Source organism: Podarcis muralis, chromosome 1 (genome assembly GCF_964188315.1).
Source record: "Podarcis muralis chromosome 1, rPodMur119.hap1.1, whole genome shotgun sequence".
NCBI lineage: Eukaryota > Metazoa > Chordata > Lepidosauria > Squamata > Lacertidae > Podarcis > Podarcis muralis.
This window is the reverse complement of record NC_135655.1, coordinates 47,355,536-47,616,904: the sequence shown is the minus strand read 5'-3', so window position 1 is coordinate 47,616,904 and position 261,369 is coordinate 47,355,536. Positions and strand designations below refer to the sequence as shown.

The 261,369-nt window shown below is 43.9% G+C and overlaps 4 protein-coding genes and 1 pseudogene across 6 annotated transcripts; 3 read left to right on the top strand and 2 right to left on the bottom strand.

Moving 5' to 3' along the window:
- The first annotated feature begins 29,516 nt into the window (after positions 1-29,516).
- GALNT16 (polypeptide N-acetylgalactosaminyltransferase 16) lies at positions 29,517-170,630 on the top strand. Of its 2 annotated transcripts, none has more exons than XR_003706126.2 (15): positions 29,517-29,897; positions 105,153-105,328; positions 111,839-111,937; positions 130,024-130,091; positions 134,583-134,648; positions 137,714-137,835; positions 143,065-143,152; positions 145,870-145,954; positions 148,087-148,190; positions 151,456-151,582; positions 153,200-153,292; positions 154,882-154,965; positions 156,197-156,338; positions 157,354-157,456; positions 160,436-160,551. XR_003706126.2 is itself a non-coding variant. In XM_028725317.2 (15 exons), exons 1-15 carry the CDS (start codon positions 29,700-29,702, stop codon positions 169,953-169,955), a joined length of 1,707 nt encoding a protein of 568 aa, XP_028581150.1. In that variant the 5' UTR covers positions 29,524-29,699; the 3' UTR covers positions 169,956-170,630. The 2 variants fall into 2 exon arrangements, 1 of the variants encoding a protein (XP_028581150.1); XM_028725317.2 differs by lacking the exon at positions 157,354-157,456 and adding an exon at positions 169,818-170,630 and having other exon boundaries at positions 29,524-29,897; positions 160,436-160,552.
- LOC114585764 (U4 spliceosomal RNA) lies at positions 112,687-112,766 on the bottom strand (annotated as a pseudogene).
- A 20,218-nt stretch (positions 170,631-190,848) lies between the features above and the next one.
- ERH (ERH mRNA splicing and mitosis factor) lies at positions 190,849-197,289 on the bottom strand. The gene is made up of 4 exons (XM_028725290.2): positions 197,145-197,289; positions 195,718-195,805; positions 195,223-195,343; positions 190,849-191,313 (listed from the first exon to the last, which is right to left on the bottom strand). The coding sequence occupies exons 1-4, from the start codon at positions 197,145-197,147 to the stop codon at positions 191,211-191,213; spliced, it is 315 nt and encodes a 104-aa protein (XP_028581123.1). The 5' UTR covers positions 197,148-197,289; the 3' UTR covers positions 190,849-191,210.
- A 153-nt stretch (positions 197,290-197,442) lies between these two features.
- Positions 197,443-212,946, top strand: SLC39A9 (solute carrier family 39 member 9). The gene is made up of 7 exons (XM_028725278.2): positions 197,443-198,186; positions 200,046-200,154; positions 203,180-203,377; positions 204,413-204,481; positions 204,920-205,005; positions 206,356-206,490; positions 209,234-212,946. Exons 1-7 carry the CDS (start codon positions 198,091-198,093, stop codon positions 209,462-209,464), a joined length of 924 nt encoding a protein of 307 aa, XP_028581111.1. The 5' UTR covers positions 197,443-198,090; the 3' UTR covers positions 209,465-212,946.
- A 7,619-nt stretch (positions 212,947-220,565) lies between these two features.
- Positions 220,566-245,403, top strand: PLEKHD1 (pleckstrin homology and coiled-coil domain containing D1). 2 transcript variants are annotated; one of them, XM_028725263.2, is made up of 13 exons: positions 220,566-221,164; positions 229,207-229,300; positions 230,243-230,332; positions 232,119-232,195; positions 236,711-236,802; positions 238,580-238,632; positions 240,326-240,420; positions 240,998-241,091; positions 242,521-242,702; positions 243,049-243,181; positions 244,015-244,159; positions 244,375-244,524; positions 245,174-245,403. In XM_028725263.2, the coding sequence occupies exons 1-13, from the start codon at positions 221,016-221,018 to the stop codon at positions 245,326-245,328; spliced, it is 1,509 nt and encodes a 502-aa protein (XP_028581096.2). In that variant the 5' UTR covers positions 220,566-221,015; the 3' UTR covers positions 245,329-245,403. The 2 variants fall into 2 exon arrangements, with proteins under 2 accessions (XP_028581096.2, XP_028581106.2); XM_028725273.2 differs by lacking the exon at positions 230,243-230,332.
- Positions 245,404-261,369: the final 15,966 nt, after the last annotated feature.

Below are 261,369 nucleotides of genomic sequence, written 5' to 3'. Positions count from 1 at the left end.
TACAAGATAGGGTCTTTTCTGCTTGCCACAATTAGCTCCTTAGAGCTAGAGCTAAAAATAAGACTTTTCTTCAATTGCTTAGTCCAGCATCTGGACTGATAGTTCATTGACATGATTTTAAAACTCCTGATATTTGAGCTTTGCCAGGCTTGTACTGGCTCTCAGTCTGATCAGATCCTGTCACTTTTATACTCTCTTTGGTGCAGGAGGAAGGCCATTTTTATTTACCCAGGCTTTTTAAATCTTTGCCTCTTAATGCAATGAATTTCAGATCTGCAGTGTACTTTTAGTGATGCTGTGCATCTTGTACTGTTTTACTGGCTGCCGCTGACATTTTCATGCTGCTGTTTTATTGTTTCATTGATACTGTATTTTAGTGTTTTGTTGCTGCACGCTGCCCCCTGAACACTGATATTGGGCGGCATACAAATACTGTAAATAAATTGAAACAAGCTGCCTTGCAATGGAAAGGGGGGAATGGCTACATGAATCTTTACTTAATTAACCTCACAGGGTGCTGTGAGGTCTAACCATTATTTATACATTCTAGGGAATTTAATTGGGTTTTTTAAAAAGAAAAGAAAAGAAAGAAAAACTGCGCTACCGGCTATTTGTGTTCACCATTAATATTTGATAGGAGTGTCAACATTTTCGCACATTTTAACATTGTTGAATAAATCTTAGTTTTAAAGAAATGATACACCAGCTGCTTTGTTTTCTTCTCTTTGGGTTGGCGCCAAACTTCATTAATTTGAGTGGAAATTCTGTTAAGTGCTTGGTAAGGTCACCCATATTTCTGCAGCTCCCTGCCACACCAGATGCCCCTCCAATGAGTCCCTTGGGCGATTTAAGTGACTTTTGAGGGCCACAAAGAGGAATGGGCAAATCTGTCTCTTTAGGGCCTATGTCACTTTCCCATCTGTTCACTCATAAATACCTTTTGTCTTATTTTCACATATAATGTGATATTTTAAAAAGCCAACCTGCCTGAAAATCAGCACATTTAAACACACATTGTGAACATTTTCTTTAAGGATACAAAGCTCCTTTTCTCTCCAAGTACAGTATGTGCTTTAGACACGTTTTATACTTTTTTTATACGTTTTTGTAATTAGCTAAGAATTGTGTTGCAGCATTTGGAGACGAGCAGAACCAAATAGCTTTGTTCTAATCCACACATCAGTGTGGGAGGTGCGGATCAAATCAGTGCATATTAAATTTGCAAAACTTGAGTTTCTTTTGCAACCCTAGCTGAAACAAGGGAAGGAAATCAATAAATCATTGCTCACATGCATGGGCAGAAGTGCCTATGTTTTTTGCATTAACATGTTTGGATCCAGGCACATGAGTACTACCCATTTTTGACTGATCTGTTTTAGCTATTCCTGATGAAAACTCCGACTGTTTCCTTCAAAACTACTCTACCTCTTTTTCCTCTTTCCCACTGTTTAAATTCATTAGATGAATATTGTGTTTTGAGCAAAAGTGAATGTTCTCATTAAGATAATGAGAGAAACAGAATTTCTTTCATAGCCCCTAAGAGATGTCTAAGCAGGTATATTTTTTAATTCCCTTCTTACAGTGTTCCTCCTCCATCCCTCTCTATGTCTTCCCTTCCCTTCAGAGTACAAATTTCTACTTGATTCTGATGCTAAAAGCAACCTAATGTCAGTGAGTCACTAGATCAGTGTTTTTCATGTTTTTCAACCACTGTTCCGCGGCACACTAGTGTGCCGCGAGATGTTGCCTGGTGTGCCGTGGGAAAAATTGAAAAATTCGAAAGATTTAAAAATAAAGTATTTTATAATTTTTCATATTTCTGTTTACTTACTATTTCATAATAAAGTAATTATAAAATACTTTCTTTGTGTTTATTTGATTCCTATTCAAGAGAATTACTTTATATATAGTCAATATAGGCACAGAGTTAAATTTTTTAACATTTTCTAATGGTGGTGTGCCGCGTGATTTTTTTCATGAAACAAGTGTGCCTTTGCCCAAAAAAGGATGAAAAACACTGCACTAGATGACACCCAAGGAATCTTAATGTTGTAATTAATGTTTCAAAGACAGGAACAACTAGAAAAGGAAGGAATAGATGCAAGCTGCCTTGTAACCTACTATGGGTGCTGCTGTTTCTGCAAGGTTTGGAAAGGGTGTCTTTCTGCTTCCAGTGCAGTGTAACACCTCTGCCTGGATCCTAAAGAAGAACAGGGATAGGGAACCTTATTTTCACATATAATTTGATATTTTAAAAAGCCAACCTGCCTGAAAATCAGCAGGCATTGTTGGGCTCTTAACTCCCATCCACCCCTGTCAACATGGCCAATGGTCAGGTGCGATGGGAGTTGTGGTCCAACAGAATCTGGAGGACCACAGGTTCCACATTTCTAGTCTTAGAGATCATAGATAATAGAATTGTAGAGTTGGAAGGGACCCTGAGAATCGTCTTAGTCCACCCTCCTGCAATGCAGGAAGATGCATCTGTCCCATATGGGGATTGAACTTGCAACCTTGGCATCATCAGCACCATACTCTAACCAACTGAGCCATCTAGCCTTGAACCCTTTCAGTTTCTTTCCTTTGACTTTTAATAGACTACAGTGGAGGGTTGCTTGCCTCATTCTTCACGCCTTTTTGACCTAGAACCCCTAGACCCTTCTGCGCTCCTCCCACTTCTAAATCATTTTACCCCACCTTTCTGATGTCTACGCGTCACTCAGATCAGTTTACGACAATGAAAATTACAATCGCACAATAAAACTGAAGCACTGGCAAAATGCAATAGAGGCAGAAATGGTGGACAAAACAATTATCCGTATTTAAAGCCATTAATGACCAACAGAGTCTGGTCCTTTAGGGCAAATGGGAACGGTGCCCTGCTAATCTCAATCTGTTTTTCTTAGTTACAGCCAGGCCAGAGGGTGGCGCTGCCTGTTAGCTTTCTCCTCCCTCGTCTCACTGTTTCCTTAGTAGACTTCATCAGGGAAGAGATTGGGGACAAAACTAGAATTAGATCTGCCTTCACCTCCCCTGGGCCTTTCTGCGTTCTACTGTACCAGTCTCAACGGGACCCAGCCATCACTGTTAGTAACCTTGCAAGGCAAAAGCCTGCTGGAGTAGAAAGGTCTTCAAAAAAACTCTAAAAGATGCTGCCAGCCACATGTTAACAGGTAAGATGCTCCACGATTTCGGTGTTGCTCCTCTCTCTAGTCACTGCCAACCACACTTCCACCACATCCGGAAAGCAAAGAGGGACCACTCTGGCAGATCATAGGCAACAGGTAAACTAGAGCACGAGGAGGAAGTCCTGAAGGGTCCACAGTAATTTATGCCAGAAAATAAATTGTTAGTCTTTAAGGTGCTACAAGACTTCATTATTTTATGTGGAGATATATCACAATGCTGAATTAACCCCCAAAGATAACATCATATTGACTTTGCTTTTTAAAAGGGGGAGGGGTGAGGGATAGTTCCGCTTGCTCGTTGCATTAGCCTTCCTTCATAAACAGTTTACAGACAATATACAAGAGAATGAAAAACAGAATTTGTATGTAAAGACCTGCCTTAGTGCCAATTTGCTACCTGGGATTTATTGGCTAAGCAGACAGAAGGCAAAGTATTCTCCTTCAAAGCAGGTGGGATTTGAGGCCAGGACTTGGTGTGTTCCTAGAAACAATGAACTTGGGGTCCTTAATTGCTAGCAAATCAATGTTGTCAGTCATTTTATCTCTTGAAATACCCTCTGGCGATCAGGCCACTGGGCAGGGAGCAGTAACCTTGCGGAGAAGGAAGTTCAAGGCAGTAATGAACTAACCTCTTAAATTCTTAACACCAGGATGGCAAGTTTACAATACTAATTTTGCTCACAATGCTATAACTACAGTACATTCATACTTACTCAAGTGCAGAATCGGGGTGGGAGGAGCTCAATATATCTCTTTAGGTTTTGGTTGGGTGGAATTGAGTGGGAGTTGTTTGCAATTCAGCGCAGCCTTCTGTTCTGTCAGACCCAAACTTTATGGCAATTTTATACTGGGATTTTATGTGACTCTGGTGTCCAGGTTAGGAAGCACCCCTCTGGCCATTGTCACTTGCCATAGATTCCTTTTCTTTCCACATTCCGTTCCTCTGCAGTCAGAGTGTCCAGTATCTTTGTCTCACTCCAGCCGGTATTATTGGCATCCTGTTGTTTTGCTGGTAGCACTCTTAACCCTTTCTCTCTGCACCTTGCATGATTTCCATTTTTATGGCATAAACATTTTTTTTCATATGTAGCTGTTAAGGTGCTTTCTTATGATCTATGACGTCTCAGATGATATTGTCCTCCAGGCAGTTGCCAATTCAGATGCATTTGTTTGGAAAATGACCTCTTGGTAACCACGCAGCTGTCCATTTCCACTAGTCACGCAGATTGGCATATAAAATCCTTGACCACATTCAGCCTTCAGCTTCATTCCAAAAGCCTAAATGCTTCGCTAAGAACATATGGCTTGAGTTTAGCAAAGTAGGGGGGGCTTTGGAAAGTAATTTATTACTTTATATAGCCGCTTAGGAAGTTTCCAAAAAGCAATCCTTTGGAAAATAAAGCCAAAACATGAAGAAGTTCTCCACTGCCATACAAGGCTATGTTTTGAATGTTTTGGTATAGCACGTGGATTAAAAAGAACGAAGGCCTCTAAATTCAAGCTGGAATTGCTTTTTAGGTTGATTTTTTAAAAAGCCATTATAAGGATCGGAAGAAGAGAGGGGAAAAGAAAGATGAGAAGGTGAAAGAGAAGAGAACCGTGGAAATTAGGCACATTCATAATTTTTATTTCTGTCTTAAGCCACAAAATAATTGGGCCATCGATCCACAGAAGTCAGGAAGAGTCAACATATGTTTTGGACTACAACTCCCATCAGTGCTGGCCAGCAAGACCAATGCCACCCTGGGCTCCTTTGGGAGGAAAGGCAGGATACAAATGGAATAATTCAAAAGAAAAACAAAGGCTTTGTTTTCCAGCACCATAATATTTCACATTCATCTTTTTCCCACAATAGCACAGGGTGGATTAAATCATCATCATCATTCCTTTCTGCTTTGCCCCTGTGCCAAAAAGAAAGGTGTGACTGTATTAGAATTACCTCTCTATGCTGCGTAAAGGTAGAGGATTCTGCTCTTGAGAAGGGAACATTGTCCAGTTATGTTCATCTGGGACAGATGCAGATACTCTGAACCCCAGAAGCATCTTGGAAAATGCTATGCGGGAACCAAGACATAAACAATTTCCTGATCTCCAAAATAAGCCACAGATATGCAGGGCATAGCCTAAAATGCAGAGATATAGAATCAATCGATCAAATAAACATGAATATATATATATATAAATTGATTTCATGTTTTTAGATTATATATATATATATATATATATATATATATATATATAATCTAAAAACATGAAATCAATTTGAAATCAATCAAATATGTAGAGAGAGATATACAATCGATCAACATGAATTCAGTTCCAGAGGTCTAGGCAAGCAGAATTAACAACGATGCCAAGAAGAAAAGGTAATGGATTTGTTTCTTTTTATAAAGAGATGTAAAAATACCCACGCTTCTATTTTCTTCTTCTAATTTGCAAGCAGGCCTCAGAGGAGAGAAGAGGCAAAGATGCCTAAAACAAAAGCTTGTCAGCCAGCCAATGTTTTACTGATCTAGCCAGCAGAACTCCTTGGCTGCGTATACACTATGCATTTAAAACACATTTAAGCATTTCCCCCAATGAACCCTGGGAACTATAGTTTACCCCTTGCAGAGCTACGATCCCCAGCAGCCTTAACCAACTACGGTTCCCAGGGTTCTTTGTAGGAGGGGGGGGGGTCTTGTGCTTGAAATGTATGGTGTGTATGCAACCTTTGTGGGCCCATGGAGAAATAGTCCAGTGCCTCTGCACCCAAAGTATCAGGCTGAGCAGTTCCAACCAGCCTCTGTGTGCTAGCTGCAATACACACCATGTTCTCAGGTTCCTTGTAATGGAAGGGAGCTATTTCTCCCTTTCCTATGCCATACACTTGCAAGAAAGTACAAGAAGGGACCCTGCACCAGTGCATCAAAGCACAGTTTTCAGCCTGAGGCAACCGTGAGATACACAAAGCGAGAGTGGTGCCGATGAAGGGGGTTCGGGGGACTCTGAGAACAAACGTGCAGAGGAGCCCAGAGCAGCAGAAGTGATAAAAAGATTGGACAGATGGCCTCCTTCTCCACAGTGGATGCAAACAGCCTCTGCAACCTTCCATAGGGAGCAGGCTTCAGAGCTTGTTCAGCAGGAACATTTAATTACTGTGCAGGCGGAGGGACTGTGCAGAAGGAAGGATTTCATCTCCCCTTTCCCTCTTTGCTTAGGCTGCTGAGGCGCTATATTTTTCTCCTAAAAATTCTATGATTGACATTTAATAAGCTATTGTTATTAAGGAACCGTTTTTTAATTGTAGCAGCATAAGATCAGCCCAGTATACCTGAAGGAGCGTCTCCACCCCCATCATTCAGCCCAGACACTGAGGTCCAGCTCTGAGGGTCTTCTGGCAGTTCCCTCACTGTGAGAAGTGAGGTTACAGGCAACCAGGCATAGGGCCTTCTCAATAGTGGCACCTGCTCTGTGGAACACCCTCCCATCAGATGTCAAGCAAATAAACAACTATCTGGCTTTTAGAAGACATCTGAAGGCAGCTCTGTTTAGGGAAGTTTTTAATGTTTGATGTTTTGTTGCTTGATGATGATGACGGTGATGGGGGCTGCCCAGAGTGGCAGAGTGGGCGGGGTATAAATAATAAATTCTTCTTATTATTATTATACACCCCAAACTCTGTGATCTGGATCCTAAAACAAATCAATGAAGGTGGCATATGGAAAGTTTCCTCTCTCCTGCAGGGGGCTGTTTCGGAGGGGAAATTGCCCTCAGGGATTCCACACTCCCTCTGATGAGTCCCTTATTGTTTAGGAGCAGAAGATTTCTACATTGCAGGGGGTTGCCCTAGACGACCCCCGTGGTCCCTTCCAACTCTCCCATTCTAAGATTCTGTGATTCTAAAGAAGGACCCCCACAACCTGGAGAGGCTTATTAGGGGGTACAGGAGCCTGCAGGTGATGGAGAAGTTCTTTCTACAAAACTTCCTTAAGTTCTCTTACGATCAAGCCGGTGGCTTTTGGAAGTGCAAGGTGGGAGAGAGAATTAAAATGAAAGACTCATCGACGGTGTCTGGTAGCTCTACATCAGTGCTAAAGTAGTTTGGCTAAGCCTGCTTTGTTAATAAATGCACAGAAGTGAGCAGTCTCCACTAACCGGTAAATACCTGTGTAACTCCGTATGTGTGACCTGGCTAAAAGAAGCAGACATCCTGATTTTTTCCTTATACCTCCTTGCACAGGCACCTGGAAGCAATTCTTAGGCTGCATACACACAATACATGAAAAACACATTTAAAGCGCATTCTGCTGCCCACCCCCCAATCCTGGGATTTGTAGCTTTCTGAAGGGTAAACTACAGTTCCCATGATTCTTTTTGAATGTGTTTGATTTAAATGTGCTTTACATATATGATGTGTACTCAGCCATAGGTAAAAAAAAGGTTAAGGTAAAGGACCCCTGGATGGTTAAGCCCAGTCAAAGACAACTATGGGGTGCAGTGCTCATCTCACTTTCAGGCCAAGGGAGCCGGCGTTTGTCCACAGACAGCTTTCTGGGTCATGTGGCCAGCATGACTAAACCGCTTCTGGTGGAACAGGACATCGTGATGGAAGCCAGAGCGCACGAAAACGCCATTTACCTACCCACCACAGTGGTACCTATTTATCTACTTGCACTGGCGTGCTTTCGAACTGCTAGGTTGGCAGGAGCTGGGATAGAGCAACGGGAGCTCACCCCGTCGTGGGGATTCGAACCGCCGACCTTCTGATCAGAAAGTCCAAGAGGCTCAGTGCTTTAGACCACAGCACCACCTGCGTCCATAGTCACCACCTGCAAGGGCCACTTACTGCAAGCTGTAGGGGAGCTGCGGTTGTGGTCCATGCAGCCATGGCAGTTCAGGGCAATCTTCTAGCTTCAGCACTGCTGGGTGAGGACACCCCTTCCTCCTTCACCAGCCGCCCTGGCTACTGGGGTTCGCCTGTGGTTGCAGCCCAGCTATGGTGTGCAGTTTGGAGAGCAGACCACAGGGAAAACTTCATCCCTCTGGTCCGCTGTCTGACTATGAAAGCTAGCTACGCCCAGACGTCAGTCTCAGTGGACACTGGAGTCCCCAGACACCCTACTCTTTATGTTGTGTGACACTGCATATGAGGCCAGGGAAGAATTCGCCTTCAGAGAATTTGGGCTTGTCTGGATTTTTGCCTGCCTCATAGCCATTGTTACAATGTGACAGCGGATAAAGCATAGGGTTGGATCCTTAGTCTAGGTGGATATGGATGGGTTGGTAGCCACCCCCCCCCCCATCCTAGGGGTCAGGGCATCCCTTTAAATGGATCCAGGGGGATTAACCCTGCCAAATAATGAGGCAGTGCATGAGTTGGTTAATTCAGGATACACACCCAGTGCCTGTGCCAAAACCTGCTGCCATTTGTAATCCATAAAGTTGTGGCCTATTTAAATCCCAATTGGTTGTCTTGTGTTTATTGCACCGCACCATGTCTTGGCCCCGCGGCTTCCCTGCTCCTAGAGCTGCAGAGCGAATGCCTATTTCACAAGCTCTGCACTTTGCTGCGCCTGCTTCCTGCTCCCAGCACTGCAGAGGAGGGGGCTGGACTAAAGGCCGCATCCAGACCAGGGGGAGCACAGGTGATTGGAATACATTAGCTGCATGCATGTAAGCAATCTAATTTACATCTCATTTTAATGAGCCTAGCAGATGTCAGATTCGAGTTGGCACTTATTTGACAGTATTCTTGCCTTTAAAAATTGGTTCCTGTCAAACTGGCGGCAGGGGGGATGGTGGAAGCCAGGCCTTTAAAGGTCTTGACATGCGGACATAAGCTGAAAAGGCACAGCTTCTTTCCTAGGAATAGAATTTAAAAATGAACCTCCACTGTAGCAGCAATTTGTATGCCACAGCCAAGTACTGTAATGTAACCATAGGCGCCAACTTGAACAATATATTGGGGAGACCCTTTTCCCCTCTGTCCCCACCCTGCACATCTCCCCCCCCCCCCACTTCTGCAAAGCACACCTTGCTCTGCCACATGCAATTGAGCACAGGTCTCTCTTCCCCCACCTGCATACAAGAAGTTTCTGCCCACTAACCCCCCACCTGCCTACTTGCCTCTCCCCAGCTGCCTTGGCTCAGACATGCTCAGAAATGGCACCGAAACCTGGGAGGCAAGTTGGGAAAAGAAGGAGGCGCTGGGCTGAGGGGGAGGTGGCTGCCCAAGGGAGGGAGGCACCAGCGTGCAGAAAATATTGGGTGGTGTTCCCCCCTAAATATTTTATTGGGGAGCTGAAGGGGCGAGAGCCCCATAGAATTGGTGCCTATGAATGTGACTCTACTCTTTTGTGTGATGTGAAATCCTGTGGGGTTCGGTGCAGGGCTTTCTTAGCAGTGGCACCACAGCTCCATGCTCAGGAACCACGTGAAAGGTATCTTTACTCTCACTAGCACTGGCAGCTGAGAAATGTCCATTGCATTTTTATGCATCATTGCTTTCCTTTCTATTGACGCCATCATTTTTTTAATTAATTGTGCACAGCCTTGGGGCTCTGTTCAGACAGCAAGATGTTTTACACATACATAAATAAAAATAGTTGTGAAGGCAATCGAGGCTACAGCCCTATAAATGTTTACCTGGTATAAGCCCAATTAAACACAGTGTGACTTACATGCAAATCAACATGCAAAGGATTAGTTTCCCTGGCTACATCTTTACAGGGCTTGTTAACATATGTAAATAAAGCCCAGGTCTTTATTTCCTGCTTCCAAGGTCTGTTTCACAACTCAGTTAAATTACTTGAATTTAAGACTGTTTTGCCCCATAAACTGTTTAGATTTAACTGGATTGTGAATCAGGCTGCCTGCTCAGTGAAAAACAATGAACACAAAACCCAGGTTAGTGTGTGTGCAAGTGTGTTAGAATAGAAATCCACCTATCCAACACTTCCAGGATTGCCTGCTCTCTATTTAAAATAGCTAAGGGTACGGCTAGGGTGGCCATTTGTCATATGAGGGCAGTCCTCTATTTGAAGTGCCCAAGCTTGATCTAAAGGCAAGAAACCATCAAAAGGGAGAGTAGAAGCCTATCGAAAGACAGCAGCACCTGGTCAACAGACCGAGCAGGTACATCTGGTGTCTATGGTGAGATTATTTCTATTTAAATTATAGCAATGTTTTCTAAATTTGCATCTATACATATAACTTACCTTGTGCAATTTTAATGCAGATTGGCATTCTCTTTTTGGTGATGCAAATTCTCTTCTTTGGCAATGCATCATGAGCCACCCTATGTATGAAATGTGGCAGAGGAGCAATATTTTGCCCTGTACAGTGGTACCTCGGGTTAAGTACTTAATTCGTTCTGGAGGTCCATTCTTAACCTGAAACTGTTCTTAACCTGAAGCACCACTTTAGCTAATGGGGCCTCCTGCTGCTGCCGTGCTGCCGGAGCACGATTTCTGTTCTCATCCTGAAGCAAAGTTCATAACCCGAGGTACTATTTCTGGGTTCGCGGCATCTGTAACCTGAAGCGTCTGTAACCTTAAGCGCTGTAACCCGAGGTACCACTGTAGTCTGAGGGTAAGTGTTGGGGACAAGCTGGAAATCATGTCAGCCAACCAGGTTGACTTTGAGCTGAAACACATAGTCTGACGGAGCAAAGAATCCTTGAATTGTAGAGTTGGAAGGAACCACAAGGATCATTTAGTCCAACTACCTGCAACACAGAAATCTTTTTGCCCAACATGGGGCTCAAACCCACAACCCTGAGATTAAGATTCTCATGCTCTACAGAGAGTATTTTCTGAGATGTACCACTGAGGCTGGAAATGAGGGAACTGCATGCTTGAAGAATGCTCTTCCACATAAAAATATATATTGACTATATATAGAAAACCTCACGTCTTCCCCCAAATTAATATGCTAGTTTTGTAGTCTGGAATACAAACTAGATGGATTTTTTTTGCTCTGAAACTTCAGGCCATGCAAATTGTCTCCCTGAGATTTATTCATCAAAATGGATAAGGCAACGTTGATCCTTTGGTTAGTATTGCAGACTGTCTGCAGACTCTCCCGGGATGCCAATTCTGCATCACTCACATTTTTTGTTAAAAGAAAAAATGCAGGGTGTTTCTTTTTGGTTTTTTGCAATCAAAAGAGCTACCTAATATTAGAAAGTAAAACCGTCTCTGGGCGCAGAGACGCCAACAAATCCTGCAGACACAGAATCCTGTATAAATGTGACCCAGACCATAAAATGTCACTGTCAAGACCTGCAGCTTGTGCTCAATACACAACAACAGTTCAGAGAGCTGTCAGCCTTTGGGGGGGGGGGGGATGTGGAAGCAATGTCAACTAGCAAAAGGACGTTCCAGGCACTGCTGCCACATTCTGAAATATTGTAGAAACTGCAGGAGCCCAGTTCAGGAGTTCTGTATCTGCAGGTACTCCACCTCCTCATCTTTACAAGCTCCACCTCTGATCTGCAGACGTCTATCCATGGAATTGTTAGCCTTGCCTTTGCAGGGTTCTCAACTGTGCGGAGAGGGAGAGCCCTTCCTGCACACAGCTCTACTTGTTGAGGCATCCAAATGAAGGCAAATATCTTTATCAGGGTTGGAGTCTCCTGCAGGTTCAGTGTCTACAGATACGCAATGTCTGGCATGGGCACAATTTACTCTGCCTCAACAGGAGCAGCCGGGTGTTTTCCACTGCCTTGCCCCCTTCTTCCTGAAAGTCAATACTTTGGTGGCTTGATGCTGTTCCATGCATATTAACTGGATGCCAGGATTGAGCCCTGCTGCAGGACCCTGCTGTTATGTACTAAGCTTGGATCCTAGAAGGTAGGTAGGTTTGTAGAATGCAACAACTGATTGGCTTGCAGGAGAAAACCAATCAGACATATTTCACCTCCAGTAGGTCTCCTCCCTGCTAAGGACTCTGGAGGTCCCTGCCCCAGGACTGGAGATACATGCACCAACTGGATGAGTTCCTTTTTTCCCCCCTTCAATTTTTTTTATTGATTTTCCAAATTTTTTTAAACATACAAACAAACATAAATCTCAACCATATTTAAAGCAAACTTAGTAACATTGTTAAGTGACTTTCTCGTATCCCCCTGGTTGAATTTCAGTGTATATCATACCAACTGGATGAGTTCCTGACTGGTTCTTAGAGGCACACACCCAGTTTCCCCATGGGAACAGAGTAACTGGTGAGCCAGACAGAACTTCGGAGCTGCCAGCAAAATGCCCAATTAGCTGCACTGAGACACCTTCTCAGATTAGCGACTGAGAGCCAGGAATGGGTGGTGTCTTCGGTTCCTGTATAAGTTCTGAGTCTGAGCTAGATAATGAATTTTTTTACAGAACCAACATTTACTTGCAGGCAAGTTTTCACACTGTATCTTCAAGAAAATCAGTGGCTTCTTTTTTCTTTGGAAATACTGTATAATAATTTTTTAAAAATCTTCTGGCAGGAATCCTTTGGGCTAAATGACACAGCGTTCTTATTTCAAATAGATTTCCCATTCTGTGGTGACATTCCTCTAAGAAACAGCACCTGTTGGGCATGAAATTCTGTATAGGCTGTTTGCTGGGTGTTGTTTTAACCAACTGCGTATTTAGACAGTGATCGCTTTGAACTGGGGTGAAGAGAGAAAACAAGCCTTCCTTCTGGTTTGGGGAGTAAATTAACAGTTGGCAATATTGTGTCAAATGCAGCATAAAGATGTCCAGAGACTTCATCAATCCAGCGGTAGTAACTGCAGTGGTTGGCATCAACTGCAAGGCAACCAGCCTATAGCCTTTTGCAAGATAATGGGGACAAAGCCATAGAGTTTGAACGTACCTCAAAGGTCATATTGTCCAACCTGCTGCAAATGCCTATATGAAAGACTGTTGTGTCTCTCCGCTGCCCCGCCCCGGCCACCGCATTATGTAGATAGATGTGCTGCAAGCAGGACTTGTCACTAATTGACACAAACCCTGTATATGGAAAAAGACCCAGCTTCTAACTGACCAGCCACTCTGGCATATCAGCAGTATATGAATTAATTAATTAAACAATTAATTAAATAATGACGGCATCTGCAAGGCCGATGACTCTGATGCCACAATTATGGCTTATAAATGTCAGAAGCCTGAAATCCAAGATGGATGAATTAGAGTACCTAGAATATACAGAGACTTTAGATATATAGTGGGCACATCAGAAACTTAGTGGAACAGTGAAAATCAATGGGGTACTGTTATCCCTGGATATTCAATCTATAGAAAGGCCAGAGAAGGTCACCAGGATGGAGTTATTCTATAGGTTGAAGAAGGAATAGAGTCCAATAAATTAACCTTAAAATAAAGAGCTACTCCTTCTGAATTGCCAAGGGAAGAAATAGGGGAAGGGCTGTTTGTTCTGTGGCAGAGCAAATGCTTTGGGTGAAGATGTCTTAAAAGACAGGAGGGTTGGGAGAAGCCTCTCTCTGAGACCCTGGAGAGATGATGCCAGTAGATCCGGGTTCATTAGGAAAAAACAGCACCCTGTCCCAGCAACCTCAGCCTGCGTTCTGGCAGCCCCTCCCCCCCCCCCCCCCGCTTTCCTTCTTTCTCACAGCCAGCCTGTTCAGTTTTTGTTTTGCCATGGTAGGGTGGAGCAGGAGGAGGATGGGGTGGGAATAGAACACAGACTGGGAAAGACTCTGGAAAAGTGATTTCACAGCATGTTATTCTTGGAAGGAGAACTACTTGAAAATGATTTACAGGTGGTATTTAACTCCTGATAGGCTTGCTAAGATGTGTAAGACTGAATCAGACAAGTGCTGGAGATGCAAAGAGATTGAGGGGACATTCTTTCATATGTGGTGGACTTGTAAAAGGGTAAAAGAGTATTGGGAAATGATACATAATGAATTGAAAAAAATGTTCAAAAGTACTTTCCCCCCAAAACCAGAGTCCTTTCTGTTGGGGATAATTCCGACTGAAATTCCCAGGTGTCAAAAAAGGTTATTTATGTAGGCCACTACTGCGGCCCATATTTTGTTAGTCCCAAAATGGAAAATGAGCGAGATCCCAACCAAAGAAGAGTGGCAGCATAAATTGACAGAATATGCACAGCTTGTAGACTTAACATATAAAATAAGAGAACCAGAAGAACATATGTTTAGAGAAGATTGGAAAACATTTATTGAATATTTGGGAAATAACTGTGTACAGCTGAAAACGCTGCCAGCATTAAGATAGATGAACTGATGGTTTGACTAAGGTTGAGGCAGATTCACCCATGAAGAGGCAGGCATAAAAATATTAGTTGCATGGTATGCACAATGTCCCCCTCTTTTATTAGAAGACATCACTGATTGTGCACATGAGTTGTTCTTGTTGCATTCTATTCTATGTCGTTTAAAAATATGATAATCATGCAGCACAATCCGATGCATGTTTACTCAGAGGAAATTGGCACTGTGTTGAATAAGGCTGACTCCCAGGGAAGTGTGCATAGGATTGCAGCCTTAATTGAGAAAGTCTGTGTCATGGATGTGTGTTTGCGTAGGAAGGAAGTGCCCACAACCTGTCAAATTTCTGTGCAAAGCCAACATGTCGGCTCCATCCCTGGAGGCAACCATGGAAACATTACATTCCAGTGCCAAAACTTTTCCATTAGGCTGTGTTTAATCTAAGCTTGACACATCAGAGGCATTTGGGATGCCTCAAACAGAGAGTAGGAGTGGGATGGCTGGATCAAACTTTGTATTAGAGACACTATATAAAGTGTTGTGTACTATTGATGTTCTGAAATAGAGCACATGGATATTCCCAGTGGCCTGCTTTGATGAGAATGAGCTGAGTTGAGCCTTGGGACTGCACCATCATCATCATCTATTATTTATACCCCGCCCATCTGGCTTGGTTTCCCCAGCCACTCTGGGCGGCTTCCAACAAAATATTAAAATACAATAGTCCTTCAGATATTAAAAGTTTCCCTAAACAGGGCTGCCTTCAGATGTCTTCTAAACGTCAGGCAGTTGTTTATTTCCTTGCCATCTGGTGGGAGGGCATTCCACAGGGAGGGTGCCACTACCGAGAAGGCCCTCTGCCTGGTTCCCTGTAACTTCGCTTCTCGCAGTGAGGGAACTGCCAGAAGGCCCTCAGCACTGGACCTGGGCTGAACGATGGGGGTGGAGATGCTCCTTCAGGTATACTGCTCCCCTATCCTCCTCAGGTATCACTAGAAGGATTTCGGAAGATTTCAGAAGCTTTTTCATTAACCGCAGCTCACCATGTTATCAGAACTTGGCAAACTGTGGTTAATTTTAACTATCGTTTGTTTGAAACAAGCAAGTTTCAAACCATGGTTTACAGGATGGTCAGGTGACCTGCTTTGAGAGGACAGACCTGTATATAAGGGCTGTTAGAGGGCAGTCTTCTGTTTGAAGGAGTCCTCTCTTTGAAGGGCTGCCCTGAAGAAAGGAGGACCTTAAAGTTGCTCATCCAAACTGAGTAGGCACACAAGTCACCTGGTCACAATCTTCCCCCGTATGCTGTATTTCTGCTTAGATAATTGTAATTATTTCAAAATATTCATATACTTAGACATGTATCCAATGGAGCAGCTAACACATATTGGGGAGGTGGCACATTGAACAGTGGCATGCTTCCTATATATTTTTTGTCTTATTCCAAAATAATGATTATAATAAATGAAATTAAAATTATGATTGGCCAGTAACCCATTCACTATGGATATGTTAAAGATATACTACCAGTGGGCACAGACCTGATAACATACTTGTTAATGGATGCTTGCAAAGCAATATGTTTCACCTGGGAGAAACACATCTCTATGTTAGAAGACTGGATAGTAAAACTATGAGAACTGTCTCGTGGTAAAAGAGCGGGGGAAGACAAACAACTTGATAATGTGTTTCTTTAGAAGTGGAGCACTTTTGTCCCGTATTGGTATAACAAGACTGAGGGAATTGTTCAACTAGATATATTATTAGGAAGAATTTAAATAAAGAACAACAAATTAAAATTGCCTCTGGGACTTGGGATTCATGTCAGTTTCCTCTAGAGACACAGCATCATGTGTGAAGCTCACAGAAGTATTTATTTTACCCTAATTGCGTAGCAGGAATTCAGTGCATACAAAAATGCAAGTGAAGATTCTGGGCAGACACCCTGGGTCCCTGCACCCCAGTCCTTGTCCAATATTCTAACCATTACACCACACTTCCTCTCTACCGTTAAGAGCTGTAATCCTATGGCAATATACCATAGTTAAGAGAGGCACAGCTTCTGCACGACTTCTTGTCATTTGAATGGGGCTTGCCTGGGGTTCCCACACAGGCACCTCGAAATAGGCAGAGGTTGCACAACAGCAGGGCTTGATTAATTGTTTTTTGCTCTCAAGGCTGACCGTTCCCCTGCGTCCTATATTTGGCCTGCAGTCAGCACAAAGTTTCTCATGCTTTGTGCCAGTCCAAAGGAGAGATGTCTCCGAAATATTATATTTAACAGAAAACTATTTTTGAGTTGCTGTGACTTCTAGCAAAATTGTTCTCCCTCATCTTTTTAAAAATCCCTCATAATTGAAAGACCATTTGCTATACGGAGGTTAAGCCAGCCTCACGGCGAGTGATCAGGAATAGGATAAGATTTGTGTGTGAGTGAGCGTGTGTTCCGCTCTGCCAATGTGTGGACAATTTGTTTGAGTTATTCAGATATCAGATTGGCTTAGGGAATGTACATTCCAACCTTCATGTGGGTGACAGACCTCCTGCAAAGTGAATCCTGCAATTATTTACAGCTCCATGGGCTATGCCAGTAGTATTTTACTATATCTGAAGGACAAAATGTGGTTCTGCTGATAGCCTCAGCCACGCAGTGCTGTCGATTTAACAATTTGTTGCTAAACATTTATCTATTTCTTTTGCAGTGCGTAATGTATTTTAAATGTGTCACACCTTAAGAATGCTTACGGTCCACATAGGAACGGCTTCCACAGCGGAAGCTGTGCTGCCTATTTGACAGAGCCACACAGTGATGGCTAGGAGCAGATCCTTTTTGGCATTCGCCCCCAGACTGTGGAACAGCCCCCCAAACCATGTAAGCAAAGCTTATCTTCGCCTATCCTTTCACAAAGGTTGTAAACTTCTCAGTTTCCTGAAGGCTTTGAGTGATACTTTATTTTATTTGCTTCTGGTATGGCGGTGTAGTGGTTCTCAGTTGTGCTGGTCCCATGGGTTTCTGTGAGGCGTAGTCTGAGTCCAGTCCGAGGTCGAGGGTGCAATATTGAGGCTGTCCGTCAAAGCTGAAGCTGGGTCCAAGGCAGGGAGTCGGGCGAGGTCAGGAGATCCAGCAGGACAGGGTGCAGGCAGGAACTGGCTACCAACAACGTTGCTCCCACAACCTGGGACTGGGGCTGACTGGCTTTTATCTGCCCCGAGGCATAGGGCGGCCCAAGTCCACAGGTGACTCGCCTCTCCTGGCCTGGAGGCGACACTCCTCCTGTGGGAACTTAGTTCCCTCCACCTCTCTGCCCTGATCCTCTGCAGCTCAGGAGAAGCTGGAGGGTTACCAGACCCAGAGGCCACCTCAGCCTCCCCTGACGGGGCTGAGAGTGGAGCACCTGCAGGCAATGGGTCCTCCATCACCTCAGGAGCCAGAGCAGACTCAGCTGGTGCCTGCACCTGAGGATCCAGCACACGTGAGGACCCTTCAGGCTCAAGCCCCAGCCCCGACTCAGCTGGTTCTGGAGGTGGGGAATACTGTGCAGGCTGGGATTCCTCAAGTTCAGCCTCCGAGTCCGAATCCCAGGCCTTCACATCAGTCTTGTTTTGTTTTTGGCTGGTGTGCATTGGGAATGGGCTATACAATATTTTAATCCATAAAGAAAAATGCCACTGATGTTGCATTGAGCGTTCAAACAAGAATTTGTGGCATGATGCTTGGGGAATGTGCGAAAATTCCCTGACATATTTTTTTGCTGGTCTTAAAGAAACTCTTCGTCTCCTGTGACTAGAAGCTGGGATCCTACCTACCTGTGACTTGGCTCTATCTCAAAAGGGGCTTGCTTGGCACCACCCAGAGAGGGCTTCATCAGCAGGGGATACATTTAAAAAAGATAAAACCAATTACAAAGAACTTTCGGTACAGAAGACGTGATGGGATGCCACATGGTGGCAGCATCCTCAGTGGAAAGAAGCACACTTTCAATCTAGAGAGCGTGGATGTTCTTCTGAGAGGGTGTCTTAGCTGAGAAAGAGTGGTCAGGTTTAATAAATCAGAAGCTAACATAAATTCAATAGTACAAAGGCAGGGGTTCTCACTGATTTGTCTACTGAAACAAAAAAAAAAAAAAAAAGGAACATTTCAACACAAGCGTAGCTTATTCTATCTCAGCCTTCCTTAGCCTGGCACTCTCCAGATGTTTTAAACTATAACTCACTCTACAGGAGTGGTGCTTATTCTAGCCCAGCTGTTCCTAACCTTTTGCCTTTCAGATGTTTTGGACTACAACTCCCATCAGCTCCAACTGCTAGCTGGGAGCCATAATCCAAAATATCTGAAAGGTACCAGGCTGGAGGAAGGCTGACACAACCCCATGCATGGAGGCAGGTAGATTCAATAAACAGGTCAGACCCTCTACACTGTCCAGACATGAGAATACATGGAAGCCAGATGTGAGCTACTCTGACCTTCTCAGAGGAAGAGGGGCATACATGGGTAATAACGAAATAATTTGTGATCCTTTAGGAAGAGAGTTTGCAGCAACCAAAGAAACCTGTCCAAAATTGATGCTGGTTGTCAATCCCCACACTGGCACACCTAATGTCGCTCAGATGCAAAAATGCATTTTACTTTGCACTTCCCAGAATTGCAGAGTAAAAGAGAACATGAGGTATTATGGCTGGCAAGACTCACTGTGGAATAAGGAAAGCCTTTACTTCAAAATGGAGATGTCCTGTCTTCACAGAAAACAGCAGCATTTTGCATCTAGATATCATCGATATAAGAGAGTCAGCATATTCATATGTTAGCTGAAACATCAACCTGGCTGCCAGCTCTTTTTGAATGAATTTGTCCATAAATAGCCTGGGTCTTGCCGATCAGAGCAAATGACTCATTCCAAATGAGTTGCTGCTGGGGCACTTTAGATCTTTAAATGAGGCCCCACTTTGAAGTCCATCTCAGGTGGAGGACAGAGTCACCTCAAAGAATAGCAAAGGCTTTTCTATTCTGACCCCAAGACTTTGGAATGTCATCCTCCAAGGGGTCTGTCCCTTGATATTTTTTCAAAGGCAGGACAATATCTCTCTTACCTTACATGGTTGTGGTGGAGATTAATTTTTTTTTTGGAGATGGGGGAGAACCATGTATGTGCTAAAAATCTACTTTTTCTTTTTTTGACCACTTTAATCCACACCTGCTTGCATTTGCATCTGAAGACTAAATCCTCTGGTTCCCCTCCTTACCACTAGGCGTCACTCCCTTTTGTGCTTGTTCCTGCCGCCCAGTTTGGTGATTCTAACCAGTTCATTAAGCACGAAAGTGGCATGCAGGTAGATACTGGTAAACCAGGTAAACTGTGCACCTTTTAAATAATAATTCCAGTATGCGATTGCATTCCTCCCACAAAATAGTGACAGTCTAGAGGCAACCAGCGATGGCTCTGCTTGCTGACCCAGTTACTAGGATTGCCACCTTTGGTCGGGCAAGATAAAGGGTCGGGGTGGGGATTGTGGAGCACACACACTCTCATGACAGCAAATCCTCCTCCTTTTGAGGAGGGGTTTCCCCCCTGAATTTGGCCTCCTGTCTCCTCTCTTCCCTTTGACTCATGTTGATGGGCAGGGGCCAGGAGTAGACGGCCAGCTCCCATGGGCTGCAGCTCCAGCCTCTTGCCCATGCTGGCATCTGAAGAGACTCAAGGGAGGAGGCGAGGTCAGGTCAGGGTAGCAGGAGGAGCCAAGGGGCAGCAGACCCGTACCATGCTAGACCAGCGGGTGGTGGCTGAGGAGGAGCACCAGTGAGAGAGAAGGAAGGAGAGGGTGAGGGAAGGAGGCCACTCCTTCCCCTTTCTCTCTGTTGTTGTTCGTGCCAAGCCAGGGTCTTTGTCCGCTGTACCAACAACGACGCAACCACCATTTGGGGCTGGCCAAGCTCAAATACATCAAAAAAGGTGTCCTGTTTGAAGTCCAAATGGGACAGGGGACACTTTTGCTCAAAAACGGGGCGATCCCATTTTTCTAGGGATGGGTGGCAAATTTACCTGTTACTCACCTGTTACCCAACCAGGACCAGCCCCATCATGCAGCAGTTTAGAATGGCCTGCTTCAGGCAGTACGTTGCGGGGAATCTTGAAGCAGGAACTGGTGACTGCGTGATGCAGAAAGATTTTTGGAAGTGTGGCCCTAGGATTTAGGGTCTTGTTTAAGGCGGTAGCAGAGGGAGAATTCCATTAAGGCTTCTGTAAGTGTGAGGAAGGAGCATTCGAGCTGTGCTTCAGGCAGCAAAATGTTTGGGGCAACAGTCTCCAACTTGGGTGCACATGCCACAGAGGAGTGTGCTCTTCTTGTAGCAATTCTCCATGTCTCTTCATGGAAGCTTGCCAGATATTCTGACAATCCTGTTTCTAAAGCATACGATACTTAACACCCTTTGTATAATGTCAACAGCTAAAAAGTTGTTATTCCAATTAAAAATATTGATGTAATAACAAATAAAAAACACACACCATGTGGTTGTGGGGAAAGTAGGGGGGAAATAAAGACGGAATACTTCTGTCCTGGTTATGCATGTAAAAAATCTTTGTGAAAATGGAGAATGCAATGCAACTAAATAGGATTTAAAAACAAAATGGAGGGTTGCATAGGGTGTGTGTGTGTGTGTGTGTGTGTGTGTGTGTGTGTGAAATACCCAAGAAAATTCAACTTAACAAAGGTCCATGAAGTCGGTTAAAGCTATTACTGCTCCAGCCTCTTGACTTCAATTGAAGGATAATGTGGCATTAAATATTTTCAATTTAACTCTGCATGACTTAGTTTAAATTGTTTCCAGAGCTCTAGACAGATCTTCCTCCACTATTGTGAATGGCACGTCCTCCCCCACAGGCTGTGAATGCTGCCGACCCTGATTTTCTCAGATCAGAGGAGTGTTAAGGAAAAGCTCCTAGACAACTCCAGATGTTGCACTATCAGAGGTGTATCTATTTTATGTTAGGATACGTCAGAAGAACTTCATGACAGTCCATAGTTTAAAAAGTGAAGGAAAAAGTCTTTTATTGTGTGTTACTACAAACTGTCAATCTGTTCTCAGAGTGATTAAACACATGAGGTGGTTCTTCAGACCTTATTGAAGTGACCAATATTTTTGTCTGGTTTGCCTGAGGAATCTGGAAGATGTATCCGTGTACCCAATTTGCAAACAAGGATTTCTCTGCAGCCTTGGATTTTGAAGCATTCTACCTTGATAAAAATGTAAACTGGGCATATTCTGGAAAAGAGCTGTGCAGGAGGGGAATGATTTAATTTGATCAGCACTCTGGCTTCATATTCTGAGCATACATCAGACCTTGGATTTTAATGATTACTTTGGAAATCAGATAATGTTTTTGCTATTTTGCTCTGGAGAAAATATGCATCTAAGGATTAGCTGCTCTGAAGAAGATGGCAAAAGTCTGTTGCAGATTAGATACACCTGGAAATGCCCCATTGTAGATTAGGCATGCTATTTGGTATCCCCCATTGAAGATCTATCAGCCCAACCCTTTTGACAAGGGGATGTATTAATAATTATTGATTTGCAACTCTATGAAGTGGTGTGGTATTGCTTTAAATGTGTTGTGAAGATGGGACTTTTCTTGAATAATCTGCTCTCCTATACGCAATTCAGGTTCTCTGCCATGGATTCACCAATTGTCCTTGGGACTAGTCTCAGCGTTAAGGGTTTCCCATTTCAAAGCTGGGTAAATGTTTCCTACATATTGTGCTCCTTAGAGAGGCTGGCTTCCTGATTGCAACTAGAGAGTCTCCTCTTCAGCAGGGGGGAGGAAAAGCTCATTAGTAACTGATAGCATGTGCTGCTGACTATTTGTAGCAAGGCTTCTGGATCTTACAAAAGGTGCAGAAATGCTCACTGCCAAGGATAAATGCCATATGTTAAAGTCAGCTATTGCTTTTGCTGGACAGCTTCCAAATGCGTTTTAGGAAAAAAAGGCCCTTTGGTAAACCCTATTTTAAAAGCTATTAAGTAGCTGTTAATTTATCCATTCTCTTGTGCCTTTTGAGTAGGCATCCATGCTTTGTGCAAAACACCAGCATAAGGATTAGGACCTGAAATCATCATTAAATTATTAGATCATAATTAAATCATTCGCAGAGTTGGTACAGGAAGCATGCAAGACTAGCACTACATGCTCAGGAATCAAGCTCACTTGCATTTAACAAGGTACTCAGGCTTAAATGGAGCAAGGCTGAGCTAACAGAAGAGGGGTGTGTGTGTGTGTGTACGCACACACACCTTTGATTATACTAAGAATAGGTCCATAATGGGCTGATTTGGGACTTAGATTTGAGTACCAAATCTGCTTACTCCTCACATCCATACTGCCCTCTTACCTTTTCTGAGTGTTCCCAAGTTTTTATCACTTGCTGTTAGCCCTAACTGTGCCACTACCGCCTCCACCTCTGACTTTAGCTGTGTTTTGCTCCTTCAGAAGTTGCTTGTGTTCAGTCTAGTAAGCAATTCCAAAGGAACAGTGGAGAGCAGATGTTCATCTCAGTGGCCTTTCCAGAGGTGATGTGAAATTGAAGCCACCACCATCCCATTGAGTGTCTGTGCATTCAGTGCAATGTTACTGGCATGATAAAGACACCACCAGGAAGACGTCCCTTGAATTTCAGTTCTCCTCCTGCTTGTTGGAAGGCTAGTTTAAGTTGATTTCATTTCTGGCTGATCTAAATTAAGGACAGGTACAAGGATTTTATTGCTTTGCCGATGGAAACACTGGGGCGCTTTTACAAATATATTTAAGGGGCTGTAGAGTCTGAACGATTGCCATGAATCAGGGTGAGTTAATCCTCAAGATGTATGCTGTAAAGAAGGGGTTACGGTACTTCATGCACTGTGAAAACAGCACCTAAAATACTATCAAATTGATTATGGCATTAGCTTTCATGGGACAGAGTCTGCTTTATCAGATGCATGAAGTGTGCACTGGCAGAGGAAAGGGAGTGTGGAGGGAGTCAAAGGCCTGGAAACGATGCCTTATGAGGAACGGCTAAGGGAGCTGGGCATGTTTAGCCTGGAGAAGAGGAGGTTAAGGGGTGATATGATAGCCATGTTCAAATATATAAAAGGATGTCATATAGAGGAGGGAGAAAGGTTGTTTTCTGCTGCTCCAGAGAAGCGGACACGGAGCAATGGATCCAAACTACAAGAAAGAAGATTCCACCTAAACATTAGGAAGAACTTCCTGACAGTAAGAGCTGTTCGACAGTGGAATTTGCTGCCAAGGAGTGTGGTGGAGTCTCCTTCTTTGGAGGTCTTTAGACAGAGGCTTGACAACCATATGTCAGGAGTGCTCTGATGGTGTTTCCTGCTTGGCAGGGGGTTGGACTCGATGGCCCTTGTGGTCTATTCCAACTCTATGATTCTATGATCGCCCCCGGCACCACTATTCTGGTAGGGTGCCATCGCGGAGCCCCCCCTGGACATGCGCCACACCCCCACAGGGGGCGCGTCACGGCCCCAGAATGTGTGCCATGCCCCTGCGGGCACCGTATCACACCCCCAGGATGCACGCCATGCCCCCCCTGCTCTCCACCCCCGGTAGCAGAGCATGCAGCTTCGCCACTGGAAGTGTAATCCCAAATTGAGTGTCCTGCATTTAAATTAATCAGAAGGAAAAGCCTCACAAACATTTTGCTCTCTCTGTGTGTGTCATCAACAACATATTTGTATGCAGTTTCCTATACTTGAACTGCTTCTGGTGGGAAAATTCTGGAATATATGAAATGGCCTTTGGCCTGAAACTGAACTGCAGGCACAGTGTTATAGCACAATTAATAATCTGAAGCCAGCTCTCAGGGACAAGCAGGTCTGTTCCTTGTGCTGGGCTTCTTAAGAATCCCCCACATCTGTTCATGATCACATGAGCAATGGTTGTGGTCCCAGCTGTGGAGAAACTGAAAAACCTCTAGTCTGGATCCCAGCTGTGGAGAAACGTAAAACCCCACAGCCTGCAGGATGGTATGATAAACAGAATGACAATATTCTCTGAACTCTGGGTTACTGGAATCAGGCCCCATCTGTGCCAGACATTTAAAGCAGTATCATACCACTTTAAAAAGTCATGGCTTCCCTCCAACGAATCCTAAGATGTGTAATTTGTTAAGGGTGTTGAGAGTTGTTATGAAGCCCCTGGTCTCCTTACAGAGCTATAATTTGCAGAGTGGTTTAACCATCGATTCCTTTTCCTGGCAAACTCTGTAAATTGTAGCTCTGTGAGGGGAATATGGGCCTCCAAACATCTCTCAACACCATTAACAAACTACATTTCCCAGGATTCTTTAGGAGAACCCATGACTGTTTAAAGTGTTATGATGCTGCTTTAAATGTATAGTGTAGATGCATCTATGATGACTGGTATAATATCTTGTACATAGGAGCTGCTCATTGAGAATGTGGTTCTACATTACAAAGGTTGCAAGTCCAACAAATGGGTAACTGCATTATTTGGCTCCTATAGAGGGTCTAGAGTTTGGGTGGGGTGAGTGGGCAATGCCGCATTAAGTTCAAACCCTCCTGCCCATGAAGAGTTACTGGAATAACAAAACCTTTCCCCTTACAGTGGTACCTCAGGTTACATACGCTTCAGGTTACAGATGCTTCAGGTTACAGACTCCACTAACCCAGAAATAGTACCTCGGGTTAAGAACTTTGCTTCAGGATGAGAACAGAAATCGCGCAGCAGCGGTGCGGCAGCAGTGGAAGGCTCCATTAGCTAAAGTGTTGCTTCAGGTTAAGAACATTTTAAGATTAAGAACGGACCTCCAGAACGAATTAAGTTCTTATCCCAAGGTACCACTGTATAGTTAAGCTTGAAATAAAGTTTGGTACCAGAATTTACCTTTTTTTAAAAAAAAAACCCCACAACCAACCTGCAAGTGGTGATATGAGAGATTTTTACCAGTTGATACTGGTGGAAACAAACATTTGGAATAGATTACTGGTGAAGGTGACAGAAGAGTCTGAATGAATCCAAAAGATGGCTCTTCTCGCTACTCAGGAACAGATATATGCAGTGCTGGGGGGAAGTGGGGATGTTTGATAATAATACTGTAACCTAAAACTGGTCATATCTCTCATGTGATGCTGCCATACATACAGATTTTCCTGGACATTACTGGGATTTCAAAAGCAGAAGTGATGTCTGGGGGAATTTCTGGAAGGTGGAGGGTTGTCCTGGATCTTTGGCAAGTAAACCGAAAAAATCACAATTGTTGGTGTTTTCATTTTAAAAAAGCTCAACAATTTTGGGGTCTTCCTACTCATGTTACAAATCTTTCTGCCAGGTGGAATGAATCATTCTGAAATATCATACTGACCCATATTAAGTATGACCAAATGTTTAATGTTTCAGTGTTTTAATGATTTCACTGCCACTGTTTTCTAGTGTGGAGGAGGCAGCACCTCAAGAAGATAGCCTAGACAGACATTCATTTCATTTGCTTTGTGTATACCACTATAACCCCCTAATATTGTTAAGTTGGACAGTTGGAACTTTTCTGTCTGCCTTTTCCCTGGGCTTAATGGATAAGCAGATATGCTTGGTACTATACAGCTTAGGAGGGGACGCAGGTGGTGCTGTGGGTTAAACCACAGAGCCTAAGACTTGCTGATCAGAAGGTCGGCAGTTCGAATCCCTGCGACGGGGTGAGCTCCTGTTGCTCGGCCCCTGCTCCTGCCAACCTAGCGGTTCAAAAGCACGTCAAAGTGCAAGTAGATAAATAGGTACTGCTCCGGTGGGAAGGTAAACGGCATTTCCGTGCGCTGCTCTGGTTCGCCAGAAGCGGCTTAGTCATGCCGGCCACATGACCTGGAAGCTGTACGCCGGCTGTAAAGCGAGATGAGCGCCGCAACCCGAGTCGGCCACGACTGGACCTAATGGTCAGGGGTTCCTTTACCTTTACCTTTATACAGCTTAGGACAAACTTTCAAGCAGTGCATCCATTTTATTTTATTTGCATTTCCCTTATTTATATTTCAAAAGTAAACCTGCCTTTTCTGAAATGGGCACTTGATCTAAAATTGACCGTCTCCTGCCAGGACAGCAAAACAGTAACTGTAAAAGGCATTTCAGGCTAAAACATGGGGAGGGAACTGCAGGTCCAGAGCCCAGAGAAGCCCCCGACCCAGGCTTCCCTACCTGGCCCTCAGGACTCAATGGCCCTGCTCCATCCCTTTACAAGTGCTCTTCCCTGGCTGGAGTGTGTGCTGGAACTGTGATCATGCATCTTGCTTGCCTGGAGGGAGGATGGAGAGGTAAGAGTGTACAGGTGTACATACCCTAGATCAGGTGTAGTCATTCTTAGTGGCTTGGAGCTGCAGGGCCACAGAAGCTTCTCTGTTGCCACTTGCTGGAGTTCCCTCTTGCAATGCACCCCCGTTTCTACTACAAACGCTCTCCTGCCGCCTGCTGGTCGGAGTGCCTTACTGCGCTGTTCTCTAATTCTGCACCCCACCCATGGGCTGCATCTCCTAGCCTGACATAGGCCCCTAACTGCAGATTAAAAATCACATCAATAACACTCCTCCCTTCCAGTGTGCCTTTGGGATGAAGTTGTTGTTGTTTAGTCGTTTAGTCGTGTCCGACTCTTTGTGACCCCATGGACCAGAGCACACCAGGCACTCCTGTCTTCACAGTTACCATATTCCAAAGCTGTTGTCCACCATGAGAAACAGAAACTAACTCACCCCCTCACTGCCCTCATGCTGCTAGCACAGCAAGGCCTCAGGGAATATGGGACCATTACATTACACGCAGAATATCTGCATTCTTCAAGTTTTAGGGTTTAAAAATAAATATTCAACTGCAGCCATATGGCCTCCCTAGAAATAATAACTGTGAGCACAATTCCCTGGGAAAGTTTTCTGCATGAGTCCTGTTGAATTGAAACAGCCAGGCTCTTGTACTTCTCCCAATTGTTTTGATTATGCCGCGCTGAGGAGAAAGTTCTACTGCAGGGCTAAGGGAACTGCGACCCTCCAACTCCCTTCAGCCCCAATCAGTGCGGCCATAGGGCAGGGATGATGGGAGCTGGTCTCTAACAACAACTGGTGTTCCACCCCCCTGTTTTAGTGGATTCTGATACATATATTTAAAAAATATTCTACTTTGTAGCCTGAAGAAGCTATCAAAAGATTATCATAATAAAGACACACTCTCATCTAGTATAGGAGCAAAAAGTACAGAGTGTCCATATGGAACCAGGAATAACCAGGAAGCATTTCATTTCTCCATCCTTAGCTCCCTCCCTTTTGTTGTTGTTGTTGCTAGGAAGCAGCAGCTCCCACCAAAGTCTTTTGGGCAAAGGAGTTGGGCTGAGCATCTAGAACTTGCACAGCCCAACTCAATCACATTTGACTAGGATGTTCTGACTGACTCCGTGTTTCCTAGTAGGTGTAACAGAAGTTTTATGAATACAAGGATCCACCAGAACTCCTCTCTCCCTGCCACTCTGCATCTAATGTCATCCTCCTGGGGTGTTTGTTTGCGTAGTCAATTCTAGCTGAGACAGGAGTCTGAATCATTCCTACTGAATCATCAATACCACAATTGCTCACAAAAGTTAACAGGGGCCATTCTGTCTGCAACACGGTCATGTTCTGTTCCCTTTCAAAGGACATTTTTATACCTGTCTGCTGCTTTTTCATTCTAGCAGGATGGCTAGATTTTCCATGGTCATAACCTACATAATTTCAAGGGACATCAAGATTTCACTTTCATCCTCTTTGCAGAAATCCAGGGCTGGAATTCTAAATGCATTTATCAATGACAAACCATTAATTTAAAACCAGGCTGCAAGCGACCCCCCCCCCCAATAGTGTTGTTTTACCCGGATGCTCTTGTTACCTTGGTGAGAACAGCAGTTCTGGTATTTATTTATTTTATTTATTTAGATGTTGGGGTTGCAAGGGCACATCAAAAGTGTGACGGCAAGGCTTTCTGCATGATTCATCTTCCAAGAGGCAAAATCCCTCCCCACAATCTCTCATGTTTTCAAATCTCCTGTGGCCAGAGAAGAGAAGCTAGGATGATAAGGGGTCTGAGAACCAAGATTAAGGGGGCATGATGGCAGCCTTCCAATATCTGAAAGGACTGGCATGCAAGAAGATGGAATAGGCTTATCAGTGCTTTTTTTCTGGGGGTACGGTACACATACCCATAAACATTTTGTGACTCTAAGTTTGGCCTCATTGAGGGGCAGAATTTTTAAAGGAAAAAAGCACTGAGGCTTAATATCTGTTGTTCCAGGCATTGGGTGGATTGCAGGGAAGCAGATATCCAGATACCAGTGAAATGTTAGGAGGCACTTTATAAGTATTTGTTTTGCAATGGAAGTCTACCTTGGGAGGTGGTGGGCTGCCCTTCACTAGAGCTATTTAAGCACAGGGTGGTCAGACATCTGCCAGGGATGCTGGACTAAAATCCTGCATTGTAGAGGGTTGGACTGAATGACCCCCCAGGACCCTTCCAGCTCTATAGATTCTATGATTTTAAATATTTGGGTTTGCTGGGCAATATCTGTCTTGCAGTCCCTGGCATGCTGGGAAATGCAACATGTCCAGATTTAGAACTAACTGCATGCAAATTGTGTCAAATTTGTGTTCACAAACGAGGAGCAGCGCTACTCAGGCTTATAGTATGCTTTTTCCCTTTGGCGACCAACGAATGAACCGCTTCCTGCTGCTTTATGAGTACCGTAAGTAAAGCCCACTGCGCTCTTTGCACCCTCCTCTCCCCCCACGGGGCCTTGAAACTATCACAAAGCTCCCCAAAAATACAACGCACAAAGGAAAATATGCGCCCTTCTTTAAAATGCCAAAGGCAGGTGCTAAAAAAATAAATAAACGGGAGGACATAAATGCTGGGTCCTGTCCCTCTGAGCCAGTCGGAAATGCAAAGCTAGATTGTCCCCTGTAGGATGGGCTGTTAAGGGATGATAATATATATAAAAATGTAGCTGCTGCAAAGGGCATTAGGACCCTGAAGAGCTCTCGCTCGCTCCCTCGCTCTCTTCGCTCTGCAGGACTGAGCAGTGAGACAAGAGCTAAAACAAACAGCTGTGACTGTACGAGCCAGCCAAATAAGAGGGAAAGAGAGAGAGAGAGAGAGAGAATATCCTATCACCACTCCCCCCAGTCAGTCTCTTCTCCACCCCACCCCCCGCACCTCTCCTACATCTGATCCCCACCCCACCCCCAGATCCCTCTTCCTCAGTTTACTCCGGGGTCTCTCAGCATGAGGAGGATCCGGGCTAATGCCATCGCCATCCTGACCGTAGCCTGGATCCTGGGCACTTTCTATTACTTGTGGCAGGACAACAAGCCTCATTCAGCAGCATCCAGCCGATCGCCGAGCAGCGGCGGCGGCAGGAATGGGCAGAGATCCACGGGCAAAGTCGAGATCCACAAAGAAGAGAGGACTATCCCCCTCATCGTAAGTGTGTGTGTGGCACGGTGATCTTCCAGAGGGGGGGGGGTGACCTTTGGTTTCATCCTCATCCTCGCAGCAGCAGCGGCAGCAGCAAACCCTCCGCGCCGACGAGCGCGGCGCAATCGCGTTGGCGCAGCTCGCTTTCGGGTTGCTGCTCCGGCGGCTGCTGCTCGACTGCGCAGGGAGCGCGAGGGATGCTCGGCGCCGCCGGAGCATTAATCTCGCTTGCGGAGAGATTGGCAGCGGCTGCTTGAATGGATTGCGAGGGGGTTGGGAGATGGAGGAGCGGGAAACGAAAGCGGAGGAAGAGTTGCCTTTGCATGGCGGGCTTTTGTATTTATTCTCGCATTCTTGCTTGGGTAACCATGGCAGCATTTACAATCGGGGAAGAGCTACGGAGTGGCGCGAGGAGAGCAGAAAGCTCCCTCCGGAAAGTGCGGGGAGCCTTGGCCGCCGAGTTGCCCCCGGGGTCAGCTCCTCTGGCTAAGAACAACGGGATTTCTTTTCTGGCTAAGGAGCGGTGGGGGGGGGAGGGAGGGAGCGGGAGGGAGCAGCAAGCCCCGGGGAAGAGGTGGCTTTGCAATCCGGATCCGGCCATTGCGAAAGATGCACGTCTTTTGTGCGCCGCCTTTGAGGCGCCTCGCGGAAAGCGAGGGATAAATGCAATCATAAATATTGAGGAGGGCGCCTGTTGCAAATGGGGCTGGAGTAAGTGGCTCACAGAAAGAAGGCGCCTGTGCGGATTCTAGGGTCTTTGACCTGTTAAGGACTGGCGAGGAGGGATGGTGATGTTCTTGCGTTCGGTGTGAGCGGCTCGGAGGGGCTGATGGAAGTCTTGCTCCTGCTTCTCTGGCAGATGAAAGAGGCATCTGTGTGTCTGCAGGCAGGAGAGGCTGTCATGTCAAAATTGGCAATACTTCGATTTGGCTGGCTTCCCCAGCTGTGAAATGTTGGGTCCTTAAGGGCCAGTTGGGATGTTCCTTTGCAAGCTGCGATTCCAGATGTGGGAGTCGCCTGGGGCTCTGCATCGCTGCTAGCAATGTGGCAGCCAAAGGAGAGAGGGATCCTGTGCCCTGCTAGACCGGGGTGCATGAAAGTCCGCCTGATGCAAGGTGAGGTCCTCATGCTGGTGCTTTTGGCGTTGATAGTAGTGGGGAACCAGATGAACAAGGGTCTGACATCAGGCATATTCACTAGTAACATTCATGTCAAAAGTGGCCATCAAATGGGCTGGGTATTAGTTCATACCAAGAGGGAAAAAAGAGGGGCTATCCAGTTGATTTGGATTTCTTCTTTTCTCACTTCTACTGAGATGTGTGAGATGGGGCTTACAGTTTTCACCAGCCATGAGCTCCAGAGTGTCCCAAGATTTACAGATCTCATTGTGCGTGCGATGAATGAGTCACACAGCTCCTTTCCCCCCTCTGCTCCTCAGTAGCAGAGAGGACCCTGTAACTCAGCAGTGTGCTTTGCATGCAGACGGTTCCATGTTAAATTCTTAGCATCTCCACTTATAGTAAAAAAGAGGTGGCAGGGCTGGGAAAGTCACCTGCCTGGTGCTCTGGAGAGAGGCTGCCTTCCAGGACAGACAGCACAGGATATAAATGCAATCACGACATTTATATCTCTACTTCTCTTCGGAGCTCAAGGTAGCAGACATTGTTCCATCCCCTCTGCTTTTCCCTTGAGTCACAACAACCCTGTGAAGTTGAGGAGGCTGAGAGAGAGAGAGAGAGAGAGAGAGTAGGGGGGGGGACACACTGGTCAAGGTCATCTAGTGAGCTTCATGGCTAAGTCCAACACTCTAACCGCCACATCACAAATAGGAAACTGCTTCATTTGTAATGTGTGAAGATGCCCTCAGAGAAAACCCACTAACAGTTCCTACATGTTTAAGCTGAGCATACAGGACTAGCTGCCACAATGGCAAAAAGATATGAATGTGCAAACTAAGTCAAACCACAGCTTCACTTGTTCAGATCACAAGAATCCCTGCTTGCTCAATGGTCAAAACTATGATGAGGCATTCTTGGTTCCCACAGTAGGAGGCTTAAAGGACGGCAGCCTTTTGCATATTCTTTCTGTGCAAAATTCTATGCATACATTCAAACTAGCTGGCAGCCTCTGGATTCTGTCTGTTGTACAGGGTACTGTATCAACAGTCTCCTTTGCAAAGAGCTGCACTTTGTGCTTAGTGACCCTCCCATCACGCTCTTGCGATGAGAGGAGGCTCCTCTCCCTCGTGTGAAGGAAAATCATAGAAGCCTTTCATCTCTGCTAGATGAAGGCTTCCCTCTGCCAGAGAAACTGCCTCTTGTTCAGGCTGGAAGATATCCTAAGATAAAAGAAATACATTTTAATAAAACTAACAGAACATTTTTGGGATGACCTGGCTTAAAAGCACTTTAGAAATTGCAGTACGTCATTTAATCTGTGTATCAAATTATTTCCTGGATGAAGAGATGAATGTGAAATAAAAGAAATGAAAACACATTGTGGGCCTTAAAAGTGAAAGCCCTGGATGCTTAGGAGTCTTGGGTCTTAGTCTTGTCAGTGGCAAGGATGGGGCTGCCTTCCTTGCTGAGTCTCAGCTGTAGAATGGGTCTAATAAACTCTGGGGCATAGTTTTTAATGTTCCAAACACTTGGGTTCCATAGTACATTATATGCTATGATGATTTCCCTCTATTACTATCATCATATATCCAGGAACGTGGTACTATTGTGGTCTAAGGATTTAGCACATGCACTTCCATGGAACACAAATGTGGCATTTCTTAACCCTTTGGTATATTCTTGAGGAACACCCACCAACCTTGGGAAACAATTGCGCCTCCATTTATTTTTGTGTTCAGAACCAGGCAGCAAAGCAATATATACTGCATGACACAGGAATGGTTTATATTTCATGTGGATGGCTGTAATATTTCTCTGAAGATTTTGGATGGAAGGTGGTGCAAAGGGTTATGTTGTTATTCCTACATGGACTGCACAGAAGCATGCAAAAGGTTCAGTTGCAAGCGAGTGTTCTTTTAAGTTTATGCAAAATAGAATAGCGTTGGCAGAATAATATTGCAAATGTAGTAAGATGTAGTACTGTAGTAGGGTTATTATTATTGCTGGATGTAAGCAGGGTTTACTCTTCACACCTATTGAAACAGAGACATTTCTACCTTTTTCCTCACTCCCTTAAGTATCTGAGTTGATGGTATGCCTGCTCCTCATACTTGCTTTATTTGGGGGGTGGGGACAGAAATAGGGATGATTTTGAAGTATGTAGCAACATATTCTCTGCTATGCAATCTTGGTGATATATTCTTTCTGAACTTGACCAGCGATCACTTTATTTAATGAAGCAGGTTGGAGAGATACAGACTCTTTTTCAGACGGCTGTCACCCCCCCCCCCCCAGTGCATACATGGCATAGTTTCCACAACATTGTCTACTACCGCTATAAGCACCAAGCCAATAAAAAAGCCATATTCCTGCTGCCATGACCTCAAGCAGTTGTGCTTTTATTGATTTGGCAATGTAGTGAGTTGGTAATGGGACTGTACTGGGATGTAATGTGAATAACAAGCAGCTCCGTTGGTCACCAGATTGCTTGATGTGGAGGGGAAAGTGGATAGGCTGGAGAGCAAATCTCGAAGCAGGAAGGCAAGTGAGCAGAACAGAACAGATGGGGGAGGAATGGCACCTTTGTCTTCTGTTTTTCTGGAATGGGCAGTAGAGTTATCTTCATGTTTTGAGAACTCAACACATCAGGTACTTGTTCTGTTCACACTTCCGTATTGGTGTGAATCCCAGACTCTCTTATCCCAGTCTCAGGCCCCATCTGCACTATACATTTAAAGCAGTATCATTCCACTTAAAAGGCCACGTCTTGCTCCAAAGAATCCTGAAAACTGTAGTCTGTTAAGGGTTTTGTGAGTTGCCAGGAGCCCCCTGTTCCCTTTGCAGAGTTGCAGTTTCAGAGTGGTTTTGTTGGGGAAATGTTGACATTCAATACTGTACCTGGTACCCTGTGGGTTCAACCAGGACGGCCAATAAGATCCAGACTCCAATTGTCAGTCCACCCCTAATCTATTTGCTGGTTGAGGTTATGCCACGCTGGTCTTGCAATGCCTAAATAAATGCCTGACAGTTTGTGTCTGGATTCTCTTGGCCTTATAGGCTGAACCTGCAGGGTGTTGGGTGTTGAACCCCAATATCTCTCCAGACAGGTTAACAGTCAATCCCTCTACTTAGTGAACACCAGAAATTATAGCTCTGTGAGGGGAATAGGAGTCTTCTAACAACTTTCAGCACCCATAGCAAACTACAGTTCCCAATATTTTTGTGGGGGAGTCATTGCTATTCAGATTGGTGTTACAGTGCAGCTAGGCCTTTAGACGGGGTGGCTAATTTCTAATTCAAAAAGACTGACCCTCTGGAGGAGGCCAGAGGTCCGATCATGGACAAGCAGAGGCAAGGCAAAAACTGGCCGAACATATGTTCTGGTGGAACATAGGAAGCTGCCTTATAATGAATGGATGAGACCATTGGTCCATCAATTGTGAGCACTGAGGCCAGTGATTTTCCAGGATTTCAGGCAGGAACTTTTCCAAACCCTGTGTGGGATTGAATCTCGGACCTTCTGCCTAAGCTCTAACATGGAACTGTGATGGGTCAGGGAGCAGAGGCAGGATAGAGCCCACCCCTTCTAAGTGAACTCAAACCCACCACTGCCCTTTTCACACTGCCCCCTCCAGTGTTCAGAGCATTGCATAGAAAGGACCCCAGTAACAGACTGACTTTTTTTTCTAGCTCTGAGCAGGGTCCCTTTGCTCTTCTGCCCACTCTGATTCCTGAATGTTAAATGTGATGAAAGCTTTATGAGCTATTAACTGCCCGCTTGAGTACGGTACTTTCTCTCTTCGAACTGGAGGTGGATGGGAAAGAGTCTGGGGTCGCCTCCAGGCTGTCAGTGTTTTGCGCAAGAAATTAAATCAGTTGTATACTGGAAATATAGGTTTGTGCAATTAAAGCGGATTAAAGTGTTCTGTCACTCTGGTGCAACAAATCCACTTTTTTTTTAAAAAAACACACCACCTGAGGGTTTTGTGGCTAGGAAAGTGAAGGGGAAATGCAGTAAAAAAATGGTTAGATACGTGATTGATTGATTGATTGATTGATGGGAAGATATATGGTGTCTGTGCAATGGGATGCTTACTCATTGCCATATAACCTCCCCGTAAACAAATCAGAATGAATGCTCAATAAAGGATAGACATTGTATAACCTCCATGCAAGTTTTGTGCAAACAAATCCGGGTGAATGGTCAATAAGCCCCGGGGGGGGGGGGGGGAGGAAGCAGGGGAGGCAAAGACTACAAGGGCACTTCCAGACTGCCACTATTTTCTGGGTAGGATTTAAGTGAATTCTGGCAGATTCAGGTTGTTAAAATGGATTCGGCATTCTTGTACAACAAATCCTCTTCCCAGAAAAATAATCTGAATTTTTTTGCAGTAAGGAAAGCAATGGGAAAATGCACTGGAAAATGGGGGGTGACAATTGCTTCATACAATGTCATATAACTTCCCTACAAGGAAATTGGGATGGCTGCTCAATAAATAGCTGCCCTTGTATAACTTTCCCACAAACTTTGTGCGAACAAATCAGGATAAATGCTCAATAAATCGATTGTCTGGAAGTCATCTTTGTCTGCCTTGCTAAATACGTAGTAAATAAGAGAGTACCTTGGAGGTCAAGTGGGAGTGAAAGAAAGAGACTGCTTTCATCTGCTTTGTGGATTCTCATAGTGTATAGTGTATCCCCCTGCCCCATTTTTTCTCTAGTCTACAGATTAAGTGTGTATGTAACTTACCAATTCCTGCAAACTGGTCTTGCTCCAGCTCCCTTAATAAACTAGCAGCTCTACAGAACAATAAGAGAGGATTTACTAGAATGCAAGAGCCAATCACTGTTCAAGCAGCCAGTTCTATGCCCAATTTTCCTGTTTTTGATGGGTCATAAGGCCCAAGAACAGCTTTGAATTTGGAGTTGAGATCCTAACCCCTTGGTACCTGGGAGTAAGCCCCTTTGAATTCAATTGGACTTACTTCTCAGTAGACATAGTTAGGATTGCACTGTTAGTCTGGAGCCAGTGAGTTTTAGGAGTAGCGGTGCTGTTGTTGGCATCTGTCTTGTCTAAAGAGACATTAGAGTGTGCCTCTGGAGGTTATGTTAAACCGCTGTGTTAGCAGCACTGAAAGGACCTTCTTGGGGTGCAAGCTTGGGCAGTGTGTATGGAGGTCCTGGCCTGCCCAAACGACAAGACCCCTGTCTCGGCCTCGCTGCTGTGGTCCAAAGGAAAGCAGAGCAATACATTTGGCACCAGCTTAGTTGCAGACATTTCCGGAAGGAGGCATACAAGGCACCATCCAACTGTCTAAGGGACTCCACTCCGCATTTATGTAGGGTTTACTCTTAGCCTTTTATTCTCTTGAAGTCATCTTGCCAGCTAGTGGATACAGGTTGAAAGTGCTTCTTTGTCCTTTTGGGTTCATTCCCTACTCCAGTGAAAATTCCTATTGAAAAGAACACTGGCATGGCAGAACCAGGAATGTACTAGTTTTTCTGTGCCCAGTGCTGGTTACCTGGCCGGCAACCATTTTGGCTGCTTGGTAACCGTAGCCTCATAGTTTGTTCAAGTGATGCTTTCCTTGCTTTTGGCACTTCTCGCCTCCTTAGTTTGAACTGCACAGGCTTCTCAAGAGTCACCTGCCTGGTTACCTACGGTGAGTAAGAATCACATCCAGGCGACCAGAAGAATCACCTCCATCTGGCCTGGGGGGGGGGGCATCAATGTGCAAGAACCTGTGCAGGAAGCTGCCTTATACAAAGATAGATCATAGGCCCATCTACATAGCTCAGTCTTGTCTCTTCTGACTGGCGCTGTTTCTCCAGCACTTCAGTCAGGTGTGTTTCCAGCCCTACCTGGTAGTGCCCTGATTGAACCTGGATTCCTCCGTGTGCAGATCATATGCTCTGCTACTGAGCTAGGCCACACAGTGCGAGGGGGCTAAGTGCTGTTGCTTTTTTAATGAGCTGGGGGATAATAACCTGTGTGGACTTACTTGCAAAGTCGCATTGCAGCTAAAACGGATTCTACCGCTTTCTGTCTCTCATTACAAACATTCACATGAGACACATTCCAGTCTAAAAGGCACCCCCAGCATCAGTTGTGAAAACTCCCCTTCTAGCAAGAGGCATGAAAAGCAACAATGGAAGCCGGGAAACAATCTTATGGCATGCATGCATGAATTCCTTCCCTCTTAAAAATAAACACTCCACCGAGAGTCTTCTCAAGTTGGAAGTGGTGAGTCAGGCCCAGGAAGGTGGTCTGCCATAGCAATATGTGTGTATGTAGGAGCAGATGTATTTATCTATACTCACATGCAGATGAATTACACAGTTTCTAGGATGGTGCTATTCAGTATATAGGTTGAAGATTGTGAGTGTTACCCCGTCTAAAAGCTTCCTGCACACAGAGCACTTACAGACCAGAGGAAAGATAACAATAGACCCACCCTATATGGACTAGAATATTTATATACGTATATATTTAAAAGTAGCTGTAGGCTTTTTCAGCATCTTCAGCATGGTTCTGAGTATGTGTGGGAAACTCCACAATCATAGCAAAATAAGGTTAAAAAAAAAAGCTAGAGAAAGTATCAGCCAGTCAGAAAAGTCACTCCAGGGGAAAGCAGCAAAGGGCTGCTTGATGAAAAAGGGGAAATTTTGCAGCGGGTCTGGCTAACCTGAAGCTCTCCAGATTTGCCTTCTACCTCCCATCAGCTACAGCCAGCTTGGCCAGTGCTCAGGGATAATAGGAGTTGCAGTCCAGCAGGCCATCTGGAGGGCCAGTGGATGATGATGGTGATGATGGTTGAAATTTGTATAGCATCCTTCATCTGTAGATCTCCGGGTGGTGTGGACATCTCAAGCAGTGAAGCCACAGGCTTTCCCCCTGCTCAGTCCCCCATGTTCAATGCTTGCCTGGAAGTTGTGGGAGCGGGATAAGGCATGGTGGTGCATGGTGTCAGTGGAAGGTTCAGTCTTGCAGCTCTGCTTCCCATTAATTGTGTGGAGCGCCATCACACAAGTAATGTGTGGGTGGGACTCCTGAACCAGCTGGATCTAGTTTGGTGTATGTACTGATTCAGCAATATCAAGTGGATGAAAAGCTTTCTTTAAAAAAAAATCACCCCAGACTTAATATTTCTTTTAATTTTGTATTGGCCAAAACAGTAAAGCAGTTGTTGCACTATCAGATCTGGACTGCAGTTTTAAAAACTCAGCAAATCTCTTTCTCCAGATTCCACGAAAGTGTCTTGAAATACCGGTAATAGTTTATGAAAGAATAACTAGACTTCAGACCATTGAGATCTGCCTTCTTTTTTCCTTCGGGTCTTGAAATTGCTCTGTAGTCAAGCTTTCATGGTTTGTTTTTCCCCTGAGATGTTTTTCCGTTAAGATGCAACATTTGCTAGGGCTGCCATAGGCCCGGATTTTCCCAGACATTACTGGGATTTCAAAGGCGGAATTGGCATTCCGAAAGGTGGCACTTTGGGGTTTGTCGAGAAAAGCTCAACAATTTGCGGGTCTTCCTGGTTTCTGGTTTTTGAAAAAGGCCAACCCTACATTTGCACGCATTGAAAAAGTGGAAACTGGCAATAGAAATTGCTCAAGTGACTTTGTATAAGGAGGAGAGAGGGAGGCAAACCTGCAAGGCCTGTGAAAAAGTGCAGGGATGTTTAATCTGAAAAACAACAACTATAACAACAAAGCTGAACTGGGTCAGTTGTTCAGGTTTTCTTTCCTTTTCTCTGAAAAAAAAAGATAGGATGAGAACCAGATCTCAACAATGCCATTAACAATTTTGAAATACAGTACAGGGTGCAGATCTGATTTGCAAGCGAGTGTTGTGGTTAGAGCTGGGCTGTGAGCGTTGTGTGGAAGATGAGTTTCTTGGCTCCGTGGAAGGGCAGGATGCCATGGGATAAACAACTGAACAGCAAATAAATGTGAATTTTAAAGTCTGTATATGTGAAATTCAAGTAGAACACATATCTTGTCTGCTTCAAACCCCTTCAAAGCTACTGCGGCTTTGGTCATCCCCTTCTCCCCCCCCCCCTTCCTGGAAACTGGAGGATAAAATCAAATCAGCTGTGAGGTATTAATGCTGAGGAGCCAAGGCAAGGCAACCAATATGTTCTGCCCTATCTTTCCAGGAAAGTGGTACGACATGAGCTAAACTAACCCAAGCATTGGGGCGGCAGGAGCGATTTAGAAGTGAGATAAATCTGTGTGTTTCTCTTCAGGTATGACAGAAAAGAATATATGTATATTTCAGCTAAAAGTTGGTGAGAAATCAAGTTCTTGAAAGCCTTTGCACTGTAGGAAAAGAAGAAACAGTGCTTTATATCTAAGGATGCTTCCAGGCAGCTGTTTACTGTGTGGTGGGTGCTCTTCATCCAACAATTTTTATTTTTATTTTGCACCTTCCACACAACAACATCAAATTGCCAGTCTGCAGTTTCTCCCCATTTAATCTGGATTTACCCTTTCCAGGAAAAATTGAATAAGGTTTTATTTTTTTTGGGGGGGGGAGGGAACCCTGTTGCCAACAACTCATTTATGATACCTTAATGACTCATACAATATTAAGCCTCCTGTCTGGCAGTATTCTAAGATATGAAGAATTGGAGCTCAAGAGTGCCAGGAGGGTCCACACTCTGGTTTACTTTTGCAATCCCAGATGTGTGTGAGCTGACTGGGGTCCCCCAAAGACAAGAGCATCTTTTCCTGCATGTGCTTAACAGCTTTCTTCAGGCTGAGTCATAGAACTGGACATAGGTTTTGAGCCCTACCCTTGAAACCTCTGGTTTAAATTAAGCCCCAGAAGCCTTCATAAAGCAAGAGTTGACCCCCTTCCTCAATATTTTTTAATATTTTTATTATTGCTTTGGCACATCATTATTGTTTTTATTAGGCATGTAAGATGCCTTGGGTTTATGAGGAAAGTGTATTAAAATGCATATAAAATATGAGGTGAGATTCTGGACCTTTTCTAGAGTCTGGTAAGTGCTTCATAATCCATCCTTGGAACGTGGCCTGGTCAGTCATTTTGTTTTGTCCCCTTATTGATCTAGGGTGCTTGTATCCCACCTTCCAGCATCTCATTTCCAAGGCAGGTCACAGCAGATAACAACAATAAATGAAATCTATAAAAACACTGAAAACAATTAAAAATAATAGCTATAACATCAGACAGACAGCAGCACCAGAAGCTGCATTTATTTATTATATTTATTGCTTTCCCCTTAATGAAAGTTGTCTGGGAGGAGCACCATAAAATCACAAAACTCTAATAAAACGCCAAAGTAAATAACAGCACACTATAAAACAGACCAGCAGATAAGCCAACGGGGATTAAAACAGATTTAGTTGTAATCATAACAATCAAAATGAGGTGAGCAACAAAAGAGCCTCTTCACAAGGTTGAATCATATAGTGACACCATAATGAATGTTAAAATGTTCAACTTTAAGCCAATTTGCTAACGGGGTTCCTCCAGACATCCTTTTTATTTCATGTTCATAATAACTTGTGATTTGTTCTCTTGATGCGTTCAGGGAAGTCACACACATGATCCTACTTTAAATACTGTTTGCACCTGCAGAAGCTTTGGATGAGCCACACTGATTCATTTCCAACTAATGCATATCTTGTAAGTTCCTGCTAAAGTCCAGTTTTTTCTTGTCCCACTTTTGCTGTGCTATAGCCACTCTGGTCTGGACGGCAATAATGCAATAGCAACTGGGAAGCGGTCCACCACTAATGCACTATTATTGTGTTGAGAACATGCTGCAGAATACACCAGCAATGAAATGCTAATCTGGAGGGGCCTACAGATTTTTAAAGGCCAGAGAAAAGGCAATAACATATCAGCACCAGGTGAGTCTCTCTGGGGAGGACATTCTATAGCTAAGGACGGGAGGTGCTGTGGAAGAGGCCCTTTTCCTTGTGGTTGCCCTCCTTAACACAGATTGAAAGAACACTTTTAAGACAGAACCCTTAAAAAGATGGCCAGAGACTGATAGAATAATAAAAACAAAAATATACTTCATGTGCCTCATGATCTGAAACCTGAAAAGTAGCTATGATGACACCAGGCACATGTTTCTGAGGAAACTCTTTCTCCAGCTGCCATCTACCTAATCTTTGAAGAGGGAGGTCCTTGGGGAAGGGCCTCTGAGGAAGATCTTAAAATATGGGAAGGTTTTTGTGAGAGTCCTTGAAATACCCTGATGCCAGGCTATTTTAGGACTTCAGAGGTTTGCATCAGCATTTTGAGTTGTGCTTGGAAACATACTGGAAGCCCTTTTAAAGCCTCTGAGAGACCCTGAAGGCTGAATATCCATTTGAAGCCCCTCTTCTCAGGGCACCTTAAGTCAGTGCCATTTTTTTCATAGTTGGACTGTGTTGTCTGTCAGTATTGCTGAGGCAACTTCCAAGTGTATATGCCTACCGGCAAAAAATGGGGCTGGTGTTGGCATTATACACTCAGTCTCATAAGTCCTGGGCTACAAGGTTGTTAACATAGAACCATAAAATTGTAGAGTTGCAAGGGATCCTGAGAGTCACCTAGTCCAGTGTTCCCCAACCTTGGGCCTCCAGCTGTTTTTGGACTACAATTCCCATCATCCTTGACCACTGGTCTTGCTAGTGAGGTATGATGGGAGTTGTAGTCCAAAAACAGCTGGAGGCCCAAGGTTGGGGAACACTGACCTAGTCCACCCCCTTGCAATGCAGGAATCTCAACTAAATCATATATAACAGGTGGCCTTCCAACCTCTGCTTTAAAACCCCCAAGAAAGGAGAGTCCACCACCTTTTGTGGGAGTCTGTTCCCACTGTCCAACAGCTCTTACTGTCAGAAAGTTCTTCCTGATGTTTAGTCAAAAATCTACTTTTTTGTAACTTAGATCCATTGGTTCAAATCCCAGACTCTGGAGCAGGAGAAAACAAGTTTGTTCCATCCTCCATGTGACAGTCCTTTAGATATTTTAAGATGGGTATCATCTCCTCCTTTCCAGGCTGAACATATTTTGTGTTAACTGAAATTTCCAAACTGTCTTAAAAAGGCAGACTTATATTTAATGCATTGTAGTGACCCAGACCTTGGAGAGAGAGAGAGAGAGAGAGAGAGAGAGAGAGAGAGAGAGAGAGAGAGAGAGACTTGGGGCTTCAAACAACACCCAACTCCCACTGGTCCAAAGGCTGAGGAACCTCATTTTAGAGATGCCGCTCCTCCAGTGACCCCATCTTAAGCCTTGCTTTGATCCCTGATTCTCCCCCATGATGCCCAAGGCTCAGGAATCAAAGATGGTGGTGGACCAGACAGGAAGTCCAAAGTTGCAGGTGGAGCACTCTGTTGGCTGCTACACAGCACTATTGACAGGGGTCTTCTGAGGAGCAGGGGCCTCCTTGGGAGGAAGGATTGACTCCAGCAAGTGACTTAGAAGAGGACTAGGTAGAGGCACTGGTTTTCTCTTCTTCTATTTTCTATTTTATTGGTTATTTTGTCAATACTATTATATGCTAATAAATAGTAAGGTAAAGGTACCCCTGCCCGTACGGGCCAGTCTTGACAGACTCTAGGGTTGTGCGCCCATCTCACTCAAGAGGCCGAGGGCCAGCGCTGTCCGAAGACACTTCTGGGTCACGTGGCCAGCGTGACAAGCTGCATCTGGCGAGCCAGCGCAGCACACGGAACGCCGTTTACCTTCCCGCTGGTAAGCGGTCCCTATTTATCTACTTGCACCCGGGGGTGCTTTCGAACTGCTAGGTTGGCAGGCACTGGGACCGAGCAACGGGAGCGCACCCCGCCGCAGGGATTCGAACCGCCGACCTTTCGATCGGCAAGTCCTAGGTGCTGAGGCTTTAACCCACAGCGCCACCTGCGTCCCTGCTAATAAATAGTCCACATTATATTTACACATTTTCTGTTCATGTAATAAACATTGGAATAATGATTATGTTTCCATGTTCCTGATTTAATTGCTATTGTAATGTTACCACAATCGAAACAACCATTTAAATGATATAGACTTGTTGTTTATCATTTCATTACAGCTGTTGTTAATTTTTTACATTGGGTTGGCTTAGGGCCGCAATTCATGCTGTTTGCTCCAGGTGCCAAGAGACCTAGTTCTGGCCCTGACTGCTGTTCCTTGATCAGAAATGAAAAGGAGAAAGAGAGCGAGGGATCATGAGGAGCGATGGTGCCTCGCTCCAAATCTCCAGCATGGGGAAGTTAAACATCCTTTTGACTGCATCCCTGGTATAAGCTTGCTAGACTGCAATCTGGCCTGAACCTCTGAGCTTCTAATAGCTGTGTGACAATGAGGTATTTGGCAGCTGTACTTCCCTCCATCATTTTGTAATATTGAGATGGAAACAGCTGCATCGATGGGACTTTCCCCTGTCAGAAGTTCTAAAAGCAATCCAAGATGGAATCTGGCACCGATAAATGAAGGGATTTTGTTGCAGTTTGTCAGCTGGAGTAACATTCATGCTTGTAGCGCAGAGCATTTAGCGTAGCACAGATGTGTCATACCCTCCAGCTGCACCTTTGGAAAGGCATAATATTTGTGTCCTCACTATACGTGCCGATTTCTGGTGTGCATCATTGCATCCTTGCCAAGGTAGTGATTTGGCTTACTCTCTGGTTTTCTTGAAAGCCGAATGCTGCAGTGCTGTGAGCGTGAACTAAAATTTGGCATTTTAAAGCATTTTAATATAATGGGTGCGAAACGCGGTGTGTGATCTATCTATGTCCTCTAAATAAGAAAACGTGCTCCCTCGAGTTATGGGGAAATATTTTGAACTGTGCTTTAAAAATATCTTGGCAGGAGCTCATTAACAGATAACACGAAAATGTCTCATTTACCCTTTTATAACCTTTTATTTAATCTATGTAAACAGATACGCTTAGTTTCTTTTGGCAAAGGTTGGAAACTGTGCAGCATTCTGGTCTGCCTAAATGGGGGCTCACAGTGCCTTTTTTCTGGGGGGACACAGGGATGCATACCCTTAGGCATTTTGTGAATCTTGGTACTTTTGTCCATTTACTGTGTTTATTTTTCCCAATCTGAACTATAAAATGGTGACCTACTTGAGTTAAAACTTTTTTTTTTAAAGAAAAAAAGCACTGGGGGCTCAGAGCCTGCATCTCTGGATGCTGATAATGATATAGGCCTGCCATATGTCTGGGATTTCCCTGACATTACTGGTTAGGCAGAAGTGATGTCCTGGGGGAATTTCCGGAAGGCGGTGGTCTGTCCTGGATCTTTGGCAAGTAAACAACTGAGAAATAGTGTTTTCATTAAAAAAAACTAGACAATTTTGGGGTTTTACCTCAACAACTCAACAACTTTGGGGGTGTCTGGATTTTTACTTCTTGAAATATGGCAAGCCTATGGTGATAACCCTCCCTTCACTAGTAGGTTTCCAGGGCAGGTTACAACCATCTAAAACTTGCAGAAGTCCTTTAAAGCAGGAGTTGGTAGGTGGTAGGTCATGATCTTCTGGTAGATCTGTGGCTGAATTGCAATAGTTTGACAAGAGTTTCTAATGTTCATTGTGGAAAGATTCAGCAGTAATCAGCAACTCCTCCCCTTCCCCAAATTAGGCTGCTGCGTCAAAACTTAGGGGAGAAACTGTGTCTCTTCAGATGTTGTTGGATTCCCAACTCCCATCAGCCCCAGCCAGCAGAGCCAATGGTCAGGGATTCATAGAATCATAGAACTGTAGAGTTGGAAGGGACCCTGGAGGTCATTCAGTCCAACCCCCTGCAATGCAGCTAAAGCATCCATGACAGATGGCCATGCAACATCTAGTGCTCTAGTGCTCTCTCTCTCTCTCTCCCTCTCTCTCTCTCTCTCCCTCTCTCCAACCACTACCGAGAAGGCCTTCTGACTGGTTCCCTATAATTTTGCTTCTCACAATGAGGGAAGCACCAGAAGAGGACCTCAGGCTGAATGATGGGGGGTGGAGACGCTTCTTCAGGTATACCCAGCCGAGGTCATTTAGGGCTTTAAAGGTCAGCACCAACACTTTGAATTGTGCTCAGAAACGTACTGGGAGCCAATGGTAAGTCTTTCAGGACCGGTGCTATATGGTCTCGGCCACTCCCAGTCACCAGTCTAGCTGCCACATTCTGGATTAGTTGTAGTTTCTGGGTCACCTTCAAAAGTAGCTCCATGTAGAGAGCATTGCAGTAGTCCAAGTGGGAGATAACCAGAGCATGCACCACTCTGGGGAGACAGTCTGTGGGCAGGTAGGGTCTCAGCCTGTGTACCAGATGGAGCTGGTAAACAGCTGCCCTGGACACAGAATTGACCTGCACCTCTATGGACAGCTGTGAGTCCAAAATGGCTCCTAGGCGGCACACCTGGTCTTTCAGGGGCTCAGTTACCCCGTTCAGGACCAGAGCGTATAGTGGTTGCTCTTGCTTCCCAATAAGTGGTTGCTCTTGCTTCTGGAGGCACTGCAAGAGCTGCTTAGTCATAGGGCAGTGATTAAAGAAGCGAAAGGTAAACAAAACCAGTTAATAAATCTTCCTTGCCCCCTAGGAACAATCCATGATTGCTCCATATTGTTTTCTCTGCTGCTCTGTCTTGTTCAATTTCAAATATGTCAAACCATGTTGTGCCCCTCCTTTTCCCAGCCAGATAATTCAAAAGCTGATACATCTCCCTGCCTAATCACCACCATTACAGTTCCCTTGCCGAAATCCCATCACTGCTTGTATGTCTCCACTTAAATCACTCTGAACACCTTCTCCCTTCAACAATTGCTTTGCCTTCTATCAGAAAATTCAGAATGCTGTATAAACAATCTTCACTTCCCCCTGAAACAGGAGGTCTCCTTAAAGTTTACTGCAGCGCCAGAAGAGCCACTTTTTCCGGGATTAATCCCGTGGTGCTAAAGTAAGATTTCAAGGCTTGCATCCATGTGCACAAAGCCTTAAAGCAAAATTGTTGTTCCTGATTCCCATTGGGTAATCATCCTCTGTTAAGCGTAGTAGAAACAGTTAGCCTCCTGCCCGGGAACTGGATGACATCATCAGAATATGGTAGCCTCATTTGTGATTTAGTTGTAACAAAGCACTTGCAAAAGTCAGACCTGTCTCAGCTTTGTAAATATATTGATGCACACATTAAATACTCTATGCAACGGTCCCACTCACATGATTATTGACCTTTAGACATCACTGCGGCACTATCATACAAATGAACAGATGCAAAAACAGCTCCCACAGGCTGTGGTAGTGTTTAAAGGGGACCAGAGTGTGTTTGAGACTGTGTGCAATGCACACATATACTCTACACTGTAGTCTACAGGCATGAAATACAGTATTCGGCACAGAAGTTGGTTCCTATGAATCCCAGCTTTATTATTATTAATGTCAAATTGTCCTTGCAGAGACTTGGAAACATGAGGACGGTGGCCTAGTCTAGACAGTTATATATCTGCCCAATATGCCACGCTATGAATAAGCTCCTTGCCCACACAGCTCCTTGGTGGCATACTAGAATGCAGCGTGGAAATCCTTAATTAACCGTAGATCACTGCCTTGTCTGAACTAGGAAACCATGGTTACCAGTTTCAGAACAAACCAGGATCTTAAACCATGGTTTGAAGTTGGTTTAAGATCCTGACTAGTTCTGAAGCAGGTAACCATAGTTTCCTGGCTGGAATGAAATGGGAAACTATAGCTAATTAAAGCTTTCCACGTTGTATTCAGGTGCGCCCAGAAGGGAGGAGGGAAACAGCTGCCACATGTGGGCACAAAGCTCATTTATGTCTTGGCTCATTAAACCAATATATGAACAACAAAGATTTTGGACAAGAATAGAATACCTGCTATCATAGAATGTGCCAAACAGCCTTTCTTTTGGCAACCTGGAAAAACCTTGCTGGCAGATATGGGAAGCAGAACTGGGAACTAGATGGCTACAAGGCAGTGTTATAGACTGCCTTTAGACTAATGTGGGTTTCTCCAGGACTTCAGTTAAAGTCTCCATGGAACCCCAAGCCTCTTCTTCTGAAAAGTGTGTTCAGGATCTGGGTTGGACAAAATCCTGACACTCACTGGCAAGAGGGACACCTCCACCTAATCCCACTTCCTCTCTGGCAGTGCTGATCAGGGGATTAGGATTATGTTGTAAGAGTGTTATGGCACTCATTTCCGTTTTGTGGGCTTGCCACAGGCCACTGCAAGAATAGCGTGCCTTTGGCCTGATCCAGCAGGGCTTTTCTTATGTCCCAGTGTTTTTCCTGCCTTCTTTTTTAGCACAATCTGACATTTTTTTAAAAAAAAAGGATGGAAGAGTAGCACAATCTCCACAGGTGTAGGAGCTTTTAGTGCCACTCTTCCATCTGTTTAAAGAGGCATGGTTTTGAAGTGGGCGGTGATGTATTAGGCAGGTGAATTGAGATCACAGCTCAGCACATATTATTTGTACCGGGAACCATTTTATTGCCCTGTTTATATTAATGAAATACCACTTAAATGAAACAGGATTATAATGCTGTAATTTTGGTTCATTTTGAAACCCTTTCTGCTCACCACCTTTCTAGCTGTGTGGACTCCCCCCGCCCCTCCGCAATTGACACTTCCACTCTACAGTCCAAACCAAATGCTGAACGCAATGGGAAGGATTCAACGTCACACTCTTATGATCTTTCTGTGAGTGCAAGCATTTCTACTTGCCAGACAGAACGACCCCCCCCCCCCCGCATGCTGTTCTGGGGGTTCTCCCAACCTTGCATAGCAGATTTGGTGGAGCTGCAGCAGGGGAGGAAGGGGGAAGCCCCATTGCATTGGTGGGAACCCTTGTGCTGGCTTCCACTAGCACACTGGGTTGGTTGAATCTGGCCCTTGGGGTTCTCTTTTTGACATCTAATGGGTAGTAATGGACAGGCACACTCAAAGGCATAAGTCAGTCATGCTAAATAAACCCCCGTGTAAGGAAATTCCTCCCCACAAGGAGCTGTTTGAGTAAATTTAACTTTTCCCTTATCATCTCGCATCAGTTATGTCACACCCACATGAATGAAGGGAATACTGTGAGAATACAGCAAAGTATCCCTGATAATGCGCAAAGTCCGTTTCACTTGAACCTTACAGAGAAAGAACTATGAAGGCTTGTCCACACTTCCAGTTGTCCTGTGCCTAGAAAGAAGGGGTCCAAGAGGTTTTCCACTTGTCCCAGACTTTCTAAGCACAGGTCTGAGTGGTTTCCTGTTTGCCCCACTACTGGGAAAACCCACTTTTTAGCGCTGGATTGGAATGAACAGCAATCTGCTGAAAACCCAGTTACTGTTTGCTTCCTTTCAGTGGTAAAGAGCAGGTTTTCCCAGGGGAAAGCTGCGGGGCAAATGAAGTGTAGACAAGCCCTAGGAGCCTCCCAGTGGGAAGAAACCTTGCTGTCTTCATACCCTTGTACAGTGGTACCTCGGGTTAAGAACTTAATTTGTTCTGGAGGTCCGTTCTTAACCTGAGGTACCATTTTAGCTAATGGGGCCTCCCGCTGCCTCTGCGCCACCGCTGCACAATTTCTGTTCTCATCCTGAAGCAAAGTTCTTAACCCAAGGTAGTATTTCTGGGTTAGCGGAGTCTGTAACCTGAAGCGTCTGTAACCTGAAGCATCTGTAATCTGAAGCATTTGTAACCCAAGGTACCACTGTACTGCTGATCTTAAAGATTAACTCTTTGGGAGATCATATGCAAAAAAAACCCACACGCCTGTGATGTATTTGGAGATACACTACACAGCTCACCTTTAAACATTACATGTTTACTGTGGCATAAGAACAGGGGTAGGCAACCTAAGGCCCGGGGGCCGGATGCAGCCCAATCGCCTTCTCAATCTGGTCCATGGCCAGTGTGTTTTTACATGAGTGGAATGTGTCCTTTTATTTAAAATGCATCTCTGGGTTATTTGTGGGGCATAGGAATTTGTTCATTTCCCCTCCTCCAAAATATAGTCCGACCCCCCACAAGGTCTGAGGGACGGTGAACCGGCCAATGGCTGAAAAAGGTTGTTGACCCCAGTATAAGAGCAACAGAAGAGCCTGCTGGATCAGGCTAGTGGCCCATCTAGCCTAGCATCCTGTTCTCACAGTGGCCAGCCAGATGCCTGTGGGAAACCTGCAAGCAGGATTCGACCACAAAAACACTTTCTCTTCCTGTGGCTTCCAGCTACTGCTATTCAGAAGCGTGACTGCCTTCAACTGGTGGAACACCTGTACCCCTAGGACACGGTGTGAAGTGAGAATTTGTATCTTCTCCTGCCCTCTTGCTTCCATGGAACATGAGGCAGCCCGTGAAATAAGTTTCAAAATCCTGTTTTAAGAGGCTGCGGCAAGATGTCAGGTGGTCTTTCATCTCCCTGTCTTTCTTGATGATCCACTTGTTTTCTTTTGCTCTGATCATTTTGTCTTTAAGAGTGCTTTAAAAAGCTATTCATGTTGTGGGACCATCACACAGCGTAACAAAGATGCACTCCAGCAACGCTGCAAAAGGAAGATCCTGATGTGCAGTTATTGTGACCCACATGTGAATGGGGATTTATCTTGAGCCATCCTGACACCCCTGCTGCATAATTAACTGGAGCCTCCCCTAAATTATTTATCCCCTACTTCTCTTCAGTGGCTTGTAAATCTTCTTTAGTACTTTCTGATGAGCGTTTGGAAGTGCCCGTCTTTCGTTGAGAGATGGATTCACATCTGACAAGGTGCAAGATTGCAGTCAATGTCAATAACAGCAATGCACAGTGGTGATATTTTCCTGCTTGTTTGCTGCTGTAAACCAGAGGCGCTGTTTCGCTCACAACTGGGATAAACTGCATCATTCATGGATCAATAAGTGATCTCTTTTATTTAGCCGAAACTTCTGTTCTACCAGGCCTCACAGGCTCATAGGCTCTCCAGGCATTTCATGTTGGTTTCAATGCTGAAAAGGTAGGAATGGTACACACACAGTATTCCTCTTTGGGGTCATGCTAGGCTTATGAAATGTACTTTTTACTGAGCTGCTGGGGAGGCAGAGTCTACTTATGAAAGCTGCTTCATAGCTCAGATTAGGAGCTGAGTGAGTAGGATTGGGACAGAAGTACAGTGCTACCTCGGTTTAAGAACAGGCCTGTTTAAGAACAATTTAGTTTACAAACTCTGCAAAACTGGAAATAGTGTCCTGGTTTGAGAACTTTGCCTCGGTCTAAGAATGGAATCTGAACAGTAGAAGGGCACCGGCGGTGGGAAGCCTCATTAGAGAAAGCACGCCTCAGTTTAAGAATGGTTTCGGTTTAAGAACAGACTTCCGGAACAGATTAAGTTCATAAACTGAAGTACCACTGTATTTGATTCCTTTAGAATTTGCCTCTTCCCAACTAATGTGCTCATGACTCTCACATAGCAAATATAATTTACTCTGTCATTTTGATTTTATAAGTTAGCCAAGGTTTTCTTCTAGCTTTTTTTTTATTGATATAGCTTAATTCAATCAGTTTGTGGGCATAACATGACAGGTCTCCCCTTCTTGCAAACCAATTTCTTTGGTTTCTTAAAAAAACAAAAACTCTATACTGGCAGTGGGAGGGAGAATAATAAAATGTGACTACCTGCACCCCACCCCACCAAAACTGGCTGTGGGGAGGAAGCTGAGACTTATATACAAAGATGTAGACTTTCCCCACAATGTTTATTTATTGAAATGTCTAGTCTGCCCCATCTCATGAGCCCAGGATGGTAACAATATGATAAAAATTGTGTACCGTATAGATGTGTCATGTCTTTGAGGAAGGTTGTCTGTGCTGTAATTTGATGGCATATGGTCAAAGATTGTACCAAAGGCGATGCTTCCTGTATTCCTTAAAGTATATTGAAACAATTGCACCTACTTTCTGTCGTCCCTTTAAATTCAATCTGAGCTTTTCTTCTGGAAACATTTGAGTCAATAACCATGGTGACAGTCTAATTATGTTAACGTGATTGAAAGGCAATTTTGATTTCCTGGAACAGTATCAATGTTTAAGCTGAGAGGATTTCAAAAGAGTCTGGGGACTTTTGTCCCGTGATAGGATGTGATGTCATTCAACATTCGGAAGGATTCCCTCCCCCTTTATCAAGGTATATCTTGTTGATTGTTAGTCCCATACTCTGTATCTGGGCGGTGATCACACAACACAAAAGTGCTCACGAACATGGAGGAGAAAACCCACAGCAAACTTAACTTTTCAACAAATGGGCAAAAACTATTATTATAAGAATCAAGTAATAATCTAAAATAGCATGTACAACATGAACACATTTCTTTTTTTTTTTATAAATAATTTTTATTCAGTTTCCAATATACATTCCATCCATATAACATCTACTTCTAACATATACATCTTTAAGACTTCCCTCAGCCTATCTGACAATTTCCATATAATCACAATTACTCACATTTCTTAAATTTATATTGCGCTTTAACAATCTTAATCTTATCATCAGCATGAACACAATTCAATGGCATTGCCATATATAACAACACATGTTAACATCAAAATCCAGGTGTAGGTATGGAGAAAGATTTCTATATTTTTGCATTTTTCTTACATTTAGGTAATCTTCAGGATTGTCACTACAAGCAGCATCCCCCAACTCTGGACTGCTGCTACAAATCCGAATAATGAACCTTTTATAAGCCTCATATTTGCACACCTGGTTGGGAATTGTGTCTCACGCCCTTCCCAATGAACAAAATTAATAAAGTCGATCCTAACTGTTGAAAATGGATCTGTTGCTTTAGTGACTTGTGGTGGCATGTGAGTTTCTCCAAGTCCCAAAGTTTTGGTGGCTATTCAAGACCTGCAGCACCTTTCCAGTGCTTTGCAATACTCAAATCTGCTGCCACAAGCATCAACCTAACCCAATCCTTAGAAGGTGTTTCTGCATTATCGCCAAGAAACCAAGCCGGAGAGACACAGGAGTCGGACACAGCAGTTATACTTGGCAACGAGTGTTTCCCCCGCTCACTTACATGTGTGGGGCAGTCTGTCCTGGCACTCTCAGGTCTTAGATGGCACTGGCTGTTTGTGTAAGGAGCCAAAGGGAAGGTGCTTGTTCAAGTTTAAAGCAGAGAATTGTTTGCAAAGTGCTGAAGTTCCTATCTTTGTAGTAAGGTCAGGTTCTTTTGTGAACAGGGCTCCCTTTATTTGCAGAGTTCCCTTCCTCCCTAGTTCACTAGTGTTCCCCCTGATCACATCTTCAGTGTGCTTCACACAAAGCCAGAGATTTGCAGCTCAGCTCCACGCTGTGAACCCTATTATCCAAGTTGTGGTCTCCCTGTGACTGGCGGTGATCTCTTGTAATTTGGGTGCTCACTTACAACATATCCTACATTTGGACATGAGTGGAGCTACCATCTAAATGGACGTTGCTGTTTAAAAAGGGAATCCCTCTCAATGAAATCAATGGGATGTAAATTATTTGTTCCTGGTCTGGGGTAGGTGTGAACTTGTGCTGTCAACAGAGGCATGCCCATGTCCTGGAAGACTATAGGATAGACCTTCAGTGTGCTCCTCTCCTGTGGCACAATGTAGCTGTTCCACCAGCACATTGCTGCCATCAGAATGGCTCTGATGCTGCCAAGTGCCACACAGTTATCTGAGTTGTTCTGCTGGCATAGCCATGGTGATGGTGGCATAGCTTGCATTCTGCTGTCATACGGGGCTTTTCCACTGAACCCTTTACCTCCTTAACTGGCAAATCTTCAGTGTAGAATTGCACTCCCTGTACATCTACATATAAATGAAACAATAATTCTCAAGGAAGAAAGACTACTTTATGATACCCACAAGTGTGGGAGTAAACACTATCTTAAAGGTAAAGAGACCCCTGACCTTTAGGTCCAGTCGCGGACGACTCTGGGGTTGCAGCGCTCATCTCGTTTTTCTGGCCGAGGGAGTCGGCGTACAGCTTCCGGGTCATGTGGCCAGCATGACTAAGCCGCTTCTGACCATATATCTTGTGGGTGAGAGACAAGAGACTGCTACTTCTAAGATAGTGTCCTTCACACAGTGTTTATTTTATTAAATATCTACTAAAAACAACAACAACAAAAATATCTTCCGCTTGCTTAATTGAGGGCACTTTTATAGTGGACCTGAAGGTGTTTAATTGATTAATGTAATCAATTAATGGATTAAACGTTGCAACCCTATTAATTATATATATTATTACTACCATATCCATAGATTTCTTGAGGGATACAAAACAGGTAGAGAGAGGGGCTCCGTTTGACATTCTGAGAGGTTGGTTCTGGCGGGGAAAGAGTTTAGGGTGGAAGTCAGAACCTCAACCAGCAAAATGGGCGGGTGGGCATTCAAACACAGCAAGGATGGCTCAATACATCTTGAAATAGGTAATGCACATTGCCGTCTAAAGCATGGGCTCCCATAAGGCAGCATTAAGTCCAGAGTCTAAAATTGCCTATTTGCACCACGAGGCTCTGCGACAGAGTTGCATTTAACTTTTTCTTTCATTTGGGGCTACCCCTTTAGCTCATTGCATCTCAGAGTCAGGGTATGCTCACAAGAATGGCTTAAAACCCACTGAGCTCATTCCCCATTCCCCTGCGGTGTTTCAAGTTGCATTTGCACTTGCTGTATACACCCCAGAGAGGGGTAGATATGTCTTCACCCGATGCCTGTTGCCTGATTTGTTTCTGTGCACCTGCAGCCTCCCAGACATGTGCATCGCCGCCTCTCTGAACTGTGCACGCCTCAGCTTTGCTGCGGCTTGCATTTTCAAATTGGATAGAAGGTGGTTTGAGGGAAAATGCATCAAACAGGAGTATTTCTTGAGAAACAACAGGCTACAGATGGATTGTGGCTGGCGTCATGTGTGCTCGGCTTCAAACACCAGCAGTGGGAGAGTAGTGGAGCTGGAGTAAAGGGTAATGTGTGCATAGCCTTGGAGTCAATTTTTTTTGGCAGATCTAGCCATTAAAAATCTTAAGGCATTTCCCCTCTCCCTGCCCAAACAGCAAAGGTGGTTGGAATTTATCAAGAGCATTAAATCTGTCTGCATAATTGAATTTTAGCCTCCTTAAATTCTGCTTGCCATTTGAGCTGGAATAAATTATATGCGTACTTTCTTATCTGGAATTAGTTGTGTAATTTTAAATTGAAGCTCTGTTCAGTCCCTGGCCAGCTCCTGTCAGCCTTCCTTTCAAGGCACATCTGCTACGGGGGAAGCCCTTATGATTGTCTGTGGTCTGTTTCAGACAATTTAGGGAAGACAAGCCTCTGGCATTTGCGGCTTGTTGTGTCAGAGCCACTTCTGATTGGGCTTGACCTTTCCATGCTCACCCTGAATCTGGCTTTTGGCTGTTTCTCACAATCCAAAAAGATGAGAGGATTTTGCCGGCTCTACGGTACAGAGACAGCAGGTAGTTCTCTTCTTTTCTAGGAATGCGACCATAAGTCTGAGATTCAATGAGCATTTCAACCGTTTTATTTATTTATTGTGTTTACACTCTGGATCTAAGGGACCGCTATTTGCCTAAATGGCAGAAAATAATTTCATATTCAGTTTGTTCCTGCACTGCTCGTAGGGTTTTAAAAATGTAAAATAAACAAGAGCAAGAACAGCCATCACAGTAATTTAAAGCAATCCTTATCTAGTCCACTGGGTCTCAGTTGATCTCATGTTGTTGCCATTCTGGTGGATGAATGGTTCTAAGCACATTAGGTGAGTAAGGAGTCGGAAGGCGCTGGGCCGTGTGTTGACTCTGTAATATATAGGATGACATTTATAGTGAGCGGTTCCACAAATTATAGCTGTACATTTTATGATCTCCCCAACTCAAACATGGTTTTCACTGCTCTTCTTACACCATCCAATCCTTGATTTTTCTTATCCACACAGGAGATTCTGTATGGCCAGCTACTGTACAGGATAAAAATGGATTTTTGGAATGTGTTTCAGAGAATCGGGACATACCTTGTAAGCAAATTGATGGTTCCTTAGAGAGAAAAGACAAGCTCGACCAATGATAACCATTAGTAAACTCTGCATGTAATGTGTAGGTGATGCTCAGTCAATGTCCCAGTTTGCACTTGGCTTAGCATGAGCACTTGGCTACATCTCAAACCATGAGCCTGGGTTGAGACGACATGCTTAGCCAAACCACGGCTTTGCTGAAGATGGAATTAGTTCTTACGGTGGATCTGGAGCTTCCATTGAAAACAGTTGATACATTGCTCCTTTCTTCCTTGGAATATATAATACAGGGATGTTCAATGTGTGACATAGTATCAACATAGGTTGTTGGCATCCATCTGTCTCAAGAGGCAACGGAGTGTGCCTCTGGAGGTGAAGTCAAACCACTGTGTTAGCAGCACTGAAGCCTGGGTGCAAGCCTAGGGCTGCCGAGATGACAAGACCCTGCTGTTGGCCTTGCTGATATGGTCCAAAGGAAAGCAGAGGAATACGTTTGGCACCAGCTTGGCTGTAGGAGTTGCTGGAAACAGGCGTACAAGGCACCATCCAACCATCTTAGGGACTCCACTCCCAATTTGTGTCACTCCATTGTCTTTTCTTCTCCTGAATATATCACACAAGTCAGTGGAGGTTTAGGGGTTATAGTTTTCCTTCTCCTAGATGGGCTACCTTCTCAGGTTGATGAGCCCCATCTGCCCCTCGCTTCCCTCTACAGCATGTGCAGAAAACCACCTTCTTGACCTTTGGAGCCACTGTTGGTCTTGTCTGCTCAATCAGCCGGAGCCTGTCTTTGCACACAGGGGAAGTCCCCAACTCACTGAGAATGGGAATGGAATGAAATGGAAATACACCATAAAAATAAAATTATGGTGATGATGATGAGGTTAACATAAGAAGAGTCTGCTGGATCAGGCCAATGACTCGTCTAGTCCAGGATTCTGTTCTCACAGTGGCCAACCAGATGCCTGCGGGAAACCCTATTTGGACAAAATCAGAAATGGGAAACTGAAAAACACAAGGAAGGCATGGGATGACAGAGTTCAAAATTATGGCTTCTAAACCAGATATTGTAGATATAGGTTTGTAATAGCTGGATAAGTTTTCATGCTGTGATGAAAATCTGCCAAAGCACATTCAAGGGCTGCAGTTAAAAGATCGTGTTGATTTCCAGGCGGATCCAAGGCACACTTTCTCAGATGTAAGCCCCCATTCCGTTCAGAGGCTTTTGCTTCGCAGTAGGGATGTTAGCACATTTCTGCATTTGTGGGGCAGATGCTGCTCCTCAGTTACAGCCTATTCATGGGCCTCAGCTGGATTCAGCACAGCAAGACACACCCAAATAAGAAAGAAGATTAAAGTCGATGACCAGATTGTTTATCATCCTCATTGCATTTGCCTCTGTTTAGTTTGTCCGCTCCCCCACCCCCACCTCTCGCTCGCAGAGCTGTGTGTTTTTCTAACTCAAATAATGAAGTTATATTTCAGACCAGAAGGTTCCGCAATCACTGACAGGTGCAATATAGCTCAGTTAGAGCAGAAACAGCATATTTTGTTCTTGTCTTTTTAATTTCTCAGGTAGGCGGCAAAAAGAGGAGATAGGCTTTGCAGTGGAGTTCCTGTGAACTGTGCTCAGTGCTATTAATTATGTATAATCGCCCCAGTGTACAAAGTATCCCTTTTGAAAGAAACTCCTTGTTCTCCAGGCAAGAGAACAACTATAACCCTATAGTTTTCTGAGAAAGGCTTCGTCGTTTTCTGAGAAAGACTTTATTAGAGGGGTAGAGAAATGACTGCTGCCGCCAGGCTAACTTCTCTTGAGAGGATGTTCTTAATGCCACACTGCAATACATTTAAACACAACCCTCTTAAACAGTGTTTTTAACTGACAGTGTTCTCGACTGTGGCCTTCAGTGACCATTCAACAACTAATAAACTCTTTGAACTTGACAGGTGGCGACCATTTTTCGCAGGGTTTCAGTTCCTGACCCCCGCATGCGTTGGTGAAGCATGCACAAGCCCATCCCGTTTGGGGGGCACTTCTGGGTCAGCAACGACAAGCGCGTGTGTGGTTGCACATCAGTTGGTCACGCCTAAAATGGCTGCCACCTGCATGTATATCCTTTCTTCTGTCAGCGAAATCATGGCCAGCAGAACGACAGCCCAAACGGGACCACTGAGAATCTAGCGGGAAGTATCAGCATCTGCTGGGGAACCCCAAGGTTTGCAGAAGTAGAAAAAATAGGGGGGACTTAAGGGACAGCCCCTCTAAAATAGCTCACTGAGGACTGATTATTCTTACTACCCATAGAATGTTGACTCTCAATTGGAAAAGCAAAAATAGGAAAAGCAGGGAATTACGGTAGAATGCCCTGTTTCAGCTGTTTTTGAGGATTTGATATCCTTGAGTCGGTAGGCTGGCTGGCTGGCTGGCAGGAACCCAGCACTCGAGGATTCCTGCAAGATGCTGAGGTTACATTGCAACATTTTCTTGCAGGCCCCACTTGCAGTAAAGAAATAAAAGAGTTCCCCAAGGGTTACTTTTGGTGCGGATGCTGCATCACATCATTGGGTCCTGCAGAAACTCGATTCATGAACATACATTTGGGGTCTTGCTCAGGTGACTGCAGGGCAGGAAATCAGTCTCTCTTCTGACGCACTTCAAACATACCTCTAGATAATACATAGCCCTAGTCCAGTCCTATGTGGTATCTAGGGCCCCATCATTCTGAAATTTCACAGTTTCTAACCACTTTGCAGAGGATAAGTGCCAGGTCAGGATGCTGGGGAGAATTCACATTCAGACGTTCGATATAATGGAGAATTCAGTATAATTGGAGCTGAGTAGAGCTGCATATATGTTGGACTGCATCAGGGTACCAAAATGGTTCTTTGGAGATATGTGCATGTGAAAGCACAAGTTGGGTGAAGAGCAAAGTGAGAACGCTCATATTTGTCTGATGCCTCCAAGATGCTTAGCAATTAACAAGTATTTCAGGGACTGCATTCATATCTGACATAAATCTAGCATATAAGCCAAGAATATGCCCAGAATCTTGCAAAAAGTACATGATAAAAACAAGAACAAAAAGCAGAAACCAATAAACCTCCCTCCCCAAACACATTAGAAATGGTATTTTATTTATTTATTAAATTAAATCATTTATTAAATTTTATACTACTACTACGACTACTACTACTACTACTACTACTACAATCATGAGTATCTGCCCCTATCAGGATTCCTAGCTGTACATACATGTAAATTACATGTTAGTCATTTTGGTTTGGGGGGATTGACACCATTATTTGAGTGGCTTAACTACATATATCATGAATTATAGGCAGCAACTTCATTTGTTGCACATAAGGTATCAGAAAATGATCGACTTCTCTGGACAGCTTGAATCTAGGGGCTTGATAGGTAGCTGTTTGTCCCTGGGGACTGATCTTTTCTCTGCTACTTATAGACTCTGCTGCACTGACTTCAGTTGCTTTGTACTGTTCATTCAGGTGGTGCAAAAGAGCGGAATTGTATGTCAGCTCCTTGTAACTTGAAAAAGAAAGAAAAACGGGCTCTCAGTGCACTGCAGGATTTCTATAGTTGGAACTGCTGGGCTTTCACGGTGAACAGCGAGTAATTGTGTGATACACGAAGTACATTGGCCTTCCCAAAGGAAGTTTGATGGCCGGTGCTGATACTGTTTTCTACTCAACTAGATCAGGAAAGTGAAAACTAATAGTGTTTCCATGTTAACTGTTCTGCCATTAATGAAAAGAAGCTTGTACTTCAATGGTGTCAAAATTGCTTCTGTAGGAAAGGAGTGGCATGGGCTGCAGACATAAGGAGAGTTTCTAGAGGGAAATGCTTTTGAACAGAGCAGAGTAGTTCCACTGAGTTTCTTTGGAGGTCAGTGGTTTGAATCTGCCCCATGGGTGAGCTCTCGTTTCTCTGTCCCAGCTTCTGCCAACCTAGCAGTTCGAAAGCATGCCAGTGCAAGTAGATAAATAGGTACCGCTGCGACGGGAAGGTAAACGGAATTTCCGTGTGCTCTGGCACTCATCACAGTCCTCCATGCACCAGAAGCTGTTTAGTCATGCTGGACAAACACCGTCTCCCTCGGCCTGAAGCAAGATGACTGCTGTACCCCATAGTCATCTTTGACTGGACTTAACCGTCCAGGGGTCCTTTACCTTTTAGTGGTAAGTTGTATCTTCACCCTGTCATATCATTATAATTTCTGATGACGCTGAGCACTTTCTCTCAAACCAACTCATTGGTGTGAGACCTATTTGCTGGTGCATTATTCAGCGCTCCTTTTCTAATTTTTTTCAGCTGCTTTGGGGTTACAGTGTCCTAGTTAACAGGGATTTAGTTCTCACAATTCATCTCAAAGTGTCTCTCTCTCCCCCCCCCCCCCCCCCCGTTTTGATAATGGATTATAGCTGTTGCATTGAGCTTAAAGGAGATTGGATTGTTCTATATGCTTTTCTTCTTTTCTGAATGTGTCCTCAGAGACTCTGTGAAGAGGGGATAGGAATTGATAAATTAAGTATTACCACTTCCTACAAGCACTGAAGAAGGTACAAGAGATTTTGTCTTCTCTACAGTACGTATCCTTGTAACTGCTACACTGGATACTTTCCAAGCTGTTAACCTCTGGCAGTACCATATCAAATTCATTTCTAGTTATCAACCTCCAGTATTAGCTTTGACAAGGTGAAAAGAGTTTTCCTTTAGCAGACCAGGACGGATAAGCTTTCTTCTGGTGAAGGGTCTTATCCACAGTCAGCTCCAGGTTCTGAGGTGCCTTGAGCAAGATGCCATGGGGCATGTGTGTCCATAAGTAGACCCACTTCCTTCATTTTTCTGCCACCCATTTGCTTGCTCAAATCCTCTGGGCTTAACCCACCCCACCAAGGCAAGCAGAAACTCCTCCTCAGTTGCTTGAAGAGGGCAAGAGAGAAGATAGGGACAGCAAGAAGGAGTCACAGCAGGCTTTGTTGGCTCTGTGGCTTGGCAGTAGGCTTCCTCTTGAGTCATGGGGCTTGGCAGATGCCTACTGAGGCCAACTCTACCTAGGTTTACTTAATTGTCTATGTCCCTGTACATATTTCTCTCATATGTCCTCTGACTGTGGAGAGAAAGGTGAAGTAGTGATATGGAAGCTTTAGTCCTCAAGATGCTGTTGGACTCCAACTTCCATAATTCCTGACCATTGGCCAGGCTGGCTGGGACTGATACAAGCTGGAGTCCAACAGCATCTGCAGGGTCAGCTGTTCCCAGGGCCTTTTCATCTTAGAGCCCTGTCTCTTTGTACTGAGCCTACAGCTGCAAGAGTTGACACAATACCTGTACCTTTAAAAGTAGCTAAGAATTTCTGGGTAGCCTTTGGCAGGAGCAGCTGCTCTTCTCGCTGGGATGCTATGACAGTAGAAGCTGCACAGATTAATTTTTTTCCATTTGAAACAACTATTCAAAATGCTGCCATTGAATCTGGCAATCCTCACCATGCCTCCCATGAAGATGCCACACACCATTTAATGCCTGCGTGCCCCTTTCATGTTCATGCCCTATGTTTCAATACAACTTGGTATGCAATGCAAGATGTGGTTTCTAATTCACATGTTGCAGCACGTACTTTGTTTTTATTTTTGGTTGCATGATCATTGGAACAAGTGCAGCCATCAGCCAGAATTCAAGGTTGCGTAATGGGGCTCCCAGCCAATCTCCCATGTAGGCACTGCTGAGACCCAAACTTGCATAACTTCAGGAAGGTTTCTAAATCATGTGACTTCTGACCTGACCTGGGGTCTCACAGCGTTTTTAAATTCAGTTTCTTGATGAGCAGGACTGTTTGGGGAAATATAACTGGGAATCATGAGCTGAATCTCTTCGGTTACCTATTGTCTGGAGCCTCAGATTGATTACCTTACCTCAAAATAGATGGGCTCTGATTTAAATTGATATAAATCTAGTTGATGAATTTTCAAACGAAGTAGCACAATCACAGCATAATAGCCATTATGCCACTAAAGTTCTTGCCCTTATAACCACAACTTGTTTAACAGGAAGTTGAGCAATGAGGAAATGATACAGCTTCATTTATTAGGTGGAGATGAAGATCTTGCAATTGATCCTTGTGACAAATTAATTAAGTTTAATTAAGTTTTTGGAGCCCACATTACAGCATCAATTTTCTCCTTATCTTCCGTTTCCTAAAATCCTGGTAGTATGGAATACCACTAAAAGCCTGCCTTGCTGCCTCCGTTTAATGCTCCAGTGTAAGCTTTGTGTTTGCTGTTCCACATGATAAGCAAAGTGCCACAAATCATAGAAGAGGATGGTTGTTTTTTTAGTCCAAGGAGTAAAATATCCTATCTCTAAGAGCTGATTTAAGGGACAGTCAAGTCCCAGTGGGTGCGTGTGAGGAGAGAAGATTTATTATTTCACAGCCTGCTTTTCCAGTTTGGAATCTGAAAAGTGGATAAAATAGATTTTATGTATCTAGCTGAAACTGACATGATCTGAAAATAAATGACATGGCCATTTTAGGGTGAGCTCAGTCATAATCTTTAAAAAGAAAACACAGTAGCTTTGTCCTCGTGCCTCACAATTTGCACGGCAGATGAACATTTCATCATGTTTAATTCAGAGTCAGTCTTGTGCCCCCCCCCCCCATTACAACTGGAAGACTGCTCATCTTTTTTATATTTTTAAAGCGCCATTTATAAGTGAATTCCTTGCCCTTTTTTGTTTTGTTTTAGAAAGGTGTCCCCCCCCCCCCGCCCAATACAAAGTTGCTCTGAGGAGGGGATGTGCCTTGGTAACCTCTAGCTTTAACCTGGAAAGGAAAAACAGCATTATTGGACTGAACACAGGGAGGGCATTTCCAAACGAGTCCCACATTTCCCAGCCAATGTTGTATCAATCTGCATCCGAAGAAGAAATGTTCAAGCCGGACAAATATCCGGTTCATTTAGACAAGCACTATATGCAAAATCCATATTTCTTTTGTATTGGCATTTTGATATTGTGCTTTTAAAACAGAGCTTTAAATAAACAACACTATTATGGTTCACTTGAATTCTAACACTCATTATGAGAGAGGTGGTTTAATTTTATTTATTTATGTTACACTTATATCCTGCTTGTCTTCAATCATGGAGCCCAAAGTCGTGTACATGTGGTTTCTAGGTAGTTTACCTTTCCAGGCACTGACCAGACTTGGACCTGTTCAGCTTCAGCAAGGAAAAGGCCACATTCAGGGAATAGGAGCTTGTCCACATTTGAGCATTATTTAACTATTATACCACTCCCCCCAATTTGAATTTGACCAGAAGGGCCCACCCTCCTACCTACATGAATCTGCCCATGAGGAGCAACTTCAGTCTTTCCCATTCATTCCAGTAGACATTCCTTTTTGTGTCTGTCACTGCCTTCTAATTTTTGATCCTATTGTGCCCATTCAGGATCAACAGGGCATGTGTGCAGATAGCTGTGTGCATATCTTAAAAAATAAAATAAAACAAAACAATCCACTCCAGAAATGTGTAGTCAGGCAATTGCAAATTTGGTGGAGAAATCTGGTGAAATTGTCCACCCAATTTCTCTGTACACAGAGAGGGTGAGGGTTTCAAGAAGCCATTTGCGCACAACTCTAGTTTGTGGTTCATCTTTGATGTTCCATGAGAAGTTGGAGAGGCTGCACTGGTGTGGTTCGCCATGCTCTTTTGAAAGGAGGGAAGAAATGGCCAGTGAAGAGGTTCTCCTGGTTCCCCTTTGTTAAGGAAAAAGGCTCTAACACCTTCAAGCCTTTGTGGTGGGGTCAGGTGCACACAACCCCCTTCCCCCCAAACTGAAGCCCCTGGGGAGTTGCACACACACTCCCTGATACAAGTATTTAGGTATTGTAGAACCAAATACAGTGGTACCTCAGGTTAAGTACTTAATTCGTTCTGGAGGTCCGTACTTTACCTGAAACTGTTCTTAACCTGAAGCACCACTTTAGCTAATGGGGCCTCCTGCTGCCGCCGCACTGCCGGAGCACGATTTCTGTTCTCATCCTGAAGCAAAGTTCTTAACCCGAGGTACTATTTCTGGGTTAGCGGAGTCTGTAACCTGAAGCGTATGTAACCTGAAGCGTATGTAATCCGAGGTACCACTGTAGATTGGGAAATACCTGGAAATAGGAGGATAGAGTATGCATACCGCATATAAGCTGTTTCAAGCATGTATGAAAGAATCAAGTTAACCTTTTTTTCTAATTAGCATTCAGTTGGCAAGGGCCGATTGGAGGGCATACGGCAGATCCAGATAATTTCAGCCGAGCTGATGTCAGTACAGAACTTCAGTGCTGCAATTTGCAAAGTTTTGCCTGAGCTCCTGAAATCAATAGGGCTTGCAAGGCTTCACTGCACTGCCTAGCAGCCAAGTTTCATGTGCTGCAGGATGCTTCATATAATCAAATCATATACCACAGCAGTGCAGCTTGGAATCATAACTTTGAACAGATCAGCGCTCTCTGATTTCTCCTCCTTCATTTTGAACCCACTTACTCTTTTCAATGAAACTGGGGATTGATGAGTAAAAGTGGAGGAATAGTTGACAGTTGATGGGCTTTGATGATTTCCCACTAGTTCTGATATAAGGTAATCTCAGTGACTCAGAGATTACCTCCCGGTGTTGCTTCTTACCTTATGAGAATGGAAAAGCTGTTAAAGTCACATTTCAGCTGGGTAATTAAAGAGTCTTGAAAAGCACTCTTTCTTTTAAGATGTTATCAGTCCTGCAGTGATTGGAAACCGTTTCAGAAAGCTTAACATCCCCAGATGGGTTTTTCCTAGGGTTGAAATTGAGATTTGGGGTGAGAAGAGTTTGCCTTTTCCTCTGCAGTATTTCTGTTTCCTTGGTGCAATATTTAAAAGCATCCAGACATTTAGGATTGGCCGCACAAAACTGAGACTGTCCTTCTATACTGCTATCAGCCTTCAAAGCCAGAAGGAATGTGAATGGTTACCATATGTGGGCATTAGAAAGAAAGGATTTTCAGTGTATATTCTCCATGCATCATCTGCAACCATCTGTAGACATTGCTTCCCATTGCTACCTCTCACCAAATTTAAGTGCTCCAATAACATTACAATCAGGGCATTTCCACCTTGTGACTGATCATGCACTACTGCAGTGTGATGCTAATTTGGATGAAGCAAGGTTTTGCTCATGAAATCAGTCTGATTCAAACCTAAAAGCAAGGACTCAAAGCATCTTATTTTCTGAGGAATAATAAGTTAGGAGTTACAGGCACAAAAATGCAAAGAGCTGAAGCTGTGAGAGTTGGCATGCTCACCTGAAGATGAACGATAAAGCATAAAGGGCAATGGACTGGACTTTGTGGGATTGTCACACATAAAAGGCAGATCTTCTACTAGGCATACATTAAAAATGATCAGGGGGAAGAAAACCACTGACAGCGGTTATATATATTAAAGGGACACTTCTACAAAAACTCAGTGAAAGTATAACTAAGTATGATCAACAGCTTCAAAAGCAACCCTGAGAGGGAAACATCAAGGGTAAGTATAGAACAGAGGCGCCAAGATTTGGCCAGGCAGAGGTCATGAGGGACCCCAGCAGTCAACTTCAAGAATCCAGGACAGAATTGAAGACAAAACCGGTGCATTGATTTTAGACCATGTTGAGCAATTCTATAAAAAGAAGGGCAGAAGACTGTAGTTAGACATGAAGGTCAAAAGATCTTTTGCAAGGTTGCCTCTTTTTTCATACTAAAGCTCTCTTTTTTGAGTCTATTTTCCCCCACGTGAGAATGAACTGGCCAGATCCACTGAGCATTTCTCACTTACTTTGGATAATGATTCTATAGTCTACTCTAGGGGTTGCCAAACGTTTCTGGATCTGTGGGTACGTTCGCAAAACAAATAAACTGTTGTGGGCATCACATGCATACCACAGCCAAGCACACGCCACAACCTATTCTATTGGGTGAAACCGAATGCCTCTTTCATGCCTAAATGCACCCACAGGTGCCACGAAAGGCCTCTGCAGGCACATGTAGGTGCCATGTCAGCAACTCATTATCTATGCTACAAAATATCTTTAATTCCAGAGCAAAGTTTTCTACTTCACTCAGCTTGATCATTGTTGTGGAGAATATGAGAATTCAGACAGAAGAAACTACACAGGTATTTGTCAACAGTGAATAGTAATATTTAATGGTATCATGGATTGACAGAGGTGAAGTTAACCAAATTAAGGGCCATGGGGGTTGGTTATATTTAGCCTATTCAAGCATTCCTCATGGTCTAAGCTAAATAGGAGAAGCTCTTCGAATCTCTGCTGCATAAAACAAATTATTCTTGTTTGCATTTTTGTCGTTGTTCTTTGAATGTCTTTCCACTTGAATGCATTTTTCTTGAAAATTGGTGACCAAAACACTGCACTGTGTTACAGATGTGGCCTCATGAGGGTCTTGTACAAGGCAGCCAATGTTTTTTTATCCGTAGCAGAAATGCCTTGTCTAATGCTTCCAGGAATTAAATCTGCCATCTGTGTAATTTTGTCGGCCAATAGTCATCTTGTGATTAACCCGCTGTTTCCCATACTTCTGGTAACTGAGACATATTAGCTCTTGACTTAAAAACCACAGACATGCACTATTGTGTTGGGCAGGAAAAAATCGAGTGGGTTTTTCAGACAAAACCATCCTTTATTGCTCCACCTCTGAGCCACTGCAGCAAGAAAACTACATGAGCTCAAAACACTGACAGTGAAACCACAGCACCGCTGGTATGAAATGGTTTCATTTTTTTATATAGCAAGAAATTGGAAGAGCCACCCTCTGTGATTCTTCAAGAGTCTCTGATCTGAACCTGCATGTTAGTTGAAAGAGGCCTTGGAGAAATGCCTCATGGAAAGTTCAGGAGTGACTTGCCCGCTAGGGTGGAGCTGCAGCAATAGTCTCCTGGCAAGTTGCTGCCGCTTAGTGGGAGGGGAGAAGTGGGGCAGCTGTATAGGCACACGGGTAAGAATACTGGATTGGTTCCACTGGTGTGTCTGCACAGCTCCAACCCTGCTGCCAATACACCCTTTCAAACAAGCAGCAGTGGGGCCTCTGAGAGGAGGCTACTGCTGCGATTCCACAACACTGGGGAAGCTGATACTGGTTAAGGTAAAATAGTCAGCTTTCCATTGCATCCGAATGCCCCAATCACAGCAGTATCGGAATGACCCATCCCAAACCAGGGGCTGATTGAAAAGAGCAGGGCCAGAGGAGTGACTCACACAGAGACCCAGCAGGCAGCCTCTCCTGTGGTCGGCTCCTTTGGGTTCAGAGGCACTAGTGCAGCAAGGTAATTTTAGCCCCTGGACAATGGTTTTACAGTGGGGGCCCTTTAGGTAGTTTAGATGGTTGTGAACACACAATTAGCAATCTTCTTCATTCCCTCTCCCTCCCACCCCTCATTCCATGCTTTACAGCTGCGTCTACATTCCTCATGTGTTAGAGTGGGAAATAGTTTGCTGGAGCTGATAAAGAAATACTCTGCATATGCAGTTTCACATGTTAAATTCACTTAAAGCATGACTACTAGAACAAAATGGGGTTTGCTGCTGTCATGGTAAATACCTTTGCTTGGCAATAAACACGGTTTTATTGCAGGAAGAGATAATACAGTGGTACCTCTGGTTAGGTACCTAATTCGTTCCGGAGGTCTGTTCTTAACCTGAAACTGTTCTTAACCTGAAGCACCACTTTAGCTAATGGGGCCTCCTGCTGGACCGCACCGCCGGAGCAGGATTTCTGTTTTCATCCTGAAGCAAAGTTCTTAACCTGAAGCATTATTTCTGGGTTAGCAGAGTCTGTAACCTGAAGCATATGTAACCTGGAGCGTATGTAACCTGAGGTACCACTGTACATTTTAAAAATAAAAACAACATGAACATCTGTAACCAGGTACATGCCTGATTGAGAAGATAGTGTCAGTCCCAGTGAGCCCAGGCTGGATCAGGTTCTGGCATGAGAGTGTTTGCCCCTGCCCTTCTCTGGGAGTTCATTTGGGGGCCCCAGCACTTGGACCCTGAGGTCAGCCCCTAACTGCACCTGCACACTGCTCAGAGGTGGGCTTAAATGTTCAATTAATGTGTTTCTTGTGGGACGCCAGCAGGTGCCACACTAGAGCACCTGGCACAGTTTGAAGATTACTGGTTAGAATTATGTTCCCAGGCCTATTTTATCCTCTGTTGTGTCTAGTTGATGATCTTCCAGCCGATAACATATGCTATTTTTGTGGTGTTGTTCTCAAATGAAGGAAGACGGGTGGGACGTTGTCTTGGATTCGGAACCCTGTGGAACATTTGTTCAGACACAATAAAGGGAACTTGTGTGGAAATTAATACTCCTTTTCCTGAGGTATGAGCTGCCATGTGAAGAGTACTGATAAAGGACAATTGGGAGTGGTGAGGGATGAAGTGTAGACCTCAGAAACTCCTCTGGCTATTGAACGAAATGTGTGAGTTAAAGCAGATGGACCTTGGAATTGGATGGGGGTCAGAGATGCTAGCTAGGTCTGTTCTAAATTTACTTCCTGTTCTATATTTATGCATACATTGTTGATACTCCACTGTTTTACTTTGAAATGTTAATTTATTTTCTTGAATTTTATGGTTCTTTGTGGTGCACATTTATTGGTTTGTGTGTGTTCCTTTGCTTTGAAATTTTAATTTGTTTTCTTGAATGTTATGGGTCTTTCTTCTGTATGTTTATTAATTATTGTATGTTCCATCTGTGAACGGCTTAGAGATTGCTTATCTTAAGTGACATATAACCTACATATAAATAAAATTATATAAAATATAAATAAATAAACTGGAGTGAAATGTCCCCTGAGTTCAGACCTGGTTTGCCTTGCCATGTCAATAAGTCTCCAGTACTGCTGCTGTCACCCTATTCCTTTCTCGCGCAAACTTCCTTCACAGTGATGGCAGCAGAGATTGTGGGAACTGGTGAAGGGGCCTCCTCTAGGCCCTGAGACAGCAGCCTCCTGAGCACCGGGAACTATGGAGCATGCCCTCTCCATGGCTCCTAGTGCCAGGGACAACATTGCAGCAGTATGCTAGGACCCAATGGAGTTTCTGTCTCTCACAAAGCTTCCCTTCCTGATTTATTACCACCAAGTTTAGACAAAAGGGAAAGGATTACGGAAACATGGAGATGTTCAGACTGTTGTGCTTCTGTTGATGTAACAGGGGCAGTGCCAACTCTACGGTGTGTTTTTTTTTTGGTGAGGGTGCTCAGGCAAAATACCTTAAATGGGCTTTCCTTCCTTGGTGGAGACCACTGTATTTGTCCATCACCTGAGCTGAGCCACAGTGTTCCAGAGCTGGGCATTCAAAACAAAACCATTAACCCAGCAAAGTTCCAGAGTTATATACTTACCCCTGGCTCCTCTTCCAACAACTGGCAGCGAGACAAGCTGGACTTCCCAGCAGGTCCACTGCTGTTTTTGCTTTTGAGGTGTGCACATGAGAAAGGGGAGAATTGAGGATCAAGGCTGAGTTTGGGATGCAGCTGGTTATTGGGGGGACCAGGTGAAGCATCTCTTAGATGGGGCTCTTTGGACTGCTGTGAGTTGTAGTGGGGTTGTCTGGGGTCCTCTGTAGAGTCCCAGACCTCTTTCTTCAAAAACTCTGGGTCTGTTGAGAATCCTGATGACAATCACCCTCTTTCCACCAGCCCCAAGTCATTTATCATTTTTCTCTAGTATAAATCCTCTTCATCTCCAGGTATAGGCTAGGAGGGGGGCAGAATATTTTCACATAATTGTAATGATACTACTTTCTCCTAAGCTCAGTTTGAGCCAAGCTGAGGAAGTTCGCTCAATACCAACATCCCCCCCCCTCTGTTTTAATAGTCATTTATTTTTAACTTGCTTGATTTTTGTATGTTTGTTGTAATTGCACATTTATATCAGCAGAAAAAGGCTAATGGTCAAGCGTCTTAATAAGGAAATGCATTAATTATATATGAATTTCTTGACTTCAAATATCACTTTTGCTGTAATTGCCTCCTGAGAACTAATGGCACCAGTTCTTTTGTCTGCTGCTATGTATGTCGTGAAATACTAAATAAATCATCACATGCAAATATACACTTTTTAAACCTGCTGTTCTTTTCCTGGGCTTGAAATGTCCTGGGCAAAAATGAATTTCCACCGGTAATATCATCCAGTGATACACATAAAATAAATGGCAGGCAGTTTGACCTGTGGCGTGTTTTTATAATCAGCAGGTCAATGGGATGCTTCCTCTCTGAGAGAATAATTGTGACTGACGTATCTAATAAATGGTGAAATAGGATCTGCTAAGGTAGTATATTTAGTGCGAGGCAGCCTTTGGTTCTCTAAAAGCTTCTGTCATTCTCTTCTCCTTGTCTGTATGAAACAGATGTTTTGCCCATAATGTCCCTAAGGGGATCAGGGTGTACTGCTAGTTTTTGGTAAGGCTGATTAAAAAAAGGAGTATGTCAGTACATCTGAGACGGTTCATTTGAGGAGGGAACGCCTATGACAGGTCCGTCGCTAAGGTTCATATGCTCACCAAAAGCACCCATCCCTCTAGCAAAGGTGTGTGTGTGTGTGGAAAACAAACATTTGCATACTCCCACCATACCTACAGAATAATGTGGAATACAACTATATGTGGTCCCTCCTTGCAAAAAGAAAGAAAGTATTGCCTGAACTATCTGGGCATATAGCTGTTTCCCACAGTAAGTTGTAGGTTTGGTGGGACCACATGAGCATTCCTGTGTTTCCCTCCATGCTAAGGGCTCATCCAGACTTCTTTTTGTGGCATGCTTTCCAGACACAGGTCTGAGGTTTCCAGGTTCGTGTCTGGGCAGGTTATTTTTTTTTTATCCTGCTGCTTTCCCTGGGGGTAAAAATGCTGCTTACCGCTAAACAGAACAAATGTCAATCTGCGGAAAGTCCAATTGCCGTTTGCATACGCTTCAACATTTCTCTGATGAAAGTAGTGGTATCCTATTTAATTATTATTATTATTTTATTTTACTTATACCCTGCCCATATGATTGGTTTGCTCCAGCCACTCTGGGCAGCTTCCAACATAATAAAACATTAAACATTCAGAAACTTCCCTATACATGGCTGCCTTCAGATATCTTCTGAAGGTTGCATAGTTACTTATCTCCTTGGCTCAGCGGGTCACATAACTCCATACCCTCTCTGATGAAAATAGGGATGTCCTAAGGAATGTCTTAAGCGGGACATTCATGGATCAAATCAAAAACCCAGACAGCTTCTGTAAATCTGGGACTGTTCCTGGAAAATAGGGACACTTGGAGGGTCTGTTTTGTTCCGATGCAGCCGGTTTTCTCAGGAAAAGTGGTGGGACAAAAAAATCACCACTCAGACACAGAACTTGGAAAGTGAGGACTGGTGCCTGGAAAGCACAGTGCAAAAGGAAGTCTAGATGAGCCCCCAAAGAAAAGAGGCTTGAGGTGAGCATGTGTGCAAGACTTGGGTAATAAGGTTTCTGACAGCTGCCACTCACACAGCCTGAAATGCCTCAGGCTACAAGGTTGTCACAGCACACAGAACTGCTGCAAGAAATGTCTGGATAGACATCCCAAAAGCTTTGGCTGAACTGGTATTGATACTATTAGTCTCGATAGTGGTAGCTGAAGAATTGTTTGCAATAATCTCTGTGGGAAAGTGCCGTAGACTATTGACCCATTTGAACATGAATGGCAGTGACAGCAAATCAGGGTTATATTGACTGCTGTGCTGGGGCAGTTCTTCCAAAGATGAAGTCATACAGTCATTTCAGATGCATTATGAGAGTGCACTGGAGTGTTATATTATGACATGTGGGTGAGCTTCACAATAATAGAACTCTTTGGATTGCCTATGACCTTAGTCTTCTATTTCCAAATATACCTTGCCTTGTCCTCTTATTCTGCCTTTAGTGAAACTTCCTTTATGTTTCCATCTCTCTCGGAGAAATTTGGATCTATATACTGCCTGCCTGATGGCAGAAAATCACTGCTGTATCAATATTTTGCAGCTATTGTCTATTTATTTAACTCTTTTATTTAACAAAATGCACATGCTGCTTAATTGTAACCACTACTTGATATAGAACTGTGTTCCTGATTATAAAATGCTTTAGACTTTCCCAACATCTACCATGATTGCTACCCAAATATGCTTTGTACCTTTAAATAAGTGGTTGTGTTTCGATTGCCTCCAACTCCAAGGAACTATTTGCAAGAGGCTTTTGCTCCCCTCTTTGGTCTTTCTTGTCCCATTCTAATTGTTTGCTTCCATGGAAGCAGTGTCATAGCTGCCAACTTTTCCCTTTTCTTGTGAGGAATCCTATTCGGAATAAGTGAATTTCCCTTAAAAAAAGGGAAACGTTGACAGCTATGAGCAGTGTTAGAAACAGATATGAAAGCTAGGAGCTACATGGCACCTTATACTGTACCTAGGTTATGAGTGCAACAACGGAATGTCTAGGCACACTTTCTTATAACTAGAATACAAAGCTGAAAATGAATGAACTGCAGCTAAAATATTATGTTCATTTTTCACATGGTCTTCTAGTCCTTCCCTTGCCCACCCCCCTACTATTCTTAGGAGGGTCTCTTTTCCAGTCTTCAGGGAGTAGCTGGAAGTGGGGAGGCAGAAAAAGGTCCTTCTTTCCTTCCACTCTGCAGTTTTACTCAGAAATCTTAGGCGCAGTACTGCGCCCAGACCTCAGAAACTGCTCGCATTAATGAAATTCCTTGTTGTAAAATGTGCCTAGAACAATGGGTTCGAAAGCTGCCGGAAAGTACCTAAGGAATCTGATAAATTATATGGATATCACAATGGAAGTCAGATCTGGTATCTAGGGCTCCACCTTTCTTCCTGATTCCCATGCCCTTAAAATGTGTGTGACAGGTAGCCATTCAATAGCTCTAGATTTACACATCTTAAGCACTGGAAGAGTGCACCTGTTGGATGTTTGTTGGTCTTGCAGCTGTTTAGGCACAGAGCCTCCATCAGGGAGAAAATGTGGCAGTCTTAAATAGACTAGTGTCATTGGCTTGAGTTAAGCATTGAGCAAAATAGGTTTAATGCATTATTTGGTGGTTATACTAGGTTAGACTTCTGGCACAAACTGTAAAATTTGATTTGTAAATCTGAAAATGCCTCATTGTTTCAGCTGTGCTGGAATGGAACAACTTTGGCATACCCTTCAACATCTGTCAGAGGAAAATAGGTACACTTGTTTTACATTAAGTGAACAGACCATTCATAGCATGGTAGTGATCAAGCCAAGTGAGAGAACTTCCTCGATGGGGCCTGGCAGTAGGCCCCGTTAAATCATTTTTTGGCACATTAACTTAAAAATATGCATTCCCCTTCAAAATATGCACTACAACCCTAAAAAAAATTTCTTCGCATTTAGACGTCGTAAACGTTTGTACAGTGTTCCTGTAATATTAATATTTTAAAAACGTTAAAATCCAACACACTAGTGCTATTATCTATTACCTGGCAACAAGATAATATAGTTTTGTGCTAAGCTTAAGCTCCAGGTATTTGGTCCAAAATTTGGTTCACAAAAGCAAATTATCTGCACCAGCCCAATGCAGATGTAACACTAGCCCTATTCAGGCATTCAGGAAAAAAAATCGTGGGGTGGGTGATGGATGTGGGATATAGTGTAGTTGGGGCCTCAGCCTCAAACCAGTATCCCCATCATTCCTGGCTTCATGCTGCCCCACGTTGAGTGGGGAGGACTGAGGGAGGAGTCTTATTCAGCTGAATATGCTCATAATTCTCCCTGTGATGGAAAACCCCGTGGAATCAGAGCACTGAGAGCCAGTGTGGTGTGGTGGTTAAGAGCAGTAGTCTCATAATCTGGGGAACCGGGTTCGCGTCTCCGCTCCTCCACATGCAGCTGCTGGGTGACCTTGGGCCAGTCACACTTCTTTGAAGTCTCTCAGCCCCACTCACCTCACAGAGTGTTTGTTGTGGGGGAGGAAGGGAAAGGAGAATGTTAGCCGCTTTGAGATTCCTTAAAGGGAGTGAAAGGCGGGATATCAAATCCAAACTCCTCTTCTTCTCTTCTTCCTGGTAATGGGAAAGATTCTAAGCACATTTCCCCAAATGCTTAGGAAGTCTGGCTTCAGACCACCTGGTTCAATGCAGGGTTGGGCCAGTGGGGAAGGGGGCATGAGGGCATGTCTGCCCCACACAGGCCTGTGCCTCTTCCATACTCTATCCCCCCCCCCCACGCTTATAGAGATAACCTTGAGATTATCTCTAAAATAATGGCTACAAGTTTGGAGCAGGCTTGTAAACCCCTCTCCACACCTCTTTCTCCCACTGATGTTAAACATAGTCTGCCAACCAGCTTGAAACCCCAATTTTGAACTCCATTTATTAGCTAGCGTTAGTTAAGCCTTGTTATCATAGATTTTAACCAAGGTTAATGCCAAGAAGGGAAAGGAGAAAGAAATTTGGCCAGAGATGTAAAGAGGGGGGGGGGGGACACCATGCAAGCCCCACAATGCACTGCTGATCACTTAAGTCATACCTGAGAGGTTAGCCATTAGGTTTGCAACGGGCCATAGCGGGAATCAAAAAATACTCTTATTTTTTTTAAGAATAGGTAAAGTTGGGAGGGTATGCCATGTATGTCTTGCTACAAAACTAAGGCAATTAGTTGTTCCGTTTGTCCTTCTTGGAGCTATTCAGCATGTTCAGAAAAATCCTGTGATGCAGCTCTTTTTGAACTGTACTACTTCAGAATGCAAATGGGAGATTGTTTTTGAATGCCTGTAGGCACTGCCATTTCCTTTCTATCCATCACACAATTCCTAGCTTTTATTAGCAAAGGCCTGACTATTACACTGCCAGTCATGTGCTCCCGTCTGCTCTAGTCTGTGACTGCTACAAACCTCCGCTGACTGAGTGGCAATTTTGACACCCATGCTGCAGGCTGGCCACCCAAAGTATGCAATTTATTTATGTATTTATTTTATCTCTAGCGCATTTATATCCTGCCTTCCCTCTAAGGAAAGTGTGATGTGCATGATTCTCCCTCTCCTCATTTTATCCTCACAGCAACATTTTACCTGAGAGATGGGGACTGGCCCAAGGGACATGCAGTGAGCTTTATGGCCGAGCTGAACCCTGGTCTGCCAGGTCCAACACTCTTAGCCACTACAATATAGGGAATTTTGCAATAAAATGATCTTGTTTGTTAAAAAAAAATAGTAATAGGAGTGTAAAAGAAAGGATCTGTCTCTCTTTTCAATATTACAGTTCAGTTTAATAATTGCATCTTTAAAAATACTGGCTGGGTTTTCTCCTTTGAGAAATGCGTCATTCTTATTCCCCTTTTCAGTTCTAGGATAGATGTCCTTGACATGCTAATGATCCATACCTGCTTATTATTTAATATGAATTGCACCAATTTTGCCTGCCAAGGCATTGAAAGAACATTCAGATTTGCTAGTCTAGGCTGTGATGGATGCAGTTATGATTTCAGTCTTTTTTCACAGTCCATCAGCTGAACAATGCACTTTGGCAACAGTTATTTAAGCAGACCCCCCCCCCCCGTCACCTTACTCCACTTATGACCTGCGTGGCTGTTTTCAGAGAGAGAAAAGTAAACAACAACGGGTGTCAATTTAGAGAAATATATATTCTGCCTGCTGGTAAACTTCCCAAAGCGTTGTCCTTGTGTAAATAAACTACTTTGACCACAGGCACTGCCTTACTAACTTGAAAACAATGGTGTGGCGGTACACTGTGTATAATACAGCACAGTTACAATTATTACTTTAAAAATAATTACAATACCCTTCAGGCTCTTACGCCACTTGCAGCGCATGTATACGTACTTTTGCCAGCTCTCCTGCTCACACAGTACCCAGCAGGCACCACCAACACTGGGGGCCCAAAGACACCTTGGCCCCCTCAATCTTGAGGCAGACCTGCACACATCACATGTGTGTGGCATTGCCGATCCAGTGGGCAGCTCCTCCAGAGTGCTTGGCCTCCTCCGTTGTGCATGGCGCACAATCATATCACACACTTGCAATGGGCCCTCTCAATTTGGGGGCAACCTGGCGCCTCTGGTACCCGCGATGTTTGTCAGGGATCTCCTCGCAAATCTGTATTGGAATGGAAGTGAAGTGAAGAGCAGCCTCTCCCAACCTGCTGCCCTCTAGATATTTTAGACTGCAAGCCTCATCAGCCTCAGTCAGAAGGACATTTCCCTACTGGGCTCCTCAGACTTGGAGTTGGCCCGGATTGTATGTGAATGCATAATTGCAGCCTCCATTTTCAAATCTTTGCACAAAGTTCTGATGTTGAGAATATGACTGCAGCATCGGGGGCTGGACCTTTAGTGGGATACTGCCCCACTAATCTCCATCTGCCCTCAGCCACTCTCCATTTTCCCTTGACTTCTTACATACAACCAGTCCAGGGAGTGACGCTGCCTGTCAGGTTCCTGACCCTTAGCCTCAGGGCTCATCCACAGTAATGTCCCTCTGCACTTTCTAGGCACAGGTCCACACTTTTCCGGTCCATGTCTGAGCACTCCCCCCCCCCCCCCCCGTTCTTTAATGCTCTCAGGAATCCACAGAAAACCCATGTTGCTGTTTGTTCCAATTCAGCACTAAAGAATGGTTTTTCTTGGGGAAAGTGGTTGGAAACAGACAAGGAAAGTGCAGGCCTGTATCTAGAAAGTGCAAGGGGGCAAAGTGTGGATGAGCCCTCGGTGTGGTGACTGAGGAAGATGATAAGGGCAAAACTAGAACTTGTTAGCACCACTTGCAAGTAGCTCTGGCTTCACCTATGGTTGGCCTCTGAGCCTTCTGTCCTACCAGTCCAAGTGGAGGCAACTTCAGAAATCCACTTTCCTGTGGAAAGTCCAAATAATGACCTTAATGTTTCCCTTTCTCTTGTTATAAATTAGGTCAAAAATAAAACAAAAGCAAAGCCAAGTAATTTTGGTACATGAGGTGGGAAATCCAAATAGCCCTCCTCCTGATAAATAGCTGGTGATTTAACAGTCTTAATTGGCTGCCTGAGGTTGCCCCCTCAAGACTGTCTCAATCTGTGGCCAGAAATGAAAGGTGTTTTCCGTTGCACTCAATTTCGAATCATTTATTTTTATTTTTTGCAAAAAGCGGTGTGCTATTCTGTTCTTAAGACGTTAAATCGCTGCCTGGTCTGCCAGAGCTCCTAGCTGGTTGCTTATTTCCTTCAGTCCAAACAGAAAATAAGTATTAGGCCAGGCAACCAAAGTGGAAAAATTGTGGAGTGAATAAACAATTCCAAGACGTCGTGTTCCCTTCACAGAGTAATGCATGTTGGTCAATAGAAGGGGTTTTGTGTTCTGCTCAGCATCTTTCCAGATATTGAGTCCCCAAAGGATATTGGGATGATTTCTCCTACATCTATAATGAAATCACCTCAGAGATAGAATGTGGCAGTTCTTTAATATTGCAAAAGAATTTCTAAGCCCTCTCTGCACTCTGCATTATCCCCTGGGGCCTGCAAGTAGGCAGCCTTCATTGTTAGCTCCCACAATTCTTTGTGAATCTGCAAGAACAGAAAACGAATTATTAAGAGAAAATGTAGCAAAGTCTTCTTAGAACACTCTAGCTCTTGTAATGGTATGGGCATGAAAGGGTAAAATGGCTGAGATTTCCTGCAGCTGCTACTTCCATTCATCACCACCACTTGTTGCAGCCTTTGCTAACCTGGTGCCCTTCAGAAGTTTTGGAGTACAACTCGCATGGTTGAGAAGCATATGTCACATCTGTTGTTCATACGTTCAAAAGGGACATATGCTTAGATGCTTATTTATTTAACAAGATTTAAAATATTGCTTATATCAATAACATTTCTCTAAGTGATTTACATAAAATGTTATAAAATATTCAGTAAAATAGCAGTAAAAAGCACCTTTAAAACAGTAAACATGGAAGCCACCCAGAGTGGCTGGGGCAACCAGTCAGATGGGCAGCGTACAAATAAAACTTTTCCTTTCTCCTCCTGTGAAGAGGCTGCATCCTAATGTTTCAATGTTGTATTTTAATCTTTTTTAAATTGTATTTTAATCAACTTGTTTTTATTATTGGTTGTTAGCTGCCCTGAGCCCGGTCTTGGCTGGGGAGGGCGGGGTATAAATAATTTATTATTATTATTATTATTATTATTATTATTATTATTATTATTACAACAACAACAACAACAACAACAACACAGCCGTACCTTGGTTTTCGCACAGCTTAGTTCTCAAACATTTTGGCTCCTGAATGCTGCAAACCTTGAAGTGACTGTTCCAGTTTGCAAACTATTTTTGGAAGCCAAATGTCCAATGCAGCTTCTGATTGAGTGCAGGAAGCTCCTGTAGCCAATCAGAAGCCACGCCTTGGGTTTTGAATATTTTCGGAAGTTGAACGGATTCTGTTTGAGAACCAAGGTATGACTGTTATAATAATAATGTAGCAAAATAAACATCCAGGCTGAAAGGAAAAACTCCAGCAGCGTTGAGGAATAACAAAAGGGTGTTTATTGCTAGCAATAAAGGCTCAGCGGGATCACTCTCCGAAAGCTGAGCAAGCCCCAAAGGGTGGGGCCTGCTAATACAGTGGTGCCTCGCAAGACGAAATTAATTCGTTCCGCAAGTTTTGTCGTCTTGCAATTTTTCCGTCTTGCGAAGCACGGTTTCCCATAGGAATGCATTGAAAATCAATTAATGCGTTCCTATGGAAACCGACTTCAGACCAGGTCCGGGGACAGTCTGTCCCCCGACCTCTTCTGAAGGCTGGGGGGGGGGACCAAGGGCTTTTCTTCCCACCCCCAGCATTTTAAAAAACCCCGGGACAGCGGAGGACTTCTCCACTGTCCCGGGGCGATTTAAAAGCCCCCGGGAAGGCAGGCAGGGGGGAGCAAAGACTTTCGCCCCCCGCCGGCCTTCAGAAGAGGTCCAGGACCTCTTTTGAAGGCGGGCGGGGGGCGAAAGTCTATGCTCCCCCCCCCGCCTGCCTTCAAAAGCCGTCCGGGACAGCGGAGAAACGCGCTGCGTTTCTCCGCTCTCCCGGGAAGGCAGGCAGGGGGGAGCAAAGACTTTTGCCCCCCGCCGGCCTTCAGAAGAGGTCCTGGACCTCTTCTGAAGGCAGGCGGGGGGCGAAAGTCTATGCTCCCCCCGCCTGCCTTCAAAAGCCATCTGGGATAGCGGAGAAACGAAGGCTGGCGGCGGGAGGAGGTCTCTCCGCCTGCCGCCAGCCTTCGGAGGAGGTCCGAGGACAGTGGGGAAGACGCGCTGCGCTTCCCGCTGTCCCGGAGATTTCCCTATGGGCTTTCGTCTTGCAAAGGAAGCCCATAGGGAAATTCGTTTTGCGAAGCGCCTCCAAAACGGAAAACCCTTTCGTCTAGCGGGTTTTCCGTCTTGCGAGGCGTTCGTCTTGCGGGGCACCACTGTATACATAGCTGTTATCTGTTAAAGCAATACATATGCATAAACTTCCTCCAATCTAAAGTTACAACACAATACTAATTATACCATGTATGGTCTTTCTTTCATTAACTATTCACTGAGCAAGCGAACAAAGAACTCTCTAAGCAGTAGGCACATCTCCCTTCATATGTAGGGACTTGTGCTTCATATGTAGGGAATGTGCTTACAACCTTGGGAGAAAAGCTGCTCCTAGCAGAAGGCCTCTAGCCTGGCTAGTTAGCTGAGTTTATAGGTCTCTGTGTGCATCAATAATATTACTGCTACATTATCAAAATATAGATTTTAAACAAATATACACAATAAAATTACATATGTGGGTAGGCTTGCCTTTTTTTTTTTTAAGCAGGAGTCAGTAACCAAAGTTCCCTGGGTAGAGGATTTGACTGTTAAAACCATGGGTAGACAAACTAAGGCCCCGGGGGCCAGATCCAGCCCAATCGCCTTCTCAATCCGGCCCGCAGGCGGTCAGGGAATCGGCGTGTTTTTACATGAGTAGAATGTGTGCTTTTATTTAAAATGCATCTCTGGGTTATTTGTGGGGCATAGGAATTCGTTCATTTTCCCCCTTCCAAAATATAGTCCGGCCCCCCCACAAGGTCTGAGGGACAGTGAACCGGCCCCCTGCTGAAAAAGTTTGCTGATCCCTGGTTAAAGCACTCCACAAATTGTAGCGCTGTGAGAACAGGGGTCTCCTAACAACTCTAAGCACCCTTAATAAACTACAGTGCCCAGGATTATTGAGAGGAAACCATGACTGTTTAAAGTGGCATGATACTGCTTTAAATGCATAGTGCAAGTAGGGCCACACTGTGCAGTATTGGAACAAATTTACACCGCCAGGTAGAAATATATTTAATTCCCAACACATCACCATTTCTGATTGATTAGTACAAGAAACATTTCTTCCAGAACATTGTCAGAGGGAAAGATAATAATAGAATTTCACATAGTGTAATTGAAGACCACTTGCTTGCTTGTCAATTATTTTCTTTACACTGGCTTTCAATGTGTCTATTCCGCAATATTTGCTGTGCTTCCAGCTGTGTGAAAACAGTTTTTACATGTTCTGTTGAAAACAGTTTTTACACGTTCCACAGTTCATCCAGAAGGGGAATAGTACTTTGGTTAATACATTTACAGCCTGATTTTATGCATGCTTATTCTGAAGTAGGTGTATATAAGATTGTGGTTCCCCCCCCCCTTTTTTTTTTTTTTTGTCCACAGGATTGCAGATTTAATTGGGTGAAGGTTAAAAGTGCAGCTTGGAAGGGTGTCAGGCTGTAACTTGAGCTGGTGTCTGGGACACAGTTTTAATGAGGATGGCACTTTTGTGAGGTATATCTTTTGATCTGGGCAATATATTCGTTATTAATTTCAGACTGAAAACATTTCATGAAGACAACAAAGTATTATTGGCAAATCTGAGCTCCTGTAATATGTCTTTCCATTTAACCCACTGTAAACTGACTTCCAAAATCTCCCATTAAACCCAAGGACAGACATCCAAAACCCGTTTCTTGTTGAAATGCTTCCAAAATAACTCAGTTACATGACAGACTCCGTTTTTGCATTGTACCTGCTGAATGTGGCCCTTATTTGAGAGAGCAACGCCGCTTTCCAGAGACATTAATTTACCATGTGTGTGTGGCATACAAACTATTTTGATGATGAAAGGCCTTTGCGTAACTGCAGGGAGATCTAAAAGCTACTGTGTCTTTCTTTTTGGAAGGCAGGCTTTTGGATGTGGTGCCCCAGGCAACTAGATAAAACGTGTATCTTGAAATGGGTGGCATTGTTTGCTGCAGATGTTTTTGGTTATTTATTTGCTTTTTAGAATCTCACCTCAGTAAGAGTTGATGTGGGATTGGGTAGTTTCTATGGCTACCAAGAATACACAGTATTGCTAGAAAGATTTTTTTATTTATTTCTGCTGGAATAGGCACAGTTTAAGCTTGTTTCAAATCACAGGATATAGGACAAAAGCTTGGAAAATCAGGTTCCTCTTGCCCTGTCTTTTAAATAATTGGGTTGCAGTAAGAGCCCATGAGGAAGAAGCACATATAGCCTGCAAAAGTATAAAGATCAGCATGTGGACAGTTCACATATAATGCTAAACTATGGTTTAGTCAGTGGAGGATGTTCCTTTCGGGCAAATGAGGCCTGCATGCTGCTCTTCCTTGGGACATGCTAATCTTTTTATTCACATGCTAGGATGGGCCGGATTTGATGCCATTTGTGAAGCAAGTCCCAAGCAGCAGGCAGGCAAAGAACACACTGCTGAAGATCTTGTCAGTTCAAATTGATTTCAGAGCCCTGGAATTGAAGGAATGCGTTTAGTGCAAAAATTCAATCAGTCCAACTGAATTTTATTTGGCTCCTGAACAAAATGCCAACAGTCCTTTCGTCTGAAATCCACACTGGCAAATGGAGCACGAGGCCTTTCCGCCACTGGACGAGCAAGAGACGTGCTGTATACCTAAGTGCTTGTAAAGCTCTATAAACACAGTGCCAGCATAGAGGCAACTGCCTTTATCTCACAAATGTTGACATTAGCCATGTTTGCATGTAGTGCTAAGCCAAAAATATTGTCTGAGACACACAAGTGGTCTGCACCTGCAGGCAATCCCTTCACCCCTCCCTTTGTGTAAACAGCAAAACAAGCCCAAATAACCAGCCCTTAACTATAGCTTCCTGTTAGTATGCTTCAAAGCAAGCCAAGGACTCAGCTACATTAGTCAAAAAACAGTGTTCTGAATGTGTTATAAACATGCAACACCAAATGGCGTTGGAGAGCAAAGAAAATTCTAAGCAATTTTCCATAGTGTTTTTCTTTTGTTATAGCAATTTAATTTCTGACTTATTTATAGTGGTTTTTTCCCTGTGTGTAGATCCATCCCAAGACAAACAGTCCACTTTAAACCATGGCTTTACATCCTGAGTTGTTTTGAAACCACTGACTAGTTTCTGGGTTAGTGCATATTAGGAAGCTATGGTTGAGTACTCAACCCTGTGTACAGAGCACTTTATTCTGAGCTTTCTCAGACCAGTTTTGTGCCGACTTTGAGTTATTGCATTTTACTGCTACTGGTCGTGTCTTGTGAACCAACAGACAGTATTATTACTATTTTGGTGAAAGTGTCTCTAGTCCTGCAGAACCAGCAACCTAAAGGTCATATTAATGATAGTCTTTTTTGTTTTTAAGTGTTAATTCTTAGTGTGCACATGTGCTTCTGAGTAGCTCCATATACAACTTTTCAGTAAATACTACTATCTTCACTGCTACCTTGAATAGATTTTTTGCCTTCCTGGGGATAGCATGAGAATGTGGGGTGCAAACTAGGTATAAAAGTGTAGGGAGAGAAGCAGAAAGAGGGGACACCACCTGGCAATGAAACACAGTGAGAGGCAGAGCATCAGTGATGGCAGGGGATATGAAGAACAGCACTCGTGATGGAGGCACCAGAAGCCTCTCATACCTGGCTGCCTCTGCCTTTACCACTGTCACACTTACACAAACATACGTGCACTAGCCCCTCCCCCAACACTCTTGTGGCCATTTTGGTTCCACTATGCGAACTGCATTCAGTGAGGCGTTCATGTTATGCACCTTGGGGTGCCTATCAGGAACCATTGGGGCTGAAGCCAGATGTAGACAGGTGTATGCAGATTTTAGGGTTAGGAGGGTAAGGGGGACTAGAAAAGCAGACTAAATCAAAGAAGGAAGGGGGGGCCCAGACGTAGACAGGTGCAGCTTACTGACTAAGGACAAACAGTGACAATATTTTAAGGTAAAATCAACCCTGCTGGTCATTATTATAGAACTGCCATGTATGCCCGGCTCCAGCAGAAGGGACTGTGAATGTATTTTTGAAACTAAGAGGCCAGCAAATAAAGCTTGCGGGTGTGGAAGGAATCACCCACTGTCTGCTCATAGCTGTCAGTGCAAGGGTGTATGGATGGATCTGAGGTGGCGACTTTCAGATGTCACTTTTTATTGCATTAACAAGTGACATGTAGAATGAACTCGCATTATAAACAAGGAACTTACGGGGTGGCATTCAGTGCTGCACTATTAAGAATGTTCCATCTGCACAAGCATTTCAGAAATCCCCCTCTTCTCCCTCAGGCACTGTTCTGGGTGTTCTTCTGACTGCCCCCCAAGCCAAATTCAGGGGGTGCAGGGGCAGGGGGGAAAATACCCATTGTGCAATGGGAAGTCCTTGTGCAGAGCTTTGACTGACAGAGCTTCGCAGGTGAATACCCCCCCCCATAGTGTTGTATTTCACAGAGTGTGCTCCACAAGCAATAAGTGCATTTGTGAGTAGATCCAGCACAGTGTGGATCTGTCCCCATGGAAGCCATTTTGTGCTCTTCTACACTCCCACAGCAGCCATTTTGTGACTGGTGCCCACGGCACTCTCTCAAAATTTGCAATGTGCCCTCTGGCCCCAAGAAGTTCGGAAAACCCTCGGATCCCATATATGTTAAAATATAGCAGGGGCAAAAAATATCTAACTGAGAAACATTCTTTCCTTTTCCTCCCCACTCCCAGCCCCCACAAAAAACAAAACAAAACAAAACTCTCCTGGAGCTAGAACACAAAAGTAGCAGTGGGACGGGACCTTGCAGAATTACAGAAAACCTTTGGCAAGCTGGGGACAATCCATGGCTGTCCCTTGCCTACCGCTGAATGTAGTGGATAAAGTTGGAGCTTGAATCTTGTTAGAGACTTTTACTGTTTATACATTGTTTTGCAATTACTATTAATTTTGTTTCTTAAAATGTCAAACCTGCACCTGGGATAAGGCTGACAAAAAGACCCAGCCGAGAAAATGCCAGCAAGCATGTTCTGAATTCTAATTTCACTTAGTTCACGAGACTAGAGACACGGTTATGCTTCCTCTTTGCTTGGGACTTTAACATGCAAGTCATATCTGCCCTTTGAGTTATGAATTCCGATGTGTTTATTCCCTACTTGGGCACTCCCCCCCCCTTTCCTTTTTTGTCAGTCAGCCACACAGACTTTGCGGTGGGGGGACGGGGACCGACACCCATAATCACCCAAAGCTCAGCAGTGAATCTGAGCTATTGTCCTACCCCTTGCCAAGTCTGAAGTGCCTTTTGCCCTTCCTGGGGGAACTAATCACTCTGCACCCAGCTGTTGCTCGGAACAGACATGAATCACTGGGAGGAAGAGAGCTTTGAATGTAGGTCATCCGAGTTCAAAGGGAATAAATGAGCAAATGGAGATGAATTAATATGCCTGGTGTGCGTGTCTGCTGATAGCATGAGTGTAGGTACGATGAAAACACTTGCATATGTTAATAAGGTCCCAGCCCTTACACTAGGGCTCTGTTTGCCTTCAGATGTTGTGCACGCCAAAGCACAGACACAGACGTGTCATGGCAGGAGCTAATGCACAACAAGACTTGCGGGTCTGATAACCACAGAAGCTCCCCAATGTTTAATTGCAGATAACTCTAAAGGAGGAATTTGATCTCCCCAGTTTGTACAATTAATAAAGGACGAAGCTCAAATAAATTTCCTTTCAGGGCCTCACCTTTAAAAGATTCCACTCCTTGGTGTACTCAGTGCCTGCCAGATCAACTCTTCTCCTCTGAATCTTACAGGCAGCGGCTGTTTTAGGCGCATCCAAGAGTGTCACCCTATACCCGCTTGCCTGGGAGTAGGCCTGATTTGTGTCTCGGTAAGCAGGTGCAGGATTGCACCATTAAGGGATATGTATTTCTTAGTACAGTGGTACCTCAGGTTACAGACGCTTCAGGTTACAGACTCTGCTAACCCAGAAATATTACCTCGGGTTAAGAACTTTGCTTCAGGATGAGAACAGAAATCGTGCTTCAGTGGCACGGTGGCAGCAGCAGGAGGCCCCATTAGCTAAAGTGGTACCTCATGTTAAGAACAGTTTCAGGTTAAGAATGGACCTCCAGAACGAATTAAGTTCTTAACCTGAGGTACCACTGTAAGTTATTATGATGAACTTTTTTAAAAAAGTGTGCTGAAGTTGAGCCTTTTCCTTTTGAAGCAGGAGCAGCCATGTAAACCCAGATCCAGATTGTAGTTCTGATCTAGATTGTGGCCCTCCATAGGATACCCACCAGAAAACACCCTCCCTAGGCTGCTCCCCCCCCCCCTAAAGATGCTGTTTATAGCAAACAGGAGCTTTGGAGACAAATGGGACGGGAGTGGCATTTGGGGGTGGATAGCGCCCCTAATCCAGATAAGAAGCATAATCCGCATTATAATCCTTTGTGTGCTTTCCCTTCCATCCCTTCCCAAAGCATACCTTTTAAACATTATGCTGCTTTATGCAACATACTCTTGCCCCACATTTCTATTCACATTGAGACTAGGTTGTAGGTCTTCCTAGGCAATCTGTTGTTGCTATTTGCATTTATATCCCACTCTTTCTCCAAGGTCCTCCCCCTTCTCCATTTTACCCTCACAACAACCCTGTGAGGTAGGCTGGCTGTGGCTGGCCCCAGATCACCCAGCGAGCTTCATGCCTGAGTGGGGATTTGAATGCTGGTCGCCCAGGCCCTGTTCTAACACATACATACAGGCCAGTTGTTTTTCTTGTTTGAGGTTTTGCAGTCAGGTGCCACGGCTTTTCTAGTGAAACAGTAGCTGTGGCTTCCTTGCTGATTCTGCTAGCCTCTCTGGATTTACAATGATCAGAATAGGAAGCGAGCTCCCCAAATAAGTGCAGTATGGATGTGAACTACTCACCTGCTGAGCGCTGATCACTGCTTCCGCCTTCTGCAGTTCAGGTGGAGGGAAGCAGAAATGTGATTCTTAACACATGTTTGAGTTCAAACAGTCTGCTGTCCAAAATGTTACTTTTGGCTCTTTGGCTAACATTTTTATATCCTGCAGGAGTCTTGTGCTCAGCTGCTTCCTGCTGGGATTTCATTTTTGATGATGCTGTAATACTGGCAGGGGTCTGCTGCAGTTTTGTTCTGCATCCAGTATGCCCAGCCTAAGCTCTTAGTTATTCCATCCGTGTTCTTTTGCGTCTGTCTCATTTCTCTGTGGCCAGATGTCATCAAGGAAATGTACAAACTGTGAAACTCGTCAAGAAAAGGGAAAAAGTGTATCCTCCTCGATTAATCTATTTTTTCCTTTTCCTTTGCCCTTCATGCTACTGCTAATTTCTGAAGATGTGCTCTTAACTCTGTTCACCACCTTTCTTCAGTGTCGATTCATTTGTTGTTATTTTTTAGCAAATCAAGACTGCAAACCTGTGTGCACTTACTTGGGAGTAACCCCATTGACCTCAGTATGAATTCTGAGGATCAAGCTATATGTACGTAGGATCAAGCTATATGCACCCATTTAAAAACTTAACAGGAAAGTCAAAGTTTTTTATTTTGTTAAAAAAAGGATTAACAACACAGAAAAGCTGTAGAGGGATCAGAATCATGGAAATGCATACATACCAGGTTTCAGGGAGAGGCAAGGAGGATATAGCGGAAAGTATTTCATGCAGTTAGGATGACTGATCTTGTCATAATCCTTCACAATTGTGAGAGTCCTGAGTTACTACAGATTATCTCCAGTTTGGAAACAAATTTCACTCTACTGCATAATTTCCCATCTAAAAGACAAATGGAGCTCTTCTATCTTTTGAGATATATGATTATGCAGCCTAATGTGTTTTTATATACAATGTAATATACATCAATCTTCCTGTAGCTGTATAATGCATATATTATATACACAGAAAGTCTGTATAATGCTCAATATATTAAAAAAAAAGGAAATGCATTACGCTCTGTGACAAGTGTAGTAAATCACACTTGATTTGAATGTGGCCTTTTCAGACTTCCTTTGTATGCTATTCCTATAGCCCGATCCTATGACCTTTTTTTTCCTTGGGAGAAAGTCCCATTGAATAGTGTGTGTCCTATACAAACACAATAATAATAAGTTAAGGACTGGTTGCATCTGGGGAAAGCAGAACCTTTGTTGTATGTGATTTAAACATATGCCTTTGGGAACTGGCATTTTTGGGAGTAGAGTATTAGATTAAGTGCCTTGTGGCACCCCCATTTAAAATTTCCTTACCACTAATTATGAAATGATAATGCCTTAGCAGCATAAAAGGGCCCTAGTATTGAGAAGACCATCAAGTGCATACATAGGGGGTAAGTGCTTTTGAATGGCTCTATAGTCAATTTAGACTGATCAGCTGGCCAGCACTAGAAGTATCTAATGCAAGAGAGGCTTTTCTTTTCCTTATGCTCATGCATATAAACAAGCATTTGGCATTCTCTCTCAAGGAGATCTAGTAACAGATGTGCAGAAGAGGGGGTTTCAGCAGGTGTAGCTTGCCATGATCAAGGGAAGTAATAGTGCCACTGTATTCTGCTCTGGTCAGACCTCACCTGGAGTACTGTGTCCAGTTCTGGGCACCACAGTTCAAGAAGGACACTGACAAACTGGAACGTGTCCAGAGGAGGGCAACCAAAATGGTCAAAGGCCTGGAAACGATGCCTTATGAGGAACGGCTAAGGGAGCTGGGCATGTTTAGCCTGGAGAAGAGGAGGTTAAGGGGTGATATGATAGCCATGTTCAAATATATAAAAGGATGTCACATAGAGGAGGGAGAAAGGTTGTTTTCTGCTGCTCCAGAGAAGCGGACACGGAGCAATGGATCCAAACTACAGGAAAGAAGATTCCACCTAAACATTAGGAAGAACTTCCTGACAGTAAGAGCTGTTCGACAGTGGAATTTGCTGCCAAGGAGTGTGGTGGAGTCTCCGTCTTTGGAGGTCTTTAAGCAGAGGCTTGACAACCATATGTCAGGAGTGCTCTGATGGTGTTTCCTGCTTGGCAGGGGGTTGGACTCGATGGCCCTTGTGGTCTCTTCCAACTCTATGATTCTATGAAAGTTGCACCTGCTTATATTTCTTCTTCTGGACAACTATTAAAGAGGCAGCAGGTATGTCCTCTTTTGACCACGTTATTCCTAGCCCTGCTGTCAAAAGCCTGTTCCCTTGAAGTATGACTATGTATACAGGCACATCACTGATACTGATTTGGTTTAAAAAATAATAAGAGTTATCATTCGCTAGGGTTCACCTAACGGGCCCCAATGGCGGAAAGCCCTGTCCAAGGACTTCTGCTGGTGCAACAGAGCTCCCTGCTCTCTTCCATGTGCCCCAAAATTGGCTCTGGGAGGGCAGGAGAAACCACCCCTGAACACTGCTGAGGGGAGGGGGGTTGTTCCATCTGCACACTGCAATACATGGGGGGGGGGAGGAAGTTGCATGGGAGAAAAGGGGAAGAAAGTCCCATTGCACAAGCTGAAGTCCTTGTGCAGAGCTTCCACTGATGAGTCCCTCCCATAATCTCCCACCAGCCTACCCCCTATACAGTATATTGGTTTCCTCAGAAAATGTTCAGAAGAGAATGATGTTCCCTGGGAGAAGTCCTTTTACTTCCACACTCCAGTGCAAGGTTTTCCAACTTAGGTCACATTACCACAGCTTCCCTGCCCAGTAATGTTTTTCAAGGCTAAGACTCTTAAATCTATTGTCTAGTTGCAAATAAATGCAGAAATTTCTCAGCTGTATAATCTCTCACACCAAAATTTGTTTAAAATGTACACAGTCTTGTTTTCTCTCTTTATATTTTCATATTTCAGAAATACAAGTTCACATTTAAAGAGATTTAAAAGTCAGAAGCTAAGCTTCCCACTCTGTGCCTGGCCAAAGGTGCTTATGGTGGAAGGTGAGAGAGATCTGATGCTCTTTGCAGCAAGAATACATGTTGATTTGCAGACAGCCATCATTACATGCACCAGATGTCCTTAACATTTGTCTAAGAGTCTATGGTTAAAGCATACTTCATTTGTGTGGAAATGCATAATGGAGATTTTGCAGGTTTTCAGCAAGCAAGCAGCTGAAGTTTCTAATGGTGATTAATCCAGGCAGGTTAGCAGGGCAAGAAAAAACTCATCCGGTAGGTCCCTGTGACATAAAACCTGAGCAATGAAGATGAAGGGTTAATGAAAAATAAAGAACAGGACTACTAAAGTTAGTAAGCACATACGTAGAATGGAGCAGGGGGAAATAGTTTTTGAGATGATTAAAGTAAGAGCAAAATGCTCTATGAGTACATGCTGCTAGATGAGAATTTCATAATCAGAGACTCTGTTTGTTGGTGGTTGTAGGGCTACGTGGCTGGTTCTTTTGGATGTTCTGAAATGGGGTTTTGTCCAATGGTGATGTGATGTTCTGGGAAAAAGAACAAGTCTACAAATTATGAGATCATCATCTGTGTGTGAAAGTACAAACAGTCTACTGGAGAAAATGTGGACCTCTCCATGGCACTTAACCAGTAATACAAGTAATTTCCCAAGATTGAATGAAAGTGTATTTTGCTAATGTCCCCTGCCAGGCTTCTATGTTCCTTTTTCCGTGTTGTGCCATATACACAGTCACTCAAGAAACGGGTGGGGTGGAGGGGCAGCTGGGACAGCTACATTAGCTGAAACAGCTGGCTTGTCTTTTGGTCTCCATAGAAACACCTTTTATTTTCTGTTTTGGCAGGGATCATATTCTGAGGTAATTGAATTAATCAAATGCTATCTTTCTCGGAGCAAAGCAATTGTTTTGCAAAGCTAATATCTCTGTGTGCGTGCGTGCGCACACACCTGTTTGATAGAGAGGAATACTGCAGAAGTATAGACTGTGATTTCTTTGTTTCATGAAAAGGATGCTGACAGGGCACAGTGCCCATGTTTCATGTCCTCTATATCTGTCAAGAGATGTACAAAAATCATAGCTTTTTAAAGCCCTTGCAAAAGCTCTCCCCCCCCCCCCCATTTTTCAGCTTATATAAATGTCTAGATGGAAGCTGGTATCAGTATTCTGTAACATCTGTTCTACAATGGTCTTTTTTTGCACTAGAGGTCATTGGCAAGGAGCCTTCGAATGACACGCAAAATAATATTTTACAGTAACTTTAATTAAAGGATTTCAAAGGGCTTTTAAAATTCACACTAATTAGGCCTGACAAAGATTCCTAAAAAGCAGGTAATAACTGTTGTAATAACTTAAAAGTATGCAAGCATTGTTTCTAAGCTGTTCCTAGAAGCCTAGAGCTTTTACAAATGATAAAAGGAGGAGGAATGCATGTACTTTCCTCATGGTAGAAGAGAGGCTTAGAAGCCTTCTCCAAATGTTCATAAAAACAAAAATGTAAACATTTTCCTCTTAAGACTCCTAATCAATAAGCACTTCAAGCAGACCAGCCTGACCATGTTAACGATTGCCTTGGATCAATGGAAAATAGATATTTTCCAACAAAGATGGACATGCTCCCTGAAGCTTTTCCACTGCTTCCATGAACCCCCCATTGCAATTTCTGATTCTTCCCGGAGCTGCAAAGGGCAAAAATTATGTAGAATGTGAAACAAGGCCTGTGGGGAAAGTTATGCTGTGCAAAATGGGTTTTCATACCTGCTCTAATTGTCTTATAGCCATAAACATTTGCTGTGTGCTAGGCGTCACATAGTGTACTGTGAATTTTTTATACTGTTGGAAGAAACATGACTTTTCATAAGTAGAGTAGTCATGGTCACTAGCTGTAGCAAAAGAAAAGGGCAGTCACAGCATTGTTCTTGTACAAGGACTGAATTTAGATTCAGCTGAAGCATTGGTTCATGGAGAAAATGCTGAAGAAAATAGTATGTTTTGCCACTGCTACAGTCACAGAAACAACGCAGTAGAAAAATAGTCAAATGGCTGTGTGCCTTTGTTGTGCACTTTGTTGTACATTTTCTCATCATTTTGGCTGCAATCCTGACTCCACTTAACAGGGAGTAAGAGCCACTGAATTCAATGGGACTTCTGAGTATACATGGCTATGATGGCAACCTTTAAGCCATCCTACACATTATTGTTTACTCTGGCAATCTCACCACTGGTGTTTGTTTGTTTTTTTAAAAAAGATATTTATTGGGATTTTCACAAATTTTATAAAACATGAACATCACAAAAAACACAAAAAAACAAAAAACAAAAATACATACAAAAAAACAAAAAACCACATGTATAACTTCATTCCCTTATGCTCATGAAACTTACTTTCCCGACCTCCTCATACCTCTCCTTACTGTATTCCATTCTCTAATTAAGTCTTTTCAACAAATCCTTCCCTTAGTTTCTGTTAAATTTTTAAACTTACTTTTCATATCCACATAAAAATTACAGCTGGCAACCCCTTAATTTCAAAATCAACATCGTCTTAACATTCAGCAATTTTACAATATTTCTTAAGATAGTCTTTAAATTTCTTCCAATCTTCTTCCGCCGTCTCTTTTCCCTGGTCTCGGATTCTGCCGGTCATCTCAGCCAGTCCCATATAGTCTATAACTTTCATCTGCCATTCTTCCACGGTGGGTAGTTCTTCTGTCTTCCAATACTTTGCAATAAGTATTCTTGCTGCTGTTGTAGCATACATAAAAAAAGTTCTGTCCTTCTTTGACACCAATTGGCCGACCATACCCAGGAGAAAGGCCTCTGGTTTCTTCAGAAAGGTATATTTAAATACTCTGGTTTCTCTTCAGATCGTATAAATCTTTCGCCTTTCACCACCGGTGTTTGAAGCTGTATGCACGTGATATTAGTCACAACCCATATGAATCCTATAGTTTCTTGAGAAATTCTTTGTGTTATCCCTTAAACCAGCTTCCATCTGATTTGAAAATGTAAGCTAGGGTTAAGCTATGGTATGTACATTTGAGACAGCCACTGTACATGCACAGATGACAGTTTGTGCAAATCTGAGAGTTTCGATGAATATGAGTTTTTTTGGGGGGGCGGGTTGCAGGTGCATGGAAACGAATCTAGTAACATGCATCGAGTGAAGGCCTCTCCACTCCTCTGCTGTGCGCAGCACAACACAATAATGTAATTTGAAACATTGGGAAGGGAAATGTCCTCGCTGTGATTTCAGCTTCCATTGTGTACAATGTGTACTGAATGTTGATGTATGGCTCTCATTACAAGTTAATGAGGTACAAGTGGGCTCCTTTGGGAGGAAGAGCGGAATATAAATCTGATGAATGAAGGAACATTCGTCAACGTGGAAAAAATTGCCATCTTGTAGGATCTGTTCAGGAGTAGAATTTTTGGGTTTGCTTTAGCCACAGGTTGCATACATTTAAAGCACTATTATACAAGTTTAAGAGTTGTGGATGTGCTCTTAGAAGTTTTTTTTTTGGGGGGGGGGAGGTGATGGTGGTATATATGGTCAGCCTCTTAAACCAGCTCAGTTGGTTTACAGCACCGAAACACAGTTATTGTCAAGCAACAAATAAGACGGCGTGTAGTGTAGTTACACCAGCTCATTCCTAAATAATTAAAAGTTTTTGAGATTAGCAAAAGCTACCTCAGAGAGAGAGAGAGAGGGAGAGCAACTTCCCTATTTCCAATAATAGTTCTTCCCCTATGGGAAATCGTGTTACACTGTCAGTGTTACACATCTTTGTTAGTCATTGCACAATGCAGCTTCCAAACATGCCTAGTCCTGGCAAGATAGATACCAGTAGCTACACTTGACTGTGTACATCTTTTTCTACAACTCTGTTTAAAAAAATGTGCCTGAGTCTTCTGCACCATTTACATAATGCTTTAATATACTGCTGCACCTTGTCCTCAGAGTTAGCCCTTATAAATAAAAAATAATTCTCCTTGGCTCCCTTCTAATAGTCATTTTTCTCCCACAAGTTAGAAGCTGCTCAGTGTTAACCCAGAAGTAAGCTAATGCAGGGCAATCTGATCCCTGACACACTTTGTTTTACCTGTCCGATTTTGTTCTCAGATACCCAAGGACCTCAAATTCTTCGTTCCTTCCTGTTAAACAGATCATTAGACCGGCTTGTGTAACTAACATCTAGAAAGGATTATATTCCTCCTATCCTCACACACCCAGCTTTGTCCAAGCAACTACAGTGGTACCTCGGGTTAAGTACTTAATTCGTTCCGGAGGTCCGTACTTAACCTGAAACTGTTCTTAACCTGAAGCACCACTTTAACTTAAGGAGGCTCCCGCTGCTGCTGCGCCGTTGGAGCACAATTTCTGTTCTCATCCTGAAGCAAAGTTCTTAACCTGAAGCACTATTTCTGGGTTAGCAAAGTCTGTAACCTGAAGCGTATGTAACCTGAAGCGTATGTAACCCAAGGTGCCACTGTATATCTATCTATCTATCTATCATCTATCTATCTATCTATCTATCTATCTATATCTATATCTATCTATCTAATCTATCTATCATCTATCTATCATCTATCTATCATCTATCTATCTATCTATCTATCTATCTATCTATCTATCTATCATCTATCTATCTATCTATCTATCTATCTATCTATCTATCTACAGTATCTATCTATCTATCATCTATCTATCTATCTATCTATCTATCTATCTATCTATATCTATCTATCTATCATCTATCTATCTATCATCTATCTATCTATCTATGATCTATCTATCTATCTATCTATCTATCTATCTATCATCTATCATCTATCATCTATCTCTATCTATCTATCTATCTATCTATCTATCTATCTATCATCTATCTATCTATATCTATCTATCATCTATCTATATCTATCTATCTATCTATCTATCAAGAGTGATATCATATCCTAACACTAAATTCCTATAGAGTTTTATATTTGCACTCATGCTTCCTTCCATCTTTTGAATAAGTGCTGCTGATTCTGAGTTAATACCAGTGGTGGAAGCTGGGAGCGATATAAGCTTCCTTGGAGTCCTCACCTTGGTTTTTAGAAAACCATTACAGACGGCTGTGCTTGGGAAGAATATGGGATGCTAGAAAAATGTATACACAAGTGTCTCCAAGGCAACCTTAGATCCATGGATGTGGAATACTAAACTACAAGAGTGTGTTGTGTTGTGGAGTTATTAATCTCCCACAACCCTTATCCTGAGTGGCTAAGAGAAAAGCCATTAAAAGGACATTCATAGGTCATACATTTGTGGATAGTAGTGAACTACCCAGCTAATTCCCAATAATTAAAGGCCAGATTTTGCTTCTGTCTAAAGCACTCCTAACTCTCCAGCACGTCTCCTCTTATCTTGATATTATTTATCTTGTGGAATTGCAGCCTCTCAGCTTGTACGTCTTTTGTTTTCAGAATTGTGGACTCTGCAAAATGTGTGAAATCTTCCTTAACAGATCAGGATAGTAGTCCTGGAAGGCAATATGATAAATATTGAGTTTTTTAGTTATAGCAGTGCTGTCAAGAGTTACATTTTAGATCATGCTTTATTCCCTTTGGAAAGCCTTTTGTTATGAAGATGCTGCTGTCTCTGAGAATCCCATCAATCACAGAGTAACCCAGTGTCCTGCATGTATATTGATAGGGTTTGTTGTGAGGCAGGTTTACAATACATGCTGACGGTTCATAGGGTTTTATTTGCAGACAGGTTTCATTTTCAAAGACTGCCCTATAGAGAAAGCAGTCTGCTTCAATCCAAAGCAACAGCTACACAGGCATTCTCTAGGGTGATCAAATCTGAAAGGGGGTCGAGGAAAGTACAGTAGAGGAAATCTTAGCAGCCTGGTTTGCACATCACACTAAACCATGGCTCAGCATTATGTGTAAGCCATGTTTTGCACTCTGTCAACCCTGAGTTTTGAGAAGTTTGTTCTTAGCAGTACAGTAGCTGAAGGAGGAAGTGGAAGGAGAGAGAGGGAAGAGGGCTAAGAAGGTGGGTGGAGGTTATCCACAAAACACTGTTTGAGAATTATTAGAATCACTATTTCTTACAGATCAGGGTGGGGAACCTGTTTGACTCGCAGGCTATATTTGACAGGAGTCTCCAAGTCAGACCTTAAAAGCACCTTCCGTGGTACTGCTCAAATGAATTACCTCCCTTCATTTTCAGAGGGGATTCTGATGTAAACCCCTTCCTGAGTCTGAATCACTTTAACTGTTGTATCACTGTAAAGCTACCCAAATAAAGTGTGAAGCACCTTTGTACTCAAATACCTATTTCACTAGACTTTCAAAAGAAAATGATTGCTTGCAAGAGTGCAATGTTGCTGTTGCAGAATTATTATTATTATTAATATGATTATACATTGCACAGCTCTGATGCAGATTACTGTGGCCAAAGTGGGAGAAAGATGAGTGCTGCTCCAGGCCCGGCTTTACCATTAGCAGAGTGAGGCAGCCACCTTGGGCAGCTCATTTTATGTGTCATTAAAGGGCTGCAAATGGTTGCTGTGTTGCATTGCTGCTGCCAGGGAGGAGAGATGCCCCAGTGGGATTTTCTGACTAGCCTTGAGTGCTATGCATCTATATGCACTGTGGAGGGTACCATTTGCTGCTCTCCCTTGGGCAGCAAAATGTCTTGAGCCAGCTATGTGGACCCTCATCTGACACAAAGAGAGAAGAAGATTTAGAAACTGGAGCCACTCCAGGCTCTAACCTGGACCCTGGGCTGTTCAAAGCATATTTGATGTAGACCATTGAGCAGAACATTAATTGACAAGTTTCAGGTTTCTTGTGTTGATATAACAACTTGGGCACAGGATACCTTAAGGATTCCTAGAGCCCTTATGTGCCAGCTCCATCACTTAGATCATCCAGGGCTTTTTTCTAGTGGTACTCAATGGCACACAGTACTGGCATATCCCTCCTTCAATCTTGCGATGATCTCCGTGTTCCCTTCCAACTCTACGATTCTACCCTTCCCACCCTCATCCCCCATGCCCAGATCCTAAGAAAAGGCTGTTTAGGTGGAAAAGCAAGCATCAATGCTTTTATCCCCTTGCCCTTCCCAGCCTTGCAATAGGGCAAGGCTTCAGAGGTGCCCATGGCAGAGGAGCCTGGCTGTCACATACCGTATTTTTCGCTCTATAACACGCACCTGACCATAACACGCACATCGTTTTTAGAGGAGGAAAACAAGGGAAAAAACATTCTGAATGAAACAGTGGATGTATCATTTTTGTGCTTCATGCTGTGGCCACAGACATGTGATCTGATGGTGAATTTGGGGTGACCCAATGCAAAGATCCTGAGAATCCCTGTGGATCCATGCTTTGTAATCACATTTTTGCACCATTGCAGCCCCAGGCAACAGTGGGTGCGTGCTTTTTTTGGTGCAGGCTGTAGCCATGGACATGCTATGTGATCTGATGGTGAATTTGGGGTGACCCAATGCAAAGATCCTGAGGATCCATGTGGATCCATGCTTTTTAACCATGTTTTTGCACCATTGCAGCCCCAGGCAACAGTGGGTGCGTGATTTTTTTGGTGCAGGCTGTAGCCATGGACATGCTATGTGATCTGATGGTGAATTTGGGGTGACCCAATGCAAAGATCCTGAGAATCCCTGTGGATCCATGCTTTGTAACCACATTTTTGCACCATTGCAGCCCCAGGCAACAGTGGGTGCGTGCTTTTTTTGGTGCAGGCTGTAGCCATGGACATGCTATGTGATCTGATGGTGAATTTGGGGTGACCCAATGCAAAGATCCTGAGGATCCATGTGGATCCATGCTTTTTAACCACGTTTTTGCACCATTGCAGCCCCAGGCAACAGTGGGTGCGTGATTTTTTTGGTGCAGGCTGTAGCCATGGACATGCTATGTGATCTGATGGTGAATTTGGGGTGACCCAATGCAAAGATCCTGAGGATCCATGTGGATCCATGCTTTTTAACCATGTTTTTGCACCATTGCAGCCCCAGGCAACAGTGGGTGCGTGATTTTTTTGGTGCAGGCTGTAGCCATGGACATGCTATGTGATCTGATGGTGAATTTGGGGTGACCCAATGCAAAGATCCTGAGAATCCCTGTGGATCCATGCTTTGTAACCACATTTTTGCACCATTGCAGCCCCAGGCAACAGTGGGTGCGTGCTTTTTTTGGTGCAGGCTGTAGCCATGGACATGCTATGTGATCTGATGGTGAATTTGGGGTGACCCAATGCAAAGATCCTGAGGATCCATGTGGATCCATGCTTTTTAACCACGTTTTTGCACCATTGCAGCCCCAGGCAACAGTGGGTGCGTGATTTTTTTGGTGCAGGCTGTAGCCATGGACATGCTATGTGATCTGATGGTGAATTTGGGGTGACCCAATGCAAAGATCCTGAGGATCCATGTTGATCTATGCTTTGTAACCACATTTTAAGTGGGGAGCGAAGGAAAAACAAAGAAGGGACATGAGAGGGCAGAGAAGCAGCTGGCTAAGAATGCTGGAGAGGGATTTAACCAGTGGGAGGAAAGAAAGGCAAAAGTTCCCCCCCAAGCCAGCCATCTCTCTCTCTCTCTCTCTCTCTCTCTCTCTCTCTCTCTCTCTCTCTCTCTCTCTCCTCCCCCCTCTTTCTCCCTCTCCCTCCCCCACTCTCCCTCTCCCTCCCCCACTCTCTCTCCCTCTCCCCCAGCAGCACCAGAGCACAGAGAGGAATTAGAAAGAGCGACACTCTGCTTGCCTGGAGGGGAGGGGCTTTCCCTGCTCTTTGTTCCGTTTCAGCAATCACAGCAACGAAACAGAGGAGGGTGGGCAGTAAGACCCTGAGGCAGAATGCAGGAAAGCTGCCACTTCCTCTTTTCAGGTTTCCCTTCTCCATGACTCGCGGTTTGACTTTTGCTTGATTTTTTGGCTCCAGGGACCACACATTCGCTCTATAACACGCACAGATATTTCCCCTTCCTTTTTAGGAGAAAAAATCTGCGTGTTATAGAGCGAAAAATACGGTATGTACACTGCCTTTCCACCCTTTAGTTGGCAGTGGGTGGGGCCTGGAGCTTTTGTTGGGCATGGAAGGAGGGCAAAAAAAGAAGCCTGGGGCATAGGGGTGTGGATGCAGTCTCTGCCAGCCCATGAGTGCACAGCTAGTTGGCGGTGCAGGCACAGTGAGGCCTAGCCACTGTGAGGAGATGGGGCAGGGCAGGCGACTGCTTGTCTGGCTTATTGAGTGGCAAACATTTTGAGGGGTCTCATGATTTGCCCCCTGTGAAAAGGGCAGTAGTGGAAGGTGGATCGCTACCGTGAGTGCTGATACCGTTTTTCCTCGAAAAAAAGGTACTGTACTGTGAAGCACCGTTACTGTACTGTGAAGCACCTGATGGCCTCTACCAGAGGTTGGATGTTTACCATTGCCAGTAACAGTCAACAAGCATGCTCAGTTTTTACTTTCAGGCACCTCTTGAAAACATGGTTGTGCCGGCAGGCCTTTGCAGCTGTTTAATTTTTTATTTGTTATATTTTATTACTATTTGTGTGTGTGTGTGTTTAAAGAATCAGATGATGTTCTATGTTTTTAGTGTATATCGCCTTGATATTGATGCACTTTTATAAATAAATAAATAAATCTTTGCTGTGGGCAACACTGTCTTTCAGACTGAACCAAAACAGTTTTTTGATTCCTAAAACTCTGGCTACAGTAGGATCTGATGATAACCCATTTCAGGCAGAAGAGAATTCAGCCTTTTCATCCTAGGAAGGATTTGGCTATGCTTGCTTGTGTCTTATACCTTTCCTATTGACAGCCTTGCTTCCTTGGGGTGCAAATTTAGTATGGCCATGGACATTGCTTATATCACATTTTATTTTGACTCTTATCGGCTCAGGATATGCAAAGTCCTGATTATTCCGTAATTCCATTGCCTGATTGTTCTGATTTGACAATTCTTCTTCAGTCTTTCCTTTATCATTCAGCTGCATTTCTTGTCCTAATAGCCACAGAAAACACCAGTTCTTATCATCCCAGCATATAGCCGCTTTTTGCATATTTGAAAGCTTTTATCCACCCCAACAGTACTTTTCTTTTCACACAACTAATAAGATTGAGTACTCCATTTGAGAAAGTGGCAAGTTCATTCAAACATCATAAAAATTAGACATTTACGGCTTCAGACTTACACATAGCACAGTTCTTGGGATGCTGGTAATTGAAAATAATCTCTGCTCTGTATAACAGTGAGAAGATAATGGCCCCTGATGCTATCAACCCAAGCAGGAATAAGGAAGCACAAGTATGCAGGATGAACAGATAATGGGAATGCTGTGCTGAATCCTAATAAACTGAATAAACTCTAGCAGTTGAGGCAAATAAAAGGCCTGGTCAGAGGGAAAGTCTTTTTCCTTCCTAAAGTAGGAAGTGTAAGTCAGATCTCATAGTGGTACAAAATTGTATGATAATACCAATGTAAGATGTGAAAAGGCTTGAACATTTGTACGTTGTTCAGTCTTCTGACATTTACTTTGTCTTTCTAGAGCAGTCACCTTTGATTTGATTCCAACAGTAATTTTTTCTTTGTTTCAGTTTTGTCCATATGCTATAATGATTCCTGATGCACTCCCTCCCTGTATGCATTGGTTCTCTCTCCTCGCAACAGGATTGCACCATCCTCTGCGGCTCAGACTTGGAAGGCCCATAGAGGCCTCTCTGCTCTCTTTCTCTCTCTGTCCCATCTCTTGTACAGTTGCTCTTATATGGCACATACGGGAGCTTGATCATTCATTCATTAAATTTCTTACCTGCCTTTCAGCATGAAGTTCCAAGGTGAGCTGCAACCATTTAAAAGCACAATATTAAAATCAGTTACGACAAATAATGGTCAAGAAAATAGAGTGGGTCCAGCAGAACAAGCCTTGCAGAAGCAGAAGCAGCATGGCTTCTGAAGGAGTAAGCCATGCTTACCAACATATTAGAGTTCTTTGAGAGTGTCAGCAAGCATATAGATTGTTAAGTTGTGGGTGAACATATCAGACGACACAGTGATTCTTCAAACAGCTCTTGTTTATTCACAGGCCAGAACTGAACTGAACTGAAGGGTTCAGCCAGCCTGCTTATATAGAGCCCCACTAGAACGCAACAGTAACCATTTTCTGTAACTATCCAGTCACTGAGTGTCACTTTTGATCCCTTATTTGCATATGTGGACCTGAACTATCTACAGTATCCCCCTGCTAGCCCAGGGTGAGAACTTCAGTACATAACATAGATAGAGGTGATTGACATTGTGTACTTGCTTGGACCTTCAAAAAGCTGTTGACAAAGTCCCTCACCAAAGACTCCTGAGTAAGGTAAGCAGTTATAGAATAAGAGAAGAGATGGATTTTGTGCATCAGGAACTGGTTATGTAACATGAAGTAGAGAGTAGGACAGTAAGACTAAAAAAAATATTATTATTATATTTACTTATAGCTCAGCTTTTCCCCAGACTGGGACTCTATGAGATTTATAGATTAAAAAAACCACACAGAGATAAAATCGAAAAAGTTTAAAACATAGAAAAGATAATTATTAAAAAGTAAACACAGTAATGGAATTAAAACAATATAAAAATATCCATTAAAAAAGGATCTCTCCAAGCTAAGTGAATAGACAATAATATGGCAAATGTGATTCAATCTAAACAACTGTAAAGTGATGCATGTTGGAGCAAAAAAAATCTTAATTTCACATATCTAATTATTTGGCGATCACTTGTAGCCAAGTAAGACACTCATGGTGTCTGGACTGAACCGGGACTTTGGGGTTGTAGTGGATAGTTTGATGAAGAGGTTGACTCATTGTGTGGCATCTTTGAAAAAGGTATGTTTCATGCTAGTGATCATTAGGAAAGAAGCATTCACCTTTAGCATGTGCCTTGAGGGTTGGGGGTGAGCTTCTCACCAAAACTTTTAATCAGGAAGTTCTAGAAGGTTCTGAACTTTGCTTTCCACAGATATAGGCAACATTTGTGGAACTGCACAGATGACTACTCAAAAAACCAATTACACTACCTGTTTTTCTGCTGGGACGTGACCTTTCGGTTTAGTCGATTAAAAAAGCTCTAGGACAGAGGCGTAAAGGTGTACACCTTTTAATTTTAGAAAATCTCACTATAGTTGATATACATTCTCACTGACATGCCTGTTGCATTTAATCAGGAGATAAAGGATTCCAACCACAGAGTATTTGGCTTAGTCATGGATAGAGAAGAAGCTGGTTCACTCTCATTTTTCATGGCAATTGGTTTTCCCAGTACTACCAACTTGAATCCAGCCGGTTACCTCTCACTGCTCTTATTTCTCCCTGAGTATTTGAATTTCCATTGGTTTCATTAGAAGTTTTAGGTTTGGAAAGAATGTCAAGGGAGGCTCATAATGGTGCTTAGAATATGAAAAGCCGAGCAATTAGCTGAGCACGTGATGCCAGAAAACAGTTTTGGCTGAAAGCCACTCCAAATGTTATTTTCTTTAAATGTCAGTAGTAATGCAAGAGCCACAGTTTCTAGCTGAATTAGATGAAACCATTTGTCTATAATGGCTCCAGGAGACTTGCTACAGCACTGCCACTGCCACAGAAAATGTTCATGCATCTCCCTTCTTAGAGAATGAAAGACATGGTTTCTCTCCTAATCTTTGGGTAGAAAAATCTGGCTGTGTGGGGGTAGCAGAAATCTTTTGCTAATAAATTAAATGAATGCAGGCCTATAATGTAATTAGTTTCATTTGTTTGCTTGTTCATTTTGAAATTTCTAAACCTAATGTTGATAGAAATTTGTTTGTTTTGTTTTTAGATGGGAAGGGTGAGAATTAGCCCCATGCAGATTTTATGCAAATTTGGTGCCCACCCTTTTTTAGTGATGCAAATCCTTTCTTGGTAAGGCATAATTGGCCACCCTAAAGTTCAACAGCCGTCACTTGTTGACTGACATACACTTGACACATGTCTGTGGTCAGATCTCTTGACAACCTTCTTTTAAAGCTTGAAACCAGCCTCGTGTGGGGAGTGGAAAAAATTATTCAAGGTCACACATACTCCCAGGCTGCTATTTGCCTTTTCTGGGGGTGGGGCAGGAAGATGGGCACCCAGATTTTGCCTCTGAGGCTATTACAGGTTTCTGAGGCAAGGGATTTCAATTAGGAAGAGTGTGAGAGAAAGAGTCCATCCCCTAGTGCTGCTGCTCCATCAATTGCCCCCCCCTATTCCGCTGTTACACAAATCTACAAGTGTACACTCTTTCATACAATCACTTGTACACATAGAATCATAGAATCATAGAGTTGGAATAGACCACAAGGGCCATCGAGTCCAACCCCCTGCCAAGCAGGAAACACCATCAGAGCACTCCTGACATATGGTTGTCAAGCCTCTGCTTAAAGACCTCCAAAGAAGGAGACTCCACCACACTCCTTGGCAGCAAATTCCACTGTCGAACAGCTCTTACTGTCAGGAAGTTCTTCCTAATGTTTAGGAAGAGAGAGACATGTAGAGAGAGAGACAGTTTGGATCTGAGTTCAGCAGAACATGTGAATTCATTGGGAAATGGCTGAGGCAACATCTTCCCCCAGCCATTCTGCCATTGAAACTTGCACTCTGCTCCAGCTATTTGTCATTAAAAACACACTTGAGGGAGACTGTTGCATGTGGCAGCCGGATAACATCTAGCCTGGACCTGAAGTGTCTGGGTGACAGTTATCATCAAATTGCCAGTGTTTTTTAGGGCAGGCTTTAAAAAATCTAGTGTCACAGTGGAGGTCACTCGTGTTGAATTCTATGGTACAAAAGAAAACTGTATTCAGAGATAGAGAACATTGTAGGTTTTTATTATTATTAAAAAAATAACCCACCCACCCACAAACACAAAGCAATATTTGCACAATTCATATCTCTCATGGAAAAGAGCACAACAATAATAGATGAATATGAAGCACAGGAAGTATAGAACCTACACAGCCCAATTTAGTCTGGGGGGGGGGGTCATGACTAATTCGAAATCCATGTTTGTGAATGATCTGTTCACAATTTGTTTCTTCCAAAGTTCATTTCCCCCTCATCATGTTCTCCAATTATTTGTTTCACTGTTCTGGATGTTCTTTGATGCTTTGTCTCTCCATGTGAGAGGCAGATAATTTGACCACCCGTGATGTTTACATTTCTTCAGAAGCCAATGGCTCTAACAATGGCTGTGCACAGTAAGTGGTATTTGTGTTCGGTTTTATAATATTTGAATTTTAGACTTTACAAAACCCTGAAACATTATGAAGCGTTGATGAGCCCTCAGGTAGGACTTCACTATTACAGTCTAGCCAGTCTGGTAGTGAGTACCAAATACAGGGGCTTAATACTACAAAATAGGTTATGTAGGTATCACAAACAGATAATTGGCAACAGGGATTTTTTTAATTTATTGGGTTTTCTGAATAAAATTGGGGGCAGGGGGAGAGGGAATAGGGGCTGGCATTTTGATGCCAACCACAATGCAGCAAAAACTAAACTAAACTGACATGCATGAGGAGTACCATACCGTTATGAACACCTGCCTGGAATCACCCACTGTAGTTAAGAAGATAAAATTAGATGACCTTATATATACTGTTTGGAGGGAAAATAGGACATAAATGTGAAAAATTAAGAAGTGAAGGAGTTATGACCCCCCATGAGCAATATGTGTAAAAACTGGAGGTGAATATATGGGTGGCACACTCATGGTGATATCACAGCTAGGGCTCTGTTGAGCCCACAACCATCTGCCCTCAAGCCTGAGAGGACCCTACACAAAAAAGCACTATCGCCTATTGGTTAAGGAATCGTATTAGCTTATGCTATTTTCCCCTTCAAAATTCCAGTCCCCTTCAGTACATTAGAGGGGGTAAAAGCTGTATGCTGCTCACGTCTTATTGTCCTCCCACGTTCCCATGGATAGTTTTTAAATGTTGGCATTATCCTCTGCTGAACAGTCAATTGTACAACAGCCATATTGAAAATAAGCTATTTTAAATGTGCTAAAGCTAAAAAACCCAACAACGCTGGGATCGTTAGAGCTGGAAGAAAAGATGTGTATTCTGTGTTCTGTGAATCAAAATAGGATGCATTTTCCAAGGCTGTTCATTTTATTACACTGCCTTTCTTCTCTGTGGGTGTGTGAGCAGTTACTGACAACAGGCTCAAAAATGGCTTTCTTCTGCCATTTTAACAAATATTTTTCTTCATTTGTGCACTCTGCTTTCTCTCAGTGAAGCTGTACTTCCGAGAAAAGCTTTCAGGACTGTGGAATCAATCACCCTTTCTATGCAGCGCAGAACAATTTTAGGTCTCCTTTATTGTAGCAACCACACTCATTTCAGCCTGGGGTGAGGAGAAAGTGTCTATTGTACCAACAGAGGGGGGGCATTGTTCAAACAAGGCAAGTGGCGGGGTACTTACCACATCATGTTTGTATGGGACTGTAAATTGTGTACTTCCTATTACAGATTCTTTGAGTATCTTAGTGGACTCTTTGACGGTGTCCAGCCAGGTCTCCATGCCAGATAGTGTAGCCTTTGCCAACTTGGTACCCTCCAGATGTTTTGGATTAAAGCTCTCATCAGCCTCAGCCACCATGCTATAATCCAAAACATCTGGAGGGCACCAGGTTGGGAAAGGCTGAGATAGTGCCCAGCGTTGCAGTCAGACTCCTGGCCTTTCGTTTTTTTTGGAAAATCCAATCAGAGGGGAGGCAACTGTTCGGGGGGGGGGGGAAGCATGACTGATTTCTTTCCCAGACCAAAACCAGCACTCAACTGCAGGTAGAAACTGTGTTCTACCAAGTCACGTGCAGATGTGTTGCATTTTAACATTTTAAAAAGTACAGTTCCCCCCCCCCCACAAAATTAAGCATAGCATGCTGATTTGAGGAGCTATGAAAACCAAATTGAGAATTTGCTCCTATCTCAGTAGAAGAATGGCAGATGAAGATGTTGGACTTTTTGGAGCTGGCCGACCTGTCTGGAAGAATCTGCGACCAGAAGGAAGAGGAGCATCAAAAAGATTGGAAGAAATTTAAAGAATATTTAGCCAAATATTGTAATATAAGATGTTAGAAGTTACCTGAAAGTGCCAAACAGGCCTAGGATTAGACTAAGAATGAATTGTAAAAGATTATGGACTAGATTATTAAGAAAAGAGACGAGGATAGAAAATCGAAGGAGTTAATTTTATGAGAAATATGATTTTGGAAAATTGTTACAAAGTGATTCAGTGGAATTCAGTTAGAGGGGATTCAAGGAAGTCAGTTGACAATGAAAGTTAAATTGAGTTTTAGAAGTAATAAGTCTTTTATTTTTGTTTTATTTCTCTTTAGTACTGTAATGTATTTTCTTTTGTGTGTTTTATATGTTATGTTTGTGATAAATGTGGAAAATTAATTTGAAAATTTGAAAAAAGAGAGAAATTGCTCCTATATAAGGGTAGAGGGGTGGGGGTTATATGGATTTGTTTTGTGCAATTTTAGTCCACTTTAATTGGGCAAGCCTACGTTTCCAGTATACACTTGAATCCTACCCGCAAAATAGTGAATGTGGAGACACCCTCGGTCAATGGAGTAGAAGGAGAAAAATAGTCCTTTCTCCTGTCATGAGCATAAGAAATTACATGGTCATTGTGTAGCAGGATAATCACCTAGAGTTTGTCCTTGAGGTCATTGCCATGCAATGTGGCCTTTGTATAGAAAGGTCTATATTATGTGAAATAGGTCCTAAAAAGCTCTGATTTCATACACAGAACTAAATCTTGGTCTTGCCTCCCTCTAGGCATCCAGGCCACCACAAGCAGAGAAAAGTGGCTTACGGGGTTTTGATGAAAAGGCATATGTCTCCTCAAAGCTGCTAAAGGCTGGAGAAGATCCTTACCGGCAACATGCCTTCAATCAGTTAGAGAGTGACAAGCTCAGCAGCGACCGGCCCATTCGAGACACGAGGCATTACAGGTACTGTATCAGACTGCTGCTGTTTACAAACCATCACCTTGTGCTAGACTATCTTTGCCAATCCTTGAGTCATCTTTCCTGTGAGGAAGAAAAAAGTAGTGTCCACAGGTAAAGCTAAGAAGGTCCATTTCCCCCTAGCACAAGCTTTCCTTTTCTGTTTTGAACATGCAAAGATTATTAAGACCGCATGCAACGCAAAGAACAGGCATTTTAAACATGTAAGCTGGCCATAGTTCCAGCCATGTCTGCAGAACCTAACTGGAAACAAATTGTCTATAGTTTTGTAGAAGTAGGACTTGTTGGCATGGTGCCATGGAGCTGTTCCTGCAACAGCAGGGTCTCTCCTGCCTACCTGGACGGTTGGTGCGTGGGGCAGGCTGGCAGTGAGGTTGGGGTTGAGAATTTAAGTGTTTCAGCCTCTATGTGGAGGGTGCAAAACAAACTGCTTGGGATACCCAGAAGATGACCTCCTTGCATTTGTAGCTGCCCCGACTGTAAGACCTTAACTGGAGATGCCTCTCTAGGTTCCTCCACCTCATGAAGTGAGGTAGGTGGTTTCAAAGGAACAGGAGGGTCTTATTGGGGGTGGTTCCTTGCTTATGGAATACTCTCCCCAGGGACTTGCCTCGCACCAGGTTTTTCTCCACCAGGTGAATACCTTTATCTTCTCCCAGATGGTTTACATTTCATGCTTTTAGCTCTAAGAACTATTTTGTCATCTCTTGTTGGTTTGAAGTGCTACTTACTGATTTCATGCTATTGTGTGGTTTTATGCTGATTTTGATTAACTTTGTGCCGCTGTTGCTTTTTCATATTGATTGTTTTTAGTACTGTTTTGCTTAGACCAGCACAGTGGATAAGTTGCTTTTAAATGTTAATTATTCTTCATGAAATGCTGCAGCAGGGTAATGCTTTTACATGTAATTGCCACTTTTGGAACAAGCCAGGACCCTAAACTAGGGTTTGGAACTGGGTTAGACTTTTGGCTGGTAACCCTTAGTTTCCTAGTTCAAACAAAAGTAGAAACTATGGCTTCTTGGTTTAATTGATCAGCCTGTGAAAAGAGGAGCGAAGGGGCTTTATGCACAGGCAACAAGCTCATTCATACCTCGGCTTATTAAACTGAGATATGAGTGCTATGTTTTCAATTCAGTTGCTGCATGAGGCATCTGGCTGGATACTGATATTGATTTTTAAAATATGGATTTTTGTTCATTCTTTCACAAATTTTGCTTTAGGACATTCATTATATGACCAGTTAGAAGAAAATCAGAAATACATGAAAAAATCTATGTACACTCACGTCCGCCCCACTTCAGCCAAAGAGAGCAATTTCTGAGAATGGAAACATGAGTACCAATATGAGTCTTCATTATTGCTGTTTTGAAGCTACTGCTCACAATCCTGTTTTAAACCTGTAGACACCAGATTATTGTCGATTTCCCCACCATGTTCTGTGTATACTCTTCCATTACTCCAGCATACCTCACTGCCGTTTCTCACATTTCTCCATGCATTATGCATTCACAAACAGAAACTAAGTACAAGCCTTGATTTCCATACCCTTTCTAAATACCTTGCAAGTCGTTGCAAAACTGGACTGTTGAAGATTGGACCGGCAGCTGTACAAAAGAGCTGAAGGACTGAATATTCCCCCATCCATCCGCAGATAATTCGAGGCATTGCTATCTCCGCTGAATTGTAAGCTAAAGAATGATGTTAGAGGAAAGCATCTCAGCATTTACCAGTTCACAGTTATTTAAGTGCATCAGGAGATAAGATTATTTGAAAGAGATGAGGTGGCAGATAAGACTCTGAGGCTTTGGACTGTAGATTACTTTTATTATCAGCAGGCTACTGTTCAAAGCAATTGAGTTGGCAGGTCTATCTAGCATAAAGCCAAGAGCAGGATATGAATACTTCAACAATTCAGGCCCCCATTTGCAACATACATTTACAGCACTATTATACCACAGTCATGGCTTCCCACACAGAAACCTTGGAACTGTGGTTTGTTAAGGGTGCCAAGAGTTATTAGGAGACCCCTATTTCCCTAACAGAACTATAAATACCAGAGTGGTCCTCTGAGTGGTCCTCAGGGAACTGAGAATTGTAGCTCTCTGGTAGGAATAGGGGTCTCCTAACAGCACCCTTCATGGACTAGTTCCCAGGATTCTTTGAGGGAAGCCATGACTGTTTAAAGTGGTATGATACTGTGTTAAATATACAATGCAGATGGGGTCTTGAGATTGCTGACAAATACCTGGAGACCATACATTTGAAATCTGAGTGTTTCGTTAGTGTCTTCACAAAATTATCGTTGCCCCCTCCCCCATGGAACACAAAATTCAAAGTTGCAAAGGTAAAAAGGAAAAAGAAAATAAAAAGTCAGCTGTTCCCTACAACTTGAGATCTTGGTTGTGAGTCCTGGAAGAATAGCTCCCTACCTTGCAGGCCTTTTTCTACCCGACCTGGGAGGGGAGGGCCCTGACTGGCTCCAGCTACAAAAGCTGAGGCTGCTGAACTGAATATTGGACTAGGGTATTGTTTAGCTGGGTTTGTTGGGGGGGGGGGCGGTAGTTGCTGTTGTTGATACAATTTTTTACCTTTCTTTTAGATCTTATAATTTAAGTGGAAATTGATTTCATTGTGCTTTTTTAATGTTTTGTATATGACTATTAAGTGTGGATGTGCTATGTAAATGCCATGTTTACCTGAAAATGCCTGGTTTACCTGGAACCAAGCTAGGTATATGCTGTATTGCCCAGGCCAAGCTGCTGGATTCAGGTCACTAGAGTGCTTTCACAGGCATGCGTGAAAACCCCCTTAACTGCTGATTATTATGACACCATTATTCTTTATCTTGCCCTTCCTCCACAAAGCTCAGTGTAATGCACATCGTTCTCCTTTTCAATGTATCCTCCTCACAACTCTGTGAGGTAGGCAAGGCCGAGAAATGGTAACTGGCTCATGGTCGCACAAGGAACGTCCTGACTGAACCCAATACCCTGAGTGCTAGAACAGCACTCAAACCACTAGATCACACCACTGGCTCTTAAGCGTTTAAGAGGCTTCATACTGTATAGCACTTTATAACATGTACAACACACTATCAAGAAGGTCAGTATTGCATCCGCCACACTGAGGATGAGGATGAACTGTAATATTTATTTGGATATTCAGATACAGTAGTACCTTGGTTTAGGAACAGTCCTGTTTACTAACTATTCTGTTTACGAGCACCACAAAACCGGAAGTAGTGTCCCGGTTTGCGAACTTTACCTCGGTCTAAGAACGGAAGCCGAATGGTGGAAGGGCACGGGCGGCAGGAGGCCTCATTAGGGAAAGCGTGCCTCAGTTTAAGAACGGTTGCGGTTTAAGAACGGACTTCCGGAACGGATTAAGTTTGTAAATCAAGGTACCACTGTACTGCTTTTTCATTTAAAAAAGCAAACCACAAAGCCATATACGGTACTATATCATGCACTAGCTTTGGATTGGAAATTCAAGCTCTACTATTTGCAGTACTTAAATTAGCAGACAATCAGATAAAACCCATTTTATAAGGAAATGTAACACTAAAAAGTAGTCATGAACAATCAGCACCAGGACAGAAGAGAAAACCAGAACATCAGCTGAAACTGCTCCAAGTATCTTCAGTGAGACTGCCCTCAGATAGACAGTTTTGCTGGTATGACTGTACTTGCTTACTGATAGCCCCCCAACAAAAAACACCCACACACTGGCAACAACAGGCTACCCACCCCTGCGGCAGACCCTGATGCCAACTTTGTCCACACGCAACACTATTACAGGACCTAATAATGCTATTCACAACAATAATAATAGAGGTTTAAGCATTCGCCTCCTCATCTTCCCATGTGAAACACACACACACACACACACACACACACACACACACACACACTCGTCTAAATTCTACATAGAACAAACAGACCAGTATTTATGCAAAATAATAAACAGATACAAATCTGACACCAGACATGGTAATATTCAAAAGCTAGTGGGGGCACTTTTCAGCCTCCAATGACACCCGCAATTTCCCTTAAAGTAGCAAAGGACCTTCAGGAGGGAGGCAGCAATGCAAAACTGCAGAATTAACAATGCATCAAGTGGTTCAATGCTATAACTTGTGGAGTGAACCAAGACAAATGATTTTTAGCACATTACATATGTTAATTGGCTTACCAATGCCAGGATATCTGTATTATTAGCAACTGTTATGCAAATTGCAACTGTTAATTATGTAATTATCACTGTCTGTCTGTACTCTCTCTGTTGTTTATGATCCGCAAACAGCCTCCACCCCACTGTGTGTGTGTGTGTGTGTGTGTGTGTGTGTGTGTGTGTGTAATATGCCTGTAACTCAGGATAACACTTCATGCCTATGCTGAAGTGGACTAAGTGGATTATAGTTCATGAATGCTTATACCATAATAAATTTGTCTTTAAGGCGCCACAAGACTTACTATGAGGGCTATCCCTCTGGAAAATAAAAATGCCTGTCATTTCTCTGCATCATGTGGCCTTAATAGCATTTTAAAAAAACAGCAGAAAAAGAAAATGTGAATTAGTGCAATGATATACATAATGTGTCTTGTGCCTGATTCTAGTTCTTCCACTTACCCTTCATCAGAGCGTCTTTTTATGCTTAGAAATTGCAGTAATAGGCCACTGTCATAGTAATAAAATGCTGCGTTAAAAAATAGTTGTCACTTAGAGCGGCCATAAAACAATAGCAATGAACATTGGGATAAAAAATAGTAGCAGTTTAGTGATAGCCATAAACCAATACTAATAAATGCTAGAGCAATATATAGTTCAAATAAGTCCTGGGCAGAACAGCTATCTTTCCCAGCTCCTGGGGAAACGGAACTGTAAAAGTAGCCCTGATTGGCCAAATATATACCTTTGTCACACCCCTATTCCTTTGCAATGCCCCCTCTATGTCTTCTCTTTTGCTGTACCATGCTCCAAAAATCCCCTATTCTGGAGTTTCCTAGCCTTTCATGTTTCAGCACTTTATCTTATTGAATCCGTCCTGCAAGCTGGGTCTGTTGACGCCCTTCGTCTTGCTCTGCCAATGCCCACTTCTCCCCTATGTCTTCACCTGTGTTTTAATAGAGTGTTTTCACAAACAATGCTAAAAGCAGCTGTTGGTCTCAACGTACATGTGTCACATTGAACCATAGCTTAAAACAAACTATAGTTTAATGAGAATGTGCAGTGGGCTGGTGCTGCCACACCACCCAGAATACAAGCCAGAGTCACTTTGTTGTGTCACCTGAACCTGGGCTTATGATTGCTCTCTCTCAAACAAACGAGTAATGGTAGCCACAGTTTGTTCTTGGTTGACTGCTTATGGGTTTGTTTGTTTTTGGAAGAAACAAACCATGAGTCAGGTTCAGACAATAGAAGCCAGACTCTGGTTTGTTTTGCCTGTGGTGCAGTAGCTGTACGGGAGGAATGCCGCATGAACTTTTTAACAGTGTGTACTAACGCACTGCTAATTTACGTTAAGTCATTTATATGCAAAATGGGCTTTTGTTAACATAAACCGCAAAGTGAAACAGACCCGCTTGTACATTAAATGTGCATTCTATAATGTAGCTTTTAAAATTGACGTATGAACTCCAATTTTGACTGGTTTGAGGATCATTTACGTATAAAAAATTGCCTTTTTGTTATTTTTTTGCTAAAAATAACAAGCCCCCCATTTTTTTTAGTAAAAAAACTTCAGGGGAAACTGCATTTTGAAACTGGTTTTGGAGCTATTTGCAGAGTAATAGCTGAAACGAATGGAAATGGGTTATTGTTTTTGGTTTGATTTTATATGTTGTGGTCTTGTTTGTGAACTGCCTTGAGACCTCTGGGTATAGGACGGTGTATAAATTGAACTAATAATAATAATGATGGTGATTATGATGATGTCAACAACCCATGTGGTGTGGGGCTGACTCTGTACTACTAGCACCACTATGTGACTCCCACCAATGAAAGCTTGGAACCTCCCCTTCTCCATAATTATGGCCGATTCATAGACATCCTGCCATGTCATCCTATCAGCTGCTGCTGGGCTTTGTATGAATCAACAGTGCAGCTGCTTCTATAGAGGCATAGATTGCCATAGATTTCCCTCTCCCAGCCCTTTGGAGAGAGCGTGAAGCAGATTCCAAAAGGATGGGTTGATACCAACTTTTTTTTGTTAGTGCTGTTTGAAACCAACATGCTTGTTAACTGGTGTTACTGGCAGTTATAATCGGATGGATACTAAGTACCGCTGTCAGCACTGCCAGCGTGTGATGAATTGCACTCCCGTAATAAAAGAAGCTATATGGGGAAAAGGTTGGCAGGGCACCAAAATTCCGTTATCGGCTGTTTGGTAAAGATGTGCATGAGATTTTGTGAGCTTGGCAGCAGTTTTGGGAGTTTTACTTTCCTAGCAAATCCCCCATTTCATCACATGCTGTTTCTCTCTGTTTGTTACAGGTGTGCCTCTGTGCACTACGGTGCCGACCTGCCAGCAACCAGCATCATTATCACTTTCCATAATGAGGCTCGTTCCACCTTGCTCCGCACAGTGAAAAGGTAAGGCATGCTTTTAGCTCCGACGGGACTTGAGGTTTCAGCCCTAAACAAACCTGCTTGGAAGTAAATCAGCGAGGCTTACTCCAGAGTAAGAAGAGTTAAATCTGTCCTGCAAAACTGCAATCCCAAGTGTATTTAGTGGGAAGAAAATCCCACTGGGCTCAGTGGGACTTATGCCCAAGTAACTTGGTTGCAATCTAGCTGTTTAGCTCATTTGATAGTCAAAAAAAGCACCTGAACCTCTGTTTGGATAAATCTGCAGACCATTTGCTCACTGGATGCTTGGTGATGGGAGTTAGCCCATATTGCCTGCTACATCCACAACCATCTTTTTCATAAACTGTGGTTCTGCTTGCATAATCACAGCATTGGTATCAATGTGTTAGAGACTCGGTGCCAAAAATTGGTTTTGTTTTTGTTTAAGCCAACTCCCAACAATATACCTGCATCCCATTCCCTTTTTAAACTCATTTAAAGTCCCCCAAACTGTAATCATCGGCTGTCACCACCATTCCAAATAGGCTGTTGTAAGAACTTCGGGTTATCCCAGTTTTTTTGTAGAGACCAGATTATATGTTCATCAGTCATGTATAGGACATATCTATGCAGGCTCACAGACTGAAATCCCCCAATGCAATAGATTAAAGTAGACAAGGGCTGAAAAGCTGAAGTCAGTGCAAAGAAGGAGCAAGTGAGGAACCTGCAGCCTTAACTCCTTTTCCTGCTTTTTTATAGACTACCATTTATTAAGCCAGGAGAAGTTTTCAATTAGCAATAATTGAACCTCGGATTAACCTCATTGGCTACGATAGTGCCTGAGCCAATATCTTATATGACTGCAATATACAAGTTATAACTGGGCAAAGCATGAATAATGACATGTACTTGAGCAGGGACACAATATACTTCTGCCCTGTAACAAAGTAATTTAACACTTCAACATACGGTATGAAATTCCAGAATAAATAGCATTTCTACTCGACAACTCTTTAGATATTTGAGAAATTCCCCAGAGTAATTCAGGACAAGTGCCCTGAATTGGGCATCAAGCAGCAGATGGAGAGGTGGTAGTGATGGAGAGAGGTATTTTGGTCTGAGAATTGAACTGGGAGCTTCTTCATGCAGTGCATATACTCTGGCACATAATAATAATAATAATAATAATAATAATAATAATAATAATAATAATAATAATAATAATTAATAATGCCACCCATCTGTCTCAAGAGACAATGGAGGAGTGTGCCTCTCGAGTGAAGCCAGACTGTTGGACAGTTACAGTGTCTGCTGTGGCTGTAGAGGCAGATATGGGAGAGACAAGTTTTGTTGCAGCCGGGGCAAATGAAGGTGTCTGGTTGTGCTGCTGCAGATGCACCATGGCGTTTCTTCTTTCTGCGCTCCTCCTGGTGGTCATTCCTCCTCTGGTCACTGTCTCCAGGCACTGCAGCCGTAATGATGATAATAGTAATGATAATATACAGCAAATGTCTTATAACTCAAAAGGCAGTGAGAATGGAAGGTTTTTATCTGGTGCTGAAAGATGGTTGGTGCTGGCCCCAGCTGAACCATAATGTGTGGGTATTGTACAGCCAGGGTGCCATTGCTGAGAAGGTGATCCTTACAAGCCACAGTCTTTATGCGTGCATGTACAAATTACAATTAAAAATAAGAGTCACACCCCAAAGTTCTGCTTTCTATTTTAACTCCCCCTTTCTAGTTTTTGTTTCAACGTTATTGCATTAGTATATTTTTTTAATGTAATAAAAAAAATTCAGCTAAACTTTTCTCAGGAGGAGGGATTTGTGACAAAGCAGCAGCCAATCAGGGCTGGGCACAGCCGGTTTCTGCTGCAAACTAGCAGACCTTGTGTCTGCCTGCCTAGTCTCCATCAGGTCACATAGCCCTGAATAGGGTTCAGGCATGTGTGACAAATCCAATTTTTAATATATATTCTTTTCATGCATCCTTGGCTTGGCTGCTTCTGGTTTTCTTTTTGTCGCAAATAAACATTTTCAATGACCATTTCCCCCACATCTTTCCAGGCTAAAGAATGCAGCAAGACTGTTTACTCTCGGGGGTGGTTGTTGTTTCCTGAGAAAATGTCCTCTGCTCCCTTTGAGATATTAAACTTTTGCTAAAAGTGTCCTTTAAGCAGTCTTCCAGGTCAGAGAAACGCTTTCTCTGTGGACACAGAGGTGGGGAAAGGGGGAGGGAGAGAGAAAGAAAGAAAGAAAGAAAGAAAGGGAGAGTGTATCTCAGCTGGAAGGCAGCTGAGAGCACCTCTGGCAGTGATGCATTATTCATCGGAACTATTTTCCCTCACTCCAGGTCTTAGGGTCTTGCAGAAAACTGCTTTGTGAATAAATAAGAGGTTCTTTCAAGTGCATCCTGGCTGGGCTTCATGAATGCAAGGATGCTTTTGCGCACTGGAGAAAACAGAACAAATCTTTTGCAAGGCAGTATTGGTCTTGGGGAGGCTGCCTCTGGGGAGCATAAAACTTTTGCTCCGAACAATAGGCAGTTAGGCCGGCAGGACAGACCCACAATCTTTATGTGCCCCCCTCAGCAGTAAGACAATCAAATTCAATAACTGGCCATTCAATAACCGCCTCAAAATAAAGCCAGCCTTCGAAGCAGGGGCGCCGACAGTGCACACCAGCTGAATAGCTGCTTAGCTCCCAGCAAAGATGGCTGAACTATTCTTGGGTTCAGCAGTGCAACGCAGGAGCTATACAACTTAGATGGGAATATATTGCCCATCTAAGTGCTTCCTTTCCAAAATGACAGCTGCCAGGTCTTAAGTATTCCTGGATGACTGTTGTTTCGGGGCCATTTCTGCAGGTCAGGAAGGCTGAAGCTTGGAGCGTTGATGAGAGCTGTTGCTTTATCAAGGGTAGGGCTGCCATATGTCCAGACATTACCTGGATTTCAAAGGCAGAATTGACGTCCGGGAGGGATTTCCGAAAGGCGGCACTTTGTCCTGGATCTTAGGCAAGTCAATTGAAAAATCGCTTTTGTGTGTGTGTGTGTTTTAAAAAGCTCCTGGTTTTTACTTTTTTGAAATATGGCAACCCTAATCAAGGGAGCAACTCAAATGGTAAGCCTATATAGGAGCTGCGGATTCCACCCTTTCTTGGGTCTCAATCACAGAGCAACGCCATGGGCTGGGAACTTCAAAACTCTGAAGTACCTGCATTTCTCACAATCTCTTCTGCCTCTCTAGCCCTTGAGGGAGATGAGGGGAGTTCTAAGAGCCAGCCAGAAGCTCAGGCAGTTCGTGTAGGAATCATCATGGCTGGGGCAGGAATATCAGGTTTGATGGCACTTCAGGATCACTGCAGGGTGGAGATCTGCTGGAGGGTCCAGCTCTCTTTGCTCTTCATCTGAGGAGACCTTAGGTTTGAGGCAAGGGCAGGGATAAATCCTGACCATTTTTTATTCTTTCATAGCACACCTAAACCTGACTGCAATTCCGACTAGAAATGGTTTCTTATCTCTAATTTCAACTAGGAATGGGCTAGAAATGAAGTGGGTCATAATTTCTTCCCATTCTGGAGATTCTTTCCCCTAATCCTGCCCCTGAATGAATGAGGGTTGATTGTTAGGAGTTTGGGGGGTGGGGGTGGGGAGGAGGGATTCTGCCAGTCACATCATTTTGAAACCTCTGGAACTAAACCACAGCATTAAAAACAGGTTCTAGGATTAAGACCTAGCAAATCTTGACTCCTATTAAATTCCCATTGTCTTCTACGGTTAAGAGAATACTTATAGCTCCAAGTCTTTGCTCATGGTGATAAAGTGTAAATCGTGGCTATGCTACACTCAAGGGTAAAGTATAAGGCTAGCAGGCAATCATCCATGAAGTCATATATCTCCCGGACTTTGCATTATCTGAATCAGAGGAATGGTTGGAGTTGACCTTCAGCAAAATGTTACGGTTAAGGTTATGACTGAAGCAGGGATGGTATGGGGTTGCAATGGCAACCAGAAGGCTGACAATCAGTGCTGGAAGGTAGTAAAAGCTTCCCTAGCACCTGGCCCATTTCCAGGCCCAAGTCTACCATTAAAGCCCTTCATAGCTTGATTCCTCAGTAGCTGAAAGTTACTCTCTTCAAAGACCCCAAGATCTTCAAACGAGGCCTGTCTTTTAAGTGGTCCCCCATGGTGACATTTAGTGAGCAGTGAACTGTAGAGTGCCCCATCAGAGACCCACCTCAGAATCTTTTTGATACCAGACGAATAGGCATTTTTGTTTTCCCTCAGTGATTTCATTAACAAAGAAATAGTGGCCTAGTCTTTCCACATATTGCTGCCATTCTTCTGTTTCTGGATTGAATCCCTTAATTCTCCCATAGGATATCTGATTTTTCTCCCCCCCTTGTTGCTATGGTTCTAATTTGATATATAAGACCAGGTTACTAAATTTTAAGACCCAGAAAAAGAGGCAACAGCCTCTTGATGAACAGTTTAGCACACAACTGGATAGGAAAATGAAAGTAACCACAAGAACAAGCTAAATTGTAGAGTCTTGAGATAATGCTTAGCTCTATCATTACTCATTACTACACCCAGGCTTTTAAAGATCATTTAAAAAAAAAATCTGTATAATGTTATGGTTTGAGCATGGTTGCTTTTGTTCTGTGGAACTTATCTCTTGGCTTTCTGTATTAGCTGGTTGTTGCTATGATGTTTTAATCTCTAGACCCTCTTCCTTGGAATGGTTATTTTTTTATAGTTGCTTTATTTCCTGCTTTATTGAGTCTTGATTTATTGAAACTGTGATTTTTAATGCTTTATTTTGTACGTCACCCAGAAAACTATTGTTGGGCACTTGATGAATGGAGTAAATAAATCAATAGATTGTGGTGTGTCTGTGGTGCAGCTAGGGCCGAAAGCAAAGGCGTGAATTGGCCAATGAGGAAGTCAGCTCTGAGAACGGTCAGTCATCAAATCCTTATGAGAAGGTGCTGTAGGGACAAAAAAAGCCTGTGGCCTGTTTGATACATTTCCTGTGGAGTAGTTTAGTGTCCCATCATTCTCCTACAAAATGCATGCAGTGTTTTTAAGTTTCACCAGTCTGTTTAGGTCTGCCCTAATTATATAGGTAGAGCTTGTAGAAATATAATTATCAGGAGTGCTGTAAGAACAATCACAAGATAGCAGCTGCTGTGCTACACTGAGTAATGCATGAAACATGCCAGCTAATCTTGAGGATAGGTTCAAACATGCCAATTGAGATGATATAGAGCCCAACCTTCCCCATCATTGGGATGTTTTAGATTGCAACTCCCATCAGCCCCAGCCAGCACGGTCAGGTATGAAGGATGTCGCAAGCCAAGAACATCTGGAGAGAGCCCTCTGCAACATCCTGCCAGGGTTTGCCCCATTGCTGGGCTCATTGGGATGTCAGCGAGAGGCAGCACCTAGTAGTGAAGTCAGCAATGCCTGGCAGCCCAACATATGGAATGAGCCATGGATGCTGGCCAGAACTCTAATCCTTACACCCACAGCCTAATTCCTTCCTACTTTTTCTGAAGGTCTTTGGGCAACCATCACCACTCAAGTGGAAGTGGTGGTGCTCAGATATCAGACTCCAACCAGGAAAAAACTGAGTCTGGATCTCATCAGAAGGCCTTATATCCTGCATATACAGCACCGTCTCTTGAAGAGGATACATATCCCCAAGCCCAATGCCCTGAAGGGAGCACTGTTGTTGTTGTTGTTTTAGCCAGGGCTGTCTCTATCAAGGGGTGCTGGGCACCTGGCGCCAAATTCTGGGGGGCACCAGATGCCCGCTGCTGAAGCCACCTAAGCTCTTACCACCACCACCTCAGAGACTGAGCAACAGCCGCCATCGCCGCTCCCCACGGCAGGGCCCCTGACCTGGCTGCCATTGCCCAGAGCCCCGGCTGGGAGAGGAGGATGAGGAAGGAGTGTGGGAAAAAGCAGCGACAGTGCCAGTGGCAGCATCTGCAGCGGTGGGGAGGCGGTAGGCAGCGGCGGGAAGGTGCGTGTGGTGGAGCTGGACGGGCCACTGCTGCAGTGCTCCTGCAGAATGGAGCGGGCGACGGGGCAGGCCCCGCGGAGAAGGACAAGGCGACAGCAGGGACTGTCGCCACCCCTCACAGCTGCGGCGGCACCTCAGGCTGAATGGGCTCAGCGGTGAAGCTGGAGCAGCCGCTGGCGCTGCAGAGACCTTGGGAGAAGCTGTGACTGGAGGAGCGGGAGGAGGAGAAGGAGGCGAAGTGAGTGAGCAAGAGCATCGACCAGGCGCTCAAGGAACAGAAAAGGGAATACAAGCAGACACACTGCCGCGGTGGTGTGCGGGGCCGACCAGAGTCCCATCTCAGCCTCTCCCTTCCCTGCCCTGCAGAGCCTGCCTGCTGGGAAGTGGTGGCTCCTTCACCCACCCGTCCAACAGACGGACCCTTCAGGCCAGTGAAGGCGCTGTAACCCCTCCCCTGGCACCAGGGGGGTTAGCTCCGCCAGCTGTGTGTGTGCACTCCTTTCCCACCACGGTACAGGCTTCCCTCCCTCCTTCCAGTCTGCCCTAAATTTGGGGGCACTGGGCGAATGTTTGCACCCCGGCGTTGCATATGCTAAAGACGGCCCTGGTTTTAGCCACAGAGTCCTATTTACATTAGAGCTCCACCAGTGCGAAGTAACAAATGAGAACCAATAAGACCTTTTTGTTTGTTTGTTTCATCATAATTGTTTTTCTCTTTTTCATTTACACGGAAACTGTGGAACACAATTTGCTTCTGATGAGCCTCTCCCCATGGACCCTGAAACATCCTCTCATGGCAAAAGGGGCCGTACCACCTGACATTTCATGTGGGGAAATAGTTTCTGGCATGCTATTTTGTTGCTGTGGGGGCTAATTCCTTCATACCACTGCACTGTGCATATTTGAATGAAACCATGAGTCCATGCTGCTCATGTATACTTTAGCAGTTTGTGCCTTTTTCATGAGACCAGCAAGAAACAGAAAGTTGCCTTTAGCTCAGGTTCACTTGTTATTCTTGGTTTGCTGATAGAAATAGAAACAATAACAACTGTGGCTTAATTTTCAAGGTGCTTGAGGTAAGCCATGTATCTCAATAAAATGGATCTGAATGCACTAGGCTGGGCATGAATTATTACTGTGAGTATAATTGCTGCTGCCTTCGCCTACACAGCCGGAGTCCATACCACTAAGTAATTACTGTAAAGTGCTGTGGGGTACCTGAAGTATGAAAAGGGCTGCTCTGTTCCAACTATTGGTTTCTTGCAAGCCTGCCCAGGACCGCAGCAAAATCAGGAAAGAAGGAGGTGATGGTGTAAAAATTGTGCTGCCTGCTTATTTTGCAGTGGCCGGTCACCCTCTTCTCATGCCATTCTGCTTTCCTTCCAAAAGTGCAGCAGGTGGATTTGGCCTTCTGTGACAATTAGGGGCTGATTTGATTTTGATTAATCAGCCATTCGAGTAGCACCTGTTGAAAATTATATGTAATTAAATTGTTATAGATGATTACAGAGTTGTTTTCCAAAACAGAAGTTTAATTTCACTTTGGGGAATGGCAGCGATGAAGAAGTCCGATTGACGAGTTAACGTTAAGGCCAAAAATCTATAAAACCGGCTAATGAGTTTCTATGCCTGAGTTGTGGCTTGATGCCCCATGAGGCTCCTATTTCAAAGATGATGAGATCCCAACCAGTCTGTTTGAAATCTGGGGGCAATTGGGAAGTCTGAAAATAAACTTCCAGGCGGAGCTGGTGTAGCATTGCGGCTAAGACTCCAGAGGCCTTGTTTTGAATCTCACTTCTGCTGCAATGAATGGTCAAAGGAACAGAAAAGTTGTACTCGGCCTCACAATATGGGGATAATCATTATGACCTTTAAAAAAATGTCCTTGTAAGGGTTCGAGCTGTTTAAAGTGCTGTATAATTCAAATGCTAATTGTTGTTGTTTATTACTGCTGGAGTCTCTTCTAGCATCCTCTGGAAAATATTGACTCCCATCCTTTAGTTCTTGCCTTTAAGTAGATCTTAAAAATCATCCTAGGTTTTCATTTTGATCTGAGTGCTGTGACTTATGGAGCCAACACGCAGTGTTTCTCAACCTTGGGTCCCCAGATGTTGTTGGACTACAACTCCCATCATCCCTGAGCTCTGGCCTTGCTAGCTAGGAATGATGGGAGTTGTAGCTCAACAACATCTGGGGACCCGAGGTTGAGAAAGGCTGCGAGGAAGGGATCAGCAGATTCAGAGCAATCCCAAAACTTAAAGAAGGGGGGGGGATTCAAAGTGGGGGTCCCTCAAACCAGACACTGAGCGTGCTCAGTGCTGGCAGAATGTTAACTGCTGAGAAGCGGAAAGTGTATGTATACACACACACATGTATAAAATATAGCCAACCCCCTCAGCCAAATGCACAGTTAACATGTTCACACCAGGGTTACACTGCAACATTTTCTTACAGCGCTTCCCTGGTCATGGTTTAATTGTTCTTTGACTTTAATGGCCCTCCTCATTTCCTCATGGGTGGCAGAGTCATTGACATTTCCTTTGTAGTTATCTTGTACATCTGAAGCATTCCAGGCAGGGATGATGAAGAAGAGAAGAGTTTGGATTTGATATCCCGCTTTATCACTACCCTAAGGAGTCTTAAAGCGGCTAACATCCTCCTTTCCCTTCCTCCCCCACAACAAAGACTCTGTGAGGTGAGTGGGGCTGAGAGACTTCATTTTTTTAAAAAAAAAATTTTTTATTGAGTTTCTTTTCTTACATTCAGAAGTATACAGAAAGAAAAAAGAAAAAAAAGAAAAAGAATAAAAAGAAGAAGAAATATATAAAAATCCAACTTTCCATAGTATTTTCAAAAATCCAACTGGACTTCCCCACATCCTCCAGACCCTGCGTTCTTTGTAATAAAAGCGTCAGCAGTTTGTTACCTTGTTTCATAACTTACTGTATCTTTCAGTTATCATGTTTCTAAATTTACAGTGTTGTATCCCAATTCTTGTACATTTAAAATAAACATAATAAAGTTATTTCATGTTTTCACCTCTTCTTTCTTATAACTTAATTTTCAATTCACCTAATCGAGTTGCAGAAGCAAAAGTTTCCTAATCGTGCACATTCTTAGGTTTCATACAACTTATAATGTTTTTGCAAATAGTCCTTAAATTTTTTCCAGTCCTCTTCCGTTGTTTCCTCTCCCAGATCTCGGATTCTGCCAGTCATTTCAGCCAGTTCCATGTAGTCCATCAACTGCGTCTGCCATTCCTCCAGCGTGGGTAAATCTTGTGTCTTCCAATACTTTGCGATGAGAATTCTTGCTGCTGTAGTAGCGTACATAAACAAAGTTCTATCCTTCTTTAACACTTTCTGGTCCACCATGCCCAGGAGGAAGGCCTCTGGTTTCTTGGGAAAGGTATACCTAAATACCTTTTTTAACTCATTGTAAATCACTTCCCAGAAGGCCTTCACTTTTGGGCAGGTCCACCAGAGGTGAAAGAATGTCCCTTCGGCCTCCTTACATTTCCAACATTTGTTGTCAGACAGGTGATATATCTTAGCAAGCTTGACTGGGGTCATGTACCACCGGTATATCATTTTCATAATGTTTTCCTTCAAGGCATTACATGCCGTAAACTTCATTCCGGTGTTCCATAACCTTTCCCAGTCCTCAAACATGATGTTATGCCCAATATCCTGTGCCCATTTTATCATAGCAGATTTAACTGTCTCATCCTGTGTTTTCCATTTAAGCAGCAAGTTGTACATTCTCGAAAGTGTCTTAGTTTTTGGTTCTAACAATTCCGTTTCTAGTTTCGATTTTTCCACCTGGAAACCAACTTTTTTATCTATTTTAAAAACCTCTTGAATTTGAGCATAATGTAGCCAATCTCGCACTTTATTTTTTAATTTCTCCAAGCTCTGCAACCTCCAATTGTCTCCAATTTTTTCAATTATTTCCCAATATTTCGGCCAGTAGGCCTCCATGTTGGGTCTTTTTCGAGCCTTGGCCTCCACCGGTGATAGCCACCTCGGGGTCTTACTCTCTAGTAAGTCTTTGTATTTCGTCCAGACCATAAATATTGCTCTTCTGACAATATGGTTTTTAAACAATTTATGAACTTTGACCTTGTCGTACCACAAATATGCATGCCAACCAAAAGCATTGTCAAACCCTTCCAGATCTAGGACATCAGTGTTCTCCAACAGAAACCAATCCTTCAACCAGCAGAAGGCTGCAGATTCATAATACAACCTCAAGTCCGGCAGGGCAAACCCCCCTCTTTCTTTCGAATCAGTTAATATTTTAAACTTTATTCGGGGCTTTTTGCCCTGCCAAACAAACTTGGAAATATCCTTCTGCCACTTTCCAAAACATTCCACTCTGTCCACAATCCTTCTGCCACTTTCCAAAACATTCCACTCTGTCCACAATCTGTAGGGCTTGGAACAAAAATAACATTTTCGGCAATACATTCATTTTTATAGCTGCAATTCGACCCAACAAGGAAAGTTTCAATCTTGACCAAATTTCCAAATCTTTTTTAATTTCCGCCCAACATTTTTCGTAATTGTCTTTAAATAAATTCAAGTTTTTGGCGGACAAGTGAACCCCTAGGTATTTCACTTTTTTAACAACACTTAATTCTGTTTCTTTCTGGAACCCATCTGTTTCTGTAAGTGTCACGTTTTTAGCCAAGACCTTGGTTTTTTGCTTATTCAACTTAAATCCCGCCACCCGACCAAATTCATGAATCAATTCTAAAACTCTTTTTGTACTAGATTCTGGCTCCTGTAATGTTAAAACCAAGTCATCTGCAAAAGCTTTCAGTTTATATTGTTTCACTCCGACCTGTATTCCTTGTACCAACCGGTCCTCCCTGATCATATTCAAAAGCACCTCCAGGACTGAAATAAATAAGAGAGGGGATAGGGGGCACCCCTGTCGTGTCCCTTTTTCAATTTTAAGTTCTGAGAGACTGGGGCTGAGAGACTTCAGAGAAGTGTGACTAGCCCAAGGTCACCCAGCAGCTGCATGTGGAGGAGCGGAGACGCAAACCTGGTTCACCAGATTACAAGACTACCGCTCTTAACCACTACACCACACTGGCTCACACATACATCTACATTTTCTTCTAATAGCCCTTGGCACACCAGCTACAGGCCTCTTAAGGAGCCGTCGTAGTGAGGGCTTTGATTAGTGCCAGCCACTGGGCGTTAGAACTTGCAAAGTGGAGTTAAAGGAGGCTTCTAGATGAATAGCTGGAGTTAATAATAAACCTTTATTGTCACTACACCACTTGTGTGCAGTGAAATTAAACTAGCCCCCCCCCCACACATACACTCAGTCTTGTTTGCGCTCTGTGTGCTTGTCAGAAGTCAATTGCACCACTATTTTTTCCCATTCAGCAGCCCAACAGCCCACAGATAAAAAATGTTCTTTAACCTGTTGGTGCGGCTGACTATACTTCTGTATCTCCTGCCCGAAGGTAGGAGATTAAAGAGGTGCTGGCCAGGGTGTGAATCGTCCCTAAGAATTTTCCTCGCTCTCCTGAGGCAGCGGTTTCCCGCAATGTCATCTAGCGAACACCGAGGACTGCCCATGATGTCATGTGCTGTATTCACCACCCTCTGTAGGGACTTCCTGTCCATGGCTATCAAACCAGTGTACCAGTGTTATACATTATGAAAGGACACTTTCTGTTGTGGACCAGTAGAAGGAGATCATCAATTTTTGTTTGACATTGTTCTTTTGCAAGACCCTGAGAAAATGGAGTCTCTGTTGGGCCTTCCTAACCACCTGGGTTGTATTGATTTTCTAAGCGAGCTCTTCACTAAGGTAAACTCCCAGGAATTTAAAGGAAGAGACTCTCTCCACACAGCCCCCCCCCCCCCCAATATACAACGGGGCTAGTTCCCCTCTCTTCCTCTGAAAGTCCAACACCATCTCCTTTGTCTTACTGACATTTAGGTGCAAGTTGTTCTCTAGGCACCATGTAGAGACTTTTTGAACCTCCTCCCTATACGCTGATTCATCTCCAACTGTAATTAGACCCATTATGGTGGTATCATCTGCAAACTTAATAATTGCAGTGAATGAATCAGATGAAATACAGTCATATGTATACAACGAGTACAGGTAGGGACTCAGCACGCATCCCTGTGGGGTGCCAGTGCTGAGCTTCAGAGAGGTAGATGTAACAGGCCCAATCCTCATTATTTGTGTGCGATCCCTCAGCAAGTCTTTAATCCAATCACAGATGGTAGAGGAAAGGTCCAGGTCCATCAGTTGCCTCAGGCCTTGCCTAAGCTAGGATAAAGGATGCAGGGAGAGGAGCACCAGGTAGGTCTGACTGAGCATGGAGCCTAAAGAGAGAGAAACTAGCACTGGGATGGAGTGGGACTGGCTGGGGATGAAGCCTTATTGCTGATGAGTGGCCAGTATGTGGAGCAATTAGTTTGAAGCAGTGCAAGCACCAAAGAACTGGAGGTTGTGTGAAAGCAATGTACTACAGACACGATGGGAGACACCAGGGAAGGCAGGCCACCTATGACTGCAATACAGGAGATCCAGCAGTGACCAAGGACCTGTCTTCTTGGATTGGACAAGTGAATGGGAATGGTGATCATTCTCACAATACTGGCATGTAGTATAGACCAGGGCTTCCCAATTCATGGTCCACGGATCACAAACCTCGTTGAAGGGGCCCCTGGCATGTTTGTGAAGAACACTTACAATTTGAATTTTCATGGGATTCTACGGAACTCAAATGTAATACAATAAAATACAGTATAAGAAATAAAAGAAATAATGAAGTGCAATTAAAAATCAAAGCATCTAGCACAAGGCATGGCAGTAGCTACAATAGGCAGAAAAATCATGCAGAGGTTTGCCAAAGCCTTGGGAATCTTCAAGTGGCCCATGGCGGGGGTGGGGTGAGGGGAAGCTATTACTATTGGGGAATGTTGTTGTTTTGAATTGTTTTTAATATTGTTTGTAATGTCGTAACCCACTCTGGGACCTTGTATAAATTAACAACAACACTCATGGTTGATGTTACAACATTAACATCATTAGACATTTAAAAAATCCCCACTGCTTTGAGAACACAAATTGAGGTTTTTAGGCTTATCATAAACTGGTCCAAAAAACAACACACCCAAAAGAAGATCCAATAGTGTATTAGCATTTTGTCACTCACTTTCATACCAACAGTGCAAATACAATTTGGTCTAAATGTACAGATTGACAAGCAACAAACTTGTGAATTGAGATTGGTAAAAACAGGGAGGCCAACAGTAGCCAGAGCCCATGACAGACAGAAGCAATTTTAGGTTTGTCCCCATGCTGATCCTCATTTAGGTCTGCAAAGGCAGTGCTGAGACCCAGGAGGAGGTGGCTGACAGCCAGTGGCACCCCTGGGCAGATTGCAGGTAAGAAGACAGACATGTGGGCATTCACTGAGGGCAGACTGAGGTTGGTGGGGCAGCGCCCCATTCGCCCAAATAGGCCAGCTTCCATTACCATAGAAACAACAGGCCGCCTTATCCTGATAAGCTGGTGGGGAGGAAAAAATACAATTCAGAACCTTGAGTGGAAAATGTGGTTTGAAAGTCTGGCTATTAATTGCCTTTTATCTCTAGGTGCATATAAACAACACAGTCATTGATTTGTGCAATCGTTGGCACACATCATGCAGGAAGCAAGTACCAAGGGCTGTCAACCATTGAATATCTATTATGATCCAAGTTTAATGAGTTGCATAGTGAACATAATCCACAGTTCAGACAAAAGAGGTTGCAATTTAAATAGCTATGTTGATATGTGACTAAATGTAGAACTTGGGGGAACTATGGAAGTTGGAATCTAAAGTTACGAAAAGCAGGAATAATACGTTTCACTAATCTTGACATCGGAAGCCTTTCCCCTTTTCTAGTGTGACAGCAAGCTGGACTAGATATGGAGGAACTGCCAGGAGAAATAATGTATATACTGACAACCCCTTTTGAAATTACAGATTTGTGTTTGAGGGGGGCACAAAGATGGTAAGAGAGACCTGAAGCTTGGAGTCAGGGGGCTCCTTATTTTTTGCAGAAGTGAAAAAAACAGAGAATAAAAGTCATTCAGAATTACATACCTGATTTTGTGCTGAGGAAATATTAACTTGGCAAGGATTTTGTCTTAAGCCATTCACTCTCTGAGGACTTATCCTTGTTTCTCAATGGGTGTTGCTATTAATGCACACATTTGCATCTGCTATTGGTGTTGGGTGCAAAGGGATGAGTGTGCTTAACTTCTTGAGGATGGAGCATGTTTCAGATCTCCAACTAACTGATCCAGGCAAAATTTGTGTGAAATTTTGCTGTTGCTGAACATTAAGGTATTTGTGCCTTTGGGAGCCCTAGTACTGGCAAGGCAGGGATCCTGAAGTGTGACGTGCAGGAGCAGCCTGTCTTCCAGAAACATTTAAATGGCCTCTTGAACAGCTTTCCCATTGGCGTCTCATGTCCTCTGCAGGGGGATGGTTGTCGGTCTGTTTGCTTGACATCTTTTGCATCGCAAGAAGCAGCTGTCTCTCATGAACGGCTTGCTCGTTTGGCATCCCCCGCCCCCTCGCTTGCTCTGCAGAAGATCTCTGTCAGTGAAAGTGTGTCTGCACCAGCTACTTGCTCCAAGATATATCCTGGAACTTCATCCTGCATAGTGTCTCAGGGAATCGGTCCCTCATAATAATATTGTGGTTATTTAACATTTTAAGAGTATTCAAAGCACTATCCTTACATTATTTCAGCTTTTCTTACAACACCCCTGTGAAGTAGGCAGTGATGACGGGGGGGGGGTGTGTGTTTCCTAGTGCTTAATTCTTTCATGGAGAATTGTCCGTTTCACGAGTTCATTAGTAACAAAGAATGGATGCAAACTGCAAATTACAGTAGGCAAGCATGGCTGTTCCCGAGTTTTTAGCTTTGTTTAAGGTATTTTATTTTACTTCTTTATTTTTGTACCTCTTTTGTACTTACTCTTTTCTAGAACAAGGTTGGGGAACCTCTGGTCCATGGGCTGCATGGGGCCCTCCAGGCCTCTGTGTCTGGCCCTCAGGAATCTCCCTAGTCCAGGCCACCTTCCATCTCTCATCACCCCACTCTGTGCCCTCCTCAAATACTTTTGTCTGGCTGCAACGTAACCTTGAACATTGATAATGCCCATTGCTTGCCTCAGTGGAGGATGGGGACAGGCATGTTTGTGTGTAAACTTCTGCCTTTTGCAAGGCTAGACGTTATCCTTCTATACAAAGGTAAGAGTCACCTCATTTGCTTGGCCTATCCTTGCTTTGGCCTTGCTCACACCTGGGATGCAGCCCCTGGAAGTTTGGCCACAAAGGAATGTGGGCTTTAGGTGGCAAAATGGCTCCTCTGCTCTGCTCTAGAGTGCTATATTTTTTCTGATTGCCTTATGCAAATTTCCCTATTCTGCAATAATTTTTTTCTGGAAACCCCACAAAAGGTGGTTCAGTATCGTTTATCTCCACCTTGTGGTGTGGTGTGGGGGGAGCAGAAGCCAAAAGAATAAAGACTTGTCTGAGTAATTCCTCTGGCGGTCTTTTCATGTGGAACTATGTGCACACAGATTGTGCCAGGAATGACTTACCCCAGAAAGTGGAGACATCTGTGATAAGAAATAGACACTAGGCTTGTGGACAAGTGAGAGAGAGAGAACTCTGTCTTTGGGATGTCGTAGAGGTCGATTATATTTCAGAAATCAAGAGCTGGTGATGCTAGAGGGAAGTGGGATTCTTCCTGTGAGAGAGGATCATTTCAAAGAACAAAATAAGAGAAAAGATTCCAACTGTGGGATGGGTTTTAATGGGTAAGAAAGGATATATTAATTGCAATTTATCCATCCAGCCGCCCACATATGTGGGTTGAGAACAGCTTTTCAAATCCCATCCTTGGCAGCAAAATTAAAAGCATAGGAATTATGTGGTAAAACCTTGTTTTGAGCAAGTCCAGCTATGAAAAGCTGGTTCCCCTTACCCAGCTTATAAAGATTCAGGAAACAACCTGGGAAGTAAATTTAAAAATAAAAATAAAATTTACTTTCTTTATTTTTTATGCATTGCATCACAGCAACGGTAGCAATAAAAAATTGTGCAAGCAAAATACTTGTACTTACTTCAGGCATGTGCCTAAGGCTGGAACAAGCAGAGGTATATCTGCATCCAATGCTTCAAAGGAAGAGGGAGGGGTGAGAGGAACAGGAAGTACTATATACTCCTTCCTCTCTATGTGAGAAAGGGTAATGACATCACACAGAGTCCTCTCTACTAATTGTGTTTCTATGGTCTTAGTATCTGCCTATCAGCAGTACGCCTTTGTGGACTTAGCCCTTTCTCATGCTAACTAGCAAGAATATTCATTTGTTAGGTTTGGCTGCTAATCGCCTACACTAACTGCCTTTGTTTTACTCCCATAGTTGCTAATGGGAATTCAGATCTATAGGGAATAATATTGATAGGAGACAGGTGATTGAAATGTGACTAAGGGCCCCTCCAGAATGATTGTTTTTCGTGTGTAGGTATATTCCGCAGCGTGTCATTCATGTAACAATAGTGCAAAAATGCTGGATTTATCCACACGTTATTCTGCTTTATTAGGTTTTCTGCCATGCTTCCCCGGTGTTATTGCTGCCTGGAGGGGCACTCTGGTGCTATAACACATCAAAAGTGGGGCAAGCAGCCAGACAACACTCAGAATGTGGAAGGAAAAATTGCAGGATTTTAGCAGGGAGCGATGGGACAGGCAGATACCGCAGAGGAAGCAGTGTGAGCAACCCAAAATGTTTGCAGACGCAAATGGTATTGAAAGTGCAATCACGTATAACCATCACAAATAGCCTGAGCACAAATCATGATGGATGCTCAGTAAAGAGGGCATGTGGAGGGGTCCATAACAAACAACCATTTGAATTAAGAAACAGAGTTCAGGGATTTGAAATATAGTTCAGCAATTGATATTTGTATCTGGTTGCAATGACTTCCGTTAGCAGAGAGGGCACACGCTCAACATAGATAACTACAGATAGGCATCCTTTTCCAGAGATCTGCAGAATGAGCAGTGCTCCTAAATCCCTCTTCCCTCCCCCACCACAACTTCCCCTTTCAAGCAAAAGATAAGAGGGGTAGGGATTTGCTGTCACAAGGCCAGATGTGCAGTCACAAATTTCTGGATTGGAAAAGCACTCAATCTGTTTCATATGGAAGATTTACAGGACCTTTTCAAAAATCAGGTTTTAAAGTATACATCTAAAATTATTTTGAATAGACACCCCAACAAACAGGTTTTTGAAAAAACACATTTGGTAAGAAAATGTGCTCATTCGAGTTAGGATTTAATTTGTGGGCTCAGCCGCAAGGTGCACGCAGCCAGCGAGGACCCAGGAAGGAATGGTGAATGAACACAGAACAAAGTATTGGGTTTGAATAGGCTACAACCTTATTGATTAGTAAGTAGGTTTTGACATAGGCATTGGCTATGTATCCTGAATCAGTCAGCCTGACTGCTGATTGTTTGGCTGGGTGGACCCTGGGTGGACCTCTGGTGATCCTGCCAGAGCCACCACTCAGGCGGGGTGCCAAGGCCCATCAGCCCCCATTTGGGCATCAGGATGAGCACCCCCTCCAGGACTCCTTTATCAGCTTTTATCGTGACTCTCTTTTGTTGACAATGTGATCATGCCCCATGGGCGGCCACAGTTGGCCCATTCAAACAGGCAGGCTCCTGCGAACCCATGGGGCCACAGGAGTGGGGGCCCTTGTTCCCCTTCAACGCCCACATAGGGTGGTGGGAAGATGGTGCCCGGCTCTGCCTTATTACACCAGGCCACAAACCACTGCTCCTGGGGGACTCACGGGAAGTGGCTATTGTTGCTGTCTAAGCTGCTGAAACAGCTCTCAGAAAAATGCATCCTTTTGCAGGTGAGAAAGGGATCATTGGCGGATCAGAACTATTAAAGAGGGCTTATTTTATTTAGAATATCAAAGGCAAACCCTTATATTTTTAATTGATGTTCTTGTTATTCATTTTAGTGTTCTGAACCGCACTCCTGTCAACCTAATTCAGGAAATAATTTTAGTGGATGACTTCAGCTCCGATCGTAAGTATTACTTTTCTTTGTTTCTCTAATTATCTTATTTCCTTTTTATTCATTTTCATGTGGCTGTATACATTTTTTCTGCTCCACTCAGGATACTTCCTCACTTTTTCATCTGAGGAAAAGAGCGAGAACAAAGGCAGGAGCAAAGCTTTGTTGCGCTTTGTTTTAATTTCCACCTGAGGAAAAGAAACTAGCCAATTTTTTCTTGTTATGGTGTCTTTCCGTCGATTCTCAGTGTGACAGTCCTGCCCAGGAAGCCAGAATGCTCAGTTTGGTTTCATTAACCACCATTTTGTGGGTCATTATAGTAAGTATAACAAGTGGTGTGCACAGCTAGGAGCCCCAATTATATAGGTTCAAAGGGGAGGAGGTAATGCATGCTGCACTGTGTTTTTGGCAGACTAAGACTGTTATCCACAAAATTCTTGCTGAGGTTTTCATACAGCAGAACTATCCCAGAACAATAAGTGCCTGGAATTCTGCTGCAAGAGGCACTATCCTTTCTTGAGAAAAATAGCACAAGAGAATAATGTTTGTTCCAGCTTTGAAGCTGGACTTTTAAGTGACTTTCTCCAGTAATAAAAACAAGTGGCTAGGAAATTTCAATTCTTCAATTTTTGTAAAACCAAAGTGAGGGCCAAATGTGTCATTAACAATCATGGCTTGTATCCAATGCAGCACTAAGTAACCATCCTGCTAATGCAACAATGTCCATGTGCACAATGGGACTTTCCTTCCCCTGTGCAGCCCCTAAGTCTGTTCTGAGGTTTTCTGTAACCCTCTGGAACAAATTTTGGGAGTGCATGGGGAAAGAGAGCAGGTCCTCTTGTGGAACAGCAAGTCCTGTTGTGGAAGCAGAAACCCTTGCGGTGACAGGATGCTTACTTAAAACTGCATTGGATACAAGCCCATGTCTGTATTTAAAAGAGAGAGAAAACAAATCATTAACAGCAGGAGGGGGGGGTTCATTGGGGCCATGGCACACAGGAAAGGGGGGTTTAATTCCACCCCCCCACCCCCCAATCATGATGAAAATCTTCCTCCCTCCCTCCTCAGTTGTTCTTAGCCCTGCAAGGAAAGCTCCTATTAGCACCAATGGAAGAATTCCTGCTTCTAATTTCAGCTGGAAGGATTTCCATTGGGAATGCAGCAGGCAAAGGGGAAGATGGGGCTCGTCAACCAGGGGAAGGTAGCCCATCTGGGAGAAGGAAAACTGATACTAAACCTCTGCTGCCTTGTGGCTATACTCATTTGTGAGAAAGACTTCAGGAGTAAACCCTGAGGAATAATCTGTACCTGCTGCCTTGTGGGAGAAGGAAAGGCTAAGGAGTACATCCTGCACAAATCCAGAGTGCAGTTCCTAAGATGGTTGGATGGCGCCTTGAATGCCTCCTTCTGGCGACTCCTGCAGCCAAGCTGGTGCCAAATGTATTGCTCTGCTTTCCTTTGGACCACATCAGCAAGGCTGAGAGTGGGGTCTTGTAGTCTGGCCAGCCCAGGACCTCCATACACACTGCCCAGGCTTACAAAACATACACTGCCCAGGCAGAGAAAACAACATGGGAAGCAGCAGTTAGAAGTTATGGTCTCTGCAGCCACAGCAGGCGTTGTGATTCTCCAGAGGTTTGACTTCGCAGGGAAGCCAAAGAGGTCATTTAACTTCCCTCGCTTTCCTCGATGTGTCAGAAGATGCCATGTTACACCATGTCAGATACCTTGACCCTGAAATTCACTTGTGCACGTGCTGCATTTTGATAGTCTTGGAATACATTTCATTGTTTTCATGTACAATACAATTATAAAGCACCGTACCCAAACAGATACAGAATTACTCTCCAAATCTCCACTTTCTCTAAGCATTATCTTTATTTACATTTCATGAGCAGTATTTCCAAACCACCTTTCAACATATGCTCTCTGGGGATTGCTATCAGACCTATGAAGGGAGCATCTCAAATGAAGCCCCTCAAATGGATGTTGCTAATATAACCGGAATGGGATTCTGCTGTGTTCTTGGAGTGTGAATTACCTAAAATGGATTCATGGGCTATTTTTGTACATGGATTTCCTTGCTGAGCACATGTCCAGCAATATCTCAGTATCCTTTAATCAAGTGTTCCTGTCACTGCATCTCAGCAATACAGCTCCTGACAAACTGCCCTCACCAGAGCAATATTTCAGGTGGCAAGAAACTATAGAAATGGAGAAGCTCCAGGATAGAAGTGCCAAGAAAAGTATTTTGGCTGGTAGCCTTTGTGTGTCTTGCCAGGATACTGAAGCTGTGGGAAGATGATAAGCGAGGGGCTTCTTAGAGCCTGGAGAATAGCACACAATAAAAACACTGCTGTTGCTGGATAGTAAGAGAGTATCAAAGTGGTGAACAGAGAGAGAAGTTTTGTCTCTGGGATGTGTTGCTCCAGAGACCTCTGAAATTATTTTTCAGTGGTCAGCCATTGAAATATATGTATCATCTCCAGAATGAGCTGAACCAATGGGAGAGAACTTAAGTACTCTGCTGAGTCAGACTAAAGGTCCATTTAGTCTAGCACCTTTTCTCAGATCAGTCAATAGGATCCCTATGGGAAGTCTAGAAGCAGGACCTGGGTGCAACAGCACTCTCCCCACTTGTGATTCCCAACAACTGGTTTACAGGCACATACTGCACCCAACGAGACACGGGTGGCACTGTGGTCTAAACCACTGAGCCTAGGACTTCCCAATCAGAAGGTCGGCGGTTCGAATCCCCGCAACAGGGTGAGCTCCCATTTGCCCGGTCCCAGCTCCTGCCAACTTAGCAGTTCGGAAGCACGTCAAAGTGCGAGTAGATAAATAGGTACCACTCCGGCTGGAAGATAAACGGCATTTCCATGCGCTGCTCTGGTTTCGCCAGAAGCGGCTTAGTCATGCTGGCCACATGACCCGGAAACGCTGGCTCCCTCAGCCTATAGAGCGAGATGAGCGCCGCAACCCCAGAGTCATCAGCGACTGAACCTAACGTCAGGGGTACCTGTACCTTTACCTTACTGCACCCAGCACTACACAGACATAGTGGCTAGTAGCCATTGGTAGCCTAATCCTCTTTGAATTTGTCTAATCCCATTACGGCCATCCAAGGATAGCTATCCTATCCAACAGTGTGCTTCATTTTATGTGGGATGTAGACTGGCAGCTCTGCATTAGAGCCATATGATATGTCCTGCTGTGTTTATCTTGACAGATAAAAGAGTTGAGTCTGAATGTCTTGCTCCTCTTTCAACTCTTTTCTCATTTCACTGCATTCACTCCCTTTCTTTTTCTTAGCATCCAGCCTGTGCCTCTGCCATAAATCTCTTTCATGTTTCTCCTAAAAGTCAACAGGCAGAGCTACATGCTACAGAGCAAACACAAGGACCCTGACTCTTTGTCTTGTAATGGTGATGCAGGGATCAGAGTGGCATTTGCCTGGGAAAGTCAGGGTGTGTATAGGGGAGCTGAACTTTTCCTCCACCTGCTGGTTTTGCGCACAACCTCCCCCTTCCCCCATTTTCTCCACAGCCAGGCATATTTCCAGCCCTGGAGTCGGCTGAGCTAAAAAGGAAGTGTGTGTTTGGAGTCTTGGGGATAAATCAGTCCACCATTTCTTCCATGCTGTTTCTCCTCCCTGCTTTACCATTAACCTCCAAATATGAGTTTGCAAAACACATGTTTTCTGATGTGCCATGTTGTTATATCCTGAGGCAGGTTCCCTCCTGCCTGCAGTTGGGTTTGAAAGCAGCTCTCTCTTGTAGCTAATAGAATAGGTTGCAGTCCATGCTTGGTTGTGGGGTGTGTGGGGTGCCCACAACAGTTTCTCCGATTTGCAAATGTTCCAGGGCCTCCAAAAAGCTGATAACCCCTGCCTTAAGGCATATGCTGTCTGTGGTACCAGCTGTTCACAAACTTCACAGCATAAAACCAGGTCTCCATAGTTCCTTCTTCCCTTGTAAAGTGCCCTCTGGAAAGGACGATTTGCTTCAGAGAAGACACAGTGGCAATGGAAGTGCTTAACTTTTCCTTTGCTAGTTGTTTTCCCTCTGACTATTCTCCTCTTCCCCTCGCTGGGAGGGAAATTTGAGTGGAAGTAGGCTGGCAGAGGAAAGGTTAAGCACTCCCTTCTCTCCTACTCTAAAGCTCTCCCTTTTCTGTAGGAGCTTGGAGAAGGAGAAGGATCTGCTGGGCTTTGCAGCCCATGGCTGCAGTGGAGTGTGTAGTGTGCCTCCACAGATCTTACAAATGCTGACTAAAACCTTTGAGGCAGAGGAGGAGGAGCTGAGTGGTAAGCAGACGTCTTTGGGCGATAACTTGAGGCGATGGGATTAAAGCCATTTATTTTGGGATCAACAAATTGATTAATATCGTAAATGAAAGCAAAGCTTTGCCCTCTGTTGGGACACATGGGGAGAGTTAATTGCAGCTTTATGTCGATGCCAAACAAACTAGACACTGGCGCCAACTGTTTTCTCTTCTCTTCAGCTGAGGATTGCCAGCTCCTTACCAAGATACCAAAGGTCAAGTGTCTTCGCAACAGTCGGCGAGAAGGTGAGTATGACAGATTTTGAAAGAATCGTTCACTTTTAGAAGGACCCAGTGGTAGCACAAATTAATACTTGTGGGTTTGGGGGACATACAGCGGCCTCCTCCTCTGAACCAACCAAGTCCCTTTCCTATGTCTAGTTTCATCACCATCTGATGAAGAGCCATCGCCAGCAAGAAGTTCTGTCTTGTCTGAGTTGAGTTTCAATATATTCACTCGCACTTCAGCCCATTACAAACCTCAGGCAGTGATTCAATTGCAAAAAAAGCACCACAATTTATTCAGGTGGAAAAGATAAATAGAGCTAGGCACCATCAGTTTACTGATAAAAATCCGCTCCAAAACTCAGCACGACTTCTCCCAGTGGTTGCACTGTGAAGAAGTATGATGGAAAGGATAGAAGTCTGTTGTATTCCACAGGGAAGCACATGGGGGAGGAACAGCAATCAGCTGGAATTTTCCAGCAATTAGGAGCAGAACTACTATAAAGCAGAGCTTCCTATTCCTATCCCATATTCTTGATCCAGAAAGATGCTGTGATATAAAAAAAGATACAGTAAGTTCAAAAGAATCAGCAGAGTTACACTCCCTGGTAATTTCCCTTGCACAGATAATAAACTAAGAGAGTCTCAGTCCTGAGTTCTAGTTAGGAATCAGGTGGAAATGGGTCTAGATATGGGAAGCACTACATGCAACTGTAGATTTGGCCACAATACAGTTCAGCTAACTTGGCTAGAAAATAAACTGGATATTGCTCCCCAATTCATCCAAGGAGGGCTTCTTTTAACAATGGTCTTGCTGCAGCAGGGATGGGGAACTGGTGGCCCTCCAGATGTTTTTGAACCACAGCACCCATCCTTCATGACCATTGGCTGGGGCTGATGGGACTTGTAGTCCAACAACATCTGGAGAGCTACAGGTTTACCACCACAGGGCTAGATGGTACAAAGACCCCCTTCGATTAAGGATAGATTTATCTTCCGCAAGATGGCCATCACTTTCTCCCAGCTTATTAATTCTAGGAATTAGGGACAGAGGTCAGACTGAGATAAAGTGGTATGTGCAGATCTACGTATTCTGTCTACATCTTTGGATTTTAAAAGCTGAAACTAATCCAATAAAACCTGACCAGAGGACGATGCATCTGCTATAGACTCTGTCTGCAGTGGAGTCAAGGTCAGAGCAGAGGGGAGCGATTGTGTCCACAAAGAACACTGCAGAAATGTTGCAGCAGGCCTGAGAATTTGTAACAATCCAAGGAAGGAGAGTTAGGTTTTTTATTGTATTTTTAATATTTTGTTGGAAGCCGCCCAGAGATGGGTGGGGTATTAATAATAATAATAATAATAATAATAATAATAATAATAATAATAATAATAATAATAATAGGTTATTAAAGCTCAGAAAAGCTCCACTGGATAAGGTTCCACAGACACAATGGTGGTCAAGAAGGAAAGAGCACCATGGAACAGGTCTTCAAGTGGCCTCTAAGCTGTGTTCAGATAGATTTGTTGCAGGCTTTCCTCTATTTGCACTCAAGCTGTTGTCCCTGTTGCCTCATTGTACAGAATACTCTACTGAGCCATGGTGAGGCCTGTGCCTTGGCAGGCAAGAAAAGCGTGCCTGAGAAATCTTGTGTCAGCCGCCTGTCAACTTCCTGTCCCAAGATTGCAGTAAAAGTAATTGGCCAAATCAGCTTTAAAAAAAATCTCCCAAGGTTATCTGGAGGCCATTTGAATCCATAAGGCCATCCTAATGGGTCCATTGCCCCAGATGCATTCACCCTAACAACGGAAAACAAAAATGCCATGCAAATTTGTGGTGAAACATCCGAAGAGGGTTTTTTTGAGGGAAGCTAAATGGGTTTTAACAAGACAGGTGAAATTTCTCAGGGGTGTTTTGCACATCTCTAAAAAGGAGTCACCACAGCTGCCCTTTCAAATTCAGCTCCGTGCTTCCCATGGTGAGAGGAAAACAGGGGGAAGCAGGAGGGGGAAGTGTGAGAATTATGGCACTCAAAGCATCCCTGTGCAGGGCCTGGTTGCCCCTGAATGAACCTAACTGTGAGCAAAGGGATAGGTGCACTGCATGGTAAAGTAAGCCAAGAGCAGAGCAAAAAGAACTGCAATGCAGACGCTTATAATTGCATGTCTCAGCCATGTCAGGACGATGATGCTTTAGGAAAACCAGACACCTGTAATTTCCCTCACCTGTCCTCAAGTCTTTGGATGCCATACCAAGCTTACTTTTTCTCCTAGATAAAGAGAATGTTCAAGGGGATCAAACTGCTAACTTGCAAGTCTACTTAAAATGCTGTGGTCGGGAGAGGTCCAAAAAAAGGCACCCAATGCACCATTTGGTCTGGTTTAGGGGGGCCAGTTCCAGCTTTTGCAGCTGATGATGTGGACAAAGTACTTGCAGCTATTTAGCCAACCTTTTGACCTTTACCCATTTTAGCTGATTCAAGCTAGCCAAGGGAGACTGGCCAGGTGGGTCCAGGGGGTGGTTGATGCTTTGTAGCATGAAGGAATGCTGCCTGCCACCCTTTAGGTGGGGTGTCCACTCCTTAAAAAAAAAGCCTGTCCTGGACCCAGAGGTCACTGACAACTACCACTCCAGTGTTAATACTCTCTTCTTGGGCAAGGTGCTCAGAAGGGAGGTGGCAATTCAGCTGCAGGCTCTGCTATATGATACTGATTACAATGGTACCTCGGGTTAAGTACTTAATTCGTTCCAGAGGTCCGTTCTTAACCTGAAACTGTTCTTAACCTGAAGCACCATTTTAGCTAATGGGGCCTCCCGCTGCCACCACACCACTGGAGCACGATTTCTGTTCTCATCCTAAAGCAAAGTTCTTAACCTGAGGTAATATTTCTGGGTTAGCGGAGTCTGTAACCTCAAGCATATGTAACCTGAAGCGTATGTAACCCGAGGTACCACTGTATATAGATGCTTACCAGTCTGGGTTCAGGCCCAGTGTTGGGGGCCGTATCGACTTAAATAGTTCCATCCTTTTTCTTTTCCACTGTCCCTTTTTATGCTACCAGCTCTCTTCTCTACACTTTTCCAGGATTGATCCGTTCTCGTGTGCGAGGTGCTGATACGGCGGCAGCCGAGATCCTTACTTTTCTGGACAGCCATTGTGAAGTCAACAGCGAATGGCTGCAGCCGATGCTTCAGAGAGTGAAAGAGGTAAGTGTGGGCAGCCTGGCCTCCTGCCCTTGCTTCACGCCACCCTCTTTGCTATTGGCTGGCTACCAGCTCCTGACGCCTGTGACAGTGGGCCTGACTATAGTCACTGCAAATAGGAAAGAGAGCATAAGAAGAGCCTGCTGGATCAGGCCCATCTAGTCTAGCATCCAGTGGCCAACCAGATGCCTGTGGGAAACTTGCAAGCAGGATTTGAGCACAAGAGCCCTCTCCCCTGCTGTGGCTCCTGGCAACTGGTATTCAGAAGCATTGCTCCCTCCAACAGTGCAAGCAGAGTCACGGCTAGTAGCCATCAATAGCCCCCTCCTCCGTGAATTTGTTTAATCCTCTTTGAAAGCCATCCAAGTTGGTGGCCATCACTGCCTCCCATGCGAGAGAGTTCCATTAATAATAATAATAATATTATAATAATAATTTATTATTTATACCCCGCCCATCTAGCTGGGTTTCTCCAGCCGCTCTGGGCAGCTTCCAGTGGAAACTTAAAATACCATAACCTATTAAACATTAAAGAGCTCCCGTTGTTCGGTCCAAGCTCCTGCCCACCTAGCAGTTCGAAAGCACGTCAAAGTGCAAGTAGATAAATAGGTACCACTCTGGCAGGAAGGTAAACGGCGTTTCCGTGCGCTGCTCTTGTTCGCCAGAAGCAGCTTTGTCATGCTGGCCACATGACCCGGAAGCTGTCTGCAGACAAACGCCGGCTCCCTCGGCCTATAGAGCAAGATGAGTGCCGCAACCCCAGAGTCGGCCACGACTGGACCTAATGGTCAGGGGTCCCTTTACCTTTACCTTTATTAAACATTAAAAGCTTCCCTAAACAGGGCTGCCTTCAGATGTCTTCTAAAAATCTGGTAGTTGTTTTTCTCTTTGACATCTGGTGGGAGGGCGTTCCACAGGGCAGGTGCCACTACCGAGAAGGCCCTCTGCCTGGTTGCCTGTAACTTGGCTTCTCGCAGTGAGGGAACCGCCAGAAAGCCCTTGGCACTGGACCTCAGTGTCCAGGCAGAACGATGGGGGTGGAGACGCTCCTTCAGTTGTGCTGCTCGAAGGGGTACTTTCTTTTATCTGTCCTGAATCTTCCAACATTCAGCTTCGTTGGAAGTCCATGAGCTCTAGCGCTATGAGAGAGGGCGAAAAACGGAACTTCCCGGCCTCTTATCTCCTATTGCTGAATTCCATTCGTTACACCAAAATATAGCTTAATATGGGAGTCCTTTTTCCAGAGTTGTGTAATAAATAATGCACTGTGTGGCGTTCATTTGGGAGTGGGGGAGGCGGTAGCCCCCAGGGTAGATGGAGAGAAAAAAACGATGCAGCTGAGTTGGCAGTTCTCATCCTGCCTGTGCCAAGAGGGTCAGCGAAAGGATGTGACGGTGCTGCTGAAAACTCTGCCATTTCGGAGCTGGGAGGGGAGGGCCGGTCTCCCTGCTGCATTTAAGGCCTGCTTTCTCCTCAGGAAGACAAGAAAAGAGGAGGGAAAGCTTTTAGGTAGTTAACAGGGCCCAGGAGGCAGGTGGGAGGAACTGCTATAGATGCAAATTACATATATGTTCAGCTTAATGCCAAAGGGAGGAAGAAGGTGAAACCTTAGAACTGGTGACTTAAAAAGCCTCGGCTCAATAAATCCTCCTTCTCAGTAGCCCATAAATGTCTGTTTTATATTTGCTCATAAAATCATGCTGCTGGCAGGACCAACAATAGCAGTGGCAGCTCATTGACTGCTCTTGCACGGAAGGAAATGTGCCCGGACAGCTCAGCAGCAGAGGAGGATTTGAGTCCAGACATTTCAAGAAGTTTATTGTGTTTGAGTTTCTCTATTTCAGGCCTACCTTTTTGTTGTCAGGTGCACGCCTGTTTCAGTGCCAAGAAACACGTTTGCTTATATATCTGCGCTACAGAGAGTATGGCATATTTACCAGCCCTTTCCTCTCCCAGGTACTGATGTTCTGTGAGGGCAGCTTGAAGCCTCTAAAAGAATTTTCACCACTGTCACCCAACTATAATTCCCAGGATTATTTGGGTGGTTGAGTGGGGTGAACAATGACAGTTATGATATAAACTAATATAAACTAGTAGATTTAACATACCTTTAGACACATGAGGGAAACCCCCCAAACCCCATAGCTTTAGACATTTCCCCCCTTCATTTCATCTTTGTGCCCAGATCTCAGAGCCTAACTATATGTGATGCAGGTGATGTGATTCTCAACCACATTGTGTTGTTGTTGTTGTTTAATTAAATGCCTAGTGCAGAAGGTGGCAACTGATTGCCCTTGGGAATGTGGCGTTTGGTTAGGGCAAATTTAAGCTAGGAGTCGGAAAGGGGAAATTTGTGTCCTGCTGCATGTCACTGGACCCATCATCCCCTGCCACTGGCCGTGCTAGTTGGGACTGGTGGGAATTGGTATCCAGCAATATCTGGAGGGCAGCAGGTTCCCACCCACCCCGGTTTAAGCCTGTTAGTAAAATTAGCATGTTAGTGAAAACTGCTCCCTTCCATGTGGCAAGTTTACATTAGGAAAACACCGCTTGGAGCTCTCTTCCTAACGTAAGTTGCCTTGCAGGCAGGTTTTACCACTATCATGGCCCCAGGAAAGAGAGGCCTGAACCTCTCCTGATCATGTGCTGCGTTTCTAAGGGCAATTCCCTTCTTCCCACTATGCCTGGTACTTTCAAAAATCCACAAGTGTCACACAGCTTAAGTGTCACAAGGGTCTAGGCCCCTTCCCTTACTTCGCCACAGCCGTCTCTCCCACACCATTTTCAAGGTCACCGTTTCTGAAGTTGCTGCCTTTTATGTGCCTTGAGCTGGTTGGAATGTAGATCTCTTGGAGCTTGTCAATGCCGGCTATCTCTGACCCCTAGGCTTCTAGTGCCTAAACATGAAACATCTGTTTTGTCTGTTGGCCTCCAACCACTTTGCAGGGAGACCAGCTTTTGACCCTTTTGCCTGCTCGTTTGTCTTCCTTCACCCCTTCTAAAGGTAGGCAGCCCCCGACTGTCCAAATTAACCACTCTCCCTATGGGTTTTCCTCGTGGGCTATACCTGCTCTAGCACAGCCTTCAAAAATTATGCCTGGGGCTAACTCCCATTGTCTTCACTTCATAGGTTTCTGCGCTGCCTTTTGTATTTTGCAGGCAGCATGTGTTAAAAAGCACAACAGGGATTCTTCACCCAAGTCCTGAGCCTGCTTAAATGATTAGTCATTAATGGATTCTCTGGCTGAAGGATGTTCCTGCCTGCCAGCAGGAGATCTCAGCGCCGTCCCTGCTTGACAGTGAGCAAGCAGGCAGTGACATCCGCTCATCCTGCTTTGTCTCCATGGTTGTCTGGGCCAGAGCAAGAGGCGGGTGAAAAAGCTTGTTGCAATGACCATGAGCAGAAGCTCCAAAGGGCTGGGCCTCGGTAGTTCAGCAGCCAGGCCAAACTTGGATACCAGCCCTACTTTCCTGCAAACAGCCACCTTATTCACTCATAAGGGGGTAGATGCCATTCTCTTCCCACCCTTAGAGCCAAAAATTGCTGGAATAGCCTCTTGGGCTGTCTATCCATGATTAGATGTGCCTGTGAGTACGTACCTGGCATAGGATGCTTCCAAATGGCTTGTTTATTGAATGCTTGTCCTTATTTGTTGACCGGGAGATAAGACTGCATTGGCTGTTGAATGAGCATTCATTCTGATCTGTTTGTGGAGAGCCGGTTAAATGGCATCTCACCACAGCAAGTATTATGCTATAGCCCAGCGGGTGGCGCTGTGTTCTAAACCACTGAGCCTTTTGGGCTTGCCAATCAGAAGGTTGGCGGTTCGAATCCCCGCGATGGAGTGAGCTCCCGTTGCTCTGTCTCAGCTTTTGCCAACCCAGCAGTTCGAAAGCACACCAGTGCAAGTAGATAAACAGGTACTGCGGCGGAAGCGGCAGGAAGGTAAACAGCGTTTCTGTGCACTCTGGCTTCCATAATGGTGTTCCGTTGTGTGAGAAGCAGTTTAGTCATGCTGGCCACATGACCCAGAAAGCTGTCTGTGGACAAATGCCGGCTCCCTCGGCCTGAAAGCAAGATGAGCGCCGCAACCCCATAGTTGCCTTTGACTGGACTTAACCATCCGGGGTCCTTTGCCTTTTTTCTTTTTACTTCCCAGTGCATTGTGGGGAAGTGGGTTTGTTGCACAAGCCAACCCAATCAACTATAATTGTGCAACCTGAATTGTATGGTATGTGACGGAATCCCACCCCAAAACAGCAACCGCCTGGAAGCACCCGTTGTCGGCTGTTTCAAGCAGGAGCCTTGCTAGGAGTAAATGTTCCTAATTACCAAGGCTATTTCAGGGCAAGTGAGTATCTCTTTAATGAGGCATTCACTTTGCAGTGACGAAACCTGGAATTAAAGCCCTAGTTAGGGACACCACTTGGGATATGAGATAGACTTCACCAGCTGTCCCTGGGATGTATCTCTGGGAACATCTGGTATGGATGCACCCGCAGAAGTAATAAGAACAGTTGGAGAGACAGACAGATTTCCCTGCAAGATGATTCAGTGGAACAATTAACATTGCCTAAGCAAGCAGACTTCATGAAACTATGAGCAAAATCAGGAGAAGGATGCAGATAAAATGGCTTTAAACGATTGTGCATCTCAAGTGCCAAAGGGAGGCTTTCTCTATCAAGTTCTCCCGTGGAATCAGAAAGGGAAATGGCTTCTGTCAGAAGCAGCAGTTTCCCACCTCCATAATTCTAGTCTGTCAACAGCTTTCCTAGGATGACTGTAGGAAATCAAAGCTTAACAGTACACCTGCATGATCTGATAGTGTCTCTGATCAATAACCCTTTGAAACCATGTCCTGCATATGTGACCAGAAAATCAAGAACATACATTTTACCAGTAGCCATTGTGTTATGAATCTCCACCCCCTCTTCCTCCTTGTCCTTCTGTTAATTGTGGAAGAAGTTCCTTTGAATCTCAGCTGCAACCCCCCCCCAAAAAAAAAACACCAACAACAACAACTGAGGGGTTAAAATCTCCCCCAAAAGCCACAGATTTGTCCCTTCCTTATCTCCAGGTTCCGTGCTGGGACTAAGAAAGTAAGGCAGTATGCAAATATGCTTCTCATTCCGCTATGTGCATAAATCTCATGGTCTCTGATTTCCTGACGCTTAATCTCCCTCCCTCCTGGCAAAATTCTAATTTCTTTCCTTCCTTGTCTTTTCTTTCAGGATTATACTCGGGTGGTGAGTCCTATCATCGATGTGATAAGCCTGGAAAATTTTGCCTACTTAGCAGCATCAGCAGATTTGAGGGGAGGTAGGTAAGGTGAATAAGTAAATTCTTAAGAAAGGTCTCCCTCCCCCTGGATAGGCCCAACATAGCTGGTTCCTTTTGATCTCGATGCCAAATATGCCAGAATAAAAGCCTAGGATTTCATCAGCAGTTGAGCCTGTGCTCAGAGTGTGTATATGTGTGTAATTTCAAATCTTCATGGCTGTGATTATGGAGTACAGCCTTGAACAGTTTGTGCAGAATCCAGCTTTCACATTTATAAACACACACACACACACACACACACACACACACACACACACACAGAGTAACATTTAGCCTTTCATAGTTGTTGTGGGTAACACCTGAAAATACATTGGCAATTTCTATGAAAACAGTAAGAATCTGGGAAGAGGGTTCAGGTTACAACTGAATGAGGGGAAGTCACCTTGCTGTCAGTTCCTTCCCTGTTCCCCATCCTTATTCCTCGACCTTAAAGACCAAAACGCCCTTAATTTGTGGTTTCTAAAAATAAGCTCATGCTTGTTTTAAGCCCGTGACATTATCTCTCGTTTTGCATTTAATACTGTGGATCCATCTATTGTATCTGTAATTTCACACACCTTAAAATGAAGCTTAATAATATATATGCGCTGTGAAAGAGATTCTGCCTGAGTGCCACACAGTCTCCTTTCTTTTTAAATTAGTTCTGACAATAGCTTAGTTGGAAAAGCATGAGACTCTTAATCTCAGGGTTGTGGATTCGAGCCCCACATTGGACAAAAAGATGCCTGCATTGCAGGGGGTTGGACTAGATTACCCTCTTGGTCCCTTCCAGCTCTCCAATTCTATGAACCAATGGCCAGCAGTTACCCCTTGGGCTTGTGAGCTGCCCACAGCCTATGGATTATTAACTTGGACGAAGGGCACCTGCAGCTGATCTCCAGATGTGACTGGAAAAGCTCCCGCCCTTTCCCTGCTTACTCCCATTTAGCAGTAGAAGGCAGCTAAACTACATACTCTAGCAGAGAAGGCTTTATCAGGCTCCGAGGGAAAGGATAGAAATCAAGAAAGCAGGGTACAAAATCAAACAAAACAGGCTATGTTATACACAACAGTGCGGGCTGTAGGCTAAGTTTCAAAAAAGGCTTACATGCAATTCCTAGGTCTTCACAGATGTGCCTTTATCCTGAGCCGCCAGGAGCGGGGAAGATTGACAGGTGGAGGGGATTTCATGAATCAGGAGCTGTTAAGGGGCATGTGGTGCAATCCCTCCCATAGGCAGGTGATGACATTGATGCTTGCCAAGGCAAGAAACTGGGAAAGAGAGGTGCAAATTGGGGAGATATTTCTCTTCTGCTGCTGCCAGGCAGATTTATCGCAGGAAAGGCCCACTTTGTGGTGTCAAGGGAAAAGGCTAGTGTGTCTAGAGACGGTTGTAGGTTAATCGAGGAGGCAATACATGGAGCGGCAAGGGATTCTTAGAGGAGGGAAAGCCTGTGATGTCTTAGAGTAGCTGCTTCAGCCCAAGAGCTGGGTTTATTGAATGGAGAGCTCTCAGAGGCCATATTCCAACAGTGGGTATGGTCAAGTATACACAAACACACAACCCCCTTAACACACATTCCTAGCACATACACACATGGAAGGGAAAGAGAGAACCAGACATTAATTTAGAAAATGCGGTATGCGCACCTTCCTCCTCCTCAGCTGATCTATGCATGTTTGTTGGGGGTTGACGGGGGGGAGGGGGGAGAAGAACCTGCTTTTTTAAAAAAGTAGTAAAAGATAAAAATAAAAATGACATAAAAACAAAGGAAGAGGAAAGCAAAGATTTCCTTGAATAAGGAGAGGAATCTGCTTTGGAAAGCACAAATGTCTTTCCCCATTCAGTGCCATCTGCCACAGATTACTAATACAGATGACCAGCATACTAAGTGATTAATATGGGAAAGCCTTATATTTGATAAGCCCCCAGAATTTCCTTTTATTTCACCTTATATATATATATATATATACAAGGAGCCCAAATGCAAAGAAGTCCAGTTGCTCCGCTCTGTCTCTTGGCAGGGGGGGGGGGGGCATCTACACATTCACCACCCTTTCCCCAAGTGTTGGGGAAACACTGCTTCTACTCAAGTGCAGGTCTCAACTTCCCCTCCCTCTCAGTTTTGCAGAGCCCACTTGCATACAGCTCCTGCCATTCACCTTCCTTCCCACAGGATCTACCCAATTTGCAAAAATGGTAAATTAGGCTGCATTTTATGTGATGCGCATGGGGAAAAGCCAATTACAGCGAACAGAGAGACTTTGTTCCCGGAAATACATGTCATCCCACTGAGAGTGCTGATTAACGTCTCATAACTTTGGCGGCCAATGAGGCATAGGACAGTCTGAGTGGAAGGCTGAAGCACTAATTATTGCATTTCTCTCTGGGAACACACATTGGAAGATTTGGAATGCAATTGAGCTCAGATAAATACCGCTAAGGAACAGGGCGCATCTATAGGGATACCTCGAGGCCTGGCTAACACAAGTCTGCTTGTCTCCTGCTGCCCTGAGATCATGTGCGAATAAGCAGTGTCAACACCATCTAATTATTGCTAAGCGGTATGTGTTGCTGTGTTCCAAGCTTCTTCCCAAAGTATCCTAAATGGAGACTTGAAGCCCATTTTCACATTTTTCAGAAACCCTTGTTAGTTTCTGGTTTGCCTCTGTATTTGAGAAACTGCAAACATGTTCTACTCTGTTCCACATTTTAGGGTTTGACTGGAGCCTTCACTTTAAGTGGGAGCAAATCCCCATTGAGCAAAAATTGTCCAGAACAGATCCTACTGAGTCCATCAGGTAAGCTCTTTTGCTCACAACTTCATCTTTTTGTCTGATATGAGAAGCTGTTCCATTTGTTGATGTTACCACAGGAAGTGTTCAGAGGTCATGTGTGGTTCATTTAAGAGCTGCAGTTAATCAATATCTATTGTTCCCTGAAGAGTTTTAATATTCCTGACAAATACTTGCAACTCAATCTGTTGGCTTGAGTGGCCTGCACTGCTATAATATGCAGTGCATAGTATATTGGTTTTTCAGGCTGTTATGAATATATGCGGCCATCTCCTTTCTGAGGCAGGGGAAATGTCATGGCCCTCATTTTAGAAATTGTTACCATTGTCTAGCAGGAACAATGAACTTTTCCAAGCTGGCGCGTGACCAGAATAGGGTCTACTGCGGCCAAGACAAGGCCATCCTTTTCCCTCAAGGTTTCAACAAAACCATTTGCACATTCTGTGGTGGTGATCTATATATTCACTGCCTGATTAATTCTGATATATACACACATTCTCTCTCCACACATACTGTAATGCAGATAGGTAAAGGTAAAGGGACCCCTGACCATTAGGTCCAGTCGTGGCCGACTCTGGGGTTGCGGCGCTCATCCCGGGAGCCGGCGTACAGCTTCCGGGTCATGTGGCCAGCATGACTAAGCCGCTTCTGGCGAACCAGAGCAGCGCACGGAAATGCCATTTACCTTCCTGACAGAGCGGTACCTATTTATCTACTTGCACTATGACATGCTTTCGAACTGCTAGATTGGTAGGAGCAGGGACCGAGCAATGGGAGCTCACCCCGTCGCAGGGATTCAAACCACCAACCTTCTGATCAGCAAGTTCTAGGCTCTGTGGTTTAACCCACAGCGCCACCCGCGTCCCATATAATGCAGATAAGGACCACCAAATCGAGGCAAATTAAAAGAAGGAAGATAGGTGGATTGAAGCATAATCTTATCAGCTGATTTACACTCATATGGGTGTCCACACTGCCTGAATTTGTGGGTGTTGGATCTCTAGTACAGTACCCCCAACTCCTCTAGTCTTAAGCACCCAGGATGATTAAGCTTGTTCTAGTGTCTGCTGGTCCACATGGCTGATTGGGACAATCACAAGGTCTGTACATTCTTCTGCCTGACTTTAGTGCTGCGGTTCAGTGTAGTGGTTAGGGTGTTGAACCTAGGAGACTGGGCTTCAAATCCCCACTCAGCCATGAAACTCTTAAGAGCATGAGAACAATAGAAGAATCTGCTGGATCAGGCCAAGGGCCCATGTAGTCCAGCATTCTGTTCTCACTGTGGCCAACCAGATGCCTGTGGGAAACCTGCAAGCAGGATTCAAGCAGGAGAGCACACTCTCCTCTCCTGTGGTTTCCAGCAACTGGTGTTCAGAAGCATTATTTCCTCCAGCTATAGAGGCAGGGCATAGCTATTAGCCTTCAATAGCCCTTTCCTCCATGAGGAAACCCATTGGACGATCACTGTCTCTCAGCCTAACCTACCTCACAGGGTTGTTGTGAAGTTAAAATGGAGAAGGGGAGAAACATGAGTGCTGCCTTGAGTTCCTTGGAACAAAGGTGGGATATAAATGTATTACTAATAATTATTGTTGTTGTTGTTATTAATATGGCAGGATTTACTTGCCTTTCCCTAACTTCCCAATTGGGATTAGATGGTTCAGTTGGGGGCAAAGGAGGTGCCTGGTTGCACTGCCAGCTGAATCTTTAGGTATGCCTCTGGCATGGGTGTGGAAAATTGGTCAACTTGCATTTTACTTCAGGGTCTTCTGCTTGGCTTACTTGCTTAGTTCTTAAACAATACCATACTCTGGTTATGCAGAAACCAGGTTATAATTGCTGCCAATGTAACTGCAGTTAAGGGCTGTGTGTGTGATTGTGTGTATGTACATACATGGGGGGTGGGGAGAGAGAACATGAGTGATCTTGCACTTGCTTCTAATCTCTTAACTACAGTTAAGGTTTTACTCTAATTAAGTCTGCACCAGCTCATAGAAAATTCTGGAGTTTAATGGTTCTTCTTTCTAAATGACTTCAGATGGAACATGTTGCTGTATATATGCAGTATGTTTCTGTTGCATTTAAATATATTTCACTGATATTTTGTGTAAATCCTTTCTTGCCCTCATTTCCCCTAGAACACCTGTCATAGCAGGAGGCATCTTTGTGATAGATAAATCTTGGTTTAACCATCTTGGAAAATATGACACTCAGATGGACATCTGGGGAGGAGAGAACTTTGGTGAGTTGATGCCGTGACTTCTACTTTTGTTGTCTACTCTCTTCAGTTCTTCCCAGGTCACCTGGTCACACAATGTTTCCTTCTGGTTGGGAGCATCGTAGATTGTGGCTTTCACCCTCATCCAGGAACTACTTGCAGACTGATAAGATCTGTTTCCAGCCACCAGGCATACTGCTCTGCAGATCTATGTATATGTCAGTCTCACTCTACAGATTCTTAGACAACATTTTTGCAAGATCTTTATTACTGGTTTGCATGCATATGTGTTCAAAGATGATAATAACAATAACAACAACAACAATTTATTATTTGTACCCCGCCCATCTGGCTGGGTTTCCCCAGCCACTCTGGGCGGCTTCCAACAAAATATTAAAAATACAATAAAACATCAAACATTAAAAACTTCCCTAAACAGGGCTGCCTTCAGATGTCTTCTAAAAGTCTGGTAGTTGTTTATTTCCTTGACATCTGATGGGGACAACGTTCCACAGGACGAGTGCCACTACTGAGAAGGCCCTCTGCCTGGTTCCCTGTAACCTCACTTCTCACAGGGAGGGAACCGCCAGAAGACCCTCGGAGCTGGACCTCAGTGTCTGGGCTGAACGACGGGGGTGGAGACACTCCTTCAGGTATACTGGGCTGAGGCCATTTAGGGCTTTAAAGGTCAATGCCAACACTTTGAATTGTGCACAGAAATGTACTGGGATCTTGAAAGGGGTCCAGAAACAGGAAATGTCATAGATATTGTTAGTTAGATTAGTACAAAACTGCTAAGGATTCAACCATGATGCTGGAGGGTGGTGGCAGCTCGGAGCTCGGAGAAGGAAATGGGTCAGAGTTGGATAACTAACATTGCATTGGGCTTTCAGAATGCTTTAGCGTTCCAGATTGAGGGGAAATGGAGTTAAGATATTGGCCACAGGTCTGTTTTATTTATTCCTATCCCATGCTTCAGCCAGCAGGCTCCCAAAGCAGCTTAAAGAAATAATCCAATTCAAACACAATAAAAACCATAATTAAATCCTAATTAAACACCACAAAATCAGTAATGATAGAAGAAAGATGCAAATAAATGTTTCCCAACTCAGCTCATTAAAACCAGATTACCATAAAAGGGTGGTGAGAAAGGTCTTCACCCTCTTTCAAAAAAACCCCTGCAACATGCTGGCCAGATCCAGCTCTCCCAGGAGTTCCATGCAAGGGCCACCCACCAAACTTCCATAGATAGTGGGCCCTGGCAGGAACTAGAGGCTTGGGGTGAAGGCCAGGATCCATATCACTTGGGGCTGGTGATAAATCTGCTTTTCCTACTCCACCTGTTGCAGTAGATGCCATTGGTCTTCACCATCACGTATTGACCTTCAGTGGCCAGACAAAAGAACATATCAGAGACAATCCATAATATGAAATATCCATGAAAGCCCTTTCTAGTGACTGTACAACCTCTCCCCTCCTTTGTGATTGATCTGGCAGTCCCTTCCCTGGTGTTTTCTTTGTGCCTCCAAATAAATATTCAAATAGGGAGCTTGACCAGAGTGGCAGATATTAAACACAGGAGGATGGATCCATAAGCTTTCGCAAGGTCACCTCTCTTCAGTGATTCAAATGAGCTTTTGAACATCAAAGCCCTGGTGGTCCTCTGATGCTATTAACAAAGAAATAAAAGTGAATTTTACTTCAGGGCAGCGAAACATCTAGAAGCAAAGGGGGATGGGTCAGAATATATCTGTTTAAATAAACAGGGTCAGACACTGCCGTAGGAAACTGAGTTGCTTAGCAAGTGAATCAATAGTGGGTTTGGGGTTTTTCTGAAAGGTTGTACAATAAAGAGAGACAACTCCAATTTTAAGAAAAGGGAAGGTTTCAGACAGGCTCTTTGGCCCATTATGCTTCCAGGTTTTTGCAGTTCCAGTGTTGATTCCCATAATACGTGTGGACCTGCACAAGCAGTAGTGGTCCAGATATTTTAAAAAGCACAAACATTGACCAGTGCAGACATCCCCCTAAGCAGTGATTAAAGCGGATTACACGTTTTTCTAGAATTCCCATAATCTTTTGGCATCTCTTTAATCTCAAATGTGAAACGTGTTGCTTGGAACACCACAATGTTTTTCAATGTCTATTTTCACCAGTGCCCTTAAGATCATGCATTTGTCTTCCATTTCCTGTCCCTCGCTTTGTACTCTCACACCGATTCAGCCCTTGAAATTGATTCCTTTCATCTTACTCTAACAATCTTCTCTAATATGTACTGTCTTTCCCTTTAGACTCTCTGGAATGTATCCAACAGGGTCTGTGTAAAAGCAGAACAAAGTTTGTCTCATGCAACATGACTTCTCCTTCCTTTCCTCCCCCTTGCAGCTTCCTGCATGCTCCCATATGCTCTGGAGGGTTGGGGGACACCCCCCCAAACAAGTAGATTTGGGGGGAAGCATAGGAGGCTGCTGGGGGAGGGGAGAAGAAGGCGAAGTCCCATTGGATGAATAGAACTCTGCTCATTTATATCAAGAGAATCTTACTCTGGTGAACAAGTCTGTTGTAATCTTAATTGCTCACTGTTACAGAATAATGCCATACATATTGATAGCTTACAGAAAGGCCCCTCCTGACTGGTGTTTTATTGTGGGTGTTTTCTACAACGTGTTCTTGACACAGTAATAGTGCATTAGTGGTAGATTTAGTTTAGTGGTAGATTTAGTGGTTCTGCTTTAGTTTGTTTTGCAATGCTTCCCCAATGCTGCCACATTACTGCCGTCCAGAGGGACTACGGGACAACAGAAGTGGGATAAAAAATACACTATAACATCTGTGGGGTATAAAGTTACAGGATTTCAGCAAGAAGTTACCGGATGTGCACTGATTGGAAATGAAACAGTATGACCACCCCAAACCTTTTGCAGGTGCAAACAGTATTGAACGTGGAATCATGCATGATCACTTTGATAGCATCATAAGCACAAAATAATCTTGAATGTGTAACTGAAAGGAGGGGTCCCAAGACTCCACCTAAAAAGACCAGGAAGCTCATCACTATCCTGATCAGAGGAACCAGGGAGGGGAAATCATCTGGAAATGCATTTATTTCCCCCCTCAGCAAGAAGCATCATCTTCTTTAAGAAATCTTTTTTCACTTTACCCCTTCTTGCCTTTGTGGTTTCTCATTGTATTAGTCATGTACAAGGTGAGATGGGAGTGAAAAATAAGGCATAAAACCTTCACATTTCTTCTCTCACTTTATTTTTCTGCTGTCTTGGATCTTTTCTAGAGCTTTCTTTCCGCGTCTGGATGTGTGGAGGCAGCTTGGAGATCGTTCCCTGCAGCCGAGTAGGCCACGTTTTCAGGAAGCGCCATCCGTATGACTTCCCTGAGGGAAATGCGCTGACCTATATCAAGTAGGAATGGGTGACTCCTTGATCCCAGTTCAGGAAACAGGAGGGTGGCAGAGTGCATTTAGGCCCAACTAGGATGTAGTGTTTGCCTGAAGGAAAGAAAGGACACTGGGGCCAACTTCTTGAGTTATTTGCCAGTTTTTTTCCTTCACTCAGGGACTTGAGTATGAACCCATATGGAATTCATGAAAGCTGCTTGGATATTCCTGGCTAAATCTATCTCGTTTCTTGCTGTTTTTGTTTATTTGTATTTATAGCAAACACTTCTCTAATACTCTGGAAATAGTATTTTAAAGCCTCTATATACATTGGGTATATACTTTATATACTTGGAAAAAACCACTATACTAATGCAGACTAGTGTGTGAGCTATACCCTAATTAAATAGCAGTTTATAAAAACCATTGAAGTATATTTGACAGTGAGCCCCTATTTAATGTAAAAATATGGTTTTTAAATTAAGGGTGACTGTTTATCATGCAGGAGTACAGTTGCACAGGCTCAATACTTGTGGTCTATAGTAACCCAGTGTTAATTTCTGTGTGGGTTCTCGCAAACCGCTGATATGTTTTGGCCAGAATTAGACATTATGGAAAACATGCGGCTCCTGCCAAAAACAGCAGCCCCGGTTTTCCTCGTCTCTTCACCAGCAACACAAGTTTTTCTACCCCCGCACGGCAGCCAGTAAATCCCTGTTCAATTACCCTCCATTCATAGCTGCTTTGTGGCATATGTGGAAGATCCAGATGTCTCAACCCTCTTACATATTTTGCACCTGTTATGACCCCAAGCATGCAGGACGGTTAAGAGGCTTCTGGATCTTCCGCATGTGCCACAGAGTGGCAGCAGCTCTGAGTGGAGGCAATGGGTTGAATCCAACATCATGTGAACGAAGTTCTGCTTGCACAATAGGACTTCCTCTGCAGTCCCTTGTGTTGTCAATTTTCCAGAGCAGAGAGCTGAAAGGGAGAGGAGAGGATGGAGAAGTCCCATTGTGCAAGCAGAACTCTGTCCCACTCACACGCGAACACCACTGGATACAGGAAGGGCAACTGAGTGGCTGCCATAGAATTTTGTTAGCTGCCATGGTGGGAAACCAGTGTACCTCTTCCTTTACAGGGATTTTCTCACAGGAGTGTGCTGGTGTTGTTCCATCTGAACACACACCCCTCTCTTTTCCATGCATGCTCCCCAAAATTGGCTCTGGATTAGGTTCAGGAGAACCCCCACAAAAGCATGTAGGGGAAGGAGAAGGCCAGTCATTCCATCAGGCAAGCTTAATAACTATGTTGAATTCTTCCCTGCATATCCAAGGTTCTGTGGGATATAAATAACCTTAGAGAAAATAACAGTTGAATAGCTGTTTTATGTTGATGCAGCCATTGGGATGGATGAATCAGTTGTGGTCTTGCAAGCTCAGAAATGGGGTGCAAACACCACCACCCATCATTTGGTTCCTGTTTTGGGGGAAAGGTACAAGTTTAGTGATGACATCCCCGTGCTTCCAAATTTGCTGGCGATGGGAATTTGGGAGGGTTGAAGTTTCCATAAGGGTGACTTAATTTCATGTCATGACAAGCGGTACAGTAAATAACCGTGGTTCACCTTTCCCTTCTGCAGAAATACCAAACGTACAGCAGAAGTATGGATGGACGAATACAAGCAGTATTACTATGAGGCAAGGCCATCTGCCATTGGAAAGTCATTTGGAAGGTAAGCATCCCAAACCAGGCCAATGGGTATTCGTGTCAGATAGCTCTTATAAGCTACTCTTAGGGAGAGCTGACAGCATAGGCACTCTCCCATGACTAACATGCCCCTGGAAACATGATTCGAACAGCTGATTAACACATTCTAGTATTGATTGGTTTTATATTTAAACATAAGTTCATCTCCTGCACTCTATGGTAGTGGTTCTGTATAATCGAAATGGCTTGAACTAGATGACTTTAAAGGGGATTAGGCAACTTTTGGAGCTTTAGCCTATCAACAGTGACCAGTAATGAACATGATGGTTATATCCTGCCTCTGGGATCAGGGTTATTATGCCTCTCAATACCCATTTCTAGGAGAAAGCTATTGCTTGTGGGCTTCGGCATCTGGTTGGCCATTATAGGATGCTGTACTAGATACTAGGCCTTTAGTTGGTCTGATCAAAAAGGGCTCTTCTTACCACATTTCTAGGCATAAGGTCTACCTGACAAGGCAGCACTTTGCCAGGGATTCAGGCAAGGGGTTTCGCTATGGGGATTTAAAAAAAAATAAATGTTTTGCAGATTCATAGCTGAAACCTGCTATATATGACACTGATTGGCTGTCACCCATCATGTTCCTAAGAAATCTCTCATGTGCAAAATCCCCAGAACAGTTATGCATTTTAAAATACCGTTACAGGTTTGGGTTTTTTTAAAAAAAAAATAAGTCGACAATTTAATGCATCACACTTGTAAAACGTAAAAAGGACGTCTTGAGAGAAGGGCAACACCAGTGACTGCACCAGCATATGATTTGCTGGTATGTATGTCTGCTTTTCAGTTTGTGAAGCCTGAGCAAATGAGTTTTGTTCGGCAGCTGAGGGATCCATTGTGACTTCACTTTTTATATCACCATAAACAGATCCCGGGCTGAGGTGACGGCGTTTACCTGACCTCCTGGCAGTGAGAGTAGGCAAGGCGTTGAAGTGGTTGTTTGCTGTGGAACCTTATTGGCTTAGCTGGTGCCAACCTCCCCACCGCCTTGCCCCTCACAGTAGGCTGTGGAGACTTTCCTGCCGGGAGGTTAGGTAACCAGTGGTGCCCCCGCCCTGCGGTCTACTACTGTATATTACCTTTCTCTTTACCCTTACGTAACTGGATCCTAGGCAAAGCAAGGAGAAAGATGCTACTGGGAGCAGAATAAACACTCCCATGCTACTTCAGTTTCTCAGTGAGCCGTAGGATACATCCATATCTGGCCCATGCAGCCCAAAAGGGTTCAAGATGAACAGAGGAGTGGGACTACATTAATAGATGCCTTGGGAAAGGAGGAAGAGACAGGCAGAAGAGGTCTGACTTAGCCCATCAGCCTGAGATTCCTCCCCGCCCCCTGCGCTAAGCTTAAAATAGAAATTACAAAAGCACCTCTGTTAGGACTTGTTAGCATAGGTGTTGTGAAAATGTGTCATTGTATTGTTTCAGTAGCATGTGGCTGCACTTCACACATTTGGGCATTTTGTAATCTTTGCTTGTGTTCTGCCTGTGTTATGAGAATCTCTTTTGTCCACATTCACAACGAAGATAGGAACAATTTGCTTTTGCTTCCAGTATTGTGGACCGAGTGGAACAGCGCAGGAAACTGAACTGTAAATCCTTCCAGTGGTACTTGGAGAACGTCTACCCTGAGCTCAAGTGAGTCATCCTTTGAATCTCAAGTAAAACCGCAGGATGTATATTTAACATTGTGGGAAGGAGGAAAGTGGCAGGTGCCTTCCCAAGAGGTAAAACATGCTTGTGGCACATTGGAAAGATGCATGACAAATTGGAGGTTCTTTTCTGGAACAGGTATCTCCATGCCTTCCACCCATGGGCCTGATATGGCTCTGTTTGAACCAATGCCTCTTCACTATGGCAGCTTGAACTTTTGAGGTGGGATTAGACAACTGGGAGCTCATCCACACTTCTGCTTTGTCTCATGCCCAGAAAGCATGAGTCCAAGGGATTTTCCACTTATCTCATGTTTCTAGGCATGGTTCCGAGTGGTTTTGTGTTTCCTCTGCTGCTTTTCCTGGGAAAACCTGCTCCTTAACCCTGAATTGGAGCAAACATAAATCTGTAGAAAACACGATTGATGTTTGCTCTGATTCAGTGGTAAAGATCAGGTTTTCTGAAAAGTTGCTATGGGAAACGGTAGAAGGCACAGTTGGGTCGAGCTTAATTTATTGTGAAAGGATAAAGCATCAGAACCTCATAAGCAAGGTGTGCCTTCTTTCATGAGGCATCCTAAAAGGCAAAAATATATAATCCACTCAGAGAACAATGGAGTTATGTGGTACATCAGTTGGAGTGATAGAAATGAGAATACATATGCCGGTATATGTTGTAATATGTTTAGAAATTATAATCTGTTGTAATTAAAACAAATAAGACTGATTCTGAAACCTTTTGCCATAATTTGAAAAAGATCAAAAAGTCTGCTTGCTTAACTGGTACAAACTAGTTAGTATCACTGAGGTAAATGTGGTGTAAGATGGACCTCACTTCTTTAATTACTGAAGTACGAAAGAGCAGGAGTGGGTTAGTTAAGGGGCATAGTTAATCTTGGGGGAAACAGACTTTCTTGTGTACAATTTGTAGCCCAAGAAAAACAAACAGTTCACATATATACCTGCTTTAACATGGTATTATCATTCTCACAATTGGTGTTCTTCTTGAATTCCCTCAGTGACTTCAGTTGATTGCAATATTCTTTTTATTGCTGTGTTTCACTCCAGAGGTGGGATAGCATTTCTGTGTCGTGTGATACTATTCTCATATGTATATGGAAGATTTATTTTTATTTTCTTCTGGATTATCACCATCAAATATAGAGATGGTATTGATAATTTGGCAATTTGTGTTCTGATTTTGTTTTGTCTCTCAGGGTTCCAGAAAAGGAGCTGATTCCTGGCATCATCAAGCAAGGAGCAAATTGCTTGGAGTCTCAGGGACAGGATACAGCAGGGAATTCTCTAGCAGGGGTTGGAAGCTGTAAAGGGACAGTGAACAATCCTGTGGCCACTCAGGTGAGGTGAACTGAAGTTGGTCCCTTTATTCTTTTCTGCTGCTTTTCTACTACCTACTGGGGAAGGTAAATGTGTGCATTTGAAGCATGGTGATCTTGGTGGATCCCTTGGTTGGGCAGAGGCAGTAGATAATTTGTGGACAATAGGGCTAGGCCTCATCAGGCCTTGCCTCAGTTCTTCCTCCAAGCCACATTGATTCTCCTTGTTGGAGGGCAGAGAAGGAATTGACTGGGATTCATCCTTCCCTGAAGGTCCTCCCCAGCCACTTGAGTGGACCCCCTTGATAAAGTACTTGCACAGCAAACCATCATAAAATGGGTTGCCCACAAGGCTACCGCCTCATGCAGCACAATCCACAGGGGCAGCAGATCCGGCCTCCAAGGAATGCATCACCCACTGCTGCTGTTGCAATTGCAGTAACAGCTGTGGTGTGCTTCTTGGAGGCTGGAGGCTGCCTCCTTGGCAGCTGCTCGCCCCCCCAGTACCACCTCTATAGCAGCCTCTTGGCCAATAGGAGGCACTGCTGGTCTCCTCCCACCCTTATTCCCATTGTTGAACTTCACTCCCCGCATCCTTATTCCTGATGGAGATCTTCACTCACCCCTTCTTCTATGGCAGGGGAGACTTTCTGTGGTTCGCCTAGGGTACCAAAATGTCTTGGGCCAACCCTGGTAGCCTAAGCTCTTCTTCCGAATCGGCGCTGCTTGACATGAGCTTTTTTTTCAGTCAGACATCTCCTCTCTGGCCGTTTCCTTGGCCCTTGAAAATCAACACAGCCTGTAGGTGTACAGCCAGAACAGATGAGAAGGGTCAGGGAGAAAATTCAGAGAAACTCACAGAAACCAGCCCTCAGGGTTCCAGCATCGTGTGGGCAGCAGTTGAGATACAGTGCCCACATAGCATTGTTTGGAATTGGGGGAGCAGTGAAGAGAATGGAGAGCTAATGTGAAGAATGACCCAGATCCACTTATTATCTTACAATTCCATTACTGTTCTGTTTTACTATTGCCTTAAGGACATAGTTCAGATGTAGAGACAGGAAGTCCCTTGCCACATGCAGGAGCTGTCCAACAGAGGAGGAGGAGGAGGCAGCTATTTAAAGGACATTGGGAACTATGGTATTGTGAAAACAAACTTTTATGTCTTGAGGCTGTTTCACACAGTACACAGTTTTCCTGAACTACAATGAAGGACAAAAAAAGTGAAATCAATGCGTAATATCTGCAGCTGTGGTGATTGCCCACACGTGTATTGCATTACATGTACAAGGTATGGGGAGGCCACACGTTTACAATGGATGTGATGGTCAGAATCTACAGACCACTTTTCTCCTACATGGAACTCTATAAATAGTGATACCATGTAAAATAGTATTTAGTGGCTCCTAAACAACCAGATTTGTTGGATATGGGAATAATACCCACTTTATTCCCCCCTGAGCTTTTCACCAGTTCTGTTTGGTATGTAAAAGTTAATGGCACTACTATCACACAGGGAATATATGTATGTTCATCCTGGGTGTGGTTGCACACGTGTATTATTAATATTATTATTATTAATTGAATTTATATACCGCCCTATACATGGAGGTCTCAGGGCGGTTCACAGAAAAGATCAACATAAAAATCACAATATATATATAATCAAAATAAAAACAACAACCCAATAGCACCCCCCCCCGAAAAAGAGCCACATTTTAAAAGGGCATAGGATGTCAATCAGAACAACTTAAGGCCTGGTTAAAAAGCAACGTTTTTGCCTGGCGCCTAAAGGTGTATAATGAAGGTGCCAGGCGAGCTTCCCTGGGGAGAGCATCCCACAGAATGCAAGGCACAGAATTAGATACTGCAGGTTGTAGGAGTTAGAAGTTATGGCAACAGATTGCTGTAAAGAATTTACTGCTCTAAATCTGTTTAAGGCTGTGCACACATTGCCAGTTTAAAATGCAGCTAGGTCATAGCACGACATTGGATTCCTCTAGCTGGCATATCCAAAGTCTGTTGGCCCTTCACTTCATCAAATCTGGCCCTCCTTGAAAAATGTTTCAACACCCCTGTAGATAAATGTGGATTGTGGTTAACATTGTATGGACATTGCTTCCCAGAGCAGTGCTGAGAGTGCATTGGATCCAGAGCACACAGCCTAAGACCTTTTCGTTCACCCAGGTTTTTATATTGGTGTTTTAAATCTCCGGGAGGGGGGTGTTTCCTCTCCCTTTTGCAAAAAAAATTTATATTTTTCTATTGCTGATTATGATGTATTAGTATTGTTTTGTTTGTAAGCCACCCAGGGGGGAATTTCTTTGTGAATAAATATTGGCTTTGCTTATTCTGGAGTAGGTAGCAAATCCCCTCTATGTTGAATAAGAATCAGTTGCAAATGCTCTCAAAATTGGCTTGAAATAGTAGCTGCTTTCTTTATAATTCATTATGGGCATTCATAATAGAACTGCTCTGTAACATAGCTCATGCTATGTGTGGCAAAATCCTCTACACATTTTTAAAAATATACTTTTAATTATTTCCCGGAAAGAGAACAATACAGAATAAAATACAGAACAAACTATTGGAGTACATAGTAAATAGCCACAAACATAACACGTAGCTACAGAATCTTGCTTTTTGCAAAACCCTTTAAACTTCAGTGGCTTCTGAGGAATTTATTCCAGCTGACAATCTCGACCGGGAACCCTTCATTCAGATGCTGTCATATAGCAAGGAAGCCGCTTGAGTCAGCAAAAGGTCGCAGTAGGATACTGGATGCCAACAAATGCTCACTCACATCTGTTAATGGTTGGGAATGAGCCTGCAGACAGCGTCCAACAAGCTGTTTGATTTGACTTGCTGTGCTATTTTGTCATTGTTTGAAACTGCTGAAATTCATTGAACTGTATCTCTGTCCTGGGAATTATCCCAGCGAAGAAGGCGAATGTTAATTGTCTGTTGGGAAGGATGGTTATTAGGTGGGAGGGTAAATCAATGAAGTGGGCTTGCCCTCTTGCTCTGTGTTTGTTACTGGTGGGTGTCTATGCTGTCTCCCTAATGATAAATTGCATGTTTTGCCACCATAGACAATAGCTACAATCATGTTTTAGAAACAGGTTGATAACTTTCCCTATTGGGGAAGATAAGTAGAAACTGTGGCCTGTTCTAGAAAAAGCAAGGGAGGGGGGAATCCTCAGGCCCAAGGCTTGAATGTGTCCTTACTGATCTCTCCATCAGTCCCTCGGGACGGTGCCCAGGCTTTGTCTCCCCCCCCCCCCAAGCCTCTCCCTAAGCACCACCTCTCACTGGTCCCACTCTGTCCCTTCCTTGCATGCTCTTGCATGGAATGTGTCCTTGCACTGTGATACTGCCTCTTGCTGGTCCAGATGGAAAGAGGTGTATGGGCTGTATGTAAAAAAAACCCAACCCTCTGTTTTTTGGATTGTTGTAAGGTAAGGCTACTGCATGGAAGGTAAGAGGCACATCTCTTGCACTGCTCAGCTGTGCCTCTGGCCCCACCCACTATTGTCATGTGACCTTTGGGAGGTTTTCCATAAGGGGATGTGGCCCTTAGGCTGAAAGGTGTTTCCCTGCACGCCCTGGCCTTCCACCTCTGCCAATCATGGGAAAAGGTTGTCCGTTGAAATCCTTGGACAAGCTGTTGTCTAGCAAGAGGGAGAGCCAATTAGTATCCTTTGAAGCACGCCTCAAAAGCTCTTTTTTGAACCCTGAATTCTTTGAGTGCTCGATCTTTCCCAAACTATATCAGGATTTCAGTCTCTGTTTCCAAAACCGAGTGTCCTTCACATATGCAGTGTTTCTTGCCTTTTTCCTGCTATGTTTCCCCTCTATACTGAAAGCTGCTGCTGCTGCAGGTTCAGTAACCTCTGAAGAAGTAAGTGGACCCCTCCTGCTAGTTCGTACCGTGCTTTGTCCTTGCGATCACAGGTACATGCATGCCCAAAGGCCATTGCATAGAGAAATTCAGGTGACGAAAAGGTCTGAGTCAGCCCTTTTCTTACAAGCAAAAGCAACATGCACTGAGCACTTGATGACTTAAAGAGGTATTGTGTTTCCATCACTGAACTGTGTTCTTTTCTTCTTCCTTCAAAGGAGTGGATATTCAGTGACCCTTTAATCAGGCAGCAGGACAAGTGTCTTTCAATCACCTCTTTCTCTGCTGGCTCTCAGATCACAATTGAGGCATGCAATCAGAAAGATGGCAGACAGGTACTGTGCTTCCTTAATCACACTTCCCCTGTTTTATTGTGGTGCCATTGTAGTTTAGTTTTGAAAATTATTGTATAAGGGTGGTTTGGGATACAATCCATGGTGATATCATAAAGCTGGTGTGTTTGTGTGTGTGTGAGTGGTGCGAGTGCCATCCAAAGCACACTGGCCATGCTGACTGGGGCTGATGGGAGCTAGAGTCAGACAACATTTGGGGGGCATCCAAGGCGTTTAAAATAAGAATAAATAAAGAACACTAGTAGCAATTTTAGAAGTCACAATACAGCACAGGTATCAGAAGTGGTGGGGTTGGTTTGCACAACACACTTCATGGCACAGGTAATATCTAAAATGTGTTCATGTCACTGGTACAACTCTATAGAAAAGGATACGGAAACGTGTTGCTTTGCTATAGCATATGTTATGCCAGAAAAGGTAAAAACTGGCTGCTTCCCTGCGTGAGTTTTAAAGACTAGGGCTCAGCTTAAATTTCTGATTCAGTTTTTTGGGGGGCGGGGAGTAAATTATATCACCCTCTCGAAATTGAGGGTGGAATTTTGGGGAGAATTTTCTGAAAGGTTATGTGATGAAACTTACCACTGGTGGTGAGTGGCAGTGACTTGTCTCCCCCCTCCCTCCCCCCCCAAGCTACTATAATATAGGGTTGCAATATGTCCGGGAACTCCCGGTGGTCATACATGCCCATCCGGGGGGAATTTTACATTTTAAAGCAAATGCCCTGGATTTTGGGGTGTGTTTTTTAAAAAAGTGTGTGTGTGGCTCTTGTTCAGGGTCTGGCTCTGGCGCAGACAACCCTGGCTCAAGCTCGAGAGCGCCAGGGGGGCTATTGCTATAAGCTCAACAACTTTCGTGTCTCAATAACCCTACTATAATAAACTGTATTTTTGCTATCACCGAAGGTGGGGTGGCTGAAGCACAGTTATTCGTAGCAGCCCTCAACTGGTGGCCAGGTTACACGCCCCACCCCTCCTGCAACTTATAGCTCCTCTCAAACTATGCTACGTCATTGCATAGTGTCATTTCAAGGGAGACGTGGGGCGGGAGAGGGAGAGATCATGACCATGACTGGCAACTCCTATTTTTTTCTCCAGGATACCCCTGGAACAGTGCTATATCATGACAAAGCGTTGTTCCAGGTCACAGCAAAATAACTGTTGCTTTTTGGTGGTCTCTAAGAGCAGCCCTGTTTGTTGCTGCAGCTACTTGCATGTGTGGCAGCAAAAATACAGTTTGAAGCCTCAAGGGGATTTTAAATAAGAAAAGAGGCAGAAAAGAGAGAAACCATTGGAAAAATGCCTCCCTGAATTCTTCCAGTCCCCCTCCAAAAATTGACAACCCTCCCCACAGTTTGCTACCTGCTAAATGGATGTAAAGTAGGGGTGGGATTCATCTAACCCATAGATCAGCAAAGGTTCCGAATTCCTGGTATGGGAGGTTTTTCTATTTCTATTAATAGCTGCGACACAGAATGAATCTGTTCTGCATGAGGGAGTTGACAAGTCTAAACTAAATATGTGCAGCCCCTCCTTCATCTCCAGCAGTATCGACCTGTTCAGGTACTCCTAATTGCCTATACGTCTCTGTTTTAAAAAACAAAACAAAAAACAAGGACAGAATTCCTTTTAAAACCTTGCCCATAGAGAACATAAGCACAAGTTTCCCAAGAGCTCTGGCTAATGTAGGAGCGCCCATAAAAACTGTCACAACACATATGCCCTGGATAAACTCTTGCCGTTGAAATTAGGGCTGTGTGAATGTCCCCGGTGAGTTGTTCTTGCCTAAGCCTACCTTCCTCCTCCGCTGGTGACCACACGCACACCGGCCTGCTTTGGAACTAGGTCACTAATTTCTTCTTAAGTGCTTTCACAAAATCTTCCTCCCTGTGGCATAGCGAACTCTTGCTGCTGCTGCAGAACTCATCCTCCATTGTCTCTTGTGCCTAAGAAGCCAAGTCTCTGTCACCTGCAGCTCTTAGCTGGTGTCCTTTTTGAAATGGAAACAATGAATGAGCCATGCTTGCATATGAGACCAGTACTCTGCAGTCTTTTGGATTCAAATGGAATCCAAAAGCTCAGAAGCATGGTTCTTCTTTTTCACTATTGTTTTTTCCCCCCAGCCTTCATTATTATGAGCCATGTAGCAAGGAATGTTTCTACAACAATTCCCATGCTGCTTTTTGTATGCGTGCCCAAACTCAAAACTCATCTCAGGAATTGACCAGGGCAAAGAGGGGGCTAAAGTGAAAAAATAAGCTAATCCTGCTTTGGCCAGGAAAGGAAATAGACGTTGTGGATATGGCATTAGCCTCTGTCTGTTGATTTTATTATTTTTCACTAGCCTTTTTCTCCATCATTCTTAAGAATCCCAGATGGCGTCCTTCCCAAATCACTGGATTCCTGGAGCTCCCCCCTTGGCATCACTTCATTTAAAAGTGCTGCTTAATAGCAGTGCTTCAAATTTCTATCACAACAGCAGTGCAAGTTACCATATGACATTATGCAAATAAAGCCCTCCACAATAAGCATTTGATATAATGCAAACATACACTGTACAAAAATAACAACTATTAAACACAGTACCAAAATGTCCCCAAAATATATGGCAATCTTCCACGGTTGGTAGAACTCATGCAGTTTGTATCAGGCTGCCACTGATGTGCTGTGGCTAACAAACTAGACCCTGAAAACTCCATCGGACAGACTCTGAAAATAGTGGCAATGTGTTGAAATAAGCTGGGTTATGGATGGACCAATTAAGAGCTAAGCAAAGCATCCCAGGAAAAAGCTACCCGTTCTGAGGGTGGGAGGCAAGGGGGACCCCCAAGTCTTGGCCAATGTAGTTGTGCAGAAACACCAGCACAGTGAAGCTTCCCCAATCCCCCTAATGCTGAAAGTCTCACAGCTGGGCATGTTTTTTAAAGAAGAAGAAGAAGAGTTTGGATTTGATATCCCACTTTATCACTACCCGAAGGAGTCTCAAAGCGGCTAACATTCTTCTTTCCCTTCCTCCCCCACAACAAACACTCTGTGAGGTGAGTGGGGCTGAGAGACTTCAAAGAAGTGTGACTAGCCCAAGGTCACCAGCAGCTGCATGTGGAGGAGCGGAGACGCGAACCCGGTTCACCAGATTACGAGTCCACCTCTCTTAATCACTACACCACACACACAACAGCTTTTTTTCTGATAGCACTCACTGGTAGGGACTACTAGCACTGTTTTTTCTGCTGCCTGTGGTAGACATTTTGCACTAGCACCCATGACACTTTTATCAACATATGAGTACCAGCATCCCCCTTTTTACATAGATAGATACTAAAAAAAGACATTCTCATTCTAGCACTGATGTACCAAAAATGCCCTTTGCAATTTTTAACACACATTCCCCCCTTTTATCAGCAACTGTGGCAGATGAATAAACAAGTGAAGCAGAATCCCTTTTGTGGGGACCAGATAATATGTCAATAGCACTGAGCAGGGACAGCAACATTATAGCACCAGAAGTAGAGTAGCACCAGGGGTAGCTTAAAATCGCACATGTGGTAGTTATAGCAATCCTTCTATCAAAGGGAGACTGCATTCTCTCCTGCTTCCGCTAAACTGTGGACTCCCCTCCTTGCAGACACGTGTCTGGCACCTTCATTTATTTATTTTGTCTGTCATGGGTGCTTTAGCTGAGATTCCTGCATTGCAGGGGGTTGGACTAGATGACCCTTGGGGTCCCTTCCAACTCTACAATTCTACAATTCTATGATTTAACGTTATTTGGCAAAACGTTAGAATCAAAAATAAAAGCAGGTATTGAAAATATCCAAAAGATGATTAAAATCTGCAGTAGCTAAAAGGAAACAAAACACATGCAACTTCTACATGTCTGGCTAGGCTCACCTAAACAAGCATGTTTTAAGTTGGTGTTGAAAAGAGTACAGTGAAATTTCCTGCCTGATGCCAAGAGGCAGAGTTCCTTCTGAGATGCACTGAAGGAACATCTCTTCACCCTAGTCTTTGGCACCTGAGATAGATACATGTTAGAATCCACCTTATTCTTAGCATAAATTGTTTTAATATTGTATTTTTATATTAAGTAAGAAATCTTATAATTATAATTATAATAAATCTATTGACTAGTCAAACAATCCTATTTTTTGTCAGCTTTTCTACTTGGTTTATGTTTGTCACAAGGCAAATATGATGATTCTTAAAAAAGCCCAAACTTCTTACAACTTCTTTTTATGTAAGAATTGGGACAATGGAGAATTGTTCTTCCATAAAAAATATTTTTGCTGTATTTCTGAAGTGTTATCAATAGGTGTTTTTTTTTTAACCTGCTATATTAGTTGCACTGGAATGACTTAATTGCCATGTTGAGGAATAATTATTCTATATTAGATGTGTATCTGGGTACTAGAAGAAGAACAAGAAGAAGAAGAAGAAGAGGAGGAGGAGGAGGAGGAGGAGGAGGAGAAGACATCTATTCCCAAATATTCTGAAAATCTTATTTTGTTATGGACAAATTGGGTGTGAAACATTAGCTGCTAGCGGAAAGTGATGGAAGTTTATCATGCGGTTTCTTCTGTTGCTTGCTTCCAGAGAGGGGGAAATGGAACGCTACAGGAACAGACAGATTGCCATTGCAGACACACACAGAGAGAGATTTTTCAGGTGCTTGGATCAGCATCTACTTTATAATAATCTGAGAAAACATTCCTTTCTGAATGTGACCCCTGCAGCAGAATAGCACTTGGTTTTTTTAGTAGGCATTAGCTTCCCACAGCTCAAATTCTTTTGGTTTTATTTAGTGCATAGCTTGAAGTGAAGGGGTTTCAAAGTGGGAATGAGAAAGATTAGCATTTGTAGTCCATATATTACACAATCTTTGATTCCAGAACACTTGCTTTTAATGCGGTTTCTGCACATGCTAGTATAGAGAGAAGTGAGGGGCAGATGGGCCGTGTCCACCTGGGAAGGTAGCCGATCTAGGAGAAGGAAAAGTCTGATCAACGTTTTACCTTTTTCTAATTTTCTTTCATTCAGCCTCTGACCCTTTCTCTTCAGAGGAGGGAGGGCCTATTTTCCCTCCCTGCTCCTAAACATCCCTTTCTCCCAACCACCTTTACTCAGTATGTGGGGAATTGCTGGTACTCGCATTGAGGAGACACCATTTCAGCCAGGCCCAGTGTTTGAGAAATGTTGATGTAGATCTGGGCCCACAGGCTTGCAAACGGCCAACCAGTTTGCGTGCATGATTCAGACCTAAAATATTAGCCAAGGTCAAACTTGAATGTTTTCTTCTTTCTTCCTTTTTGCTATGGAAGATCTCATCTCCACTCTGCTGGCCCAAGGCTGGGTTATTTTTAATAACTCTTTTGTGCACTCAAGCCATCGGATGTGAAATTTCAAACGAAGCTGTGTCTTGTACAGTGACATTACTGCTCTTTGGGCCGTGTCCTGGAAAATGCAGTGGCAAGCCTGGATGTGTGTGATGGGGTGGGGGTGGGAGGTTAATGAAACCAAGCCCACCATTTACAGATAACTAATTACAAGATGCGATAATTGCGGTAATACAGTTCCCTACATGTCATCCCTGCCCTCCGTCCTCACTCTTGTGCCCTCTCTCACCTTACCTTTCTGTTGAATCGGAACGACTGAAAAAGATTCTGTTGATACAACCGCTGCGCTTTCAAGTCGTGCAATTAATAGAGGAGTTTCTTTCATTTGGTGTCGTTCATTAGCGGGAGAAAATGCTTGCTGGGTGCCCTGCTGCTGCTGCAAGCCACTGCTAAGGAATGAGCGAGGGATATCAATCCTACTTAAAGAGGTTTACAGATCAGTGGGCCTCTAGTCCAGAAAAACAGCATGATACATGGGTCTCTCAAAGGGGCCAGGATGCTGCTGGGGGCCAAAGGAAGGGAAACATCCCTGGCTAATTACCATTGACAGCAATCTCTGTACAATGGAAGAGCTTGACAAATCACAGCTGGTCCCCTTACAGACAGTAAAGAGTACCAGGATGATCAAGTCTAACCCACCACAAGCTTGTCAAAAGACTATGCATTAGATCTGTTGATCTGAGATAGGGAGGGGGCTGACACACAGGGAAAGGTGGCTCCCCAGGCACTGTAGTCCTAGTCCACTAAAAGCAGTTATGGGGACCCTCGTGAGGAAGCTTCCACCCTCCAGATGTTGCTGAACTGCAACCTCCCATCATCCCTGGCCATTGGCCAGGCTTTCCGAGGCTGATGGGAGTTGTAGTTTGACAACACCTGGAGGGCCAGAGGTTCCACACTCCTGACTTGGAGCTTTAAAAATAAGAGCCAGCACTTTGAATTGAGGTTGGGACAAATAGGCAACCAATTCCACCGAAATGGTATCAGATTAATATACCCTGCCCAGTCAGCACCTGTTATTAGTCAGACAGTGGCATTCTGAACTGGCTGAAATTTCTGAGCTCTTTTAAGAGTTACTAAGTGACTGTCTTCTCCAGGAAAGTCTACAGCTGGCCTACCAGGCTAAGCTTATAGAAAACATTTCATCCTCTCCCACTGCCTCTAGATCAGAGATCTATACTCACTGCCTCCAGGCAAGGGCTAGTCCCCACCCCCAGCAAATCTTTTTGGGAGCTCCTCCCAAGACTACACCAATTTTGGACGTGATGGCAAAAGGGGGGGGGGGGACCACAACAGGGAAATAGTGCTAAAGTGGACACGTTTGAAGCTCTCCACCTCACCAAGTCCATTGTTCCGCAAATCACACATGCCACTTTTGGTCATCAGAATGGTACCTCCCTTCCTGGAAGAACTGTAGCTGCCTAACGTTCAGCGTGGTAACCCTATTCTTTTACAGATTCCAAAGTGCTTGCAGAGCAAATACTGGGTGTCCTTCAAATCATCACAAAGAGAACACCTGGTACTTACACAACCTTACCATATAAAAAGTGGCTACTGAGATCAAATAGGTTTGTTAGAAAGGGGGCCCCATCTTGGATTTTGTGGAGAGTTTTAATTCTCTCTCTCATTCTTCACCCCTTCCTGCACACTGTTGCTTTACTGGGTAGTTCTGCTTGTATGAGAGATATGGTCAGTCCATCAACAGAACTGAAGGAGTCCGATCATGAAAGTGGGTTAAATATCAATGTATAGGCTGCCAATGTTAAATCATTAAATGATTCCGTAACGTGGCAGTAGGCAGAGTGCTTTGAACACGGCACAATCGATTCAAGACAAATAATGATCTTGCCAAAGGAAATCAGGTGTAGCAGGTGGTACTTCCAAGAAAATGAACTAATGATAATGGCTAATGAAGCCTTTACTTCAAGTGTTTATAGATTTTAACATCTGGACATTTGCTGGTTGCCCTACAACCTACGGCATATGTCTTGGTTGTCTAAAACTGTTCAGCTTGTCAACCTGAGAAGAATTGCCCGTTATGAATGCGTACTGTGTGCTAGCATGAATTTTAAGGGGCCAAGCAGCCTGGGTGGAGCTTCTAGCTCTCAGCATTTCCTACCTGGATGTGCCATGAGGTTGGAGGCTGTCCCTTTTTGCCCTCATCAATCAAGCAGCTGAGACAAATAGCAATTTAATATCCCTGAGTGGTCAAGTTGCTAAGAGCACCCTGGCCCTCTGTCATACCTGACTGAAGAAGCAAAAGGGGAAAGACGAGCTGCTGGGAAGGTTCAGCCCGTTCAACTGCTGAGCAGTCTTCTCTAATGTGCCACAGAATCGGCATTAGGGAGTTCTCACAGCTATACTATGTTGTTACTTTATTGAGCATTTCATTTTGCCATGCTAGCTGGCTTCTAAGCACACAGGACTAGTTAAAACACCAAGCGGCTATGTTTGGGGCAGGTGAGAGGGTCTAATTTCATGTGCTATAAGAACCTATAACAAGGATGTTGCTGGACTCCAACTCTCATGGCCAATGATCAAGGGTGATGGGAGTTGGACGCCAACAATATCCGGAGGACCACAGATTGCCCGTACTAAAAAATGGAATCATGCAGTTGGAAGCAAGCCATGGCCAATTCCCTGCTGTCTGGCAGAATCAACTGTCCACCCACTAGCCCTTAATAGATCAGGGGTTTGCACCACCATGTGCCACAAGACCAGAAATGTGTACACACTACAAAATGCCATTTACAAAGCAAAGAAGCGTAGAATGGCTTGGGTAAGTGAGCTGAGCCACAGCTGTAGGGGAGGGCAGAAAATGACACTCGGTCACATAAATTACTGGTTTTTATATTAATAAGCCAGACTGTCCTTAGCTAAAAGAAACTTAGGGTTTGTGCACACATTGTGCCTGACTGCCTGGCTGCTGAACCAAGAGGTAATAGGTGCACTTACCTGTTCAGATCTGCATCTTCTTATAAGAGGCTTTACACTCAGATAACACATATCCAGGTACAAAATGCTTGCACATTATCTCAGTCGTGAAGTGTCCATGTGAATAAATGTGTGTTGGTGATGACTAGGAAACCGTTGGGTCCACTCAAAAACATTTGAAAGTGTGTGTGGGGGGGTATGATTTATACTTGTGTGCTTATCCTAACTAATCCAAGCAACACTTCAGTATTTTAGAACTTGGGTAGCAGTGCCTAAAAATAAATTGCCTCGTAAGAAGTAGCCCCGAGTCAAGACATGGAAATTTTGCTGGAGGCAATTCACAAGAGAAAAAAGAGAATAGAGAATCTGCTGGGGGGGGGGGAAAGCAGCCCAATGCCACTGATTGTACAAAATATATGTGATTCCAAAAGCTAGGGGATTGGTTGCCATTCATCCCCACTCCCAGTCAGAATCCCAATGATCCAAATGTCTGATGCCTTCGCCACTTGTTCCACCCCCTTAATCAGGTCATCCTTGATGCCCCAAGCCTCATACTGACAGATGCAATTCTATGCATGTTTACTCAGAAATAAGATTTCTATGGGACTTGCTCTGTGGTGAGTGTGCATGGCATAGTGCTGTGACTATTGTAATCATTAGAGACGCGGGATACCTTTCTCACTGAGATGTGCTCCTGAATTAGAAGGGGAAAGCTCTGAAACTGTCATGCACATGCCAGAAATTCAAAATGGTGACACTAAACAACACCGTGAACAAATACGATTTATTTAGCACTTCTTGAGTGTGTAGCGTCACAGACACAGCTGTGTGCTTTAAACATAACAAGCAAGAAACTAAGTAAAGAAGGGGTCAGGTTAAATCGCTTGATGTTGTTCTTTGTCTTCCTTCCCTTCTTTCCTCTCACAGAAATGGAAGATGAAAGGCAACTTCATCCAGCACTTCGTCAGTGGCCTTTGCTTAGAAAGCCAGTCCAGCAGACTAGTGACCAACATCTGCCAGTCAGACATACTGGGCCAACAATGGCAGCTGCTTCAAGCCACATGATGGTTGCCGGGCAACTTCTCTGATGCTTTTGCATGAGACTCTTGGGAATGGAAGGGGTTAGGGTGGGGGATGAAGTTTGATTATCTTTAAACCCTAAGTATTTTGATTGTGAGCCTCAGCCGATAACTATTTCAGTTGAAATGTCAGTGTTTTTGGATCCATTAATGAAGCACTCCAAGATATATGGAAAGATCCCTGGAAATAGCCCATCTGCTAGCCGTTTCCCCTCTGTGAGTAACTCCATAAGAAGCTCCACAGCAGCTCACGGCTCGGGAAGGGTGCAGCCCAGTAGCCCAGACTTAGGTGTGACTAAGACTGACTGACAACTCTTCTCCTCTCCTCCATTCCTTTCTCTCCAGGGGAACTTGTGCTCTCTGGCCCCATGGAGTTGTCGCAATGGATGTCTGTGACAACGCTTAATATGAACTCCTGGTGGATTTGTTTGGCTTCACTGGCATTTCGACCTGACATCACTTCTCATTTTGCATGTGTGTTGTACAAAAATGCTGTATGAGAAAACTAGCAAGAATTGTTGTGGCTAAGTTATTGGGAGATGCCTAATTGTGGGGGGTGGGGGATGAAAGAAGCAGCAGCTAGGGTCTTTATTGTCGTTTTTTGTTTTGTTTCTGTGTTTGGTTCCTCACTGGCGTGTGTTAATATAATTTGTTGCAGAGATTCTCTGTACGGCTTCTTGTTTGCTGTTTCTGATAGGGTTGATGGTACATTGCAGTAAGAAACTTAAAACCCCAACTGGCTAAATGGTCTGTTGGTATTTTTTATTTTACTTTTATTTTTTAAAATGAGTCCTGAAGTGCAAATGCTGTCTGAAAGCACATGGACAAAAGGTCCCCTTTTCCCCTACAGAGGATGCGGCATAAGTGATGCTTTTTGTTGTTTGGTACTGTCTTTACCTCTTTTCTTCCGCCACTAGGAAAACAATGTTCAGAAAATGAATGCCTAAGCTATAGTGGATAGGTTATTGGAGGTCACTCTTGAGACTGATAAATGTGAGGCAGCAGCTGCTAGGGAACCATCCATTAAGTCTCATCCAGAAGCATTCAATGACGTTACCCTGACAGCCTGTGTTAAAAGTGTTGGTGCTTTCTGTGCTAAGCGAAAGGGCTTGAAGGACTCAGAAGAGAACAAAAATCATTCCCTTCTGCCTTCACTAACATGCATGAGAGATACACAGTTACATGCAGAAAGCAACCCATTATATTATTTACCATATTCTTGTAAGCACAGCTTGTGCTGAAGAACCGATGCCCAAATGGTCAAGCTGTGTTCTTGTGCCTGGTCCATGTTAACAAATCAAGCAGAACTGGATTTCCTTCTTAAGACCTAAGGAGTTGCTTCACAGCCTGTTCCCGAGACCCAAGCCAGACTTTTGCATCCTTGCACGAGGTAAGGCCAACTTTGCTGGGTTGTGTTTATTTACTTTTTTCCTCCCTGGAGTGTAAAACATGAACTCGGACCATTTGCTGACTTCCTCCTGATCCCATCACTTTTCCCAGCAGACTTAGAGACTAGCACTTTGCCCCTTTGCTACTGGCTGAAAGCTTGTGACTGCAGTGCACTCAACTAAGACTGTGCTCCTGTCAATATCTGTGTGGGAATAAGCCCATTGAACTCATTGGATCACAGCCAGAGGGGTGTTACTTGAATGTTCTCTTAGTTCAAGGACTTCTGCTTGAGCAACGGAATGTCCTGCCCCTCTTCTCCCCCGGTGTGTCCCCTAAATCAATTCCACAGCCCTCTGGAGAACATTTGGGAAGGACGCTGGGAATGGGGGGGGGGGCAGCACCCCCATTGCGCAAATGGAAATCCTTGAGCTGATGGGACATGGTAGTTGAATACCACCCAGTGGGACTTACTGTTGAGTTAACATGCACAATATCAAGTCTCAGATGAGCTGCATGGCACTGCATAGGTTGCATGAGCTCAGTGTTGACATGCAACCCATATGGCAACTCAACATGAATTCTGGTGTGTATATGTTCCCAGGAACTAAACCAGTTTCGAGAGCAGACCCTTTTGTGCAAACATGGTTCCCTTTAGGAGAATGCTAACAAGAGAGGGACCATGGCCTCTTCCACCTGGTTTGAATTATACTTGAATGGGAACAGCAGGAGAGAAAGTCATGGCCTGCATGACTGTCGCAAGACTCATGTTAGTGAATTGTTCCTTGGCACAGCAGTACCACTGTTTGCCTGTCAAGTCTGTGTCATCTCAGAGAACTGAGGTGCTGCCTGCATGCTGACATTAGTATAGGCCCTGCAATGTCCTAAAGAGTCCTTCATGTGGTCACCTTATACCAGAGGTCTTCACTACCAAGAGGTCTGGTTCACATTAAAGAGGTCTAGTAACATTAAACCATGATTTAGCGGAAGGATGAATATCTATGAGTCTGGAATGAAGCATCGGCTCGCATGCTTCCCCCCTCTCTCTTCCCACCTGACTGGGCTTCTGCCAAGTTTAGTTCACTTTTGAAAAATCTCAAATTAGCGTTATAAACCAACCAGGGATTCTGGTTTAAAGCAATGGTTAATTGCTCAAGAGGCCAGCTTTGAACCATGAGTTAGGAATTGTTTGTTTTAAACCAGGATCCCTTGGCTATATATGTAACGCCACACAAATACATTAATAGGAAAGCTAAATTGATCACAATTTCATGTAGTTTCTGTATATGGCACCAGGTTGAAATCTTTTCAACCATGGCACCATACATTCCACTTGTTGCTGGAACTGTGTAATGAGCACTCAGAGACTTCAAATATGAACACTTCAGACGTTAAATTCTCTGCATGATGTTGATAATTAGTCATGCATGTCTGAATTGGCCCTAAGGTGGTAGAATCATGTGAGAGAACTGTGCCGTATCAGTTTCTGTCTATTAAACCTGCATGTAGAAAGAGTATAGGTGTGTGATTGTGTGCGAGTCCTGATATCTGGAGGTAGAGGAGACTTCTGAAGAGGGGGAGCTGCTGAGATGGCCCTGTTGAGGAAGTAAGCACTTGGAAAGGGCCATTCGCTGCTGTCTGTATCTGATGCTGCTGTTTCTCTCTTAGATCGAGCTGGGAAGCAAACAGCTAAGGGAAGTCACCTTCACTGTAACTTTGGGGGACTCCATGATTGTCTGTTGCAGCCATTAAGCAGGCAACTCTAAGGGATCACAACAGTAAGATTTGGGAAGCTTTCAGAGGTAATGAGAGATTTTCGGATCACATTAGAGGCACTCAAGAAGTATGGCTCATTTAGCAGGGAAATCAAAACCAAGCCTCACACTGCTGGAGCTAACATCAGAGCAGGATGAATACGAGGGGCGACAGTAAGACCTGTCAGTATTATGGCTTGCTTTCAGTATGCGTCTTTCCGCATACTCTGCTTTTAACTTCCATGTGTCTGCTAACAAAAAGCAAGGATTTCCCCTTTTCCTAAGTTGTAGCCTGACAGTTGCAAAGGCTTGTATGTTCACATCACTGCTTAAGTGAAGATTACGTGTCTTAATATCAAGCCATTTAAATTGCTAGGTGGTACTAAAAGTCCCCATGCCCCAGGATTCAAACACTGCTTTTCAAATTCAAATAAAATCAAGGTGTTTCCAAAATGGCCTCCCTCTACCATTACAAAATCCACATAATATACTACTACTTCCTGTGACATTCCTTTAAAGACCCTGATTGAGAAACACACCTGGGTTTGCAGTCCCCTGGCTGAGCAGCAGATGGCAGGCATAGTCAGCTAAGATAGTGCTGTGTGTCTTCTCTGGAGGTCTAAATCCAAGCCCTGTCCGGAGTGAAAGAAAGGAGTGGCTGTGCTAAGATACTCGGCAGGTTGGCATCCCTAACCACCTGTTAGGTGCTGTGTCCATTATTCTGTGTGTTGGGGACCGCAGACAGAAGTCTGAATGCTGGATGCAGGGAGGAATCCAGCATCTGATTTGGGGCTGGGGTTTCTGGTCCAGCAGGGGATGCTTGTCTGGGAAGCCACCTTCCATGGCAAAGACCTCCCCCCACCCCCCAAGAAAGCCTTGCAGTGTTTTAAGTAGAGGAGCTAAGTGTAGCCTTTAGCTTGGGAAATATGCAGTAGAGGAGCTAAGTGTAGCCTTCAGCTTGGGAAATATGCAGTCAGAATGAAACAATGACAAGTGATTTCATTACCAGGAAAAGGTGGAACAGGGATTTTTAAAAGATTTAATGAAATCTTATCCAGTGTAATTGGATGTGCAGAATGGGGAATTAGCAGGATTTATTTAACAGGAGCCAAAAACGCTGTCCAGAAATCCTTTTGGAAGGCTTTGTTTTCTCCTCTCCTTTCATTAAAATGCACTTTGCCAAAAGTAATTTATGTGGACACAGGTTTGTTTTCCCCCTTTCCCTAACCAAAGCATGTACCAGAACGTGTCAGGATGCTGGAATAAACTCCACTTCTGAAAATGTGTTTCAGCATTTTAATTGGGTTCCATCTTAGGCTGCATTTGCATTAACGCTTCAGCACTGGATTACTTCTGGGACTGCAACAACCACGGGAAGGCGCCTCTGCAGCTGTAAATTCACACCTCCAGTGATAGCTCAATGTTACACCAGCTTTAGCTGCCACTAAAAGACCCGGCAGTAGTTCCAAGGGTCTAGGCATGAAAAAGAAACGTGCAGGCAGATTTAGGATTCAGCACGAGGTGCAGAGTTTCTCAAATGGAGCATCACTGCAAACTTTATTCATTTCAAACTGGCAGATGGACACATTTATCACAGCACAAAGTGCACTTTGAACATGGACACAGAAGACATGACAGCCTCAGGAAGGTTAACATGAGCACAGCATCAGGAGTACACAAAAAGAATGCAGTCTCATGTAAAGGAGCTTGTACCAGTGCTAAATTGCTATTATAAACACCCATGTGGAATTTCCTGGCTTTAAACTGGATTGACCTTTCCTACACCTCCGTTTTGCTTAATCTTTATCAGCGGTTAACTTCAAAATAAAGTGTGCTGAAGACTTGAGAGATGCATTACATTTTAGATACCAAACAGTGATGCATTTTGCATTGTCTGTGTAGAATCTCTTGGGGAGAGATTTGGATCCACCCTTGTATATATTCAGCGGCTCTCCTTCACTTTTAACATTTTGCTCCTATGTACACGTGTTCTTAAGATTTTTGGGAACATGTTTTTGGAGACTAGGTCATGGGAAAAACTCTTACATTGCAGTTATTTCCCTACTTGCCATGAAACTCACTGGGTGGCCTGGGGCTGGTTACTCAGTCTTAGCCTAACTTACCTCACAGGGTTGCTGTGAGGATAAATGGGGAGGAGAAGAACTATGCTGGGCCCCTTGGAGGAAAGGTGGGATGTAAATGTAATCAGTCCACTGATAAACAAATAGAGTGTAATGAATTAAGATTGATTACATGCTAGGACCCATCAGTACTGCTAAGGCATTGCTTTTTTAAATACGGTACTTATTTATTACCATCATACCTTGGAAGTCAAACGGAATCTATTGTGCAAATCCGTTCAACTTCCAAAACATTCGAAAACCAAAGTGCAGCTTCTGATTGGCTGCAGGAAGCTCCTGCAGCCAATCGGAAGCTTCAGAAGCCTCGTTGGATGTTTGGCTTCCAAAAGAACGTTTGAAAACCAGAACACTCACTTCTAGGTTTCAATAATTCGGGAACCAAAACGTTTGAGAACCAAGCTGTTCAAAAACCAAGGTACGGTTGTACTTCATTTCTATCTATACCACCCTTCATCCAAGGACCACAGGACACTTTACAATATAAAAACACATAGATACATACCACAGTAACAAAAACAACAACACCCTTTCACACACAGTTTAAGAGGACATACCCGGCCTGGAAGAAGAGGAACATCTTTGCCTAGCGCTTAAAGATAAGTCATGAAGGCGTGAGGCAAGCCTCCCTGGGGAGAGCATTCCACAAGCAGCGAGCCACTGCAGAAAAGACCCATTCTCATGTTGCCACCCTCCAGACCTCTCATGGAAGAGGCAAAAAAAGAATGGTCTCAGATGATGATCACAGGGTCTGGGATGGTTCATATGAGGAGAGGCAATCCTTGAGGTCCTGAGCTGTTTAAGGCTTTATAGGTCAAAATCAGAACTTTGAAATGGGCCCAAAAACTAATTGATAGCCATTGAAGTTGGGCCCGAATTAGCATAACTATCTTGTTCCAGTGAGCAACCTAACCACCAAATTCTGCACCAACTGAAGTTTCCAAACCATCTTCAGAGGCAGCCCCATGTATAACATGTTGCAGTAATTTAACGTAGAGGATATCAGAGCATAAACAACAGAAGTGAGGCTATCCCTGTCCAGGAAGGGGCATAGCTGGGTTACCAGCTGAAGCTGATGGAAGGCATTCTGCACCACCAAGGCTGCCTGAGGCTCCAGCTCAGGAGGATCCCCAAGATGCATACCTGCTCCTTCAGAGGGAGTGTAACCCCATCAACAACAGGCTGCCTCCCATCCATGCGGTCTAGGGAAACTAAAAGTGCCTGAGTCTTATCTGGATTGAGCTCTCATCCTTGTTGGCTCTCATCCTGTCCATTACCAAGGCAAGACAATGGTCCAGCACCTCCACTGCCACGCCTGCAAATGTAAAGCAGAAGTAGAGCTGTGTAATGTCTTGTTAGTCTGCTGTTAAAGAAAAGCAGATGGACACTGGCCCAGAGTTTTCACTAAGAACTGAACAGACATGGTTTCAATGAATATCAGCCGCCCCTGGTAACATTTCCATGGGAACCAATGCAAAACACAATTGAAAGCCTGTAGGAATGTAACCATTGTTAGGGCAGATAAAATGCAATGTGCATGTATGTTTTGTATAACTGACCTCCATATATAAGAAAAGCTTCGAGTTTTCAGGGCCTTACAATGAAGCACCCAATGCTATCTCTACATACCTCTTATTCCACTTCTCTGCTTAATCTAGGAGTATAAGATGATAGATACCGGTAGATAGATAGATGATAGATAGATAGATAGATAGATAGATAGATAGATAGATATAGATAGATGGATAGATAGATATAGATAGAAATATTTAGTAGCTTGGCAAAGGTTTCTGAGTCCTAATAGTTTTAACAATAGCAAGAAATTTTAAAAGCTCATTTTTGCCCCTAAATAAATGGATCGGCATGTGAAAGAGCAGCATGTGTGGGTGGGTGACTGAGTAAGCTGTTTTGGGGTGCAGAATGGTGTCTATGGGGTATACACCAAGAAGGGAGAGCAAGAGGCCTGGAGATTTCTTAATGGAATGGGGATTGCTTGGAAGGAATGGGTTAAAAGTGCCATTGTGTTACGATTTGTTTTCAACGCCTTCATTAACTTTTCTGTTATTCTTTTACATCTCTGGTCAGATGCCTTTTTCTGAGAGCGGGGTGATGTTATGAGCTTGTGCAGGGAGGGGACTCGATTTCTCTAATGGTGCTATGATTTAGTAAAGGTTAGAATCACTAGAAGAGTGGGACCCCTTCTATAGAAGCCAACTCCTAGGGGCTGAAATCCTTTTGACCCCCTCAATTAAATATTTGAGGGAGTCATCCCCCCAGTTGACGGGCTTGGCCATTCAAATGGTGCGTCTTGTGATTGATTCTGCATGGCCAGGGCTTACTTGGGCCCCCCAAAATTTTATTCAGGTTGGCACCCCTGGCCCCGTATTTGCCTGGTGCTAATGGACACAGCCTGCCAGGTCTCTTAAAACCCTCCCCAGTGAAAAGACTTCCCAGTGAACATCTAGGCCACCCTGCATTTAGCTGCTAGGACTGAGCGGTTCTTCCTCCTCAGCATCTGCAGCAAGCTGGGGGGTGCTCTTTTATTATTTTTCTTATTGTGGAGTTTCGCCAACCTCTGCCTTAGAGCTGAACGGCATCACAGCCAAGATCACTAATAGCTGAAAAAGAAAGATCTTTAAAAACCTGACAGATGTAGCTGTGTGTAAATTGTACTGAAGTGTTTACCCTTTGGGTTATAAATTACAAAGCATGAGCAATTCACGTTGGCGCATCTCAAAGCAGGTTTTTCCCCTCCCTTTGCGCTCTCTCTCTTTCTCTTTTGTGTGCGGACTTCAGGACATTGTTTAATGCCCATGGGTTTTAGCTTGCTTAAGCACACCATTGTGTGCTCTTTTATTGTTCCCCTACCTGCTCCATTCTTTCCCCCTCTCTTTAATCTTGAGGCGAGATGTTATAGTGCCATTGACAAGGACAGCCCAATGATGTCAAAGCCCTTCTAATTATCCCAGGCTAAAGTGCCACCTCTGTTTTCTGTCTGGATAGATGAAAACAGCATTCAAGGAGACCCATTTAATACTCGGGCATTTCTCTCTCTCAAGGCAATCATTTGCTGGATGCTTTTCTTCCCCCAAGCAATCTAAATGCTAAGTAGATCTTTAAAATAATTACCATACAGAGGATGAGGAGTCAGGCTCCTCTTGGCAAACACCTGATGCTCATTAGCAATATTTAGTGTGGCACACATCACCTCGGTTTATTTCAAACTTTCTGGTCTTTGCTTGGCAAGGGCTCTGGGAAATTAAAGTGGCTCCTCTAAGTTCCTCAAACGCCCCTTGACCACCGACTTCAGGAGGTGGAGAGGTTATCCGCAAAAAGAGGCTGAGCTCAAGGATAGGCTCTTTATTTCTATAGAGATATGCTTCTGCTATGCTGGCAGAACGGTTGTCAAATCCGGTGTGTGCTCAGCCCGGGAAGGGGAGCAGGGGAAAGAAGCACAGCACTCAGAAAAATGGAAACAGAAGATATGCTTGCAGTGTCCTTGGAAACATCACATAAGAACATACTTACAGTGGTACCTCGGGTTAAGAACTTAATTTGTTCTGAAGGTCTGTTCTTAACCTGAAAATCTTCTTAACCTGAGGTACCACTTTAGGTAATGGGGCCTCCCACTGCTGCCACACGATTTCTGTTCTCATCCTGAAGCAAAGTTCTTAACTCGAGGTACTATTTCTGGGTTAGTGGAGTCTGTAACCTGAAGTGTCTGTAACCTGAGGTACCACTGTACTTTTATTTGTTTTCTCGCCTTTCCATAGTTGAAAACCATGCTCAAGGCGGCTTACAGCATGAAAAAATACATAATTAGAAACATAACAAAATCAGTCATAGACAATAAATAAAACACCAAAAAACACACAGCCGAACTGAACAATTTCCACATAAATCATAATAAAATCTAAAATGAAGTCACAAAAAAAAATATCAGAAGCATCAACCCTACCCAACAACCAATCCAGAGGCATATTTTGTTCCGTCCCCTGCCAGCCTCGCACTGCTTTGTGAGTCCGATCCCACACTGCAGCCTCACACATAGGCGCCGACTCCATGGGGCTTGAGGGGGCCCGAGCCCCCTCAAAAATTCGTTTGGGGGGCTCTGCCCCCCCAATAATCTCCGGCACCCCTCCAGCAGAGCGCCATCGCCGCCCCTCCCCCAGCCCAAAATGCACAGGGAGGGGCGGGCTGCATGCCTCCTGCCCTCCCTCCCGAGCAAAAGCTCCACCCAATTTCCTTTGGAGCTGATTAATAGGCGCAGCACGCTCTCCCCTATTCGCTCACGAGGAGGCGGCGCCACTTTATTTGCATATTCATGAGCTTATTTATTATTCATGAGCTTTCCCGGCCCCCCCCCCCCAATATTTTTTATAAGTCCGCGTCCCTGGCCTCACACAGCAGTGTGGGGCTGGCAGGGCGGCATGAAGAGGACGCAACAGGCACGTGCCATTCCAATCAGTCCGATGGGATGATTGGAAGGGCATCCTCCTCACATCGCCCTCTGCGTGCCCCCCACCCCACCCCTGGGTGCCAGGAAAACATGCTCTACTGCTGCAACAAACCTGCCCCCCTTCAAACAATACCGTAACCCAAGAGTCTGTTCAACAGCCTCAGCTTTTGTAGCTGGAGTCAATCTTTGCTCTGCCCTCCCAAGCCAGGTGGGGAAAGACCTGCAAGGCAGGGAGCAGGTCTTCCAGGACTCATAGCCCATATGCTCTAGTTCAGTGTTTCCCAACCTTTTTTGGGCAAAGGCACACTTGTTTCATGAAAAAAATATCGAGGCACACCACCATTACAGCCCCGTGACTTCAGCGCGCAGCGTCACGCCGGGAGGGACGCACGAAAGTGTAATAGGAACAAATAAAGAGCCTATGATTTATTGGGGGGAAAGAATACAGGCATTCATTCCGGAGCTCTCTGCTGATCTCATCAAGCAGCTACACCTTGCCCTCAGGCTGCTGGCACTGAGGTCAGGACACGGCCTGCGCTGGGGCTCCCAACAGTGTGTAACAGCCAATGCCACCCCAAAACAGCCAATGCTATTTTATTTCATTTATATCAGGGGTAGGCAACCTAAGGCCCGTGGGCCGGATGCAGCCCAATTGCCTTCTAAATCTGGCCCGCGGATGGTCCAGGAATCAGTGTGTTTTTATTTATAATGCATTTCTGGGTTATTTGCGGGGCATAGGAATTTGTTCAAACCCCCCCCCCCCAAAAAAAAATATATTCTGGCACACATCTTCTGAGGGATGGTGGCCAGGCCCATGGCTGAAAAAGGTTGATGACCCCCAATTTAAATCCTACCTTTACCCCAAGGAGCTAAATGAGACATGCATAGCTTTCACCCTCAACCCACTTCTAAAACCCTGTGATGTAGGTTAGATGCCAAGCTCAAGGTCACTCAGAGAGCTGCCTGGCTGAGTAGGGATTTGAACCGTGGTCTCCTCAGCCCAAATCTCCACCCCACACTGGCTCTTTGCCCAGACCAACAGTATTGCCGGCTGGGGCTTCCTGGCAGAGGCCAAGGCCTCATTCAGCAGAATGGTCAGAAGGACACTCCACATCCGGTGGCATTTTTAAGTGTGTGTATTTATATGTATATGTATATGCACACACACACACACCATCTCAAGAGCAGCCTCGCCCCAATTAAGTCTCTGCAGCCCAAAAACTTAAGGCACCAAGTTCATAAAAGCTCCATTTTTATTTTTAAAGGTAGTTAGAAGGTACAGCGCCCACGTAGCAGCCCCTGTGTGGAGAGCCGGGTCCAAGCTGGCAAAATAAAGCCACAGCGGAAGCCCCAGGAGTGGAGGCACCCAGCGCTGCCATCCTGGGCGGAGGGGTGGGGGCTCCCGGACGTCGGTTGCGGGCGGCCGCCGTGTGCGACGGAACCTGGCTCGGGCTGAGGGTCGGTTGGGGAACGAGGCTCCTGGCGCGGGAGATTCTCCTCCCCCCCCCCCGCGTACTCACCGTGAGGCAACGCCTCCCCGCACTCGAATTGGACCTGGAAGCGGAGCGGGTGGCCGAAGGGGCTCGGGTTCTCCAGCAACGAAACTCCCAGGACACCCGCGCCATGACAGATCTCTTCTTTTCCCCCCGCCCGCCTTGCCTGCTTCCTTCTCCCTCTCAAGCCCAAACGCCGAAAGCCCACTCCCCACGCGCCGCCGGCTTAACGACGGAACGGCGGAGCCACCAATCCCCGCGCGGCGATCGGAGACGCTGCAGCCAACCCCCGAGCTTCGCGCCTCGGCTCCCCCGCCTACTCCTCGCGCGCGGCCACGCCCACCGCTCCCTCCGCCAATCCGCCTTCCCGACTCTGTCCCTGGCGGGAGCTAAATCTAAACAATAAGCTTCCCCCGCCCCAGCCCCACGCCTGGCGGTGGGGGAATAATTTTTTTCCCCTTTATTCCCCCCCCCCGCCGATTTTTCCCGCGGCACACCAGGCAACGTATCGCGGCACACTAGTGTGCCGCGGAACACTGGTTGGGAAACACTGCTCTAGTTAGTATGAAGAACCTGCCTCATCAGGCCAGTGGCCCATCTAGTCCAGCATCCTGTTCTCACAGTGGCCAACCAGATGGCTGTGAGAAACCCCTAAGCAGGACACAAGCACAAGAGCACTCTCCTGCTGCAGTTTCCAGCAACTGGCATTCAGATGCATTCATCAGAACACAGAAGTCAGGGCAGAGGATGCAGGATTGCTGTTAAGCTGTGGGTTTCCCTGCTCCCAGGCTGAGCACATTCTGGATATAGTTTATCACCAGTGCCAGTATAATGTGAACATAGGACTGTTATGTTAAGAAGAAGAAAATCCAATTAACCTTTGAGAGAAGCTCTTATAAGGGGGGGAAGGGATTCGTAAGACCCAGTGAATGTATGTCTTTAAAAAAACACACCACCAATCTACACTTTTTTGCAACTTAAATCATAAAGAAAAGGACAGACAAACCAAAAACTCCGACTAGAATGGCAACGTTTGGAAGAATACATGGACAAACACTGTTCAAGAAACAATATGTTGATATGCTTAGATTAAAGGAGTAAAGTAGAAAATATTAATTAGGAATGTCATAATGAGATCAGAATTTAAAATTTAAAAATTGCAATAATAGTATTGAATCTATAAGATAAGGAAGTCGAGATGTTGTGGAGGGGGATGTCAAAGGATGTGGTGGTGGGAAGATATGGGGGTGGGAAGGATTTATGTGTATGTGTATGTAAATAGTAGCCTTATTTTTGTATGTCTTTGCACCGTTAGGGTGCATTTTTTTTCTTTTTCTGTATTATTAAAATTTAATTTAAAAATTAAAAAGAAAAGACTGTGGGAATACAATCCAAGTTACTGCTTTGAAATCCCCAAAGTCAAACTTTTTTTTATTCCACACATGTGCACAGCTGCATTTTCTTTAGTAATAAAGTACTTCTAGCTAAATACCCAAATCAAAATGGCAGCCACAACAAGGAGTGAATTACTAAATCAGCTCTAAGAGTTGGAAAAGCTTTCTAAATGAAGATCAATTTTATCAGGGCTTTTACTTCTAACTGTGTAAGATGTGTGTTTCTGATTCTCACAGTTCATTAAATAGACCCAGATAAAGTTTCCATAATGCACACTATATATTCCCTAGAGGCAGGATTCACAACAGCAGCTGAAGATGTCCTGCCAGCTCCACAAGGAGAGAGCAATAGTGAGATTGCAAGCATTAAATACCAGACAGACAAATTTGTGTCTAATACATTTTTATTAATTGCATCTAGCTTACTGCACAAAAACCCAAGTCTGCTGTATTAAAATAATAACCAAAGCCACCAAAAGCCTAAAGTGGCCACTTCCACTTATTTCTGGCACATTTACAGTAACAAAGCAGACTATTTTGATTTCTCCTGGGATAAAGGAGAGAAAAAGACGAGAGAAATTTGCCCACCTCCTCACTTTACACTAAATCTCCGACCGCACCTCCTCGCTGAGTGATCTGCTTGGCTTTGCTCCAGTAATGCATTGCAGAAGGAAGATCCAAGCTAGTGAGAAAAGGATCAGGCAATTGGGGGAAATGTCACAGACTCACAGTAATTCTTCCTGCTAGAACTCAACTGCAATATATACCAGTGGTTTTCAACCAGTGTTTTGTGGCACCCTGGGGTGCTGCGGGCAACACTGGCCTCTGTCCCTCTTTCCTTCCCTCCCTCCCTTCTCTGATGCCCCCTTGCATCTCTGCCTCTGAAAGGCATGCATAGCTGTTTGTTGCAGAACCCCTGGCTACAAGCTCAGCAGGCGAATGGTGCCTCTAGGGTGGCTAGGGGGTGCTTCCCAGGCCCCTGTGGGGGAGTGTGAGGAGGCACCTCTCTTTGGGGTGACTCAGAGACCAGGGGCGGCAGCAGAGGCTGCCCAGAGGACTCCCAAGGAGAGAGGAGAGGAGGCTGAGGGAATACTCCACAAGGGAGGGTGTTTGAAAAAGGGTGAGATGCTGAAAGCCTCTGATATATACAGATACAGTGGTACCTTGGGTTACAGACGCTTCAGGTTACAGACTCTGCTAACCCAGAAATAGTACCTCGGGTTAAGAACTTTGCTTCAGGTTGAGAACAGAAATCGCGTGGCGACATTGGAGGCTCCACTAGCTAAAGTGGTACCTCAGGTTAAGAACAGTTTCAGGTTAAGAACGGACCTCCAGAATGAATTAAGTTCTTAACCCGAGGTACCACTGTATTAGCATAGTTTACAGTTGTAGGAATTTGGGGGGGGGGGGGTTGCAGTGTTTTAATCTGGGTTTGGATTCCTTGAAAATTGACTGGAGTTTTTTTTTCATATTTAACTTTTAAAAAAAAACTTTTGGGGTTTCCCCCCCACAATTTTATACATTTTAACTCTAACCATTTCAAACATTAAAATAAAGGGTTCTTTTGAACGTTCAGACCTCCTTTGGTCCCTCCATTGGTTCTATATTTAAAATTAAATTTACTGCATCTTTTACCTTTGTCCATCTGTTGTATATCCATAGTTACCATAATTAATTCCACATTACAAGTGTCATTACATCCCTGCCAATGATTTTAACTGTTTACAGTGGTCTTCTAAATAAATTAAAAATTTACTCCAGTCTTCTTGGTTTTGGATCTTCCCCGTCAGTTTCGCCATCTCTGCATACTCTATCAGTTTTGTCTGCCATTCTTCTTTTGCTGGTACTTTGGTACTCCTTCCTTCCATCTCTGGGCTAGTAGCATTCTCGCTGCTGTCATTGCATACATAAAAAGTCTTTTATCCTCTCTTATTATTATTATACCTCTTATTATACCTAACAAAAAGGCTTCTGGTTTTTTAACAAATGTATTTTTAAACATTTTATTTAATTCATTATATATCATTTCCCAAAAAGCCTTTACCAGTGTGCATGTCCACCCCATGTGATAAAAAGTACCTTCCTTCCCTTTACATTTCCAACATAAATTTGAACTCGTTTTGTACATTTTTGCAATTTTACATGGTGTTAAATAAATTGACTGGAGTTTTTGAATCATTCAGATGGAGATTCAAAGCCCAACCTATTTTCATGGGGATCTTCCAGCCGCTGGATCATCTGTTGTGGTGGTGGTTAATTAAATTTGTATACTGCCTTGTACCCGCAGGTCTCAGGCCCGTTCACAGGATAAAAACACAATATTAAAACAATATTAAAATACATAATCAAAATAAAAACAAGAACTCAATAACACACACACCCCCAGTTTTAAAAGGGCATTGAATGTCAGTCAACCCAGGTATTTACAGGGATCTGTTGCAAAATGTGACAGAATTTAGGATTTTTATATTTTTTTAGTGGGTTGGTAAACATTTTCAGCAAGGCTGGATTATAAGAGGACACAACAGGGGGTAGACAACAAGATCATCCCACATATGAAGAAACTCGAAATTGCCAGTTAGACTCCTGCTGATACTCAAGAAGCCGTGGCAGTGCACCGGGATATGGAGCCTAGTTTGTTATCCGTGCGTATGTCAGACTCAAACTGAGGCTTACTAGGAAGAAGAAAGCAATAGTATAAATTGGAAAATTGCCCGCAACCCAGCTAGCTAAGCTCTTTGCACAAGCATAGTTCAGATTACAGTAATTAGAAGGAACTAATTGCAGACGTTCCTTGTAATATCTCCAGATGGGGTTTTTCTTTAGCTTTAGTGATTTTCAATTTTGAAACCGCAGAGGAGATGAAATGCTTATTAAGAGGACATAATAAAAGGATCACTTCTCATAATATGCAAAGCCAAAGAATAACCTAATTCCGCAGATGTAAGATGCAAATAAATTCCTTCAATACCTGTGCAGTGCTGCAAATATCTGAGGCAGGAAAAAAATAGATTACAGCAAAATGGGACACTCAGTGAAAATTCACAGCCAAATAGGACACTCAATGAATATTCACTTATGTGGACTTCGAAATCCCTTTCTATTGCAGAAGCCTGCGGAATGTCTAATGCTGTCATTTTTATCAAAGCTGCAACGTTGAATTGAATTGGGATGGGTGGTGAAGTAGCTATTCTATTATCCCAACATGGCAGTGGAAGTTCTTGCTGTCAGTGATCTCCAAAGTATGCTCCTGATTACATTGAAATTTTTCCACAAGCACCTCTTGATGAAACACTCAGCCCCAACAAGAGAGCAAGGCAGAGCTGAGAGGAGATACCGTGTGCTTGGGTATTTTCACAATTTTCTATCTATACTCCATTTTCAGTGATGAACACAGAGGTGAATGCTTTGCTGGGTAATCTAAAATACTCCATACCTCTCTACTCCTGTCCACTTGCATCATAGGCAGTGGAGCATATAGCTCTGCTCTAAGAGGTCGTCATTATAACGTGCGCTCTTTTCTGCTTTCTGCTCTGCAGGGAACTTTGTTTCAATGTATTTTGCATTAGCAATGTGAAATTCGTATGACTGTTTATAAAAGGGGGTGGGTACCCTAAACAAATCGCCAGTGAAGAGGAATGAGACTTGAAAGTGGCACTGAGACAAACCACAAAACCATATTTGTTTATTTTGTAAAGAAAAATATCCTGACATGGATATGTTCATAGCTTTGGTTTTCTTTAAAGAAGTAGATAAGCATTTCTGCCCTTCAGCAGAACAATGAGAAGATTCTTCAACCTCTCAGAAGTGATAAAAAGGTAAAGGTAAAGGACCCCTGATAGTTAAGTCCAGTCGCAGAAGACTCGGAGGTTGCGGCGCTCATCTCGCCTTACAGGCCATTTGTCCGCAGACAGTTTTTCTGGGTCATGTGGCCAGCATGACTAAGCTGCTTCTGGCAAAACCAGAGCAGCGCATGGAAACGCTGTTTACCTTTCCGCCGGAGCGGTACCTATTTATCTACTTCCACTTTTTGGCGTGCTTTTGAACTGCTAGGTTGGCAGGAACTGGGACCGAGCAAAGGGAGTTCACCCCATCGTGGGGATTCGAACTGCCAACCTGACTGGCAAGCCCAAGAGGCTCAGTGGTTTAGACCACAGCACCACCCGCGTCTCTCATTCAGAAGTGATAGGATACAGCAATAAAATGTACACAACGCAAGATCGGTAGTAGTCAGTGATAGCCTTCATTACTAATGATGTCTTCATTTATTGGATTTATATCCCTTTTTTCTCTCCAAGCAGCCCAATACATGGCTCTCCCCATCCTCATCTGATCTCCACAACAACCCCGTGAGACTGCATAGGCTGAGAGGCAGTGACTGGCCCAGGTTTCATGACTGAGTGCGGAATTGAATTGTGGTCTCCCAGGTCCTAGTCTGACATTCTAGCCACTAACTTGACAAAGAGAAGTATATAAATTAGATTCATCATCATCATCACCACACTTAGCTCTTAACTGAGACATTCATAAAAACCTATTACATATAGCCAGTGTTTTTTTTCTGGGGGTACACATACCCCTAAACATGTTGTGAATCTAAGTTTGGCCTCATTGAGGGGCAGTATTTCAATACGAGTAGGAAAATGAGAGTACCCCTAAACATTTTTGTAGGAAAAAAAAGCAGTGCATATAGCCCTGATTATCAGAAAAGATAGCAGAAGTTAAATTTTTACCAGAATTGTAAACTTTTGATACCTGAACGAAGCTTGCTGCTCAAACCTTGCAGTGAACACAAAAAAAAATTGTCTAAAAAACCCTAAATGTCTATTTGTTTGGAAGACTGCTTGGTTGTTGTCAATGTCACGAGCTCATTAAAAAAGCAAGAATGGTAAAAATATATACTTTTTTGTGCTTTTTTCATTTACCATGAACATAAAAGCCTGCAACTCTGAGGTCTGCTTCTGTAAATCTGGCTCCATAACCGTTATGGTAGCTGCAGCCAGGGATTTTGTTGGCATCTCAGCCTTACACTGGGCATTTAAGTATTTTAGATGGGAAATTTGTTTGCTTTAACTTTTCCCTGCAGGATTCTATGACTGCTTTGCAGAGATTTGTACTGGAAAAGAAATGTAATGGTTCAGCTGTTACAAATGCTGCAGTTAGTAGAGATATTTGCAGTTCTTTCATAGGTATTTTGCTGTATAGCTATTATGCTACGGCACCTATTCATAAACAAACAAAAAAGCACTTGAAAAGCTTTGATTTTCTGTAGGATTAGTTGGAGGGGATCTGCAGCTGTTCTGCTAATTAAGACTCTAAAAGTAGATTCCAGTCCACCTTTCAAAGTAGCTCCTTAATGAGGCATTGTCTGCGTTGCAGAGGTGCTGGAATCAGATCAGCACTGAGTGAAAGGTGTAGTAAAAGCATCAACACCTTGCATTCATGTCATCATAGCAAGAAGTAGAAGACACAGCTGGTTTCTAGCTGATGGGAGAACTTCCTTCTTAAAGTCCTCCAATGTTGGTCCTCTTTTGACTAGAGGGGGCCTGGAACCTTCTTCTCCCAAGCAGTTCTGAAGATATTATGCAGGGATCTAACCTCTTCCCTCCACTCACCCCCAGGAAATTATAAGCAGGTTATTGTTAAAAGATCCTCTAATCCCCCTCCATAGCTGTTTGGATGGCTACTGGAGACCTTTCCATTCTGGCAGACTCTTATGAGGCAGACAATGTATTGGGGCAACATCTAACGCCCATCTGTTTGCACAATGGAAACCCACTTGCTCAATGGGACTTCTGGTTTCACTTCTTTCCAAGGCTCCAGAGCAGATTTTGGGAGCATGATGAGAGCTGCTGTAGAGAAAGTGATGAAGAAGCCTCACTGTGCAAGAAGATCCCTCTCTCACTACGCTGGATCTGACCCTTCATGATTTTTTAAACTGTTGACCCTGTCTTGCAATCGTTTTACATAATTGTATTTTATATGCTGCCTGACTAGTGTATTTACATTAGGGGTCACATTAATGCTCTAAAATAAAACAAATCTATTTTTAATTGTAACTTCTTCAGTGAATCACAAACAAGGGGAAAGAGGAAGAATAATCCGTTATACAAATAAAATAAAAGGTTACAAAGGGGGGAGAAACAATACCAGGGAGGGAGGGAGAAGTTACCTTGTGATGTTTAAGGCACATAAAATGGAAGAAACATTTACAGATGACACACACCCTCAGGTTGAGGAAAGGCCTTTTGAAAGGCAACAGAACAGCATTGCTTATGCTGAATGCAGCACTATAGTTTCCTATTACATTCCTCACAGATAAAGTAGGTCTACCTTATATTAGTCTGAGAACCCCCAATATAAAACAGGTTGCTTCTCTGGGCAGATCCAGCTAAGTCTTCTCAAAGATTTGAAGATACAGATGCTCTGCAAATGGTTAGTCCAAAATGCTTACATTGCAAAAACTGTTCAGTGGCTTGTTTGGCAAGCCAAAATCCTTTTGTATGTCTTGAGCTCCTGTGCTAGGTCTCTTAATTGCAGGCTTTTCATTCAGGAGAGCATTTAAGAAAGCATGACACCCCACCCCTGACTGCTTGAAGAGCAGCATGAAAGTGGCAGTCTGTTTTACCACCTCATTCCACTATATGTGTAGATTCGACCTCAGAGAGATAAATCTTAGTAGAGAGAGAATACTAATTAGAAGTGCACACCAAACATGTAAGACTATCCTAGTAGCTTTTACATGTTCTCTATATAGATTGAACTCTCTTTCCCAGTTGAAATCACTTGGATATAGAGATGCCACTATATTTACCAGAATAGAAGGAATCTTGGTTTTGTTGTGCTTGAAAATAATCAAGAGATTCGTGCATATGACATAATTGCTAAGCTGTATGCAGTGTCTCTCTCCAATTTAATGATAACAAAATGTCAAGTTTATGTAGAACAGACTTCCTCAACATGGTGCCCCAGTTGTTTTGAACAACTCCCATCAAACCCAAAACCTATTTGGCTCTTTCATATGAAATATTTGCAGGGAATCAGGTTGGGAAAGGCAGGTGTAGATGTGTGCCTTACTCTCAAATTGCCCAGAAGAGCCCCTTATTCTGTCAGCAGTGGCCAAATGGTTGAATGCTAGAGTCACAGTGCACAAAGATATGCTCAAAGCAATGTTTACGTAAATGAATTCAGACTTTATGCTACACACACAAAAGTATCCCAGGCTCCAAGGATGCTTTCTGAATCATAAAACAGTTGAGCTGGTAGAGAAACAAATTATTTGTTCTCATTGAAACATCTCACAAATTCAGCTGGAACAGAAAGCCCAGCCTCTAAATAATTGATAGTTGCAGTGTGTGGGCTGGAAACTATTGGAACAAAGTTTCTTAAAAGAGATGCATTTGATAGCCAGAAATAAAAGGTGGGAGATAAAATATTTGCACTAATATTTCCAGTGCTGTTAGGCCAATACATAGCTGTGAGAATCAGGAAGTAGAGATGTCATGTACCCAATTGCCAGCTCGAAAGCTAACCGAACATGTGCAAGTTCTCTTCTAACTAAAATGTTAAGTACTGTCCTTTTCCATGTACAGGGGGACTCAAATTTAAGAAAATGGAGAGGAGATGGCACAGAGTTGTTGAGCTTTTTGCGGAGGATTGCCCAGAGTTGTTGAGCCAGTCAACACCACCCATTTAGCATGATTTTTAAATAAAAATACCTAGTCTTATACACGGAAACGTATGGTACTTAAAGAGACCGCGTATCAAGGAATGGTTTATTTTATAAGTAGCTTGATATCTTTGAATTGGGAATGGCTGCCCTGAACCCAACAAAGAATGCCTCAGCAGCAGATAGGCCTCGGATCTCACCACCAGTGTGAGAATACAACTATCAAGTCTAGCAACTTGTTTCACTTTGTGGCCAAAAAGATGCTTATAGGAAGTCCATAAGAAGGATGTGACAGCAGCAACTATCTCCTGCTGTTGGTAGCCAGCAACTGATATTTAAATTTCAGCAATTTATAAAGCTCTACCCCCAAACCACGTAAATGTTGAAACAATAATTGGCAGGAAACCAAGGCCTGTTCAAAGCACCAAACCAAGGGTCCAAGTCTATTTGGTTATATTTGCATGTTGTCATGATTGCAGCAACTCAAAATCTTTCATGCGCCAATCAGTATTCAAGCTTCAAGTTGTTAGTTCCACAAGCTGGCTATATTTAACTTACATGGCTTATGAAGCCACCACTCAACACATTTATCTAAAGAGTATTTATTTTATTCTTCACCGTGACTGCCTCCAAGAAATAACATTGGAAAACCCCCCAAAGAGGAGTACATACAGCGAATGTGGTAAAGCAGAATTGAACAATCCCGGGAGTGAGGAACGAAAGAACTGTCTAAGCAAAGACAATTAAACTAAAAGACCTGCGGAAGGCATATCCTTTTTTCTTCGAGTATTAAACTGAGAAAGTCCCTGGGAATTCTAACAGATTTTTGTCTCAGATACAGGCTAACAAGAATGAACAGGAGGACTACAATACAAAACTTTTACTACAGAACGCTGTACACACCTGTTGTCAAAACCCTTCCCTCAAAACCCCCCTTAACCATGGTGTCTATTTGCTTGCTTGCTGAGCTTGTCTGCGGAGGAGGACATAGATCTTCTCCTTTATCCAGTCTTTATTGTATGGCTGGTATGTCTGAGTATCCGCACGGTAACTGTGAGGGGAAAAGAACAGGTCAGTTAATATCGTTCATCATGCATTTCTTAAACGTCACAAAACCAATCAGCCTCAACCTCACAAGTTTTTGAACAGCAGCTTATACAACAGTAGGATGCTAGAACAGTGTCTGCTGGGAATCAAAATTCAATAGTTTCAATCCAGCAGGGGTTTCCACACACACCCCTGTTGCCCATCAATGCCCGCTGCTTCAGAGCTCACATTTGCCCTATACAAATGGTAAGGGTACCTCAGCCATGTCCCGTTTGCTGAACCAAAGTATTTGTAAATAAAGAATACAGTATGTGAGGCTAAGCCAAAGTCAGCAGGTCAAAAATGCGAGTGAAGCCATGGTCTCTCTTCTAGAACCAGTGATTTCTAAGTGGAAGAGATACCTATTATCAGGATCCCATTTTCCAAGCAGAATATAAACACCCCTGCAATTCTAAAAATGAAGGGTGATAATGTCTAGGGTCACAGAGCAAGTCTGATGTGTATCTTGAAGAATTTATATATTTCTAAGAGCTTGCTTCCAAAAGCCCAGCCCAAAATAGTCTCCACTTGCTTCCAAATGCAATTATCTTGTGATGCTGGAACAATGCCTTCAGTGGTTACCATTAACACAGCACTAGTAACAAAGTTTCAAACAAATATTAATCTCAAGCCTGTACCAACTCTGCATCTCAACTTAATGAAAGGTATAATAACTGCAAGCTAATAAGCAGGTTTATAAATGTCTGGCTGTGCTGAACACAGTTGTGTGCCATCAGCATGTCTGTATGGTTTTAATTTGTCATTGATAATATGCCATGGAAGAGGCAGTAGCAGAACCACCATCTAGACCTCTACAGCTAAAAAACACAAAGTATTTCATGCTCAAAGTATGCCCTCTGGTGGCTTTATAAAATCTAAATAAATATGAATAACTATGATTTAACTGATTAATACTTCTGATCTAATACGCTTGTACAAGCAAGGAGTGATGCGGCCTAACATTTTTTTCTAGACCCATACCCTTCATGGTTCACAACCTTGGCCATAGCCATGAGACTGTACAACCGGTTGGGTTCAAAAAGAAGATACTCTGGCCACAAAGAAGGAAGTTGCAACACTACGCTGTAAAATACCTGCCCTGAACCCAGAGGATTACAATAAATAGCAGTTAGTGGCACAACTCCCATTTTCAGGCAATGTGCTTTAACAGGCAGTAGCCATGTAACACGATACCATTTGATCAAACCAGAGGTTTTCAACCTTTTCGAATTCACGGTTCCCTTGACCAACTACCTTCTTTCTGCGGCACCCGTGTGGAGCTCAGGAGTCCAGTTAGGTCACCCCTTGTCTGCAGAGTTGGCAGCCTCTAACGCTTTTTCAAACACCTTCCCTTGTGGCACTCCACATTGTGTTCCCTCAGCCTCCTCTCCTCTCCCCTTGGGAGTCCTCCAAGCAGTTGCTGTTGCCATCCCTGGTCTCTGAGTTGCCTCCCCACCCCCTGCAGAGAGATGCCTCCCAGAGGCACCATTCATTGCGAAGCTTGTAGCCAGGGCTGCTGCAATGAACAGCTGTGCAAGTCTTTGGGAGGCAGCAACACAAGAGGGCATCAGAGGAGCGAGGAAAAGAAAGAGGTACAAAGGTCAATGTTGTCTGCGGCACCTCTGGCCATCATTCAAGGCACCCCAGGGTGCCATGACACACTGGCTGAAAACCACTATATAAATCCACTTCAATTGCTTCTTAGATGTAGCACTGAAATTGCATTGGTTGCCCAGCTGTATATCTGTGAAGGGGAAATCACTGGGGAAGTTGGTCCTTCCACAGCTTTGTGGCCTTTGAATATAGCAGCAAGAATGTTTATACACTGATTTGTCTTTTAAAGTATTACATAGCTTTGAACTAGCAGTATTTCTCAAACTTGGGTCTGCAACTGTCGTTGGACTACAATGCCCATCATCCCCAGTTGGCAGGACCAGTGGTCAGGGATGATGAGAGTTGCGATCGAGCAACAGCTGCAGACCCAAGTTTGAGAAACACTGTTTCTTCTCCAATCCTCTAGATGGAGCATCAGCTAGAAATAAAAGAAATCAGGCTAAGAAATGCTATTTTCACACAATGCAATACACTACCGATGTATTAGTATAATCTTGAATGCTACAGAAGAGTCACAGATTCCATCGTTACAGTGTTTATTATTATTTCTCTTAATATTTTACCTGTATTCTTTTTCCAAGTTATGCTGAAATAAGAATGAAATCCAACTAAGGCTGCAATCCAAACCCCAGCTAAGGAGCAGGGTTACTTAATGTAGCCACCACTACACCCATAGCTCTGCTTGTGTTGACTGGTGGGAAGGCAGGGGGAAGTAAATTGCTGCACCTACTTGGACTTAGCAACGATGGGGTTCCATGTTTGCCTGACAGCTTGCTTCAAAGAGCACTTTTGCAAAGGGCTTTAGCCCCCATCCCCCAAACAGGTGATGAGCAGTGATTAAATTCTGCTGCCTTGGCTACACAATCCTGTTCTCTGCTAAGAACACGGTGCGCCGCTGATGCAAGATTAAACCTTGTTCTCCTGCCAATCAGCTGACATCACTAGTTATGTCAGCAGATGGGTGGGCAGATGTCGTTTGGGAAAAATGGCCTCTCAGGCCAGAAGTTCCCCTTCCCTACCATAGACCATTTGTACTGCTGCATTCCAACTGATTTCATTGGGACTGCAACTGTAAATGGTTTTTTAATTTGCCCCATATACGATGCAACGCCTCTGTATAGTTTTGAAAAATATGTTGCCTTCATTCAATACATCAGAGACAGGATTTGGGCTGCTACCATAGAACCACAGAATTGTAGAGTTGTAAGGAACCACTCGCCTGCCAACCTAGCAGTTCGAAAGCACCCCCGGGTGCAAGTAGATAAATAGGGACCGCTTTCTAGCGGGAAGGTAAACGGCGTTTCCGTGTGCGGCTCTGGCTCGCCAGAGCAGCGATGTCACGCTGGCCATGTGACCCGGAAGTGTCTCCAGACAGCACTGGCCCCCGGCCTCTTGAGTGAGATGGGCGCACAACCCCAGAGTCTGGCAAGACTGGCCCGCATGGGCAGGGGTACCTTTACCTTTAAGGAACCACTAGGGTCATCGAGTCCACCCCCCTGTAATGCAGGAATCTTGCTAAAATAGTTACAACCAGCTAATTTTGACGTGACTGCTCCAGACCTGCAGCTCTCTGCATGCAAACACATCCATATGTGCTTTATACTGGATTGACAGCTCCATTTTAGACTTCATGGTGACCCCAACAATTCAAGCACTCATTCTGCAACAGCTGATAAAAATTTACAGGTGTTCAAAGTAGAAATGTGAAGGGGATGAAAGGGATCAGAAAAGGGGGGGAATTGGGCAAAAACTGGTGTTCCTCCATCTTTTCCCACCGACCTTCACATCTCTACCTCCAATGTACATTCTGTGTGCAATGGAAATCCTATTACAGTGGTACCTCGGGTTACAGACGCTTCAGGTTACAGACTCTGCTAACCCAGAAATAATACCTCGGGTTAAGACCTTTACTTCAGGATGAGAACAGAAATTGTGCGACTGCAGTGCGGCGGCCCCGTTAGCTAAAGTGGTACCTCAGGTTAAGAACAGTTTCAGGTTAGGAATGGACCTCCAGAATGAATTAAGTTCTTAACCCGAGGCACCACTGTAGATAGATTTTGTCCATCTCAAAATCATGTTACATTTCAAGTAACACTGGTTCCAGATGTATATTAACACCAAAAATACATGTTGTCATAGCTAACAGAACTTGCAGAGCTGCTGAGGAACATAAAAATCCCACTGTAAATATGTATACTTCAGAATACATGTGTACGCCAATATATGTATCTCTACAGATAATAAGCTATAAAATACTTACACAAGGCAGCTGAGGTCGGCCAAGTCATCAATGAAATCAAATAACTGGCTAATATCATATGTAATTGAAGGGCTGTTAGGATTCATTCTCTTCAGATGCTCTTCATACATTTTACAGACTCCTAAGAAAATATTCAGGACTTATATTAGAAACATTTAAGGTCCCAGCTTGCTAAAGTTCTTAGATGTCAAGAAACATAGGAAAAGGGGATCAGTGTGGAAATAGGCTATCACAACAGCTTGAAAGAAGGTATGTGGATAAGCCTACCAATAATGAAGAATTAAAATGTCTTCATAATTTGGTAAAAGTAATTCTTCAAATACATGCAGTACATCTTAGGCTAGTAATTACTGTATCCCCATGATAATGCAAGAACACAAGACTTTTACTAGGTTGGGATTCCTTCTGACCCCCACAGTATATGATTGATCTGGCCCAACCTAAGGATCTAAGCAGATACTTGTTTGGCTTTCCTTCTAGAGCAGTGGTACTTACCTTCCATGCATTCATTCACAGATTCATAATCAGCATAAGTCCTGCCTTCTGGTCGTTTGGTAGGTTGAACAAGCAAAATTGTGTGAGACTAGAAAAAGAAAGTTAATATTTACACAGAATTGAATGATCTTTAAAAAGGGGGCAGGGGAAAAAAGGAGATGATTTGTTTATGTGCAAGGAACTTTTTTGTATGGAAGCTGGAGAGGAGGGCTCTTTTTTCCTCCTGCAGGTTCCTCTCCAATTTACAACAATGGGGGTGGGGAGAGAAAGAATACATTACAGCAGCTCCAGGACTGGTGCAATTTTGCAGTCAGTTTGTGAGCACACTGTAGAAAATAGGATACTCAGGTACTTGAAAGTTCATGTCCTTCTCTTACATGCCCCTGAAAGGCTCTGTTGTGGCTACTGCTGCGTGTGGGTGGGGTGTTTCTGCCTGAAGATCAGCAATGGAACAGAACCTTCCATTGTCACACCTGGACACTTGAGACTGTAAGTAGGGACTCTGCTCTTGTGATCAAATGCTCCTTCATACAACAAAGGGTGAAACAATCCCTCCATACAAGGATTAGTGTTCTGGCTTTGCATTCTCCCTAGCATGCTTGTTTTTTCTCAATTGTGCAAGGAGTTTATCTGTAAAAAGTACATTAAGCTCCATCCAGTACCCTCAAATGATACAACTTAAAGAGACTTATCTCAGTGTGAGCTTCATTCTCATCCACCACAGCAGTGACATCTGTGTGATTTGGGGGAGAAGGGTTAGGTGGGAGAAAGACACCCCCTCATAAAAAGAAACACGGGTGAGACAAGCTTGAAGCTCCTGTTTGAAAGTTATGTGAGCACTAAGGGGCCTTTGTCATCAGCTAAAACAACTCACTCAAAATATACTTTTAGAACTCAGCTGACATTGATATGGTTTTTATAGAGCTAATTTTTTTTAACATCACTGCTTCTTTTTACTTTGTTGTTAATATTGCTTGTTGTGATTCATAGCCTGATTTGCCCGCTTTACTGAGTTTGCTTTTTACCATAGAAAGCACGCCAAAGTAAAAAAAAAATGAGAACTCCAAATCATGCACTGCTATCTCCACGCACCAACTCGAGGCATAATGGAAAGCAAAGCACGCCTTTATGCATTATTCGCTCGAATTTGTTTGAGCAACTTTTTGGGGTGGGGGCGAACTGCGGCTGTTCTTCCTGAGATGCTACGGCAGCCTTCAAGAGAAAGCAGGCACTTCATATGGCGGCAGCCCAGCAGCCGCCTAACGGACCTTACTGCGGGGCCATGGCCATTTTAGGCCCGAAGCACGGGATGAGCGCCCCGGGAGACGCCATGCGGAGCGCCTCCCTCTCCTCCACGCTCTCCAAGCAAACCCTTCCGCGCTCCCGCCTGATGGAGACGAGAGGGCAGCTTCTCTGCCTTAACTCACCATGGCGACTCGTTCCGTTCGGCTCAGGCGCGAAGCACAAAACTCTGAACGTCTTCTCGACCACAATGCACCGCGACCACCGGAAGCACTACACTTACCTTCGCCCTCACACCCACCAGACCTTCATAGTGCTATATAGACATGATTAGGCTCTCGTTCGGGTACATAACGAAAGTCTCGCGAGACTGTGGCTCGCCGTCAGTTCTCTCCGCGCGGGAGACGGAAGTTTTGCAAGAACTCAGAAAGCGGCCATCTTTAGTGAGGGCTCGCTCGGCCGTCTCATTCCTGGCAAAAAAGACAACAACGCATGGCCGCCCGTTACAGTGCCCAGCTCTCCTCCCCTTTCTCCGCCATCTTAAAATTGGGCAGGGAAGACGAGGGAGTCAAATGCAGCGTTGCTTGGTCAACGGGCCTCCTTTCAACTGCCAAGTGTCCCGGAAGTCGAGTGAGGGAAGAGGAAGTCGAGTGAGGAGCTGCCACTTGGCCTTCATGGCAACAGCTGAGGGAGCTGGGCATATGCTGGCGGCAGGGAAGGTGGCGGGAGGCTGAGGCACAGGCCGTTTCTCGGGCTCCCTCGTAGCTTTTTCGCTCTGAGTGACGGGAGCCGGCCGGCCCGCCTGCCTCTCCGCTTGTACCACAAGGGCGCCTGTCCTTCGAGCTGCGAGTCCGAGGGACGGGAGGCAGCCTCCAGGGGTTGGTTCGGGGCCTCCGAGCCTCTCCGCGGAGACAGCGGGCGGACGGGGCCTTTGGGGGAGTTTGCGGCGTCCCAGGCGCGCAGGTGTCTCGCTGGGTCTCGGCCTGTTGCGGGCGCGGGAGGAGGCGCCGCTGTCCCGCTCGCTGCTTCATGCGGCCCCTGAGGCTGTTTCCCCTTCCGCAGCCGGGAAGGCGAATCCTCTCGTGAGTCGGAGCCCCTGCGAGCAGCTCGGCCGAGGAGCAGAAGCCGGCCATGGATGACTTCTTGTCGATCAGCTTGCTCTCCCTGGCTATGCTGGTTGGCTGCTACGTGGCCGGGATCATCCCTTTAGCGGTGAACTTTTCCGAGGTAAGGAGGAGGCTCCCGCGTAACTGTCCGTCCGCTTCTGTAAGGGAGACGCGCAAGAGCGAGTTCGTCCGGTGTGTGTGTGTGTGTGTGCGTGTGTGAGAGAGAGAGAGAGAGAACCGTCTGCTTTTTCAAAAAGAGTCTGCTAAGTGTGTGTGTGTGGTGGCAAATGTTGGTAAAGGTAAGTACCTTTAACATTTGTATTGTGTGGCTTGGTTTGTATAGCTTGCAGAAATGTCTTGTGAGATCCAAATTACTGAGAACTCGGTATTCTTTATACTAAAAATGTTGACATATTTTTTATCATTTCGTTATTGTCCTTTACTGGTAACTCAAACTTGAACAAGGAAACTTTTCCCCATAACCTCTACCTGTTGCCTCACATCTGGCTTTTGACAGAGTATCTCTGATTCTTCTGATCTTCTGTGTAAAAAAAATAAATGCATACATAGCACTAGGGTTGTGTTGTGATAAAAACTTCCTGAAAAATACTTTTTGAAGCTTCCATAGTGTGTGTGTGTTTTTTTTTTGGGGGGGTGGGTGAAATTTGATGCTAAAGGTTAAATGTACAAGACAAACAAACAAACAAACACCCAATGTTTCATGTATTAAAGGCAGTACTTGAGTTCTTATATGGCTTTCATTTCTTCAGAAATGGCAGCATATTTAAAGGAAGTATATATGCTAAATATCACTATTAGAAAATATTTCTATAATATGCGGCAACTACTGTACTGTGTGAAACATGAATGGCACGGTTGCTTTTGGATACTTTTTACTGTACTATGATTTTTTCTGGGTGGGAGAATTGACTGTAAAGTGCTGAACTATAACAAGTAATTTGAAAATATTGCTGGTTTAGAACAAGTAGTTGGAGTAGGCAGCTTCCTTAGTTGTGTAACTTTTGTAATGAATAGCACCTTTTCAGCTTATTGCAAGCTTATTGCAAGTTTTTCCAGAAATCTTGGATGTACTGTACCTTTGGGCCACAGTGGCTGAGGAGCTATGTATTTGGAAGATGATGTTACATTTTTCTACATGGCTGGTTAAATAAAAGCCTGGTTTGTTCAGTTCCTAATTCCACTGCTGGAAGCCTCTTCTGGATCTCAGTCCCTTATGCAAACAGAAGGAGCCATTCTACCAACTTGCTTAAGCAAGCTAGGGCGGTGTGATACATTAATATTAAGTGGTGCTCATATTGGAAATGCTCAAAATGGGTTTTTAAAGCACTGCACATTTGTTATGGGTATGTGGTCCAGAGACCTCTTGATCGACTATTGCTTCCTGCAGTGTATGCCCACATTAGATTTTGGAGATTTGTAGGGTTTCTGTAGATAGCTGTGTGAATCAGTCCTTGGTAAAATGCCAGTTCAAATACATGTATTCAGAATTGCACTATACGGTTTCTCTTTTTTAAACAGTTATTTGCATTTTTGCTTTCCTGTTTTGCCAAGGTGAAAGGCAATGAGAGGAGACCCACCCTTGCTTTCTAGCTTAGAGCTGGCAAGAAGTGACACTGCAATTGTTCTGTGTTTCAGAAGGCTATGCTGCTCCAAGCTACAAACAAAAGTTGGGATAGCCATTTTTGTGGTAAGGTGTGTAAAGTGCCACCACTGCCCATCACAAAAAACCCCCAGACTTATTCTCCAGCTCCAGAGTTTAAGGTTGGGGTTGGCAGTGGGCAGGCAAGACGCTTGAAGTACCACATCTGGCTAGCACCAAAACAAGTTTCTGTTCCCCATCTCCCAATTCTAATATCAAGAGCTCAGGTGTATATTTGAGCAAACAATATCTATCCAAAAATTATTTGTGTGTCATAATTTTGGTTCTTATGAAATATTCATTCTGAATTTTATTTGCAGGAAAGGTTGAAGCTGGTCACAGTCCTTGGTGCTGGACTTCTTTGTGGAACTGCCTTGGCTGTCATTGTGCCTGAAGGAGTACATGCACTTTATGAAGATATCTTGGAGGGTGAGAAAACAACACTATTATTCTGGTGCAGAGTATGTGGGTTAAACGAGGTAAATGTTAGGTGCACTAGTAGCTGGTTGACTGACCGAACCCAAAGAGTACTCATTAATGGTTCCTTGTCATCCTGGGAAAAAGTGACAAATGGGGTGTCGCAGGGTTCTGTCCTGGGCCCGTTGTTGTTCAATGTCTTTATAAACGACTTGGATGAAGGAATTGAGGGGATGCTCATCAAATTTGCAGATGACACCAAACTGGGAAGGGTAGCTAATGCCACAGAAGACAGCATCAGAATTCAAAATGACCTTAATAGATTGGGACAAATGTAAGGTTCTGCACTTAGGCAGGAAGAACCAGATGCACAAATATAGGATGGAGGACCTCTGGCTTACTAGCAGAACATGTGAAAAGGATCTAGGGGTCTTGGTGGACCACAAGCTTAACATGAGTCAACAGTGTGATGCAGCAGTAAAACAAGCTAATGCTATTCTAGGCTGCATCAACAGAAGTATAGTGTCCAGATCAGGGGAAGTAATAGTACCACTGTGTTCTGCCTTGGTCAGACCACACCTGGAATACAGTGTCCAGTTCCGGGCAATACAGTGTAAGAACGATGTTGACAAGCTGGACATGTACAGAGGAGGGCAACCAAGATGATCAAGGGTCTGGAAACTAAGCCTTATGAGGATCGTTTGAAGGAGCTGGGTATGTTTAGCCTGAAAAAGAGGAGACTGAGAGGAGATATGATAACCATCTTCAAATATCTTAAGGGCTGTCACATGGAGGAGGGAGCATGCCTGTTTTCTCCTGCTCTGGAGGGTAGGACTCGAACCAATGGCTTCAAGTTGCAAGAAAGGAGATTCTGACTAAACATTCGAAAAAACTTTCTGACAGTAAGAGCTGTTCAGCAGTGGAACCTCCCATGAGAGGTGGTGGGCTCTTTGGAGGTTTATAAACAGAGGTTGAATGGTCATCTGTCATGGATGCTTTAGCTGAGATTCCTGCATTGCAGGGGGTTGGACTAGATGACCCTTGGGGTCCCTTCCAACTCTAAGATTCTATGATTAAAAATTCAAGCCCTGGTTACTACAGAAGAGAAACTTTTACTTTGTTTGCAGTCCCAAGTTGTGGTCTTATAGACTATGAGGTGTTTTGAATTGTAACAGTTGTAGAACAATTTTAAGCTTTCTATTTCCATCTTAATTAAAGGTCCAAAATAGGTTAAAGATCATAACCAGGATCCGGACAACTTTGAAACTTACTTCTGTGAGCCCAAGGAGGAATTTTGATTTGTTTTTCTTGACTAACAGCACCCCATGCCACATGGCAGTTGGTTTTTGAAATGGAGGGGGCTTTCAAAAGCAGCTTGTGATATACCATGGGGATTCAAAGATTATAATGTGAAAAATAGGTAAAGTTCCAGACAGTTCTATGTGCTTATTAGATTTTAATCCTACCCTTCCTTTGAGAAGACTGTACCTCACAGTGTTGTGTGGTGTTGTTATTACTGCTGCTGCTGCTAATTATTATTTTTTTACCTGCCCTTCACCTTAAGGTCCCAGGACAGGAAACAATATTAACAACAATTTAAAACAACTTACAACCATAAGATTGTGTGTTAGGCTGAGAGAACCAGCCTTCTTTGCACATCTCATTTAAATCATAATTTTAAACAAACTATAGTTTAATGTAAATTAGCATCATGCTGCTGCACCCTTCTCAAGAATTCTTTTGGTGCTGCTCCCTCCTGCCATGCAGAAGATGAAACGAGCCAGATTCTGACTTGTCTCATCTGAACCTGGGCTTATAATTTGTTGTGGAGAGGGGAGGAACAAACCACAAGTTTGGGTTTGGATAACAGGACAAGCCAGCATCTGGCTTGCTTCATTTGTGAAGAACGTTTGAGCAGTGTGCATCACCATGCTGCTCATTCACATTAAACCATAGCTTAGCTGTACAACAGCAGGACCCCAAAGCAGAGCAAGAGGATCTTAAATACACCTAAAAATCTTTACCTTTGCTAGCATAAAGACTGCATAGTTTCTCTTTATTCGAAGGAACCTGTCTGTTTTGTCTAAGGATGGAGACAGAACTGTGTAACAGCTGGTGTTTGTATTTTCAGAGATGAGGAGTTGAGCATTATGTGTCTTGCCTTCCTAAAGTGCCTTGGTGCAACCTGAAGCCTGTGTTACACATAAAAGAGTATTTTGAATGTCTGCTGCCTCCTTCTACATCCCATTTTTAGACTCTTACCAGATATAGACACAGATGGTTTTTTCATCAGACAGCCTCACCAAACCCCACCCAAGCCATCTGGAGAACTCAAAACCTTGCACACCATTTTGCAACATTTGAGTTGGCCTAATAAAGAAATTACCATAATAAAGTTTTTGGCATTCCGCTAATAGGGTACCTTTGCCTTAGTTGAATGCTTCACTTTCCAATTGTTAATCATTTGGAAACAGATACATCCACCCTGCAAATAAGGGTGAATAAGAATATATTCACTGTCCTCTTTGTTGCTCATTCCCCATCTCTTTAACTGTCTCCTCTTTCTGTTTACTAACTCTTTCCATCTGGAAAATGTGATGCAGCTCAGAGAGCTGGGGAGGCGGATGACTGAGCCATGTTGGTGTTACATCCTGGGGCAGCCTTTTTCAACCTAGGGTCCCCAGATGTTGTTGGACTACAACTCCCATCATCCCTAGCTAGTAGAGCCAGTGGTTAGGGAAGATGGGAGTTGTAATCCAACAACATCTGGGAACCCAAGGTTGAGAAAGGCTCCCTGGACATATAATAATCTCTTCCTGGGATATAAAGAACACCACATAGCTATCCTGATTACCTCATACGCTATAGAGAATTTGGTTATCATTGCAATACTCTTTCCAAAAGCAGGAAAGAGTGCTTTGGGACTAGTAGGGCAACAAATTGTTTACCAACTTTGACAATTAAAAATAAGTTGGGAATGTAACGTTTGAGGCTTCTGTGTTATAACTCCAGAGTGTCCTGTTTTTGTTTCTTCTAGCAAAGCACCACCCAGCTAGCGAGACTCAAAAGACGGTTGAATCAGAAAAAGCAGCAGATGTGCCCGTAGTACATGACCATGTCCACAGCCATGACCATTCAAGGTTACATGCTTATATAGGTGTTTCCCTGGTCCTTGGGTTTGTCTTTATGCTTCTGGTAGATCAGATTGGCAGTTCTCATGTCCACGCTACAGATGGTAAGTCTTAACTTTTATGGACACATAACCAGAATAAATGACGAGGGCCTTGAAATATTCAAGTAACTGAATGAATATTCTGGTATTCACTCTTAAGTAAAACAATTTGTTATACACTCACTGATGTAAAGAAAATGTTTCATAATATGCCAGATTTTTACAGTTAAACAAAAAAGTACACAGTATGACAGCTCAGTTTTAAAGTACTGGGTAAATGCAGTCTTAATTCAGGAAATAATAGCAATCAGTGAAAATGCAGCTACTCGTATTTTATTTATTTTAATAAATTTATATCCCACTTTTCAGGAAATGCTAAACAAACAAATAACAAAAAGTATATGAAACAGTCCAATGAAACACAGAAAATTGATTTAAAAATCCATAGATAAAATACTAGAAACAACAAGCAGCAATTAATATACAGTGGTGCCTCGCAAGACGAAAAGAATCCGTTCCGCGATTCTCTTCGTCTAGCGGTTTTTTCGTCTTGCGAAGCAACCCCATTAGCGGCTAAACGGATTAGTGCTCTTAGCGGCTATTAGCGGCTTAGCGGCTTAGCTGCTAAAAGGCTATTAGCGGCTTAGCGGCTTAGAAAAAGGGGGGGAAAGCGAGAGAGAAATGGCGAGACTCGTAAGACGTTTTCGTCTTGCGAAGCAAGCCCATAGGGAAATTCGTCTTGCGAAGCGCATCGCAAACGGAAAACCCTTTCGTCTAGCGGGTTTTCCATCTTGCGAGGCATTCGTCTTGCGGGGCACCACTGTATATCCAGGGCCAGTTGCAGCAAACAGACCCATCACATAAAAGCAAGAATAGAATGGGCAATAGGAAAACTTGAATGTCTTTCAAAGCTTTTTGGAATATTCCACCTTCCCTTAATTCTAAACATAATCTGAAATAAAGAAACAGGTGACCTTTTAAGAAGTTGTAGTTTGGTTTCAGTTGAAAAGTTGTGCCTTAATGCCTGTAATATTTTTTTTAGGGTTCTCTTCCTACTTATTTGTATCTTATTTGCTTAAGATTCTTTAATTATTTCAGACCCAGAAGCAGCAAGGTCGGGCAATTCAAAAATTACTACCACACTGGGACTAGTTGTTCATGCTGCAGGTAGGTTACTGTTTTTCATTTCTGCATAATGCCAAAGACCATCATATATTGTCAGGTCACCTGGGTTAGAATTAGGGTTGCTTTGCTAAATGTGACACGAGTAATTAATCCTTTGTATCATGCTTGCTATAGCCAGCTCCAGGCTAACTGAACATTATCTTGTATTGGATAAGAGAGGGGAGAGAGAAGACTTTCATAAAGCTCAAGGAGATGTACCTAATGGGGACATGCAATTCAGTGCATAAGCAAGAAGCATCACATTTGCTTTTAATTAAAGGTTTTTTTCTGAGGGGTGGGGGAAGCTTCTGGTTCAGGTCTCTGGAGTGGAATAAGAGGTGTGTTGGTTCGCTTGTTCCTTGCGTAATTTGGTCCCAGTAAGCCTTCAATCAATGGGTGAGTTCACTTTTGTGTGGTTTGTTTTTTCCCATCCTCATTAAGCTGATGGTGTTGCCTTGGGTGCGGCTGCTTCCACATCTCAGACCAGTGTCCAGCTAATAGTGTTTGTTGCGATTATGTTACATAAGGTAAGTTTTGAGTCTCAAACCTTTACATATTTCTTGTTTGCTTGTTAAATTTGCTACAGTTCTATAGCATCTTTCATCTGAGCATCACAGGGCAGTTTACAACACAAAAATGTGTAAGATAGTAACAAACAAAAACAATACCCGCCACAGTTTAAAAGGCCATAGATTGGCTCATTAGCCAAAGGCTCATTATTTTTGCCTGGTGCCTAAAGATAGATAACGAAGACACCAGGCAAGCCTCCCTGGGGAGAGCATCCTACAACGGAGCCACCACAGAAAGGGCCCGTTCTCATTTTGCTGCCCTCTGGACCACTCATAGAGGAGGCCTCAGATGATGAGCACAAGGTCCAGATCTGATCACATGGCAAGAAAAGGTCCTTAAGGTACTGCAGTCCTGAGCCATATAAGGTTTTACTTCAAAACCAGCACTTTGAATTGGGCCCAGAAACTAATTGGCAGCTAGTGCAATCAGACCAGGATTGGCACTATATGCTGAAGCTATCTTGTCCCAGAGAGCAACCCGCCACTGAATTCTGCATCAGCTGAAATTTCTGAACCATCTTCAGAGGAAGTCCCATGTATAACGCAATGCAATAATCTACATATTTCACTATTGGCTGTTAGGAATTTGAAATTGTAACAGAAATTCTCTCTGGTTGTATAAATTTTGATTCAATAAACTATGTGTGTCTTAAGACATCCACACATTTTCTTAATTTTTCTTTAGTTGGCATACAATTATATATTGCATCCTAGTAGTAAATATATGCATTTAAGTGTGTGGTATCTGACATCTTTCTGATAGTCTAGGACGGGAAAGGAGTGATAAAAGGTTGAAATCAGAGTCCTTTCCCTGTGAGGAAAGAGTCATTTTAACTTATTTTAAAAAGCAGAAAAGGGATGTCATGCTAAAAGGTTCTAAATCTATGAGTTGAGAATTTCCCCACTGTACTCCAGGTCACATAGTGAAGCTTCCTTGTTGGTAAGTTAGGAATAGAAGTGCATTTTCCAGCAGAAACTTGTGATTTGATGCTGCTTTGAACTTAATAAATATAAAAATGAAGCCTACTTAATGTGATTTTGATGATTATGCAAACCTTTGAGCTGTGAAGTGCTAATAGCATGCTTTTTGAAAGGTAGTTTGTAAATCTAATAAGTAAAAATGAGCCGCTTGTAGTACACCTCATGCTCAGAATAACCATAAATGCAGAGAAAGCTACACACAGCATGGCTACAGGCTAGTAGCAGTGTGGCTAGCTGAACATTTAATTTCGCATGAGCAGAAAGAGGGGTGTCACTTTCTTTTGTATTTGTACATAAGAGTTTTGTTGACTGTTTTTTCTCTTATAGGCACCAGCTGCTTTTGGTCTTGTTTCCTTTCTAATGCACGCTGGTCTTGAACGGAATCGAATCAGGAAGCACTTGCTGGTTTTTGCACTTGCAGCCCCTGTTCTGTCAATGGTGACTTACCTGGGACTAAGCAAGGTAAATATTTCAGGTCTAACTTTCCAGAATACTGATTAATAGCTGAGGAGCATGACCAGTGTTTAATCAACTCTTCAGAAGTGCTCTATCTACTCCTTTTGTCACTTTTATTTGTGAGCCACTTAACACACTACCATCCAGTTAGTCTTACAGCTGAAAAAATAGCAGTATGTCTGCATGACTGGTATTTTTTAAAAACTGCACAGTAACTAAAAACATAATGGATCTTATATGGAATGAAGGGGATGCCCTTGTGGAGAAAGGTAGAGTGGAAACAATTTCTGCTGATTCTGCCTTTCTTTTTTGCCTCCTGAAAAGTTGATTGGGGAGGGGGTTTAAGAATAAACTAGGTTCTTTTATCTGTTTAGATGTTTAGCATAAATGAGATTCAGAAGCTCTAGAGAGAGAGGCAGCCACAACCAATACATATTGGAATGATTCTATAAGATTGCTTTATTGATTAACAAACATAACATATAACAAGATGAGGGAACATGCACTCAGTCAAACACACACACACGCATACACACTCAACACTCTCTTCACCAGAAGTTCTAGTAAGAGTTATGGGTGGCAGACTTCAGGATCCCAGTCCGGCACACAGCTTAGTCCGAGACGGTCTAATCTTATATGCTCTTCTCGTTGTGCATCTGAATCTCATATTCCTGAGTGAATGTTCCTGGCAGTCCTTAGCATGTTCATGGCACATTGTAATACTTATTGTTTGTACTTCATCTTCTATAACTTCTGGCACAGTACAATACTCATTGTTTGTAACTAGCATTGCATGGCCAGCCTTTCACGCTTCCTTGCAGGTGTGGTACTTTTTGCCAGAACATGAACATCCCATCTTTGATCAACACAGTTCAGAAATAGTTCATTAACAGCATCCAATTTGGGTGATGGTCTTCAGCCAATCTTGTGGCTCATTCAAAGCATGCCATTCATGACAGGATAACTGTCTAGAAAAGTATGGGACATGGTAATTTAAGGATGATTGGGTAGAAATTAACTGCCCCCACCCCCAGCAGGCACCTCCACAGGATTAGAGTCCCTTCTGCAACTGGCAGGAGCCCTTTACCCACAGAAGAGCATGTCTGGAACCAACTTTGTTAATGGTTCCTTGTGCAGACATGCTTTGAATGAAAACCATTGTTTGGCTATTTATTTCATAAAATTTATACATTGCTTGATTGTAAAAAACAAACAAACAAACAAACAAACAAACAAACAAACACCCTCAAAGTGGTTTACAAAGATTATAAAGCAATAAACTTGTCAGTAAAAACAACTATTCAAAACATTGAATAAAATAAAATCAGCAGTAAACTAAAAACCAGTTAAAACACACATCAATATACTATATATATGACATATCTGGGTAGGCTGTTTGAACAAAAAAATTTTTAGCAGAAGCTGAAAAAAGGGCAAGCCTGCTGATGTCAGCTGCCTGGTGTCAGTAGGCAGGGAGTCAGTCCCAAAGTGTATGTGCTGCCACACTAAATACAGAAGAGGTAGTATGTGGCACCTGTAACAGCACTAGTTCCATATACTGAAGTGTTTGAGTGGAGTGCAACAAGTGCAGAATAAAGATTACTTCAAAGTCAAGCAACATTATCCTCAAAGTGTGTAACCAGTTAGTCACAGTAGGTTTTTGAAAGAGGTCCCTCCCACACCAGGGAGTCAGTAACTTCCAGACTGTCCAAAATAACTGCTACCGACTGCAAGAGGATGCAATGCAAGCTGTAAAATGAGTTTTTTTTGCAGCTCACACTGCCACATGGTAGGCATAATTACGTGTTTGATCAACTTCACACCAGGGCTTGAGCCATTTGCGCTCAGGTCTTCATCCAACTTGTTCTGTAGCCTGGAGCTTCTCAGAATACCAAAGGGCTGCTTGGGCTCCACAACGCTAGAAAGGACGCATGGGAATGTTTGTGCCAACCACACGTTTCATTGCACAATTCCATAGCGAGATCAAGAATCGTTAGCTTTCTCCACTGGAAAATCCCCCAGAGCGTTCAGGAACACATCAGTTTCCATCAGTCTCTGAGTGCAGGCCATCTGAGTGGGCCCACCACCCTTACAGGGGGGAAATTATGATTTCATAATCAATATTATGTTAACCATCTGTAGGCATTCTGTTTTTGCAATGACTAGTGCATGTGCATTAAAGATAATGATCTTTAGGGGGCAATGAGGGAAGATAGCTGTAAAGGTAGCTTGGTTTTTTGATTGCAGAAATCCTTTTAGGTCAACATTAACCTTTCTTCTAGGGACGCGGGTGGCACTGTGGGTAAAAGCCTCAGCGCCTAGGGCTTGCCGATCGAAAGGTCGGCGGTTCGAATCCCCGCGGCGGGGTGTGCTCCCGTTGCTCGGTCCCAGCACCTGCCAACCTAGCAGTTCGAAAGCACCCCCGGGTGCAAGTAGATAAATAGGGACCGCTTACTAGCGGGAAGGTAAACGGCATTCCGTGTGCTGCGCTGGCTCGCCAGATGCAGCTTGTCACGCTGGCCACGTGACCCAGAAGTGTCTTCGGACAGCGCTGGCCCCCGGCCTCTTGAGTGAGATGGGCGCACAACCCTAGAGTCTGTCAAGACTGGCCCGTATGGGCAGGGGTACCTTTATCTTTACCTTTTAACCTTTCTTCAGAGTTGACTTCTTCCGTGGAATAAGTTACAAGCATTATTAAAGACAGATCAACTCTGTGTTTTCTCTCCCTTGCCACCCTCTTCTTTTACAGAGCAGCAAACAAGCACTTTCAGACGTCAATGCCACTGGAGTCGCCATGCTTTTCTCTGCTGGAACTTTTCTTTATGTTGCCACAGTTCACGTTCTCCCTGAAGTGGGCGGAATGGGACATAGCCACAAACCTGACTCTACTGGAGGCAAAGGACTCAGTCGCCTGGAGGTGGCAGCATTAGTTCTCGGCTGCCTGATTCCTCTGATTCTGTCCATTGGACACCAGCATTAAAGGTCTGAAGTGCAGCAATCTTCTCCTCAGTCTCTGATGTGAGCAGCAATCTGGTGTGTCAAGCTGCCCTTTTATCATTGTCTCTCTTACCCTGTTAACCACCCCATCTGTTTTAAGGAGTCAGAGAGACGCAAAGGAGGATTTCTGGGAAAGCTTGTTAGCATAGGAGATGATACTCTCGACAGCCGGATATAAAATTCTGCATAACTTCCCTTTTCTGAAGATGTTTTAATTATGACTTCCTGCCCTATTCTCAGGGAAGTTGGAATTTAGAGATTCTATGGCAGATGATTTGGGAAGGACTTTGTGGCTCATCATGAAAGCATAATCAAAAGTATTCTATATGTCAGCGTTCACAGCTGACCTCTTGACATTGGATGCTGCCTTCTGACATCTGGGACTAGTTTTCACCTCCAAGATTTTTCATGTGATAATGATGGCATAACTATCTTGGGAGATGCATCTGGTGAAGAAACATCAACGGGATAAAGTCCTAGAAAAGATCTGTACAAGTTAAACAGCTTGATAGGATTTTATATATTGCATTACTAGGAAGCACATCTATTGTGTCCCTTGAGTGTTATCATCTATATGGTAGAATCAAGGAGTCACATTGGGCTGAAAGTTAGGTGGTTCTGAGCGCAGAGGGGTATGTGCTTATTGAAATGGACACTGTGCACATCTACAAAGGCTTATTCTGCTAAAATAGACTAAGGTAAGCACTGTTCATTAAGAGTGAAGGGTGCCTAAAGCATTTACCTATACAGAAGCAAAGACCTTAACATTTCTTGTTATTACAAACAAGAAACATTCTAAATTGTGAGCCTGTCTGAATTGAGCCTCCCTTTCTTTCTGAAATCTGATTCTGAAATATTTCAATCCAAAATATTTCAATCAACATCGAGTGTAACTGCAATTCTGAAATGCAGTGCCTTTCCATGGAGAAGATCCTTCCTTTTGGCCTATAAACTTAACTTCATTGTGAAAGAAACTGTAGGAATCATAGGGAGAATCCTAAAATATCTGAAAGTTTATGTACATTCTTGGTGCACAATTTTTACTTCAATTTGAAACCTTCACCTCCATTGTTCTTCAGTTAATGGTCATTTGATCTTAAAACACACACAAAACAAGAAGATGAATTAGCAGTTTTTTGTAACACTGGTTATTCTACGTGACAAATGTTTCCCCATCTTTTCACAGCCCAGTAGCTCTTACAATTCTGATCTCTTCCATGCCTTCTTCACATCCTGTAGTTGTTTGGCATAGTATACTGGTATGATTCCTCATGAAGGTTTTGTTTTAATGGGTGATTCTTGCTTGCTGGTATTGTTTGGCATTGGTACAGCAGTGACAGTCAAAATCAAGATTTCACCAGGGATCTTTTTTTAAAAAAATAATATATGAGGGCATTTAACATTAAAAATGTAAGTGAAAAATCCACACAGAATCAATATTGTATGTATCGTCTTTTCTGAAGGCTTATTGATCTACTTTAAAAGATCTCAGCAGGCCTCCTCAGTGTAATCCATTCTACCAGGTGTAGCATACCCAACTACATAAGGGGATCCACTAGAAGCTTGAATAAAACACCTGTTGTTGCTTTTTGCCTACCTGGGACTGTAAGAACCCACAGCTGCTGGGTTTGTGCAACACAGGTTATATAGGCCCGCTTTAAAAAAGTAAAAATGCTTTTGTACTGATCAAGAGTCTCTTTTGAAGAAGAATCTCTTCGCTACGTTGAAAATAGAAATACTCTTAAATCTTGTAACACAGAAAAGGTACGGACACCTGATATGTGAACCAAGATGTGCATGTCACATCTTCATCATTGATGACCAAAGGTAAGTTGGGCACAAGTACAATTAAAGGCTCGATTTGGCCTACTGTGGTGGGCAAGATGATGAGAAAGCTGTTCCTGAGCTGGCAGAGAGGAAAACCGCAAAAATGGGAACTTGTGGGTAAATGGCAAACTATCTGACATAGAAGCAATGGGTGTAGGAATGGGAATTGAACCACACTTAAAACAATTTTTCCTAGTATATTTAATATTTGAGAGTCAGTGTTGTGATGCTGGTATCTTGAAAATCCTGCTGTTGGCCAGAGTTGCCTTTAGCTGCTCATTACATTTTGGAAAATGGCTGGCAGCTGCCTATATTGGATCACTTTGTATTAATGAAAACAAGGACTGCCAGTTCTGCCATCCCTGTTCACTAACTTTTGGCCCATTATGCCACTGGTAGGATGCCTTCATTGGACTTCTGGCCTTGATTTATAGGGCTGTGTCTAGAGCATTTGGGACAGGATCTAGAATTATACTGTATACCTCTCACACTATTGAATTCTACTGTGTGCATCAATTTAAGAGCGAGAAGTCATAGAGACAGTGTGTCAAGATCTTGTGAGGTTAGAATGTTGCCAGAAGCAACCTGATTTTCCACTCTGGCGATGAGGGGGTCTAGTTGCTTCATCTGCTAACTACCACAAGAAAAGTAGGTAGCAAAGAAAGGGGAATATTTACATTATTAACAGCAACCAGATGTTTCATCTCTTGTATCTGTAACTTTAAAGAATCTTCCAGATTGGTCATGGTAAATATGGATTTATTTCAATCTTCACTTGAAATGAGGGCTTTGTAGTCTAGTTCTGCTCTTAGTTCTTAGTAGTAAAATACAAATTCCAATCTAGGCTTCGCGGTAGACTCCTAGGAGCCATAGACTGCTGAGGATAAAGGGATTTATTATTTGTAACTACTTACAAATTCATGTACTTCCATTATTCATGTCAGTTTTGGACTGAGTTGAAAGTGGAAATCAGTTTAAGTGGAAATCAGTATAAGATGAGCTATATCTGTGTGCAACATTGTTTGGTCATTTAATTGGCTATCCTGCTTTCATTCACAAAACAGGGATGATCTCTTGCCTGAGTCAAACTTGTTTTATAACAGCTAAGAGGACAGCAGAGCAGACATATCAAGGGAACACCAAATCTCCAAATGGTGGAAGGAAACTTCTCAGGATAACTGAAAATGATAATTTGAAACAGCAGAAAAAAAATATTCAGCTGCTCAGAGGGCTCAACAACTCAAAACACTCAGAGCAAGCTTGCATTTGTAGCCATCTGTATTCAAATGGGGAAAACTTGAACTTGTGTATGTTCTGTTGTTTTATGCTCTTTATGATGAACCACAGGAGACATGGGTGGGGTGTGCTTACAGAGACATTTGAAAATTGAATGTCTATTTCAAAAGGAGATCAGCTTTTCTGTGCTTTGGCTATGTTTCTGAGCAGCTCGGACTTTGTGGGCACAGCTGTATACCTGATTCTGTGTACAAAAGTGTAATTTTAATGTTTTTCCCCCCAAATCATTTGTACACATGAAATCATTCCATGGATGGCTGCCTTATTTTTGATTTTTTTCCCCACTTTGTGAACATTTTAAAAAATGTTGTTTTTATTATATTAAAATTTTTATTAGCTGCATTGCTAAAAGGAGTTGGCCTTATTTCATGTGAATAGTCTTGCTGTAGAGGTTTAGTAAGTCTCTCGTACTTCAGATGTGTGTGTAGCTTTTCTACCACATATTTCATTTCAAGTTGCGCTTGTGTTTGATCTTCTTTCTCCTTGAATAACAACCTTTATTTATTTATTTTAAAAAGATTATACCCCTCTTTTTGTATTTCACGGGGTACACTCATTCATAACAAAAATACAATGAAACCTATGAAATGGACTTCTAACAAATTGAAAATCATGCATAAGCAAACATTTTTGCCTGGTACCCAAAAAAATCACAATTTTGATGTTTCATAGCCAGGGTGTTACTGTTAAAGCCCATTTGTTGTTGAATTTCCTATTTCCAATAAGAGAGGCATCTGGAGGAATTTGTGTGTGCACTTTTATTCTGGTCATGTTACACACTAGTGCACAGTTCTCAGAGGGGTGGCCAATACCAAGTGTGGCTCTTGGGCTAACAGGGTTAGGAACCCCTGTCTTAAATGTTCATACTATGGACATAGACTTTGGTTGTTTGGTAACTCCCATGGGGCTGAGGTTCTTAGAATTGTAGAGTTGGAAGGGACCCTGAGGATCATCTAGTCCACCCCCATGCAATACAGGAAGATGCAGCTGTCCTTTACGGGGATTTAACCTGCAACCTTGGCATTACCACGCTTTAGCCAACCGAGCTATCTCCTGTTGTACATTGTTTTTTTCTGAAATTGCCCTTAGAGATGGGAGTGGAACCATCTCACAGTGATTTCCCCAACTCCTAAATTCTGATAGCTGTTTGGAAGGACTTTGAAGAACCATGCAGTCTATTGTGAGAGGATAAGCTTAGAGAAGTACTAGGGATGGCCCACACTGTTACCATTCCTAAACAGGTATCTTCATAGGGTTTTTTATTCTTTTTTTTAATTAAAAAAATCAAGTTCTTTTATGAGAAATTTCAGTATTTTAAAATAATACATCTCCATTTCTAACTAATGTGTGCAATAATTTTTGAATTTGCTGCAGTTAGCATAAAATGGTTTTAATGTTAGCTTATTGAGCAGCAACATATTTGTAGGGCACATTAAAATTTTGTGCTATACTGTATAGCGAACCTGCACTGACCAATCATTTGTAAACCCCTGGGAAACTGCCAAAATGTATAGCAGAAATTGAGGAGTGCCGGTGCGGTGTAATGGTTAGAGTGCTGGACTACAATCTGGGAGACCTGGGTTCGAATCCTCACTCATCCATGAAGCTCCCTAGGTAGTCTTGGGCTAACCAGTGTCCCTCAGCCTAGCCTACCTCATAAGGTTGTTGAAAAGATAAAATGGGGAGGGGGGGAAACTGGAAGAGAAACAGTACAACCCATTATGTTGAGAAATGTGTACAAAAATTATGTGATTTTTGTGTTAATTTTTAAAAAAATGCATATTAATGGGAGGATGGGGTGGGTTTTAGAGAAAACGCATGCAAAAGTAACAGTGATTTATTTGTCCCTAGTTTCATGTGACTATTGGCTTAAGATGCTAACCCAGAGTAATGCTGGTTACTGCAAATAGAGGCCACAGTTCTAGACAGCAGTAGTGTTGTAGGAATGCTTAGTGTTTGCTTTTATTTCAAACCCCTCTATATGCAGCCCCTTCAGCCAGGGCCAGCCCACCCATGAGACAAGGTGGGGACTGCCTCAGGCATCAGGATCCTCAGGAGCAGCAGATCCAAGGAATGCATCGCCTGCTGCTGCAGTGGCAATGGGAGTTGTCCTGTGCTCCTTGGAGGCCAGATCTGTCTCACACACCAGGGGTCAGCAGCCCACAGGGGCCGTTTAATTGGCCCACGAGCCACATCTGAACCGAGCCACCTGCTCTGCGAGTCCCTGTGTACTGCACTAAACCAGCGCAGTGCAGCTCGGGGACTCGCTTTCTTTGCACCAAAAATCGCGTCTGTGCATGCGCAGATGCCAAAAATTGCATTTGTGCAGACGCTGGAAATCACGGGCGCACAATCCGGCCCATGGAGGGATCTCTGCTGGAGTGAACCGGCCCAGGCAAGGTAAACCTTTCTGACCCCTGTCCCACACTGTGTCGCATTTATAGTGGTCTCTTGGCTAATGGGAGGCACTGCTGGTCTCCTCCCACCATTGTTCCTGATCTTTATCACCCCCCTCCCCACCTTCTTCCTGATGTAACTCTTCCCTCAACCCTTCTTCCCTGGCAGGGGAGTGTCGGTTTTTGTGGCCTGCCTCGGGTGGCAAAATGCATTGGGCTGGCTGTGCCTTCAGCTCACTATTTCAAGGACAGTTTGCAGGGAAGTTGCCCCGCGAGTTCTCATTGCCGCCACTGAAAAATGAGCAAGCCACTTTTCCACTCAAAGCCAAACTGGAAAGAAACTTTGGTTTTGAATGAGCCCAAATGTATTGAGCAGGTAATATTTTTTTGTTCTTGTGTTGCCAGTCAAAACCTAAAGCCAATGAATTTCTCCTGGCATCAGATAAAATAAAATGTGTCCTTTTGTTTTTCCTTTTAATTTTGCCTGACCGTAATGCATCTTCACACAGTTGTAAAAGCCTCCCCCGCACTTGGCTTCTTTGCCTGCATCCACAAGGTGGAGTACATGGAAAAGAGAAGGTAGGGGTTGGGGGAGGTTTTGGTCTTGCCATTGCCACATTTGCAGAAGCTAATAAGGTGCATTGCAGGACCTTGGGATTTCTTTGCCGTGAGACCTTTAAACTCGTCCTTTCCCAACTGCAACATTGAAAATGGCCTTATCTCCCCATGCAACCGTACAGATGAGTTTAAAGAGCATAGCTACCCTTATTCACATGCTCAGTAGACTACTGCTATATTTACTTTAGGACTGAAAATAGAGCCATTGCTCACCTTGTAGGGGGAATGTTTGGAGCTTCGAAACATTTTAAAGAGAGCCTGGCCCCAGTGGGCAACAAAGCAGATAAGAAAACAGTCTACAGTAAGACAATACATTTTATTGAATTAAAATGCTGTGAATTTGCCCCACCAGCCAGCAAAAACATAAATTTTAGCACCACTTCCAAAATGTGTTCAGACTTGGGATGCCTCCAGGCTGTCACAAGGCATTCAAACTCCTGCCAGAACTTTTTCTTATCCCCTTGTGCAACAAATCTGCTTTTAGAAAGAAGGAGACTTTTTGAAGTTGGGAAAGTGAAAGGGAAATGCATTTAAAAGTCTGGGGCGCACATCTGAGAAGCAAATCTGTAACTTCTCAATAAAGAGCAGAGGTAACCTAACCACATAAGCTTTGTGCAGGCCAATCAGGATGCTTGTTCAACAGACAGGTCATCTGGAGGGAGCCCTGAGACTTTACCAGGTTTGGGGGGGGGGCAAAGAGGAGCCGCTAAGGGTCTGTATTCATGCCCTTTCATACTGGTAATACATTGTATTTATTTATTTACTTATGATATTTCTATACCACTTTATTCATATCTCTAAGCAGTGTAGATTAAAAAATCCATTGAAAATTAATCAGCAAGGGATGCATGAATCAATTTCAGTTTCTCTCAGTTTTCCCAATCTTAAATTCCAGTTCTACACATTTCCACAGCAATCTGTGGTTTTATTTTTTTAAAAAAACAGCTCATGAGAATGCACCAGTCTAAAGTCTAAAATAAGTCCTGATAAGCAAATTTTTGTATGCAGTTTCTTTTTTTTTTTTAATTCTTTTTATTAATATTCCTTTATCATTACACCAACAAAACTTTACAAAAAAGAGTAGCGAAAAAGAAAAAGGCAAACAACCAAAGATAAAAAAACAAAAAATACACAAAATACAGCAAAAACCAAGACCCGAATTAACAGGTGCAGAAAAGACAAAAAGAACAGAAAACATTTAAAAATTTACATACGACACTTAACAATCATCCTCTACTTCCTCCCTTACTGATTTCGGGTATACGTTTTTGCACATTACGTTTTACAGCTGGTGTTGGTTTTTTGTTTGCGCGTCGAAAGTTTTACAGTAAACCTGCTATAGTTGGTAAATTTCTAAAATTGCTTTCTATGTATGCTGAAAATTTGATCCATTCCTCATTTAACTTTGCTTTCTTTTGATTCCTAATTCTTTGCGTCATTTTTGCCAGTTCTATGAAGCCATATAGTTTCGATTGCCAGTCTTTTACTGTTGGTAAGTTTGTATTTTTCCAATTTTGGGCAATTAGAATTCTTGCTGCTGCTGTTGCGTATTGGAATAGGATTTTATCTTTATCCTGTATCTCCTTTCCCACCATCCCTAGCAAGAAGGCCTCGGGTTTTTTAGGAAAGTTGTATCTAAGTATTTTTTTTAATTCGTTGTATATCTGATTCCAGAACTTTTTTACTTCCTCACATGTCCACCACATGTGAATAAAGTTGCCTTCTTTTATTTTACATCTCCAACATTCCTTATTGCCAGTCTTATACATCCTATTTAATTTTTCCGGTGTTAGATACCATCTGTATATCATTTTCTCTAGATTCTCTCTTATTGCAGCACTTGCCGTGAATTTTATTCCCTCCCTCCAGAGTTTTGCTCATTTTTCATATTCGATGTTATGCCCCAAGTCTATCCTCCATTTAACCATGACTTCTTTGGTCTCATCCTCCTTCGTGTCCCATTCTAATAAGATGTTATACATTTTAGACACTATCTTGGTTTTATTTTCAATTATTTCAATTTGGAACTTGGATTTTTTTTCATTCATTCCTGATTTTTTATCTTCTGTCCATAATGCATTAATCTGGTGGTACTGTAGCCAGCCCTTCAGCTTCTCCTTTAACTCCTCGTATGATTTTAATTTCCAGTTATCTTGCGATCTAATTAGTAAATCTTCATATGTCAGTTTTTGTTCTTCCTCATTTATCCTCCTAATTGATAAAATATTTGTAGGGGATAACCACCAGGGTGTTTTCTGTTCTAACATTTTTTTGTATTTTTCCCAAACTTCATAGAGAGAGCCTCTGATGATGTGGTTTGTAAATCCTTTGTGCACCTTCCCTTTGTTTAGCCAAAGGTAGGCATGCCAGCGGTAGGCATTTTTGTATGCAGTTTCGATGAATATACCAATTTTTGCAAGTGACTCCCCCCAATATGCATTTTTGACTGGCATTTTCACTAATAAACACATTTGCACGCACACTTTCCTTTCGTAAATGTATTGGAGGAGGGAATGTTTCAAAGAATATATGTGTTTCAGTTCATATATTGGTCTGAATAATGCAAATTAGGTCATTTCTCTTTGTGATGCAAACAAAAACAAATCCCTTTCCCATACTGGACGTATTTTAAGAGATCTGAATGGGTTCTGTAGAAAGAGTGGTGTCTCTCTAAGCTAAGCTCAGCTTAATGTATTTTTAATTATGCTCCATAATGGATGGACCCAAGTATGATGGTACAGCGTACTTGGCACAATGCCTAATCTTGTTCTGCCCATGTTTAACAGCATGGTTTTTTGTTCCATGGTGGGCAAGGATATGCCACATTAATTGTAATAACTTTGCTTCTGCCCGGAAGGCTTGAGTCAGGCCTTCCAGTTATAACCTGAGGGAAGGCTACACATTAACATTCGAGCTTGTTAGCAAGCGTGGCAAGGCTGGCCACCTGCAGGGTTCTGACTTTTATGGCTTTTTTGTTGAATAACCTTCCTGGCTTTTGAATGTAGCTCTGCTGTTCCCCCGCCTCTTTCATTTCAGGCTCTTAAAATTTAACAGGGCTGTGGGCAGAGCAAGAGTCATCACAGTTGCTATTACCCAAGTAGGACCAGCTGAGTAGTGCTTTATTCTCGCCCACTTGGAAGACCTGAGCTCCTGGGGATTGATTCAGATGCATAAGTCTGTAGCTACAGTACAGCTCACAATGTGGGTGGGTTGCGTGTTTGAGGATTAAAAAGGAAAGAACCAAGTGATAAAATAGTACAGATTTTTCAGGCCAGTTTATCCTCCACAGGCTAAGTGTATCAAGGTTTTGCACATCTTTGGACCCGGCTATTATGGCCAATTATTGCCTAGTCTCAAATCTTCCATTCTTGGGCAAGGTGATTGAGCAGGTGGTTGCTGAACAACTCCAGGCACGTTTTGAGGATGTGGACCATTTGGATCTCTTACAGTCAGGATTCAGGCCCCATCATGGAACTGAAACCGGATTGATCATGCTTGTTGACGATCTCTGGCAGGCTAGGGACAGAGGTGAAAACTGCTTCCTAGTTCTGCTGGATCTCTCAGTGGCCTTTGATGCCATTGGCCATGACATCCTTCTGGACTGCCTAGAGGAACTGGGAGCTGGGGGCACTGTCATAAAGTGGATCCGCTTCTTCCTCCTGGGCCATGTCCAGAAAGTTGTGTTGGGGGTGAGTGTTTGGGACCCCTGATCACACACTTGTGGAGTACCTCAGGGCTCTGTTCTCTCCCCAAATAGACAACCACCCACAAACCTATAGTCTGGCTACTTTTTCATTGTCTTACAGGAGGCTGAAATGGTTTTGTGTCCAGAACAGCAGACCTGGTTCACACATACATGTTCACTACTGCATCACAAAATTTGGGAAAGTGCAAATTTTAGCTATGCTTTGGTTTTCCTTTGGGGGCGAGGAGCGTGGATTTGATCAAATCAGCTTTAATTGCAAACTGAATTGAATTTCTCCCACAGCCCTGGTTTCTTTACACACACACACACAGTGTGTACACACACACACACAGTGCGCGCGCGCACACACACACACACACACACACCTCCCTCCCTCTCTTCATCCACGCTCAATCCAGGCAAGCAAGCAAGATGATGAAGGTACAAGGGCAAATTCCAGACAGGCAAAGACATTTGAAGGGGTGTGGAGCAGGGCTAATGAGGGGTGTGACCTGAGAGAGTCCTGGGGGCCAGATGAAGAGGCCTGGAGGGCCACATTCAGCACACAGCCTGAGGTTCCCTACCCCTGATGCCTGCCAGTGTCTGAAATCATACCCTGGGGTGTGTGAGGGAAGGCAAGCTCAGAGCTGGCCCTCAATTAAGCCAGCAAAGCAGCAACGTGAATGGCAAGGCTGATGTGGTTTCTAGAATCAGATACTTGGACGTGAACAAGATATAATAACTTGCCTCCCCCCCCCTCTCTGAATGATGATGGTTACATGATTTCCTGGGATTGCTAAAGGGGAGCATAAATGACTTTCGGCTATTTGGTTCACACAATTCATCAATGGCATGTTTAGTGAAGGAATCTTGATGTTAGCCTGAACAAAGTCAAAAACAGCACTAGGGGAACATGAGGCTTTTATACCCTTTCAACAGCTCCGGACAATCTTTACCATTCCTCATATAATCAATCTCCCATCACCACACAGTACAACTGCCAAAGCGGAAAGCATATTCTTTCCTGTTTCCCCCCTCTTTCTGAATGATGGAAAGTTCTGGGAAGCTGTTATAGGGTACATTTCTTCCTCTGCAGTTAAGAGGACTAGAGGGTTAATGGGGTTTTTTTAAAAATAAAATAAACTAATAGTCTGCTTATGCAGTTAAAAGATTGAACAGGCACTACAGAGGCACAGAAGCAAGCCTGGCTTATTGTGTATACCTTTGTATGCATAGTGAGAAATAAATCCACTCACCCTGTGTCTACAGGACAGAAGCAGATGCATGCTAAGTATTAATGTGTGCCGGCTTCTGCTGCAGTGGGCATTTTGCCACCGTCTCATGCACATTCAGAGTTTGGCCTGCTGTGCGATGTTTGGAGCGTTCATTCTGCCTCGCTTGTTTTCAGGCTGGTCTGGAATGTTGACTCACTCCATCTCTCCGGCACATCGGGAGGCTGGCACATGGCACCAGGAAGCTCTCATCATCATTGCATCAGGGAGACAGGTATTGACTGAGCACTGAGCAGTCCAGATATTGATTCAAAGCACAGCCTCAGCCTCTCTGGTGTGTGTCTCTCTCTCTGTGTGTGTGTTTCTCTCCCACCGGGGCGGCTGGTTACGTCCTTCTGGTTCATTGCATTTAATCGGATTCCCTGAGCTGCAGAGCAGAGGCAGAGAATCAGCTCAAAAATCCATCTCCCTCCCTCGACAATGTTCACTTCAAAATCCAACACGGTGTCTCCTTCGCCATCGATGGAACCTGCCGATTCGGATGCCTTGGATATCAGCACCAAAGTGCAGCTGTATGGAGTGCTCTGGAAGAGACCCTTTGGGAGACCCTCAGCCAAGTGGTCCAGGAGGTAAGTGTTTGGAAAGAGCTGCCGGTGCAATGAAAAGGCTCCCTGGGGAGATGGGGGGGGGCAGGGGACGACAATAGAGTTTGTGCTGGTGGGGGAGAGCCAGAAAAATGAGGGAAGCCTCCGAGGGACACTCAAGCCAGGCATGAAAAACCATCCCATGACCAAGCAGATGGGTTCAAGAGTTGAGGGGAGAGCTCAGCAAGTATGCTAAGGTTGTGTTCGACACAGTGCTGTAAGAGATCAGCTACAGCTTCATAGCATCTGTAGGCTAGCAGGTATGAGTAGTGGCATTTGCCCTCCTTGGAGACTGGCATGGCGTCTCTCTCTGCTGCCCTCTGTGCCCCAGGGAAAGAAAATTGGAGCTAGCATTGGGCTAGCTTTAAGAAAGAATATGTGGCCTTTTGAAGTTCTCAGAATACTTGGGTTTTGGGGGGGCAGGTGTTTTTAGTGGAGTGTGGTGCTGCCTTCAGTGGGGATTTGGGGGGAACTAACACAGTTGATCAGAAGTTGTGCCGGGAACTGAAGTAGCTGTTCCCCTCCCTTTTGGCTGAATGATGTGTGAACTGAATCCCAGGATTCTTTTCTGGGTAACTGGTTGCATGACCTGAAGGCAGGGCACAGGGCAAGCATGGCAGGGAGGAGTTGTGTTGTGAGTGATGTCGCAGGTACTATCCAACAGGGGTCTGTGACTTTCAGCCATGTTGCGTTTGCCACGCTAGCTGGGGAAGGTTGTGGTTTGAGCCGAGAACGTGTAATGTCCCCATAATGCAGACACATTTCCTTTACAAAAAAAGACATCTGAATGTCTACAAAAAGTGGAGGGGGTTGTGTAGGTGTTTTGCCCATTTTGGATGGGACCTGAGCATCACTGGTTCTGTGAAATGAGTGTTTTGAGACGCCCATGACAATTTCTTAGGATACCAAATGTGCCCCTGGACCTAGTAATATTGTGGACCCCCATCTTAGGCCCAGATGGAACTTGCTCCTGAGTAAATGGGGAGTAGGAGTGCTGTGGGGACCTAGTGATGTATTATGAGTCATGTGGAACTGGTCCTGCTTCTACCTGATGGATAAATCTGGATAAGGGATTTGACTACAAATACTCATACATAATTTAAGAAATTGTGTCACCATCTGCAGTAAAGTACCTTCATGAGGGAAAGACTACTCTCAGCGACTCCCCCCCCCTGTCGTCTTTCCTTTTGTTTCATAAGTTCAGCATGACACAAGTTTTGTTAATCTGTTACGAGAAGAAAATGACAGCCAAGGTGCTTTGTGTTTACAAGCAAGTCCTATTTAAAATTCCAGAGTCATGGTGTTTCTGAAAGGAGCCAAGGACTGGTGGTTTATCCCCTGTGAGAGAGAACGCTGAAGGGCAAAAGATTCCTTCACAGTTGGCAGAAAGTTCTCTCCGGTGCTCATTTCCTCCGAACTAAATTGCTTACATGCAACTCCAGCCTCAGAGCGTAATTATTAATGCAGCAGTTTTATTGCTGGAAGTGGTCACTTTTAGCAGGTAGTGTTACTCAAATACGTATATGCATCTAAGCTGCAAGAATCAGGGGATGCTAGTTGTAGGATAGGCATGGGAAACTTGTAGGACTTTCCCAGAAATAAAAGGGTCTTTCCGAGATCTGTCTTAAGATGTCAGGAATGAAACAGGAGATTTTTTGCTTGCCAAGCATGTGCTCCAAATTTGGGGTGGGGGGGGTAGGGAGCAACTTCCTCCTGTAATGAAGGAACAACCGCAGGAACCTGTCTTGTTCATCTAACCTAACATTGCCTACTCTGACTGGCAGTAGCTCTCCGGACTATCAGGCAGGGGTTTCCCCGGGTCCTACCTGAAGATGCTGAGTAATAGATTTCTCCCATTCTAAATCCTTTCCCAAAGTTCCTTTCTGACATACAGCATCCCACCCCACCCCTAGTCTGGTTAACAGCCCTTTTCACTGTTTTGATCTAACCCTGTAGCTGCTTTTGGATAAAAAGCAAACGCACCAGGAGCTTCAGGGACGTATCTCCAGCATCACACAACTGCTCCAGCCCTGAGTCATCATCATTTGTCACAGACTCATAGACTTTTAGATTTGGAAGGGACCCCGGGGGTCATCTACACTCCAACCCAACCCCCCGCAATGCAGGAATTACAACGAAAGAATCCATGACAGATGGCCATCCAACCTCTGCTTAAAAACCTCCAGTGAAAGAGAGCTCACCACCTCTCAAGGGAGTCCATTCCACTGCCCAGCAGTGTCCAGGGCCACTGAGATGAGCTTCAGACCTAATCAGAGAAATTAAGCTGAGTGTTTCGTATCACAACCCAATACTCAGCAGCCACAATACTGGACCACCTCCTGGCAAGGCAGGGAAGCCGTCTTCTGCCCACAGTGCAGCTGGTGCAAAGGGAAGGACAGGTTAGGTTAATCCAAAGGAACGCAAGGGACTCTTTCTGCTAGCATAGCTGGTCTCTCTGGTGCATGTGTGACCCCACCCTCCTCTGTTGTACTTTCCTTTTAAGTCCCTACCACCACCCTGAATTAAGGCTTTAATGGCAAGAGAAGTTGGCACTGAAGAAGAATCTACCCAAGATCATCTATATGCATCATCTATTTGAACAGGACCACCAGAGAAGAGTCCTTCTCCTTTGAAGTCATCCTTTGTTTGCAATGCTGTGTGTTCCAAGCCCGGTTTAGAGATAAAGACCAGAACAGAATGCCCACCTAGATAGGCTTTCAGTCTGATCCAGTGGGTGGTACAGTGGTGCCCCGCAAGACGAATACCTCGCAAGACTAAAAACTCGCTAGATGAAAGGGTTTTCCGTTTTTTGAGTCGTTCCACAAGACGAATTTCCCTATGGGCTTGCTTCGCAAGACTTGCGAAGTTCTTGCAAGTTTGTTTCCTTTTTCTTAAAGCCGCTAAGCTGTTAATAGCCGCTAAGCCGCTAATAGCCGTGCTTCGCAAGACGAAAAAACTGCAAGACGAAGAGACTCGCAGAACGGATTAATTTCGTCTTGCGAGGCACCACTGTATTTGAAGTCCCATTTATTGATGAAGAATGGTCGTAAGAAATGCTGGTGAAATTTTTGGCACAACTGCACTGCCCATTCCTAATAGTATGTATTTGAATAGAACTTAACCATGATACATAAATATAGGGAATAACTCTGTCCTTTAGAAGCCTCGTGACAATAATGGTATGTTTTTTTGTTAACTTTGCTGCCTTAAATGTGCATTCTGTAGTTGACCTCCTTTGTAAAGTTTTATTTTGAAATCTTTAAGATAACATTTTAGTTCCCTGTTGCTTTGAACGTATACTGTATTTTATATTTGACTTTCTTCAGTAATGTTTTATTTGGGTTTGTTTTATTTGATGTAGGTTTATATTTTTTAAAAATATAAAGCAGTATAGAAATAATAATAATAATAATAATAATAATAATAATAATAATAATAATAATATAGGCGAAGCAAGTTTTTTAAAAGCCCCTCACTAGTTGACCATCACCTGCCCGGGAAAATTTTTGGACCCATCTGTGACCCACACTTTGAGAAACACTGCACTATACTAAGGTTCCAAAGCCGTATAAGAGTCATGATTAATCAGGGGAAATATCTGAACAAACTTTTAGTTAACAATTCAGGATGGTCAAACAGAAAACTGCAGTTAACCAACAGGGACATAGCACAGATCTTATCCTCTCCTCCACACCAAATGTCTGACCTATTTAAATGGCTTTGGAAATCATCCTGGCTTCGGTTGATGGGAGTTGTAGTCCAGCACATCTGGAGGATAGCCGGTTGGGGAAACCTGTTTTAGCCTTCCAGGCGGCACATACATCCGACTGAGCAGTTTCAAAACTGAACCGCCCTGGAGGCTGCCATGTTCCACTTTTACTGGAATATCCCCAAAGGAGGAAAGATCACCCCAACATCAATTAGTTGCTATACTTAGTTCCTGGAGCTATTCCAAAAAAAGCATTGTGGGCTCCAAGACCCAACAACGATGTTATAATCTGGGGGGAATACTTAACACAGCCCTTTTATGTTTTCAAAATGCGCTTATGAATATTACCTAACTAATCTCATTGACTGTGTGTATTAGGAACAAAACATTTATGGGTGGAAAACAGGCTTTTGTGGAGTTGATCCCACAATCTGGCTCTTTGTCTTTTTTTCATATAAGCAGACTCAGTCATGCCAGGTGTCTGTACAGAAAAAACATACTGTGTGAGTCAGCAGTTTGTGAAGGTAGTTCTCTGGAAAAAACACATGAGGCAGAATCAGTGCCTGGATGTGATAATGGACTGGATGTCAGTAAAAAAACCCACACACCTGAGAATCCAGAAAAGCTGGAGGTAGCGTTAGTAACTGGCTCACCTGTCCAAGTGTGTGGAGTTCACCCTGTTCTGAAGGGGGTTATGCGCTCCCTAAAGCAGGAGTGTGGAGCCTTCCACCTTTGGGCAATCAACATAATAAACACTACTGAACATTATGTCCTCTGGCTAGAATTAGCAACACTGTGACAGTGGGAGCTTATACAATTGTCACCTGAACCCTGAGATTTATTTTGACATCATTAATGTGAGTACTATACTCCCCGTACCATGAACAGTTTTTGTCTATTTTTGTTGTTGTTTTTTTAAAAAAAGGACGCTTCATCAATTTCTGGATATCTTCTGTACTGAATCCTCTAAAAGGCAGCAGAGACAACACTTATCTCCAGCTGTAGGGCTAACCTCCACAACACTTAAGTTCAGAGAATAGAGATTCCCTCAGCTGATTTTTCCTCCCAAAATGGGTTTAGTTCCAGTCTTGGTGCTGTGAGGTTCTTTTTGCTGTCCTGCACCTGATGTCAGGCAATTGGCATTGGGATAAGGATAAGTACAGTGGTACCTCGGGTTAAGAACTTAATTCATTCTGGAGGTCTGTTCTTAACCTGCAACTGTTCTTAACCTGAGGTATCACTTTAGCTAATGGGGCCTCCCGCTGCCGCCGCGCGATTTCTGTTCTCATCCTGAAGCAAAGTTCTTATCCCGAGGTACTATTTCTGGCTTAGCGGAGTCTGTAACCTGAAGCGTATGTAACCTGAAGCGTCTGTAACCCAAGGTACCACTGCATTGGCATAAAGTGTAAGGATAAATGTGGCTGTACTTTTATGGATACCTCCCATGTCTAATTTAGGAGGGTGGGCTCAAGCAGGATGGAGGACTAGAATGGGAAAGCAATTCCACACAAATGCCCTTTGAATGACCACACCTGATTTCTGCACTTAAGTCTTCTCTAGTATTGTCTTTAAACTTCCTGGAATCCATTTTATTATACCTTTTAAAAATGAAGAGTTTATATTTTTCAGGGAGTAAAAGTGAAATGCTAAAGACCTTTATTTCTTGAGATGTGCATTCTAGTGGCAGGGGGAGGTGTCCCATCACGGTCACAGTCAAACAGACTTGACAGGTTCTTCTAGTGCACTAAAATAAACAAGTCTGCACAACATGGGCAGCGATCCTTTACCATGCCAGCTTTCACTCATGGAAAAGCCACCATCCACCTCCAGCCTTCAGTTCTTCGCTAAGAAAACAAGGTCTTCTGGAAGACCAAATGCTAAGAAATCTTTAACACTAGAAAGCCCAGAGTGTGGCCACAAATGAAGTAACTTTGCTCACTTGACGGAATGGAAGTAAAAAGTGATTCTCCTTCCTCCTCCACCATCACCACATGCCCTGCTAAGTGGGTTCAAATATTGACAATAACAAGAAAAAGGCAACTGGCTCCTAATGAAGTTGGTGATAATAAATATTGGTGCAGTGGCCATGGTGTCAGACTAGGACCCAGGACACCAGGGTTTGAATCCCTGCTTGGCCCTTAGCGCTGTGATCTAAACCACTGAGCCTCTTGGGCTTGCCGATCAGAAGGTTGCTCTGTCCCACCTCCTGCCAACCTAGCAGTTCGGAAGCACACCAGTGCAAGTAGATAAATAGGTACTGCTGTGGTGGGAAGGTATCTCTGTGTGCTCTGGTTTCCGTCACGGTGTTCCGTCCCACCAGCAGCGGTTTAGTCCTGCTGGCCAGATGACCTGGAAAGCTGTCTGTGGACAAACACTGGCTCCCTCGGCCTGAAAGTGAGATGAGCACCGCACCCCATAGTCACTTTTGACTGGACTTGACCGTCCAGGGGTCCTTTACCTTTTTACCTTTTTTACCTCACCAATTTGTTGTGAGGGTAATATGGAGAGGGTGACCTTGAGTTTCCTGGATGAAAAACGGGAGTCATTACATATCTCTAGGCGCCAGGCAAAAAACATTTTTCTTCTCCCAGGTCTTTGTTTTATTAAACAATCTATGGCCTTTGAAACTGTGTGTGTGGTTATTATTATTGTTTGATATCATGTTATGTATTTTTGTGTTTTTATATTGTAAACTGCCCTGTGATCTTTGGATGAAGAGTGGTATAGAAATGAATGAATGAATGAATATAACTAAACTAAATATTAGAGAGTCCCTAGACTAACACTTTGCATTTGAGATGGGGATGCAGAGATTTGCATTTAGCCATGCCTTTGTTGACGGAAGTGCTTCTGGAGTGATTTACTGAGGAACTGGAGAAAATACCTATCTAAGCAGCAGCTTCTGGTGATGATGAATCAAGAGGCCCTTATTCTGCTTAGACAGAAAGTGCCTTTCCTTTGCCAAGGCTGAGAATTGGAATTGCTCTGAAATATATTAGCAATTAAGGGCAAACCTATAATCTAAAGAAATATTGGGAGCTGCAAACCTCTCAAGCTCCTTTTGTCACTTTGAGAACATTCAAAACAAATCTCCAGCCTGGATAATTACATTTCACTTTAGGCTTCAAATCCCTAGACAATGTCAGTGGGTTCTATATTCAGTTTTTGCATACTCTGCTAGTGTTGCTTTGCTCCTTTCACACATAAGAGCAAACATGGGGGAACAGTGTATCATTCCAGTATTTGGCCTCCTGAGATTCTTAAGCCCTCCGGACTGCAGAGCTAAAACTTAAATGTACAGATAATATTCATAGAACACTCTCACTGCTGGGATGGCTTACAGTAGCAAGGGAATATCTTCATCCCGTTAGAGGGTGAATTCGTAGTCATCTCTTTCCACCTAACTCCTTCTCTGGGTTTGCTGGTGAAAACCCCTCCACAAAGATAGCCACCATCCACTGGCATGCAGTCAGTGGACCCTTAAGGGGACTAGACTAGTCCCCTACATGTTGCCCTGGTACCTATTTCCCAAAGCCCGGGAAGCTTCTGCACGGCTTGGAGAGGGAGGCTGGATGCTCATGCACATGTGATGACCCCTCCCCAAAATAGCCCACGCACACCACTGCCACCATCCAAGGGTGAAAAATAACCACATTCAGTGATTCAGCCAAATCCATCCCCACTTTATAACCTAATGTGTAACTGTTTTCAGGTAGTATCTCTTGTTTTTCAATGAAGTTACGTGTGTGTGTGTGTGTGTGTGTGTGTGTAAAACAATACAAATGAACTACTAGCAATAAAAGGCCTTCTCAAATTATCTTCTAACTTGGCTGATTCACAATGTAGCAATTTCTAACGATGGATAAAATTATTTTGAATGATTGTTTTGGCTGATTATGCCAAAATCTGCTTCTGTCTGCCACCATTTTATGCCTGGCTCTGCCCCTGTACCACCATTTTGTGACTAGTGGGCCTCAGTAATTTTCAGCCATCTCAGGTGAGTCCTGAGGGTAGAAAATTTGAAAACCTCTATTCTAAACCTTTCAGGTCTGATAGTGTCAGGTCAGCCTATTGGTTGGAAGCACAGAGCTGTAAGGGCAGCTACAATACTAGCTGATCATCAGCACATGTCATTGGAAGGAGAGAGCGTGGTGCCCATTGCTAGAGAGATCTGCAGGTCAAACACAAGGTTTGGTAATGTTAGCACTTTCCACAGAATCATGATACAGTCCACCTGCAGTATTGCCATCCATATGAAATTATTGGGGAGTTAAGTGTTTTTATAAAATGTAATATTTCTGTCTTCCTTTCTTTTCAGGTTCTTTATCATCAAGGAGAGTTTTCTGCTTTACTATGCTGAGAATGAAAAGAAGAACTTTGAAAACAATCGCTACTTTAATATCCACCCTAAAGTAAGCAGCATCTGCAAACATAGACACCTGGAGCTAGACTCTTGTGTATCTTCTTCATAGAAGATATCCCTGGAAGAACCTAGGTGTGCTAACTGGGCATTAAAAACACAAATGTGTATATTTATGATTCTTGTCCCTTTTAAATATGAATGAATGGGTATCCAATCATTTCCACTGTGGGCACTTGAGTGTTGCCTAACTCAGGGGTCAACCGGTGGCACTATGGGAGATCTCAATGATTAAGCTGGGATATGAGGATTCAAGTGGACCCATAGGTACTCTGGACCTTAGTTGTTCAGGGCTTTGTAAATTAAAGATATAACAGTCTAAGATAGAGCCATATTATTATGGCTGCTACTGCAGAGGGGCTGAAGCTGAAAAAGAGTGATGTCGTCCGTGGCTGAGGGGAGATCTAAATGGGGGACTTTCTGGTTTTTCTCTAATCTCACCAAAGGGTGAGCTAGAAACCACCATGATAGATACCCATTGACCCTAACTCATTTTAAGCTGTAAAGGTAAAGGGACCCCTGACCATTAGGTCCAGTCGTGACTAACTCTGGGGTTGGGTTGCGGCGCTCATCTCGCTTTATTGGCCGAGGGAGCCGGCGTACAGCTTGCAGGTCATGTGGCCATCATGACTAAGCCACTTCTGGAGAACCAGAGCAGCACACGGAAACACTGTTTACCTTCACGCCAGAGCGGTACCTGTTGATCTACTTGCACTTTGAGGTGCTTTCGAACTTCTAGGTTGGCAGGAGCAGCGACCGAGCAACGGGAGTTCACCCCGTCACGGGGATTCGAACCGCCGACCTTCTGATCGGCAAGCCCTAGGCTCTGTGGTTTAACCCATAGTGCCACCCGCATCCCATTTTAAGCTGTATCATGCTGCAATTCAGTAGGGAGTCACACGAGCTAGTCTAAATTTTTGGTGTGTCTCCGCAGGGTGTCATACCTCTGGGCGGCTGCATCGTTGAAGCTAAAGAAGAGCCAAACATGCCTTATGCAATGAAAATCTCCCATGAGGACTTCCACGTAAAGACAATTTCTTTTTCCTCCTCAGTTTACAGTATTTTTTCAAGATGTTGCAAGCCGCCAATTAAGGAATAAGCTGAGTGTGCTGACAGATGAGAAATGAATGTGATTGAAACTGCCGCATGCAGGAAGCTGCCTTATCCCAAGTCAGATCATTAGTCTATCTAGATCAGTATTGCCTGCACTGATTGGCAGTGACACTCTGGGATTTCAGACAGGGGTCCTCCTAGCCCTGCCCAGAGATATTGGGGATTGAACCTGAGACCTTCTGCATGAGGATGCTCTACCACTGAACTACAGCCCTTCTCCACTATATAGCCACGCTGCATATTTCTTATGGGGAATGGAATGACCTCCCCGTTTTATTTTCTGCTTTTGACATAAGGCGCTGCGGTGTCAGAAGTAAGGCTGTTTCTAGACAATTAAACTGGTTAAAACAGGGGTTACAAGCCTTTCTGGGCTTGTGGCCACCTTTGCAAACTGGAGAAACTGTTATAGACACCGCAACCTGCTATATTGACTGCAACATAGTTGAGCAAAAGATTCCTTCTTTGCAGGGGGTTACGCTAGATGATTCTCCCTTCCAGCTCTACAGTTCTGTGGTTCTATGAACAGAGCACTGCTTTCAAGCCTTATTCTAGGAGGAGAGGGAACCCTGTGGACGCCAGGGAAGGCCTCTGTGGGCACATGTGCACCCACAGACTCCACAGTGGTGATCCCTGGGATTAATGGTTATTCTCTCTCCCCCAGGGACCTCTGAGAATAGTTTGTGCGGGTGACTGGGTATCCCTGATCTAACTACAATTCCCAAGACTGTGAAAACGATGCAGGTTACTTAGGAACATGCCTTATACCTAGTCAGACCATCTAGGTCAGCTTCACCTACAACGACTGGCAGTGCAGAAACTCCAGGGTTTCAGAGGGGGGTCTTTTCCCAGCTTCACCTGCATTCCTACCAACATTTCTCTGATGAAAATACATCGGAGAAATACAACCCACACTTCTTACTGGGCTGCCCCAGCCACTCTGGGCAGCTTTGAACATATATAATAACATAACAAAACATTAAAAAAAAAACCACCCTTCCCTATACAGGATTGCCTTCAGATGGATTGGGGGTTGGATAACTCCATACCCTCCAACATTTCTCCAATGAAAATAGGGACATTCTAAAGAAAAGTGGGACATTCCAGGATTAAATCAGAAACCGGGCGGCTTTTCTAAATCAGGGACATCTCTGGAAAATAGGGACATCTGGAGGGTCTGTACCTGGAGATGCTGATGTTTGAACTTGGGATTTTCTGCATGCAAATCTGATGCTCTACAACTGAGCGACCACCCTTCTTCCCCTGTTAAATTACCATAAAACTGATGTGTCTAGTACAGATATACTCCCTGGACACTCATCATACACAAGAAAAGAGGTTCAGGTGGACCTGGGATTTGGGCCAGATCACACTGAGGCAGCCCCAAATCACCCTGAGACAGATTAGGTCCATTCCACCCACTTTTCATCCAGTCAAAAGTGGGTGCAGCCAGGTAGGTGTGTGTGTGTGTGTGTGCGTGGTGTGTGACCTTCCTTTCTTCCCTTGCTGACCACATGCTTAATTGCATGACTGGGCAAGGTCCACAATCAGGATTGGGGTGGCCCCAGATCATCCAGGGTTGGATTAGGACCCCTCTGAAACACAGGGTTAGGCCCCTAATCAGATCGATGGGTCCATGCAAAAGCTCTAATATTTTCATACCGCTTTTCTCTTCATAGCCGCTGTGTTTCTCTTTTAAGGGTACCATTGTCCTGGCAGCAGAATCAGAATATGAACAAGCCCAGTGGCTGGAAATGCTACAGGAGTCCGGGAAAGTGTAAGTATCTGAGGAGTTGTTCTATTAGGCTTGTGCTTACTTTAAAACTACTATTTACCTAAGCTCTGGTTTCATTAAAACTCTAATTGTTAGCATTAATACTACCTGCTGCTCTTTGGGGGCTGTATCCCAAAATATATAATTTGTAGTAGTAAAGCCAAGAGGGTAACGGAGATAATGGCAAGAATATGGCCACGGTCAGAAATCTGTGATGAGAATGAGGAGCTTGCCTGCCCCTCTCCTCAGCCCAGCCACAAGCAGAAAATTTGATGCCTTTCTTCAGTTTTACTTTAACCAGAATTCAGCATTTTGTTCAACCTCTCAGCCGTGGTTAACATTAGCTGCAGTTTGTTTAAACAAGCCATCTCCTGAAACTATAGTTTGAAGTTGCTTTGTTTCAAACAAACCATACTCGGTGTTAACCGGTGTGGTTAAGAAAAAAAGAGAACCAAAAGCTCCCAAACTCCTTGCAACTCCACCAGAGGAGGGGAGGGAAGAACATGCAAGACTGATGGAGCTTGCAGCAGTTTGTTCTCATCACGCTAAACTACAAATTTAGTGGGGAGATTTGGGGCTGGGATCAAGTGGAAGTTGGGTATGGCAACTGAAGCAGAGGGATTCTCTGAGGGGTAGGCAGGGAATAACAGCCCTGGAAAAGGGAATGGGAATTGTGGGTTCAGTGGAGCCTTGGGTTACATACACTTCAGGTTACAGACTCCTCTAACCCAGAAATAGTGCTTCAGGTTAAGAACTTTGCTTCAGGATAAGAACAGAAATTGTGCTCCAGCGGCGTGGCAGCAGCAGGAGGCCCCATTAGCTAAAGTGGTGCTTCAGGTTAAGAACAGTTTCAGGTTAAGAACGGACCTCCAGAACGAATTAAGTACTTAACCTTGAGGTACCACTGTATATCCAGCCAGAGTTAAGAACTTAGACACACATTCCTAATTCTCCCAGTGAAATCAATGGCATTTAAAGGTACTTAACTCTGTCTGGATTGTGGCTTTGACTCTGAGAATGAAAGCTGCCTTCTCCTGGTACCACTGCATCATCAAGTCCCAGATTTCATAACATCCTAGTAGGCACATGGTTCTGACTAGCAGAACCATAATACATTTAAGACTAGGGAACTTTACAAAGTGGCCTCTGTACTTAGGTTACCGTGTCCAGGAGTGTTTATTATGGTACTTACTATTGTGGTTCTGTGGCCAGGAGTTGAGGTCCCTTCCCTCCTAATCTAGATGCAGGCAACTAGGACCATAGATGCATTTCAAGAAGATGAATCTCATTATGTTCTTCTCATCAGCATTCATGCAGCTCCCCAAAGTTCTACAAAGAAGTCTGTTACTCCAAGATTCTTACCCTGCTTTTGCACACCTGTAATATTCAGCAAGCATGTGGTTTTTTTTACTAAGGCTGCAAACCTTTGCACACTCAGATGTACTTCCAGTGAGTCCAGTGCATAAACATAAGAAGGACTGAGCTGCACACTTGCAATCCTATGTTGATTTAGGTGTGTTTTATATTGTTTCAGTGGGCTTAGGGACCCCACACTGAGCATGGAACTGGACTGCAAGTGCTTGTCCTCCTGACCTTCATGCTGTGTTTCACATAATGAAAGGGGAAGCTCTTTCCATCTCCGAGAAGTAAGCAAGGCAAGGGCTACAGTGGGAGGCACTCCCAAAACAGATGGGGAACTTTTAGAGCCCTATAATCGTCAGCTAAGCTGCTTAAGTTTTGCTGTTTGCTCCATACCAGCAGTTTATATCCAGCTAGGAAGATTTTATTTCATTGAAGCTTACAGGGAACAATTAAAAAAAAAAACCCTTTTCACCCACCAGGGTTTATTCTAGGTTTTGTGTGTGTACTCATACTGGGGAAGCAAGGTCACACACAAGTGCAATGGCAGGACAAAGCACATAATAACTTTTCATAAAAGGCGCTTATGCATCAGACATAGCATTGGCCATCTATGCAGCAGTCCTAAGCAACCTTCTTGGCGGGTGTGACTGAAACAGAAAACTGGCTTGTGAGTGAACATGCACCGGGTTGTTCTGCCAGTAGCTGCAAGCGTGAGTTTCCAGCTGCTCCATATTGACCTGGGACCCATTATCCCAGAGATAATAAACAATGGGCGGCTGGAAAATCTCATAAGTGGACTTGCACGACATCCTATTCCTCTCATCTGTCCTGCAGACACACTGCTTTGCAGGATCCCCCAGCCCCCCACAGCCGATTTTGGGGGTGCACATGGGACTGCAGTTCACTGTTGTATGAATGAATGTCTGCCCCACTCACCCCTGGACATTACTGGATTTCCTCTGATGCACTTTTAAATGGCTGACTCACCCCTTGCATGTGCAAATGAACGAGGGAAGAGAGTCAGCAGCACCTAATTAGGCTGTGGAAGCTTCCAGCCTCTTATTGGTTCACAGTATAATTTGTTGACTGGCTGGCAGGCCTTAAAAAAAACCACCCCTGGAGTTACATCAGACCTGGTCCTGCTCATTATGTCAATGTCCCCTAAGCTGCCTATGTCAGCTTACCTGAACTTTCTGCTCCAGTCCTCCCTTGTCTTGCTTCATGGACTGCTACAGAACTTTCTCAGACCCCAACCTCCATTTCCTCTTCCCCTCTTTATGGGACTTGCCTCACCCCTAAATTTACGAACCATGAAGTATGCCATCAAGCCAACCTGGCTTCCAGCCTTCAGGCTGATAATCAAGCGAATGTCTGCAGGGCAACATACCCACCAGAACTCTAGGCCTACAGCCCAGCTCAGTCACAAGTAACAATCTAGATTGCTGCTTGCGTGATCCTTGCTGCAGAAGCAAAATCACCGAAGAGCACCTTTGCTGCCCAGAGGAGTTTAAAATAGCTCTGAGGAATTGCTCCACCAGTCATGCAGTTGCTTTGTTAGGAGAGAAGCAGAGAGCCCGTGGCCGTGAAGGTCAAGGAGCATTTTGAAAAACGTGGGCTTCGGCGGGACAGAAGCAAGCAAACTGGCCATCCGTAGCAGAGCAGTCACGTCCATTTTGCTCTCTGCGTGGCAATCTCAGTCCAGGGGCCTCAGATATAGGGAGGGACGGCATTCATCTAGTTCAGGGAATGCTTCCAGCATTGGGGGCTGCATTCCCTGTTGGGCAACCTTTGGGCACATGCTGGGGGGGGGGGGGGCAGAGGAAAAATCTAGTCAAGCAACAGGTGTTAATTTTATTGTTGTTATTTGAATTTATAGCCTGCCCTATACCCAGGGGTCTCAGGGTGGTTCACAGAATAAAATCAAGATATAAAATCAAGATTTAAAACCACAAATAGCTAATAAAAATAAAAACAGCAACCCAATATTCCACCACACACACAAAAAACACATTTTAAAAGGGCATAGGATGTAAATTGGATCAACTAAAGGCCTGGTTGAAAAGGAACGGTTTTGCCTGGCGCTTAAAGGTGTATAATGAAGGCGTCAGGCGAACTTCCCTGGGGAGAGCATTCCACAGAAGGGGAGCCACTGCAGAGAAGGCCCTTTCTTGTGTTGCACCCTCCGGACCTCTCGAGGAGGAGGCACACGAAGAAGGGCCTCAGAAGATGATCTCAGGGTCCAGGAAGGTTCATATGGAAAGAGGTGGTCCTTGAGGTCTTGCAGCCCTGAGCTGTTTAAGGCTTTATAGGTCAAAACCTCTTGCAAAGTAGATTGGAGCCACACAAACACCACTGATTTCTACATGCACGTCCATGCACACAGGTAACCCTGCACCCATCTGGATAAGCGAGAAGCACCGTCACAGTTCAAAGACACATTCCGGCCGAGCAGAAGCACTCAGAAGCTGGTGCAAATCAGGGGCAGTGATGGTGTGGCCTAGGGAGAAAGGGTGTCGTCTGCAGAGCGTCCTGAGCACCAACCGAGAGGCCTGGAAGGTTCAGCCAACAGCAACAGAGCACTCAGGCTTCCCCAGCAGTTAATTCAAATTATTCATCACTCCTGAGCTCTGGATCCATCTGTTGCTCTGAAATCTGGGTGTGGTCCTGGCCCACGCCCTGGCTTTGGGGTTCACATTTCCAGCCTTTCAGGATGTAGAATCTGCCTGTGGAGGGAAATTGGGAGGGTTGTGATTTGTGGGACACAAGGGAAGAGTTTTGGAGCTATGAGAGCCGCAGAAAGCCTAGGAAATTGAAAGAGATGGTTAAAAAGACTTGATGAATTACTTCGGCCCCACACTTTTATTGCCATTTTGTTCTCTGGAGAGAAATGACTTTCCTGATCCATCGTCGTGTTGGCGATTTGTTTTCATTATCTCCAACTGGTAGCCTATCTGTTCAGGTTAATGTACTTCGGGAACAGGCTGCCCACTCTCGCCATTTTTTCACAGGCCATCTCCCTCCCTCCCTCTCTGTTCAGTGTTTGTGAAGAGGCTCTTCTGCTTTCACAGCCACAGGGAGAGGGGAGAGTGCAAACTTGACAGCAGGCTGTTCTTTAAAAGGAGCTATTTCTATCCTTTCATTTGTTCTTTTCTTCAGGACCTGGAGAAACGCTCAGCTGGGAGAAGCCATGATTGAGAGCCTCGAAGCCCAGGGACTCCAGCTGGCCAAGGAGAAACAGGAGTATTTAGGTTGGAACTAACAGCCGCTAGTCCTCAGGGAGGAATAGCGTATCAGCAGCACAAATCAGTATATGATTAATGCATTGTATAGAGCGGCATCAGTGTACAGTGTGCTTTATAACATGTTGTTGGGGTGTGTGTGACAGGTGTAATGACCTCCCCCTCCCCCATATGCAGCATCCCAGGTGCCTACCTTCTTTCTGTAATGATGGTTGAGTTAACAGTTCTGCCTGTGTACCTTCAAGACCTCATCACCAGTGACCTCAATTAAGCAGCATGTTCTGCTAAGCTATTACAGCAGACAAAAATAAAGCAGAGTTAATGAGTGCCTTGGGAGCGCAGACCGTTCCTAAGTTCAAAGATATTCGTTTGATGTTGTGATGGAAGCTTCCAAGTTAATGTGACTTGGGGGGGGGGGCATTTTCAGGAGAACATTTCCTGCTCCTGTCGTAGCCTGACACCTGCCCATCGAGATCAAGTAGGGAAGGCCTTTGCGGTGCCCCTCCCATGTCGAAGCACAGGGACAGACTATAGGAAGACAGCATAATTTATGCAGGGTAAATTATGCAAATATAACTAATCTCTAGCCCAAACTCTGTTCAGGAGTGGAGCTACTACTGACAGATGTTTGACTTACACCACCTTATTTGGCAGTGTAACTTCTGGGTTGCAAGGTCACATATGTCTGAGTGACTGGAGTTTGGAATGGGGCGGTGGTAATAAAATACTACTACTACTAATAATAATAATAATTACTCATACCCCACCCATCTGCCATCTGACTGGGTTGCCTCAGCTACCCTGGGCAGTTTCCAACAGAATATTAAAAACTTCTTTCCCCTCTCCCAGAAGGCCTCTTCTTTAGGGATTCACCCTAGCTTTGACTTAGTCGGCTTGGGCTGCACCCTGACTGAGCCCGGATGCGGGACTTATACCAGCATATCTTTGGCCAGGCATCTCCAAACATGGCCCTCCAGATGTTTTTTGGGACTACAACTCCCATCATCCCCGACCACTGGTCCTGTTAGCTAGGGATGATGGGAGTTGTAGTCCCAAAACATCTGGAGGGCCGAGTTTGGGGATGCCTGTCTTTAGCTGACGGAGGATGGGGGACTGGTATAGCCCAGGCTCAGCCAGCTCAACCATCTATCCCAAACTGTGTTCATCCTGGCAAATCTGGGGTTTGGATTGCTGAGGCCAGTTGGGGTAAGGGGCTGGGCTTTCTGAATGGCGAATTAATAGACTGGAATCAGGCAATGGGAAATTTAAGCACCTCCCACCCACTTGTTCTCCTGCAAATCCCACCCTGAAACATTTGCATGGGAGCTGGGAACACTGTGCTGTTGTTTCACAGTGCTTGCTTCCTCCCCCAAATGTATGAACACAGTCAAAGCCCCTTAAGGACTAGGAGTGAGCCTTTTTCACTGCTTTGCTGCTGACCTTGTTCAGTGTGTACTCTTTTTAACCATCCGTTAAGGCAGTGATGCCATCCTACTTGATGAGAGGAGTTGTAAATCTAGATACATTAGTAGACAATGACCCCCTTGGAAGGAAGAAGGCACTAAAGGCTGAAGAAGTTGTTGTTGTCATTTATAATTCATTTGGCAGGAGACTGGTGGGAGACGAGAACACATGAAAGCAATCTCACCATAGTAAATTCAAATAACCACAGCACAATATGCAAGAAGCGAGGTTCTCACTGTGCTGTGTTTCAAGGTCCATGCAATTTCTGTCCAACTGTCTTAAGCAATCTGCTTCCATTCACTTTTCCCCTTTCTGTTTGCAGATAAACTGATGGAAGAGACGGAAGAGCTGTGTCTACAGAGGGAGCAGAGAGAGGTTTATTCTCCTTTTAACTTTCTGACTTTGTTTATTGACAACATGTGTAAGAGCAAGACTTCCATTTAATGCAATAGAAAAAAGTTGCATTTTTTTGCCTCCCCCCCCCCCTCCAGAGGTTTAGAGTGAAGGGCCTCTGGGGTTTTAGGAAAATCTGTGATAATAAAAATATGGGGCAGCTTGGGGTCCAGTGATTGTACAGTATCATGATCTCTTCTTAGGGTGAAGGCAGATGCAACACTTTTAAGGGCTTTCTTGAAAGCACACCAACTTCATTCTATAGCAGGCGTGTCAAACTCAAATTCATCGGGGGCCGCATCAGCAGTTTGGTCACCCTCAAAGGGCCGGTTATATCTATAGGACTCAATATGCGCTCAATATAAAAACAAGTGGAGGTTTCCTGTGTAGAACGGCCGCCGCCGCTAGAGGGCAGACGTTCTCTGGCTTGTAAGCTGCCGCGCATGCGCTGAAGAGGCAGCTTTCTTGTGTCAAAAAAAGAAGAAGCGAGAATAAAAGGTGAAGGCTGGCGGCCGGCGGCGGCTACACGGGCCACATGACGAGGTCTGGCGGGCCGGATTTGGCCCACGGGCCTTGTGTTTGACACCCGTGTTCTATAGAATATTTAGGGGGGGGAGGAATAGTTCTGCAGGTTTTGAAGCACTAGCTGCTTTTCACACCATGCCTCATCATTGCATCAATAATTTCCCCCCAGATAAGTTTGCACATCACAAATGGCTTTGTTTTTTTTAAAATCAATTAATAAATGAATAGGCAGAAAAATACAATAATATTGTTCATATAGTGCTTCTATTTTTTAATATTTAAAAAAGTGGTCATCCTGGACAAACCTTGATGGCATCTCTTTAAAGCAGGGGTGGGGAGCCTGTGGTCCTTCAGCTATTTCTGGACTACAGCTCCCAGTCATCCCTCCCTGACCATTGGGCATGCTGTTTGGGGCTGAGAGAGACAGGCAGCAGCAGCAGCTGGAAAGCCACAGGTTTGCCCTCCTTTCCTAAAATTCTCTGTGGAGAGCACTTCTATATTGGAAATCATAATATGGTTGTCCCTACTGAACATACGGACTTGTATTGTGCATTTGTTACTGCATATGCAGACATTGGCTGCATTCTCGCTTTACCCTTAGTCATAGTTTGTTTTAACTATAGTTTGTTAAATAAACTGGATTAAATCTTGCACACAGGCAAAGGAACTGTTGCTTTATTTCACCCAATGCTGGTTTTGTTTTCAAAATGCTCTGGCCTTGCACCTCTGTAGCCTAGCAGTTATCTGGGGTGGGGAACCAGAACATGCCAGGGTTCAGACACAAAGAGAAACTAAAGTTAACTCACCCCTAAATTTGTAAGCCATCTTTAAACCATGGTTTCATGTTCTGGTTTGTTGGCTACAAACAAACCATAGTTAGCTAACCAGAGTAGATCTAGTCATAGTTCAGTTTCACAAACTTAGATGGCTTAGATTCATTGAGAACCAGGCCACGGTGAAAGTGTGATTTGCTACTACCTCCTTCTGTGTGTTTGCATACAGCAAACACTGTGTGATGATACCTGTGCAAGGTTTGTGTTGTCTTCCACATGGAAGTGTTTTCCACATGTGAGCACCTGACACAAGTACGAGATAAGGAACTTTGCAGCCTTTGGGGCTTTCCATGTACCTCCTCCTCTTCTCTTTTAAGGCTCTGGAGCACCTCAACCAAGTACTGGAGGCAGAGAAGCAGCAGTTTGAGGAGGTGGTGCAAGATCTGCGAGTGGAGCAAGAGCAGATTAAACGGTAATAGTACCTGAACTCTGAAGCGGCCTGGTGAAAAAGTGGGTCCTTTCATTGGCAGCTAGGGGTGATTATCTTGAGGGAATGGCCACCTTAGTAAGCCCTCACTGAAAGCCCTTATTTCCTGGCACATCCCATTGCTTCTTAATTATCCTTGTGTCCCCCACTGGCCTAGTTCTTATACATTGACCTCCATATAATATCAATACATACATGCTCCTCCTTTGGCAATTTGGGCTCCTCTTTTGGATATGGCCTTCGGGGTTTTCTTGTGCTCAGAATGACTTTCCTAATCTGAAGTTAATAAGCCTTCAATTTTGCTATTCTTTCAAGCAGCATTTTTACCAGACGCTGTCTTTCGGCACACAGCTGCAAAATATTTACCAAACTCCAGGAATAGTTACCTTAGTGCTGTCATGGTGAACGTGCAACTTGCAAGGCTGTTTCTTGCAAAGCCAGGCCCCCAACCATCTGCGCTGACCAAGGTTGATGGGAGTTGTAGTCCCAAACATTTGGAGGGCACTAGGTTGGCGAAGGCTACACGAATCAAAATTTCTTCCTCCAACTGGTTGTTTTCCAGGGAGCTGGAGATGACTGCCCAGTCCCTCAAAGGAGTGGAGGAGGAAAAGAAAGGACTTCGAAACCTGACAGAGACATTGCAGAAGACCCTGGAAGTAGGTGTCTTACTTTCCACCTCTCTCCAGATGACAGCCTTTAAGATCTAGCAACTGTTTTCCATGGAAATCATTTCAGAATGAGTTTTTAATCTAAACTGCAAGAACTAAAATCTTAAGGCTTCAAGGAAAGATGTTTTGCTTATACAGTAGCACAATTCCCTTATTCATGGCAGGGGTGTTTTAGGAGATCGTACAATGGACTCCTGAGCTTTTTGCAATACATTTTGTGACTCACACGTTAATACCCAGTTTTCATTTCCTGAACCAATACATGAACCAAAACTCTTTGAACATTTCATTCCTTGAAATATGGCACTTCTCTAAATTTTGGAATGCTGCTTACCAATCACAAAAGGCATCCCAGAGTGTGGCAAAATTGCATTATTTTAAGAGAAATGTGGGGACGCGGGTGGCGCTGTGGGTAAAAGCCTCAGCCCCTAGGGCTTGCTGATAGAAAGGTCGGCGGTTCGAATCCCCATGGCGGGGTGCGCTCCCGTTGCTCGGTCCCAGCGCCTGCCAACCTAGCAGTTTGAAAGCACCTCCGGGTGCAAGTAGATAAATAGGGACCGCTTACTAGCGGGAAGGTAAACGGCGTTTCCGTGTGCAGCTCTGGCTCGCCAGATGCAGCTTTGTCATGCTGGCCACGTGACCCGGAAGTGTCTCCGGACAGCGCTGGCCCCCGGCCTCTTAAGTGAGATGGGCGCACAACCCTAGAGTCTGTCAAGACTGGCCCGTACGGGCAGGGGTACCTTTACCTTTTTAAGAGAAATGTGCATGAAAATGCATATGAAATTTGATGCCGTCTTCATTTTTAAAAACCACAAAGAGATTTCCTCCTGGTATAATTGTCTTGGAAAGTCACTCTCAGAATTATGGGTTTTCTTTGTTCACATGATACATTTCCCATGTAATCTCAAGGGTTGCCTGCCTAAATGCTGAATGAGAGATAGAAATTATGCTGGTCAAGGTTCTTCTGTTACTGAGATGCAGTGATGAGAAAGGGTCAAGCTGCCAAGTTTCTATTTAACAAGGGTGTGTTTAAAGGCACAGGACTGCTATCAAGGGAAATGTAGCGACTCTGCTTATCATACTGCAACTAAAGGCTCATCCACACTTGGCTTGTCCCATTCCTAGCAAGCAAGAGGTTCTCTGCTTGCCCTGTGCTTTTTAGACACAGGTCCAAGTGGTTTTCCATCTGCCCTGCCACTTTCCCCAGGAAAACCTGCTCTTTCCTGCTGAATCAGAGAAAACGTCAATCCACGGGAAACCCAATTGATGTTTGCCCCGATTCAACGGTAAAGAGCAGGTTTCCCCAGGGGAGAGTGGCCGGGAAAGAGGAAGTGTGGACGAGCCCCCTATGTGAACAGAAAGTTAGTTTGAATTATTGTAAGGGGTAACCGATCCAGCCTGTTTGTGTGTCTTGAAGGCGCTCTCCCTGGAAAAGCAACGGACTCTGGAAATGCTGGAAGAGAACCAGAGCGAGTTGCAGCCCCCGACCAGCCCTAGCTGTGAGCAACCTGATGCTGCTGGGGGTCTGCAGAGCAGTTTGCACCAGATTGAGGAGAAAATGCACCAGCTGCTGGAGGAAAAACTCCTGGCTGAGAAAAGGTGAGGGGTGGGGTGGGGAGGAGAGTCTTCCAAACAGGCAGGATTCCCTGTTCGCAACCTGGTTGATGGTTGAAAGAAGAGGGTGACTTGGCATCTGTGGCTTTTTGTATCCATTCCTCCCTTGACTCTGTGGCTCCTGCCATCTTGTGTCATCCCACGGGCAGGAGAGGGAGTGGGAAAATGGGGGCAGAGGAGGGAATGGGCCAAAGAGGAGCCACTTCTGTCGCGTGGAAGGATTTGAAGGTATAGAGTCAATCTGTGGGTTGCAACCTGGCAACTCTAGAAACACAAAAGGGGCAGAGGAATGGGGACAACGGCTGAATGTGTCTCTGGTGCTGCTTTGCAGGATGAAGGAGAATGAAGAACGCTCCCGAGCTCTAGAGGAAGAGAGGGAGTTCTACTCTTCCCAGTCGCAGGCCTTGCAGAATTCGCTCTCAGAGCTGACCGCTGAGAAGCAGCAAACCGAGCGAGATCTCAAGGTACTGATAGCTGGGGATTCAGTTCGATCTGATTCAGCTTGCAATTAAAGGGGACTCTACCTAATTTGCCCTTTCTCAAACCATACGAGAACTGGAACACAGCCATCCTGTGAGCCATTCAGAGAAGCTACACTTCCCTGAATGTTGCAATCCCAAGTAATGTGACAAAAATGCATATATTGAGCCAAAGTAAAATGCATATATTAGTGAAAAGAACATTAACAATGCATTATATTTGGGGGAATTGCTTTGCAAATATGCGTATATTGGGCAAAATTGTAGAAATTTGTACTTAAATGCTGATAAATGTTCATGAGGACTTTTTGAAAATATATGTATCACAAGCTAATGTGGAAATCTGCATAACTGAACTTAAGATTGGAAAAACGAGAAACTGAGAGAAACTGAAATTGACTGATTCACCCATCCCTACTGATAGCATAGAGTTGTACATCAATTTGGCTTCTGCTTTAGGCTCAGCAAACAATCTCATTATCCTTCGCTCTCTCTTGCCAACAGCTGAAGGTATATTCTTTGTTCAAAAAGTTATATGGCCTATTCCTACACACACAATGCATGAACTTCACAATAATAGCAATATAAAAGGTCACAGCATACAAGTTCCCGGATGTGCCTTAGAAGAGGACAGGGAAAGAGAGAGAGAGAGAGAGAGAGAGAGAGAGGAAGGAAGGAAGGAAGGAAGGAAGGAAGGAAGGAAGGAAGGAAGGAAGGAAGGAAGTCCTTGCTTACGTTTTGTCTTTTGGTGTTTTGTTTCTTTCCCTGGGTTATTTTTATTGGTTGGTTGAGGGCTGCCTGATTTCCTTCCTGCTCAGGCAGAGGTGAAGGTTCGCATGGACCTGGAGAAGCGTCTACAGGAGGCTGAGGAGGCCCTGCAGAGCCTGGAGCAAGGCCTGAACTGCAAGCACCGTAACAAAGAGAAGGAGGAAAAAATGAAAGCCGACGTCAGCAATCTGAAAAGTAAGCAAGCCATAATTTATCTTGCCTTCCCCAACACCTCCGGTGCCATCACCCCAAAACTCCAGATGAACAACTGAAAGCAGAAACCTACTTTTGATCCTCGTCAGCCGGAACTGAATCTCCTCAAGGAGATTTTCCAAAATGCTACATCTGCCTGAACTGAGGCTGCCTAAGGCACATCTTAACTGGCTCCCTTGGGTGTCTCTTCCCTGCAGAATTCTTTGAAGAGTGCATCCGAAACGCTGAATTGGAAGCCAAGATGCCCGTGATCATGAAGAACTCTGTGTACCTCCACAAGGCAGCCACTCGCAGGATAAAAAGCTGCCGTTTCCATCGCAGGAGATCCAGCAACTCCTGGCTTGACTGTAGGTGCTATTCCCCATATTCTCCTATGGCCTGTGGGATTGCATTGTGGGGTGCCAAGGGCAGGTTTTGCAGGACCCCTGCCTTGCCACACTTGGGTGCAGTTTTGCTAAGACCAGCTCTGACACCCCTTTCCCTTGCATGCTCTGTGACTCACACATCACGCTCTGGCTCTGATGGGCCTGTGAGCTCCTGTGGCTGAGTGAGTTGGCCTTTCTTCTTTGGCCTTTGCACTGAATTATATGCATACAATGAGGTCTCAAGGCCACACTTCCGCTTGTCCCTTGCCTAGAAAGCATCAGTCCAAGAGGTTTTCTGCTTGTCTTGGGCTTCCTAGGCATGTGTCTGAGCAGTTTTTCGTGTGTCCCACCGCTTTCCCCGGGAAAACCCACCGCTTACAAATGAATTGGAACAAATTTGCCAGTCTTCAGAAAAACCGATTGATGTTTGTTCTGATTCAGCAGTAAACAGCAGGTTTCCCCAGGGGAAAGTGGCAGGACGAGCAGTTGTGTGGACGAGCCCTCAGTCATTTCTGCTAAACACCACCTAGGTCGAACTTGATCATAATAGCTTCCAGATTCAACAACCCCATTCCTCGCCTGGTGTGGCTCTCTACTAGCACTAAGTGTTGTGTGCTGTTTTCATTTTCAGTGCGGCAGTCCCAGTCGTTCATGTATTCGGAGGCCGAGAGCATAGAAGACCTGAAGCAAGCGGCCAAGAGGCTGACTCAGGACCAGCACTTCCGGGAGACCATCTATCAGATCATGATAACGCGCCAGAGCTCCTCCTCAGGCAACAAAAAGTGAACTTTTGCCCCTCCTCTTGGGAGGGAGAGTCCGAACTCAGCTTGCCACCATTCCACCCGGCCAAAAACCAAATTGTTGCGACAACAAGGTGGAATTGAGATGCCCGCTGGCAGTGCGCTCTTTCTGAGGGAATGATGGGCGGTGACTAGAACACTCTCCATTGGTGGAGGTTGTGGTTTGCCGCCATTCCTGAGGGGAGAGGAGCCGTTTTGCCAAGCATGTTATGACTTTTCTGCCAGCTGCCCCATCCCATCAGCTGAGACTCCCGGTTAGATGTGCTTTGTCAATACTCCATATTTTGCCTCAAATCCAAACCACAGCTTACTCTTAAAGAATGTTTGGCCAAACCTTTCAGACTAGGGGACTAGTTTGACCTGCAATTACACAAGAGGAGAGTCTTTTTTTCAATGTGGTGAGAGGAATGATATTCCTATTCTGCTTCCTTGGGTTTCTGGTTGAATATGCAAGTATGACTAAAACGCTCCTCAGCTTATGTGCAGGCAGTTCCCCTAAGCATAGGGTGGCCACTTAGGAGACAGTATTTATTCCGCTTTGGCTGCAAAAACTACATGCTTCTTGTATACCATTTTTGTGCTTCCCACTTCCTCAGAGTGGCAGGACGTTTCAAGGGCAGTCTTCCACAGAGTTGGTTCTCATGCACGGCAAGAGGTCTGAGGACTTAACAGGCTTTTTATGGGGTTTGTTTACAAATTCACAAGCAGGCCAGGGTGGCGGCGGCAGATAGATAGCGCTACACTTTTGAAGCTCTTTAAAACAATAGGATACCTTTGTAGCTTTCCCAAGGCTGCTTCTTGCTAGCCAGCGGCAAAATTTACGTCGTCTTATTTATTGCCCAAATTCAGGTGGCTCCCTCCCCTCCTGGCTTTCCTCAATAAGCACACAGTATTAGCATCTGAACACACTCTGCTGTCAGTGAGGCCTGCACATCCCAGCGCCTTGGAGTAGCCACTAGCTATCAGGCAAGTCAGCCTAGGCAGATGGTTGTAACGTGACTTTTCCCTTTCATAAATCTCTAATGCTGCTAATCCGTTAAATGCCTCCTGGATTTATTTATTTCTTGAAGACAGAGAAGTGTGGTAGTGGGGAAAAGTCTCCTTGGTGTGTCAAACTCATTTGCATGTGCAAGAAGTCGAAGGCAGGCCAAATTCTGGATTCCATTCCTGTATGGAGACAGTATGGTGTAATGGTTAGAGTGTTGGACCTATGACCTGGGAGACCAGAGTTTGGATCTCCACTCAGCCGGGAAGCTCACTAGGCTAGCCACCATCTCTTAGCCTAACCCAGTGTTTCCCAACCTTGGGCCTCCAGCTGTTTTTGAACTACAATTCCCATCATCCCTGACCACTGGTCTTGCTAGCTAGGGATGATGGGAGTTGTAGTCCAAAAACAGCTGGAGGCCCAAGGTTGGGAAACACTGGCCTAACCTACCTCACAGGGTGGTTGTGAGGATGAAACAGGGAGGAGGAGAACCATGTCACACCACCTTGAGCTACTTGGAAGAAAAAAGTGGTATATAAATGTAAAAATAAGTATGTAAGTAATTGCCACTGGCTTTTTACCGAAACTTTGCTCAAAGACAGTGAAAAATGCCTTTGATTATGCCCATTCAAAAGTTTTAGTGGCTTGTTTGCGGCCAGTGGTCAATTGTGGTGACTGAGTTGCACAACCACTGGCCTCAACTTGTACTAATGCTGTTGGTGTCTGTGGCTAGGAATGCATACACAGCATGGCAGTACAGCGTTCTGCAAGGAGGCCTGACCCAAAAGCTTGCTGACACAAACATCAATAGTTTCCTTGTTTCCTTATCTAACAAAAGCAAAAAATAAAAATGGAGGGTCTAGGGCCATGGTTCCCAATTTGATTTTTAAGAGGGGCAATTCAAAAATGAGTTATTAATCGTTAATAGCCTTTTAGGCTTTCTCCACATGAATAGGGCTTCACTTTTTGAATAATAAGAATTATATGTCACGGGGGGGGGGGGGTCGAATCCGGATTTTAGAGATGCTTAGGTGGGGCATGGCCAAAAAAAGGTTGGGAACCACTGGTCTAGGGGAAGATAATAAGAGCTGTTGACAGTGGAACAGACTACATTGGAAGGCGGTGGGCTCTCCTTCGTTGCAGGTTTTTAAGCAGCGGTTGTATATCCACCTGTCATGGATGCTTTAGTTGAGATTTCTGCATTGAGGGGGTTGGACTAGATGACCCTCAGTGTCCCTATCAACTCCTCAATTCTATGATTCTGAATTAAGTCAATCCTAGCCACAAGTTACTATCGAGTTATTGTATTGGAGGAGCATGGGCTCCCTCTAGTGGCCCTTGGTAACAATGCAATTGCCACGAGACAGACTTTTTTTCATTTATAAGAGCTCATGGTTCTTCCCCTCTACTCGTTAATCCCCACAACAGCCCCTAAGGTAGGCAGGGACTGGTCCAGGCCCTAGTCTGACACACTGACCACTTCCCCGCACTGGTTCCAGCTGTGAATTAGTAACTAACAGATGGAGTTGTTCCATAAGAACCAAGAAACGCAGTCACCTCAATACCTGTGAGGGATTTCCCTTCCCTTCCATTGTTTCTCGCCTGTGTGAGATGTTATTTTCCCCCAAGCTCATCCTTACTTGAAACAGAATATGTGTCCAGTCTACTAAGGTATTATACATCAGGGGGAGGGCATCTTTTTCAACCTGAGAGGCACAAGTAGGAGGATCAATGAATGCAAATTTATACTTTGTACTCTCCTACACCCCATATCCTTTTGTCTGTCTGTTCAGCATTCGGCTCCTGAGCCCCAGGGCTGCTTGAATGCTGTTTGCCCCTCCTTGCTCCTCCCTCCGCCCACAGCCATTCCCTCTTATGTTTCCTGGTTTGCAGTAACTGTGATTACCGCTAACCCTAATTAGAAAGCAAGGTTTGAACTGGGTTCTGGTTTGAAGGTCAGCTGTGGTCCGTGATGACCCCAGTTTACCTAGTTTATTTATTTTATATTTATTTACTTATTGGTTTTTGTAGGCTGCCCCTTTGTCACAATATCTCAGGGCAGTTCACAAAACACAAAGTAGTTTCAAGGTCATGCTAAAGCGCAGTTACTGTGAACAAGGAAGTGAAGGTGGGAGTTGCTGCATATAAAGTGAAGGAGGAGGAGGAGTTTGGATTTGATATCCTGCTTTATCACTACCCGAAGGAATCTCAAAGGGGCAAACCTTTTCAGCAGAGGGCCAGTCCACTGTCCCTCAGACTTTGTGGGGGGTCGGACTATATTTTGGAGGAGGGGAAATGAACAAATTCCTATGCCCCACAAATAACCCAGAGATGCATTTTAAATAAAAGGACACATTCTACTCATGTAAAAACATGCTGACTCCCGGACTGTCTGCGGGCCGAATTTAGAAGGTGATTGGGCTGCATCAGGCCCACGGGCCTTAGTTTGCTTACCCATGGTATAGCACATGTTTTCCCCAGGATAGGTCCAAGTAGGGCTGCCAGGAGATTCACTGCCATCTACTGAGTAAGATGGATGAAAGCTGACTCTGGACTCAGCTAAACTGATAAAGAAAAAGTGTTATATAACCCTGTGACACCAGATGGCACTGTGGAGGCCCATCTTTCCCTTCAGATTCCCCTGTATGAGTTTGCAACGCGTTTAACTGAATCGCTTCTTTGACATATCTAGATCCAGCCTCAGTATAAGACAACTTCCTCTGTTTCTAGAGTAAATGTGGAATTATTTAATATCAGCCCAACCAAGGTATACTCAGGAGCGTAGGTTTTTACCATACAGTGTTTATTTTGTGACAAATGAAGTAACCGTATTGTCAAGAACAGAGTGGCTCCGTTGATCCTGGTGTGATATTGCCGTATGTGAAGCTAATAATCTCACCAAGTATTTGGAAATGAATTAAAAGTTGTCTGATTTATCCATGAAAAATGGTGCTGTGCTGTTGTTTTCGTGCAGTGTTTCCCCTAAGTTTTCCTTTCCCCAATGCTATTTTCAGATGGAAAATACAGTCATGTTGGAATTCTGGTAATCCCCCATTATTCACTTGAATATATCTGAGATTGTTGGCACAATACACTTGGTCTCCCATCTCACCTGTTGGACTTTGATGGCAAAGTAATCAGGGGTCAGCAAACTTTTTCAACAGGGGGCCGGTCTACTGTCCCTCAGACCTTGTGGTGGGCCAGACTATATTTTGAAAAAAATATGAACGAATTCCTATGCCCCACGAATAACCCAGATATGCATTTTAAATAAAAGCACACATTCTACTCATGTAAAAACACTAGTCAGGCCCCACAAATAACCCAGATATGCATTTTAAATAAAAGGACACATTTTACTCATGTAAAAACACGCTGATTCCTGGACCGTCCGTGGGCCAGATTTAGAAGGTGGTTGGACCGCATCAGGCCCACGGGCCTTAGGTTGCCTACCCATGTAATATATGAAGCAAGGTAATTCATCATTGTTAGAAAAGACCGGATCAAGACTCATTATCTGAACAGAGACCCATAACTGTGGGATTTTTTTGAGCCTCGAATAAGAGACTGGCTCCAGATTTCAAGGTAGTAGAAAGTTGGATTTTTAAATTTTATTTTACTATCTTCAGTGCATAGGGTGGCCTAAAAGTTCCAAGGTCTGTGTAGTCATGGAGCTTCTAGTTGACCTGTGAGGCTTTTATTGGCTTGTAAGTTGGTTGGATAGTGTTTTCGAGGTTACCAGCATGAGTTTGACCAAACTGCGGGAGGTAGTGGAGGACAGAGGTGCCTGGCGTGCTCTGGTCCATGGGGTCACGAAGAGTCGGACATGACTAAACAACTAAACAACAATAACAACAACAACAAGTAGGGTGTGGGTCTATCCCAAAGAAACCAGAGTCATGAACAGCAGCTCTGTAAACAGTTGACTTCTGCCTTCTGGTTCCAGATGCTTCCACGTCTTCTCCTTGGTACATAAAAAACAACAACACATGCATGTTTACAAAGCAAATGTTTAGAACATGAAGAGCTGCGTAGACTGCCTTCCTAGCTGCTACAAAAGAACTAGTGGAGAAGAAGAAGCTGCCTTTAGGCATGGGAGTCAATAGGGGAGCAATTGGCAGTAAGAAAGAAGCCTTTTCCTATTCATTGTGTTTCCTTAAGAGTCTTGGCTGTGCACTTGCCACAGGGAAGAGTAGTACTGTGTGAGTGATGGCAAATGGGAATGGAGGGGTGGGGTTGCTGAATGCTTTAGAAAGCCTGGAGTTGATGGGGCAAGTCAAAATATCTTTGAAAGCTGTCAGATAGAAATACCTCTGCTGGGAGCAAACAGGGTCATTTTGCCAAAGTCCTTTCAGGGGAAAAACGCATGAGATTTTAATGGTGCTGTGATGCAGCAATAGTCCAAATGAAAAGCTATATGCTGTGATTTATTGTAAAAATCATAGCCCTAGAACACCCTGCTGGCAATGTTACTATTGCACCTCCCTACCCAAAAGTGGGACGCGGGTGGCGCTGTGGGTTAAACCACAGAGCCTAGGACTTGCCGATCAGAAGGCCGGCGGTTCGAATCCCCACAATGGGGTGAGCTCCCATTGCTCGGTCCCAGTTCCTGCCAACCTAGCAGTTCGAAAGCACATCAATGTGCAAGTAGATAAATAGGTACCACTCCGGCGGGAAGGTAAACGGCATTTCCGTGCGCTGCTCTGGTTCGCCAGAAGTGGTTTAGTCATGCTGGCCACATGACCCGGAAGCTGTACACCAGCTGTACACCTGGCAACCCCAGAGTTGGTCACGACTGGACCTAATGGTCAGGTGTCCCTTTACCTTTACCCAAAAGTGGTTGGAGTCTCAAAGAAGACATATAAAGCTGGGTGTTGTGCATTATTATTTCCTCCACCTCTAACATCTCTCACATCCAAAACATACACACAGATAAGGAAAGGGGACCTTGGATCTGTGACTTTCTGCCTCTTCCCTCCATCCCCTCCAGGATGTACAAGAAGAGGGATAGTCTGGACTGCAGCCGCATGGGAGGGATGGGATGTGACGAGGATTGTTTGAGGGCCGATTGATTTGACTCCTGTTCTGTGCACTTGGATCTTCCCTGGATAGGATTTCAGGGGTCAGATTCTCTCACACACACCCTGGCCCCAGGTTCTCCCACATTTCCATGCTATCTATCTATCTATCTATCTATCTATCTATCTATCTATCTATCTATCTATCATCTATCATATCTATCTATCTATCTATCTATCTATCTATCTATCTATCTATCTATATCATCTATCATCTATCTATCATCTATCTATCTATCTATCATCTATCTATCTATCTATCTATCTATCTATCATCATCTATCATCTCTATCTATCTGGGACTCACCTGAGTTTGTGTATTTGATTTGTTTAGTAAATAAATGTATTAATTCCATTAATTGTGTATTTCATCATATATATTTAATTTAACTATATTAACTTTGTGTATTAAATAATATTAACTATATTGCAAACAATTTAGTGAATGATATGGAAATTCAGCATGTGGCCTGTGGGTTCTGTGTTGAAGTACTCTTGCAGTCCACTTAGTCTGAGAGGCTGGACCACCCTGTCCTAGGCTATCCATTGTCTATAGTCAGGCCTTAAGGAGTCTTGTCTCAGAATAATTCACAATGAGGGCCCTAGTCACAGAACTAGATCTGGAAGGGATCCCAGCGGATCAGCCAGGCCAGCCAGGCCATGTATTTCATAGACGCTGTCAGAAACACAACTAATTGTTACCTATTCTCAGCAAGATTTGTTTTTAGCATATGCCAGTGCGCGAACACATTTAAAAACGAACACACCTTCTAATTAGTGATTGTCACAGGATACTGGTGTTACTCCTTGCCATATGTTTGGCAGCATAAAGTCATAAAACTAAATTGCTGCAATCCAGCGTTTATTTCAGTTGGTGCAAGGGCCATTTGGGAAGATCCGTAAGTATGTAACATACTAATAGCATTGGACTTTTCTTAGATCTGGACTTAATTTTGCTTTTACAGAGAAGTCCATCAACCTGCCCGTGGAGTTACAATGAGAATAACTCCTTGGTGTTGAGAGACTCAGTCCAGAATAATCAAGGCTGCAGTGCCATGCAAATGAATGTAATGCTCAAAGGCCCTTAATGAGATCTTGCAAGTGGCACATGCTGACTCCTCCACCCCAATTTTAGCCCTTTCCACCCCTTGCAGGCCTTTTATAGGGCTGTAATGAAAAGTAATGGAACTGTTCCCTGTTGTAATCTGTTTGTTGCACCACATGCCTAGGTTCAGGCTGCAAAAGTAGTGTGAGATACTTTTGCACACTGAAGGTAGCGATACTTATGAGTCGGTGTTTTAGCGCTCTGTTGGTAGTGCTGAAAGCATCCCAGTCCTACAGGCTGCACTCTCTGTTCAGGTCATACAGTGGCCCCATTCTGTCTGTTGAAGTTCCTCTTCTGTAAGTTGAACTCTTCACTAGTCAGCTGTGACTTAATTCACTTTATGTAACCAATTATTTCAGTTACTGCTTTGAAAGGCCAGGGCGTTCTGAGTCTCGGCTACTTCAGGAACTTGCGCTGGAGAGGAAAGGAAGAGACAAACTTAAGGAAATAACAAATGAAGCAATGGAGGCTGAATTTAAACTATGGTGGTCAGATAGAATCATAGAATTGTCGAGTCAAAAGGGACCCCAACCTCTAGTCCAACCCCCTGTAATGCAGGAATCTCAACTAAAGCATCCATGACAGATGACCATCCAACCTCTGCTTAAAAACCTCCAGTCCACAACCTACTGAGGGACATTAGAAATATACCTGACCTTTTCTAGGTCCTCAAATGGCTCTGCTTTTGGTAAAAGTAAAGGTAAAGGGACCCCTGACAGTTAAGTCCAGTCACTAACGACTCTGGGGTTGTGGGGTTGCGGTGCTCAACTTGCTTTACAGGCTGAGGGAGCTGGCGTTTGTCCACTCCACAGACAGTTTTTCCCGGTCATAGTTGCCATCAATAATATGGTTTTTGTTATGTGCTGAAGTTCTCACCCTGGGCCAGCAGGGGGATACTTTAGATAGTGATGCAAATGAAGGGTCGAAAAGTGACGTTCAGTGATTGGATAGTTTTGTATGCAAATGAAGGATCGAAAAGTGACATTCAGTGATTGGATAGTTTTAGAAAATGGCAACAGTTACATTGTTCTGGAGCTCTATATAAGCAGGATGACTGAGCTCCTCCGTTTAGTTCTGTTCCAGCTTACAAAATAAAGAGCTGCTTTGGAGAAATTGCTGTGTCGTCTGCTATGTCAACCCAAAACTTAACAGTTTTTGCCTTAGTTTTTACCTTTTACCAGGTTTTTACCTTGACATTATTACACTGCATTACATTTTGTTGAAGTAGCCCCCCTTGACTTCAATGGGGGCTTACTTCTATGAATCATCATAGCCGTCAGCTATTTTAGTATATACATCTGCCTTTAGTAAGCTTGGACAGTGTTAAGTAGTGTCTACTTGCACCACGGTGCAGTGACCTGATTCAAAGTGAAAATTAAAGTTGCTGCAATTTTTTTTATTAAAAAAACCCTACACAGTGCCCAGCATTCATGTCCGTGAGCTGAAAAGTCCCTTCTGATGAACTACCAGTAAACTCAAGAAGCTGCAAATTTTTGGAGAACCTTTAAGCTGCTCCCTGAAGTTTCCTACCATTCATTCGGCCTGGGTGGAATGGACTTCAAAAAGTCTGCTAGAACTGAGTGGCAACAGAGCCAGAAGCCAATTTCTGCTTCTCTTTGTGTGGACATCCGACCAGCTGTTACTGTGTTTACTCATAAGAATGTGGTGGCAATGATATTGAAACTTCACTTTAAAAGCTGTATGCAAAGAATTTGCCTTTCTTTCAGAGATTTGTTTTCTGCTCTCGTTAATAGTTTAAAATGTATCTCTCTTGATTTTCACAAGGAAGAATGTGCCAGGCTCATTATCAGTCAGAGAGCAGAAAGACTGTGCTGTTCCTCTCACTTTTCTAAATCGGGACTCCTCTTTTATTCAGCCCAGGGTTCCAAGCCTGGTAAAGGACAGAGAAGAGCTCTTGGAGGCGACTCTGGCTCCATGTTTGTCACTAGACAGACTGGTGACGTGGCCTTCAGTAAGGGGACTGGAATTTTCCAAAATAGACAGTGCTGGCTACATCATAAAAATGTGTGTCTAAAGCCTCAGTAGAATTTGTGAGGAATAAAGTTACAAGTCAGAATGGATGTAAGTCAGATTTTTAAAACTGGACAAAAAATTATATATATATATCTGTCTCCCTCCATTATTTCTCTGATGAAAATAGAGAGGAAAAGTGAGACATTCCAGGATCATATAAAAAAACCAGGCCAGTCTCTATAAATCTGGGACTATCCCTGGTGGGTCTGCTGTACAGGGCTCTTAGCTTCCTTGCAAACCAGAGGTTCCCAAGTCCTAAAACTGTCATGGAGACTGGAATATATTCTTGCTGGTGCACATCCACCAAAAGCAACTTCAGTTAGCATAGAAATTAAGACATTCCTGAAACAGTAATGCAGACAAGTACAGAATTTGAATAGGCACGTCCATCTAAGGCACAATTTCAATCAGCATGGAAATGGAGGGACTTTAATCCTGGCACTACCAGCATGGGGCCTGTGAGTGCCAGGATACCCTGAGGGCTCTGCTTTTCTCTGCAGCATAGTTCCCAGAACATCCAACTAAAATGGCCTTTCTGTGCTGCTGCTCTTCTAGCTGCTTGCAGTTCCTTGTTATGTCCTTGCTGCAAATGCCCACTTCCATTCTGACTGGATGACAGCAGGCCTTGGGGTTGGTTGGATTAAGAGAGATGGTCTGGCAATTACAAGCTGGCAATGATCCATCCTGGCACCTCACCACCTCGCTGGAGGGGCTATACCATACCCAGTACATATCTCCACATGGGATGGAAATGTACAAAAACCCAGCTTTCTGGAATTAGATAATCCAATAAATTAATAAAACAACAAAACAACAAATAGAAGACAATTGCTGCTATGTAGCCCACTTGTTAGAGCATTGCCAAAACATCTCAATACACACAGCCAAACTATACAAAGTTGTTCTTGCCCCTGAACACCCTTTCCTTACCTATCGTTTGACACAATTGCGTGTCATTAGATATGATGGTATTAGATATACTGTGATTTTATCTGAAATAAGATTTCATATTTGCTTTTAGGTGCATTCCTTTCTTATAATTTAAAGATGATATACAGTATTCACAATTTATTATTTGTTTGCATTGGGACCTGAGACTTTTTTGGCCATTCAGGTGTATCCCACTCCCCATTTTTGACATTGTTGTAACAAATCCCACCCCCACCCCCGCAACCCAGCAGAGGCTGTTGGAATGATCATTTTTAGCAGAATGCTTTTCAGTTCGTGAAAGAGTGTGTAATCTCTGGGGAAGTTCCTTCAGTGTATTGTGTGTGCGTGCACGTTCGTGTGTGTGTGTGTGTGTGTGTGTGTGTGTGTGTTAAAAGCACTCATTTATCCATGCACTGCTGTCTGTCATACTTAATGGGTCTCATCTGTGGCCTGGAGCTCAGCTCTCTGTTTATCTCTTGTTCTCTAGAATCTTGTATTGATTCCATGCATAGATTCTCCTCCGTTGCTATTCTGTCCTCAGTTTTAGCTGTGAAGGAAACATTAGCTGGGAAAACCAAACCCAAAAGGTCATCATTACCTTGCTACTGTTTCCAGCTGTCTAGCTCTCTGAACTCTTTTTCCATGTCAAATCAATACCTTAGTATATTTAGTCCTATAACAACATTTAAGGAGCCTTAGATATATTTCCAATGTTTTTCCCCCACCTGACAGCTACCCAACCATTGCTCTTCTGCTGTAAGCTACAAATAAAATTTGAAATGGAATTTCCACAGGTTTGTGAGCATCACATATTATCAGTTCTGTGTGTAGATCCCACTAACTTCCATTCACACCAATGAGCATGACACAGGTGCTGTGGGCAGGGTCATTTGAAGTTCTGTACCCAATTCAGTCTATGCCTTCTGGTGGTGCCTTTTCATGACCTGAGCAGAATGCAACCTTTTAATTAGCCAAAAGGACCTCTCTCTTTTTTAGCATAAAGAACATAAAAGTGAAGTGCACCTGATGTAACAGGCAGGCAAGTTGCATCTTACCTGGTGATATCAGGTGCATGGTGCAGATATAGGTTTGTGGTCAAAGTTCCTTCTTGCTGTCTTCCTGTCTAAAGAGGCAACATAGAATATCTGGAGCAAAGCTTCTCTTCATTCCATCTGAAAATCCAAAACACAAAACTCAGCTGAATGGGGCTTTGTCAGTAAAACTATCTCAGTGCCATGCCTGGAAATAGGAATAGGCATTGGGTTTCAGATTAAGGACAGCGCAAGTCCAGGGTAAATCCCAAGGACACCCAATAATAGCAATATGCACTTAGAAATTGAGACATAAGGATACATGCACTTTTTATTATTTTACATGTTGGGTTCTTAACTGTGGCATGGGTGTAGATGTTAACACACATGTATAAAGTTTGTTGGTTGGTTTAATTTGTATACTGCCCTATAGATCTCAGAGCGGTTCACAAATATAAAAAAGACAAAATACATGATAAAAACAAACAAATAATTCCACAACACATTTAAAAGGTCATCAGATGTCAACCAGCCAAAACGTTGTCCCATATGTGTACCTCTTGTACAACATAAAAATATAGGTCTCAGAAGGGCAGAGCTTTCGGATGTGCTCCTATGCAGTCGAGGGAGAGGATGTGCTCCTATGCAGTCGATCACACAGGGGTAGTATGTGGGGGGGGGGGCAACCATGGACTTGTGATCAAAATGGGCTGCTCAGCACCAGGACACTGACTGCTCCTATAGGCCGAGGTCAGTGAACCACTTGCACCCATATATTCCTATTGATCAGACAGTTCCATAAAGTACCACTATGAATTCATATACAGATGTCACCTCTATGCCAAGAGCTTTGTTGCTTAAATCCTTCCAAGCACAGAGTGGAGCTCTCTGATGGCAAGGCCTTGTCAAATCAGCTTTTTGCTTGTTTACTTGTTTTAGTTTTGGTAACAGTTCCTTTTCGTTTCAGGTGTTTGTGTTTTGTTTTTACTCTGCTGAATATTTAACTGCAGATCAGTGACATTTCTACATTTTATGATAGCAAATTCAAATTATCCTGTCTGATGGGAGCGCTAGAAAATATACTGCGGAGACTGACATCCCCACTTAAGGCAGGATCCTGAACGTGTACTTTGTCAAAGTCGTACAGGGGAGGAATCCCACTGGGGTGCCTGTTTTATGGATTGAAAGAGATGCTGGGAATTCGAGTCTGCAAGGCCAGCAGCTTTCAGCGGTATTGCATTTTACCCAGCTAAGCCAAAAACAAAACAGCCTGGTATCAGGTTCTTACCAGAAAACAGCTTCTTTCTTGCGTGTTCAAAGGCACAGAATATATATGTGCATGTGGCGCTAACGGTATTATAAAAATAATCATTTACACACGTGTTATGGGTGTTTGTGCTGCTCTGAATTTGATTTAGAATTAATGCAAGATAATTGGATTCCAATAGAGAATTGCAAGGGAGGGGGGAGTGTTTAACAAGAACTGTGCGAATATATTTGGAAGTGAGGGATAAACTGTTGGGTTACCATAGCAACAATACCAAAGAGCACAGTTAAGCCTTAACAGTGAGGCATCAGGCTTTAGAAGAAGCACAAAGAAGCACAAAGGCTGGTTTTTTGTTTTGTTTGGGGGTTGGACTTTTATGCTACAAAGGCTACAATCCCAAGCATACTTACCTGAGAGTAAATCCCACTGGAATCAAACTGAGATGTACTCCTGAATAAACGTGGTTAGGATACGGGTGTATGGCCACAGCGTGTGTTTTAATCAAAAGAGAAGAAAATCTTAATGTTTGAAGGAAAACAGTTAAGGACGTGAATTATAGAGAACTCACTAAGTCATATTCGAGGTCAGGCGTGGAAAGAGTGTGTAAGGCCATCTGCTCATTCTTACTATCTTGCCAGAATATTTGAAAGCAGCTCAGGCCAGCTGCTCCCTGGGTCCTGTAGTACCCCGAGGGAGAATAAAATGAGACAGGTTTCCAGTTGTGTGGGGCAGAGAATCGGGATTTTGTATTGGTGCACTCCTGGTTCATCCCCTTTCTTCCCCTCCCCACCCACCAACCAACCCCATAATGGCAACATCAGCTTCTTCTTCCTTCTGAGCAAAATACTTTCATTTGCTGTTGCTTGAAGAAGTCTCACACCTCTGCTGGGAATAATACAGGCACGAATTTGTGAGAAAACAGCGTGGTGCAAGCCATCATTTGCTGGATGTGAATAATGAACACGCTGCTTTTGACCAGCCCCAAATCTGCTTTAAATAATATATAATCCTTCAGCACCAGGGCTAGATCATAAATATCCAGCTAACGACTTGCAGCTAAAGCTGTGATTAATTGAATAATTGAATAAGTGAAATGCACTCCTACTTTACACTCAACACTTATTTCTCCTCTTGGCTCTATAATTCAGACTATCCCAGTTTTCAAAGCTCCCTTTGCTTGCAAACAGCACCTGCTTTTTATAAATCTTGTGGGCGCCCATTGAACAACGTACTTCTCTTTTTCAAGTCCTCTGCTTCTTCTACCTTTCCTCTGCTATTCCACTTCAGACCTTTTCGCCCTGCCATCAGAGAAGTTATATTCCGTAACTCCTCAGCAGCAGCAGAAGCCAATCCTCACACACAGCATGGGGCAAACATCTCTCTCTCTGCTCCCGAGTCCCAACACCCAGTCATACACACCGGGAGCATAGGGGCTGCAGAAGAAGCCCCAGCTGGGATTCTGCCAATGTAGTGGAACTTCTACAGAATCCTGTACCCCTTCAGCCCACAGATATAGATTTAGGGGTGTAAGAAGGCATCAGTTTCCATTCTGCCCCATATTCTTTGCAAGCACCTCTGTTTCATTTCACCTGCAGTTTGGCTTCTGACAAAAACAATATTATTTGTCTAGCCGTCCACTTGGGTGAAAAGTTATGTAGTCAGTTATATTATACAACACCATGCATTTCAATACAAAAGAAACACAATGTAACTTGGAAAAAGGAATAACATAAACCATATTGTTGCAAGCCACCTCAGTCTCCAAGCTGTGTGATATTCCAGACACTTACCCAGGGTTCATGTTTCTTTTTGGAAATGAGGCCCAGTAGAGACTGTGGGGTCTTTATGATATATGGTTTATTCACACATATATGCAACCCGAACCTAAGGTGGAAGGGGTCACAAGAGGGTCTTGCTTCTCCCATAGACACAGCCTTGGATTACAGCAGAAATCAGCCATGTCTCTCTTACAGGCTTCCACCTGCAGCCTGCTTCTAGCTCCTTGCTCTCTCTCACAGCTCTAAGCTTGATCTTGTCCTAACTACCAGCCAGTTCAGAGGGGAGGGCCCACTCATTTGATTTATGGCACAAAGCAAGTTCCTTTGTTACCTTAATGACCCATAGTTAGGGGGCCATTGCCTCACCAAGAAGCTGCTCTGACTCTTCCAGTAATTTAATCCTTGCTGGATCCAGGAATTAGAAGGGGACTCAGGCATACAGCGTCCCCCCGCTCCCCAACAATATCATTTGTGGAGATGAAAATAACAACAGCAGCAAATATCAATATATAGATTTTTGGCTGGATTGATTACCATTTTGGTTATGGGACAAATAAGTGAACATCAGGAATTTCTTCTCCCATCTCCATTTGCATCAGAATTCTCTGACATCCCTAATAGGGTTACGTCCTAATTGTCTCACTTTCTCCTGCTAGCTGGAAATAGCCACTTCACCTTTGCTCCTGTTTCCCCTCCTATTAAGAAGCCTTACTTTCTCCCTTGAGCCAGACCTATTGCTCAGTTAATAACCTCCTGTACTATTAAAAGCTCCCCCCGCCGTGAAGTATTATTTCTTGACACACACTACTAAATACACTTGGCTGCCCAAAATAGTGATGGAGATGCATGTGTGGAATGGTGTGTGCTTTCTAGGTATCACGTCAATGGAGAACGCGGAAGGCAGGGGGCTACAACCCCATTCACCCACCCCACTCTCTGCATATCCAGGGCAAGCTTCTCTTGAAGCATGAACTGCTTCCAGAAGCCGTGATGAAGCCAGAGACCACAGGACGAAGCCCCCTCCCTGATGGCGAGAGTTTAGCCTCTTGAGCATCTCCCACGTGCTGGCTGTGTTATCTGCCAGAGGCAAATCCTTAAACTCAGGATCAAGAGATAAACTCTTTGTAATTAAACTGCTGCATTAGGCAATATTTTCCATATCTTTGCTGCATGGCTTGGGTATGGCGGGTTTCCAGGCTTCAGCCCACCCATTCCCAGTAACCCACCAGTAAAGTCTGCTACCGTGAGATCTTCAGAAAGGGTTACATTATTAACCCTTTCAGAAATTGCCATTATCGCTTCTGTTAACAGCCTGGAGGATACTGCAGCCTAAGTGGGGCATTTCGATTGGGAGTGTATGGAGCCATATGGCACAGACATTTACGCTGTGTGAAGAAGACATAGGAGCATCAGCACCCAGCAGTATTTTTGTGTGACATCCAAATATAGCTGATGCACGCAGTTAACGTTTGGAAAAGCGGTTCTTTCCCTCTTTTCAGAGGCTATGTGCTGCTAAATGAATGCAATCGGAGTGAAATGGAGCAAAAAGGATCAGGACTGAGGCTAAGCCCTAACCCAGGATTTTTTGAAACTTTCATTTGTTTTGTTTTTTAAATGTATTTTTATTAAAGATTTTCTTGGTCTGCAAAAGTATGTGCAATCTCTCTCTCTCTCTCTCTCTCTCTCTCTCTCTCTCTCTCTCTCTCTCCAAGTAACATTTTTTACAGATCAGTTTCATTTGTTGAGACATTAGAAAGAAAAGGGGGAAAGAGGTGGAGGGGGGGAAGGTGAGTGGGGGTAGGGTGGGGTCGGGTGGCAA

Excerpts from the sequence above, each read along its gene's own strand:
- GALNT16 (XM_028725317.2), top strand. The coding sequence starts at position 29,700 with ATGAGGAGGATCCGGGCTAATGCCATCGCCATCCTGACCGTAGCCTGG. Across the intron at positions 111,938-130,023 it reads TTGCTCCGCACAGTGAAAAG|TGTTCTGAACCGCACTCCTG; the intron begins GTAAGGCATGCT and ends TATTCATTTTAG. Across the intron at positions 160,553-169,817 it reads ATCAGAAAGATGGCAGACAG|AAATGGAAGATGAAAGGCAA; the intron begins GTACTGTGCTTC and ends TTCCTCTCACAG.
- ERH (XM_028725290.2), bottom strand. Across the intron at positions 195,344-195,717 it reads TGTGAATGAATGCATGGAAG|GAGTCTGTAAAATGTATGAA; the intron begins GTAAGTACCACT and ends ATATTTTCTTAG. Across the intron at positions 191,314-195,222 it reads GCCGACCTCAGCTGCCTTGT|TTACCGTGCGGATACTCAGA; the intron begins GTAAGTATTTTA and ends TTCCCCTCACAG.
- SLC39A9 (XM_028725278.2), top strand. The coding sequence starts at position 198,091 with ATGGATGACTTCTTGTCGATCAGCTTGCTCTCCCTGGCTATGCTGGTT. Across the intron at positions 203,378-204,412 it reads TCATGTCCACGCTACAGATG|ACCCAGAAGCAGCAAGGTCG; the intron begins GTAAGTCTTAAC and ends TAATTATTTCAG. Across the intron at positions 205,006-206,355 it reads TTGCGATTATGTTACATAAG|GCACCAGCTGCTTTTGGTCT; the intron begins GTAAGTTTTGAG and ends TTTCTCTTATAG.
- PLEKHD1 (XM_028725263.2), top strand. The coding sequence starts at position 221,016 with ATGTTCACTTCAAAATCCAACACGGTGTCTCCTTCGCCATCGATGGAA. Across the intron at positions 230,333-232,118 it reads TCTCCCATGAGGACTTCCAC|GGTACCATTGTCCTGGCAGC; the intron begins GTAAAGACAATT and ends TTCTCTTTTAAG. Across the intron at positions 244,525-245,173 it reads CAGCAACTCCTGGCTTGACT|TGCGGCAGTCCCAGTCGTTC; the intron begins GTAGGTGCTATT and ends TTTCATTTTCAG.